The 288,358-nt window shown below is 42.9% G+C and overlaps 4 protein-coding genes across 9 annotated transcripts in view; 2 read left to right on the forward strand and 2 right to left on the reverse strand.

Moving 5' to 3' along the window:
- Window positions 1-26,832: 26,832 nt before the first annotated feature.
- On the reverse strand, window positions 26,833-59,369 carry PECR (peroxisomal trans-2-enoyl-CoA reductase). The gene is given in 9 exon segments (XM_057551359.1): window positions 26,833-26,918; window positions 30,029-30,161; window positions 36,745-36,834; window positions 39,089-39,185; window positions 45,184-45,243; window positions 46,453-46,651; window positions 48,662-48,793; window positions 55,769-55,887; window positions 59,278-59,369. Coding segments are annotated over 9 exon segments (1,008 nt in total).
- On the forward strand, window positions 56,081-71,517 carry TMEM169 (transmembrane protein 169). Of its 4 annotated transcripts, XM_007187876.2 has the most exons (4): window positions 56,087-56,208; window positions 62,835-62,993; window positions 66,662-67,057; window positions 69,041-71,517. In XM_007187876.2, the coding sequence occupies exons 3-4, from the start codon at window positions 66,787-66,789 to the stop codon at window positions 69,661-69,663; spliced, it is 894 nt and encodes a 297-aa protein (XP_007187938.1). In that variant the 5' UTR covers window positions 56,087-56,208; window positions 62,835-62,993; window positions 66,662-66,786; the 3' UTR covers window positions 69,664-71,517. The 4 variants fall into 4 exon arrangements, with proteins under 4 accessions (XP_007187937.1, XP_007187938.1, XP_007187940.1 ...); XM_007187875.2 differs by lacking the exon at window positions 62,835-62,993 and having other exon boundaries at window positions 56,081-56,208; XM_007187878.2 differs by lacking the exon at window positions 62,835-62,993 and having other exon boundaries at window positions 56,097-56,204.
- A 3,289-nt stretch (window positions 71,518-74,806) lies between these two features.
- Window positions 74,807-172,270, forward strand: XRCC5 (X-ray repair cross complementing 5). Of its 3 annotated transcripts, XM_007187879.2 has the most exons (21): window positions 74,807-74,950; window positions 79,800-79,913; window positions 82,758-82,941; window positions 83,843-83,891; window positions 84,343-84,465; window positions 87,289-87,480; window positions 90,276-90,390; window positions 92,065-92,203; window positions 95,414-95,526; window positions 98,823-98,885; window positions 102,870-103,007; window positions 103,872-103,962; window positions 107,424-107,557; window positions 121,383-121,579; window positions 129,148-129,241; window positions 130,721-130,790; window positions 153,068-153,177; window positions 154,827-154,923; window positions 156,763-156,830; window positions 167,136-167,210; window positions 172,022-172,270. In XM_007187879.2, exons 1-21 carry the CDS (start codon window positions 74,930-74,932, stop codon window positions 172,034-172,036), a joined length of 2,202 nt encoding a protein of 733 aa, XP_007187941.1. In that variant the 5' UTR covers window positions 74,807-74,929; the 3' UTR covers window positions 172,037-172,270. The 3 variants fall into 3 exon arrangements, with proteins under 3 accessions (XP_007187941.1, XP_007187942.1, XP_057407191.1); XM_007187880.2 differs by lacking the exon at window positions 84,343-84,465; XM_057551208.1 differs by lacking the exons at window positions 83,843-83,891; window positions 84,343-84,465 and having other exon boundaries at window positions 87,303-87,480.
- A 30,697-nt stretch (window positions 172,271-202,967) lies between these two features.
- The window catches only part of MARCHF4 (membrane associated ring-CH-type finger 4), a 100,845-nt gene continuing 15,454 nt past the window's right edge, over window positions 202,968-288,358 (reverse strand). The window contains exons 2-4 of the mRNA XM_007187882.2: window positions 225,808-225,963; window positions 220,154-220,346; window positions 202,968-203,368 (exon numbers count right to left, since the gene is read on the reverse strand). Coding sequence (XP_007187944.1) covers window positions 203,001-203,368; window positions 220,154-220,346; window positions 225,808-225,963 — 717 coding nt within the window. The 3' untranslated portion in view covers window positions 202,968-203,000. The remainder of the gene's footprint in view (window positions 203,369-220,153; window positions 220,347-225,807; window positions 225,964-288,358) is intronic.

The following is a 288,358-nucleotide window of genomic DNA, read 5'->3' on the forward strand; positions in this document are numbered from 1 at the left end:
GAGGAATGGGCCAGGAGGAAGAGTAATAGGAGATGATAGAATGTGGGACCTTTGGGGACATGGCAAGGACTCTGGATTTTATTCCATGTGAGCTGAGCAAATCTTTGGAGGTTTTCGAGTAGAAGGAGAGAAGTGGTCGACCTAGATGGCCCTAGGATCCATTGGTTGCTGTCTTGAGAAGCAATTGGGTGTCAAGGGCTGTTTTAGGAAGAGGCAAATGGAGGCCATTCTAATGACCCAGATGACCATGATTTGGACCAGGGAGGAAGTAGTTAGAGGTGGGCAGAAATGGCTGGACTCTGAATGGAATTTGAAGACAGAGCCAACGAGACTTATAACAGATTGGAAGTAAAGTATAAAAGAAAGAGAGGAGGGAGTCCTAGGTTTGGGGCTTACAAGCTGTGAAAGTCGAGCTGTCACTGATTGTGATAAAGGACGTGGGACAGGCAGGTTGGAGGCGTGAGGAGGAAGAGCAAGAAGTGTCAATTCTCACGGGCAGTGTGTTCATTTGAAAGTGTGTTACAACATGTAAGTTTATCCTGTTCTGGCTACATTATGAGGCTGAAGGAACTTATCAAGTGCATATTCATTGAGAGGCTGGCTACTGAGAGTTAAGGAAGGATAAGAGAAGGTCCCCGAGGGCTCTGACTTAGCTGGGGAGACAGGATATGAACCCATCATGAAAAGTTGAGAGGACATGACAGACTACCAGCTGTCACCAGGCAGCACAGGGCTGTGGTATCAAGCCCAGCACCGTGTCATTTATCACTTGCAACTGTGCCAGGATGGAGTACTATGTACTATGTTCTGACATTGGATTTTGGAGTTGAGTTCACCTACCTAGGTTCAAGTAGAAAGTGGGCCAAGGGGGCTGCCAGCAAGAAGATGAAAGCTAGGGTCTGACAGCTTCTGTTAACTATTGGAGCTGGATTGGTTGAGAAGGCAGAAATTAGAGAAGGCATTCAGCTCCTGGAAAATACAGGTACTCTGCCCCTTTACTAACCTTGATCTTAGACAAGTCACTTAATTTTTCTGAACGTCAGTTTTCTAATTTGTGAAATGGAGATGATGAGTCGAGCCCTACCGACTAGAAAGTTGTGAGACTCAAATGAGCTCATTTGAAAGCCATCAAGTACTATAGAAATAGCAGAATTCAACACAGTTGACTAAATCCAAATAGTACAGGCCTGTTGAGCAAATGTCAGTTCCAGTACTACTTGGTTTACATATGACAGTATTTCTTTTCACGTTTGTACCTCTGCCGTGTGTGGGAATCTTTCATGTGGTCGGTTTCAGACAGGATAGTTCTGGAAAGCCATAGAACCATGTCTATATAAGGAACTTGCTCAGGAGGTTAATGCTCTTCTTTACTAAGGATCACATGTAGTGTTTGCCTGCTCTAACAGCTTATTAATATTTTCTTTTAAAATTAATGTTGTGTTAAAACTTATAAATGAAACGTTCCTCTAAAAAACTGAAATATTACAATTAAGTTTCCCTCTGATCACAATCCACAGTCCTGTCTCCTTTCTAGCCTCCTCAGGGTAACCGTATGCTACAAACGTATGCTACAAACCTTTTTCTGGACACACATACACATATGTGCCCCATGATGTATACATAGCATCATTGTGTGTGTTGTCATTTTTTTCTGGCTGCGCCGCACGGCATGCAGGATCTTAGTTCCCTGACCAGGGATTGAACCAGCGCCCCCTGCAGTGGAAGCACAGAGTCTTAACAACTGGACTGCCAGGGGAATCCCTATGTTGTCATTTTTGGTAGTGAGTTTGGTTTTAATATACAAGGTACGCCTTCATCTACCTGCAGGCTTTTTCCACTTAATAATATGTCTTGGAGATCTAGCCTTACTAGTACACATAATACTACCTCATTCTTTTTAACTGATGTGAGTATTCTATTTATTAGTTTTCTAAGGATTATTATATGTGTTTTCAAAGTATTCATCTTCCCAGAAGTTAAATACCTTCATGATTTCTCTGTTTTTTGGAAACTTAAGGAAGGACAATGCTACCAAACCCAGCAGCTTTAGCTTGCAGATATCTGAGACCATATTTTGGCACCCCCATTTCCTGTTTCAGACTTCATTAGCAAGAGAGCAGCAAGCTTTCCTTTTTTTAGAGTGATGCTAGATTTTTCCTGCAGCCTGAGTTGACACCAACACCACCCACCACTGGCAGCAACATCTGACATTTACCAAGAACCCTTGGGCACCTGATGTCAGGGGAGTGGGCAGTCCCCTGAGGCAACTGGTGACTCACAGACCCATTAGCTGTTTGTTTACAAGGCAGAACTGCCAGCCTATAGTTTCAGATTTCTCCACGGCAGGGAAAACTCTAGAGTTTGCTTTGAAAACAAGTAGTACAGTTTGAAGTCCTCTTTCTTTGAGAACTTACTGATGACTTCTGAGCGTTGGAGGAAAAGGCATACGCAGGACGGGAAAAACTAGAAAATCAAAATTCTTAAGTTCCAACATCACATCATTAGTGCATTCCACAGAAAAGCTATGCTTGCAGCAACATAGCACAAGCTGGTGTCATTCAATAATAATTCAACATTCAACATTCAACATTCAACATTCAACAAGTATTTACAGAGCCCAGTACTAGGGTACAATGGTGAACCAGAATGTAGGTTCCATTCATGAAGATGGGGACTTTGTTCTTTGCAATATTCCAGCATCTAAAATAGTACAGACCTGTCACAGAGACTTAATAAATAGAACGATACACTGTATCACAACTTTTAGAACAGTGCAGGCACATGGTAGACACTTAATAAATGTGTTGAATAAATGTGTGTATGAAAACAGAAAAAGAGCTAGTGAACGCAGAGTTTGCATTATGCCAATTTCTGAAGAGTCTCTTAATGAGCTGCCCAAATCCAGTAGAGAGTTAAAAACCATTGTCTTCCTTAGAGAAAAAGGACATCTTCTGAAACAAGCCAGCACCCCAAGCCAAGGCCAGCATTATCACTCTCCCCAAGGGGCCCGAGATGGACAGCCCACATGCCTCTTAGGGGACTCCAGAAAGGTCCAGAGAGAAGACTGGATGTCACCAATGTAAAAGCCCACCAAGAGTCCCCGTCGGTCTCTTATTTCTGCCTCTGTAGTATGCCTCAGCCCTCCTTTTGGTAACAGCTCTGTTTTCCTTTGAGGAACAACCCCCTCCAATTCCACGAGTTGGGCAGAAAATGAAGGCACTCCTCCCATCCCTCAGCCCCTGACCCCCAACAAGGGATGGGCAGGTGACCAAGATGCACCAGTCCAGATACTCTTCCTGAAATTTGCAACTTAAGGGCAAGGACCCAAAGATGGAAAATGGCTTGAGTTGAGATATGAATTATTTTGGGGACAGCATCTTGAAGAGGAGGTCCAACAGCAATGGGCGTTTTTATACCAGGAGCTTTCCTGTTCCTGTATTTTCCAAAATCTAGTTTTTCTAGCTATTTAGTTTTCCCGTCATTCTGTGGGTTACTCCGTAACTTGTTGATCAATACATTTTTTTTCTTTTTTTTTTTTTTCTTTTTTTGCTTGAGTAAACGAGAATCAGATTCTGTTGCTTTCAGAACTAAACCCATACAGTCCCACTGCGGGGGTTTACAAGGCAAGAAAAGGGTACTTGTGACGAGAGGGGGTGGGGAGGAGGGGGGGGAGAGAGAGAGGGAGAGGGAGAGAGAGAGAGAGAGGGAGAGAGAGAGAGAGGGAGAGAGAGAGAGGGAAAGAGAGAGAGAGGGAGAGAGAGGGAGGGAGGGAGAGAGAGAGGGAGGGAGAGAGAGAGAGGGAGAGAGAGAGAGTGAGAGGGAGAGAGAGAGGGAGAGGGAAAGAGAGAAAGAGAGGGAGAGAGAATTATGAAAGAAGAGTTCTCTCTCAAGCCAAGCACAACAATCCAGTTTGATTTAATCAGGTGAGATTTTTATTTCTATTTCTCTGCTTGGCTTCTCTCTGAAGAGAAACAGATATTATCTGCCATCTGAGAATCCTTCAGTTTTATCACTCTGTGGTTTCCCATAATGCAAAATACTTTCTAAATTTTCAAACTATTTTTATTTGGTATAGTTTGCTGGTCAATTTCACTTCCTTCCCTCCTCCCAAGTGTATACTCTGAGAAAACCTTAATGATCAGTCCTTGTTCCTTCTTTAGTTTTAAGCAACAAACATCTTGGCTGTCCTCAAAATTTTCTAAATAACTTCATACTCAGGAATGTCTAACCTTTTAAAAGGATGCCCTTGGAGAGAATAAAAACACATAAAGTAAGCTAGAACAGGTATAAAGCATATGGAGAGGTTCTTCAAGAAAACTGGATTCTTTTTTTTTTAAAGATTTATTTATTATTTACTTATTTATTTTATTTATTTTTGTCTGCATCAGGTCTTAGTTGCGGCACGTGGAATCTTCGTTGAGGCATGCAGGAGCTTTCAGGATCTTTCGCTGAGGCGCGTGGGCTTCTCTCTAGTTGTGGCACGCAGACTTCAGAGCAAATGGCTCCGTAGTTGTGGCGTGCAGGCTCCAGGGTGCGTGGGCTCTGTAGTTTGCAGCATGTGGGCTCTCTAGTTGAGGCGCGAGAGCTCAGTAGTTGTGGCTTGCAGGCTTAGTTACCCATCGCAGCATGTGGGATCCCAGTTCCCTGACCAGGGATGGAACCCGCATCCCCTACATTGTAAGGCAGATTCTTTACCACTGGACCACCAGGGAAGTCCCTGAAAACTGGATTCTTATAGTCCCAGCATGAAGGGAATCTAACCCTACTGTGTGTCAACTCTGTATAATACTTTTTTGTCTAGATCTTTGTGACCTCTGTGATAATCCTCCGGGTATTAATCAGCAACTAATTGTGAATGATAAAAACATCACTCAGACTAGTTTAAGTATAAAAGGAAATTTACTGGCTCAAGTATCTGGAAAATTCAAGAAGTGATGCTAGCTTTAAACATAAATGGATCCAGGCACTCAATAAGGGTTGGTCTCTGCTAGAGATGGAATGTTTGTGTCTCTCCCAGATTCATATGTTGAAACCTAATCCCCAATGTGATGGAATTTGAAGGTGAAGCCTTTGGGAGATGATTAGGTCATGAGGATGGAGCCCTCATGAATATGATTAGTGCCCTTATAAAAGAGGCCCCAGGGCTTCCCTGGTAGCGCAGTGGTTGAGAATCTGCCTGCCGATGCAGGGGACACAGGTTTGAACCCTGGTCTGGGAAGATCCCACATGCTGCGGAGCAACTAGGCCCGTGAGCCACAATTACTGAGCCTGCGCGTCTGGAGCCTGTGCTCCGCAACAAGAGAGGCCGCGATAATGAGAGGCCCGCGCACCGCGATGAAGAGTGGCCCCCACTTGCCGCAACTAGAGAAAGCCCTCGCACAGAGACGAAGACCCAACACAGCCATAAATAAATAAATAAATAAACCCAAAGTTTTAAAAAAAAAAAAGAGGCCCCAGAGAGCTCCCTCACCCCTTCTGCCATGTGAGGACAGTGAGAAGATAGCTGTGTATGAACCAGGAAGCAGGCCCTCACCACACATTGAATCTACGGGTGCCTTGATCTTGGCCTTCCCAGCCTTTAGAACTGTGAGAAATAAATTTCTGTTGTTTAAAAGCCACCCAGTCTATAGAATGTCTGTTACACTAGCCCAAACAGACTAAGACACTCTCTTTTCTTCTCTGGGTCTGAGTTGGTGACACTCACAGGTCCCTGGTAGCCCTGGATTTCACCATCTTTTCTGCCGATAATCTCAGCAGAAAGAGAACAGCTCCTTCCCAGTTGATCAGCAGGCCTGGGCCCAACTTTAATTGGTCTGAATTTTCAAAGGGAGAAATACACCTACTGAGTCTCATGTACACTCCTGCAGTGCTCAAGTGAAGAGGAATGGGGGAGACAGAAAAAGTAAGCCAATTGTACTAAGAGTGGGAGAGTTTCCTAAGGAAAATCAGATGGAGCAACCAAAAAAGGGAATGGATGCTGGCAAGGAAAAACAACATATGCCAACTACACTCAGCAGTGGCAGCTGCTGATGCACTGGTCCAAGCATGGTCGTGTGTGCATGGAAGATAGGGCCATATGGAATGGACAGAAAGGGCTGCACAAAGAAGAGCCAGTCCATGGTTCCGTCAGGCCCAATGCACAGAAACTCAGAGCACAGGAGCTGTCTGCCAGAGGGACTTCAGTATCCCACTGCAGTCCCTGAAAATGCAGATGGGTAAGTGATGAGTTCAGCAATTCTACTCCCAAAACCAAAGAGAAAAACAGAAATTATTTTACTGGCTGTAGAGGAACTCTCACGTGAGGCTGTGGCACAGGCAGAGTTTCTCAAAGGGTGATCTTCAACTCCTGCATTAGAATCCCTAGGGGTGCTTACTGAAACTCCAGACTCCTAGACCCTACTTGAGATCATCTGAATTGTAAGCACTGGGGTTGGGGCCCCAGAATCTGCCATTTGATCAGGCTGCCAAGCAGGGCTGGGACTAAGGTGCAGCTAATGAGGTGCTTGGGGTGCAGCAGTCAAGGGGGTGCTCACTCTGGGGTCAGACCCTGCACCTGTGCAACGCTGAGAGTGAGCAGGTCCTTAAGAGTCCCACCCTAGCCCCTCACTTCCCTCACCCTAGTCCTGGCCCTGCTCCCAAGGCTTGGGAATTCTGAAGCACACTGTTACAGACTGAATTGTGTCTGCTCCAAAATTCCTTTGTTGAAGTCCTAACCTCTAGGACCTCAGAATGTGGCTGTACTTGAAGATAGGGCCTATAAAGAGGTAATTAAGGTTAAATGAGGGCATTTATCCAACATGATTGGTCTCCTTATAAGAACAGGAGATTAGGACACAGACACAGACTGAAGACCATATGAAGACAAAGGGAGAAGACAGCCATCTACGAGCCAACCTCAGAATAAAATCAACCCTGCTGACACCTTGATCTCGGACTTCTAGCTTCCAGAACTATGAGAAAATATATTTCTGTTGTTTAAGCCACCAGTGTGGTATTTGTTATGGCAGCCCCAGCAAACCAATACACATACCATGTTTGAGAACCGGTGTCGAGGCTGTTGAGAGCAGGGGTTCTGCTATCACACTGCCCCCCTGTGGCTGCAGTCAGGATTAGGTGAGATAATCACGTAAAGCACTTCGTACAGTTTCATGAAAAATGGGAAGCAAGCACCCTGTAAATGCTAGCTATGATCATCGTTGTTAATAAAACATATGTACTTTAGTCAGCTTCTAACCCATCACGTTACACAGCCAATTGTGACCACCTAAAATTATTCAACTTAGCAAATACTTATTGGGTGTCAACTTTATAAACATAGCACTGTGCTCAACCTCTTCTGGAATCAAAGATGAAAAATAAGCAGTAGTCATCTTCAGAGCACTACCAAGAGTAAAAACTGGAAAATTATGAAACTGAAATGTCCATCTGTGCTGCAATGCACCCATCATTTTGATTCCTGCAACGTGCCCTTCCTTGCCTCACTCCCGACTTTCCCATGTTTAACAATACTGCCATGCATAACTAGGCTGCCATACCTAACGATACTGCCACACCTAACTCCTATGGGAGTTAGCTATACTCCCATAACTAACTATCCTGTCATACCTTTACTAACTATAGCCCCATAGCTAACTATCCTGCCATGCCTAACTATACTCCCATAGCTAATTATACTGCTCCCTCTGACAATATTCCCACATCTAACTATAAGTTTATCTAACTCTACTGTCATAGCTAACTATCCTGCTACAACAACACTTTTCAGATGCCCAGAGCAGCCTCAGTTCTCACATCTTCAGATGTGATCTGGAATCGGACCTTTTCCCACCTCTGGAAAACCACCTCCCCCTACAATCCCAAGAATTCTACATTCTCCAAAGTCTCTCTACATTCTACCTAACTAAATTAAACATAAACCCAGACCCATTAATCATGCCACATTTATTCCTAATTCAATTTAACTCACCTTCATAAACATTTATTAAGCATCTGCTCTACACAAGGTGACACAAAGTTTTAAAATAAGAGACATGCATCAAAAACTATAATAATGGAGAAAACATTACCACCATTCATATTTGCTATGAAAGGCCCCTAAAGGTTTGTCCCAACTTACACCCAGATCCTACCAATATGAATGTTAATAGACAACAAAAATTATGCCAATGGGTTTTTAGTTTCCCACTCATTTATATTATTTCTTTCTCCATAACACTCACAGGGATGCAGAAACAGGCCAAAACCCTGGAAATTTTCCATGCAAGTTCTACAAATGTAAAAGGACCAGGTAAATCTTCCCCTATAAACCCTCCTGTAATTCTCCATGCTGCCATCTCATGGGCTTCCGTTGTAAACGAACTGCAGTTTCTTCGGAGATGGGACTAAGGATCTGACATAGGTTAGAAAGCTTCCTTTCACTCAACACAGGGAAAGTTGCTGCAGCGACAAAGCCTGTGCAGACTGAGATCGTAAAGGGCCACTGCAATACTCAAATTGGAGGTTTAAACTGGCTCGAGGCTAAACTCTAAACCTGTCAGGGCGCTGCTAAATTGAGCAGTAAGCCCTCCCTTCTCTTGACTAGCATGGGCCAAACTGCACAATTACTGTCTAAATCTTTCATTTGATCTTATTAAGCATTGCTACTTGATTTATTAGCTTGAAAACCATGGAAAAGAGCAGAGGCTATTACCTATATTTCCTGACTTATCTAAAAGGAGTAATTTAAATAAATGATTAAAATGGAAGCGTTTTTGGTTTTACACTTTATTATTTTATTTTGCTTTTTATCGACTTAAATAAATCTATCTTGGAAACGGCTGGATGACATAAATTCTAAGGTGGGCGTGCAATTTCCCAGGGAAAGAACTTAAGTTTGGTGAAAGGTGCTGATAGGCCATTTGGACTGTGTAAAGATTCCCTCTGACAAAGGGGGTAGAAGAGGGGGAAAAAAGAGAACTACATTGTTCTGCGTAATGATGGAGGCCAAGTATGAGTGTGAGGAGCAGGGAAAAGGGACAAGCTGGAACAGAGAAGATGGAGCAGGAAGGAGCGAGGCCGGTACCAGAAGAGCACAGGCAGTGAGTTGTACCTGAAGGGAGGTGGTCCTCCGCCCCTCCATCATGCAATAGCACCACATGCCAGTGCTTAGACTGGGAAAGAGTCAAACCCTCAACAAAGCGATAGATGCTTAATGCTCTACTTGGCCAAAGTTCTGGCTCTTTTAAGTATATGCCAAGAGGGTCCTTTCATTTGACTGTAAAGTTTGCTACCCGAGTCTGTAAACTCCACTCTCCCTTCCCTTGCTAAACCCTGCATTAGCTCTGCCTGAGCTGTTTCCAATCTAGAAAGGCCTTTGTCACTTCGGGGAGGGATTTTACATGCAGCCACCCTCCTTATCTCTTACATCTTTCCTGTACACCCCGTAAGAAGATGACGTGTCCTGTTTCTTGTCCACAGGCTACTTTGATCATAAGGACTCCTCAGTCCAAGGGAGACCCACCCTTGCCCGGTTCATATTAAACATTGATGGTTTCCTGCCTCTAGAAAATGTATTATAAACATGAAGAACTGGTATAACAGTTTAACCCAAAATTTGAGTATATCCCCTTCATGATTCCTGGCGTCACTGATGTCCTTGACAAGATGAAAGAACCCTTGAACATGCACATCTTGGCCAGATGGGAGAATGATTTCCAGGGGAAAGTAAGACTTGAAAATAAAGGCAAAATCCTTCATTGCTCCCCACCCCCGATACCCAGAAGAGAGGTTGCTTTAAAGACCTTGAGAGGAAAAAATTTTTTTAACTTGGAGAGAAGACCTCTGGTACAATAGCAAGTCTCCAGTAGGAAAAAAGCAAAGCTTCTCAGTTTAGAGGAGGTGCAGGCCTTCATTCCTCCATTGCAACACCTCATGTAACCATGCAAGAAATCTGGAATCATGCACTGGGTTTCCAGGGAAGCAGACTCTGAGATGGAGTGAGCTTACAGAGGGTTAGCAGGAATTATTTGTGGCTTACAGGCGGCCTAGTGGGGAGCACTCACGGCCTACAGGAGGCCTAGTGGGGAGCACTCACAGGTTACAGGAGGTCTAGTGGGGAGCACACACGTCCTACAGGAGGTCTAGTGGGGAGCACTCACAGGTTACAGGTCTAGTGGGGAGCACTCACAGGTTACAGGAGGTCTCGTGGGGAGCACTCACAGGTTACAGGAGGTCTAGTGGGGAGCACTCACAGCCTACAGGAGGTCTAGTGGGGAGCACTCACAGCTTACAGGAGGTCTAGTGGGGAGCACTCACAGCTTACAGGAGGTCTCGTGGGGAGCACTCACAGGTTACAGGAGGTCTCGTGGGGAGCACTCACGGCCTACAGGAGGTCTAGTGGGAAGCACTCACAGCCTACAGGAGGTCTAGTGGGAAGCACTCACAGGTTACAGGAGGTCTAGTGGGGAGCACTCACAGGTTACAGGAGGTCTAGTGGGGAGCACTCACAGGTTACAGGAGGTCTAGTGGGGAGCACTCACAGCTTACAGGTGGTCTAGTGGGGAGCACTCACAGCTTACAGGAGGTCTAGTGGGGAGCACTCGCAGGTTACAGGAGGTCTAGTGGGGAGCACTCACGGCCTACAGGAGGTCTCGTGGGGAGCACTCACGGCTTACAGGAGGTCTAGTGGGGAGCACTCACAGGTTACAGGAGGTCTAGTGGGGAGCACTCACGGCCTACAGGAGGTCTAGTGGGGAGCACTCACGGCTTACAGGAGGTCTAGTGGGGAGCACTCGCAGGTTACAGGAGGTCTAGTGGGGAGCACTCACGGCCTACAGGAGGTCTAGTGGGGAGCACTCACAGCTTACAGGAGGTCTAGTGGGGAGCACTCGCAGGTTACAGGAGGTCTAGTGGGGAGCACTCACGGCCTACAGGAGGTCTAGTGGGGAGCACTCACAGGTATAGGAGGTCTACAGGTGAGCACTTATGGCTTGCAGGAAGCCTACTAGGGAGCACTCGTGGCTTACAGGAGGCCTAGTGGGAAGCACTCATGGAATCAACACCTGTGGAAGGGAAGGGAAGAAAAGGGAGAAGGGCTGGGCTTCAGCCAGCCCTAGGGGAACTTCATGGCTGAGCTGTTTGGGTTGGTAAGACAGGGCTGAGCCTTTCTACTCCCATGATAATCAACCTCGGGATGAGGGCCACCTGGGAAGGGAACATGACCTTGGCTAGGGCAGCTCTCTTCAGCTGAGGTTGTCCAGCAGGGGGCTGACAGCTGAGGGCTGTCTGCTGGCAGCGCTTCTAGCAGCCGGCCCAGGAACTCCCTTCCTCCTGAGGGAGGATCTTCGTGGCACGTCATAGCATCTGCTGCCCAGCAGCCCCTAGACCTAAATCCATCCCTGTGGTTGGTCCACGAGCTCAGAATTTCCTTCCTCTGGAAATGCCAGGAATTCTTTTATCAGATTACTTCAAAATAAGATAGGCTGATCTTTATTTTTTTTCCTTCCTTTATTTTACTGTGGTAAAATATATTAAGTCCTCCAGGCATTATCACAAAATCCTTCTGCTCTTAGGAGGGAACATTCTAGAAATCAAGGCTCAGAGAATTCTCTCCAACAGTGGAGGCAATCCCACCTATATTAAATTGATTAAAAATACATGCTGCAATTTGGATGAACCTCAAAAACTTATGGTAGGTGAAAAAGGCCAGACACAAAAGGTCACATGTTGTATGATTCCATTTACATGACATATCCCGAGTGGGTATATCCATAGGGATAGAACTCCACCTGGTTGTTGCCAGGGCTGCAGGGAGGAGAAATGGGGAGCAACTGATTAATAAATATAGAGTTTCCCTTTGGGAATATTTTGGAACTGGATAGAGGTGGTGGTTGCAGAGCACTGTGATATACTAAATGCCACTGAATCGTTCATTTAAAAGTGGTTAATTTTATGTTACGTCAATTTCACCTCCGTTTTTTAAAATGAGTTTTTAAAAAAATCCTCTTCTTTGGAGGCAGTCTGTTATATTAAAATTAACCCTCTGCTGGAAATTCCCTGGAAGTCCAGTGGTTAGGACTCCGTGCTTTCACTGCCCAGGGCCCGGGTTCAATCCCTGGTTGGGGAACTAAGATCCCACAAGCCACACCGCAGCGGCCCCCCCACAAAAAAAAAAGAAAGAGAAAAAAAATTAACCCTCTACTGTAGGAGCCTCCCACTTTTGAGTAACTGGATATTATCAAAACATTGTAACTCTGTCCTCAGAGTAAATTTAGATTACACAAGGCAAGTCAGGTAAAACTCTGTATTTAAAATCAAGCATCCTAGTCAAGTAGATACTGAATAGATAACAAAATTATGTATAACTATAAGCAACTCATTTAAACGGGGCAAGTAATTTCTGTTTACAACTAAAGGATATTTTCCTTCAAAAGGAGTTCGGAGTATTGTGATTAATACAGCCTGAAATATTTTTTGAAATAAAAATAATGTTCAGATATTTCAGGATCTCCAAAATGATTTGGAAAGGCACACTCCAAACAAACAATTTTTTTAAATACTTGGTGAAAAACATTCATCTTTTACTGGTAAAAACATGAAGAACTGCATCTGAATACTTTGCTTTAATGTGTCTGGTGTTTGGTGACAAGAAAGACAGAGTAACAGTGTAAATATATTTGTTTGAAGCTAAATGCTATGTGAATTAAGCTATATTTAAACAAATAACACCCTTTACCCCTACGACCACTCCACCACTATTACCGAGCATAGTCTGAAATTCCATAAGAGAAATTTAACTTTGAAGTTAAAGGAATAGTCCAAAACCCATGAAACAGTTAAGATACCAGGACCTTCAAGTGTCGAAGTAAAATATGCCTAACAGGGACTTCCCTGGTGGCGCAGTGGTTAAGAATCCGCCTGCCAATGCAGGGGACACGGGTTTGAGCCCTGGTCTGGGAAGATCCTACATGCCGTGGAGCAACTAAGCCTGCACTCTAGAGCCCGTGAGCCACAACTACTGAAGCCTGCGCGCCTAGAGCCCATGCTCCCAACAAGAGAAGCCACTGCAATGAGAAGCCCGCTCACCGCAACGAAGAGTAGCCCCCGCTCACCACAACTAGAGAAGCCCATGCGCAGCAGCAAAGACCCAATGCAGACATAAATAAATAAATATATTAATTAATTAATTAACAAATAAAAATAAAAATAAATAAAATATGCCTAACAGCAAAAGTCCATGCTCTAGGCAAGTGAGAGTCAAATCAATTATCCTCTCCCCCATCCTCTCTGATAAAATAACTATTTATAAATTTCATTGTTTTTCTAAAGCATTCCAAATTTGAAGATTCTGTATAAAATACTTTCTGAATTTCAAAACATATTTAAAACCTATTACATAATGCAATTTAAAATTTTAATGTTTACCTGAATTTTCAAGAATGCAATTTTCTTTTTTTCTCTTCAGTACAGTTACTCCAGACTAAAAATTTTAAATTTGAGACATGGCATTTTGAATTCCATACAAGAATTTGTATTTCTGCACTAAAACTTAACAAGCTAAAGTTTCATGTAAATATGATATAAAACATGTGCTTTAAATTGAAATAAACTACATTTGAAGTGTGTTATGTTTGTAAACCAAAGATGTCTTTTAGAAATTGACTCCAAAAAACTTAGACAATCCAAAAATATATACAAATCAACAGCAAAGTTTCCACTTGATCTTTCCAGGCAGGATTTAAATGTGTCATATCTTGATGTTTTCCCAGTTATAGTGTATTAATTTAATTCTACTTGATCTTGATATAGTCTGGATATTTTCTCAAACATACTTGAATTTTGAAAATTTGAATTTGTATAGCATCATGGAAGGTGATATAAAGAAGGACTGAGGCTGCTAAGTTAGGGCAGCCAAGGCAAATGATTAAAACCAGGCAGGAAGTGTAATAAACAATTCTCACTGCCAGTAGGCTGGCGCTCCAGGTCTAGTAACTCAAACCTGTTTGCAGGTGTAGAAACTCAAACTTGTTATCCAGCTGTCCAGAGTTCTCAGAATTCAAGGATGCTGAATTATGTTCACAAACTCACCAGAAATTGAAGGATGTTGTCTAGACTTACCTAAAACTCTCAAGCATGGGACTTCCCTGGTGGTATAGTGGTTGGGAATCTGCCTGCCAATGCAGGGGACATGGGTTCAATCCGTGGTCCAGGAAGATCCCACGTGCCATGGAGCAACTAAACCCGTGCGTCACAACTACTGAAACCTGTGCACTCTAGGGCCTGCGAGCCACAACTACTGAGCCCGTGTGCTGCAACTACTGAAGCCTGCACGCCTAGAGCCCATGCTCCACAACAAGAGAAGCCACCGCAATGAGAAGCCCACACACCGCAACGAAGAGTAGCCCCTGCTTGCCGCAACTAGAGAAAGCCTGCGTGCAGCAACGAAGACCCAACGCAGCCAAAAATATAATTAATTAAATTAATTAATTAATTAATAAAACTCCCAAGCTGGCTGAAAATTCCTATGGGCCAGAGCAGCCCATTAGCTCCCTTTAGCAAAGCTGCCCAGAAAATCAAATTTTTGAATTTATTTTTGGACATGGTTTTGGAAGAAAGGGAGATGGTTTAATGAATTTAGCACTGAGAGTCTGATGCATCCTTCTGCAAAACAGGGATGTATGTGCCAAGCAAAGTGAACATTTGTAGCCCTTGGATGGGGCATGTGCCTTATAGCTAGTGGTAGGCGGGCACTACTGTTGGTGGCCACATGGGTTTTTCCTACGCTACCACGGTGGATCACTCTCCCACTTTTGACAGGGATGTATGTTTTTCTGTTCACGTTAATATTTTCAGTCAGATTAAAATTAACTTTCTGTGAAATGGCAGGACATTTGGAATTTACCCTAAAATACTTAAAAATCAAGTAGGGGAGAAAGACAGATTTGGAAAAATATAGATCATTGTTAAAGCTGGGGAGTGGATATTACTATACAATTCTCTTTATTTTAATGTGTGTTCGAATCGTTCCATTAAAGTTTTTTTATTTAATTATTTCTTGATGTCTTGGTTCTGGTCTTTCTCAGTATACTGCATTGGTCACAGGCTCTAAAACTAAACTCCTTTAGTTCAAATCCCACTTCTGCCATTTGCTAACTGAGATCTTAAACAAGTTACTTGATCTGTTTGTACCAGTTTCCTCATTGTAAAACGCTGGTACTGATGAAATCTACCTCATGTGGTTTTCGTAAGGTTAAAAATAAGATCTTGCGTGGAAGGTGCTTGGCTGTGTCTGGCATATAGTACTAGCTCAATAAATGCTACCTATTATTATCTATCACGTATTGATTCTATAGTTTAACTTTGTGGGCATTGTACTTCTACTCTCCAATATGAGCTCATAAGCCAACTACAAGGCCCATTCCTACACACACACACACACACACACACACACACTCACAGACACACTCACACACTTTGCTAGCTCATCAAAATCTGCTCTTCTGTATTCCACTGAAATCTCTGTAGTTTCATTCCTCCAAGTAAAATAGTAAGAACTAATTAAAAAGAATCAGATAAAGGCATCCACCCTCCCAGGTCCCCTAATCTCCATCCCAACAATATAGGAGAAGGTTGCTCCATCTCTTCTCCCTCCCCTCCAGTCAATCCCACTAACACCAAATCCAGACTCAATGCCTTACAGGTGAATCTTCCTCCAGGAAGAAACAGACTATTCCTCTTGGTTCATCTGAAAACAAGAAGCTGAAGAAATCTAACAAAACAAGCTTTGATATACAGCTCTTACTTCAGAACATTAAAATTACAGGGTAAGGAATTCTGAATAACATCTACTCTGAATCACCCATAGAAATGACTTTTTTAAAATCTTTGCTATTTAAGTCCATGATAATTATTAGCATTTGAAAGAAGGTGACTCTGTTGAGTCACACTTAGAACTATAAACTCTAAATAAATTTGTGCTTCAGTCAGGACAGATGAAAGAAGAAACTGAATGATCCAAAATATGCAAGTGAAACCAGGAATATTGTTTTTACTTTGCTGATTTGTTTGAGTTGTTCCACATTTACCAACTGGATATCATTTTCCCATTCAATACACGAACTCAAGTACCTCAGTGCTACCAGAATAATTGGACTAGAGTCCATCTCTGGCAAGCCTCTATGTTTACTCAACTGACTTGTGCTGGAGCTGACTAATTGGTAATATTGACTAAGCCAGTGTGGGAGGCTGGCCAGGAGCATATGGGTTATGTCCAGGGTCTGCAGGGCAGAATTCAGTTTAAGAAGCAATGGCACCACTAAATACATATTCCATTTTGAATCTGGGCTTCCACGCCCTCTGCCACACCTGTGTACTCCCATAAACCACCAGCTGTCCAGTGCAAATTCCCTCCTGTTTCTCCCAAATAACCTTTATTTATAACCAACTAACTCTTGTCCATGTTACTCTCTACCCAAATAATTAATGAGACCATTTTTATTTTACAATTTTTTACTTTGGGAATTTCTAAACTTATCCAAAGGTAGAGAGCACAGTAGGATTAGCCATATAACATATAATGTATCCGTCACCTTGCTTCAACAGTTATTACCACGCCTCCAATGTGGTTTCACCTGCTTCCCTCCACCACCACCATTTTTTTCTAAACTGGAGTATTTTAAGGCAAATCCCGATACCAACATTTCTTCCCGAATGGGTAAAGGTATTTTAGAAAAATGTAACTGCCATGCCATTAGCACATCTAACAAAATGACCAGTAATTCTCTGACATTACCTACTAATACCCAATCCATATTCAAATTCCTCAATTGTCTCAAAGCTGTCACAAGAGCAAGTAAGTGGTAGAAGCTGGGATTTGAACCCAGGCAGTTGGGACTCCAGCAGACCCTAAAATCTATAACTCATGGAAAGAGAGAGTTCACCAAGAGCTCTGCAGGAATGGACAGTAAAGGACAAAATAAGCAGGGGGAGAGGATGAAACGAAGCAATAAGCAGAAAGGTTGTTAGTAACCTCAGCAAAGTGGCCTCAATCAGAGGGGGTTTTCAAGGTGTTTCCTTTTAGAGAACTGACAGCTTCCAGGAGAGCAAGTTTGGAGGCTGCAGATGGAACCAGGTGGGAGGGCAGAGGAGGAGTCAGGAGACTCCCAGAAATGCAGTGCTGATGTTGACAGCATCGGGACTTGGCAGGTCCCCACAATCTGACTCCCACTAGGGTGAAGTGCAGATGTGCCTCTCACTCAACGGGGCACAGCTGGGCAAAAGCTGACACTAACCAGCAGATGGCTTTGGTCGCCATACAAATCAAAAATAGCACTGTCCACAAGACAAGATTCAAAAGATCCCTTTAGAGAACCGGAGATTTAAGTATCCCTTTAGATAACTGTCTCAAAACAAAGGCTGGATAATCCCTAGCTTTTGATCTAATAGGCTTTTTTTGAATATGGTTTCAAACCTTCCTGCCAGTTGGTCTTATTTCAATCAACAGCTACTTGGTGAAGTGAAACCCTCATAAACTAGGAGTGCAGAAGAAATCCTAAGAGAGGAAACTACAGCTCAAGTTGAAGCTATGCAGCCAGATCTTGGAAATCCAAGAAGGCGCTGCTCAGACAGGATGGTGTTCCACAATTAACCACAGGGTGACACTTTTGAGCCAAGTGCCTGATAGTGTTAAAAACAAATGTGGATGGAGGAAACAAGATGGCGGAGTAGAAGGACGTGCTCTCACTCCCTCTTGTGAGAACACCAGAATCACAAATAGTTGCTGGACAATCATCGACAGGAAGACACTGGAACTCACCAAAAAAGATACCCCACATCCAAAGACAAAGGAGAAGCCACAATGAGATGGTAGGAGGGGCGCAATCACAGTAAAATCAAATCCCATAACTTCTGGGTGGGTGACTCACAGACTGGAGAACACTTATACCACAGAAGTCCACCCACTGGAGTGAAGGTTCTGAGCCCCACGTCAGGCTTCCCAACCTGGGGGTCTGGCAACGGGAGGAGGAATTCCTAGAGAATCAGACTTTGAAGCCTAGTGGGATTTGATTGCAGGACTTCGACAGGACTGGGGGAAACAGAGACTCCACTCTTGGAGGGCACACACAAAGTAGTGTGCACATCGGGACCCAGGGGGAAGGAGCAGTGACCCCATAGGAGACTGAACCAGACCTACCTGCTAGGGTTGGAGGGTCTCCTGCAGAGGCAGGGGGTGGCTGTGGCTCACCATGGGGACAAGGACACTGGCAACAGAAGTTCTGGGAAGTACTCCTTGGCGTGAGCCCTCCACCATTAGCCCCACCAAAGAGCCTGTAGGCGCCAGTGCTGGGTCACCTCAGGCCAAACAACCAACAGGGAGGGAACCCAGCCCCACCCATCAACAGTCAAGCAGATTAAAGTTTTACTGAGCTCTGCCCACCAGTGCAACAGTCAGCTCTACCCACCACCAGTCCCTCCCATCAGGAAACTTACACAAGCCTCTTAGATAGCCTCATCCACCAGAGGGCAGACAGCAGAAGCAAGAAGAACTACAATCCTGCAGCCTGTGGAACAAAAACCACATTCACAGAAAGATAGACAAGATGAAAAGGCAGAGGGCTATGTACCAGATGATGGAACAAGATAAAACCCCAGAAAAACAACTAAATGAAGTGGAGATAGGCAACCTTCCAGAAAAAGAATTCAGAATAATGATAATGAAGATGATCCAGGACCTCGGAAAAAGAATAGAGGCAAAGATCAAGAAGATGCAAGAAATGTTTAACAAAGACCTAGAAGAACTAAAGAACAAACAAACAGAGATGAACAATACAATACAATACAATAACTGAAATGAAAACTACACTAGAAGGAATCAATAGCAGAATAACTGAGGCAGAAGAACGGATAAGTGACCTGGAAGACAGAATGGTGGAATTCGCTGCTGCGGAACAGAATAAAGAAAAAAGAATGAAAAGAAATGAAGACAGCCTAAGAGACCTCAAGGACAACATTAAACACAACAACATTCGCATTATAGGGGTCCCAGAAGGAGAAGAGAGAGAGAAAGGATCAGAGAAAATACTTGAAGAGATTATAGTCGAAAACTTCCCCAACATGGGAAAGGAAATAGCCACCCAAGTCCAGGAAGCGCAGCGAGTCCCATACAGGATAAACCCAAGGAGAAACACGCCAAGATACATAGTAATCAAACTGACAAAAATTAAAGACAAAGAAAAATTATTGAAAGCAGCAAGGGAAAAACAACAAATACCATACAAGGGAACTCCCATAAGGTTAACAGCTGATTTCTCAGCAGACACTCTACAAGTCAGAAGGGAGTGGCAGGATATACTTAAAGTGATGAAACGGAAGAACCTACAACCAAGATTACTCTACCTGGCAAGGATCTCATTTAGATTCGATGGAGAAATCAAAAGCTTTACAGACAAGCAAAAGCTAAGAGAATTCAGCACCACCAAACCAGCTCTACAACAAATGCTAAAGGAACTTCTCTAAGTGGGAAACACAAGAGAAGAAAAGGACCTACAAAAACAAACCCAAAACAATTAAGAAAATGGTCACAGGAACATACATATAGATAATTACCTTAAACATGAGTGGATTAAATGCTCCAACCAAAAGACACAGGCTTGCTGAATGGATACAAAAACAAGACCCATATATATGCTGTCTACAAGAGACCCACTTCAGACCTAGGGACACATACAGACTGAAAGTGAGGGGATGGAAAAAGATATTCCATGCAAATGGAAATCAAAAGAAAGCTGGAGTAGCAATACTCATATTAGATAAAATAGACTTTAAAATAAAGAATGTTACAAGAGGTAAGGAAGGACACTACATAATGATCAAGGGATCAATCCAAGAAGAAGATATAACAATTGTAAATATTTATGCACCCAACATAGGAGCACCTCAATACATAAGGCAACTGCTAACAGCTATAAAAGAGGAAATTGACGGTAACACGATAATAGTGTGGGACTTTAACACCTCACTTACACCAATGGACAGGTCATACAAAATGAAAATAAATAAGGAAACAGAAGCTTTAAATGACACAATAGACCAGATAGATTTAATTAATATTTATAGGACATTCCATCCAAAAACAGCAGATTACACTTTCTTCTCAAGTGCGCACGGAACATTCTCCAGGATAGATCACATCTTGGGTCACAAATCAAGCCTCAGTAAATTTAAGAAAATTGAAATCATATCAAGCATCTTTTCTGACCACAACGCTGTGAGATTAGGAATGAATTACAGGGAAAAAAACATAAAAAACACAAATACATGGAGGCTAAACAATATGTTACTAAATAACCAAGAGATCACTGAAGAAATCAAAGAGGAAATCAAAAAATACCTGGAGACAAATGACAATGAAAACACAATGATCCAAAACCTATGGGATGCAGCAAAAGCAGTTCTAAGAGGGAAGTTTATAGCTATACAAGCCTACCTCAAGAAACAAGAAAAATCTCAAATAAACTATCTAACCTTACACCTAAAGGAACTAGAGAAAGAAGAACAAACAAAACCCAAAGTTAGCAGAAGGAAAGAAATCATAAAGATCAGAGCAGAAATAAATGAAATAGAAACAAAGAAAACAATAGCAAAGATCAATAAAACTAAAAGTTGGTTCTTTGAGAAGATAAACAAAATTGATAAACCATTAGCCAGACTCATCAAGAAAAAGAGGGAGAGGACTCAAATCAATAAAATCAGAAATGAAAAAGAAGTTACAACAGACACTGCAGAAATACAAAGCATCCTAAGAGACTACTACAAGCAGCTCTATGCCAATAAAATGGACAACCTGGAAGAAATGGACAAATTCTTAGAAAGGTATAACCTTCCAAGACTGAACCAGGAAGAAATAGAAAATATGAACAGATCAATCACAAGTAATGAAATTGAAACTGTGATTAAAAATCTTCCAACAAACAGAAGTCCAGGACCAGGTGGCTTCACAGGTGAATTCTATCCAACATTTAGAGAAGAGCTAACACCCATCCTTCTCAAACTCTTCCAAAAAATTGCAGAGGAAGGAACACTCCCAAACTCATTCTATGAGGCCACCATCACCCTGATACCAAAACCAGACACAGATACTACAAAAAAAAAAAATTACAGACCAATATCACTGATGAATGTAGATGCAAAGATCCTCAACAAAATACTAGCAAACAGAATCCAGCAACACATTAAAAGCATCATACACCATGATCAAGTGGGATTTATCCCAGGGATGCAAGGATTCATCAGTATACGCAAATCGATCAATGTGATACACCATATTAACAAACTGAAGAATAAAAACCATATGATCATCTCAATAGATGCAGAAAAAACTTTTGACAAAATTCAACACACATTAATGATAAAAACTCTCCAGAAAGTGGGCACAAAGGGAACCTACCTCAACATAATGAAGGCCACATACGACAAACCCACAGCAAACATAATTCTCCATGGCGAATACTGAAAGCATTTCCTCTCAGGTCAGGAACAACACAAGGATGTCCATCGAGAAATGAATGGATAAAGAAGATGTGGTACATATATACAATGGAATATTACTCAGCCATAAATGGGAACAAAAGTGGGTCATTTGTAGAGACGTGGATGGATCTAGAGACTGTCATACAGAGTGAAGTAAGTCAGAAAGAGAAAAACAAATATCGTATATTAACGCATGTATGTGGAACCTAGAAAAATGCTACAGATGAACTGGTTTCCAGGGAAGGAGTTGAGACACAGATGTAGAGATCAAACGTATGGACACCAAGGGGAGAAAGCTGCGGGGTGGTGGGGATGGTGGTGTGATGAACTGGGAGATTGGGATTGACATGTATACACTGATGTGTATAAAATTGATGACTAATAAGAACCTGCTGTATAAAAAAATAAATAAAATAAAATTCAAAAATTATTAAAAAAAACAAAAAACAAATGTGGGCAATGGTAACTTTTACAGGTACAGCATCTAGCCCCGTGGCAGCCATGAAAATGCACTGTTTACATCTCCTGCCATGGGGAACAGAGCTGACTGACAGCTCCAGCTGCCGCACCGGTGGATCCACCACTGCATTTGCCCTTGGGCTGCTCCCACCTAGACTGAGCACAGCTAAGCTGTTCATTCACACCCATTCCTGAGAGACCAATGGGTGACTCTGGCCCAAAAACTTGGGAAGCTGATGGGTCAGCCTGGTGGACCCTTCCTCCGACCATGCGGCAGTCTGAGACTCTTCCTACACAGGCCTCCTTCCTTCCCTCTCTCCTTCACCGTTGTCAGAACTTCATTATAGCCACGTTCAGGGGTGGCCCTGTAAGACAGTGGAGTGGGAAAAATCTTTCTCAGAGGCAGTCTGCAGGCAGTGCAGCTGGTATCCACACTCGAAAGAAAGGAAGCCCAAGGTGAGAATGTACAGATTCCTGCACAGTGGCCCAAGGTCTGGTTCTTTGGCCAAGAACCTGGAAGGAAAAGGACTGAAAGATTGGAAGCCAGCGGGTCTGGGGTAGAGACATGAGGATAAACACAGGGGAGTGGGCACAAAGTGTTTATTTCTGTCTTACACAGTAATGCTCCCCAGAAAGCACCCATCATGGAAGAGGCACAGAATAACCAAGTAGAAAAGAAGACTCAGCCCGTCGGTGTTGCGCGGGCTTCCTCATCGGCCACCCCAGAACTGGCACCATGGGCTCAGGGATGGAGGAAAGCAGAAATCCAGCATGTAACCCCAATTACCCAAGGCCCATATAGTTAGTGCTGCCCCTGAATGTCCAATCTGTCCACACAGAGACCAACGCTGAGCCCCGAGATGGCACGTTCCTCGTGGTGAACAAGTGCTGCTGGACGGCAAGTCAACACGTGGGTCAGTTATGGATGTACTGCTTCTCTGCTCCATGAAACTGGATCCAGGCCCTTTACGTAGCTTCTCCTTTGCCAGCTAGCACCAAAGCTTTGTCAGTAGAGGGCGATGGAGAGACACGGGAGGAAAAGGGTTTTGCTTCTGGACTCCTGGACTGCCCGCCACCCGGCAGCCCCCAGTCAGCAGTGCACCACGGCCAGCAACTGCAGCAGCTGCCCCCGGCACCCTAGAGGGTGGATTTCTAGCAAATTCCACCAGCAGAGCACCACAGATGATGAGTGACTTCTCTGCCATCCAGTGAACCACAGTCATGCCCTCCCTCAGCCCTTGGGCGGAGGGGTGGGTGGATGGGCTGTTCTCTTTCTATCAGCCCTGTATAGCTACTCCTTCTGTCTACTATTCCTGTATTCTTTAAAGTTCTCTTTACTTCCTACTAGCCAATCCCCTGTTAGAGTTAATAATTCTTTATATTAAACTTTCCCTGTTCAAATGATTGCATAGTATCTGTGTCACACCTTACAGAGAGAGAAGTGATAGATACCATTCCAGGTAAGAGTTTGCCTTTCCTGTTCACAGGGACTCAGACATCACTGCTATCTGGGGGCTTATACAGGGTGGGATCCACAGGTGTGGAATGCCGTGCACCAGCATCCAACCAGGTGATCAGAGTGGGTCCCTGATCATGGAACCACTGACTGTGTCACACCCCACACTTCCAGAGCAGCCAGCCTCACAGAGGACTACGACAGCCCAGGCACAGCTGAAGTGCCATCGACCATCTGAAAGGACGGAGTACTGTTTTTCAGGACGCATGTCCCCATTGGCTTTGGGAACACGTTGGGAACCAAGGAGTGGAAGAGGGAGTGGCCCTATTTGCCATCACTCCCTAAGATCCACCATGGGACTCTGTCCTCCCCATCCCTGCAATTCTGGGATCTGCGGCGTTGGAGGTCCTTGTCCCAAAGGGGCAACTCTTGTCAAGGGACACAGCAAGGTTCCATTGAACTAAACTGTGTCTGATTCTAGGGCACTTTGGACTCCCTGTGACCAGGTACCAGCTGGTGAGAAAAGGAGTTGCCATCACCAGCAGAAGGAGTCAGAGCTACTCTTACACAGTGGGGACAGGGAGGGACAGGGAACCAGGTGACCCACTGAATGCCTCCTGATACCCTTTTGCTGCACTGTGACTGTGTTCGCGCACGTGTGGCAACCGTGTCTACAGTCCAAGGTGCTTCCTGCCCACTCCTCTCTTCCTCCTTCTTTTACAGGTGTCAGACTCCATCACAGTCTGAAGGCTATGGATGCCTTCTCAGGCTCCCTGCCCTTTACCCTCCATGGGCACATTCCCCAGAAGTCTCAAGCACATCTTACTCTTCCCTGGCATCTTCTTCTCTGAGGACCTGAACTAACACAAGCCACGAACCAAAAGAGCAGTGTGTGTGGAAGGGGATAACAGAGGTCATCTTATCAACAACCACTTTTAACATGATTATAGAATTGCTTTTGTTTTTCTCGAGATGTCTTTTTCTTCCTGTTATATGCCTTTAGTACCATGACCTTATCCTCTGTAGCACTTAAAATAATGGAGAATTTTATGCTGGAGAGGAGAAAGGGAATCCTCCTATCCTGCTGGTGGAAATGTAAATTAGTGCAGCCACTATGGAAAATAGTATGGAGGTTCTTTAAAAAACTAAAAAGAGAGCTCCCATATGATTCAGCAATCCCACACCTGAACATATATCTGGAAAAGACAAAAACTCTAATTTGAAAAGATACATACACCCCAATGTTTATAGCAGCACTATTTACAATAGCCAAGACATGGAAGCAACCTAAATGTCCATCAATAGATGAATGGATAAAGAAGATGTGGTTCATATATACAACAGAATACTACTCAGCCATAAAAAAGAATGAAATAATGCCATTTGCAGCAACATGGATGGACCTAGAGATTATCATACTAAGTGAAATAAGTCAGACAGACAAAGACAAATATCATATGATATCACTTACATGTAAAATGATACAAATGAACCTATTTACAAAACAGAAATAGACATAGAAAACAAATTTATGGTTACCAAAGGGGAAAGGCAGGATAAATTAGGAGTCTGGAATTAACAGATACACACTAGTATATATTCAATATCTTATAATAACCTATAATGGAAAAAGAATCTGCAAAAGGATATATGTGTGTGTGTGTGTGTGTGTGTGTGTGTATATGTATATATATGTGTGCATATATATATATATATATATATATATATATGAAACTGAATTGCTTTGCTGTTCACCTGAAACTAACACAACATTGTAAATCAACTATACTTCAATAAAAATAAATAAATAAAACAAAAAAAGATTATTTGGGAATTTTAAATTTCTGTGCACACTTCTTTTCACTACTGAACACCCAACTCCTACCATAATGCTGAGCACATAGTAGGGGCTCCAAATTATTAGTTGAATGAATGAGTAAGGCTATTCAGGAACATCCAATCTACAGCAAAATTTACCAAGTGTAGTAGCAGAAGAACATTACTGATATGACACACACAGAAATCCTGGAGAGCAGACATATTTCTAGAGCACAGAACATGATCAGCTGTACAGTGACAGTCGAACAAGAAGATCTAATAAGGAGTCGGAGCTAAGTTTAGTACTACGTAGGGCAGCCTCCATGTCTTAAACAGAAATAAGCAAATGTCAACCTATGGAGATATAAGGGGTTGTCAGCAGTCATCAACATGAAGTAATTTGGAAAGCAAGCCCTGCACCTTCCATCGTCCGCACCAGCCTGTGCTGGGGCCACCCTGCCCTCTAAAGTGGCTTGTAATTCTTAGAAGCTGTGATGTTATCATCTCCAGAAGGCTACTGTTAAAAACGTAGTCTAGGAGGAAAAGAAGATTTCTGATCTTTCCACATTCACAGAATGAGGACAACGTTTAAGTGAACATGGGCTCACTCTCAAGGGTGACCTTGCACTTGGTTCACTCCCGAGGGTGAGTACCTCCTTACATGGGGCTCAAGGCAGGTCATTAGCCTCATCCTAGTCCCAGACCTGCTTGGGATGCTGCTAAAATTACAGATTCTGGGCCCCCCACCCCAGAGCTTGGTCAATCATATACTTTGAACTGACTGTTACTGATAAAGAAACTACTTCACTTCAAGAGGGAAGAAGTCACTTTAAAGAGGTTTAATTGATTAAGAGAAGAAATGAACACACATGATTTGTAGATGGCACTTCATAAGTCGGGACTGATTGCCAGAAAGGATAAACTGAAGGAAGAATCCTGAACCTTAATACAACTGCATAAATCTTAAATAAAAAAATTTTTTTGCATACAAAAGGAGAAACATGGAGAAAGAGGAATCTTTGGCTAAGAAATCAAGACACATATCGAGCACTGCAAAAAATACTACTTATGACTTTATATTTCTTTTTAATTAAGAGGGTTTACACAAGTTTGGCTTCATGGACAAACCAGGCAGCAATAATTACATAAAGCTTTACTGATCCAAAAGTATTATATCTGCCACCAAAAATGATTCTTTGTATATTTCTGTTGTAAAAATCATAATGACGCCACAATTTAGATTTACTGCCTACCTTTACAATTAAATATTAAATCCTTTTGGGAGATCATGATACCCCTATCATTAATTTGAAATATTTCACTTTTCAAATACCATTCTTAGAAATAAAAAGTACAATCATAAAGTATGTTAACTTCCATTCCTAAAAAATTTTTTGATCACAAGCTAAAGGGCATTGGTTGGGACTTAAAAATGCATTTATTTCAGGAATAGTTTTGCATAGATGTAATTGATAATATTAAAAAATCAGAATGTAAGTTTTCCATACAGATTATATGTTCCTGTAAAGTATAGAAGTGCATTGTTGAGATGTTAAGGCATTTGGGGACAAAGGACACTTCCATGTTTCCTTAGCCTAGAGCTTGCCTCTTTGCTTAGAAGACTCTTTCATCCTTTTGACAAAAGAAAGGTCCCCTACTCCCTCGGGCCAGTTGTCATGATCTGTTAAGTAAGTGGAAAACCTCAGGTCAGACGCAAATCTATTAACCTCATTAGTCCTCTTAGTTTCCACCAAACCATTTTGTCATTTTCCCTGGTTCACCCCTTTTCTCAGCAAGAAAAAAGAAATTACTGGGACGAATGGCAAAGGTTTTGAAAAAAATCTCAATTTGAATCCCACCTCCGCCACTTAGTAGCCTTTGTAGAAGTTACTTCTACAGATTTGGAGAAGTTACTCTTCCTGAGCCTCAGTTTCCTCATCTATTAAAGGGGATAACAACATCTATCTGTTAAAGTTGAGAGAGTTAATGTGATTCCTATGTACAGTGCTGGACATAATGTAGATATTCAATCAATCTTACTTCCTTAATAATAACACCTTCTAAAACATGCTTACTTTGTACCAGACACTTAGAGTTGCCCACACCCCCAGCAGCCAGTCTCCCATCTCCTCTCTCCAACAGCCTCAGTTTCCATTTAGAAAACCATGAGGTTCTGGGGAAGTGACCCTACTCAGATCACTGACTGATCTAAGTCATAAGTGCACTCTGTTCCCCTGGCTGGGGTTACTGGCTGAGGATGGACACTTGCATAAGCTGCTCCCAAGCAGAGGGAGTCTCAGAATTTGGTTAGAAATGCTGAGACAAAGTCATTCCCTCCCCTCTGTCTCTGTCCAGGTGGATGTGAACAAAGAAGCCTGTAGCTGCAGGTGCAGCAGGCAGACATCCTGCTACCAGGAGAGTCCATCTTATGATATGGCCAACATCATAGCAGCAAAAACAGAGGGAAAAGGAAAAAAATGCCCTTGATGAGATCACTGAGCTGCAGAGTCAAGTCTCACCTGTTATTTGAGACAACAAATTCCTTCATTGTTTAAGCCAGTTTGAGTTGTAGCTAAAAGCATCCTATCTGACACAGGACTTTAAACATGCATTAACTAATCTAATCCTCCCAACAGCTGATGAAATGAATACTATAAGGGACCTAACTTTATAGAAAAGAAAATGAAGGCTTCCAGAAATGAATTTTCCCAAGAACATCAGCTAATAAGGGTATAGCCAAGCTTCCATCCCAGGCATTCTCACTGCAGGGCTGGCAATCTTAAAGAAAACTTTAGAAGGAAAGGCTTACTGTGCCTGCTCATTATCTGGGGGGAGTATATTCTTAACAGATGGATGTGGCTGTTTTCTTCAAAAACTTAAAAAATGTTCTCTGTACTGATGAAAAAACTGTGTTAGAATTACAAAAGAAAACCATTTCACTGGAGGCCTGGAGAAGCAGTCACCTCGAGGTTTTTTTTTCTTCTTTAAAAAGGAAAAATGGGGGGCTTCCCTGGTGGCGCAGTGGTTGAGAATCTGCCTGCTAATGCAGGGGACACGGGTTCGAGCCCTGGTCTGGGAAGATCCCACATGCCACGGAGCAGCTGGGCCCGTGAGCCACAGCTACTGAGCCTGCGCGTCTGGAGCCTGTGCCCTGCAACGGGAGGGGCCGCGATAGTGAAAGGCCCGCGCACCGCGATGAAGAGCGGTCCCCGCACCGCGATGAAGAGTGGCCCCCACTTGCCGTAACCAGAGAAAGCCCTCGCACGAACTGAAGACCCAACACAGCCAAAAATAAATAAATAAATAAATAAAGTAGCTATAAAATTAAAAAAAAAAAAAAAAGGAAAAATGGGGCTTCCCTGGTGGTGCAGTGGTTGAGAATCTGCCTGCCAATGCAGGGGACACGGGTTCGAGCCCTGGTCTGGGAAGATCCCACATGCCGCGGAGCAACTAGGCCCGTGAGCCACAACTACTGAGCCTGCGCGTCTGGAGCCTGTGCTCCGCAACAAGAGAGGCCGCGACAGTGAGAGGCCCGCGCACCGCGATGAAGAGTGGCCCCCACTTGCCGCAACTAGAGAAAGCCCTCGCGCAGAAACGAAGACCCAACACAGCCAAAAAATAAATTAAAAAAAAAAAAAAGAGGAAAAACGATGTACCTCACTTTAACAAATACTGACTCAACTCCACTGGTGAGGGGAGTGGAAAGATTTTCCCCCCACCCTTGCTACATTAAATACTATCAGAAAACAATACTGTATAACCATGTAGGCATTTCTGTGTTTCCAAATGAGATCCTTAAAGCCACAGTATCTTACGCACATGACCACACTGGTGCTATTAGTAAAGAAATATACGGGAGGGGAAAATAATAAGTAATATTACAGATCCAAACTAATCAGTGATTAATGCAAAGAAGGTCTGAACCCTTGATAAGACTATTAGCACATAAAAGAGTAGGTTGAAAAGAGTAAGTCCCTCATACTAAATTCAAGTACACATATGTTACATCAACCATATTTTAATTCACTAGCAGCCATTTAATCAACTATCTTTAGCAACAGTTCAAACACATTTGAATTTCATATTCTTTTCTACATTTTGGGAGTGATTAGCTTGGACATGCCTTGAATCCATGGATGTGTTTTGTCATTTGTAAAATCAGGATACTGGACAGATTTTTTTAGGACCCTTCCAACCCCAAAGTTCTAAGGTCCAGCCATAAGATAAACACACACACACACAGATATTTGTGTGTAATATCTACATTTGGATGAACCTTATAATACTGCTGTTTTGTACATCAAAAATGAATGAGCACAGCAAATTCATATGGTTTCATTCAATCTATAACCCAAAGATAGTATAAAATAGCACCAGATCATCCCTCCCCACCTAACAGGTCTGACTCTTCCGCTCAGATACACAAGCCACTTACTGGAGAAACAAAGAGAAGTTCAATCTCAAAAGTATGGCAGCTTCTTGCCTCTGTTCCATCTCTTCCTTGTACATATATACTCATATTGAGAGTATTTTTCAAGGTTAAAATTTACCAGCCTGTGCACACACAAACAACTTTTTTTAATATGTAAAGCTGGGTGCTATAATATATTCATATATTTTCTGGACTAGGAACATTGCCTTTAAAAATCATAGGATGACTATAAATATTTTGTATATTTTTGATGTTCTACAAGAAAAAAACCGCTTATGTCTTAAGTACCTAAAGAACTTTTGAAAACCTGAACAGGAGAAGGCGTAAAGTGAGTGACTACTCATTTCTCGACTGCTCACCTGGTATCTCAAATGAGTGTGTGTACAGAGACTGGCCCCCATCCACGTCCACCAAATGTCCGGTGATAAAGGAAGCTGCAGGAGACAGCAGGAAGCATACCAAGGTGGAGACAGAAGCACACATATGCATACGAAAAATCAGATACTCCTCATTTTTGGCTGCTTCACATTCCCGAGTAAACGCATCTGAAATTACAAGTCTGTATCTTGAATCCTACAGCCTAGAAGGCCAGTCTGTGTGCGCTATAATCTGAAGGTGCATAGACAGACGCCTTTTTCTATTTGAGCATCATTAAAATTAGGTACGTGACTAGGGTGAAGGCAAGATAAAAGGAGCCTTGGACAGTGTCAAACGAACTACACAATGTGAAGCAGCCAAAAGTGCATGCATGCAGTGCTCAGGGTCTGCTCTCTCCCATCTCAAATAATTCAGTTCTTTCCACAATTCCTCATTGTTTTCAACACCACCACATGCCTTTTATAGTTTTCTCCCTGAAATAGTCATTGTGTCTGCATAACAATAAACTGGCATTCTAGTTTGTTTAGTCCATGGTGCTTTTAGGCCAAAAGCCCAGCAACTCAGAGCTTTCTACCAGAGGGACCTGAGAATCCCACTGCAGCCCCGAAAAGTACAGATAGGTAATTGATGAGTTTAGCAACATCTACTTCCAAAACCAAAGAGAAAGACAGAAATTATTTCACTGGATGTAAAGGAACGCTCACATGAGGCTGCTGGCACAGGCAGAGTTTCTCAAAGGGTGATCTTAAACTCCTGCATTAGAATCCCTAGGGGTGCTTACTGAAACTCCAGATTCCAAGACCCTACTTGAGATTGCCTGAATTGTAAGCTCTAGAGTTGGGGCCCCAGAATCTGCCATTTGATCAGGTTGCCAAGCAGGGCTGGGACTAGGGTGAGGCTAACAAGGTGCTTGGGGTCAAGGGTGCAGCAGTTAAGGAGGTGCTCACCCTGGGGGCAGACCCTGCACCTATGCAACCCTGAGAGCAAGTGGGTCCTTAAATATTGTGTTTGTACCTTGCTTGCCTCACCCCAGTCCTGGGCCTGCACAGAGCACTATAGAGCTCTATAGAGCACTATAGCATGTTTGTTTACATGGCCGTGCCTCTTTGAGACTCTGAGACCCTGGAGGGAAGCATAGCCTTCTCTCCATCCTTGTATCCCCAGCAGCTATTATAGGACGGCACTGTCAAAAATGGAGGCCACTAGCCATATGACACAACCAAAGCATTTCCATACAGCTAGTCTGAATTGAGATGTGCTGTAAGTGTAAAACCACACATCAGATTTTGAAGACTTGGTATGGAAAGAAGAATGTAAAATAATCTCATTAATAATTTTTATAATGATTACATGTTAAAATGATAATGTTTTAGATATATTGGGTTAAATAAAATATATTTCTAAAACTAATTTCACTTCTTTTTAAAACTTTTCTTAATGTGGCTATTATGAAGTTTAACATTACATATGTGACTATTATCACATTTCTATGATAATAGGACAGAGTTAGTATAGAATTAATAATTTAAAAGTTCCCACATTCCTGGGAAAGGGCTGATGGGGCCTAGTAACAGGTAACCATCAGAACTAGTTTTACCCTGTGTAATCAGTCAATGACAACTCGCCCTGAGAACACGCTTTGTTAGTCAACCAATCGGTGAGAGCTCTTTGACTCTGCAAGTTAGCCAATCAGGAAGACTCAGTCCAATAAGCTCCTTTCTGAGTGTCAGCCAAACAGCAACCCTCTCACCCAAGTAACCATGACTTCTGCAAATCTCTAAAACCATACTTCCCCACAAGGGGGGGAAAAAAAAGCCTCAGTAGCCTACTCCAAGAGACTGTGCCTGACCAGCAATAAATGTGGTTTTGTGCTGAGTTTTGTTTCAAATAGTGAGCAGTGGTTCCATCCTTTGACAGCGTTTAGCATAAAATAACTACTTAATAAATGTTGACGGAGGGAAAGAATCTTTTTGCACCTCTCCCCCTCAAATAGAGGGATTTTTCATTGCCTAGCTCTCAATACAGTGTTTTGCCAACAGACTAGGCACCATTAAATAATACTGAATTGGACTGAAACTACCTGCGAGGTATTAATAAAAGACATAAATATTCACGATACCTGATTTACTTTTGGAACTCAACATGGAGGTAAAATGAACTAAAAAATTTTTTATAATTACCAAATTAAGCACTATTATAATACCTTCAGATAGATTCTTCCTAACTTTCATTTTAATGGAATCCATTTGACAGATGAAGTACTAAATCAGGCATGTTATCAATCAATAAACACTACAGGAGTCTAGCAACTTGTATCCACGTCATCTATGTGGGTAACACCTCTTTTAGCTCAGTTATCCGTTTACTTTCAGCTCTGTTTATTAAAGATCACAGGGATTTTATTTTATTTTTTATTTATTTATTTTTATTGGAGTATAATTGCTTTACAATGTTGTTCATTTTTGCTGTACAATGAAGTGAATCAGCTATATGTATACCTATATCCCCACCCTCTTGGACCTCCCTCCCACCCCCCCACCCCAATCTCACCCATCTAGGTCGTCACAGAGCACCAAGCTGAGCTTCCTGTGCTTTATAGCATGTTCCCGCTAGCTATCTATTTTATGCATGGTAGTGTACATACGTCAATCCTAATCTCCCAATTCGTCCCACCCTCCTCTTCCCCCCACTCCCGTGTCCACATGTCCGTTCTCTACATCTACGTCTCTATTCCTGCCCCACAAATAGGTTCATCTGTACCGTTTTTCTAGATTCCACATATATGCGTTAATATACAATATTTGTTTTTCTCTTTCTGACTTACTTCACTCTGTGCGACAGACTCTAGGTCCATCCACGTCTCTACAAATGACCCAATTTCGTTCCCTTTTATGGCTGAGTGATATTCCATTGTATATATGTACCACATCTTCTTTATCCATTCATCTGTCACTGGACATTTAAGTTGTTTCCATGTCCTGGCTATTGTAAATAGGGCTGCAGTAATAAGTAGACTTGGGTTTGAATCCTAGTACCATGACCTGAGTATGGCCTTCGGCAAGTTACTGAACCTCACTGGCTCTTGGTTTCTTAATTTGTAAAATGAGTGTACAGTGTAAGTATAAGCCGTCTGAAGGGCCTGCCAAGTGCTGCAGTCCCTTCTAAGAGACGTTGAGGGCACTGCAGGAGCCCTGGCAGTTCCTTTTAAAACTACAGCTAGGGCTTCCCTGGTGGCGCAGTGGTTGAGAGTCTGCCTGCCAATGCAGGGGACGCGGGTTCGAGCCCTGGTCTGGGAAGATCCCACATGCTGCGGAGTAACCGGGCCCGTGAGCCACAATTGCTGAGCCTGCGCGTCTGGAGCCTGTGCTCCGCGGCAAGAGAGGCCGCGATAGTGAGAGGCCCGCGCACCGCGATGAAGAGTGGCCCCCGCTTGCCGCAACTAGAGAAGGTCCTCGCACAGAAACGAAGACCCAGCACAGCCATAAATAAATAATTTTTTAAAAAAAATAAATAAATAAAAAATAAAACTACAGCTACACTGACCCTCCTGATTCAGTCTCAGGAACCGTCACTTAAAAGAAGACAACTCACTGATAAGCAGTTCACCAATAGCCTGTTGTGAAAGTTCTGCCCCAAAAAGGGCATTAGTGATTAGCTGGGACAATCAGAGTAGCTTGGAAACATGACCTAGGGATGCTAGGACCCTATCAAGCAGAGGCTGAAACGCTCTCCTTATTCTGCAACTCATGGCAATTCATCACCTCTTCTTCCCCTTACAAGCAAACTTTTTGAAGGTATTACCTACATTAGTCACAGCACGGTTGGCAAAACCCTGGGCATACCTAAGACCTTTTCAGGGGATTTGCGAGGTCAAAACTGTTTTCATAACAATACTGAGTCCTTATCTACCTTTTTCACAGTGTTGACATTTGTACTAACGGTGTCAAAGCCGTGATGGGAAAAATAGCTGCAGCCTCAGCACAAATCACGGCAGGAACACAAACGTGAAGTAGGGATCATTATACTAGCATGATCATGATATTCTTCACCAGCAAGCACTCCTGGTGGGAGGAAGTCTGTTTCACTTTCAGATGTCCTTGATGAGCATTGAAAATTATTAATCTCAACTATTGAGTACACATCTTTTTAATATCCTGTGTGATGAGGTGAGAATTACACCTTCAGCTCTTGTGCTGCACATGGAAGTATAAAGGTTGTCTCAAGGAGAAGAACGTGTGCTTGAGCTACGAACCGAACTGGTCACTTTTTTCACAAAACATCATTTTTTACTTGAAAGAATGACTAACAAACTACAGTTATTCACACTTGGGTATTTGGCAGACATTTTTTCCAAAAATGAACCAAGTGAGACTGCCACGTCAAGCAGCTGAAAACAACTGACAGTGCTTGGTGTCAATGACAAGATCTGAGCTTTCAAGTGAAAACCAGAATTTTGGAAAAGTTGTACATGTCACTGTGAGTTTGACAGTTTTCTAATACTTAAAGATTTTTCGGAAGAGATTGGTGGTGATATTAACAAATGTGAACTTTTGATACTGTATCATGAATTGTGTGTCAACATTTAGAAGATGTCTGTAATTCAGTGAACCCATATTTTCCAAAAGACCAACGTCTGATGTTACAAAATCATCTACGGGTGAAAGACCCAGTAAAAGTGCAAGGAATACCAAGGAATTTTAATGTAACAGAGTAAAAAAGTTCACTGACATGGTTTCATATTCCACATTGCAATTAATCTTTAAGAAACTGCCACTTGTTGAGTATCAAAGAAGAATATCCACAATTACCCAAAAAGGCTATTGAAATACTCCTCCCTTTTCCAACTGGCACGAAGCCAGATTTACTTCACATGCTTTAACCAAAACAACATATTGCAACAGACTGAATGCAGAAGCAGATGTGAGAGTCCAGCTGTTTGCTATTAAGCCATACATTAAGCCATTTGTAAAAAATGTAAAACAAATGCAAAAAAAAGTTTGTTTTTGTATTTTAAAGTGTAGCTATTTTTCAGTAAAAATATTATTCATAGCATGTAATGCCTTTATTAAGATAATTTTAAATGAATTCATAAATATTCCTTAAATTTCTCAATTTCAATTTTTAATACAGTAAATATAGAAAATATAGTTCATAAAATAGAAGGAGTGTTCTCTCCAAAACAAAAATTTAGTTAGATCATTCTCTTGATTAAAATTCTTTAAAAATCACTCTCAGTTTTCAGGATAAAAATCCAAGCACCTTGCTCAAAATAGCTCATCAAATGTTGGATTTAACAGTATCTTCTAAAATTTAATATGCACGTCTATTTTAGTTCAGGAATTCTACTTCTAGAAAGTTACCTCCTCACCCAAGAGTGCATGACTACATTGAAGGATGTTCACTGCAGAATTACTGAAGTATAAAAAATATAAATAGAATCTCAATGTTCACCAATAGGGTCTAATTAAATATACTATGCTACATCCATAGCGAGTGGCAGAAAACATACAGTAGAATCCCATTTTCGTAAAAAAGTCTGTAAATAAAAATATTTTTGAGCGTGCACAGTAAAATTTTGAAAAGATATACATCAAACTGATAATGAAAGCTAGCTCTAGGAATTAGAACACATTTTCCTCTAAGAGTTTTATGGCTTTGCTTTTATATTTAGCATTTTAATATACCTAAAAATCATTTTGCATGTGATATGAGATAGGGGGCTCTAATTTATTTCTAAAGGAACAGCCAATTGCTGCAAGACTTTTGCTGAATGGTTTATCCTTTCGTCGCAGATTTGAAATGCTACTTTTATCCTATAAACTCCCCGTATATATATGGTACTGATACGAGAGTCCATTCTGTTCCACTAATTTTAACCTCTTCTAGTACCAGCCCCCAATGTGGTAAATAAGTATAGTTTTATAGTATGTTTCGGTAGCAGGAGGGTCAAATCCCCTCATTATTCTTTTTCAAAACATTTTTGGCAGTTTTGGCATAAATATTTTTCAAGACAAACTTTAGAATCAGTATATTAATTCCAAAATATATTAAATGTATACACTGATTTAGGGAAACTTGTTTTTAGTCAAATTGAGCCTCTCCATTGAGGAATGTTACATGTCTGTGTTTATTCTGGTCTTTTTTTCTGTTCTTCAGTAATAAACATTTTTTCATTTAGAGTTAAGTTTACTCCAGGTATTTTAGTTTTTATTATTATTGTGGAAAAGATCTCCTTTTTTAAAAAAAATTACAATTTAAGACTGATCTTGCTGGCATTTAAGAAAGCTATTGATTTTTACATACTTAAAACTGGCCACCTTCCAGAAATCGTGTATGGAACTTCATTTTGTCATAATTGTCTGACCTGCTTAGGTTTCTGTGTACCATAAATGCCACGTGTTAAACAAAGTAGCTGAAAAGTACAATGAAACAATAAAAACATGCTGCTCTTAATCCACACTGCATTCACTCCTGAATAAACGCTCCTGTGAGTATTCAAAGCACCATCAGGATAGGATTCCTGGGAGCCAGAAGGAACACGAGAAATGGCTTCCTGGCATGGGAGCAATCTTCTCTATTAGCCAACCAGACTATTTAAAAAGGACACCAAAATATTACCAGTCTCCAAAGTATAAAACAAAGTAACTCCAACCAATGTTAGATATATACATCACCTCCTCAGGAGCTCCAAGTCTTTTTTAGCTGGGATTTTCTGAAAGTACCCTTCAAATAAGTCTTTTGCCAAATGACCATAGTTGTTAAAAGCAGTCTGGGAATAAATGATTCCCTATGTTTAAAATAAAACAGGAAAAAATAAAGTACATAAAATTAAATTTTAATTGTAAAGACAACAAGGCAGTCTGTCATCCAATACCAAGTTGTTTAAGTTTAATAGAAAAGTTAACATTTCTAATATTAATTTTTCTCAAAATGGTCAAAGAAGTACAGTCAACCACTACTCAAAAGGATTATCTGAATGCTCACTTTGTGACTCCCCTCCCATAATAACCAGCCAAGCTTGAGATTTTTTCATAAAAGACTTGGTTTCTGAAAACATAATCATACGAGTAGATCAGAGAAGCCCTTAACTGGGAACAATGGGTCAGGGGAGTCTATTTTACCTTCCACTAAGGCTTCCATGTTTAACAATGGAAAACTGGCCTATGGTTAAGTAGGACTTAGAAAATGCAATATTTTCATGGCTTCTTACCTAGAGAAAAATCACAAATAAAAAATTTAAATCCAATACAAATAAATTTAAATTTTAATTGTTTAAGAATTTTTATTCAGCTTTCAGTAGCTTTCAATGGTTTATAAAGCCAAAAAAATTACTCAAAAACTGTTCAACACAGGATAAAGCTATTTATTACTGGCTTATAATTATATACAGCAGAGTTATTCAAAGGGGAGGAAACAGGAGGGATGAGAGTAAGATGAAGAAACTTGGCAGTATTAATTACTCCGAACAATACTGGGGTAATATACTGGTTTCCAATTAAACAATTTGTAACCTTTTATTTAAAGAGGATGGAATCGGAACTTCCCTAGTGGCGCAGTGGTTAAGAATCCACCTGCCAATGCAGGGGAAACGGGTTTGATCCCTGGTCCAGGAAGATCCCACATGCCGCAGATCAACTAAGCCCGTGCACCACAACTACTGAGCCTGCACTCTAGAGCCCGCGAGCCACAACTACTGAGCCTGCAAGCCACAACCAATGAAGCCCACGCACCTAGAGCCGGTGTTCTGCAACAAGGGAAGCCACCACAATGAGAAGCCCACGCACCGCAAGGAAGAGTAGCCCCCGCTCGCCACCACTAGAGAAAGCCCGCACGCAGCAACGAAGACCCAACGAAGCCAAAAATAAAATAATAAATTAAATAAATTTTAAAAATAAATAAATAAAGAGGATGGAATCTTCCAGTAGTATTAAGGTTTAGACATTAAACCTAAAAACATCTGTGGAGGACAAACCTGACTTTAGTATTGTGCTTATAATACCAACACATCATTAAAGGTTATCAAGAAATATACATTTGGAGGCCAGTATTCCTAAGTATCAACATTCAGAATGGAACTATATCTAATGTACCCTATAAATATTTGAGAGTAAGGTAGATAAGGTAATGTCAGCCCCAAAGCATTGCAGGGATGTGAAGTTTCTGGCTAGGAACCTGCATTTGTTGGAGATGAGATTTCTCTAACATCTACAAGTCAGTTCATGCTTAGTTCCCACTGAGTAGCACAGATAACAATATCTATGGATACTATATAGATAGATCTATAGGTAATACCCCCAGATATTACAGAGTTTCAGATTGAGGGATGATTGCTATCTTAGCAATGACCAGGAATCAGCACAGAGAAGTGAATTCGAGCTGAGTTTTGCAGGATGTGTGAGACGTTTCATTTATTATCTCTCTTGGAGTACATGGCCAATATGTAACGCCCAAGGACGCTTAAGCTATGTCTTACTTCACATAATATGACAGTGTTTAAAGCTGAACAAATTGTTATTTTTTTCCCTATCATTTACATTATGTTTCAGAGAAATTTTCCCTTGACTTATAGTTGATCTTCAACTGGAAATTCCTTCCTAGAACTTTGACTTTACGTTTCTCTCTCTCCTAATAAAGGATTAATGATATATCAAAAAATAACAAGATAATCTAGAAAAATTCATTCTTTAAAGCAGCGATTCTTAACCTTCATGGTGAACTTGAATTTCCTTCACTGTGCAATTGAATCAGCTTAAAAAAATACCAACACCTGGATTTCATAGTTTGGAGTCAAGCTTATATACCACTATTTTTTATTTCATAGATGATTCTAATATACAGCCAGGAGTGAGAATCATTGGCTTAACTTAACCTTCTTGACAATCTGGTTGTAAATCAAAGAATACTTCTTTCTGGTTTTATCTATTTTTAAAAGCCTATCTTTTCTAGTATACATGCATATTAACAAATACCTCTATTAACAACACAAATGCAATCAGAAGAACACAATTTGTCAACGGCTTTCATAGTGAACATTTACCTACAGGGGCAACACAATCGATCCTTATTCCACTGCTGGCCCGTTCCACAGCTAAGGATTTGGTGAGGTTGTAAACACCTTCTCTGGCAGCTCCACTATGCCTTTAAGAGACAAAATACAAACATTACAATCAGCTTCTGTTGAGTATGTCTCCCTTAACTAAATTGATAGGTGTACCAATGACCTGCCAGAGTCCCACAACAATGTTCTTGTTATGAGTCCCTGTCTGAACCATAAGAAAGAACCAGGTCCTTCAATATTAAAGCAAAACCACAGCTATCTGATAGCCAAACAAATCTCACGTAAGTCAAGGCCCACATAAGATCCCCCAAATCATCACGTGCATAAGACGAATATGCTGAAGAACTTTTGATTATGGAAGAAAACAAACGAATTGGTAATTTTGAGGGTTACAAGTGTGGTTATTTTTTAAATCAATTTTAGATAATAAGGGATATGAAATTCATACTTCAGGTTAGAAATAGTACCAACAGAATTTCTAGACATAAAAAAATTTAAATTAATTTTAATATGTTTCCAGAGAAGAGGTTCAAATACTTAGGTCTGTATCCATATGGTGCAAAAAGGTATAGACATACTATGGCTTAGAATTTCTAATTAAAAGGTCCTCAGAACCAAGTATGTGAGATCTGGGAGTGTACCCACTCCTCACTAGGGAGCACCTCCATAGCCCCATTTTCCTGAAGAAAGTCCCCCTCAGCCCCCATGTTGGCTGCAAAAGCCCTGGCAGGACTCCAGGTAGAAACCAACCGCTCCATCTGCCAGAATCACCTGAGCAACCTCACCACCATCAAATGTGGCCACCACCTGTGCCACTCTGCATCCAACAGTCCCGGGTGGACTTATAGGACAGGTTTCCTTGCTTGTCACCAATGCTAGGAGGGGCCCTTCTGGAGTAATGCCCAGCTGGATAGGATGACACGACGGTGAACACGCAGCTTCACACCACCAGGAGCAAGAGGCGGGGGCAGAACAGATGAGCATATGCAGGAAGCATAGTCGAGTTCGGGCAATTTTCTGTGAGGGGAACCTAGAGGTGTCTGTCCCCTTGCACTCATCCCCTGACCACCAGGGCCACCATATGAGGTCCTGCCTCTCATCACAGGAAAAGGCTCAGCAGTGACCTAGAGCCCCTGAAGAAGAAAGTGGCAGGTGTTCAGAAACAAATAGCCACCCAAGAAAGAAACCCACTAGGACTGGGTGCGGGGGGGTGGGGGGGGGGAGGGAATGGAGGGAGGGGGAGAGAGAGAGAGTTGGAAAATCAGAGACAGAAATTACTCTCTGAATTTGAGCACCTGGGCCAGTTTGTTGAATGTGAGCGAGAGGCAGTTGGACGGAGTGGGATGCCACCCAAATATGCTGCTGCGCTGGTATATTGATTATTTTCAGCTGTGGGCACTTGAAAAACAGCAAACGCAGAGAGAGGCTTTCTCTGAACCCCCCTCATCGGCTAAAAGGAACGCAGGGTCATAAATCCCCTCCCTGGGAGTCTCATCAACCAGGGAAGGCTGACTGTTGTCACATGACGGGAGACTAGATATCGACACCACATGCAGACAAACTTTGTCACCAACTCTCATACCTCCCATCCATTCTTCAAAGGGCCCATTCATCTTTCCTAAAAATCATATACTCCCCACCCCAAGAGGCCTATTTCCCCTCTCTCCTTTCCCTATTAAGATAGTATTTAGCCCTGAATTCGAAGCCACGACAGGGAGTTGCTCATTTTTCCCTGGGTACCTCCCATGTATACATGAGGTATACATGCGAATAAACTTCTATTTATTTTTCTCCTGTTCATCTGTCTTTTATTACAGGAGTCTCAGCTAAGACCTCCGAAGGGCAGAGGGAAAATTATTTATCCTCCCCTACATAGTTCTCAAGGTTAGCCGAGAAGGACATTTAATACAAACTCAATGCAAACACAATAGCATTTTCAGACTACATCTCCACACTCAAAGATCTACTACAGAAGTTGGCAGAGAAGAGTGTGATGTCAGAAGGGAAAGTGCTGCTGGATGTCGAGACCACCCATGACAGGTGTGAAAGCCTGAAGCGCCCAGCTCTCTGTTCGTTCCATAAGGAAGGAAGGAGACGGCCTTCCTCTGCAGTATTTGGCACTGCAGAAAATTACACAGAAACTGAAAGTTACTCTGGATCTTGAAACAGCACATCCTAGTCTCTCTGTCTCTGAGGATTAAAAAAAAATTGGTGACATTTGTGAAGAAAAAGCAGAGTTTCTCCAGAGAGATTTACGGCTTATTCAGTAGTCCTGGGTTCTGAAGGATTTGATGCCAGCTGGCATTACTGGGAGGTCCAGGTGGATGAGATGCCTGAACGGACCACGAGGTTTGTAAAAACTCCCCTTCCAGGAGAAAAAAGTGACCTCCATCAAAACAGAACAGATGGTGGACAGTTCAGCTGCAGGATGGTGACTATGTCGCATGAGGCATTGTTCCAGCCACTTTTCTGAAGCAAAAGCCCAGAAGAGAAGGAAGGGCATTTATCTGGACTAGGAGTTCCATGAGATTTCATTTTGGCATCTGAATAATGTCTCACAGCCATTCTTTCACTGAGAAAATGTTCTGAAATACTAAGGCCTTATTTGTGTATCAGATATGATTTGAAATGTCTTACACTGTGTGAAGGAAGAGAGTATGAGCGATAAACCACCCTAAAGGCTGTCACACTGCTTCATTTTCTTCCTGTAATTTATGAATAGGAGGCAGAATAATACCTAACTCTCAGTGAATCTAGCACTAACAATTTTTTTTCAATGCTTCCAGGACTTAAACATATAAATGAAATCATACATACATGCTCTTTTCTATCTGGCTTCTTTCACTCAGAATAATTATTTTCAGATTTATCCACATTGCTGCATGAATCAATAGTTCACTCCTTTTCATTTCTGAGTAGCACCTTATACATATATACCACGATTTGTTTATTCATTCACCCATTGGTAGGCATTTGGGCTATGAATTCTCTCTCCATGGGAGATATGAGTTGCTTTTTGGCCCATCTCTTGCCCTTGTAATTATTGACAATGACCCAAAAGATCAGCAGGTCAGTCTAAGCTCCTCTGCACAGATTGTAATGGAAATTGGACTATTCTTAGACGACACTGAAAATGTCAGAAAATGATCAGAACCCCAGAGAAACACGTGCAAAGACAGCAATACAATTCAAACACACACACACAAGAGATATCCAGGTAGCCTTTCAACAAATGAAAAGATGCTGCACTGAGATACCATTTCTTGCCCATCAGAGTTGTCCAGAAATTGACAAGACACATTTTTGGTGAGGCTGTGAGGAACAGGCATTCTCATTCATTGATGATGGAGTGCAAAATGCAAAGAAACTTGCAAATGCCTAACAGGATGCATTTACTCTTCACCCAGCATTCCAACTTCCCGGATACACCCTAAATATATATGTCCACAAATATGAAACAAATATTTACAATGTTATTCATCACAGAATTATTTGTAATAGTGAAACATAGAAACACAAATTTCTATTAAATTTGAGACAATGTGTGCATTTGAAACAATGAATTTGAAAAGAAATCCTTGATTCCATAGTGGTATACTAAAAAAGTTAATAATAATAATAAAAACATATATAGGGAGAAGTGATGGTTGTGGTGTAACTAAAAGTCTTTTTATGGAAGAGTATCAGCTAAAAAACATAGAAGCGGGACTTTCGGGGAGGAGGGGACCTTCAAGATGACGGAGGAGTAAGACGTGGAGATCACCTTCCTCCCCACAAATACATCAGAAATACATCTGCATGTGGAACAACTCCTACAGAACACCTACTGAAGCTGGCAGAAGACCTCAGACTTCCCAAAAGGCAAGAAACTCCCCACATACCTGGGTAGGGCAAAAGAAAAAAGAAAAAACAGAGACAAAAGAATAGGGACGAGACCTGCACCAGTGGGAGGGAGCTGTGAAGGAGGAAAGGTTTCCACACACTAGGAAGCCCCTTCGCGGGCGGAGACTGCGGGTGGGGGAGAGGGGGAGCTTCGGAGCCACGGAGGAGAGCGCAGCCACAGGGGTGCGGAGGGCAAAGCGGAGAGATTCCCACACAGAGGATCGGTGCTGACCAGCACTCACCAGCCGGAGAGGCTTGTCTGCTCACCCACCAGGGCGGGCAGGGGCTGGGAGCTGAGGCTCGGGCTTCAGAGGTCGGATAGCAGGGAGAGGACTGGGGTTGGCGGCGTGAACACAGCCTGAAGGGGCTAGTGCGCCACAGCTAGCCGGGAGGGAGTCCGGGAAAACGTGTGCAGCTGCCTAAGAGGCAAGACACCATTGTTTCAGGGTGCTCGAGGAGAGGGGAATCAGAGCACCGCCTAAACAAGCTCCAGAGATGGGAGGGAGGAAGAGAGGGGGGAAAGACACAGAGAGAGAATGCAAATGCAGCAAAATGTTAGCACTTGGTGAATCTAAATGAAAGGTATACAGACACAGCTCGGAGATTCGGCAGGTTCAGTTCCAGACCACCACAATAAAGCAATACTGCAATAAAGTGAATCACGCAAATTTTTTTGTTTCCCAGTACATATAAAAATTATGTTTACACTATAAATAGTCTATTAAATGTGTGATAGCATTATGTCTAAAAAAATAATGTACAACCTTAATTTTAAAATATTTTATTGCTAAAAAGTGCTAACCATCATTTGAGCCTTCAGCAAGTTGTAATCTTTTTGCAATAGTAACATCAAAGATCAATGACCACAAATCATCATAACAAATATAATAATGAAAAATCTGAAATATTGTGATAATTACCTAAATATGACACAGAGACACAAAGTAAGCAAATGCTGTTAGAAAAACAGTGCTGGCAGACTTGCTCGATGTGCAATAAAGCAAAACATAATAAGACGAGGTATGCCTAATAGGAGTTCATTGTATTATTTCTTTAACTTTTTCACACATTCAAGAGGTTTCCAAAAATAAACTGGGAGAAAGAAATTCCTATATTAGTAAAATGAATAATTAAAGGCTATAGGAAAGTCTAAATTCACCAGAAATTTATATGTGGATGTTCCCACAAGTCTTTAACAATAGCATATTGTGTCAAAGAGTACAAGTTGAAAAACCTGGAACTTCAGGGTAGTCATGACTTAAATCATTTTAATTACATAAAAAATACATGTTCATTTTAGAAAAACTAGAAAAAGCAGATATGCAAAAAGATGAAAATAATATGTAATTTTACTTCCCAGAGATAATATGTCAGTATTTTGGTAAAAACTCCTTCAGAATTATGTCTATTCAAATACAGCCATATATAAATATATACTGTTTTTTGCAGAAATGTGATCATGCTGGATAGAATGTTTTATAACCTGCTTTTCACTCGACGTCTGGGAATATCTTTTCATATTGAGAAGTATATTTTTATGCCTATATTTTTAGTGGCTGCATAGTACTCTATCCTGTAGATGTATAAAACTTCACTCAACTAATATTTTACTCTAGAATATTTAAATGGTTTTCAGTTTTCCACTATTATTATTATGGTACAAAAAAATGTATACTTCATATTCCTTGTTTTCAAAACCAAATGCTGGGACTTCCCTGGTGGCGCAGTGGTTAAGAATCTGCCTGCCAGTGCAGGGGACACGGGTTCGAGCCCTGGTCCGGGAAGATCCCACATGACATGGAGCAATTAAGCCCGTGCACCACAACTACTGAGCTTGCGCTCTAGAGCCCGCAAGCCACAACTACTGAGCCCGCGTGCCACAACTACTGAAGCCTGTGCGCCTAGAGCCCGTGCTCCTCAACAAGAGAAGCCACCGCAACGAGAAGCCCACGCACTGCAACGAAGAGTAGCCCCTGCTCGCCACAACTAGAGAAAGCCTGCGCGCAGCAACGAAGACCCAACGCAGTCAAAAATAAATAAATAAATAAATAAGTAAATTTATATTAAAAAAAAAAAACCAAATGCTAGGTCCCATTGTTTAAAGTAAAAACAAAACAAAACAAAAACTATAGGCCCTGTATTCTTTAATTCAATTCTGGCTAATAAAAATCATAACTGAATCTAGACTCTGCAGACTTCTAATTAATGGCTATTGGCAAGGAACCTCAGGTTGGTAAGAGACTGTTGACTTGAGTGCTGGAAGGTGTTGAAGTGCTGAGCTATGAAGGGTGGGTTACAGACTACAAGCTATCTCCTAATACTCATTCTCCTCTTCTTACATAGAAATTGAATTTGTACTTAGGTACATAGCTACTCACCTAAAGATTCTATTTCCCAGTATCCCTTATAGGTAGGTATGATCGTTTAACTGAGTTCTAGCTGATGATGAAGGTCAGTGAATGTAATGGCGCCACTTTCAGATGGTGCTGTTAAAAAGAATGAGTGAGTATTACATTTTTCCTCATTCCTACTGTCTGGAATGCAGTTACAATGACAGGAACTGGAGCAGCCATTTTGGACCATGGGATGGAAACCACATGTCAAAGATAGGAAAGCAAGAAGTAGGATCCTTATTCCCTAATGATTATGGAACTACCATACTATCCCTGGACTATATACCTTGAGTTTTTATGTGAGGGAGAAATCAACTATCTTATTCAAGCTCCTCTTTTTTATGGGTCTCTACACTTCAGCAGCTCATCCTGTATCACAATTAATACAGAACTGTATACTACCAGTTAGATAAAGATGAGGCTGGAAGTGTCTGCAAGACCTTTGATTTAGAGATACTAAGAATATAAAGCCTAACCCATGTTGGGGTGAAGACTCTGTGGTTCAGAATTACACTCGTTCCACATTTTTCAGCATAAAAAATGTCTTGGATAGTTTGTAAGGGAACTCTTCAGTTACCCAACTTCAGGGTTGAGTATTACCACCTATGAAACATAAGCTTTAATCTAAAGACTATGCATGTGTGCTAATTACTTATTAGTCATAAAAAATGTGGACTCTGGTATTCTCCCTGATTTCACTGAATTAATTAATAGGTCCTTGTAATAGATTTAACAGATTCGTTTCTTAAAAACAAAATAAGTGTGGAGTCTTCCTTTATTTTATGAAGCACTTCCTTTATTTTGCCTTCCTTCCTTCCTTCCTTTATTACTTCCTTTATTTTATTATTATTCTGAATAATTTTTACATGATAACTTCCTAGAAATAAAATTAACAGATCAAACAATATTTGTATTTTATAAATGTGGCCGAATTACTATCCAGAAATGCAGCAATTTGCATTGCTATGCTGTATGTAAGTTAAATCAGGGCAGTAAGTGTTGATGACATGGAGCTTCTGAGCCCATAACAATTTCTCTTTCAGGATTCTCTATGATCTTTACATAAAGACACTTGGACTTCTTGGATGACTGGTCACACTTGCCTGCTTTGCACATGTAGAAGGCGCCCGTCAGGTTGGTTTCAATCACAGCATTCCACCCCTTTGAACTGATGTGTTCAGAAGGAGAGAAGAACTGGCCTCCTCCATTGTTTACCAAGAAACTGATCTGACCATAAGAATCTAAGGTGGCTTTGACCAAATTATTCACCTAAAGAAAAACATTAAAAATGAACTGGTTAGGGCTTCCCTGGTGGTGCAGTGGTTGAGAATCTGCCTGCCAATGCAGGGGACACAGTTTCGAGCCCTAGTCTGGGAAGATCCCACATGCCACGGAGCAACTGGGCCCGTGAGCCACAATTACTGAGCCTGCGCGTCTGGAGCCTGTGCTCCGCAACAAGAGAGGCCGCGATGGTGAGAGGCCCGCGCACCGCGATGAAGAGTGGTCCCCACTTGCCGCAACTAGAGAAAGCCCTCGCACAGAAACGAAGACTCAACACAGTCATAAAGAAAGAAAGAAAGAAAGAAAGAAAGAAAGAAAGAAAGAACGTGAATTTCTTAAGAAAAAAAAAATGAACTGGTTACAGACAGAGAAAGACAAATACTGTATGATAGCACTTATATGTGGAATCTAATTTAAAATAAATGAATTAGTGAATATAACAAAAAATAAGCAGATTCACAGACATAGAGCCCAAACTAGTGGTTACCAATGTGGAGAGGGAAGCAGGGAGGGGCAATGTAGCGGTAGGAGATTAAGAAGTACAAACCATTAGGTATAAAATAAGCTACAAGAATATATTATACAACATGGGGAATATAGCAAATATTTTATGGTAACTATAAATGGAGTATAACCTTTAAAAATTGTGAATCACTATACTATACACCTGTAACATATAAATTGTACATCAACTACACTTCAATAAATAAATAAGTAAAATGTTAAAAGTGAACTGGTTAATAACCTAACTTGCTACTTGGACTTTATCACCTGCTTTAGGAGAGTAGCAGAGCTTGCAGTGTCTCACAGTGAATAGTAACTCTGAGAACCAGAGTAAATGGAGAGGTAGTCACAATGAATAAACCTGAAAATCTTATATCAGTGAATAATTTACCAGTATCTGATACCCATAGATCATAAAGCTAAATTTGGAATTTTAATGATAAGATTTATCCAAGGACCTGGATCACCCTCTCCATTGTTTTAATTTGTAAGCTACCAACACAGAATAATGGATAGGATGAAAGACATTACGAAATGAGTTAAAGGGCAAAAGGCACAAAAGGTAGTCTCCAGATGAAACTGTCCTTGCTTAGCTTCCCTACATTTCTTCCTTTCCTCTCTCCTGAGGCCACTCACTCAATGGATCATTAGCTCAAGGATCTCCTTCACAGGCTCTGCTTCTAGTGAACCTCATCTAAGATAGCTACTATGGGAAAACTTAAAGCACAGTCAGGTTTAGGAACAACTACTATAAATTAAAATGAATGAATAAGTAAGATAGATTTGCATTCCTCAAAAAACTAAAAACAGAGTTGCCATATGATCCAGAAATCCCACTCCTGCACTGCTGGCCATATACCCAGACAAAACTATAATTTGAAAAGATACATGCACCCCAATGTTCATAGCAACAGTATTACAATAGCAAGACACTGAAACAACCTGAATGTCCATCAACAGATGAACGGACAAAGATGTGATACACACACACACACACACACACACACAAACACACACACACAATGGAATAATACTCAGCCATTAAAAAGAATGAAATAATGCCATTTGCAGCAACATGGATGGATCTAGAGATTATCATACTAAGTGAACTAAGTCAGAAAGAGAAAGACAAATACCATATGACATCACATATATGTGGAATCTAAAATAAAACACAAATCAATATATCTATGAAACAAAAACAGACTCACAGATATAGAGAACAGATTTGTAGTTGCCAAGGGGGAGGGAAGGATTGGGAGTTTGGGATTAGCAGATGCAAGCTATTACATATGGAATGGATAAACAACAAGGTCCTACTGTATAGCACAGGGAACTATATTCAATATCCTGTGATAAACCATAATGGAAAAGAATATGAAAAAGAATATATATCTGTATAACTGTCACTGCTGACAGCAGAAATTAAACACAACATCGTAAATCAACTATACTACAATAAAATTTTAAAAAACAAAGATAGATTTGCTTTATCTCCTCTTCATTACAGATGTTGCATTTTATGGGCATGATTTGAGCCTGGCTGGTAGGAGGCAGACTGGCCTTCAGTTCATCTGCGGCAGATTTTAATCTATCAGACTCACGGGATGCAATAATCACATTACACCCTGAGGAGACAACAGTCAAAGAACAACTAAATATGTTTTCATTGGTTGTCCAAATTCTGAAAGTAATAATGTTTAGAAAATGTTTCATGTGTTCCTGTAAAAAAAGATGAATTAGGACCTCTGCTTATGGTCAAGATGGAGTAATAGGAACTGAACTTACCCTCCAGCCCAAAACAACTAAAAAACTGAACAAAATATACGCAACAATGATTTCCAGGCACTGCATATCAGGTAGCACAGGATAGTGATCCAAGAGAGTGAACACAAACAATGTGAGCCCTATTATTATTCCAGATTGCTGCCTAGAGAGAGTCTTCAGGCTGCAGCATAGGGAGGAGGAACCCATTCAGAGCCCAGCAGTCTCCTGGGTAGAAGAGATGAAGTTGGGAGTCCAGGGAGGCCAAGACAGCTAGATTATACAGGGCACAGAGAGAAAGGAGGTACACAGGGAGAGAACTCCAGAGATCTGTAGAGTTCCCTCAGATCTTCAGCTGAGCACTGATCTGTACATAAGAGTAAGGAAACAATCTGAGGCTGGGGAAAGATTGTTCCCAATCTCTACAAAGTTTCAAACTGTTTCCAAGTAACTTAATTGTATCACAGAACAAAGTTCAGCAATATTTATAAGAATACAAAAATAACTAGCCTGCAACAAGGTAAAATTCAAATGTCTGGCATCCAACAAAAAGCCACAAGGCATACGAAGGAGCAGGGAAATACAACCCAGAATGAGGAGAAAAGTAAATTAATAAAAACAGGCCCAGGAATGGCACTGATGACATAATTAAATAAACCAATGATAAAGAGAAAAATATTAAAAGCAGGCAGAGAAAAAGAACACAAAAAAGACAAGGAAGACATAAGACTTCTTTTCAGAAACAATGCAAGCCAGAAGATAGTGGAATATCCTGAAAGTACTGGGGATGCGGGTGGCGGTGGGAGTTTTGGAACCTAGAACTCTTACCCAGTGAAAATAGCTTTCAAAAGTAATGGCAAATTAAAAACTTACTCACACATATGATATACAGAAGAATTCATTAAAGTAGACCTGCACTACAAAAAGATTAAAGGAAGGCCTTCAAACAGAAGGACAATGATACCAGATAAAAATCTAAATCTACAAAAGAAAGAGAACTGGAAATGGTAATTATGTGAGTAAATAAATATGAAGTCTTTTCTTATTTCTATTCAATCTCTCTAAAAGGTAGTAATTGTTTAAAGTAAAAATGATATCAGTGTATTGTAGGCTTTATAACATATGTAGAAATAAAATGTACGAGAACAGCATTTAATTGTTACACAATGTCCAGGAAGGGTGAAATAGAAGTATCTGCAGTCCTTGTTTTGCTCAGCTCTAATACACGCTAATTTCAGTTACCTTAGTTTAAATAACACCAGACCCCAAACAACACTGTCCAAATTCCAGTTACCATGGCAGATTAACTGTGAGTAATTGCATAAAACACAAACTGCACCGCCAGTACAAATCCACAAATCAGCATGCGAATAACAGACGCACATCACGGTCAGTGACTAATCGTTTCACTTCTTTCACTGTCTGTAAGTGATTGGCCACTGTGCATCTGTTCTTCAATTCGTGCACAGACAGCAAAGAATGCAGTTGTGTTGCCTCCTTGTCTCCCAATGATAAACCTATGTGACATTTTACAAAAACCGATGACTGAAGGAGAGACTGGCCAACAAAGACGAAAGTGCAACAAAGAAATAAAAATTGGTAACACTGAAAGTGAAATTAGAATTGTATGTAAATGGAGTTCTAAAAGGAAGAGCTACCCATGGGAATGCTGACACTCCACCAGTGCTTTCCTTAAGTAAAAATATTAAGCTATGAGACACTGGACTATTCATTTATCTTACTAAGTAATCCTGAACCTTATTGCTCATTGTTGCCTTACATGTTAGTTTATCCTAAAGAGAACGCTTCCTTCTTTTCATGTACAAATATAAAAAGCAGAAATACGTGCCAGGACAGCCTTGAAACAGAGAGAGCCTCACCAGCCTCACCACCTCTGGGAAGCCCAGATGTATATGGCAGATTTAAAGCGAACTATATTGATAATGACAACTATGTTGACGACCCTCCTTCCTCTCCCTCACTGAGCCCAGATTGGCAGCTCCTTCTACATGCTCCCATATCCCTGACCTCATTCTAATACAGCATTTAAACCAGTATTGTATGATAATTAACAGTCTCCCCCCACTCCCTATCATCTACTGGAGGATTGGGACCCTGTCATTGTAATTATTACACTGACAAACAGTCCACATTCAATATTCATGTATGCAATAAATGACACTTAGAAAGGTAAAGAATAAAATGGCTCTCTGTTTGACCACAACCATTCTAGTTGTACATGATGAGGTAGCTTCCACATATTAAAATAAGACACTTTAAAAACCTATTTTTCAAGATTAGGTTATAATTTAGTGAGTTACAAATGCAGACAACTTTTGGAAATTCTGATAGGCAATCTGAGAGCTTTATAAAGCAAATATTAAAAAGATTCACCATGAATTCTTTGCAAGACAAGACTAACTTTAAAATAGAATTCAGTTTATCAAAATTGATGTATAGGACTTTCCTGATGGCGCAGTGGTTAAGACTCCGCCTGCCAATGCAGGGGACACAGGTTCGAGCCCTGGTCCGGGAAGATCCCACATACCGTGGAGCAACTAAGCCCATGCACCACAACTACTGAGCCTGAGCTCTAGAGACCGTGAGCCGCAACTACTGAACTGGCGTGCCACAACTACTGAGGCCCACGTGCCTAGAGCCCATGCTCTGCAACAAGAGAAGCCACTGCAATGAGAAGCCCACTCACCTCAACAAAGAGTAGCCCCCGCTCGCCGCAACTAGAGAAGCGTGCAGCAACGAAGACCCAACACAGCCAAAAATAAATAAATAAATAAATAAATAAATAAATAAATAAATTTATTTTAAAAAAATCGATGTATAATTTTCAATAAAGCATATATTATACGGTCAGGAGAACCGTTATTCCTTTCATCTTCTGTTTCCAGGAGGAAGCTTCTATTCCCAGGAGGGGAAAGAATTGAAATACACATTTCTAGCCCAGGTCCAACCCTCAGCCAGGTTTCCCTGAGTTAGGAGGAATAGCTAATCTGATTAATAAAATGGAAAGGAGAAACAAGTTCCCCTGGATTAGCCACTGTCTCTGCCCATCACCTTCTTTTCTTTGATCTTTCTGCCTTAAAGATGGGCATTAACTGCTCTAGTTCCCAGAGTAGAGCACAGGCTAACAAGGCATGGAAATCTGACATCTGCAACTCTTCCTAAATCCACATTGAGAAGTTAAGCCTCATTAAAAAAAAAAAAAAAAAAAAAATTCTCAAGAATACTAAGGTGATTAATGCCTGACTTTGTCCAAGGCCTCAAATAAGAGATATAATGAAAATATAAATAGGATTATTCACAGGAATTATCTAATTAGAAGCTTACTAAATTATCACTAATTACTATCTGAACCCTGAAGGCTTCAGGAAAGTTATCTAATATCAGCAGAGCTATACTGGGACACAACTTTAAAAGGCTATTTATTTTAACTGCTATATAAACTTGAACCAGGGGGCAAAGGTATTACAAGGCAGAATGCTGCAGTGCTGGGTAGAACTAGAAACCTAAATTTCCATTAAAGGAATGGTTAAATAAATTATTACATATCCATGCAATAGAATACTATATAACTTAGAGAAGAATGAAGTACTACTATATGCACTAGCATGGAAAGAAAAAATTACAGAGCAGTAAGAATACTACAGTCACAGTTTTGTAAATAACAAAATACACACAATTGTATATGTGTGCATGTGGGTGACTCGTAGAAAATCACCAGGAAAGGGATTTAGGAGATGGGCAGAATGGGAAAGCTCATTTTTTTCTTTTATATACTTCCATACTACCTGAATTTATTGCAATGCTCTTATTTTATAATAAACTAGAAAATTATTAGATGATATCCTTCTCCTCACCATTATGCTAAATGATGTGGATGGACTTTTTTGTTGTTTATATGAGTTGCTAGAGAAATTCAGAAAGCTTGATAAACTTACTTAGAACAAGGTACAGAAGTAACTAGCAAGTAATGAGTTATTTCCACATCAGAGGCATTTGTAGCCAAATATATTGCTTTTCTGCTTGGGCTGATACTGATTCCTTTCAATCTTCAACTCAGAGTGCTACATTTAAGCACCTTCTAGGTCCCTGATGTTGATAAGAGCCTAGTCACCAGAGCAAGAAAGAGTGCTGTCTTGCCTCACAATTTCCACTTGCAATTCCTACTTTCATTTCATCCACTGTCACAGAAAGAGAATGACTAACTTGAGGACAGAGACAAGGATCTGGCTTGAATTCAATGTGAATGGTCTTAGGTTCAATATTCTTTGATGGAATCAGGACTCCTCTGGTCTAAGAGCATCTGTCAAATAGAGGAAGAGGGTTCCAATTCTGTTCGCTACATCCTGCCCTTGTGAGCTAGGGCTTTCAGCATCCTCTCAGAAAAGGGACAGTCAAAATCATTTGGATGTGAAAGACAATACAATAATCACTTTTAAAAGCATGCCTCAGACTTCCCTGGTGGCGCAGTGGTTAAGAATCCGCCTGCCAATGCAGGGGACACGGGTTCGAGCCCTGGTCCGGGAAGATCTGCACATGATGCAGAGCAACTAAGCTTGTGCGTCGCAGCTACGGAGCCTGCACTCTAGAGCCCGCGAGCCACAACTACTGAGCCCGCGCGCCACAACTACTGAAGCCCACACGCCTAGAGCCCATGCTCCACAACAAGAGAAGCCACTGCGATGAGAAGCCCGTGCACCACAGCGCGCAAAGAGTAGCCCCCGCTCACCGCCACTAGAGAAAGCCTGCGCGCAGTAACGAAGACCCAACGCAGCCAAAAATAAATAAATAAAATAAATAAATTTATTTTAAAAAAGCATGCCTCAAAATCCAGCTTGTAATTCACACCAAAAAATAGAAGCCTTCTCACTGGAAATTGAATTGGCTAACATTTTATTTTATTTGCCCAATCTGGGCTTCTATAACAATCTTCAGGAAACAGCCATTAATCCTGGCATAAAAAAATAAAGCTGAGCAAGTCAGAGTAAAAATCATTTGTATATTCTTTCACTGAAGGAAATGCATTTCCAATACATTACTCTTTTTTTAAGTACATTGGAAGGTTGAACCAGGATCTGACCAATCTGCTGTGAAGCCTGGTATCTGACCTTCACAGAAATGATAACCGATTCTACTTTTCTAAAGGATTTTCCTGAACAGGGTTAGAGTCTTGGTGTTGGAAGTAAAGTGGGTAGTAATGGTGATGAAGCTACACCAGGGTCAGATTGAGAAATGCTAATTTCCTTTTTTTTTCTTATTAAGATGTATTTCTTCCTTTTTTTCAACATACTTTTTTTTTTAAGTTCATACTCTGTGCCGGGCATTAGAAACACAATGGTAAGCAAAGACAACTTACATGTTCATTAAAAAAATTTGAAAAATGAGTACAATTTAACCACTCATCATTCAAATCATTTCCAGAAAAAGTAGTTGCTGATAACAATGTTATAAACTTCTTTTCAGTCTTCTTCTGCATATATATTTTTCATTAACAATTAAATTGGAATGCTACATTTTGTTTAGAATCCTGATTTTTTTCAATTATATGGTATGCATTTGACAACAAAATCTTCAATAGCAAGATGTTTAAATAGCAGCATATTTCATTGTTACTGATTTAGTCATTTCCCTTATCATGTTTCACTATTCAACACTACATTCTTGTACACAAATCCGTGCTTGTCCCTGATTATTTCCAAAGAGTAAATTCCTGAGAGAGGAATTACTAGGTCATACAGCACAAATACTGTTAACACTTTTGGATTTTTTTCCCCAAACTGACCTCTAGAAAGCTCGTAATAATTTACATTCTTGCCTGCCTTCTCACTTCCTCACCAACACGTTCATTTTCCCCAATGTTTTAAAATTTTGTTAAAAAAACAATGGTTTTATTTTTATTGCTATATTTTGCATTTCATTGCCAAAAAAGTTGACTATTTTTTCATATACTTACTGTTTTTTTTTTAGTTCTTGATTTAAAATGCTTGGCCCATAACAGAAGCCTATTTTTCTATTAGTTGTTAGATCTTTTCCTTATTTATTTATGAGATCTCTTTATATAATAAATTTGTTGTATATTGTAAATGTTTTTCTTCATGTTCCTTCAAACTTTATTCATATATATTTTTTAATTCAATGAGGATATACATCTTCATATTTATCTATTTTCCCTTTTGTGGTTTCTTTCCTTGTTTATTGCTTATAAAGTCCTCCCTTCACCCAAGTTAAGGTAAATATTACAAGAGATTCGAGAAGATTATATGATGGGAGCCTTTTACCTTTTCCAGCTAAATGAAGTCTTCCCATGTTTCCTAATCATTCATTAGGCAATAAATAGAATGAATTTTTTTTTTTTTTTTTTTTTTTTTGGCCCAGCAGCGCCACTTGTGGGATCTTAGTTCCCCGCCCAGGGATCCAGCCCAGGCCCACCGGCAGGAAAGCCCTGAGTCCTAACCACTAGATCGCCGGGGAATTCCCTAGAAATAATTAATTTTAAACTCACATCCGTAATTAGTTCCATAGCATGATTCCACACGTCTCCTTAATCCCCACCTGGGACACAGTATCTCTGGCTCTAAATTTTCCCTTTAGTTTACAAATAGTGGTTCATCATCCACCGCTTCTCCACAACTTTTCTTAGAACTCTCCTCTCTCCACTCTCCCTCGCGGTTTAAATTTCACCCACAGCTACATTTCCTTTGCTTTGCAACTTCACGCTCTCCTAAGCCCGCCTCTGGCCCCCTGGCTCCCGACCCCAGGTTACGCCAGCTTCTAAGTATCCCTCGCTCTGAGTACCGTAGCCCAGGGGCCTGCTCACGCACCTAGATGCAGGAGCTCGGTCGCGATGGCCTTTCCGATGCCCGTACCCCTGCCGGTGACGATGGCCACTTGGTGCTGCATCAAGCCTGCTGCCAGGCAGCTTTTGCCCTTGACCTAAGAACTCACGGCCACGGGACATTTGAGTGATGAAGCTTGCGCCGGGTTAAGTCACTGGGTCCACGCCGCCTTTTAAATATGCCGGAGAGAGGGCTCACGTCCACGTGACCGCCCGGGCCCCGCCCCGCCCCGTCCCGCCCCGTCCCGCCCCGCCCCATCCCGTCCGCTCGCGCTGCCTCGCGTCGCCCCGCCCCTGCCCATCGCCCCGCCTCACCCCGCGCGGCCGCCTCAGGGGCTCTCTATTCTCCCAGCGCAGAACCGCTCCCCTAAGGCGGCGTCCTCACCGTTCAAACTGTCCGCCTGCCTATCTCCCCGGCATGTGTAGGTGAGACTCTTTGTTCCTTTTGTGTGTGTGTGTATGTGTGTGTGTGTGTGTGTGTGTGTGTGTGTGTGTTATTTCGATGCTATTGGGAAAGGGAAGAAGACAAAAAGCGGGATTGTGCTCTATTTTGAAAAATTCAATCCTCAGTGCCATAACTCTCACGGTTAATTAAAATTAAATCTCCAGTGCATCTGGGTAAAGAGAGGCTGCAGCTCGGGAGCCTCCCGTATTGCCTCCTTGCTGCGCCCGCCCGCGTTGGAAGTCCAGCGATGCTCTGGCTCCAGCTGCTGTGTGCAGCTGGCTGGGAGGGAAAGGGGCAACCTTAGCTGAGGGCGGAGAAATCCGGCTTCATCCTCCGGAAGAGATGCGAATGAGAGGGGGAGGGGGGAAATACAATTGTAGTTATCCAGAGAACCAAGATAATAACTGATTTTTAGAAAAAACTCGAGCCCACCTCCACCTCATCTCCCTCTCCTCACCGACGAATGAAGGGAAGAAGGAACCTTTACCAGATTTGAGATCTGATACATTTCAGCTGGGCTGCATAAATTGATGAGTCCAAAAGAGGATCTTTCCTCGAAGGGTGTATGCTTCCCGCAAGAATGCAGCTGTAGATGTGTGTTTGAGATCCTACCCTCTAGTTCATTCCTTATGCAGGGGAGCGAGCCTCCTGAGGGTGGGGGAAATTTCTCATCCGTGTTTTGGTGCCCATTAACAGTGATTTATTATTCAAATTCTCCATCTTGCTTCCTGCTGTCAACCCACCGGAGTGGAATTACACCTGGACTAGCCTGGGGAGACTTTGCCTGAGAACTTGACAAATCTAGGGAATGTGTCAGGTGCTGTGGTCTTAACAGTCCAGGCAGGATCATGTTTCTAAGTCTGTTGTCAGAGTGTTGCAGGAAGGGGGACCCTTTCCAGAGCCCGAGAGTGGGCTCTTGTCTAACACTCGGAAAAGAATTGTTGGAGGAGACACATGTGCTGACAAAGCAAGAGATTTTATTGGGAAGGGGTTCCCCGGGCAGAGACCAGTAGGGTAAGGGAACCCAGGAGGACTGCTCCACCACGTGGCTCACAGTCTCAGGGTTTTACGGTGATGGGGTTAGTTTCCAGTTTGTCCCTGGCCAATCGTTCTGACACAGGGTCCTTCCTGGTGGCTCCCGCATCACTCAGCCAAGATGGATTCCAGCGAGAAGGAATCTGGGAGGTTGGTAGGACATATGGACTGATGTCTCCTCTCTCCTTTTGACCTTTCCTGAATTCTTCCAGTTGGTGGCAGCTTGTTAGTTCCGCGTTCCTTACCAGGACCTCCTGTTTAAGATAACTCATGCAAGTGGTTACTCTTGGGCCTGGCCAGGGTGGGTGGTTTCAGTCAGTGGTTCCCCTAACAAGAGTACTGTATTTTCCCCTGCAAGGTATTAAAATAATGTAAAAACAAACAAATGCCATCATTCTTTTGTTGGGTCCACCACCGAGTTAGAGTGAATTGGAAATAGATCTGGTTGAGGGTGGAATCAGACATCACTTCCTCCCTGTTTCTCCATCCCCCTGCCCTCCTCTGACCTCCTTTGAGAAACACCTACCCCTCTATCTTTGTTGCTGACAGATTCCAATCAACACTGCTTAAAGAAGGGAAGCTATCTCTTCCACTTCTCATTTGCTGGATAGTTTATCAAGGAATCACTTCTACTAACTCAGTTCTAAGAGGTTTCTTATTCCAAAAAATTCCAGGCTTTCTTTCTTGGGAGGAAGGAACACTTTAAATTTCTTTCAAAGGTACTTTTATTGAAGGTCTAATTAAATGTGATGTGTGACCTGGTCTGGACTTGTGGATTCACGGAACTCTGCCAGGGCGGGTCAACATGGGCCTGGCTGTACTGCAGCCTCTGTGTGGTGGCTGAGTGGCCTCAGAGAGGGATTCTGCAGTCCTCCAGGGAAAAGGTGACTGGACTGGCTTCAAGCCAGTTTTGCTTGCTGAGGATGACAAGGAGCCATTCCTCGGCCTCAAGGAAGTTGCACTATGAGCCGTCAGAAAGCTCTTTCTCACGGTCCAAAGAGAGCCTGTGATTAAGGGAGATGTGGAGTCTCTTCAAGAGATCTTTTGTTAAAAAGAAAAAGGCATGTCCTCTCTGCCCCTGCCTCTGACCTCAGTCAGGGTTTGAATGTCTGCTAACCCCAAAAGGCCTGGAGGCACAGGAGTAGTTCTGCCTCTTGAAGGCTCTTTGTTTCCAGATTTTAGCTCTGACTCCTGGTTGAGCCCTCTCTTCTCAGGGCATCCGTGCCCTGCTGCAATGACTGTCCCTTTGGCCAAATCAAATGCTACCTGGCACTCTGCATCACTGCCCCCTTTGTCCTGGGGAAAAAGGCATCACCATGGCTATGATCTTTCCACATTCCCGCTCTGTCATAGCCCATTAGCACTCCCTCCGTTCATCTTCTGAGCTGCTCTTGCTGCTCACCCAGCTTCCCACCCCTCCCCCACCCCATCTGCCTAGTAACTTCATTTTCTCCCCTTCACGAAGCAGCTGCTGGCTCAGACTGACAGGGGCCTGTGGGATTCTCAACATTGAGACAGAATCTCGGTGCTGAAGGAATATCAGTGAGGCATATCTAGCCCCGCCTGCCTTGATGTAAAAGCAGTCCTGAGCCAACTTATATAAGTAAGATTCTTAACCAGTCCACAATATTCAGCCAATATTTATTGAGCACTCAATTATTTATTGAGTCATGTGCCAGGTACTATTCTAGACATGGGGGTTACAGTACAGTGGACAAGATAGTTAGGTGTCCCTGCCTTGGTAGAGTTTATGTTCTAGGATGTACACATGTTGGTAGTTGGGGGTGGAAGGGGTATGTGTGCCGTGAGAGGTAGGACAATAAGTAAACAAAAGATCAGACAATAAAGATCAGATCTAACAGCTCTTACACTAAAGCTGCTCAAGCTCCTTATAACCAACTACCTTCACTACTGGGAAATATTTCCTCTGTAGACAGTCAGATGCTCCCCAGATGATGACCCAGCCTCAGTGTGGGAGTCTTTCAGGACCAGGAGACAAGAGAAATGCTGCTCACAGGACCACAAAGGAAAAGGCTGCAGCCTGACTGTGCTCACAGCCAATCACAGCAACTGGCTGGAAGTTGCGGGTTCTAAGTTGCTGTTCCATCGTCGTTCCAATCACTTGATACTGGTCTGAACCAAATTTCCTTTCATCTTTACATTGGTGAGACTGTCTCTCTGAGAGCGGCTAATAGTAATTTTCAGTGGGAAAATGGCAAACGTTTTATTTCCTGGTTGGCCTAGTACCTCTCAGGGTGGCAAACCAAGATGCTAATGGGGGAGTTTGGCCACCCCAGACAGGTGATATTAGCCCTCTGAGTGCCAGATGCACAAGTCAGAAAAGAACTGGAAGAACAGCAGGGCTGGAGCAAGGCACAGCTCACTGTAGTAGTCGTAATGAACTTGAAAATGATGATACTTTACCCACTTAGCTCCGGTTCAGTTTCCTTGGAAGAGGAAGATGTGTTAATATCAGTGAAGGTGCAAAAAAGTCAATTCCTGATTGTACTTAGTTAAACCAGTGGAGCAGGGCACCCTAATTTGGAAGGATTATAAGCCAGAGACAGCAAAATGGCAGCCTATTTGTGATTTGTTTTGGTTGTTTGTCCACATGGTAATTTATTTAAATTTGGACTAATTGCAGTAATTAAAATCAGGAACTTTCTCATGAAATTTCAGGCAACCCATACCAAATGGACCTGAATTTCTCTATGAAAGCAGTTGGCTGAACAGTGGGCTTGGCGGGAAGAAGAGAGGAGAACAGTAACTTGCTATTTCAGATGAGACCTGAGTGAGCGCTTATGTTTACCATAGCCCCCACCATTCCCTGTGTCCAGTTGCTAAGGCTTGGTGTCGTTGCCATTTATTAGCTTTTTCCAGCCACACTTCATCCATATATGTTACTTGCTTCCCTGCAATTAATCTAAGAGCAGAGGCTTCAAAACTCCCTGGCTTTTCCACCCACCAAGCCCACAAGTTCTGCTGAGTATCTGGGTGGGTTTGGAGAAGACCCTGCATCAGGTCTGCTTCAGTGACCACCTAGGAGCAGAGAATCATGAGCAGACTCCAGGGAATTCATGCGTGATGATGAGAGGTCCATGAAGCAGCAGTGAGCCACCACTGTGGAGGTGGGAGTGGGAGTTAGTGACCAAGTGACAGGATGGGAGTAATGACCAGACTTCCTGCTGATGACTCAGCTCTACCAAGGCACTATACCTGGGTAGGTAAGTTCATTTTGTGGTGTTGTGAGTTTTTGGGTGTTTACTGACTGCTTAAGAGCTGTTGCTTTTCTTTTAATAAAACTCTAGAGGAGTACATAGGCAGCTAGTGTGATTGAAGCATTGGAGGTATACATGAGGGAGATGGTATAGCCTAGGATGGCAGGACAGGGAGGGGCCAGATCACACAAGTCCTTAGGCCACATGAAAAGTTTGGGTTTCATTTTATACCAATGGGAAGTGACTGGGGGATTTTAAGCAGAAAATGGCCTGATTTTATGTATGTTTTCAAAAGATCTTTCTAACTGCTAAGTGGAGAATTGATTGGAAGACAGCAAGAGTAGAAGCCAGAAGATAAGGAGCATTTTTAGAACCTTAGTAAGAGATGATGGCCTTTTAGACCAGAGTGGTAGCAATGAAGATGGGAAAAAGTGGTGGATGCATTTAAGAATTATCTGGAGAATTTTCTTCAAGGGTGGCTTAAAACCAGTTATTTTATGTGTAAGTTCCAGAGTCTGAGTATATACTTTAAAACCTATTTTTCCCCCCAGAATGACTGAGGAGTCAGAGCTAATGGTGGATTGAGGTTAACAGTCTGCAGTATCATATTCGTTAATAATCTTTGGACTGGGGGTGGAAGTGGAGGATGGGCAAAGCCTACCTTCCAGGAAAAAGAGCAGAGTCCTGTGTCTTCTCTTAATTCTATTGACTGAAACCTTGGAAACTAGAGAAATTTTCTTCCTACCCTCTCTCTTATGATATGTAAAAGAAAGGAGAAATGTTCAAAACCTACTTCTCAGCTCAAATGCTAACAGCATAATAAAGTGTACAAAAATGAGGAAAATAATTAAGCCTTCCTCTCTTAACACTCGTTCACATCATATTTACAAATAGGCATTTTCCCTTCCCCTTTGCCTTACCGGGTCAACAAGTACGTACTGAGTATCTGCTACATGTCCAGCCCTGGGGTCTTCCCATTAGAGGTAAAGAAGTATAAGACAGTTCCTGACTTCTAAAATTTTATAATCTTCAGTGGGGAGATGAATGAAAAATCATGAAGCCATTCATAATCAGTTCAAGATGATATGAAATGCTGCATAATTAAGCACTAGGAGAGTATGGTACAGATGACAAATACTACTGGAATACAGAGTAGGAAAAGGCAGAAAAAAGGTATTGGAAACTAACATCTATGAAGCATCAACTCATACTAGGCATTGGACACTCGAACACTCATGGCATTCTCACCTCACTCCTGCAACAACAGGATTGGGGTCGGGGAGAGACATGTGTAGGCTGGAGTGGTCACAGAAGGGAACATGAGTGAGTGAGTCTCTTGAGCCAGGCTTGAAAGTGGTGGAGAAGAGTGAAAAAGGTGAAGGAACCGACATAAGTAAATGTGTCAACTAGTCATGTTATGGGGAGTGGGAAAAACTGCTATGGAACCCTAGGATGGAGCATGAATATGGAGAGCCTCAAACACCAGGCAGACCCTTGAGATATATTTCAGTCAGAAATGGCAAGATAGTGACGATTACTGGACAAAATAAAAATATCTTGTGTCATTAATCACGGTTTAAAACGGTAGAGGAAGAACTCTGAAATGGAAGGCAGAGGAACGTACGTGGGGGAAGTAGTGTAGGGGCTGTATTCTAGCATATGGTGGTAGTAGAAATTGAAATGAACACATTACCAAAGAGATTCCATAGGAATGAGCGGCAGGACTTAGAAGCTGATTAGTAATAGGGACATAGGAATATATCCTTAATATAGGAGATGGATTCATCAAAGACAGCTCTAGAGGTTTAAGTATAAAACCTGGGGTAAATGTTGGCAGGCAGCAAGGCATGGTAAATAAAACATGGGCTCTGAAATTAGCAAACCTGCATGTGAGTCACAGCACCATTACTATGTAACCTTGAGCAAGTTACTCCTCTGCATGGGGATAATAATAGTACCTCCCTCCTTGGTTTGCTGTGAGGATTACACAATAATGATTATTGAAAAGCACTTAGAACAGCACCTGGCACACAGTCAACATCCAGTAAGTTTTAGTTATTACTATTATTAAGTCCAGATGTCCTCATTGCAAAATAGTGCTTGTTCCGTAAGATTGGAGTTGTGCAAGTTAGGCTTAAATCCAGTTCTCTCACTTCTTTGTTTAACATGGATGAGCTTCATAATGTCAAGTGAGGACACTAGAAGCTACCTCATCACAGAAAGCTCCTGTCCTCTGGATCTTCCCACTTTTAGAACATCATGTGCTCTCAGAGATGTCACCAAATGAATTTCATAGTCCAACAAGCTCCATGCATAAGAATGTGAAGGTAATGGTACTTATTTTGTTCAAACAGGCAAAGTCAGGCTGTGAAGATTTAGTGAAACCTTAATTCCACCTGTGGGCGTTTTCAATTCTGTCGCTGAGCACCTCATTTGTTTCAGTCACTGGGCTATGTGCCCAAGATACAAAGGTGATAAGACCCAGTACCCACCTGCCGTGAGTGGGGAAACAGGTAAGAAAATTAACAATTAGAGGACAAAGGAGAAGTATTTAGGTGATACTTGGACAATGGAGGAAAGCTACCTGCTGAGAAGGTTGCTCAGACTTTGGGGAGTTTGGGCATTTGAAGAAATGTGATAGAGTCAGTCTTGGTACCTGGTAATACAGAAGATGCATCATATTAAGACATGGGATTTGCTTCAGATTGAGTGGCATTTAGCGCCTAGTTAGATTTTTGTCTGTTTCATAATCCTCCCCATTCCCCACCCTGCCCTGACTGGGCCAGTCCACTAAACATTGGGGCCATTTAATACAAATAAGAGGAGAGGTTTTATTGTTTGGGATAAAGGGACACCAAAGAGTGTGCATGTGGCACTGAAAGAAAGGAAGTACTCAGAGAGCTGAAACAAAATGAAGATTTGAGAATTGGGAACAAAAGTAACAAACAGCTGGCACCCTGGAGTTACTGAGAGCAAACAGTCTCCGGGCGCCTGGGGCAACAGAACTGTGAGTAGTCTACTCACATTCTACTACAATTCTCAATTATAAATACAGTTATTTGGAAATTAGGACATTTGTTTGATAAATAATTCAGAAACTTCATATCAATAGAAGCTGCCACTGTTGTCATTAAAGAAAAGTATTCAACAGTATAATTGACAATAGTATTATATAACAGTGGCGCCACTTGCCTCCTCCACTAAGTATAAAACTGGGTTTGTTAAAAACACATGAGAGACTTCCCTGGTGGCGCAGTGGTTAAGAATCTGCCTGCCACTGCAGGGGACACAGGTTCGTATCCCTGGTCTGGGAAGATCCCACATGCCGCGAAACAACTAAGCCCGTGCGCCACAGCTACTGAGCCTGCGCGCCTAGAGCCCGTGCTCCGCAACAAGAGAAGCCACTGCAATGAGAAGCCTACGCACTGCAGTGAAGAGTAGCCCCGCTCTCCGCAACTAGAGAAAGCCCGTGGGCGTCAACGAAGACCCAACACAGCCATAAATAAATAAATAAATAAATTTATTTTTTTTAAAAAAAAGGCCCATGAGAGTATTGTAGCTAATAAATAAAGAAGAAATGAGAGAAATAGAATGTCACCATTTTTGTAACACCTAATGAACGAATGGGTCTGGCCAATAGTCGTCAATGGCTACTAATTTCACGGAGTCAAGCAGATATTAGCTACCTTCTGATGGAAATACAAAACACCATCTATAACATCTTGCCAAAACAACCAACCAACCAAAAAAATTCTAACCCAAATCTGAGTAAGCCTCTTTATTTAGCTACCAATTTATAGGAAATATATGGTTCAGAGGAACACACTATGCGGGTTGCAATCCTCAAGATCTAGGCTATGAGCATCTGCAAGGTAAATGACCTTTCTTTAACAAATAAATAGAAAGGAAAAGGGAAAAAAATTGGTTGGGGAACGTATGGACCTGTTCTGTCCAATATAGTAGCCAGTAGCCACATGTGGCTATTTAAATTTAAATTGGTTAGAATTCAATAAAAAAAATTTTTTAAAATTCTCCAACTTTCTCTTTTTTTAATTTTTTAATTAATTAATTTATTTATTTATTTATTTATTTATTTTATTTATGGCTGTGTTGGGTCTTCGTTTCTGTGCGAGGGCTTTCTCTAGTTGTGGCAAACGAGGGACACTCTTCATCGCGGTGTGCAGGCCTCTCACTGTCGGGGAGCACAGGCTCCAGACGCGCAGGCTCAGTAATTGTGGCTCACGGGCCCAGCTGCTCTGTGGCATGTGGGATCTTCCCAGACCAGGGCTTGAACCCGTGTCCCCTGCATTAGCAGGCAGATTCTCAACCACTGCGCCACCAGGGAAACCCAGAATTCAGTAAAATTTAAGATGCATTTCCTGGGGAATTCCCCGGTGGTCCAGTGGTTAGGACTCCACACTTTCACTGCCGAGGACCCAGGTTCAATCCCTGGTCGGGTAACTGAGATCCCACAAGCTGAGTAGCGTGTCCAAAAAATTAATAATAATAAAAATAAAATTCATTTCTTCAGTTGCACTAGACTCATTTCAGGTGCAATGGCAGAAAGTTCTATTGGACAGCGCTGCTTTAGACAGAGGTGTACGATCTGTTTCCATTGCATACATCTGATTTGAATCCTAATTCAAGAAAATAGACTTTAAAATGTTAAACAGGGAAATTTGAACTGACCAGATATTTGATGATATTAAAGAATCGTTTAAAAAATTAAGTGCAATAATGGTATGGTGATAATCTTTTTTTAAAAAGAGACTTCTTATATGTAAGAGGTACATGCTGAAACAGTTACAGATGAAATGATATGATATCTGACATTTGCTTTTAAATAATATGAGGAGATAAAACAAAATTGGCTACTAATATTTTGATTATTGTTGAAATTGGGTGAGAGGTACAATAAGGATTCATTCGAATTATTCTCTTTGCTTTTATAAAGGTTTGCCACTTTCCCTAATAAAAATGTTCTCATTTTACATGTTTGAAACGTTCCATAATATAATAACATTTTTTTTAAAGAAGCATACAAGCAGCTACCTGGGTTTTTTTGTTTTTTTTGTTTTTGTTTTTTGGCTGTGTTGGATCTTCGTTGCTATGTGTGGGCTTTCGCTGGTCGCGGCGAGTGGGGGCTACTCTTTGCTGCGGTACGTGGGCTTCTCATTGCGGTGGCTTCTCATGTTGTGGAGCACAGGCTCTAGGTGCGCAGGCTTCAGTAGTTGTGGCAGCGGGCTCAGTAGTTATGGCTCACAGGCTCTAGGCGCACAGGCTTCAGTAGTTGTGGCACACGGGCTTAGTTGCTCCGTGGCATGTGGGATCTTCCCAGACCAGGAATCAAACCCACGTCCCCTGCACTGGCAGGCAGATTCTTAACCACTGCACCACCAGGGAAGTCCCGCAGCCACCTGTTTAAATGTGACTGGCTGGGTATTTGCTAATTGGCACCTCTTTAGCAATAGCACTCAAAACATTCCGTTCCTCTTAATGGCTCCATGTACCAAGAACATAGGCCAATCAGTTTCTTCCTTAAAAGATGTTGTATAGACTCTCTTCTCTCCCACCTCTTTTTACCTGGAGAACAAAAGAGGAGAAAAGTGTTGCGTGAAAAGTGTGCATTCTTTCCACTGGTCTCCCAGAAGGTGATAGTACAGATCCCAGCCATTCTGGGATCTTGGGCCAACAAGAAGCCAGGAGACAAGTGTCTTTATAGAATATCAGAGAAGGCATGGTTAATGAAGTTGTGCCATCGTTGGATGGCTTGTTCAAAGTTGCATTCAACCATTTGAGTATAGTTGTAATGGCTAACCCCATAGCCAGAGGCCTGGAGTGCTGGTCCCAGCCATAGGAATCTCCATCTATGGTGGGAGGAAGAATGGTCCTTAATCTGTCTGTAAGGCTTCCTCACCCAACTTCCTTATACTTGGCATCCCCCAGCTAGATTGATGAGTTTTAGCATAATATATGCAACACAAAATATGGCAACACAAATAAAATTTTATTAACAACGATTCATTCTTGTAAAAGTATTTCCATAGCACTCCCAAAGTAAACTTTTATGAGAAATAAAGGGAGGCAAAGGCTTCTGCCAAGTTGAGGACCACTTCCTAAACCCCTCTCCATCTCACCCTATTCATTCCGTGTTGATGATTTTGCTTTCCTATCTTTCAAGTGCAACTCACCGTTGGAACGTCTTTGCATAGCCCCATCCTGGAAGAAGCTCTGTGATGTGTGGATCGTGAGTTTGCTCAAGCAAATTGGACTCTTTACAAGGAATAGCTAGATTTGAGGACTAGGATGGAAGAGCCAGCACCAGTGGAAGGCCAGGGCCAGCTCCCAAGCCCCCACCAGGGCTCTCTGAGGAAAGCCATGGCAGCTGCCCTGGCCCTTGATGGGGAATCCACACTGGGTCGCAGGAAAAAGAAGAAGAAAGAGTCCCGCCCAGAATCTATTATCATCTACCGGTCAGAGAGTGAGAAACTGGATGAGGAGCCTGGGGAATTAGAAGGTGGAGATCAGCCTAAAGAGGAGGAGGGAGATGATTTCCTAGACTATCCTGCGGATGATGGTAAGTCTCTCTGGGGCCACCTACTTAAAGCCACAGGAAGGAAACCAAATGAGGATCCTCCAGAAGACAGACAGGCATTTGCTCACTGATGTACTTCTTTTTGATACATTTCTTCTCACAGTGTTGCAGTCTTCATTCAACAAATCGATAGTATTTGTTGAGCATTTATTACGTTCTCTTCTAGGTGATACGGAAGAGATCTCTGCCCTTTTGGAACTCCTTGTGTAATGGAAGAGACCGATTTATACACAAAAAATAGTAATACAAGACGACCATGCTAACTATTTAATACATGTAAGATAAAGAAACTAATAGTTGACTTTCATAATAATCAGGAAAATGTGAATTATAACAACAATGAGTTATAGTAATCCTTCACATGTAGGATGGCCAAAAATTGGGTAAAACATGATAACATCAATGTGAGGAAATGGATATATTCTCATATACCTCATGTGGAAGAGGAATCCGCTTCAGGGAAGTTTGTCAATATCTATTAAATTTAAAATTCAAAATATGCATAGACTATGTCCAAGAAATTCTCAGTATCTACCCCATGCCCATGTGCGTAAGGAAGCATGTATAAGAATGTTTGTTGCTGTTAAGGAAACTGTGGAGTGTCCATATTAAGTGTCACTACACAGCAATAGATGGATGAGGTAGATCTCCGTGTCGATGGTCATCCCTAAGACATATGCCCACGGTGAACGAGACGAGCAATGCCCCTGCCCTCATGCAGTTTACCTTCCAATCAGGGGAAGACAGACAGCAAACAAGTCAGCAGATAAGAGACAATTGCAGGTAGTGGTGCAGGTTCCAAAGACAGTAAACCTCAGTGACGGGAAGATGAGCAAGTGAGGGAGGCAGGTGGAGGGAAAGATTGCATGGTTGGGGATGCCTCTCGGAGGAAGGGACGTTTGCTCTGAGGCAGCCCCATTCTGTCCGTCTACCAGCCGGGGGCTAGGAGTCCACAGGGCCTGGGGGACATGCCAACAGAAAGCCTATACCCTCCTCCCATCCTCCACTTCTAGACTACACTTCACATACTAAGGACTGCAGACTTTGCTGTTTCACTACCTGCAGTCTCACCGCTGGGATGGTCAAAGAGTGGGTGTTTGGTGGGGGTGGTGGTGATGGTAGTGATGGTAGTGGTGGTGATGATGGTGATGCTGGTGGTGGTGGTGGTGGTGGTGACGATGGTGATGCTGGTAGTGGTGACGATAGTGATGCTGGTGGTGGTGATCGTGGTAGTGGTGGTGGTGATGTTGGTGGTGGTGGTGATGGTGATGCTGGTGGTGGTGGTGGTGGTGATGGTGGTGATGCTGCAGATGGTGGTGATGCTGGTGGTGGTGGTGGTGATGCTGGTGGTGGTGGTGGTGGTGGTGGTGATGGTGTATTTTTGTTGGGGAATGTGTGTATGTTGTGCGTGTGTATATGTGGTGCCTGTGTGTGTACAGAATTTGGATATGAAGGCTGGGATGTCCACCAGCATATGAGGAGGACCCTCTCAGAGAAGCATGGGGTTAGGAATGAGGAGAGAAGAGGGGTGGGCTGCTCATCAGTATAACACACACACAGTACCGCCTTTACACACAGTAGCTGATACTCAGAAACAGTATTTTCACAGCACTTGTAAGCTAGAAATAAGGTCACTATGAAGTGGCATCTGTGGTAGAGTTCCTCACTCCCCTGGATATTACAGACATGATAGAGGCCCAGAAAAGTGGAGAGAGAATATAAGAAACAAGTTTAACCTGCTTCAGGGCCCTGATGTGAGAGTTTACCATGGGAGCACTAATCCCTCCCCTGAGGGAGACCTATTCAGTCCACCGTGGAATCACTGACTTCGTACCATGTCAGGGTGTACCGTGTCAGGGGCTACAATAATGGACATTCTTGTACTCAGCTCCAGTCTCAGGGGATGACGCTCTGTTGAAATGTCTACTCTTCTGATCTTGACTTTCCCCTCTTTATGCCCTGCAGCTATGTGGAACATGCCTGTGGACAGCCGCTATGTCACATTAACTGGGACCATCACCCGAGGGAAGAAAAAGGGGCAGATGGTGGACATCCATGTCACGTTGACAGAGAAGGAGCTGCAGGAACTCACCAAGCCTAAAGTGTCGTCAAGGGAAATGGCACCTGAAGGCAGAAAGGCCTGCCAGCTGGGCGCAGACCGTGGGCCCCACGTGGTCCTCTGGACGCTGGCCTGCCTGCCTGTGGTTTTCATCCTCTCCTTCGTGGTCTCTTTCTACTATGGCACCATCACCTGGTACAGTATCTTTCTTGTGTACAACGAGGAGAGGACCTTCTGGCACAAGATCTCATGTTGCCCCTGCCTCATTCTCCTCTATCCAGTGCTCATCATGGCCATGGCCTCTTCCCTGGGCCTCTATGCTGCCGTGGTCCAGCTCTCATGGTCCTGGGGAGCGTGGTGGCAAGCTGCCCGGGACATGGAGAAAGGCTTCTGTGGCTGGCTGTGCAGCAAGCTGGGTCTGGAAGACTGTTCTCCCTACAGCATCGTGGAGCTGCTTGAATCTGACAATATCTCAGGCACTCTGTCCAACAAGGATGCCACCCAGGAGGTAGAAACATCCACCGTCTAAACTCCCAACAACTTACTTCATTCTCTGGTCTCAGTAGCCTGTATATCATCTTCCAATTTCAGAATATTCCTTCTTTAAATTATTCCTCCCCCCCTCTTCCCCCATACACAGTTCTTCTGGAAAATTTTAGCCCACACTGATCTGTCCTACCATCTTGTTGGTTTCCAGGAGGGCAGGAAACAGAAAAGCAATTTGTGCCCAAATAGTCCATCCAATGGATAAACTCTTCTTCATTCCTTGCCCTAAGATGACCATATATCTGAGACAAGGGAGCTCAGGTGTTTGTCAGTTCAGGAGCTTGGAGGTGTTCCTGGTGCCTGGAACCCAGGGGAGATGTGACTAAATGTGACAGAATAAGGAAGCTCAGGGGAGACCAAGTCCACCAATAAGATAATAGATAGGGATGGAGTGAAATATTTAAGAAGCAGGCTGCAACAGTGTAGCAGAATGTAAAGATATGTGTGTATCACTTAGATTTTGATTTATATATTAAATATAATTAAAATCCAAATATCAGTAGTTTAAACAAGATAGAAGTCTGTTTCTTTCCTGTATAGAAGAAGTCTGGAGGCAGACCATCAGGGAAACTGATGAAGTCATCAGAATCCCAGGCATTTTTTATTCCCCAACCCTCATTGCCTTTATCCTCAGCACCCAGTGCTGACTACATCTCCAGCCATCACATCCCTGTTTCGGATAGAACAGAGGAAAGGGCAACGAAGAGCACGTACACCCTCCTAGGCTAAGGCGGCTTCTCAGGAGGCCCCCTCAACACTTCTTGTATCTCATTGGCCAGACCATAGTCACATGACCTCACAAGCAAGAAAGGCTGGGAAATGTAGTCTTTTGGCCGGGCAGCTATATTCTAAATGTTTGGGTTCTGCTAATTTAAGAGACAAGGAAATAGTGGCTATTTTGGTAGGCAAGTAAGAATCTCTGGCTCACAGTAATTATTTAAATACATTCAGATCCAAAACTGCGAACACAGTTTTATTTATGTATGTATGTATTTATTTATTTAAACCTAAATATTGCACAGAGAATTTATACATAGATACTAGCTACATATACTATGCATAAACCACACGTAGATATTAGCAATTCATGTATGTTGCAATTAAATATCTATAATGCCATGTGGTTTCAGGTTTTTTAGAAAGGAAGAGTGAATAGTTGAGTACAATTATATCACAGTAGCATAGCTTTCTTCCTGGTAGTGAAGGTGGGCCTGGGTGGTGATGTTTAGTTTAACGTAGAGATGAAAGACTGCGAAGGGAGTCTGTCAGACTTTCCCCCAGCAGGGTCAGCAGCCCTAAGCACAAGAAGACAGTTAGCTTTATGTGGTTTGTCAGAACTCACTCAGAGCCTCACTCACTCAGAACTTTCTTCTCACAGCAAACACAGTCTTTGCTGTGCTGAAAAGCTTGGGTCTTCGTGGACACTGAGGGTGTAAACCAGATGGATCCAGATTAATAGATTCTGAACTTAAAAAAAATATTCCTGAGGGTCTCTTTCTAATTTCAAAAAAATCAAATCCTAAGAGGTCAAGCAGATTTTGGAAGTTTGGGTCCTTATAAGAATAGCTGGTGCCCTATTCGTGGTTCATGTCTCAGGAAGAAGCTGTTGAAAGAACTGCTGTGAATCAAACCAGATGGGTCAAGCAATGCTGTCCCACAGAAGGCCAGGACATTTGCCTGATGCATGGTGCTGAACTCCACCTTCAGAGGAAACCCCTCCTTTTTAAAAATAACTATTATTAGCTTGAAAAAAAAAAAAAAAAACTCTGTCCAACACGTTTGAAGATAATGTTGGTGCTCTCTGGTGCTTTTGCAGAGATATAAACAATTGAAATGAAGACAAAGAAAATAAAAATAAAATCAGATTAACGTTTGCTCACTTTGTCTTTGAGTTTCTCCAAAATTGTTTTGAACGCTACAGTTTTCATAAAAGGGTGAGCGTGGTGACTATTTTATATATGTATAATGATCTTAATATGGGTCCTTATGTCTTGACTCTTCCCATGGACCACCAATTTATGAGGATTCTGTTTAGCTGGATTTTTTTCCACAGATCACAGATTTACCTAAGCCTACATTAGGAAGTTGCAGCCACATTTGTCACATTTTTTTCAGGGGTTAAGGAAACAAATGGCCAAGGCCAAAAACAGCCATGATTAGGGCAAGGGTAAGATGTCTCTGGCAGAATGAAGGAGGGTGGGGTCAGGGTGAGGAGCATGGGATACCTAGGTGAAGTTGATGTAGCCCTCACCCTAACTGGGCTCGCCACCTAGTGGAATAAATAGGCTTATAAAATAAAATCATTTCAAAAGGGCTCAGAGAGGTATGTAAAAGCCTAGACCTGAGGAAGGAAAACTTAACCAAACAGACCTAAAGCAATCTCATCTTTTATTTTGTATAATGTTCATGAATTCATCACTTACGTAGTTCACTCTCAGAGCAATATCAAACTCAAACACATTTCAGCAACTTAAATTGTAATTTCAAAATAAAATTCTTTACTTGCCTTTATTAACTACTCTTAAGGGATGCATAGTCTACACTACAGCAAGAGTTTAAAATATCCCTATTGTTTCAGTTATCTCTTGTTGCGTAACACGTAAAATTTACTGGATTGAAATAACAGTCATTTGACTTATTTGCTGGTAATTCTGCGATTTGGGCAGAGCTTGATGGAGATGACTGGTCTCTACTCAATGTCTCTCTAATGCTGGGACAGCTCCCTTGGGGATGCAGCACCTACTCCCAAGATGGCCTCACTTGCATTTCTGCCAAAGTGGTGCTGGCTGTCATCTAGGTGGGCCCCTGGGGCATTGGTGCTCAGTGCTGGTTATCAGTTTGCTAAGGCTGCCATAACAAATACCATAGACTGGGTGGCTTAAACAACAGAAATTAATTTTCTTATATTTCTGGAGGCTGCAGGTTTGAGATCAGGGTGCCAGCACGGATGAGTTGAGCCTGAGGAGAGCTCTCCCCTTGGTTTTCAGATGGCTGCCTTCTGCATATTCATATGACCTCTTCTTTGTGCAAATGGCTGGTGGGGTTCCTGAGGGGGGGAGTCAGTGCAAGCACACAAACTCTCTTCATAATGGCACTAATCCCAAACTCTCTTTATAATGGCACTAATCCCATCATAAAGGCCCCACTCTAACGACCTCTACTAACTCTAATTACCTCCTAGAGGCCCCATTTCCACATACCATCACACTGGGGGTTAGGGCTTTAACATATGAATTTGGAGAGAACACAAACGTATAACCCCTAATAGTGCTCCTCCGTGTGGCTTCCCACGTGGCTGGGTTGGGCTTTCATAGCACGTAGTCTTATGGTAGTCAGTCTTCATATATGGCATCTGGCTCCCACTAGAGTGCAAAGACCAAATCTGCCAGGTACTCTGAAAGCTTTGGTCCAAAACTGGCCCAGTGTCACTTCCACCACATTTTACCGCATTTTAAGCAGGTCCCAAAGCCGGCCCGGATTCAAGGGAAAGGGACTATATAAGGATGTGGATGCTGGGAGGCATGGCTATTGGGGGCCATCAAAATAATGATGTCACTTTCCTTTTCTTATTTCATCCATTTCCCTCATATGCCACAGTGGCTCCCATGCACTTCTCTTTCTGTCCAAAATGCCCCTTCTCCTCTACTAGCCATAGCCCATCACCCCTTCTCTTTACCCTTTCCACCTAATTCTGTATCACACAAATCTAAACCGATCCTGAACTGACAGGTTGAAATGGAACCAACAACGTCAGAATCCTTTCGTTGTGGAGGAAGAAGGGAGTCGCCATTTACACTGTCACATTGGGAATGTTTGTCCCTCACCCCTGATTAATGGGGGCCCTTTGCCAGGAGAAGCAGTGCTTGAAGTCCATATGCATTCTCAACACCATGGCTGCCTAGCTGTCTGGAAGTGTATGATCCTAAAGACTTCTACAAGGACAGTGGAGAGATGCAAACAAGCACAGGCACTAGAATTTAAAAAATTTTTCCCAGGAAACAAATCTGTACTGGAGGGTGTGTAGTGTGAGAAAGAGAGAGGGGAGGGGACAGAGAAAGTACAAGAGGAAGAGAAAAAAAGAGAAGGAAATAGAGACTAAACACAAGATAAAATCATGGGCATAAAGCATAGAAATTGCCTTCACCATGGTGAGTCTCCAGTAATTCTATTTACCTGTCATATGAAAAATACTTTAAAAATAATATTTCAGCCTTAAAAGAACTCCTTGAATCAAAAGCTAGATGAACCCTCTGGGCTCTGAAAGCACCGTCTGACTCTCCTGGCTTCAGTGTGTTTATAACTTAGGCTCCCTCAAGACCCCTCCCTCCTCATGGCCTCTCCACATCTTTCCAGCTGCAGGCCTGCTTTTCCCCGGTCTGATTTTCAAGAGGGACAGAAGCTCATTGGACTTAATGTTCTAGGCTGGCAGACACTTTGCAGGTTGCCAGACCCTTCGTCCAGTCAGCTCTCAGCTTGTGGGTCATTTGGTACAGAAAATAGCGTTTTCTGTGTAAGGTTCAACTTGGACCTGCCTCCCTCAAAGAGGCAAGGGCTGCAGGCTGGACAGTTTCCTTTGAAAGGGGGTGGAGAGACTGTCAGGCACCGAAATTGATAGCTGCCATTTCTAGAACATCTCCCTAGATTCGTCTTCTGGAATTAAACCTCACTTCTTCCTTTCCAAGCTAGCGACGCTTCTAAGTATTGGGAGATCATTAGCAGATGGTGTTTATGCCTCCAGGCCTTTTTACATCCCATCTCCTTTCCAAGGAAGAATGCTCTTTCCACTTTTGATTGCCTGGAAAACTACTTTTCCTTCAGGAGTTGGTTCTAAGGTCATAGCATCTGTCGTCTTTATCTTTATTCTTAGAAGAAGAAACAGAATTTTAGGGAAGTTAAGTGACTTTCTGGATTCATGCTCATATTCAGGGAAATCTAACTCCAGATCTCTGACATAAAACGCTGTAGGCATTATTCTCAGTGTGAGAAAAGGGGAGTGAATCTTTCGGAGGAGCGATTCCTAATTCTAGCGACTTGGGAAGCCCGAAGACCACACAGCTCCTCAACAAGGGGAGAAACGCAGGGAATCTGCGCATGCTCAGAGCGTCGACGTACAGTTTCCCCGCCCCTTCCAGCCTCCGCGGAAAGCGGCTCTTCCTGCGACCCTCCAGCTCCGAGTCCGGCGGAACTGAGCTTCGGCGCCGCAGGTTCCCGCTCGGAAGAGGCGACCAAGGCGCTTGCGGAACCTCAACATGGCGTGGTCGGGGAATAAGGTAGGAACATCTGTAGGCTTGGGCGTTGCCTGTGCCGGGGGTCCGGAAAAGGTGGTTCGGAAGCAGGAATCATGGGATCACGGCGGTGCCAAGGAGTGAGGAAGAGAGATCCCGGTGGTGGGCTGGATCAGTAGGGCCGGGGTCGAGGGATGCGCTGTGAGAAAAGCTGGCGATTTGGAGTCTTCAGGCGGGAGTTTGAGCCTCGCCCACTCCCCACCCCCGCCGCCTACTCAGCCCTTCCATCCTCTCACTTCCTCTCCACCGGTCCTCATCCTGCTTTCCATCCCCCTCCGACCTCCCCTCCGTACCTCCCTATCCCAGCCTACCCCCGACTCCTCCATTACTTCTGAATCTGGGTTTTAAAAACCTGTGAGAATGGAAGTTAGCCACGATACGAACCAATCCCACAGGCTTGTAAAACTTCAGAGAAGGATTGAGAGTAAAATAACTTGAAATGTAAAACGTCATATTACCTCTATAATAATCTAATATTTCGCATTTATTGCGAAAGCTTACTCTGGTGAGGCACTGATCTAACGCTTTATTCCGGTCTCATTTAATCTTCACAACAAGCCCATGAGTTGAAAACTTTTATCCCCAGTTGACAGGTGAGAAAACCGAGGCCTAAAGAAAGTGAAGTGATTAGCCCAAGGTCACCCAGTCCACAAGTGGTAGAATCGGAATTTGAACACAGGCTTTCTGCTTTCAGAGTCCGGGAGAATGTCTGTCTTGCTAGGAATCTATGACCCTCAGTGACCCAGGTTAATAACATTATAATGAATTTTTTTTTTATAATGAATTTTTAAAATGGCATTTTCAATATAGGCAGAGAGTGGTAGTTGTCTCTGAAGGGTCTCTAGAGGGAGGTGTGGTCCAAGGACCTGTTCATTCATTCATCCATCCATCGGTCTATCCATCCATCTATTCAAAACTAGGCCCTTTATTAGACGTTTGGTATACAGATAAACAAGATAAGAGTTGGAGCAGCTGATCCCTAGTCTCCTCAGTTCCCCATAGGGAAATGCTGATTAAAATGATTATGAACATATGCCACTCACCTCCTTTATTCCTTTCAGCTGCTGAAAATTTTCAGCGCTAATGAAGCAGCAGTTTATGGCAGGTGAACTTGCAGCAGAATTCTAATAGCCTGTATTGCTTCAGTGCTTAAATGAAGGGTTGCCATGCTGCTCAAGTTCTTTCTCCTGGTTTTCTTAACTGCTACCAGAAGGGAGCGTGAGGTATTACATAGACCATTCTTCTGCTTTCAGATAAGAACTTCCATACTGTGAAACCCCTTAATGCCATATTTTGGATACCTGATTCCTGGCAAAGGACCTTTAGTCCTCTGGTTTAGAGTTTTCTGTTCATAAAAGTAGCTTTTATGAACATATATTAAATAGGTGCAGCAGCGTGTTTGGGGACTCTTAACTTTTTAAAGGTTCTTATGCTCAGAGCATTGAAACTATGGGATGTAAATTTTATTGCTCTCAAAGGAATTTTGTAGTTTATTACCACCCTTTCTCCAAACATGCTATTTATAATCTAGAACTCTCTTAATATTAATGCATTATGTTTAATTCTTTGTAAACTAGGGAAAAAACTTAAATAGTCTTTCCTTTCCATGTTTTGCCTTGCCTGAGGTGTAACCGAATTAGAGATCATCTTATAACATCCCTGATAGGATCTCATCTAGGTTTTTCAAACAGTTTTAGGGTCAGGAGATCATTGCTTCAGAAAACAGTAGTTCTTTCATTTATTACTTCTAAATATTATTTTTTCTCCCTTAATATGGTGTCAGATCAATCTCTCTATAGCTTCCATCTGTTGATCTATTGTCTCTCTTGCGGAGCTATCTTTTTATAACACAGCTGTCAACTTTTTGAGGATAACAGTCAGGTTCCTCTAAATCTTCTCGTCTGGTTCAAATAGCCAGTTTTTCCCACCTCTTCCTCAGGTCACGTATTCTCCAGATCCTTCTCTAAGCTGCTCATTTCATGTTCAGTTGTAATTAGTGTTTCTCATAAGATGTGATGATCAGAACTGCTCACCGTTTGTCCAATGTGGTCTGATCAGTACAAAGCACAGGTGAGACTGTCAGTGTCAAAGAATGTTAGCTCTGGAAAATAACTTAGATCTCATCTAGTCCAACAACTGCTTCCTGCCTCCACAAATTAACAGTGAATTTAAGTGACATGCCCAAGAATTTAGCTACTTGGTAATAAAGATGGGGCTGGATCCCAGGTCTCCTGGGATCTAATTTAGTTTTTTTTTTTTTTAAACCATAAAACCTGTCTTTTCCTTCCTTAAATTTACTACACCATTGATAGGACTGAAAACATTTTGGAGGATGGAATGGGGTAGGTGTGGGGAATGTACTCCTGTAGCCATGTCCTACTGGTGACATTTTATAATGTCATTTTATAATCCACCCTGAAATTGTGAGCTGCTATTTGTTCAGGTCTCCTCCAGCCCAATTCAGTTAAACTTTGGTTGCCAAATACAGAACTTTACATGTATCCATTTTACTTTTAGTTTATGTTTGCCCTATTTCCTTAGTCCCCTACATACATGAGTGCTAGCCAATGACCAGGTGTCTTTATTTATTTGGTTTCCTCTGCCTAAAACTCCCCTTGTTTACATGACCGACTCCTACTCATTCTTTTTTTTATATATCTTTATTGGAGCATAATTGCTTTACATGTTGTGTTAGTTTCTGCTGTACAACAAAGTGAATCAGCTATATGTATACATATATCCCCATATCCCCTCCTTTTTGAGCCTTCCTCCCACCCTCCCTATCCCACCCCTCTAGGTTGTCACGAAGCATCGAGCTGATCTCCCTGTGCTATGCAGCAGCTTCCCACTAGCCATCCATTCTATATTTGGTAGTGTATATATGTCAGTGCTACTCTCTCACTTCATCCCAGCTTCCCCCCCGCCCCCCCGACCGTGTCCTCAAGTCCATTCTCTACATCTTCGTCTTTATTCCTGCCCTGCCACTAGGTTCATCAGTACCGTTTTTTAGATTCCATATATGTGCGTTAGCATATGGTATGTTTCTTAGATTCCATATATGTGCATTAGCATACTGTATTTGTTTTTCTCTTTCTGACTTACTTCACTCTGTATGACAGACTCTAGGTCCATCTACTTCATTACAAATAACTCAATTTCGTTCCTTTTTTATGGCTGAGTAATATTCCATTTTATATACGTGCCACATCTTCTTTATCCATTCATCTGTCAATGGACACTTAGGTTGCTTCCATGTCCTGGCTATTGCAAATAGTGCTGCAGTGAACATTGTGGTACATGTACCTTTTTTTTTTAAATAAATTTATTTAGTTATTTATTTTTGGCTGTGTTGAGTCTTCGTTGCTGCACACGGGCTTTCTCTAGTTGCGGCGAGGGGGGCTACTCTTTCGTTGCGGTGCGCAGCCTTCTCATTGCGGTGGCTTCTCTTATTGCAGAGCATGGGCTCTAGGCACGAGGTCTTCAGTAGTTGTGGCATACGGGCTCAGTAGTTGTGGCGCACGGGCTTAGTTGCTCCGTGGCTTGTGGGATCTTCCTGGACCAGGGCTTGAACCCGTGTCCCCTGCATTGGCAGGCAGATTCTTAACCACTGCACCACCAGGGAAGCCCACATGTATCTTTTTGAATTATGGTTTTCTCAGGGTATTTGGCCAGTGGTGGGATTGCTGGGTCATGTGGTAGTTCTGTTTTTAGTTTTTTTAAGGAAACTCCATACTGTTCTCCAAAGTGGCTCTATCAATTTACATTCCCACCAACAGTGCAGGAAGGTTCCACTTTCTCCACACCCTCTCCGGCATTTATTGTTTGTAGATTTTTTTGATAATGGCCATTGTGGTTTTGATTTGCATTTCTCTGATGATTAGTGATGTTGAACATCTTTTCATGTGTTTGTTGGCAATCTGTATGTCTTCTTTGGAGAAATGTCTGTTTAGGTCTTCTGCCCATTTTTGGATTGGGTTGTTTGGTGTTTTGATATTGAGCTCTGTGAGCTGCTTGTATATTTTGGAGGTTAATCCTTTATCAGTTGCTTCGTTTGCAAGTGTTTTCTCCCATTCTGCCTACTCATTCTTTAAGGTTCACCCAAGGATCATATCCAGGAGGCCTTTTCTGCCTCCTTACCCGTCCTCTATCCCTTCCACCAGTCTTGGGTAGATGCCCCTCCTGTGTGCTCTCTTAGTGTCCACTGTATACCTCGGTCATGGAATGTTGTGCTGGTATCATTTATGTGTCTGTGTCCCCTACTAGAATAAATTTGGTGTCTTAGTCTTCATTTTAGATTCCCAGTTTACAAACTGATTCAAATTATTGGAGTGTATCATTTTAGCATATATAGATTGTGACAGTCACCTATTGCCACCAAAATGCTTTATAACAAACTACACCCCAAGTCAGTGGCTTACAACAAAAGCATCTGTACTCATACTGTGGGTCAGCATATCAGTTGCATTTGGTTTGATGTGTAATATTTTGGGCTCAGCTGGGCTGGACTTAGCTCTAGCCTGCAGGTTGTTTTCACATCTCCTCCCCATCGATTTATGCTCAGGCTCAGGCCAGAGGAGCAGCAGCTACTTGGAGCGTGCTCCTGTCCTGGCAGATACTTTCTAGCTTTCAGGAAATATCAGGACTATTTAAAGTTTCTCTGTAGTGAAAACTTATGTGCCTTATGTACATTCTCTAAGTAGAACACCTCCCTTCCCTTTATCATGCATACCCTGAATATCTATGGGTGAAATAAGTAAAGGACATCTCTTTTGTTTCTTTTTTTAATGACCATTAATAACATTTTCTCACACGTTCTTTGGGACTTTTTTTCCAGGCAGCTGTGGTGCTGTGTATGGATGTGCGTTTTGCCATGAGTAACTCCTTTCCTGGTGAAGAATCCCCATTTGAACTAGCAAAGAAGGTGATGACCATGTTTGTGCAGCGACAGGTAAGATTCAGATTGGTCTTGAGCTTGTATGTAACTCATGGTTTAACTGCTTGTTGCTTCCACTTAATAATGCAAGATACCAGCCTCTCTATGTTTTCCACCCTCAGTGTTTTGGGGAATCTGAGGAGTTATTCTTAGATATACTCATATACTACCACTGGCGCCTTATATGTTTTTCTTTTCTCGTTTTGGCTCCTCCACTGGATATTACAACTTTTATCAGAAGCAAGAGGCAATGTGATGTTTAAATGTGTAACCTCTAGAGCCAGATGGCCTGGGTTTGAATCCTTGCTCTGCCATGATACTGACTAACCTTGCAATCTTGAATAAGTCTTTCAACTACTTTGTGCCTATTCCAGTTATCGTTTACTGGTTACAAACTACCCTCCCCAAACTTAGTGTCTTAAATGATATTAAAAAAAATCATCCCTCACGGTTCTGTGAGATGACTGGGCATGTGAGTTGGGTGGTTCTCTCTGAGGCCTCCTGTGCAGGTGTGCTCACGTGGTGCTGGTGCTGAGTCATCTGAAGGCTCGGTGGGGCTGTACGTACGTCCAAGATGGCTCACCCCTGTGCCTGGTAGTTATGCCTTCTGGGGGCTGTGAGCTCGGTTGGGGCTGTCCCCCAGAACCCTTACCTGTGGCCTCTCCATGTAGCTCGGGATGCTCACAGTATAGTAGTTGGTTCTAAAAAGGAGTGTTCCAAGAGTGGGTATTCTAAGAGACCTGCTTATGTGGCTTTTTATGACCTACCTCTAGAAATCCCAGAAGGTCATTTCCACTGCCTTCTATTAGTCAATCGGGTCGCTAAGCTATCTCACACTCAGTGGGGTGGGGAGGGGGCGGGAATTAGAGTCCCCTGTTGTTTTAAGGGGTAGCCTCCAAATACAGGGAGGGAAGGAATGGATGGAGGCCGTCTTGAAGACTCTCTACCAGGGTGCCTCCGTGAATATCTCTAAGATAAAGTACTTAGTACTTGATGTATTGTAAACGCTATATGTGTTTTTATTATTATCATTATTACTACTACTACCATTATTATTAATTTCTGCCCTTTCTACCTGGTCTGACTGCTACTTTTGCGAAGTCCATGAAGTTCTGCTTCATTCACTACTCCTGTGGACACGTCTGCTGTTTTTTCTGGGTGTCGCCTTTTCTCCTGGGCACTATTACCTCCCACCTGTCATCCTAGATTTTTACAAATTCTGATAACCTGTAGTCCTTAATGTCTTAAAGAAGACGAGAATACTTCTAACCCCATTCTTGGTTATAGTAATTTGTGTTGGTTGTATTCAAGTAGTGCTGCTGTGCCCTAATGTAGTATAGATTTTTTTTAAAAAAGGGAAACAGTGCTTTCAGTTTTTATTTTTGGCTCTGCCCCTCGCATGGGAGTCGGAGTGAAATCTGGAAGGCTGGGAGACAAAACCTGGTGCCGCTCCCATGCTGCATTCAAATTTCCTCCCCTCTCCTGACTGAGGTTTTGTTGTCGAGCAAGATTGCCTTGCCTTAAGATGAATTCTTGTGCAGGAGGCAGCTAGAATTCTAGCTGGCCTGCCCCACTGGTGTGCTGGAAATATTTGAGCCCCAGCAGCTGGGACCTTCCCTCCATGTACAACTGGCAATTGCAGCTGGAGTTGTTAACAGACTGGGGAATTTAACAGACCAAACAGAGGTGAAGAATGACAGAATTCCATCCTCTGCCCATGCAGTGTTCTTTTTACTGATACAGAAGGCTTCTGTTAATAACTAGGTGGGAACAGGACTGCCTTTTGTGTCGCATACTATTTCTTGTTTTTCATATTTCATTATGGAATGCTTCATAAAAGAAGCAAACACAGAGAATAATATAATGGAAAGCTGTTTTCCCATTGTCTAGAACTACAAAAGCCCTAAAGTTTTACTATATTTGTTTGATTTCTTTTTCTTTTTTTTTCTTAAAAAATAAAATGTTAACTTAAAGCCCCTTGTGTATCCCCTCCCTGCCCTTTTCTTTCCTCTTCTTTCCCTCCTTTCCTCAGAATTTTCATAGTTATTACTGTACATATTTTATACCTTGGATCTCAGTGTATTTATAAATAATATTTAGTATTGTATGAAGCTCTCAAAAGTGTATGTAATAGTATTATTCAGTACATATAATTCCACAACTTAATTTTCTCAATCTTATGTTTTTGAGATTTATTCATGTTGGTAAACATTGTACAAATTTATTCATTTTTTTTACTAGAGTGTAATAGTCCATTGTATAAATATTTTGCAGTGTGCTTTTGCATTCTTCAGTTGATGGATAGTTAGTTTTCAGATTTGCCCTGTTATAAACAGTGCTGAGGTGAACTGGAACTTTCTTGTCTCTTGTCTCCTTGCGTACATGTGCAGGAACTTCTCTGCAGTATATATAGCTGTAAGTGAAATTGCTGGGATATAGAATATGAATCAGCAATTTATTTTTAATCTCTGGAAAATTTAAACTTTGTATAGTCATTCCAGAAAGACAGACTAAGATCTTCTCAAATTATACATAATTAGTTTTCACTGAGAATGAGAGTCTGATTTGGGTGGAAGCAAATCAAAGAAACTCATCAAGAGCAGTTACTGCCCTCCCATTCCTCCACCACAAATTGTGCTGAAAGGATGGAAACTGTAGTCAATGAAAATGTCTGCTTAGAACCTAGGAATTATCATTGCCCATCATTCCCACAGACCAGTTAGCCCAATATTCTATTGTTGACGGTGGCCCCAGGGCCCTGCCATAGGGAGGTATGGTTGTCTTGCTCCCTGAAGGTTAGATATCTAATGGTTTCCAGGTGATATTGTATGGTTTCGGCCTTCTAACCTGCTTCTCTAGGTGTTTGCTGAGAGCAAGGATGAAATCGCGTTAGTCCTTTTCGGTACAGATGGCACTGAGAACGCCCTTGCTGGTGAGGACCAGTATCAGAACATCACAGTGCACAGACACCTGATGCTGCCGGATTTTGACTTGCTGGAGGACATTGAAAGCAAAATCCAACCAGGTTCTCAACAAGCTGACTGTATCCTTTTTCAGCCAGAGAAGACTCTTAAGACATTTCCTTTAATCTGGGGAATTGTAATCTAGTTTGGTGAGGTTCTCTAAGAGTCCTAGCTCTGAGTATATGGACGTTCTTGGCTCTGAGGACATGGAGGTGATGTGTGTTAGGACTGAATGTGAAATTAACTAGGTTGGGTTGGGTGCCTGGACTCCACGCCCTGCAGTCACTTGCTCCTTCTCTGCACTAGTGACATTGAGAGGTTGGGAGGTATCCGAAGGGGGTGTACGTGTTGACTATGTGTAGAGGGTTTGGTGGTGGCAGTGGTTGGAAATGTTTGGACGTAGAGAAGATATTTTTAGAAGAGTATAGCATTAGCATTCTCCTGGCCTTCCTGGGTGGAGGATATTTGTATGCCAAAAATCAGACTGATACCCAAACTGTGAGACTAACGATTTCTTCCACAGGTGCCCTGGTTTTAAGGGGTTCCTCTCGTTTTTCTAAACAGTGGTTCCATCCCTGGTCACTGGGAGGTGCTGCTGTGCTGGGAGTGACTTACAAATGCTACATTGTGGCTCACTTCATGTGTAAGAATGGACTGTAATCACAGAAAATGGGTCCTAGATACTGTAAAATGGCATCATAATTTTTCATTAAATGAGCGGACTATGTCAGATTACCGTTTGGTTTATTTCATTTTTCCTGTTTATATGTTTCAGGAAGTGTACTTTGATTTATAACATATGTGAATACATGTTAGTGAAATAGACTTGGAAGAAGGGCACTTGGGCGAGTACTTTTAAATCATCACACCGTCAGCCCAGGGTCCACAATTTCCAGCACTGTGGATTTCACTGGAAAAAAGTTGCATGTTCTTGGGATAAAGGGACTGTTTGGTGTTATCTTCTGCCCTTAACTAGCTGAGTTCTGGATGCCCTCATTGTGTGCATGGATTTGATTCAACAAGAAACTGTGTAAGTATCCCAACTGAAGAGGGTTGGAAATGAGCCTTTCTGTGTGGAATCAGACCATTTGGAAAATGAACCCTTGCAAGGCTATAATTGTAGTACCTGGGAGAGTTGCTTGTACGTACCTCTGTGGAGGCTGGAAGGGGATCCTTTTTTATCATAGTGACCACATCTTTAACTGAAGTTAAAGTTAGGAAATCAGAGACATAATATTTCCATAATGCTCAGAAATTTTGCCTAAGATGTTCAAAGTATGAATCACAACTGGGTTGATTATATGTTTAGTAGGAACCTAGCTGAGCATCTGCAGCACACGGACTTCTAGAATGTAATCACTTTTGTTAGCTGGAGCTAGGTTCATTCCTTACCCTTTTTCTGCTCAGTGACCAAGTACATTTGAATGTGTAGGAAATAATTCAGGAGAATGATTTCTTAACATGCTAACTCTCTCTTCTAGAGGAAAGAAGTTTGAGAAGAGGCATATTGAAGTGTTCACTGACCTCAGCAGCCCATTCAGCAGAGATCAGCTGGATATTATAATTCATAACTTGAAGAAATCTGGCATCTCCCTGCAGTTTTTGTAAGACCATAAGAATAATATTTGCAGACAGATCTTGTGCTCTGATAATGCAGTGATAGGACCCCTTCGGAGAGCACTTGGTTCTCAAGAGTCCTCTCTGCTCTGAGTCAGAATCTGTCAGAACACTGACTTCAGCCAGCGTTCATTGATTACTCTCTTGTGTTCCAGGAACTCTTCTGAGTTTTGATGATAAAGGGATGAAAGTCACAGGGAAACCTGGGAGTTTAGCTCAGTAGCAGATGTTTGCTTGTGCTGTTCTTGGACCCAAAGAATTGAGGAATTAGAGGAATCTTTTAAGGACATTCAGTTCATCTCCTGCCTGCATAGAAGACTTTACCCAAACAATTACCAGATGGGTGGTGTCTTAAACAGCCTAGAGAACTGTGTCTTAAAGACAGTAGATGTTTTTAGGATAGAGAGGAATGTCAACTTGGGAACGATTTTAAACACATATGCTTATTTTTAACTCTTTTTCAGATCTAAAGGATACACACACATTTTTAAAATGTAATTTGCTCGTGCATATTTACAGATGAGGTATACAAACTTAGGAGGAAAATATTTTTCACAATTTGTTAGGGAGAGAGTCCCTTCTCCCCCAATAACTTGAATTTCCCCTCCAGGCACTTACTTTATCTTATATCCCTAACAGAAAGTTCTTTTCACTAATGCTAAAGTTCTTTCAATTAATCCTTCCTGCTGCATCTGAAACCTGTTTTTTCTTGTCCTATGTTTGGTAAAAGCAGAGTGGTAGTGTAGTATAGAATGTTGAATTATTAGTCTTCTAGGGATGCTCATTTTTCGGATTGAGAGCCCTACCAAGAATCCTCCAGCTCTGAGTGGTAAGCATACAGCTTCTTTAAAAGGCCTGCTGTGGAGAATTAAGAACCTCTCTTGCATGTACGTACCTCTTAAGACTGCTGAGGGGCATCTCCTTTCCGTAGAACTGTAGAAAAATAGTTCAGAATAACCCATCAAGCTGACACTTGATAAGACAGTACTTCAGAGAAATTAAGTGCTTTTTAAGTGACTCTTCTTTTCTTATTGAGTTGAGGTTTTCTCAGCACTTCAAAAGCCCAGCTCGGTTTCTGTTCCCTGTTCATAATCTCAGATGCCTTTACATCCTTGACACATACAGCACTTCTGTCAGTGTCATTGGAAAGGGCTACTTTTTTTTGTATGAGCAATGCTGTAAAGCAAGCTGAAGACAGAACATAGCCTTTTCTTCCACTTGCTTGTTATTTGACTGGTTGTATTTTTTTCTTGGGTAATACCCTTCTTCCTTTGCTGCAAACTTCTAGCAGGCAAAGTAGAGTTTTTGCCCGTATTGTTTGGTGTATCCCATGTATGACGGATTGTTCTAGTTGGACTGGACCTTCCTGACCCTTCATTTTCATGTTAATCGTCCCTTCTTCCTGGTTGATGCTCTGGAAACAGCAATAGCCTGGTGCAAACCTGATGTGCCGTACCCTGCTCGCTGGAAGCTCTTTTTCATGTAATGCAGGACGTGCACATCTCTCATGCTAAGAACACATAGAAAAAATGTAAACATGAAGCTCTGTTTTGATGATAACAAATAAAATGATAAAGGAATCACCTTAAAAATCCACCTGGGGTGACCAGCAGGTAATTTTGAGTAAACTGAAAAGATCGCTGAATTCAACTGTTTGGGTTTCCAGGGACAAAGTCGGGTGACATGCTACAGTGGAAAGGACCTTGCTCTTTCAGTCAGATGACTGAGTCTTTGCTCAATCACTTATTAGCTTTATTAGCTATACGGTTTTGGCCAAATTATTTCATTTCTGTAGCTTCCGTTTCTTTTCAGAAAATGGAGGTAGAAATCTCTATCCAACTAACACATAAGGATGAAATGAGATTGTTTATATGAAAACATTTATAAAGTGTCATGTAGAATATTATCATAAAATGTGTTTGGTTTACTTTTCAGTTTGTATATTGATTATTGAATATTCCCATGACTGGTAACCCCACTCTAGTTTTAGTCTCATTTCAGTCAAACAACTGGAGTGAAACACAAGAACAAAATTGGTTTTACTTATTTCTAGCAATTAACTGGTTTCTGTATAGTAATTCTCTATCTGAAATAATGATGACGACATTGTTTGAGTTTTAAGTATTTTATACACTTTCTCTTATTAATCTTTATAATAATCTTGAGAGATCATTAATGGGCATTTGTTTGTTTATTTTTGTCTGCCTAGAATGTCACCCAGCCTTTTTCTAGGAAGCATTCCTTCCTACTTTTTAACCTCATGGCTTGAATGAGAGCTGACATCTAGATCTGGTTCCTAGGCTACCAGTAATTCCTGGTTTTTTGAATTGGAGAGTAGAGGGTTAAACCCTCAGTCCCTCTTTGGTAGTGGAGTTGGGCATTATGAGCTTGAAAGTGTTCAGAAACAATGTGGAGGAAGCCAGTCTGAAAGAGCGGGGCCAGCATAAAGGCAAATGAAAATGAAATACGGAGATAGAGAGTGAGAAGGTCACAGAATCCTTGTGGTGTTTGAGACTCTGGGTCTAGTCATCCTAAGGCCATGTGCAGCCTTGCCCTTTCAATAATTTTGTTATGTTAAGCCAATAAATTACCCCCGTAAAAGCCAAACCAAAGAGACTTTGATCACTTGAAACTGATAGAATATTGGTCAAGGTAGATAGTGCCATTTGACGGTTGAGAAATGTAAAGCTCAGAGAGGCTGACTGACCATTTTCTCATAGCTAGTGAGTGGCAGTCACAGAATTGGAACCCCGTTTATTATTCGGCTTCAGAGCTTGTCTTCTTAAATACTGCTGATCTTTTCCTGATAGTTTGCCTTTCCCAGTTGGCAAGGAAGATGGAACTGGGGACAGAGGAGATGGCCATTTGCTCTCGGACCACCATGGGCCCTCCTTTCCTCTAAAAGGAATCAGTGAGCAGCAAAAAGAAGGTATTCGGATGGTGAAAAAGGTGATGATGTCTTTAGAAGGTGAAGATGGGCTGGAGGAAATTTATTCCTTCAGGTAAGACATGAAAGCATTGTTTACAACTTTCAGTTGTAAGCATATTAATTTTTCTTTTGATCAGATGGCTCCCTAATGCTTTTCCTTTTCTGGACCACTTTTGAATTAGCAGTTATACTTTAGTATTTCAATTTTTATTAAAGAAATGGTACACCAGCCCCTAATCCCTTTTTGTGAAGTTTGCATGGTTGGCGCAAGATTTCTTATTTATTTCCAGGACTATGTCGGTAGAGTTTGGAAATATATAAATATAACGAACGATTTAACAAGTCAAATTATAAAAGATGAGGTGGTAGATTTCTTCTTTATGCCAAGCTCGGGGTACATTTCTTGGGCCCTTCCTTGTCATACACCTAAAAAACATTCTTAATTATAAAAAGTGGTGTCAGATCTGAGATAATACTCAATATCCTCTAATCCTCTGATTTAGGTTTTAGGAGGCAGTATACTATAATATAGAGATTTTTTTTAAAAACTTTTGGTCTCAAAATAGTTTGGTCAGGCAAAAACAAAACAAAACAAAGCAAAAACCCCAAATATTAGGAATTTACAACCTGTTTATTCCATGTGGGCTTTGTAAAGGCAAAATGATTTAAGAAATGTGAAATCCCTGAAGTACCATATAACAATTAAGCAAGCTGCTTTTTTTGGCCATCCAATTAGAGACTGTGGGAGAGATGATCTCCTTTATCTGTATTATTCTTGGTTGGAATTGGATATACACTTATTTTGAGCAAAGAACCTGAGAGGGGTCCATAGCATCTAGAACGGTGTGTATTTGAAGGGCCTGATGTGGTAAAATGGCAATAGAATACCACACTGTATGGCTGTGGAGTTTCAAATTTTCAGGGATACTACTACTTAATGTTAAAGAATTCCAGTTTATTAATAAATACACAAAATACAAGCATTTTAAGAAAAGTTCTTAATTGAAGTAGAGGTTCAGTTGAAGTAAAGGTTCAACAATTAGGAGTTTTTTGAGTAACAGTAGTGTGTATCTGCTCTAATTTTTCTTCTCAATCACAATTTTCAAATATTTCTGGTGAGCTATAATTGATAAGCTATCAGCCTGCTTTTCTAAACATAGATACTATTGAAAAATTGCAGGTAAATGGGAATTTTGGAAATTGAACTGTAATTTCCCAAGGGGTTGTCAAAGGAGTCAGTGAAGAATCCTGTAAAGTGATGTTTCTTTGTCATAATACGTGTTCTAATTGTAATACATGCAAATATGTGTTCCTAAATTATCGTTCTTTCAAATTTGGATATGGCTTGCTCTAACGTGGGAATACATGTCTAAAGCTAACATATTCACCATGATATCGTAAAGAAGAATTATAGGCCAATAAAATTACCTAAAAAAGTTTCTTTTCCTGTAACGTAGCAAGGAGGGAAATTACTATGTGCTGTCCTAGCCATCTGAAGTTACTTTGATTTTAGGTCTGCCGTGAAGGTGTGGATCAGAACTTTGCCATCTGATACAGTAGCCATTATCCACACGTAGCTATTTAAATTTATTAAAATTAAATAAAATTAAAAACTTAGTCCCTCAGTCATAGTAGCCACAGTTAAAGAGCTCAGTAGCCTATTGGACAGGCATAGTTAGAACACTTCCCTCATTGCACAGAGTTGTACAGGACAGCCCTGGACTAGACTTATCCTCATCTAGAAGACATTAGAGGAAGATAACTTGACTTCTAATTGGGGAGGTTCAAACCTACTGCAGAACTCATCCAGTTGTTCTCAGATGTTACATATAAGAGGCTGGTCTTTAGAATTTCCCCTGGAACAGAATCCAAACCTCTTGATGGTTTTAGACGTGGCTCATAATCAGACTAGCAATGTCCTATGAGACAGGTTAGACCTGGTTTCAGACCCATTCATTCCTCAATGAATACAAAGCCAAGGTGTACCGTAAGCTTTGGAGCAGGGTATCAGGTAGAATATCTACTATTCATTGTAAATTATTTCTGAAAATTGGAGTCTCCTGAGGCCTCTTTGTCCATAACTCTGGATAATGTTAGATAATCCTTAGTGAATACCACAAATTCCACCTATCTCCTATGATTTTCTCTGTTGTGTTTGATTAGGAACCAGATGAAAATAGAACTGATCTTCACTAGTATTCAAATGAAGTAGCCCTCTACATTGTGCTTTCTACTTCCCAATTCCCTTTCCCTACGCAGTGAGAAACCTAGAGTTACCTGCTTTACTTTAAGACTGAGTGTGGACTGCTAAATTCCTTTATCCCGTGGAGAGTCATTATTTAACTCTCTCCACTGTGTGCATATACTTACCATGTCTTTTATTTAAGAGAATGGAAATGAGCTAAAGAATTGCAGGGTTGTGAACAGTGATGATATAGGATGAGGCCCACCCTTTGATATCCTAGAGCAGGGCTTTTTATCCTCAGGTCCATGGTTTTCAGGGAGTAGGTGTATGCAAACGCATTTATGAATGTGCTTTTATCATATCCTCACAGTGTCCTTGGTCCTGAAAAAAAAATGTTAAGAACAACTGGCCAAGTTGAAGAAAAGATTGAATAGGGGGAAGGTAAAGATGTTCCTTTTCACCTGTCAGTAAAGGAATTCAACTCCTTCCTCCTAAGCCAACTCATTTATATTCTGGCTCTCTCCCAACTGATGGTTGCCACGAGTTTTCCTTGCCATCCCCTGCTGTTCCTCTCTTTATGATCAACAGCATCTCACTTCTCATTCTAGACAACTAAATGCAATATCCAGCACAGGTTAACATTTTAAAATTGCTGCTTTCATAATACATTTTTCTTTATTAAGTGAGAGTCTGAGACAGCTGTGTGTCTTTAAGAAAATTGAGAGGCGTTCCGTACCCTGGCCCTGTCAGCTGACCATTGGCTCCAATTTGTCTATAAAGATTGTGGCTTATAAATCGGTAAGTGGTAGGTACACATTTTTAAAGAAATGTTAGCAGGCAGACAAATATGCTTATATAAGGAACTGACAATTCGTGTGTGAGTTATTCAAAACCATAATTACTGCTTCTCTAACTGCTCTCCCTGTTCATTTCATCTCTATTTAGCTTTTATGTAAAAGGCATGCTAGCAGAGGAAGTTTTAAGAATTGTCTATAATAGGGACTTCCCTGGTGGTCCAGTGGTTAAGAATCTGCTTTCCAATGCGGGGGACACAGGTTCGATCGCTGGTCAGGGAACGAGGATCCCACGTGCCACGGGGCAACTAAGCCCACGCGCCGCAACTACTTTAAAAAAAAAAAAAAAGGAGGGCTTCCCTGGTGGCACAGTGGTTGAGAATCTGCCTGCTAATGCAGGGGACACAGGTTCGAGCCCTGGTCTGGGAAGATCCCACATGCCGTGGAGCGACTGGGCCCGTGAGCCACAACGACTGAGCCTGCACGTCTGGAGCCTGTGCTCCGCAACAAGAGAGGCCGCGATACTGAGAGGCCTGCGCACCACGATGAAGAGTAGCCCCCGCTTGCCGCAACTAGAGAAAGCCCTAGCACAGAAACGAAGACCCAACATAGCAACCAATCAATCAATAAAATAAATAAATCTTTTAAAAAAAGGAAAAAAAAAAAGAATGGTCTATAATAGGGGTTGATTCCCTCCTTTTTCTCTTTCTCTCCATTGACAGTTGATTGTTAATCATGAGTTTCAGGTCTTTCTCTTTTTTTTTTAAAGAAAGAAAATGAAATGCATTAAGTTGTATCATTGTGGTATTATAACAGAAATACAGATACACACCAGAGTTCAGTTCAGGGTTTTGAAAACTCAGTCACATCTAATTTAGTTGTTAATGATCTGGTAGTAACAGCATCTAAGAAATATCAAAAGATGTTGACTTGTTACTGTGAAATGGCCTTTTGTAACATATGTACATTTGTACATAATAGTATATTTTCAAAAATGAGTTGCTTTTGGTAATTATTTGATGAAATTCCAGTTTGAGTATGAGTCTTGTATCCATGCCTCCGCATGACCTTCCTTGTCTTTTTTCTTTAAATGCACAAAATAAATATATAAAAACATTTAAATATATAAAATGTACAAAATATACAAAAACATGTTTTTTATATATTCAAGTGGTTTTTTTAATATTCAAGGACTTAATTCCAAAACACACTACATGCATGAAAACCATGGAGGTACTTCAAGGCCTAGAATAGTGTCCCTGGGAATGAGAATATAGTCTCTTTCCTTTTTTTTCCCTAGTTTCTTTTTCATATTTCCTTATTGATTTCTGAGTACTGATAGACTGCTTTCCCCCTTCTTGTGTGTTGGGAAACTGTGGTAACAAAATGTAGGGCCCTCTTTTGTTAAGACAGTCTGAGGGTTTTGTATAGAAAGTGTTTGAATATATACAAATATTCATATTTATCTGTGGATTACCCTTGGGGGAAAATAAAATGTAGAAAGAATTATAAAATAAACTAAAATTTCCACAGTAGGCAAGAGACAACAAACCAATGTAGCTGGAGTCATTGTTCTGGATTTTTTTCTGTAAAGCAGAAAGTATATTAGGTTTTCATCTTTTGTCCATCTGAATCATAGCTTTCCTTGTTTTCCCTGTATTTTTCTTTTGGAAATCAGATTCTACAAGAGAAAGTTAAAAAGTGTTGGACAGTTGTGGATGCAAGAACTCAAAAAAAAGAAGATATACAAAAAGAAACGGTTTATTGCTTGAATGACGATGATGAAACTGAAGTTCCAAAGGAGGATACTATTCAAGGTATTATGCCAGTGAGAGTATCACTTTTGCCTAGAAGATTTTCTTCAAGATGATAGGAGGCAGGCTAGGTTTTGTATTATTATTTGTCTAGAGACACAACTATATGAGGGGATCATGAGACACTGGATCCTTTAGGTCATCTGTTGGGTCTCAGGCAGGATGGTTCTGAGGCAGGAGTATACTTGGGCTTTCGGTCTCTCTGGGTTTTAAATGTCTCAGGTGACAGGACTTAATACTTGGCTTTGCTTTAAAGTTTGAAACTCACTAGCTAGGAAAATGCTTATATTAACATGGCTGAAGCAAATTTTTTGTTTACCTTTGACTTCCATAGTGATCATTTTTCTGAATGCCAATTTCAGGTCTTATATCCTGCCAGTTTAGCTCCCTTAAGGTAATTTAGGGGAAAAGAAAAATTATTTGTGTTTGTTATATTGCTTTATGTTCACTAGGATCTTTAGAGTTGTACTTCATATATTTGTACCCATTGGCTCTGTGTAGTGTATTTAGATGGCGTCTCTATCCAGAGGGCTTAGAAGCTAGCTGAGGGTGTCTGAATGTTCAAGAGCTAAAATGAGAAGATACCAAATGATGGTTAAGATAGAAACCAGAGTCTTTATATAAATTTATCACCAGACTATGTGCTACTCAGTATAATTTTAATTTGCAAGCCTTAAAAAAAAAATTCCTTTCATCTGTGGCACTGCATTGCAGTATTTGTATATTTATATGTTTTGCCAGGGGTCTTGGCGGGTGGGAGAGTGATTAAAGATGGTGGTGGTTATGACCCCTTTCTTTCTTCTGATGGATTAAAATGTAATAAACAACCCACAATCTCTACTAATTCTTTAATTCAACTCAATAGTATAGTGTGGTTAAGAACAGAAATTTTGGAGTCAGACCTTGGTTAGAATCATGGCTCCATTACTTGCTTGTCATTTAATCCTCGTATAATGACTGGCTCATAGTAGGAAGAATAGCATGATTAAGGGCATAAGACCAGGAAAGTAGACGGCCTTCTCAGTGATACCAAGTAGTTAGGTAAGGTGTATTGGGCATATGCAGATTCATACTCAGGGTAGTATCTAAAAGACAATCTGCATTTTCTCTTTTAATCTTCACAACAACCAGTGAAGTAGGCACTCTTGTTTCCATTTTACGGATAAGAGAATTGAGGTTGAAAGACATTCGTTAACATGTGCAAAATCTCATAGGTAACAAGTAGCAGAATTTGAACCCAGGGCTGCAGGAGTCTGTGTTTCTACATGCTATTCTGAATTAGGAAGGACTTTGAATGATACGCTGAAGAGTTTATGCTTAATTTTGAAAGCGACATGGAGCTGTTTATAATTTTGAGGAGCAGAGCGTCATGGGGGCTGTTTTAGAAAGATTAATAGGACATCTGAGTATAGGATGGATTGGAAGGAGAAGGGACTAGAGATGAGGGTACCAATTCTTTCGGTTGCAAGCAAAGAAAGCAGCTCTGGTTGTCTTCGACAGAAAGCAAACATATTGGTGGAGCAAGGGAGAGGGAAGAGTTAAACATTGTTTCAGTTCGAAGAGCATAGATGTGCAGCTTTTCTCTCTTACCTTTTTGCAGTTACCCACATACGTCCTTTGCCTGTCTTCCACTTTCTATCCCCTAATATGTAGAGTTCTCTTTTTTAGATAGAGGGACTAGTTTATGTGAGCAAAGGACTATGGTCGTATTTGTAGTCTGTTCTCTACTCTTTGCCATGTACAAAAGTTACAGTTATTGATTTGCCCTTTAAAAGATGAGCCAGAAAACATAAGACAGTTTTAATTAGAATTTTCAGGTTACTCTTAAACAATTCCAGTAAGATGTCTGAAAAAACATTGGGTTTAGATACCACTCTTAATTATGTGCCATCCATTTCCCTCTTAATTTCTTGTTGAAATTTTTGTTTATATCACCAGCTTTTATTAAAAGACATATATGAAAATAGAAATGTGTTTCTTTTTAATTAAATACATGGCATGTGCAGAGTGAGGGAACTAATAAACACTGGATCACAGAATCTGCCCCCAAACACACAAGTTTCTTTGTTTCTTGAAGTAAAGATGCATATGCTTTTCCTTTTCATCTACGCAAGGTCATAATCCTTGGATTTTGATGATCTTTCTCCCCATTAAACATATAAGACTATATAGTGAAAGGGCATGACCTTCCATAGAGCAGAGAGGCCCTGGAACAGGGTTGGAGTTTTTTTAAGGAGCCAAGAGCCTATATCTGTAATAACCTAAGTAATTAAAAAGAAAAAAAGTAGACAATCCAATCCCAGAAATAAAATAAATTTAAATGCAGAAAAATATCCAGCTTGTCAATTGAATGATTCTAAATAGAAAAATTTTGGCTTCTTCCATTAGGCATTTGTATATCTCCAGCATCCATTTTTGAGAACATTTTGTTCTGAAAATCCTATGGGCACATTTCTCTGTGGGTCTCCAGGTTTCTAAATAAATGTGTTCTTGTTATTATGTTTACAAGTCATGATTGTACTTTAGTCAGCCATGGTTTATCTTTGGAGGATAACTAGTACATTGCATTTGCTACATTCTTTCTTCTAGGATGGATAATCACTAAGGTAACTAGATTGCAGAATATGCTACTTAAAAAAATGTAATTAGGGGCTTTCCTGGTGGCGCAGTGGTTGAGAATCTGCCTGCTAATGCAGGGGACACGGGTTCGCGCCCTAGTCTGGGAAGATCCCACATGCCGCGGAGCAACTAGGCCCGTGAGCCACAACTACTGAACCTGCGCGTCTGGAGCCTGTGCTCCGCAACAAGAGAGGCCGCGACAGTGAGAGGCCCGCGCACCGCGATGAAGAGTGGCCCCCACTTGCCACAACTGGAGAAAGCCCTAGCACAGAAACGAAGACCCAACATAGCAATCAATCAATCAATCAATCTTTAAAAAAATAAAATAAAAAAAAAAAGAATAAAGCTGGAGGCATCATACTAAAAAAAAAAAATGTAATTAGATTTTAATTGTCTCTGTGTCGTGTATGTTTGTGGATCTGCCGCTTCTTTTTCTGCAGTGATCATAAGGGGCAGAAATTTGATTCCAGCAAACAGTATATGGAGGCTTGATCTGGAGTGTGCATGTATTGTTAATGTATGTATAGGGCCAATTTCAGCTTGTAGAAAATGAGGCCCCATATGCTTAACAGATGCTCTTCTCTTGTTCTCTAGGGTTCCGCTATGGGAGTGATATCATTCCTTTCTCTAAAGTGGATGAGGAACAAATGAAATATAAATCGGAGGGGAAGTGCTTCTCTGTTTTGGGATTTTGTAGGTCTTCTCAGGTAAAGCACGTATTTGTCTACTAATTGTAAACAAAACAGATGAGCTTTTTTCTCATTATTTGAGATGGTGTGCTTTGGATTGGGCCTGTTATTTATAATATGTTTTTTTCACTTTTAGTTTTTCTAAAATGTAGTCTGGCGTGCTGCTATCCTTGATTTTTGAAGGTTAAAAATCAAGAGGTAGAGAAGTCGGCATAAATCAGAATAGTTTCAGTGAAAAGTCACTTCTTAGCTTTGGTGTCGGTCATAGCTCATAGTAGCCTTAAAGAAACAGCATCCAGTTCTTTGCTATTGTATTGCTTTCTCTAACTGTTACGTATGCTGGAGTGTTTTACAGGAGTCAAGGTCTAGTTGGGTTTTGAATGACCATAGATCTTTTAGAATATCATTGATTTATGCCAGTCACCCTTCTTCTCAACGGCCAACAAAGAGGTCTCGGATGCAAAACTTGTTCATTAGTCATATGTTTTTTAGACGGCAATACAGAGATACAAAAAAGACACAGTGGAAAATGCAGTAGCTTATTGAAGGCTGTGGATACCATATACTCTCCAAGAAAGGGTCATTAAAGATTCCCAGCAGTCTTAGATGAAATGTTATTGAGGTAGGCAACCGAACAGAATGAATAAGTAGAAAGTGCATCTTTTCAGGCTCTATAGGGATGAAGAGATTTTTGTTGGTTCTAGAAGAACTCAAGTGAGAATTAAAATAAAAATAAATATAACCCAGTGTACCAGATTTAAATTTCTTCATGTTACTCCAGCATGTAGTCCCTGTATAATTCAGTGTTAGAATAATTCAGTGAGGTGGGGAGAATGTCTTCCATCATATGCTCAAACTGTTAGATACAGTTTTAAGACTCATAAAACCAAAAATTGAGAGTATTTACTTAAAGTCGATACAGTTAATGGTGAGAATAAATACCTTTTGGAAGTTGAGTGTCTCTAACAGTTCTCTAACAAATTACACTAAATGTGCTTTTCTTTAAAATTATTCACTTTGGGAGGTATATAAACTTAAAATTTACGGTTCTTAATGTCAGTGCTTATGAGTCTTTTCAGTGAAACAGAACCTCCATTCAGACCTATTTGTAGAAACTGGCTTATTGGGAACTGGGTCTGCCTAATTCCAGATAGGCAGAAAAGATCTATCCAAAACTCCTATAACTGTAATTTAGGACTCAAAAAACTGAAATCATCTGTGCCATGGTAGGTGTGGGGACCTATTTAGTTAGATGGCAAAGCAAGAAAAAGTGAGCTGAAAAAGTACGTTTTCCATTTAAAAAGATTTTTATTGACTTAAAATTAACTTTTAAGTCATGAAGTGTTTTCTAAACCAACTTTCTGTTGTTTTTAAGCTCTAAATTATTTTTATCTTAAGTGCAATATCAGACAGGTACAATAAAGATAGTCATAGCTACCATTTATTGAGTGATTATAATATTACAATCAATATACTAACCACTTTATATAAATTCCCATTTAATTCTTATTACAGTCCTCTCAGGTAGATGCCATGATATGTATTTTATACATTAGGAAATGGAGGTTCAGCACCGTTAGGTAATTGGCCCAAGGTCCCCAGCTAGAAGGTGGTAGAGATGGGTTTTGAACCAGGTCTCTCTGACTCCAAAGCTATGCCATTAATCAGCTATAATCTGCCCACCAGATAGACAGGCTCATTTTTGAATAGTCTAGTTTTTACATACCTGCTTTTGTGTATTATGTTAACAAATGCATACACGTCATCCTAAGAACAAGGTTTTTCCATATCAACTAAGGTAAAGTATAAGTATGTACCTTTTAATAAACTAGTAATTAGCTTTAAATTAATAAGATCACATAGTTTTCCAGATTCCCTTAATCTGAGGGACACTAATATTTCTGGATTGAATTAGTGTGAAACTTTTCATAATATAAAATAGGTTTTTTTTGGTTTGGAATTGTTTTTTTTTTGAATTGTGAATTACTCTTCTCTTTTAAACTTTCAGGAGTCCTTTCAATTTGCCTTCTTCCATGTTGTCAGTGTTCTGGGTATCTAATTATAGGATGGATAAGAATTTAGCCAGAATTTCCCCAAATGTCTGGCTGTCCTTTGAGAAGTCATTTAGGTGCCTTAGGAAAAGGTATCATTAACTGTTCTTGAATCAGTCAAGAACTACTACAGATTCTAATAGGAGGGCAAATAAATCTGTATGGATGTAGCAAACTGAAAATATAAGATTATTCCCATATTTTTTCAAATAATGGTTTTCAGATGGGGAATGGAAGTGAAGATGGAGGTATTTGGCTTATATGGGCCTCACCCCCACACCTTTGGGACTCAGTTTTCCTGAGCTGCTGTTACTGTGAAAGTGCTCACAATTTCTCGCCTTAGAGGTGGGAGGGCAGAAAAAATATTTGAGAAGCATTGCCTCTCTTACGGCACATTCTTATAAATATGCTCCAGGCTCAAGATGACATAGATCAAAGAGAAGTTGATCTTGGTTGATAGATGCAGGTGGTTATAATATTAAGAACTCTTAGTATTCATCTTCTAGTCTCTGACTCCTCTGATACTGTGTGCTAGGTGAGTAATTTAAAGGACACATGGTACTCTAGTCTCTTGGCAGTTCATCAATGCCTTGTCATTTCTCTTAGGATGAAGTCCAAACCACTTAACTTTGCTCATAAGAGACTTCATGATCTGATCTTTGCTAATCTCACTCATCTAACTTTTCAGCTTTCCCCCTTGCCCTGTGGCACTGCGCTACTCGAAAAGCAGTTCCCCAAATGTACTATGTGTTTATGTCACTCCAGACTTAATCACACTGTTATCTCTGCTGAGGACACTTGTGCCCAGACTTTCATCTTAGTTCCTACCCATCCTTTAAGTGTTGACTTAGGTGTCACCATTTGCAGAAGCCTTCCCTGACACCTCATGACTGAGATAGCTGCCCTTCGTATGTGCTCTTGTAGCGCTGAGCTATAATACTGTACTCTTGTGGACCGGTAGCACTGCCTGGTAATACTCCACTGCACCTAATTTCATATTTCTCTACGCTCCTCAAGGCAAGGCTACATCCTGTTCATTATTGTGTTATAGTGCCCAGAACAATGTTTGACATAAACTAGGCACTCATATATTTGTTGTGTTTAAGTGATTTGAACCTCAAAGAGTGAGTTGTTTCTAGTACCTGTGAATGTTTTTCAGTAAGAGCATTTTGAATGTAATTTCCTAGTAATGTGTGGCATTATGGTTTTTTGTGTTACTTATTTTGGATCGAAACCAGTTCTTTTCCTCACTTCCTCTTGTAGGTCCACATGAAATATTTTATGGGAAATCAAGTTCTAAAGGTCTTTGCAGCAAAAGATGATGAGGTGAGTTGACAGTAGGTCTTTGAGGTAGTGCCATAGAATTGAACTGTCATTTTAAGTGAGTTGTTTGGGGCTTTTATAGTTTAAAATGACATTAATTCTTGCAACAGCAGTGGGAAAATTCACTGACATTTAACTCTGAAAATGGAGAAATGATAAATGAATTTGTCATAGCATGAGCACAAGGCCTGAGGACATAGTTCTGCAATCGGAGATCAGGTGAGTATTAAAAACAAAAACATTTGAACAAATACATTTAAGTATGCAGATCTCATGGTCACAGGTTCAGGAAGGTTGGGGTCAGGTTAACATTTTCATTTTCATAAACAGAACATTTAGTGCTGGCTTAAGCATCCTGAAGATGAGCTTCACTGACTCACGGGACTACTTCCATCATTGAGAAATTTGTCTTATCCCCCTTACCTCTTTCTTTTCATTCTTTTCCTACATCCCCAGGAGATTCTGTTTTCAGGCTGGTTTCTGCCTGGCTAACGACCCGTGACTGGTGCATCCTACACTCACACCTGCCCTCTCTATAAATATTTTCTATGTAGTCTTCAAGGAAGAACTTGTTATTTCCTTGGAGATTTTGATGTTAACTGGAAAGTTACCATCCAGTGTCTGTTTAAGACTACTTAGGTCTCCATGTTCCAGAAGTTACTTGCATTTGGAACTGGTAAACTGGATGTAGATGGCTTGTTTGGGGTGGGGGGAAGGGTGGTGGTATAAGTGATCTAGTCCTCTTTTTCTCCTCACTTCTGAAGGGTAGCTGGCTGCTGATTTAGTGAATGGATATACCATTATTCTATTAGAACAGTAAAATTAGGAGAAGAAAATGCTTGGCTTCCACCCAGTATTAAATGGATTCATTAAAGTGCAGTAGGTGTACGTGAATCCTCAAATTTGAGAATCCTAGTTCATGGATTTCTCCCGAATCAAATCCTAATGGGAATCAGGCAGTTCTAGTATCTATTGTCAACACACCTTAACTGCGTTTTTAACTTCTGCTGAGGTTTTAACTCCAACTTACTGTTCCTTTTCCCAAAGAAAATTCTGATCACTTCATGTGATTGCTGGGTATGCAGTAAGGAAAATCATATCACAAAGCTGTGTTGACACATATGATTCTCTAGACTTGCTAGCTCAGGTCAGGGCAGCATTGTGACTTGCATAATTCAAATCCAGCCTCATACAGACCTTATAGATCACAGGGTCACTTTGAGTCACTAAAGAAAAAAAAATTCATCTACTGATGGCAAAGGGCTACTCTTTGGTGTCAGTTCTTGATGTCATAGTCAAAGAATAATATTAACTAATTGGGGCTATGAGATAAGCAGGGGAGTAAAGAAACTGTGTCATATGAGGACTTTGAGTAAAAGATTGCGTGGAGAAGACTTGTGTAGGTAGGCAGGGGAGTAGGAGGGATGAGAGACAATAGCCTTGTTCAGATACTTAAGAGGATTATCATATGGAATAGAAACTAAACTATGCTTCCTACCAGAGGTAAATTGGAACCAATAAGTGGTCATTTTGTTCAAGATGAAGAATTATTTTATCAACAAGGATTACTATCTCCAAATGGATTGGTTCCTTGTGAGATGGTCAGATCCCCATTCCTGTAAGTTTCTAAGCAGAGTCTCTACCAATCAGATGTTAGGAAGGGAATTCCTTCATCGTGTGGGTTGTTAAACTAGATGAATACTTTTGTTTTTCAGCTCAAATATTCTATGATTCTATGAATATATTCCTTTTTAAAAGTGTTTTCTCTGGTCATTAGCATATAATTTTTTTTGTATGGAGAATCTAAATTTTTATGTGCTGGTTTTCACTATGTGGAAGAGAACGGGAGAAGAGAAAGGGAAGGAAATGGAGCTTTAGTTGAGTTTCCCACAGGTGTAATATGGTGTTATAGCTGCCATTCCAGACCCCATCCTTCCTTCTTTAAGTATCCCAGTTGGTCCTATCAAAGACACCCAAATAAAAACTTGCAAACAAATTGGAAGTAATCTCTTCTTTATACTCCCATCGTGCTTATCTGGCCTCTCTTATGGGACTTGTTAGAATATACACATTCTGTACTTGGTACACATCTCGTTTCTGCTAGTAAAGAAGCTCAGTGAGATCAGGGACTCAACTTTGTTTTCTTACATTGCCTAAGATAGTGCTTAGCCAAGAGTAGGCACTAAGTAAATATTCCTTGAATTGAACTGAAAAGGTAATCAATCTATCATGAAATCTGTAGAGGATTTTGATGACTAGGTATTGATGTCATAGGTTCTTAGTGGAGGAGATGGGGATACACATAGCTAACTTTGATAAGGGTTAGCTGTAACATTGAGAAAAGTACAAAGTGTTTGGGGAGTTATGGAGAGGGAGAGAGCTGAGTAAAGCAAATCTGAAATGGAAAGCTTGTCAGTTTACTGGGCCTTGAAAATGGGTTAGAAGCTTGAGAGCCAGAGATTTGGAGAGAGCATTCTAGTGAGGAGGAAACTGTACAAGCAAAAAGCTACCGAGGTGGGAGAGTACAAGACTTGCCCGTGAATAATGATCAGCTCTACCGAGGCAGGGATAGAGGAACCCTTGGAGGTTTTTATGGAAGAGAGTGACGTGATCAGCTCTAGGAACAGGGGAGGCAGTGATGGAACAGAACAGATAGAATTTGAAAGACGGCATAGAGGTAGAATCGGTAGAGTGTGGTGAACACTTGAAGGTGAGGGACTGTAGGGAGGCATTTCAACTTCAGGGCTTCTCATTTGGTTGACTGGGAGGTGGTGTTAGTGGAAGCAGGGAGTACAGGAGGAGAGAAGGGGGAAGACAGTAAGCTTAGTTTTGGTCATGCATAGTTTGAGATACCTAAGGTACAACTGTACGAGTTATCTACCAACTGGTAGGCGATATAAGCCTGGGTCTTGGGCGAGTTTTTTTTTTAAATCTTTCTTTTTTAAAAGTTTATTTATTTGTTTATTTTTGGCTGCATTGGTCTTTGTTGCTGCGCACGGGCTTTCTCTAGTTGCAGCGAGCGGGGGCTGCTCTTCGTTGCGGTGCGCGGGCTTCTCATTGCGGTGGTTTCTCTTGTTGCGGAGCACGGGCTCTAGGCACGCAGGCTTCAGTGGTTGTGGCACGCAGGCTCAGTAGTTGTGGCGCACGGGCTTAGTTGCTCCGCGGCATGTGGGATCTTCCCGGACCAGGGCTTGAACCCGTGTTCCCTGCACTGGCAGGTGGATTCTTAACCACTGCCACCAGGGAAGTCCCTTGGGAGAGTTTTAAAGCTGAATATACAGACTTTTGATTCATCAACTCATGGGACTAGATAAAATAAATAGTCGCCAAAGTAGAGTTTTAGAGTGAGAGGAGGAGAGAAAGGCCAAGAGCAGAATTTCAAGATTAGTTGGAAGAAGAGAAGAGCTGGGGGAGGAGTGGTGTACAAAAGTAGAATAATCAGGGCAGAGTGTTGTTTCTGAAGCCAAAGAAGGAGAAAGAGTAGAGAAAGAGGGATGGTCAGATGCTGCTGATAGTTCAGGCAAATAGAATGCGGACTAAGAGTTGGGCAATTTGGAGATCATAGGGGACTTCAGAGGATAATTTCAGTAAGGAAGTGGGTCAGTAGCTTGATTAGATTGAAGAATAATTGTGTTCTAAGCAGTGAAACAGCAAGATTATTATTTCATGAAATGTAAAGATGAAGGGAAAGAAAGTTATAGATACTTATTTGTGGAGAGAGGGGCAAAGAAAGATTTTGTTTAGAGTGAGGGTGTGAATTCAGAGGAGAAGGAAAATTGAAGGAATAAGAGAATATAATGAAGAAAAGTTCCAGAAGGGGTACAGTAAATGTGATTAAATGAAGATGTGTACAGTGTAGCCTTAAAGTGGTTAGAGGGGCACTTAAAATCTAAAACAGGGAGAAAGTGAATAACAATCTTGTAAGTATTGTGCTGTGAAAATCCTCACGTGTTTGACATGTGTTAACGCATGCATCTTTCTTACTAGGCGGCAGCAGTTGCCCTTTCCTCCCTGATTCATGCTTTGGATGAATTAGACATGGTGGCCGTAGTTCGATACGCTTATGACAGAAGAGCTAATCCTCAAGTTGGCGTGGCTTTTCCTTATATCAGGGACGCCTATGAGGTAAACCTGCAAGTCTTATTCATATTAATTTTTTTCCCTTCAGTTCCTTTTTTCTAAACAGTGCTTCTTAACTGTTAATGTACATGAGAATTACTTGGGGGATCTTGTTAAAATGCAGTTTCTGATTCTGTAGGTCTGGGGTGGGGTCCTGAGAGTCTGCATTTCTCACCAACTCCCACGTAATGCTGATGCTGCTGGTCTGTGAACCACACTTTCAGTTGCAGTGAAAGAACATAAATTATAAGAGGATGCAAAGAACTTCTCATGAAATCAAATCAGTAAACATTAACCGTGACCTTCTGTTTGCCCAGTCCAGGGACCTTCTCTCCATTCTGATCCTTCTTGACTTCTCAGAACCTAAAGGGAGTACAGATTACCTCCCTTTCTACAACAGCCTTTAGTGTGGATAAAGGTTGAGGGTGTGATTTTCTTGTGATCCTGGTGAAGTTCTGTTTTTCTAGGGCTCTCCTGTTTAAAATGCAGGTCTAGCTCCCTCGCCATTTCCTGTCTCTCAGAGCACTCGCTGCAGCAGAAATGGAACGAGGAGGCAGATACCTTGACTTCCAAGTCGGCCTGCCAGTCACCTCGACTCTCTTATTTGTTGTGTTGGTCATGCATTTTGTAGGTATTCTTTGATGGTCTTTCTTTTAAGCATTTCTTTTATGTTGAATATTCTTTGTACTGTTTGCAGTTGTGTACAGCTAATCACAGAAATCGGAACACTTTATTCTCCACGTCCCAGACTCGAGCCGTCTGATTTTTGAAATCCTTTTGTTGTGCCACTTTCACAGTGTTTGAGATCAGCTTTAAATGTTTTCCATTAATTCGGTTGTTTCTGTTTTTACCTCCACTCTTTCTCATTAGTGTTTAATGTACGTACAGCTGCCTTTCATGGAAGACTTGCGGCAGTACATGTTTTCATCCTTGAAAAATAATGGGAAATGCACTCCCACAGGTGAGTTTATTCCCATTTTGCTCACTGATTGGCTCTAAACACAGACTGTTTTGGGGAAATCACCTGTCTTTAGTCATGGTTTGGGGCTAGGATTTCACAGGGTGGTGTTACAGTTGACCCTTGAACAACGAAGAGGTTAGGGGCACCACTCCCCCCAGTCGAAAGTCCATGTATAACTTTACAGTTGGCCCTCAGTATCCATGGTTCTGTATCTGTAGATTCAACCAATCTCAGATTGTGTAGTATGTACATATATACTTATAATCCACATATAAGCGGATCTGAGCAGTTCAAACCCACGTCGTTCAAGGGTCAACTGTAGTTGGATTCCAGTTACACTCATATACGGTAATGATGAAGGTGATTTTTTTCCAGTAGCAGGGATAGGTTTGCTCCAAACATTGTCTAGTTTCTCCCTTCTGACTCAGAGCTTGTATCTGGGGAGCAGCTTGCTGGAAATGGATGTACATGCTGTAATTGTGAGCAGAAGGTTTGCCCTCTACTGAGGTGAACTGACATGTGGTATCAAACCTGTGACTAGTGTCCTATGTAAAATATGATGTAGCTTTAACCAAAAAGTGACAGTGCTGTAGATGCCCTTTTCTCTTTGTCCTTCCTTCATAGTTTGCATTATCAGTCCAAGTCCTGTTCCAGGAGTTACTGGGAGCTTAATGAGAAGAGGTCTTTATTAAGCATCTGGCTTCAAATGTCAGGGTGCTACCCAGAGTGATTCTCACACACACAGATCCTGTCTTCCAGAAATCTCACAGTTTAAGACAGTTATCATAAGATATACCAGTGGGCTGAATGTAGAGAACATACCAAAAAGAACACAGAATGAAGAGTAGATGTTTTAGTTGACAAGTTTAAATCTGCAGCAGTGTAGGATTAGGGAGCTGTGAGGTGAGTCTCAGAACTGGTGCCCTCCGTACACTGGGAGCAGTGTGCAGGACAAAAGCTAAGAATCAAGTGGGCCCCTAGGGCTTGTATCTTTACCTTCTAGAAATGAGTCTCTCTGCATCACGTGGAGCCAGGCATGGACTTGAATGTGTAGAGGGTGCCAGTGTGTTACAGTATTCTGTCTCTTCCTCTTGGTAATTCCAAACTTTAAATGAGAAGAACATTTAAAAAAGAGAACTTTGCTGAGAGATTACCTTATAGATATAAATCACTCAGGATCTAAAACATTAAATATTTTTCGATCTGTTGCTTTATATTGTGTGAGTTCTGTGACATTTTTGTTTGCATTTGCTCCATTGGAAAAACGGATCATTAAAATTGTTTGGCATATTTCCCAAGTCAGCATTTATGTAGGGGTGTGTAATGCCAGCGTGGTCTGGTCTGATACTAGCCTGTCGTAGCAGATGGAAATCACCAAATATTCACCCACACAGGTACCACCTCCTTCCTATTACCGGGTGGACCCTGCAGTAGTCAGCTTGAGATGGTGCCTGAAACCTCCCTTGGAAACTCCAAAAATGGGATAGAAATGATATCTCATGATAAATATCTGTATGCTCGTTCATTTTGTAGTAGCTGTCCAAAAGGGATGTTTGAAAAGGTGAAGAATAGAAGCATAATGAACTTTTAGGAACTGCTTACTCTTTTCCGCCTTTTGCCTAGTGACTGTGAATGATCCCAAAATAGCACTTCAGTTTTAATAGCTGAAGTGCCGTATGAATCAGCAGAATGAAAGTTACACGTGGCAGTTTAGGTAGAAGCATTTTTGGGAGAGTTGCCTTTCATCCACATTGCTTTGGGGTGTGTCGTTTTCACTGACTTGGTAGATTTTTATCGGGGAGAACTTGCTTTCTACCTGGTATTAGAGAGACATAAAGAAGAGGACTCGTGTTTCTGCTCTCGAGGATCCTTAGAATTTGAATGGAGTGGGGTAAGACATGTATGCAGGACTTTTTTCCAAAGAAGACATACATACGCGTGGCCAACAGACACATGAAAAGATGCTCAGCATCACTAATCATTAGGGAAATGCAAATTAAAACCACACCTGTCAGAATAGCTATCATCAAAAAGACAACAAATAACATGTGTTTGCAAGGATGTGGAGAAAAGGGAACCCTTGTGCACTGTTGTTGGAATGTAAATTGGTTCAGCCACTATGGAAAACAGTATGGAAGTTTCCCAAAAAATTAAAAAATAGAACTACCATATGATCCAGCAGTTCTACTTCTGGTATTTTCCCAAAGAAAACAAAAACACGAACTCAAAAAGATATATGCATGCCTATGTTCATTGCCGCATTATTTACAGTAGCCAAGTTATGGGAGCGACCTAAGTGTCCATCAATAAATGAATGGACAAAGAATATGTGATACACACACACACACACACACACACGCACACACACACGCACACACAGAATGGAGTATTACTCAGCCATAAAAAAGAATGAAATCTTGCCATTTGCGAAAACATGGATGGACCTAGAAGGTATTATTCTGGGTGAAATAAGCCAGACAAATACCATATGATTTCACTTAAATGTAGAATCTAAAAAACAAAACAAATGAACAAATAAAACAGAAACAGACTCTTAGATACAGAGAACAAACTGGGGGGTTGCTAGAGTAGAGTGGAGTAAGGGGATGAGTGAAATAGGTGAGGGGGATTAAGAGGTACCAACTTCTAGTTATAAATAAGTCACAGGGATAAAATGTACAGCATGGGGAATATAGTCTATAATATTGTAATAACTTTGTATGGTGTCAGATGGTAACTAGACTTATCGTGTTGGTCATTTTGTAATGTATAGAAATATTGAATCACTGTGTTGTACACCTGGAACTAACGTAGTGTTGTAGATCAATTATACTTCAATTAAAAAAAGATTAAAAAAAAAAAAAGACATGCACACAGGTCTGTGTGATTAGCGCCATGAGGTTTGTGAGAGGAAAGAACTCATTCTGACTTGGGGAGATTGTAAAGGAATCCACTCACTCTGGTCCAATGGCATCTTCCTGTTAAGTTGGTATACTCTGATACAGGTAATGTTAAATCCTTATAAAGCTAATGCTTCATTTCCAAAGGCATTTTCCTTTTCTTTTTTAATGTTATTCTCCTTTGCCAGTTACCAGTTTTTTTAATGTCAACTCAATGAATACTGAGTATTTTGAATTAGCATATGGAAGGTGGGTTTTGTATGGCTCTGGTGCATTTTTCTTGAACAAACTCTTTTGCTTTTGATAAGATATTCCACTATCAAAAGTTCATTAGAGCTGGGAAGTACCTAAAAGACCAGCTACTCTAAATAGCTCTCTTTGCAAATAAGAAAACTGAGGCTCAAGTTAAATGACTTGCATAACTAGAGTATTTTTGGCAGGGCCAGGACTGAATATCCTTCCGGTATTGCTGTGAATATCTGTGAATGGAAAGCATTTGTTTTGGAGACTAATGAAGGTAATCATTATTTCCTTTTGCTGCTCTGTTTATCCTTGTCTTAGAGGCGCAGTTGAGTGCTGTTGATGCTTTGATTGACTCCATGAGCTTGGTAAAGAAAGATGAAGAGGAGGGCACCATTGAAGACTTATTTCCAACCAGCAAAATCCCAAATCCTCAATTTCAGAGATTATTTCAGGTGAGAGAGGAAAGGTGAACCAGTCATACTTTTCTTAGATGAAAGAGAGCTAAGTGAAAAGTTAGGGTAATTGGCTGGTCCCAATCAAACTGAAGGCTCAGTTGCTCTGTCTATTTAATGGAAGAATAACACCTTTCTCTACCTACTGAAAAAAGATAAAAAATACTCTGAGCTTTTAGAAAGAAAGAAGTAAAGTTAGGATGTTTCTAAATTTTTTTCTGGGAGAAGGCTAGATTTTTTTTTTTAACAGGAGGGCCAAATAAAAAGCAGATTCTTCTTTTATGCTTTTTACTGGGTTTCTTCCTCTGTTTTATGTGAATGAGACTTTTCCTTGTTTTTTTTTTAATATCCAAATAGGAGGGAGGTTTTTATGAACTGTGTAATATGTAACCACTATTAGGGAAGAAGTGTTAGAGGTCAGAGAGGTTATAGTATGAACTTATTAAAGAGTAGCTAAAGAAAAATTAAATTAAAGAAAAATATAAAATATAAATTTCTGAGTCTTGGTCCAAAGGAATTAGAAGATGGACATTGGATTAAGGGAAGCTGGATAACTTGACAGGAGAGCTGATTTGTGTGAAGGAAGGGGAGGGATGGACCAAGGATGAAGTGGAAGGACTATCCCAATCCTGGAATAACCTGGTGAAAGCAGGACATAAGCTTCTCTGAGCCCCACAAAGGTGAAAAAAATCACAAGCAGCTTTGCCAGGCAAACTTTTCCCCTCAGGGAATGGAGGGCCTACTGCTGTGGCAGGTGGGGGGAGGTGGGGAGGTGGGAAAGGAGGCTGCATGTTGGGGAGTTCCTTGATTGCCCCTTTTGGCTCATCTCTCAAAGCGTCCTTAACTAATTCAAGTCCGTGTTAGGGCCTGTTGTGATTTTGAGGGATCTTCTACTCAGAAGAAACTGCCTGGTTTTTTGATGTTTGTAATTAAAAAAAAATCTTTTTTTCTAAAATCACTACTATGAAGACTAACAGGTCAAGACCTGACTCAGTGAATACTTTTGTATTCTAAGTGTAATCAAGTATAAATTACTTGTATACGTTTCTTTGCTGTTTTTGACAAGTGGACTTCAAGACCTGAAGGCCTTTGCCATTTGTAGAGAAGGGAGGAGCAGACGAGTTGGTGTGGAAAGCTTGCAAAAACAGGTCACTATGGTGAAAAGTAGAAACTTCTAATACTTGGCAGATACCAAGGATAGGTACTATTATCTTCAACAAATATTTGTTGGATTAATGAACAGATGCAAGCCATAAGTGCAGGCATTGTTATCTTTTTTATCATTATTATCTTTTAAAGCTTTAAGAACTGGCAACTTTGATTTTTACAACCTACCAACTTTGTTTTCTTTTGTAGGGGAGAGTTTTTCTTTTTTTTCTTTTTTTCTTTTTTTTTTTTTAACATCTTTATTGGAGTATAATTGCTTTACAATGTTGTGTTAGTTTCTGCTGTGTAGCAAAGTGAATCACCTATATGTATGCATATATCCCCATATCCCCTCCCTCTTGCGTCTCCCTCTCACCCTCCCTATCTCACCCCTCTAGGTGGTCACAAAGCAGTGAGCGAGCTGATCTGCCCGTGTGACGCAGCTGCTTCCCACTAGCTATGTATTTTACATTTGGTAGTGTATATATGTCAGTGCTACTCTCTCACTTCGTCCCAGCTTACCCTTCTCCCTCCCCATGTCCTCAAGTCTGTTCTCTACGTCTGCATCGTTATTCCTGTCCTGTCCGTAGGTTCATCAGAACCACTTTTTATCTTTAGATTCCATATATATGTGTTAGCATACAGTATGTGTTTTTCTCTTTCTGACTTAACTTCACTCCGTGTGACAGACGCTAGGTCCATCCACCTCACTACACATAACTCAATTTCGTTTCTTTTTATGGCTGAGTAATATTCCATTGTATATTTGTGCCCCATCTTCTTTATCAATTCATCTGTCAGTGGACACTTAGGTTGCTTCCATGTCCTGGCTATTGTAAATAGTGCTGCAGTGAACATTGTGGTACATGATTCTTTTTGAATTATGGTTTTCTCAGGGTATATGACCAGTAGTGGGATTGCTGGGTCATATGGTAGTTCTATTTTTAGTTTTCTAAGGAACCTCCGTACTGTTCTCCATAGTGGCTCTATCAATTTACATTCCCACCAACAGTGCAGGAGGGTTCCCTTTTTTCCACACCCTCTCCAGTATTTATTGTTTATAGATTTTTTGATGATGGCCATTCTGACTGGTTTGAGATGATACCTCATTATAGTTTAGATTTGCATTTCTCTAATGATTAGTGATATTGAGCATCCTTTCACATGTTTGTTGGCAATCGGTATGTCTTCTTTGGGGAAATGTCTATTTAGGTCTTCTGCCTGTTTTTGGATCGGGTTGTTTGTTTTTTGTTTTTGTTTTTTTTTGGTAATTTATTTATTTATTTATTTATTTATACTGCAGGTTCTTATTAGTCATCAATTGTATACACATCAGTGTATACATGTCAATCCCAATCGCCCAATTCAGCACACCACCATCCCCACCCCACCGCAGTTTTCCCCCCTTGGTGTCCATATGTCTGTTCTCTACATCTGTGTCTCAACTTCTGCCCTGCAAACCAGCTCATCTGTACCATTTTTCTAGGTTCCACATACATGCGTAATATACGATATTTGTTTTTCTCTTTCTGACTTACTTCACTCTGTATGACAGTCTCTAGATCCATCCACGTCTCAACAAATGACTCAGTTTCGTTCCTTTTTATGGCTGAGTAATATTCCATTGTATATATGTACCATAACTTCTTTATCCATTCGTCTGTTGATGGGCATTTAGGTTGCTTCCATGACCTGGCTGTTGTAAATAGTGCTGCAGTGAACATTGGGGTGCATGTGTCTTTTTGAATTACGGTTTTCTCTGGGTATATGCCCAGTAGTGGGATTGCTGGGTCATATGGTAATTCTATTTTTAGTTTTTTAAGGAACCTCCATATTGTTCTCCATAGTGGCTGTATCAATTTACATTCCCAACAACAGTGCAAGAGGGTTCCCTTTTCTCCACACCCTCTCCAGCATTTGTTGTTTGTAGATTTTCTGATGATGCCCATTCTAACTGGTGTGAGGTGATACCTCATTGGAGTTTTGATTTGCATTTCTCTAATAATTAGTGATGTTGAGCATCTTTTCATGTGCTTCGTGGCCATCTGTATGTCTTCTTTGGAGAAATGTCTATTTAGATCTTCTGCCCATTTTTGGATTGGGGTGTTTGTTTCTTTAATATTGAGCTGATGAGCTGTTTATATATTTTGGAGATTAATCCTTTGTCCGTTGATTCATTTGCAAATATTTTCTCCCATTCTGAGGGTTGTCTTTTCATCTTGCTTATGGTTTCCTTTGCTGTGCAAAAGCTTTTGAGTTTCCTTAGGTCCCATTTGTTTAGTTTTGTTTTTATTTCCACTTCTCTAAGAGGTGGGTCAAAAAGGATCTTGCTGTGGTTTATGTCATACAGTGTTCTGCCTATGTTTTCCTCTAAGAGTATTATAGTGTCTGGCCTTACATTTACGTCTTTAATCCATTTTGAGTGTATTTTTGTGTATGGTGTTAGGGAGTGTTCTAATTTCATTCTTTTACATGTAGCTGTCCAGTTTTCCCAGCACCACTTATTGAAGAGGCTGTCTTTTCTCCATTGTATATACTTGCCTCCTTTATCAAATATAAGGTGACCATACGTGCGTGGGTTTATCTCTGGGCTTTTTATCCTGTTCCATTGATCTATATTTCTGTTTTTGTGCCAGTACCATACTGTCTTGATTACTGTAGCTTTGTAGTATAGCCTGAAGTCCTGGAGCCTGATTCCTCCAGCTCTGTTTTTCTTTCTCAAGATTGCTTTGGCTATTCGGGGTCTTTTGTGTTTCCATGCAAATTATGAAGTTTTTTGTTCTAATTCTGTGAAAAATGCCATTGGTAGTTTGATAGGGATTGCACTGAATCTCTAGATTGCTTTGGGGAGAATAGTCATTTTCACAATATTGAGTCTTCCAATCCAAGAACATGGCATATCTCTCCATCTGTTTGTATTGTCTTTTTTTTCTCTTTAAAAATTTTAGCAAAATTTATTTGCATACAGAGTGCTAATTAAACTTTTTTTTGCTTTTTCATTAAAACAGTCCACACCCTCTGTTGACACTGGTTTGTGTTGTTCTAAGTACTTGAAAACAACAAGTGGCATTTTCTTAATTACTCTAAGACAATTTTTATTAACACAAGTTGCCTTTGCATGTACAGTCCAGTTTATTGAGGTTTTGTCCTATGTGGGCTTTATCCCATGAGCATGACTCAGAGTGGAAAGGTCTAATGTTCTGCCTCCTGGCAGAGAAGATGTTTGTATCATCTTTAATTTTGTATCATCTTTAATTTCTTTCATCAGTGTCTTATAGTTTTCTCCATACAGGTCTTTTGTCTCCTTAGGTAGGTTTATTCCTAGGTATTTTATTCTTTTTGTTGCAGTGGTAAATGGGATTGTTTCCTTAATTTCTCTTTCTGATTTTTCATTATTAGTGTATAGGAACGCAAGAGATTTCTGTGCATTAATTTTGTATCCTTCCACTTTACCAAATTCATTGATTAGCTCTAGTAGTTTTCTGGTAGCATCTTTAGGATTCTCTGTGTATACTATCATGTCATCTGCAAACGGTGACAGTTTTACTTCTTGTTTTCCGATTTGGATTCCTTTTATTTCTTTTTCTTCTCTGATTGCTGTGGCTAAAACTTCCAAAACTATGTTGAATAATAGTGGTGAGCGTGGGCAACCTTGTCTTGTTCCTGATCTTAGAGGAAATGGTTTCAGTTTTTCACCACTGAGAATGATGTTGGTTGTGGGTTTCTCATATATGGCCTTTATTATGTTGAGGTAGGTTCCCTCTATACCTACTTTCTGGAGAGTTTTTATCATAAATGGGTGTTGAATTTTGTCGAAAGCTTTTTCTGCATCTATTGAGATGATCATATGGTTTTTCCCCTTCAATTTGTTAATATGGTGTATAACATTGATTGATTTGCATATATTGAAGGATCCTTGCATTCCTGGGATAAACCCCACTTGATCATGGTATATGATCCTTTTAATGTGCTGTTGGATTCTGTTTCCTAGTATTTTGTTGAGAACTTTTACATCTGTGTTCATCAGTGATATTGGCCTGTAGTTTTCTTTTTTTTTGTGACATCTTTGTCTGGTTTTGGTATCAGGGTGATGGTGACCTCGTAGGATGAGTTTGGGAGTGTTCCTCCCTCTGCTATATTTTGGAAGAGTTTGAGAAGGATAGGTGTTAGCTTTTCTCTAAGTGTTTGATAGAATTCGCCTGTGAAGCCATCTGGTCCTGGGCTTTTGTTTGTTGGAAGATTTTTAATCACAGTTTCAATTTCAGTGCTTGTGATTGGTCTGTTTATATTTTCTGTTTCTTCCTGGTTCAGTCTTGGAAGGTTGTACTTTTCTAAGAATTTGTCCATTTCTTCCAGGTTGTTCATTTTATTGGTATATAGTTGCTTATAGTAATCTCATGATCCTTTGTATTTCTGCAGTGTCAGTTGTTACTTCTTCATTTCTAATTCTGTTGATTTGAGTCTTCTCCCCTTTTTCTTGGTGAGTCTGGCTAATGGTTTATCAATTTTGTTTATCTTCTTAAAGAACCAGCTTTTAGTTTTATTGATCTTTGCTATCATTTCCTTCATTTCTTTTTCATTTATTTCTGCTCTGATCTTTATGATTTCTTTCCTTCTGCTAACTTTGGGGTTTTTTTGTTCTTCTTTCTCTAATTACTTTAGGTATAGCATTAGGTTGTTTGAGATTTTTCTTATTTCTTGAGGTAGGATTGTATTGCTATAAACTTCCCTCTTAGAACTGCTTTTGGTGCATCCCATAGGTTTTGGGTCATCGTGTTTTCATTGTCATTTGTTTCTAGGTACTTCTTGATTTCCTCTTTGATTTCTTCAGTGATCTCTTGGTTTTTAGTAGTGTATTGTTTAGCCTCCATGTGTTTGTATTTTTTACAGTTTTTTTTCCTGTGATTTATGTCTAGTCTCATAGCAATGTGGTCAGAAAAGATACTTGATATGATTTCAATTTTCTTAAATTTACCAAGGCTTGATTTGTGACCCAAGATATGATCTGTCCTGGAGAATGTTCCATGAGCACTTGAGAAGAAAGTGTATTCTGTTGTTTTTGGATGGAATGTCCTATAAACATCAGTTAAGTCCCTCTTGTTTAATGTGTCATTTAAAGCTTGTGTTTCCTTATTTATTTTCATTTTGGATGATCTGTCCATTGGTGAAAGTGGGGTATTAAAGTCCCCCACTGTTATTGTGTTACTGTCGATTTCTCCTTTCATGGCTGTTAGCCTTTGCCTTATGTATTAAGGTGCTCCTATGTTGGGTGCATAAATATTTACAATTGTTATATCTTCTTCTTGGATTGATCCCTTGATCATTATGTAGTGTTCTTCTTTGTTTCTTGTAACAGTCTTTATTTTAAAGTCTATTTTGTGTGGTATGAGAATTGCTACTCCAGCTTTCTTTTGATTTCCATTTGCATGGAATATCTTTTTCCATCCCTTCACTTTCAGTCTTTTTGTGTCCCTAGGTCTGAAGTGGGTCTCTTGTAGACAGTATATATATGGATCTTGTTTTTGTATCCATTCAGCCAGTCTGTGTCTTTTGGTTGGAACATTTAATCCATTTACATTTAAGGTAATTATCGATATGTATGTTCCTATTAATTGTTTTGGGTTTGTTTCTGTAAGTCTTTTCCTTCTCTTGTGTTTCCTGCCTAGAGAAGTTCCTTTAGCGCTTGTTGTAAAGCTGTTTTGGTGGTGCTGATTTCTCTTAGCTTTTGCTTGTCTGTAAAGGTTTTAATTTCTCCATCAAATCTGAATGAGATCCTTGCTGGGTAGAGTAATCTTGGTCGTAGGTTTTTCCCTTTCATCACTTTTAATATGTCCTGCCACTCCCTTCTGGCTTGCAGAGTTTCTGCTGGAAGATCAGCTGTTAACCTCATGGGGATTCCCTTGTATGTTGTTTGTTGCTTTCCCTGCTGCTTTTAATATTTTTTCTTTGTATTTAATTTTTGATAGTTTGATTAGTATGTCTTGACGTGTTTCTCCTTGGATTTATCCTGTATGGGACTCTGTTCTTCCTGGATGTGATTGACTATTTCCCCTCCCATGTTAGGGAAGCTTTCAACTATAATGTCTTCAAATAGTTTCTCAGACCCTTTCTTTTTTTGTTCTTCTCCTGGGACCACTGTAATTCAAATATTGGTGCATTTAATGTTGTCCCAGAGGTGTCTGGGACTGTCCTCAATTCTTTTCTTTTTTTTTTTCTTTATTCTGCTCTGCAGTAGTTATTTCCACTGTTTTATCTTCCAGGTCACTTATCCTTTCTTCTGCCTCAGTTATTCTGCTATTGATTCCTTCTACAGAATTTTTAATTTCATTTATTGTGTTGTTCATCATTGTTTGTTTGCTCTTTAGTTCTTCTAGGTCTATGTTAAATGTTTCTTGTATTTTCTCCATTCTATTTGTTTCTTGTATTTTCTCCATTCTATTTTCAAGAGTTTGGATCATGTTTACTATCATTACTCTGAATTCTTTTTCAGGTAGACTGCCTATTTCCTCTTCATTTGTTTGGTCTAGTGGGTTTTTGCCTTGCTCCTTCATCTGCTGTTTATTTCTCTGTCTTCTCATTTTGTTTAACTTACTGTGTTTGGGGGCTTCTTTTCACAGGCTGCAGGTTCGTAGTTCCCATTGTTTTTGTTGTCTGACCCCAGTGGGTAAGGTTGGTTCAATGGCTTGTGTAGGCTTCCTGGTGGAGGGGATTGGTGCCTGTGTTCTGGTGGGTGGGGCTGGATCTTGTGTTTCTGTTGGGCAGGGCTGCATCTGGTGGTGTGTTTTGGGGTGTCTGTGAACTTAGTATGATTTTAGGCAGCCTCTCTGCTAATGGGTGGGGTTGTGTTCCTGTCTTACTAGTTGTTTGGCATGGGGCGTCCAGCACTGGAGTTTGCTGGCCGCTGGGTGGAGCTGGGTCTTAGCATTGAGACGGAGATCTCTGGGAGAGCTCTGGCTGATTGATATTACGTGGGGCTGGGAGGTCTCTGGTGGTCCAGTGTCCTGAACTCGGCTCTCCCTCCTCTGAGGCTCAGGCCTGACACACCGGAGCACCAAGACCCTGTCAGCCACTTGGCTCAGAAGACAAGGGAGAAAAAAAGAAGGAAAAATCAATCAATCAATCAATCAATAAAATTTTTTAAATTATTAAAATAAAAAAATAATAAATAATAATTTTAAAAAAGGAAGAGAGCAACCAATCCAGTAAACAAATCCACCAGTGATAACAAGTGCTAAAAACTAAACTAAGGTAAACATAAAAATCAGAAACAAATCAGTTGAAGATAGCAAACCCCAAGTCTGCAGTTGCTCCCAAAGTCCACTGCCTCAATTTTGGGTTGATTCGTTGTCAGTTCAGGTATTCCACAGATGCAGGGTACCTCAAGTTGATTGTGAGGATTTAATCCGCTGCTCCTGAAGCTGCATGGAGAAATTTCCCTTTCTCTTCTTTGTTCGCATGGCTCCCGGGGTTCAGCTTTGGATTTGGCCCCACCTCTGCGTGTAGGTTGCCCTCAGGCTTCTGTTCCCACACAGACAGGACGGGGTTAAAGCAGCGGCTGATTAGGGGGCTCTGGCTCACTCATGCTCGGGGGAGGGAGGGGTACGGTAGTTAGAATTGGAATGCGGGGTGAGCCTGCGGTGGCAGAGGCCAGCATGACATTGCAGCGGCCTGAGGCGTGCCGTGTGTTCTCCCGGGAAGTTGTCCCTGGATCACGGGACCCTGGCAGTGGCGGGCTGCACAGGCTCCCAGGGACAGGGGTGTGGATAGTGACCTGCGCTTGCACACAGGATTCTTGGTGGCTGCAGTAGCAGCGTTAGTGTTTCATGCCCATCTCTGGGGTCCGAGCTGATAGCCGCAGCTCACGCCCTTCTTTGGAGCTCGTTTAGGTGGTGCTCTGCCTTCTGTCGGCAGACAGGGAAGGAGTCCCCTCTCCTCGCGCATTGCGAAACAATGGTTTCTTGCCTCTCTGGCAGGTCCAGACTTTTTCCTGGACTCCCTTCTGGCTAGCTGTGGCGCACTAGCCCCCTTCAGGCTGTGTTCACGCAGCCAACCCCAGTCCTCTCCCTGGGGTCTGACCTCCGAAGCCTGAGCCTCAGCTCCCAGCCCCCGCCCATCCCGGCGGGTGAGCAGACAAGCATCTCGGGCTGGTGAGTGCTGGTCAGCACCGATCCTCTGTGCGGGAATCTCTCCGCTTTGCCCTCGGCACCCCTGTTGCTGCGCTCTCCTCCGTGGCTCCGAAGCTTCCCCCCTCCACCCCCCGTCTCCACCAGTGAAGGGGCTTCCTAGTGTGTGGAAACTTTTCCTCCTTCACAGCTCCCTCCCAGAGGTGCAGGTCCCGTCCTTATTCTTTTGTCTCTGTTTTTTCTCTTTTCTTTTGCCCTACCCAGGTACGTGGGGAGTTTCTTGCCTTTTGGGAAGTCTGAGGTCTTCTGCCCGCGTTCAGTAGGTGTTCTGTAGGAGTTGTTCCATATGTAGACGTATTTTTGATGTATTTGTGGGGAGGAAGGTGATCTCCACGTCTTACTCCTCTGCCATCTTGAAGGTCTCCCTCGGAGAGTTGTTAACATGGCTTATCTGTATAAAGAAGTATCATTGCTAGGGTATGTATAAATTGAATTCACTTTTTCTAAAACAAATATTTATTGAGTACTAACAATGTATCACGTGCTGGTGATACTGTGAGCTCATTACCTGAAAGGACCCCTCCAGAGGAGTGAGAGGAGAAGAGAGAGATAAAACCAATAGGCACAATAGTGGTGGGTACAAAATACTGTGGGAATAAGAGGAAAGAGAGATTCTTGCAAGTGAGTGACTTCAGGAAGATTTCATTTAGGAATAAAGGCAATGTGTGATGTGATGTGGGCATGCCAGGCAAAAGTAGCACATGCAAAAGCAAGAAAGCACAAAGAAGTGTGATGTATTTAGGGATCCACAAATAGTTCCATTTGGCTGGAGAATAGGTTCTATGGGAAAATGGTGGAAAAGGTAGCAGGTAGCAGGCAGGTCATGAAGAGCCAGTAGTTTTGATTTTATCCTATAAGCAGTGGGTAATCACTAAAGGATTTTGTCAGCAGGCGGGTGACATGATTTTTAGAAAATAGGTCTGATGGTGGCATGGGAAATGGACTAGAGACCAGTTAGGAAACCTGCAGTGGCCCCCAGGAAGACTTCAATTAAAGCAGTGACAGAGAGTGGAGAGGAGAAGATTTAGAAGGTAGAGTAGATAGGACTTAAGGGATTGGGTGGTGGTTGATGAGAAATAGGAATTGAAGATAACAGCTTGGATGACTGGAAGGATGATGTCACCATTAATTATGACAAGGAATATAGAATGAACAGACAGGAAAGGTAATTCATGTATTCTTGCAAGTGTTAAATTTGAGTTATCTGTTGGCTGTCCCAGTACAGACACTCAGTGGGAAGTTGGAAATAGGGGTGCAGAGCCCAGGAGAGCATTCAGGACTGAATGTATAGATTTGAGAGTCCTCCTCATTTAGGTAGAAACAGAAGTGAATGAGGTCACCTGGGAGAGTCTGTTGAGTGAGAAGGAGGAAGAATGAAGTCCTGAACACCACCGTGATTAGACAATTAGGGATAGACAGAAAAGCTGCCAAAAATGAAACAGTGTTCCTACCTCCACCCTCCCCAAAAGGTCAGAGAGACAGAAAGAACTAGAAGAGTGTTGGAAAGGAAAGAATCACAAATCAGACGTTGCACAGTGGTGAAGAGAGCTGAGCCTGACAAAGGGCCTTAGGGGTTTGTAGTGAAGTCTTTGATGACTTTGAGGGCCCAGTGGGAGTAGAGTGATGGGGTGGGAGCCAGATTACAGTACCTATAGGAGAAACCTTTACTGATGAAGGGAAGAGAGAGAGAGAGGACCCAGGAAGCTACAGGAGGATGTAGGACCCAGGAAGACTTTTTTTTTTTCTTTTAAAATATCTATAACTAAGAGTAAATGAGCTGGGAGTAGGGGGCAGAAGGAGGGAGAGGTTAGTAATCAACTTGTTGGCAAGAGGTTAATTTAATTCTAATTTTGGAAAGAAATGCTGAAAAATATGTCTTTTGTCAAGTGTACAGTTAATACTGCCTTTTAAATAATTGATACTGGGTTGCTAAAATCAACATATTAGTAACTTATGAGCTAGCCACGTGGCCTGCAGTTTTTTCTCTAGTCTTTTTCAAATTGTAAAAATCACATCAAGGAGAACGGTTGCTTAAAGGGAAAATTAAGGTAGATTGAGGACTGAGATCTCAGCTTCTCAGCTACTAAAAAGTATCACTTTCTCATAACCTCTTTTTTTTTAAATGAATTGGAATTTTTTGATTGAATTTTTATCCTACTTAGCTTTATCTAAAATGTGACCTTTAAGAAAATATGAGAGGGTGATGCTTTAGAACATCTCTTTTGGGCCCCTTATTACTGACTTATGGGTGATGGCACTATTTGAAAGAATTGCCTGGAATTCAGAGTTTTCCCAAAAATGTCACTTGGGTATCACAGATAGAATCTTTCAGAGTATTTGCGAGGTAGTCTGCTATGTTGGGTTTTGGATTTCTGCTTACATCTTTAGGGCTTTGTAAGCTGTTTTTGGTATTTTAATAACTGACCTGAAGGTGAGCGCTGTGAATTGCGAATTATGTATGAGAAGGTTGGGGTAGATTCACAGGGTTTGGGATCTTTTTGGTTTCCCCTTTTGCTTTACATTAAATAGGCCTAATGTCATTGATGCTCCAGGGAAAGTAGAGTAATTAGGGAAAAGGAAAGCAGGAGTCAGGCTCTGAAACAATGAATTTACTAGGAGAAGGAAGGCTTGGGGTTGGTCTCTTGAAATCGGGAGCAGTACATGAAATTTCTAGAGGAAATTGCTATTTAATACATACCTCAGGGTTTTCTGAATTTGTAGAACATTGACTCTTTGATGACATTTACTGTTTAAGCCCAAGTATCTTTATCTTTTTAGAACCGAGAAGTCTAGCTTCCGTTTCTGCAGGGTACGAAAACAATCCACGGAGTAGTTGAAATCATAGACCTTGTGATATGAAACAGTAATTTTAAAATTGCAGGAGCTATTCAGCTCCGTCTTTTTCTTTACAATTACTAACATATAAATTGTTCAAAGGTGGGAATAGGAACCTTGTTCTCCAACCTAATTTTGGAATTGTCCTCTAGCAAGGGGAGTAAAACATAAATGAATTGAGAGTTTCCTTTTTTTTCTTTTTTTCTTAACGGTTATCTCATTGTTTGATTACATTCCTGCACTCCTTTTAGAATACTTACTTTTCTGGGCAGATAACACTGCTGCCAAGGCCTGGTAGTCTGAAAGCAGAGTCAGTGATTGAATGGGAGCGGCTTGCGGTCCGGTCCGGATCTCCACCCGTGTGAGCAGCGGAGAGCCTGCCCTGGCCTTGATCTTGGCCCCCCTCCTGGTGCTGCTTGCTGACACCTCTGTCACCTCTTCTGTAGAGCTCTGAGAAAGAGCACTTTATTCACTCAGCCAGCACCTTGTAGGTGCTTATCATGTGTGGGGTGCTCTTTTCAGTACTTGGAATTCAGCAGTAGACGAGACAAACAAGATCTCTACTTTCAGGGGAAAGTGGAGGTAACAAACAGATAAACTAAAAAATTGATGAGATAATTTTAGATAATGATAAATACTGTAAGAAGTATAAGACAAGTTTAATGGTAGAGAATGACAGGGTGGTAGGATGGGGGTAAAGGGCTCCTTCATACGGTGTCAGGGAAAGCCTCTCAGAAGAGATGATAATTTAGCAAAGAACAGAATGATTTTTAAAAGGGCCAGCTCTGCTGAGATGTAAGGGAAGGCAGAAGAGGCTGAGGGAGCGTTAAGTACAGGACCCGAAGTCTGGAGTGAGCTGGCATATGAGTGAAGCAGGAGGAGCCCAGTCTAACTGGGCTGGGGTGAGCAAGGAGGAGGGAGGCATTCAGGGGCTGTGTTACGGTTGACTTTAGGATATGGAAAGGAACTTGTTTTAAGATGACTTGAGCTACAGTAGAGCCGTGAAAGTGGATGCAGGGAGACCAGTTAGGAGGGGATTGTGGTAGCCCACGTGAGAGGTGATGGTGCCTGGACAAGAGTGGTATAGTGGAGACGGACGGAAGTGAGTAGATGGATGGAGAACAGCCCAAGCTCGGCACTCGGGGGAGGTTTGGGACAGACCAGTAGTCTCATCTCTTCCACAGTGTTCATCCTGGGACTCACTGAGCATGGGCACCTCCCCTTTAGCACCTGATTCATCCACCTTAGGTTGTCTTCTAAGGTTGTGCAAGGGAGAAAACAGCATGCTGAAGGGAGGTTAAAGGATTATAACCAAAAAGTTATAATCGCAGATTGTCAGAGGCTTTTGGAATTGCATCTCAGGGAACCTCGTATATCCTCCAAGTAGAGCAGTGGCCTCTTTTTATGAGATGAAGCTCCTTTCCAGGAGGGCTTCAGCTGACGGTGCTGCTAGGCTTAGATCTGTTTTACAGTTGCTTTTAGACGTTACCAACGTCCTGCTAACCAAGGCGGTACTGGGTCAACCCTCTTTGCTGTCTTTTACATATGGTAGGAATCCCATAACCCTCCCAAATTAAAGAATGAGGATCCCTGATCAGAAGAGTGTAATGAAGCTGTGATGTCTGCATCTGCGTTTTAAAATCCTTATGCCTTTTCCACAGTGTCTGCTGCACAGAGCTTTACATCCCCAGGAGCCTCTGCCCCCAATTCAGCGACACATTTTGGATATGCTGGATCCCCCCACTGAGGTGACAGCTAAATGTCAGGTTCCTGTCTCTAAAATAAAGACCCTTTTCCCTCTGACTGAAGTCCTCAAGAAAAAGGACCAAGTGACTGCTCAGGACATTTTCCAAGATAAGTGAGTACTCGATGGAGCTGTGTGTGACGTTGGAACACAAAGATTGGTTGTGGTCTTAGAGGGGCTGTGGCATTAAGGGTTGCAACCTGGGTTTGTGGAATCACAAAGGTGGGAGGAAGAAACCTTTTGCTATTTGAGCCTTGCATTGGAAATCCTGGTTTCTCACATCTGTCCACTGTAGATATATTTTATCCTTGTGCACCTAGAAATTAGAGCTACCTTTGGGGTTGTTGACTTTTTGATCAGCATCAGATTCTTGATGAATTATATATATAGGAAGGCAATCTTTGAATATCTAAGACTGAATTTTAACATTTTTAAAGTAAAGTGCTGAGGATGAGAGGAGAGGGGTGAAAGTCGTAAGGTTTTTCGTTTTGGAGGTAAGGTGTCAGGAGAATATCAGTGAGATTTTTGGAGGGAAAATGGGAAGGAGAATGAAAAACCTGGCCCTCTGTAGTTGTGCTGTTACCGTGTTGATGTGCTTGGTTATACCATTAGTGAGGTGTAGTTTAAGGATTATAAAATGGTTTTCATATCCTTAGATCAAGCTCTCAGGTAGCTGTTAAGTGTTTTTTCCCCACATCAGAATCTGTTTAGAATTATATCAATTTCCATTCAAAGCAGAACAAAAAACAAACCTTAAGAAGCTGTTCTTATCCAGAATTATTTGGGTGTATGACATTGATTTTACCAGGTTTTGGTTTTATTATTGGTGACTTTTCCCCCCAAATCAAAATGATATACTCATTTCTTTAGGTTGCATTCCAAGATCCAGTTTTAGATCACAATTTTTTTCCTTTTTCTTTGATTTCCTTCCCACGGCTGTGTCTGTATTAACAAAGTAAAGCTTGTATTTGTAAATACCCCATTGGACCAGTATTGAGTAATTTCCAGAAACCTTCAATTTACAGGGTTCTGTAAATTGTTAATTTAGTGAATTATCTTCCAAGTTGAAAAGACAAGTTTGCATTTTCGGTGGCTTTTTAGAGGTTAATACCCCAAACTTTGTCAGAATTGGGGGGGAAAAAAACAATCATGGGATTGAAAGATTTTCTTATGTGCATTTCTGATACATCCTGGAGGCTTTTATGTTTCTTTTTAGTCTGTCATGCCTTCTTCTACATAGGAAGACTGTCACTAAAAATCTACCTCCCCTCTGCTATCCTCATCTACCTAGATCCCTCTGGATTCGTATCTTGGAACAGTTCAGTAAAATTCTGAGTCCTTTTCTTCCCATGACAACCTTGCTTTAGTCTCTCTGCAGTCATATGGCTGTTCTCTCTCTGTGTATTAAAGCTCCAGTTCATGATCTTGATTACCTTCTGGTATTGTGGGAAAGAAGTGGGCCATTTCCCCCTCCTCCTGTTGATTAAACTGTAAATTAGCTGGTTAAAAAAAAAACATACCAGCTAGACCCAGAAGGCTGTTCTGTGATTTGATCCCTGCTGTGATTACACCTTCAGCCCTTTGCCGTCTCTCACTCTTTCAGGAAGCTTGAGCCTGCCGGGCTTCTTGTTCTCTGCCCCCATCAGCCAAATTAGCTGCCGGGGGCTGGAGAATAATCTTGAGCACACACACCTACGCACACCCCAATTCTCTACTCTTCCTTCTCAGAAATCTTAGTTTTTAAGAACTGCAGAAATGACACATTTAACAAATATTTATTGAGCACCTCCTATATTCAAGAATGACTCAGTCCTTCTGCAGGGTTCTTACAGCCACTCAATTTTTGTGATAAGGCTCCAATCAGCTTTACAGGTGGTCTCCCTAAGGGAAAGAAAAATTGATAACAACCAGCTATGTTTTTGTGTATGTTCAGCATCCCTGTATCCAGGGAACATACTTCCAGTATACGGCTGAGGGGCTGAGATTGGGGGGGAGGGGCAGATGTCTGTTCACGAAGTGTCAGAGGCCAAGGAAAGACCTCTGAGCTGGGAGTCTCTAGTTTTCATTCCAGCCGTTTCACTCTTGATCTAATTCTGGTTAAATAATTTTACCTTTATGAGAGTTCCTGCATCTGAAAACTGGTTCATCGTAAGAGACATCATAACAGTAAAATCACAGACATTAAAGGACTTTAAACTATTCGGAGGGAAGGCAGTAGTCAAAACCCAGAGCAGTAATACTGTCATTATCAATGAAAACATTGAACATTTGAGAAGATCTACTCTTCATGCTGAAACTGTTCAATCCCTAGTGTTGAAGTGATTTCTTCAGTTCAAGAGGGTAAAAGCACCATCTGACATTGCATTCCAAAAATGTACTGAATATTACCCTTATCATAGGAAAGCATTGCTTCCCTTAATGTTGCTGAACACCCTTGAAATGAAAGCATCATCCCTTGGACAGAACTTACATGAGAATAGGGACATCTGAGGTCTGATCCTGCCTATGGAACTAATATGTGATCTTGATTTCTTTTTATCTCTATATGCAAATAGTGTAAAGTTTTCTACTTTTTTCAAGTCCCCTAAGACCCCAGTCCCTACTTCCTGTCAGAGGCCAACCTCACCTGGTTTTACTGGCTAAGACTTCAGACTCCAGGGTCAAGACAGTGTGAGTTGGTCCCTTTGCTCTGCAGTGTGACCTTAGGTGCAAGTTGCTTATCCTCCCTAAGCCTCAGTTTCCTCATGGCTAAATAGGGATAATAGGAATATCTGTCTCATAGAGTTGTCATGCAGGTTAGTTGAGTAATAATGCTGTTCACTGTTGTAACCCTAGAATGACACAGTGCCTAACACATAGTAAGAATACAGTGTTTGTGAAGAGATGATTTACAAAATCCTAGTCCTGTCCCTAGCACATTTTCAACAACCATGGCAGTGGCGATGATCATGATGGTGATTTCACAGAGAAAATAGAGGCCAGTAGATGGGAATGTCTCAGTTTTCTGGCCCATCTTACCTAAAAACATATCTGTATTGCATCTGCCTTTACTTCCTTTTTTCCTGTCTCACTGGAAGAGGGTACCTCATCCTGTCCCAAGTTAATCCTTTCACCTGTGTCCTGGGATGCTATTTCTGTCCCATCTGGTACCTCAGTCCACTGATAATTTCTTCCTTCCTTCTGTATCTTCAGCTGCTGCCTCTGTACCAACTCCTTTCCCTCCACACATTAACATTTTATTTCTTTCCTCTAAAAGAAAATGAAGTAATCCCCTCAGTTTCCTCTCTCTCATTACTACCTGTTGTCATCATCTTTCCTTCCATAGCTAGGCTTATTAGCAGAAGAGCCTATACTGCTTCTTTTCCTAGCGCTCACTGGCTTGGGCTTCTGCCCCCACCACTGCCCTGAAACTGGTCTTCTAAAAGACACTAACGGCTGGATTTACTTAAGCGTGGCAGTCCTTTCCTTTCTTGACCTCTTTGTGGCACATGACATTGTCAGTTATCCTTTCCCTCTGGAAACTCATATGTCTTCCTTAACTTCAGATTCTCCAGATTTTTCTCTCTCAACCTTTGACAGGCTCCCTCTCAGACTCCTCTGGGGGCTGCTTTTCTTTCCCCACCAACCTTAAATGTTGATGTTTTGTAGGACTCCTCCTCTGAAAGAGCTGACATTTATTGGACACAGGTATGTATTATCTGTTTGCATCCTTTTGGCCATCTTATGAAGTAGGTTCTTTTATTCACTTCATCTTAAAGCTGAGGACACTGAGGCTTAGAGGAGATAAGAAACTTGCTCAGGATCACAGCTGGTTAAGCGATGGAGTAAGGATTTAAACACGGGCAGTTTGACCCCAGAGCTTACCCTCTCAATGATTATGCCAGACTGTATATCCTAAGACCTTTATTATCAATATTACACATATGGGTCTCCAAAAATAACTAAAAATCTGTCTATCCTAATATACTTCCATCTCATCCACTGGATCTTAAGTGTCTACAGATAACTCAAGGTCAGTATGTCCAGAAGTGACTTCATCACCTTCTTTCTCTTTCCACACCCCTTTCAACCCCCTCTTCATGCTATTATTCTCTATTTCAGTGAATGACACCTAATTTCCAGGGAGTCATCCCTTTTCTTCACTCCCTACATCTGATTGGCTTACCAAGTTGTATTAGATTTACCTCAAGTTCACTCGTTTTGCTTCAGGTTAGTACAGTGGCTAATAGCATTGATTTGGATCAAAACCCAAGTATTTCTTTTTGATAGTGGTTAAAATTGGCAAGTTGCTCTGTGCCAAGTTGTGATAACAAATACCTGCCTTTAGGAGGCTGTTTAGGAGAGTGGTTAAAAGTCCAGAGTTAGCTGTGGACCCCTTACTGTGTGCTTTAGCCAAGGTCAGGCCCTTTTGAGCCTTCGTTTGCTTAATTGTAAAGGGACAGTAACAGTAGCTAACTCATATGCTTGGCTTAGTGACTGATGGTAAGCATTGTTTTTAAAAGGTTAGTTCTTACTAGCATCGCCCACTGCCATTGCTTTTATGTAGGTTTCATTTTAGCCTGCTTTACTGAGATAACCCCTTGACTGATTCCCCTAATTCCAGTCTTAGCCCCTTCCCATCCATTCTGCATTCTGCTATCTGAGTGATTTTTTTAAAAACAAATCTGATCACATCACTCCCTTGCTTAAAATTCTTTAATGCAGTGATTCTTAATCTGTGTGTGTTTGTGTGTGATGGACCCTTTGGATAATCTGATAAAAACTGTGAACCCTTTCCCCAGGAAAATGCCCTAACATAATAAATTTTGCATATAGTTTTAGGTGGTTCACAAATTCCTTGATGTCATCCTTGGATGCCTGATTAAAAACCTTTGCTTTCATGGCTTTCCCTTACCTTCAGCTTAAGACCAAATTCTGTTACACAAATGAGAAAACCCAGATAAGCAGAAGGAAGAGAAGTGTCTGTCCAGCTACCTGGAGCACCAGTTTCTTTCCTCACAGTTTGTGTCTACAATTTAGATATTTTCCATCCTCATCTCTCACTACTTCCCAGCTTGCACTTCATGCCCCAGCCCAACACAGCTACTTGCTATCCTCTCAAAGGGACATGCTGCTTACCACAATATTTTGTTAATTGCCTGTTTATATATTTATCTTTTTTTTATAGTAATCATTTATTTATTTATTTATTTATTTATGGCTGTGTTGGGTCTTCGTTTCTGTGCGAGGGCTTTCTCTAGTTGCGGCGAGCGGGAGCCACTCTTCATCGCGGTGCGCGGGCCTCTCACCATCGCGGCCTCTCCTGTTGCGGAGCACAGGCTCCAGATGCGCAGGCTCAGTAATTGTGGCTCACGGGCCCAGTCGCTCCGCGGCATGTGGGATCTTCCCAGACCAGGGCTCGAACCCGTGTCCCCTGCATTGGCAGGCGGATTCTCAACCACTGCGCCACCAGGGAAGCCCTATATTTATCGTTTTATTTGGCTGAACTTCTTGAAGGTGATGATTATGTATTAACTTTTATATATTTAGACTCTAGAGCCTAATTTAGGGGTCCACACAGAGTATTAGGTAAATGTGTGGCTAAATAAATGAATTACAAGATTTATACTCATATATGAAAGAAAAGGAGAAAAGGAGAAAGAACAACAAATTATCCAGGGTCCCAACATCCAAATGCAGCAGCTGTTAACATTTCTGTGTCTGCTGTGACCTTGCATGGATAATGTGTACCTTCCAGAGCTCAGCTCCCTCATAGATAATTTGGGGATGAGAGTCATTGTGCTTTCCCACTTCAGATAGACATTATGAGTTTAATATATGTAAAATTCCTAATTAAATCCTGTTAAATGATTCAATCTTGAGATTATTAAACATATTAAATTTTCACTACTTTCTGCTATTTTCTGGACTTGCCTTTACTTGCCCAGTTCTGGCGAATTAGTATATATGTCTCCTTATTCTTCCTTCCCTAGAATCTTATTTGGGAGGGTTTAAGAAATTCTTCATGTGATTCAACCTTGTATTCTCACGGAACTTAGCATAGTGCTTTGTATATTTAATGCTTCTTAATACCACTATATAAGTTAATTTGTATTTTTGGAAGAGAATAGGTGAATAGTTGATATGGTACTTTTTGTTGTAGTGTTTTCCTGAGGAACAAACTGAAGATCAGAGAGGACAGTAACTTTCTAGACTCTAAACTCTAGACATACAAAAATTAATACACAGTCAATACCTTCAAGAAGGTGTAAGATTCCAGGGCTAGCCAGTGGCAAAACTGAGACTAGAATCTGGGTCTTTTTTCTCCAAATCTTCAGCAGTACCATGTTGTCTTTCTCTTGGGAAGAACTGGCAAAGGTTAACTGAGTGGCTGTGACTTTTTTTTTTTTTAAAGAACTCAAATTCTGATAGAATTTCATGCTGCCTCAAGTTTGTGCATTTTCCCTCCATTTTTGCCACCAAGGCTTTGTGTGTTTATTTCTTATTCTCCTTGAAGGAAAGGGCTCTGAATGACTCACCCCTTATCTCTTCTTTACTTCTCAAAAGGAAGAAAGCAAGTGGTGAATGGGAAAGATGTCAAGTAATAAAACTTAATTCTTGTTTGTAAGGCCGTAATGATTACTTTAGTTCTTTCATCTAGCTGTAAGAGGAGATTCATTGTTGAAATATCATTGAATAAGCTAACTTAGGTCTTACTTTGCTTTATTTTTAGGATAACCTCTTCAAGCCTCACTGTCTGAAAGTTGGGCTTTTGAATAAAAACATCACATTCAGAAATAGTTAACTAATAGTACTCTTAGTTACTAATTTCCCTTCTCATTCAGCCATTTCTTGACAGCTGCCTTTGCCCCAGATTGATTATTTGTCTGGGAGAAAAATCTTCATAATCTCTTGTGTTCAGCAGGTTAAGGGAGATTATGGGCAGAGTCTTTGGATTTTTTTTCTCCTTTGCAATTGTCTTGACCTCCTTTTGACTTTAGGCAGGCTGTTAAAGCCAGCATGTTACTTGAAGCAAGATGTTTGGTATACTTCCTCGTAGTCATCTTTCCCTTATCACACAGATGCTTTTGGACTCTGTTAGCATATTGCCCAAGACAGAATTAGGTTTATAAAGGAACAGATTAAAAGTTTTCTTTTGAAAGTGGTTTTTTATAGTTTAAGACTCTGTAAGAGCAAGCTCTTGCATGTTTAATTGAGGATTGTCTAGTAAGTTTTGACAGCTGTTAAGTAGAAGCTTATAAAGCTCTCACATACACGATGAAGAAGACAGGTTATTAGACACAAAGGTCTTCTATGTACGTGGAAAGCTAATAGCTATCAATTCTCAGGCAGAAACTAGCAAATAATAACTGAAGGGTAAATGGGTTTCTTACTGAAATGCTAAGTTTCCATTACCTATGCTTGCAGTTTCATCTTTTGAAAGGGCTTTGTGATGCAACTGCTGATTCTGATTTCGGTGCTGCTGGAAACAAAGCCAGGGCTGCTCCAGTCAAGCTGTCAGGAGCCCAGAGGGCGGGGAAGGGAGGCAGCCGTTTGTAAAGGAGGACTAAGTGCAGCTGCGTATTTTTGAGTCTTGAAAAATAAATTTATACTTTTCACATTAGCAATTCTGGGTTGTGTATTGTTTGTTCTGTTTTAAGGGGAGAGAGAGAGAAAAAAAAAAACATTTATTTCTTTTCTAGCCATGAAGAGGGACCCACCTCTAAAAAACTGAGGACCGAGGGAGAGGAAGCCCACTTTAGTATCTCCAGCCTGGCTGAAGGCAGTGTCACCCGTGTAAGCAGAACTTGTCTGGTGTGCTCCCCTCTTTCAGGAAGGTTGGGGCTTGGGGAGATTGCATCAGTTTTTGTTAATCCTTTAACATAGCACTTTCCTTGGTCCTTTCAACATATAAGCCATACATGTCCATCCCACACTTTTTCCTTTCTTCCTTTAATTATTGTCAGTGAATTACCTATAGAATTATTTATATTGATATATAGTACATAGAGCACTATATAGTATATAGAGCATGAAACATCACTTTCGTAGAGTTTTTCTGGTAACTTCATTTTGCAGCTTTCTGTTTAGTCACAATGGTAGGATAAGTGGGGGGTTAATGATAGGAGTCTTAATCTCCAAGTATGTAAGCTTTAAGAGTATAACTCTCTTTTTTCTAATATACAACTTCATAACAGGTTTCACTAGTTTAGGATTTCCCCAAACCAGGTATCCTTTGACACTTGAGATCTTCTTTATTTAATGGGATGGTTTTTGGAACTTGAACATATTGCCTTGTTTTAAGTGGCATTATTTTGAATCAGTGGATCTTAAAAATTGTCCCTTACTACTAGCCAAATATACTAGGAAGGATAGCTAGCCCTAGGGCATACCTTTTCCCCACCTGAAAAAGTAATGCTCTCAGAAAAACTGAATGTCTGAAAAATGATTTGGATTTTATTTCAAAGTCCTGTAGTAAAGGAAAAAATATCATGACCTTATTTATTCTGGGAGCTTTCCTGACTGCTATACCAGAGCGGACTGGAAACTTTAGTACATTTTGTACCAACATTTACCAGCCATTGTAGAATCCCATTGTCTTCTCCCCCTCCAGCTGAACTTAAGCCCTATTAAGGCTGGGATCGGAAGGTAAAAGACATAGGTATGATCAGAAAGTGCCGTATAGTGTGGCAGAGATTTTCATCTTTGAAACTTTCCCTCCTAGCACTGATTTGCTTTTACTCTGGGGGGCATGTTTAGTTTGGGCATGTTTGAATAGTCTACCAAAACTTCAATGCCAGAGGGTCAGCAGCAGCCCCCAGGAAGGACAATTCAATGAATTAAGCATCAGGCTATTATTTCTCGTGTCATCTTAGTGGAACAAAGATATTCTGAACTGACCCTGCACTGCAGAATCCTCCCCTTCCTAATTGGTTGGGTGTCAGGATGGACAGGCAATCTGCCACATAAAGCCTTCAAACTGGGCTGCCTGGTGCCTTGGGTGCCTTGGGTCATACTTCTGACCCCTCTGGAAAGAAGTCAGTTTGCATGAGGAGAGGTAAGTGAAAATAGGGACAGATGACAGCCCTTTGACCACAGGAATCCACTAGCTTTTAACAGATCCATAGAAATGAAAATGAACAGAAAAGGGCCTTCACTTTGTCTTTGCCTCTATTTTATGAGAACACACTTATTACATTAAGCTGTCTTGTCTTGCCTGGGTGCTGCCAAAAAGAGAAGTGACCTGCAGTTTCATTGTCTGTGGGTGTGTTCTAGGTTGGAAGTGTGAATCCTGCTGAAAACTTCCGTGTTCTAGTGAGGCAGAAGAAGACCAGCTTTGAGGAAGGTAAGAGATGTGCTGTAGGCTTTGCAGTTAAGGAAAAGTGGTTAATTAGGTTAACTGATTTAAGTCTAGACTAATAAGTGTCACCTTTGGTCATAATGCTTTATACAGCAGTTTTCTTTCCTGGTGGATCTTTGTGACTGTCCCTTGTTAGTAAGCTCACCGAGGTAACATTATGAGCACAGGAGGGTGAACTCAGCACAGGTCTGCTAAACAGAGACGAGCTAATTTGTAGGTCTCCCTGTTAAGAAAACTGTGGGCCAGAATCTTGGAGCTTTTAGTTCCACTTCAGTGAAATTCTTTGGGAATAAAACGTTTTTGTGTCATATCTTCCTATTTTCTGAGACATATAATTTTTGTTCTCTCCTAAGAGTTTCAGCCCCTTGACAGTAATCTCGAAAAGACCTTACTGCTGCCCTTAGATTTGATCCTTCTGAAATTGACCCTGTCCTCACATTTTTCTTTTCAGATATAACCTAAAATTCCATTTAGGCTTGAGCTGATATTAAAACAGCTTTGAGGGATGGATAGAGGGTCTCAGACTGACATTCATTCACTTGATTGCATTCAGGTTCCTGTTCATTCACCTTTAATGAATGGCAGCTGGCAATTGTAATCCTGCAGGTTTGTGTACCTAACAGTATTGCATTCATTATTGCTACCCAGGGTCAGGACTGGGAGCTGCCTTCTCTGAGTGTTTATGTTCATGTGTGCACAGAACCTTCTCTTCCAACTTCTTGGCATTTTGGGGGAAATGAGTCCTAAATGCCTAGAAACACTACAGCTTTTTAATCATCTATAGTACCTAGCGTAGGTCTAGGGGCCTTACTACTTAGAGTGTGAGAATCCTAGCAAGATGCCTGGACTTCCTGTGCTGTTGCCCAAAGGCAGTTATAACCAGCTGAGAGCATATAATCTACCAGGCCAAATCTTGTTGGTGGGAACACAGAGGCCAAGCCCATGAGAATTTCCTGAGGAAGACCAGCTCCATCCTCATGGTAATCTGCATTCTTTTAGGTGGGGTGTTTACGTTTTGTGTTCTGAGAATGGGGAAGAGCTTTTTGCCCTGTTAAAGACTGACGTATAGAAGAAAACCTTGAGTTTTAACATAAAACAAAACTACATCTAAATAGAAGGAGGAAATCTAAAATTAAAGTGACAGCTTCCAGAGGATTGGGGGAAACAGTGCTTCAGAATTTCTCTCCTTCAAATACTGGGTTAATCAAAGGAGGCTTTCACAGCATTGTACCTGTGTTGTCTCTTAGGCTGCATATTGTGACTGTGTGTTTGGAAGAGGGCAGAAACACCGCTGTGACAAGTCAACAAACTCGGTCATCTATCATGGTTGTTGTGTTTTTGAAGAAAGATTGAGGCCTTCTTATCTTTTGATGATATGTTATGGATTACATCAGCCAAAGTCAAAGGTCGTCCCTTTGGAAGTAATTGGTCTTCCTGGTTGATGTAGGTGTGATCTCTTCAGGGACTAAATCTAGCATCATCACCATTGTAAAGGCAGCCTACTAGTTAGTTCAGGTCATTGTGCTGGCACTTACTCTTTGTCTCAGTTATTCCACATAGCAATCCTGCAGAGTCACGTGAGCAAGTGGAAAAAATATTAGAGCTTTAACAGCTGGTGTCAGAATTTTCTGAAAAAGAAAATTATGTTTATTGGGAAAATACTTTGATAAGTCTTTGGAGTAGAGACTGAGTCTGTGTCCCCAGTCTCGGTTGTTGTCCAGTGCTGGGGTTCAGAGGAGGCGGAAACTGCTAGCACCATAGAAGTGGGAGAACTGGAGCTAGTTCAGGAGAGAAGGGGATGAGGAGAACAGGTAAGAGGGAGAGGAAGTGAATGAATTTATGTAAGGGCACAGCATTCTGCAGTATGTTCCCAACTCATGACTGCAGAGACTCGGTGTCAGTAAAACTCTGGAATGCTTGGCTTGAGTGCTCCATCTGGGGAAACTGGTGAGGAGGCAGTTTTGGGTCTGAAAGTCCTTCATGCAGAGCAGAGAAAGCTCCTGAGAGCACCAGAGGCCAGAGTCTAAAGAGGTCATGAGAGAGTAAATTCCTGAGAATTTGCTTACATCTTAGGAAAACAGTGTTTCTCCTAGGCTAATTGGGGATTTAAAGCAGTCTTGTGAAAATAACAAGGGCAAGTGGCCCCTCGATGGCATATAGATTATAATAGGTACTATTATTATTATTCCCATTTTACAGGTGGAAAAACTGTAAAACTGGAAGAAATGAACTTCCCCTCCAAATCACACAGGGATTCAAATCCATGTCTCCTTCAAATACTGGATTTTTCTACCTAGCAGTACTATTTCTCCTGATTCCTAATGCCTTCCTTTCCTACACGCTTCTTTGTTTAAACATTATAAGGTCAAGCACCTCAAACCTTGTGCCCATAGATAGGGTTTTTGACGAGTAGACGGTTCTTTTCTGTTGAATGTGACTGAGTCCTGGCACGTTGTAGTGCTGTGATGGTGGATGTCCCTCTGTACCTCCATCTGGGACTTATCAGTCAGAGATCTCCAGTGACCTCACAAAAGCAGACTTTCTGCAGAGCTGCAAGAAAATGGGACTGCCTGCTTGTTAGCAACTAGTTCTGTTTCATGGTCCTAACTTGGCTTCCCTATTTTGCTTCAAGCTCCAGAAATTTTGTTTCTTCATTACTTTTCTACCTTTGTTCTTCTGCTTGGATATCTCTTTGCTAAGCTCTTTGTGAGCCAGGACTCACCTTGCAAGCCCAAAGTACCCCTTCAAACTTAAAGCCGCCTCCCTGGTATTGGTCTTCTAGAGGCAGAAGCCCTTCTCTTCTCTCCAGTGTATCTGTTTTTTAAATTCAGTTGCCAAAAGCATGATTAATAATAGATAGTTTTACCCTTAGTTAGAACTTGGCCCTTTCACCTGTTGTTACAAACTAAAGTATGGGTGTAATTCCTTTTCATCCGTACTAGTAGCAGAGTCATACTGAGAGTATTGTGACCCTGTCCCCTTGACATCAGCAGTAGGCAGCTACACATTTTCTTACCTAGTTTTTGGTGTGAAGGATGTTTCTTGTCCTACGATTATTGGCATAGAGTAGATAACACTGAACCCCAGGAACGTGTTCTTTCTGGCTGTTGATGCTTCTGTAAGATGTCTTTGATTCTCAGGTGCTCTTCTTTTTCTGGTCCCTTTCCTTCTCCCTCACTACCCACCCACTGTTCTGTTACTACAGTTTTAAAATAGAAAATTCTGGACCACAGCTGTATATATAATAATCACCGCTCAATTGTGAAAGTGGGGTTGTTTCCCTCACAGAGTATTCAGAAGCACATCAGCACCATCATCTGTGATGTCTGTTGTGTGTAGTTGTGGATTATTGGGAGAACCTGAGTCCACAGAGTTCTCAGAGCCTCCTCAGCGGTGACAGGGTGGCAGAGCTCCATTCCACCAAACTGAATTCACAGGAGCCTGATTGGTTGAAAAACCAACCTGTCAAGAAAAGGCATCCTAAGTAGAAGTGGTATGGACTCCTATTTGGGGTCTGTTATTTAACATTAGATTAATGTGCAGTGAGTGTAATGTGCACACATCCATTTGATAGATGATGATCACTTTATCCCGTGGCTACTGAGGTATTTCATTTTTCTCACATCTCTTTCCTCTCTCTGACTTTGTTTGGATCATATCTCATCCTCAAGTCTGCTGCCTTTGTTCTCTAACCTATCTTATTCTCATACATCAAACAAGATCCTTTCAATTTTAAAGGACATTTCTTAAAATTCACTTCTGCAAGATCTCCCAAAACTAGGCAGAATGTTATTACCACAATTAGTAATAAAATTATATTATTCAGCAAAGTCAAATAGATAATTTTTTTCAACTCTGTGTTTGTGGGTAGAGCACTATCCCCTTTGTACAGCAGTTTACTTACACACATTATATGATTTTCTGCCATGAATCAAGCCTAACTTGTGGATTCTCAAGAGTTGGGATCTAGGAGAAATTTCCTGTGTGTGTGTGTGTGTGTGTGTGTGTGTGTGTGTGATGTATTTTCTTTTTTTAATGGTGTATTAATCTTGGGTATGGATTATGTAACCTATCATAGCTCTTTGCAGATAAACATAAGAAGATAAAAATATGGCCTTTATTATTTTGCACAGAGCTGGTAAATTTAAGAAAAATAACCTCCGTTAAATACCTTGAACGTCTTGAAAGAAGGATACTAAATACAAACAGAACTAAAATTTTAAGTATTTTTAGCTGTATAAAAGTTTTGTTTTGTTTTTTAACAGTTTGACATACTTTCTCAGTCCTTTCCCAAAATAGCAGTGATCCACGTAATCACAAGCGAGAAAATACATGATTACGTATTCTAGAGGTTTAGTCTATACTTTTATATTTTTATTAAATATCTTACTTGTTCTTCACTGGCTTTCCTTTTGACTTGTCTAGTTTTAAATTGTTAAACTCCAGAACTTGATGATCCAGGCTTATTTTATACCTCACTTATCAATGACAAGTAGTCTCATTTGAAAACAAACATCAGTTTATTTGGAATTGTAAAGGATACCTACTAAAAGGGTATGTTATTATTTGACATGGTAATTGTGTATCAGTGACCCTTAGGGTCTTGTTCATCTTCCATGTGGCATGGATTGAGGCCCAGAATAGTTGAGATGACTTTCCACAGATTATTGCAAATACGCGGATCAGATTCCAGAGAGCCAATTCTTGGCCTCTTGTGGCTTAAACATCTTCAGTGGTTGCCTTCATTTCATTAGACGGCACAGCACTGCTCTGAAGTTTACATTTTAATATAATAAAACTCATTAACCAAATAATTAAAATGAAATCATTGAAATGAAGACAAAAAGAAAAAATAAAAAAGACATGGCATAGAAATCAAAGACCATCATATACACACAACCACTTTATAAGTGTTTTCAGTTTTCACAATTCTCCCTAAAAGGCGTCTGTCCATTCTTACTCAGCTTCTAGCATCTTTTCAAATTCCTGTCAATCTGTAGATCAGAATATCTCTAATTACAGAATATGGCTCTTGTAAAATGTAGCTTGGCTATCTGTTAAAAAAAGAGAGCATACCAATCTTGTTTGCTATAGGTAAGCTCTCAGTGAGCACCAAGATTTCTTCCTGAGAGCATTAGAGGACATCTATATGTGATACACGACAGCATTTTCATTCTCCCAGTGTTTTGTTTTCTCATGCCAGGTGGTAAAGTTGCTTGCCTTAAACCTGCTGAGTATTTTTTTCCCTTTTTATGTTAAAAATAGAATATTTTTCCCTCTGGCTGAAAACGTGGAACTCATATGAATGCTTTCCCTGTGTCAGAACAGCTAGAAGAACAGAGTTCATTCAAGCCTGCATTTAACGTAGTGACCCACTGGCTTGCTTTGATGACCCGTGTCAGCTGCTGGAAACACGGAATTAATGATGGGTGCTTTGGAGAAAGGGTGTGTTATCCAACTTGCTGTTGGAGATCACCCTTGCAGGAAGTGCTAATGAGAGTGATTTGTGAAGCAAAGAGCTGTTGAAGTACTTACGGCAATTTGGTTTTTTCTTTATTGCCTATAAATTCATGGTGCATGGTAGATCACTGTCACGCAGAGCATTGCACTTGGTTCTCCTTGAATTGGAGAATTGTCTTCACGATTGTTTCTTTTTTTTTTTTTTTTTTGGTACGGCACTTTTTAAAATTTTATTTATTTATTTATTTATGGCTGTGTTGGGTCTTCGTTTCTGTGCGAGGGCTTTCTCTAATTGCGGCAAGTGGGGGCCACTCTTCATCGCGGTGCGCGGGCCTCTCACTATGGCGGCCTCTCTTGTTGTGGAGCACAGGCTCCAGACGCGCAGGCTCAGTAATTGTGGCTCACGGGCCTAGTTGCTACGCGGCATGTGGGATCTTCCCAGACCAGGGCTCGAACCCGTGTCCCCTGCATTGTCAGGCAGATTCTCAACCACTGCGCCAGCAGGGAAGCCCTTCACGATTGTTTCTTAAGCCCAGCTGGTTGATAAAGGAAACTGATTTCAGGTTGTGCTGATGTGCAAACTGCTTTCATCAATGACTTAAAGTGACTGCTTGTGGCAAACAACAGAAGCTCTTAACCAATTAAGATGTTTAGGAAAGGATGTTAGGCTTTTGTTAAAATAGTAACTAATGGGCTGAAATGTGTTAAGAGGAAACTAGAAACAGCTTGGAGTCCCATTTAAAGGCGATAAAAGTATTTTGGTCCCCTCCCCTTTCAAATTATAAGCGCAGGGCAAAAAGTATGCTTACACAGAAAGAAGTGGCAAGTATAATTTGGTACACTTAGTCCTGTCTGTTTCCATGTCTACATAAAATTTTTAAAATGACATACTAGTTTCTTTGGTCAGAAAAGGGAGTGAAGTTTGGTTCAGATATAGAACACGGTTTCAGCAGGGCTTGAGAATATTATCAGTGTAGATGTCCTTGGACATAAATTAACTTTTTTTTTTTTTGCAGTTCCTTATGGACAGTTGCAGAAAAATCTTTAGTTAATAGTTATGATTAAAGGCCCTGCTGTGGATTGAATTGTGTTCCCCCCAAAATTCATATATTAAAGCCCTGACTCCTCATGTGATGGTATTTTGAGATGGGGCCTTTGGGAGGTCATTAGGTTTAGATGAGGTCATGAGGGTAGAACCCTCATGATGGGATTAGTGCCCTTATAAAAAGAGATACCAGAGTTTGCGCTCTCCTCTTCTCTTTCTCGCTCTCTCTTTTTTTTCTCTGTGATGTGAAGGTGACTGTCTGCAAGCCAGGAAGAGAGCCCTCACCCAAACCTGACCATGCTGGCACTGGCTTCCAAACTGTGACAAAATAAATTTCTGTTGTTGAAAGCAGCTAGCCCATGATATTTTGTTATGTCAGCCTGAGCTGACTAATACAGGCTCATTTTCTTTTCCTTTGTCAGATTAAACTGCTGAAATCCTGTATTTTATCTCTTTATGTCTTTTAGTGGTAATGAGATGCAGCTGTAGCACTCAAGCTAGTCACTGTATTTCATTGGTAGGCCACTGGAGTCAGGAGCCATTTCTTATATGAGAACTATCTAACTATAATTCTCTTGCCCTTGGAATCTAGTAGTGTTTCCTTGGGGCATTGAGGATAAGATTTACTGTCTGAGCTTTTCAGCAGTTATTCTGTAAAAGAAACATCTAGTGTCTCCTTTCTGTCTGTGGTAAATCTCTCAGTTAAATTGCACTTATTTATTGCCAGTTTTTAAATAGTTCATTGAAGTATAATTTTCTACTATAAAGTGTACTCATTCTAAGTGCAATTTAGTGATCCTTTATAAATGGAAAAGGTTATACAATCATCACCACAACCCAGTTAAAGAACTTTTCCTTCAACTCCAAAAAGTTCCCCGTGGCAGTGTGTAGTCAGTTCTTTTTTTCCCCACCACCACCTCAAGCAGCCATTTTCTGTCTCTATAGCTTTGTCTTTTCTGGAAATTTTACATAAATGGAATCACTCAATATGCAGTGTTTCACATCTGACTTCTTTTACTTAGCATAAGGTTTTTGAAGTTTGTCTATGTTGTAGCATGTATCAATAATTGACTTCTTTTTGAGCTGAATAATATTCCATTTTAATGAATATGCCACAGTTTGTTTATCCCCTCGCCAATTAATGGATATTTGGATTGTTTCCAGTTTTTAGCTATTACAAATAATGCTGCTATGGACATTTGCATACAAGTCTTTGTATGTTTTCAGTTTTCTTGGGTGGGAGTGGAATTGCTGAACCATATGGGAAGTTTATGTTTAACTTTTTAAGAAATAGCCAAACTCTTTTCAAAAGTGGCATACCATTTCATATCCCCACTGGCAGTGAATGAGGGTTCCACTTTCTCCACATCCTTGATAACCTTGTATTGTCAGTCTTTTCAGTTATAGCTATTTTAGTGTGAATGTGTCAGTGTATCATTGTGGTTTTAGTTTGCAGTTTCTTAAAGGCTGCTAATGATGCTGACCAGTTTTCATGTGCTTATTAGCCGTTCATATATCTTCAATCTTGTTTATCATTTTTTTATTCTTCTATGGGCTGTCATATTGTTGTCATCTGTAAGAAATCTTTGCCTAGCCCAAGTCACAAAGATTTTCTCCTGTGTTTTCTTTTGAAAGTTTTAGGTCTATAATTCATTTTGAGTTGATTTTTGTAAATGAGTATTTGGTAAGTGTGTAGGTTCATTGTTTTTCAGAGGGATAACTAATTGTCCCAACACCATTTGTTGAAAAGACTGTCCTTTTCCCATTGAATTGCCTTGGCACCTTGTTGAAAGTTATTTGACCATAAGTGTAAGAGTTTATTTCTGTAGTCTTCAACTTAATTACATTGATCTATGCCTGTCCTTCATTAATACATTGCTTTGTTTACTTTAGCTCTATAGTAAGTTTTGAAATACTGTATCATAAGTCTTCCAATTTTGTTCTTTTCTAAAATTGTTTTGGCTAATCTAGGTCCTTCACATTTCCATATAAATTTTAGGATCAGCTTTTCGATTTTTAGGGATTTTGGTAGGGATTGGCATTGAGTATATAAAATAATTAAGGAAGAATCTCCATCTGAACAATATTGAATTTCCTAATCCATGAACATGGATTCTTTTTCCATTTATTTAAATCTTGTTTACTTTCTCTCCATAGTGTTTTATAGATTTTAGTGTACAAGACCTGCACTTCTTTTGTTAAATTTTTGCCAAGTGTTTTTAAATTTTCAATGCAAATGTGAATGAAATTTTTAAAAATTTGTTTTTGGACTGTCTTGCTAGTATATAGAAATATTGATTTTTGTATATTGGCCTTATAGCCTGCAGCCTTGTTAAACTTGTTTATTAGTTCTAGTTGTTTTTATATACTCCTTAGGATTTTCTACTTACAGGATCATATTGTCTGCAAATAAAGGCAGTTTTACTTCTTTCTAACTTGTATGCTTTTAATTTCTTTTTTTTTTATTTTTTTTTTATTTTACTGGCTGGAACATCCAGTACAGTGTTGGCTTTCAGACTTTCACCATTAGTATGATGTTAGTTCTGAGTTTTCTCAAATTCCCTTTATCATCTTGAAGAAGTTTTCTTCCATTCCTATGTGATTGAGAGTTTTTATTGTGAATGAATGTTGAGTTTCGTCAGATGCACGTTCTACATCTATTAAGATAATTATGTGGGTTTTATTCTTCTATTTATATGGTATACTATATTCATTGATTTTCAGTTGATAAACCAGCCTTGCATTACAGGGATAAATTCCAGTCAGTCATGGTAAATAATCCTTTTTGAATGTTTCTGAATTCATTTTGCTAATATTTTGGTAGGATTTTTGTGTATATATTCATGAGGGATACTTTTCTGTAGTTTTCTTGTGATATCTTTGTCTGACTTTGGTATCAGGGGGATACAGGCCTCATAGAATGAGTTGAGAAGTATTCTTTTGTCCTCTTCAGAATTGGTATGATTTCTTCTTTAAACATTTGATGGAATTCACCAGTGAAGCCTTCTGGACCTGGTTTCTTTGTGGGAAGCTTTTTAAAACTAATTCAGTCATTTTACTTATGATAGAGTTAGTCAGATTTTCTGTTTCTTCTTGAGTCATTGGTGGTAATTTGTGTCTTTATATGAATTTGTCCATTTCATCTAAGTTGTCTGATTTGTTGGCATAACATTGTTCATATTATTTTTCCCTTACAATATTTTTAAGTTCTGTGGTTTATAGTTATATGCCTGCTTTTATTCCTGATTTTGGTAATTTGTATCTTCTGTTTTTCTTGGTCAGTCTAAGTAAAGGTTTATGGGCTTTGTTTATCTTTTATAGAAGATCCTAACTTTTAGTTTTATTGATTTTCCTCCATTATATTTTTTTTAAATTTCATTGATTTCTGCTCTGATCTTGATTATTCCCTTCCTTTGCTTGCTTTGGATTTATTTTGCTTTTTTTCTAGTTTCTTATGGTGGAAGTTTAGATTACTGATTTGAAACTTCTTTTCTAGCATAGGTATTTATACATTTTCATCTAGCCAGTTCTTTAGCTGCACACCATGAATTGTGATAACGTGTTTTCATTTTCACTCAATTAAAAATGCTTTCTAATTTCTCTTGTGATTACTGTGACCTTTGGATTATTTAGAACTGTGCTGGATTATTTAAGACTGTGTTGTTTAATTTCCAAGTACTAGGAAATTCCCAAATTTATTTCTGTTGTTGATTTTTAATTTAATTCTGTTGTGACTGGAGAACATATTTTGAATGGCTTTGGTCCTTTTAAATTTATTGAAACTTGTTTTATAGCTTAGCGTATAGTCTGTTCTGACAAATATTTCATAGCCCTTTAAAAGAATATGTATTCTGTTGTTGCTTGGTTGAGGGTTCTGTAAATGTCAATTTGGCCAGTTTGGATGATAGTTTTTTCAAATCTATATCTTTGTTGATTTTATGTCTAGTTGTTCTCCATGATGTTTTGAGTATTGAAGGTTATTCACCTTGAGACCTTGTGGGCTATTAAGACCTTTATAATTTTTGCCTCACCTAGCTAAACAAAAATCTAGAAACCCAAGTGAATTTCTACAGAGTACCAACAAAGAAAACATTGTCAGTTCGAGTAATAGAGTGTATTTTAAATAAAGGTCTTCAGGTATTGGAGTTTAAAAAAAAAAAAAACTTAGATGTATGTATCACAGGATTATGTTTGTGTTTCAGAATCCTCTGCTTCATGGGAGGAATTCATTTACATTAGTAAATGACAAGCTTACTCAGTACAGGAAAAACTGTGGAGATTTCAGGAACTTGTTAGCAAGTCTTAGTTCGGTGTTTAAAGATTGGGAAAATTCATAGGTTCATTGCTCCCTCCTTTAATTTGTTTCTTCTTTGGTGCTCTTTTTCTCAAGCATGGGTGTATTTTGTTTGATTCATTATTTGCCTCATACATAAGTTTGGATTATCCCAATTATCTCATAATTGTCCTATTTCTAATTACTCTTAGATGGACTATAATGAAGCCAGCAGGACTTATACATTGGAATTTTAAATGTATAGAATTACAGGGAGGGTTGAATCTACAAACTAATGATAAAATTTGCCTGCCACAAATCTGGTTCAAATTGGTAGACTATCCTGAGGACTGTGGGTGAAATTAAATAATTTCTAAGGTCCTTTTTTGTACTCTCCTTTAAGTGTATGAGTAATAAACAGAAGGAAGTAGGTGGTAGAGAAAGAATAAAACAAAAAAGAAATAAAAGGATCAATGAAATAGAAGGGTCCTGAGTAACTGCCATCAGTAAATGTCAACCCATAAAAAATGTCGTTCCGTTTAGAACTCACTAAAAATACAAACAGTTGCTTATTGTTAACTTATGTAATAGTCTCTTATATGTTTCAAGATGACTTAATTGCTTCTTCGGCTTCTCATTAAAAAATAAATACATGCTCATTGGAAAAAAGTCAAATAGTAATTCAGTAGTACATAAAAAGGGGAACTCTCTTCATTCATTGTCCCTCTCTCTTCCAAACCCTCCTTATACCCACATTCTTTGTCTTGCTTTCTCTCACTTCATAGGAATAACCCTGTTAATCCCTATTAATGTTCTATATCATAGTCAAGATGGTTAATTGTTTTAGTGTATGGTAAATTGAGGTTATAGCCACAGGCAGTACATTTTAGAGAACCTCCCATTCCTCATGGGATCAAGCATCTTGACCTAAGAGGGAAAAAAAGAGCTTACAACAAGATGGGATGGGGCTAATTCATACTTAGTAAGTGACAACAACAAAGATGCCTGCATATATAGTCATGATAATGTGTAAATGATATCTTATCCACACATACCTGCATACATCTTACATAACCCATTACTCTTTGTCTGTGTATTTTCCCTTTCCATAGAGCTTTATTTTAACCATTTATATCGCTATAAAATTAAGGTAAAGGGTGGTGATCAGAATTCTAGACTGTCCATTTCCCCAGTGATAGCCAGTACTGAATACACAGTGTATGGGTTTAAATTGAAGGAACACAAAAAGACATCTTCATGTCTTTTAGACATGAAGCTTTTAGAGGAGTAACTCAGTGAGGCCTTGATCATTTATTCATCCATTCAGCAAATGGTTGTTGAATGCCTATAATGTGCTAGTCATTGTGGCAAGATACAGACAATAAACAAATAAAATCTATGTTCTAGGGCTACTGTAACCAAACAAACTGGCTAGCTTAAAACAACAAAAGTTTATTTTCTCTCAGTTCTGGAGGTTAGAAGCCCAGAATGAAGGTCTTAACAGGGTTGGTTCTACCTAAGGACTTCTGAGGGAGAATCCATTCCATGGCCCTCTCCTAGCTTGTGGTGACAGCTGGCAATCCTTGGTGTTCCTTGGCTTGTAGATGCATCACTCCAGTCTCTGCCTCATCTTCAGTTGGAGTTCTGTGTGACTGTGTCCAAATTGACCTCTTCTTATATGGACATCAGTCATATTGGATTAGCTCCCGCCCCTTTATGAACTCATCTTAAAGGTTCTGAGGCTCTGGAAAGAACTTGAATTTGGGGGGGAACACTGTTCAACTCATGACAGCACTATAGAGAAAACTTAAAACAGGATAGTGGGATGGTGAATGCTGGGGTTGTGACGGGCTTGTGATTTTATGTAGAGGATCAAGGAAGCCTTGTTGCTTGGTTATCATTTGAACAGAGAATTGAGGAAAGTGGAAGATAGAGCCTGGTGAATATCTCTGGGGAAGGCTTTGCAGACAAGAGGGAGCATTGCCCAGGAGCATCAGGGAAACCAGTGTGGCTGGAGGAAAGAAGCGGAGGTGAGATCAGAGAGGTATCTGGGGCACATATCACATAGGGCCTCCTAGACCTTCTGCTTTTACTCTGAGTGAAATGGGAAACCACTAAAGAGTTCTAAGTAGAGGATGATCTGATTTAAAAGGCACTCTGGCTGCCGTGATGAGAATGGGCAAGGTTGAAGTAGGCAGATGAGTTAGAAGGCTACTGCAGTGATCCAAGTGAGAGAGGTAGTGATGGAGGTAGCGAGAAGGGGTCAGACTCTTGATCTATTTTGAAAGTAGACTTGGCAGGTTTTGCTGGCAGTTTGAAAATAGGATGTGAGAGAAGGAAACAAGTCAAGGGTGACTGTTAAGTTTTTGGGCCTGAGCAACTGGAAGGAATTGGCATTTACTGAGAAGGGAAAGACATACTAAGTTGGTTATATAGGTTTTGACTTCAGGAAAAAGTCCTGGGTTATAAATATAAATCTGGGAGAAGTCATCATAAGATGGTCTATAAAGACATGAGAATGGGTGAGATCCTTAAGTGGGGGAGAGGTGTGGGATCTAGGGCACAGGTGGAAGGGGCAACTTAGATAGATGCACACACAGATAGTTCATCCAAGCCAATAGGAAGGATGCAAAGTATGGGTATAGAAGCAGGTGGGTTGACCAGTTTGAGGAAGAATTCATGGAAGAGGCTGGCATGACCTGAGCCATAAAAGGCTGGATAGGAAAGGGCCCAAAGAAAGGTATCCCAAGTGAGGCAACAGCCAAAGTGATGGGGTGTCCTAGTGCTATAAGTGCTAATAGGACTTTCTCCAGAAATAAGGGATTTTTGTTACTGCTGTTATTTTGTCTCTTGACTTTACTGTTGATGAGCATTTCTGACCACTTTGTACCATTTCTAAGTTTCTTCAAATTTTCTAATCACTTTCTAATCCAGTTGTTTCATATCTGTCTTTTTCTTTCCATCCTAAAAAACACTACTCTAATTTAGGCTTTCATTATTTTACCATTGGACAGTTATAGCATCCTATATTAATTACCCTCAAAGTTCTTCTTGTTCAGCTCATCCCATATGTTGGTACAGATTTAGCTTCTTATAACACAGATCTGATTATGGGTCAGCCCTTCTTAGTCACTCTCTGTTTCTTTGAAATTAGTCCCCCAGCCAAGACTTTCCACAACCTTGTCCCATCCCACCATTCTAGACCCATATTTCTACAGGTCCCCTCTGTACACCCTGTACTCAAACCAAACTGTACTCCTGCTAATACTCTTGGCTTTCCGGCTCTTCTGTATGTTTGCTTGTGATATTTCTTACACAAAGAATGTCCATTCTTTTTTCTCACCCCCAAATTTCCCCTAAAGAGATTCTTGAGATTTAAGAGCCAGTGTATGCTGGGTTACTAATGCCCAGTAGTAGTTTTATTGTAATATGATTCATTATCAAAGATGCTGCTGCTGGTCTACCATCAGTGGGACAAATAAAACCTCTATTTTTCTTTTTATGCTTTCTGAGTACTGCCGGCTAGTAGTAATTTTTTTGTTTCCATCACTGTCTTTAATAATAACGATTTGAATTTTTGAATTACAACAGAACTAATCCTCAGGTTCTCTGGATTGATTTATAAATCTTAGCCTCATCGAAGAAGAAGTAGAGAAAAATAACATCTCTGTATTTTGAGCTCTAGAATATTATACAACTTTCTTCACAAAATCAGAAAAAGACTAAAAAAATGAAAGAAAAAAAGTGAGGGGTCCTTAAGGAAAGGTACAATATAAACACAGTACATCATCATTTACCAATTTTTAAGAAGATTTACTACATGGAATATGGTTTGAAAATGTCTGGTACTTGATATTTCCATTTAAGAATGAGTCAAATTCTTGAGGCCTTGTAAACCACTGTGCGCTGCCTCCCCTCCTCCATCATCCACAAAAGCACATTCAGCTGGTGGCCGCCTGCTTCTCCCCTTGCTGAGGAGTCTAGTCTGACTCATCACTCACTGCATCTCTTCAGCTGATACATGAATTTCAGTTCCATTCAGTTACCAACTTGTAATTGGATCCCATTGCCAGATTGGTCTGTTCCAGAGCATCTTCTCTTGGCTGCACTGTTTCTATGGCTGCTTGGTTCCTTCTGCCAACTTCCTGTATTAGTTTGATGACGTCCACTCAGGGATGAAGCTAGACAGATACTGTACAATTACTACAGCACTATTAGTACAGTATTACTACAGGACTACTGTCATCTTGCGTTCTGCCTCCCTCCTACCACTCATCTAGAATGGGATCAAGTCTAGACGGTTAAGTTCTGAATTCTTCTGTATCACTTTAGTATTTAGTAAATTCTCATATTTTAGTATGCTTCACCAAGTTTTAGAATTTGTTTTAGGACCTTAGAAAATTATGGAAAAAGAAAAAAAGAAAATTATGGAGGTGCTCTTTCTCTGCCCTCTCCACTCCCTACTCCCAACCTCAACGCATACTGCCAAGCATATAGCATGTACATTATGTAAATGAGCTAAAAAAATCACTTCCTCATTTGATGAAAAGAACTTCCTTTAGTTTCTTTCTTATGTTAGCATCATGTCCCAGTTTTGCACTACTTTAAGTGCACTTCTTTCTGGAAATGGAGGAATTAGTTAGACTAAAGAGTGGATGTTCTTTAGTTAACTGCTCTATGCCCTGTAAATATGAACTAATAACCTTCAGGTTTTATGGGACATGTTCAGTGGGTCTTTAATAGTTAAATTGAGTGTTTTTAGTAAAAAAAAAATTAGAAGACCATAGAATGCCATGAAACCCACCCATTGGCCAGCAAACTTAAAAATTTCCAGCTGACTTGGGAACAGGTCTGGTCTTACACCCAAGTTATTTAAGATGAGAAATATTATTCATCCAGAATGAAAAAGACTTGTCATAATGTTCCCTACATAAACTCGTCTTGAAGGCAGTGGGCTGAACCAGATGCCATTTTTTTAGTTTCTCATTAGCTTACACTATCACCTTTTTTTCTAGAGTGAGCTAAGACCAAGAGACCTTCAAAATCTTTCTTCCTGTGGCTACACAGTAGGACTCCAAAAATAAAACAAGAGAGATCTCATAGTCCGCAGGATTGGAGTCTAACAATAAAGGTTTTGCATTTACTCTGCTCCTGTGCCTGGGGTTTTAATTTAACACATCAATGAAAAGTTAGCATTTAAAAAGGGGGGAAAACACCCAGCAGGACTTATTATTAGTGCAATTTGTGAGAAATGACTGCATTTAATAAGAAAATCGTTAAGCATGGAAAAAATGGGCTGTGACTAAACTTACGAAGCTTAAATGTTGAGGTTTTAATTGAGCTTTTTAGTTATTGGTAAGAAAAATAATAATAATAATAAAAACAACCAGGGCTGTATCTGTACTGTTGAAGCGGTCGGCGCTTTATATACCTTCGTACAACTTCCTGTGCTACTGATTGTGCATAATATTACCGCTGTGGTATTCTCTGTCATATCTACTGACTTCTTCTGTTCTTAAAAGGGGGGCAGGCGACTTCTTCTGCCTGCTAGATGAGGAAGTCTGGGGCAAAGAATCTAGCACAACAGTTTCTGAAAGGGGGAAGGAAGGGTGGGGCAGAGGCAAAGTGCAGGACAGAGCTGTGTCTACTCCACCTGCTTAAAAATAAGACAACAATTGAATGTCACTTTCAGGTTCATAAAGCTTATACTTTTTCCCTAGTTCTCAGTTTCTTTTGTTGCCACCAGTGGTTTATTTTTCCCCAGTAAGCAGATTTCATTAAAGACTGCAAAACTAAAAATGGGGGTAACACCCGACCAAGGAGCACAGACATTCAGGACAAATTCTTGGGATCTTAGGTCCAAACTCTTTTGGAAGTGGAAGCAGAAAGGGTAGTTAAGAAATAAATCAGTGTACAATGTCATGTAGAGGAAAAATATTTAGGATACCTTTTTTTTGTACTTACATCTTCAGAAGTGCATTTGCTCCTGAAAGGACATGAATACCATGGGAAGGGTTCAGTCACTTCTAGTTACTCAGGTTTATCAACATGGCCAACACAATTGTGTGGAACCCCTTGGCTGTGTTTCACCGTAAACCTGAACCTGAAGGAAAGGGAAGTGTATGTAGCTCACCCTTCCCCTGTGTGTACCAGGTCTAGGGGGAGGACTGGGGCAGGTCCAGCCCCTGCAGGTTGCATTTTCCAGGCTCCCACAGCTACTAGCTTCCTCCTGGGTTCAGGCAGTGTGAGAGATTGGTGGGAAGTAAGGAAGGAGGGAGAAGCCAGGATATTTCTCTTTTTCCTTTACCGAGTAGGGCAGCAGCTCCAAGTCCTCCATGGTTTTGGCTCCCATAGGACAGGCCCCTGAGCTTTAGTTATACCCCCTCTCATTTCTTTTCTGCTCTGTTCTTTTTTCCTCCACAGTGCCAGGGGTGCTAGGAGCTTCTTGCTGTTCCTAATCTCTGGGTTACAGCACCCATTCTCAGTTGGCTTAATAGTTCTTTATCACCTGTGTAACAGTTGCCTGCATTAAATTTCCTGGTTAAATATTTAGTGATTTCTGTTCTTCTGGTTGGACCCTGGCCAATAATACACAAAGCCTCTAACCACAGTGGCCAATTTATATCCTATAGTAAAGAGACACAAGGAAGCTTCTTTATGACAGATTTCTGTTTCTGTAACCTGTACTAAAACACAGACTTGTTTTCTTACCAGGCAGGTGTTTCCTGTTAAGTTTTTGCTTTAAAACAGTGATTGTAATTTACATGTGGATTTAATTGGTGGCAGACTGGACTACTTGCTTAGATTTTTATTTGCTGCTGATAGATGTTATTCCTTTTAATTCTCTTAATGACTGACCTGATCATATACTTATTTGATTTAAATGCTTGATCTTTATTGTCACCTTATTTTGTTTTATAAAGATGCCATTGACTATGTAAACTGTTCGACATTTAAAAATGATTTAACTGCTGACATCTGCAAAATGTGCACGTCTTCAATAAGTAAAATTCTCATAAGGCATTGATTGAGATCATGAGAAGAAGTAAACTGGGAAACATCCTGAATGATGCCTGGGCTCAGCAAAATCATTTGAGATGGTTTTCCAGTCCTTTATATATAATGTGTGACAGTTGAATGAACCTACCGCTCTTTTGGCTCTGTACAATGGAGGAAAAAAACCCACAATAAATGACTTCCTTTCACTTTGTTAGAAACAACTTTGCAGAGAACAGAGGGAGTAAGTAAATGTAAAGTCAGAGGCCAACAAGCACATGGCCCCAGATGTTTGTGACTGCAGCAAGAAGGGAGATGACTCATTTTGTAGGACTTTGGAAGGTGTTGAATGTTTTCTCTAAAGAGATTAAACAAGGAAACACTGCCATTTTCCTCTTACATAACACTTCTGAATCTTGATAACATTTTAATATAACATTAAAGTATTATTGTGTTGACTCATTTTATGTATCGACAATCTGTACTCCTGTCAGATGCTGGGTTAATATATAATGTCCCTATTATAAACCTCAAAACCCAGAACAGAAACTTTTGAAATCCAGAATAGGCATCTTGTTTTTGAAAACTTCTTGAGATAAATGGCAGCCTTTGCCTGACCTGGTATCCTAAGATGGATGGCCTTTCCAATGGCCATTTTTTATTTTATCTGCTAATGAGTATTACTGAGCCTCTGGCTAATTCTGAAAAGCATTTTGGTGAATTATAATTAGGGCTGTGATTTACTGAGTATGAACACTGACAGGCCATTCCTTAGCCCTGTAATTGATGTAGAAGCAGAGAAAAGCATCCTGATGATCGGCATTTCCTGTATGAGGAGTAGGGGGAAAGGGGGAGTCAAAGCAGATTATTTTTTCAGCCATTTCTGCGTTTTACTTTTATTAAAAATGGCAGGGAAATGCCACCAAAGTTTGGATGAGAGGTCCCTTATCCACATCCCATTCTGATATTCAGTATATTAAAGCATCATCCATCACATCTATGCACTGGTGTGAAATGATTCATTATAGTCAGTGAACCACAAAATAGTCTAGGTAGAGGGACAGAATTCAGAATTATGGGCCAGACGCACAGGCCATGTAACTGAGTATTCCTAGAAGGGCAAAATCTGGTTCTGTGTATTCATTGGATTTATTAGAAGTTTGGATATGTTTATCTAGTACCTGCATTCCTGAACCTTCTGGAGGAAAGAACAGAACAGTCTAACATGTAAATAAGAAAACTAAATCCAGATAGGCCTGCAAATACATAAGGACTTCATTCTTAAATGGAAACTTGGTATTGAGACTCCTACTTCTTTTCTTTGTATCTTTTCTTTTCCATACTGTTATTGCACATGGATTATTGGCTTTACACTTGCTTTATTTTAGTTTCTTTTGAATATTTTTTTCTATAAGATGGCAACTGTGTGTGTGTGTGTGTGTGTGTGTGTGTATGTGTATGTATTCCATCATATTTCAAGATAAAAATGGGTCTGGAAGCTGTGTTTTTTGCAAAGCAATTCAGCAGTCTCTTGTTTCATGGGTTCCTGGGTGTAAGGACACCCTAAGTTTCAGTCCTTAATCTTTTGTGCTCATTATACTCTTTTCCTTGCAGAATTTATATAATAATTATACATAATATTATTTATGTAATACTTTATAACACAGTAGACAATTCTCCTATTCAAATAATTTCTTCTCTCAGTATCCGTGTTGCCTTACCCTCCTTTTTCCTGTCTCCTTGACCATTCCTTCTTGGCCTCCTTTGTCAGCTCCCTTTCCTCTGTACAACCTCTAAACGCTGCAGTTCCTAAAAGGCTTGTTCTTGAACCCTTTTTTTCCTACACTTTCTCTATCCTGCCACAGGCCCCTTGCACACATTGTTCGTCCTCCTTGGAACTCCCTTTCCTCCCACCTCTCCTGTCTAATTTTTCCTCCTTTTTCTTCTCTACTCCTGTGCATGGACTCCATGTGCTGGACCATGCACTTTTCTCCAGATACACCCTGTGCTTTCCCACCTCTCTTCTTTTTTTTTTTAATTTATTTTATTTATTTATTTATTTTTGGCTGTGTTGAGTCTTCATTGCTGCGTGAGGGCTTTCTCTAGTTACAGTGAGCGGGGGCTACTCTTCTTTGTGGTGCGTGGGCTTCTCATTGCGGTGGCTTCTCTTATTGCGGAGCCTAATCTCTAGGTGCACAGGCTTCAGTAGTTGTGGCTCGCGGGCTCTAGAGCGCAGGCTCAGTAGTTGTGGCACACGGGCTTAGTTGCTCCATGGCATGTGGGATCTTCCCGGACCAGGGCTCGAACCCGTGTCCCCTGCATTGGCAGGAGGGTTCTCAACCACTGTGCCACCAGGGGAGCCCCCATCTCTCTTCTTTATACTTTTTGCTCACTGTGTTTTTTGCTGTCTGATAGCCAAATTCTGTTTTTCATTGCCCAGCAAAAATGCCATGTTAATTCATGAAGCTTTCTTATAATCACCAAAGATTTTTTTGAATTCAGACTAGTTGATATATTTCCATACCACAAATAGCCTTCTTCACATTTACCTCCTGTTACTATTTTTGTGTATATGTATTATATCCTCTGTTAGACTGTAAACTTCCCAAGGGTAAGGATCTTATCTTCAACTTAATTGTATCTCCTATAGAATGTAGCACAGCATTTTATACGTAGCAGTTACACAGTAAATATGTACTAGGCTCAATTAAAATAATCACTAAATCAAGCAAAGAGAAATATTTACATTATAGCTTGCTGAGATTCCTTATTCACATTTCAAAAGAAATGAGAAACTTGGCATCTCCGGGATTACTGCCCTTGGCTTGTAAAGGCTCTTATTTGTGCACAGATATGAAACGCTGAGTGAACTTCATATCAGACTGTCTGAGAAGGCAGGCTGCTTGAGTGGTATAGGAAATATCAAACATTTCTGTTACTTCGCCTTTCCAGGCTAAAAAAAGGGAGATAGCTTCTATTGCTTTGAGCTTCTTGTTGATGGTTTTCTGCTCTGCTTACTAATCAGGGTTCTGTTATTTACCTTGTTTGAAAAGACCCGTCCAAACATTCCTTCTCTCCTTTGAATTGTAGTTGGATATTAATTCACTGCTGCAGGATGCATTGGTAAAGATTTCTGAGATTGCAGGGAAGTGTTTCTTTAATCCCTCAAGTTGGTTAAGTACTTTATTGTAATAGAGATCATAATCTCCTAGTTGGTAGAAAAGATGAAATGGTTACTGGGGATATTTTCTCTTGCTGCAAAGTTATTGTATTAGGAAATACTTTGTCCAGTTTTTTAATCCTTTTCACGTGCTGCAGGATCCTTAGGAAGTGCGTCGATGGCACCTCATTTCATGTCTTCCATAAGGCATTGAGCAATGCTCAGGCCACTGTGATTCAGTTAGTGGCCTTGGGCCTTGATAGGCAAGCCTTGAAAGTAGTTTTCATCAGTACTGCACGCACACACGTCCATAGCTATGAGAATGCTTGGATGAGGCCGCGACGATGGCAGACCTGCAGTCTTACAATGTCTTGACCATTCAGCACAAATTGCTGAACAGCCAGCTAGCAAGCAGTTTCAGGGGACAAGTGAGTGAGCCTTTAGGCCATGACTGTGCACATCTCCTTGCTTTGTTCTTCCACACAGATCGTAAGTGTCCATTTTGATCTGCTCAGCAACTTAAGTTCCCTGATGACTTTATGCTTTTATTTTCCTCCGCTTTTTTTTTATGAAGAATATTTGTGTTTTTGTTTATGAGGTGGTCTCAAGTTGCAAGCCACCTTGGAAACTATAACATTATTAACGCATTTCCTCTTCCTGTAGCATTTATGATGTTGCCTGCTGACCATTATTGTTAAGTATTCATGGCTTTGTAGAGTGCTGAGTAACTTAGAGACTATTCAGATTCAGCTAAGGGCAGAAGATATGTAACAATGATTTTCCATTCTAAAAGGATTTTATGAAATTAAGATGACAGCTGGTCTTTTCTAATTCGACCTGTGATTGGAAGAAGATGGAGTGTCCCTGGCTCATTATTTTTCATTGTGTGATACTGTTTGACATTTATCCTGAGTGGAATTAGGGGAGGGAATAGAAAATCTATTTTCTATGACTGTATCAGGAAAGGCAGTTTTGAAATACCCAAATGACCCCTGAATTGTGGGGGGAAAATAAAAAGCAGCAACAGCTTAGTGTTTGAAATTCCAAAAGGAACATTTAGCTATAATTCTAAGCATTTTAGAAATTTTATTTCTTGTCAAATGTCAATAAGTATTATGCAGACTTTCTAAATGTAGACTTTTGAAGTCAGCGTTTTGCATCTCCTCTTTCCTTCCCATCCACCCCCTTACAAGAAAAATGGCTTTTGTGCATATGGACCACGAGGCTTTTGATCCATAACACATACTTACTAGCACACAAGAGCATACATTCTCTCTAACAAGCATCACTCAAATCAAGGAAAATAAATTTATTGTCTTATGTTCTAGCAAGTCACCAGTTAATAAATCACATTGAGCAGTTTTTGGATACTAACGAAACACTGTATTTTATGAAGAGCATGGACTGTATCAGAGTCTTCCGGGAAGAAGCCATTCAGGTAATGCTATCCTGTGTCCTCTTCCTAACCAGTTGGTCACCATCACAGGGGAGAGACACACAGCACCCCACAAATAAGCCTGGGCTTTGGAAATAATCATCCTTACTGTGAAGAGCAGCGTATGCCAAGGAAGTAGAAATGACTAACTCATTTTGCTATTGGTGTCATTTCTGAGGAGGAATAAAGATGTGTGGGTGAGTGGGATCTTTTATCCCTGGGAGTTAGCTTTTTATTACACTTTATAGCCCTGGCTTTATGATTTCTATTTAGGGAGCCAATGAAATTTCTATTGTATTGTATTCTATTTGACTAGCTATTTTAGGGAAATGGATGGAAAAAATATAGTTGTGTAATTATTGAGAAGGATTTGATGAAGACAGAAGTAGGGATCTGAATGCCAGGAAAAAAAGAACACTGACAATTAATAACTCAGCACTCCTGTCCCACCTTTTGTGGGGTTTTCTGTTTGTTTTAGTAGGAATATTAGAAAACGCATCTAAAAATCTTCCAAATTATTTCTAGGCTTTTATACATAAACTCGAGACGAGAGTGAGCAAGTTGAAATTAGAAAGTATATTTTTAAAGTAGGCACGGTTGTAGTGTACATTAGTTCTTATGTGGGTGCTTATTACATATTTGCTGAGTAAATGAACAAATTACTTCTTGAATTGTTTAGGTAGTTACAAAGAATGATAAGAAAATGAGAAAATTGTTCAAATTAGAATGGGATAAAAGATTCAGAAGTAGATAATCCAAATGCCCTACAGATAAAAAACCAAAATTTTGGCAAAGTAGAGTCAGTATAAGACTAAGGATGACTCAGTCAGGTGGAGAAAGATTTGCTTAGATGAAAAGGTAGTGAAAATGGTTTTTTAGCGCCCCCTACCCCATGCCCGCCCCCCCCACCCCCCGCCCTGCAGGCTGGATGGAGTGTCTGATAACACTTCTGTGCACTGTTGCCACCACATGTCCTTTAGAGTACCAGGTCATTGGATTCCAAAAAAGAGAGAGAGAGAAGGAGATGGAGGAGGATCCAAAGAGACTTTAGAGACATATCAATCAATCTTAATGACCTTTTTAAACTAAAAATGTAAAAAGAAAGAAAAAGGAAGTAAGTTGGGAAAATGTGACTGGTTATTTGCTCCTGTTATTAATTTTTGTGAATATTTTAATGTCTCTATATTTTAGATATTGCATACTGAAATATTTATAGATGAGCTAATGTGATTGAAATTTGCTTCAAAACAATCCAAGGGTTGTGGGAGAAGATGAGGGTATAGATGAAACAAGATTTGCCGACTTAACAGTTGTAGAAGCTGGATGATGGGTACACAAGCATCCCACTAAATTACTCTGTCTTTGTTTGACTTTGTCTATACTAAAACTTAAAAAACAAAGTGCCAGGCCACCAAAGAAACTGTGTGGCTATGGAAATTTCTGTGCCTTTAACAGATGGAAAGATTTCTGGCTCCCAGCAAATGAAGGTGAAATTTGAAATGCCAGTTTCCCATTTACCAAAGAAGAACATTTTGTACATTTTTAATAAATATGGTGGATTCTTGTATATGTACTGCTTTGGTCTGGGGATGAATTACGTTTCTGTATGAGCTCTGACCTGCCACCTCCTCTACCTCCACATGCTACCACAGTTTTCAGAAGAGCAGCACTTTAACAGTTTCCTGAAAGCCCTTCGAGAGAAAGTGGAAGTTAAACAATTAAATCATTTCTGGGAAATTGTCATCCAAGGTAAGGTGTCATTTGTCTTTTTATCCAAATACTTACGCTATTTTTTTCTAAGTATAAACTCTAAATAGAAATTATATTGTGTGATGTGTTATGTGAGGACCTGATAACTTTCCATGTGGATTTTTCCACGTGGATTTGGGAAACGCTCAGGATTCAGTGAACTAAAAATTTTGCTTAATAAGCATAAATACAAAGTGATAAATAATAAGTAAACATATAAGTCCCATCTTAGGCTCGTTGTGCAGCGTGACCCTTTCAGAGATTACGCCTTTCTGTTGGATGAGTGAAGAAGCCGTGCGGGCCGACATTGCCCCCTTTCCCCGACTCTTAGACCTGTCAGCCCTGCTGGACCCACAGCACTTTCACGACCTCCCCCACACTTTCCCCTCCTCTGCCTTTCATTGCCGTGTTCTTTGGCTTTCCATATCAGCTGACCAGCATCTTCACGCACCAAAGCCATTCAGTTCCTCACTTACTCACAGTGACCAATGCAAATTCATCGTAGAGAGAGGGCAAACCTTTCAATTTTAGGCTTGATGTTTGATTTCCGTCATGTCCTTTGCCCATTTTCTTTAACCTGACTTGATTTTCTTTCAGAACCACAATATAAGATATTACCTATTAAAAGTACATATTATGAAAACAATGATGTTGCAAAGTATGAAACTTTGTACTTGAAGTAGAGCCCCCCAAATTAGTTTCAACCCGTCTTTCTATGCAAATTCTGTATAAAAGGAGTCGCATTCCTATCTATCCAGCTTCTAACAGGCAGCTTTTCATCACTCAGGCAACCATTTCTCTGACAGTTAATTTTTCAGCCCTTTAACTTCTACACTGGGGAGCAAAAGCTATTAGAATAGGTGGTGAGTGGGGCTTATTCAAATCGCTTTTGTGTCTCTGCTGCCGACCCAATAGATGAAAGAGATTGGTTTTGGTATTTATTGAATACCTCTAGCATATTGCTTGCTGAAAAGAAACTTGCAGGACACACACAAGATACATATTTTCTAAGAGCCTATAACCTATTGAGAGAATACACATGACCTGTGCCATTTCTAGGTGCAAATGGATGTTAAATGCATGTGCTTTTCTGAAAGCGTTTCATGCATCAGCCATCTGAGGCAGAAGAAAATCTTAGGAAGAAGAGAAAACTAAAGGGTAAATTTTCTATCCTTGATTTGCTCTCACTGAGCTAAACTCGATGTACTGTGCTAAATGATAGACAAGGCCATTCATTGTAAGAGCATGTTTCCTCCTGACCTTAGCTCTCTTGCCATTCCATCAATAGCCAGTAACACTACTAGAAGTCAAAACGTCTGCAGATTCCCATATTTGGTACCTCATGGGTTTGGACCAAAGTATAGTTGTTCAATTTTCATTTATTTACTGAGCTCCTGCTATGTACTACATTGAGGGGAGTATAAAGATGAATAAAGCATAGTCCCTGCCCTAGAGAAAAGTATAATCTGTTAGGAGGGATAAAATATGTACGAATAGTTATACAGGATACGATATGATGAGAGCCATTTCAAAGGGATAAACAAACTGATCTGAGAATTCTAAAGGGGAGAGTCAATCAAGAAAGACTGCACACAGCCGGTAGCATTTGCGATGTACCCTTCACTTTATATAAGCAGAAACAGGAGAAGGGCAACGTCAGATGGGAGGAGCAATGTGAGTTGAGTGCCTTTAATAAAGCTTTATATTTCTTATAGAGGAGAGCACCTTTACAGTTCTAAAAATCTCCAGTGCAAAGATGGGAGGAGGTGTGGTGGAAAGGAAGGTGGGATTGGGATTGATTCTTTGTACTTGAATTTTACTCTGTGAATTACTTTCTAGATGGAATTACTCTGATCACCAAAGATGAAGCCTCTGGAAGCTCTGTTACTGCTGAGGAAGCCAAAAAGGTATTGAGGGGTAGCTCCCTGTCTTTAGATGAATTACTGCAGTGGATATTATTTTCTTGATGCCCATTCTTCCTTTTTTGTTTTTAAAATTTCATTCATTCATTCATTCATTCATTCATTCATTTATGGCTGTGTTGGGTCTTCGTTGCCACGTGCAGGCTTTCTCTAGTTGCAGCGAGCAGGGGCTACTCTTCGTTGCAGAGCATGGGCTCTAGGTGTGTGGGCTTCAGTAGCTGTGGCTCGCGGGCTCTAGAGCGCAGGCTCAGTAGTTGGGGCACACGGGCTTAAGTTGCTCCACAGCATGTGGAGTCTTCCCAGACCAGGGCTCAAACCCATGTCCCCTGCATTGGTAGGTGGATTCTTAACCGCTGCGTCACCTGGGAAGTCCCGATGCCCATTCTTTCTTGAAGAAGTAAAATTCTAAGGGTAACTAGATTAGTGTTTCTAGTACTCAGTACCTCTAGAGTTCCCGGTCCGTAGTATACACCACGCTTAGCCTAGACCCTGGTTAAGGCTAGGAAATCTATCCAGCCCAGTGATTCCCACCCAGGCCACCCATTAGTCACCTGGGGAACTATTTAAAAAGAAAAAATACTGATGACAGGCACCTCTCTCTCTCCCCTGAGGTTCTGTTGGTCTGAGATGGGTTTTGGGCATGATTTTGAGTTTTTAAAGCCCCTCAGATGATTGTGATGTGCAACAAGGTAGAACAATAGTGGTATTCTAACATATAAGGCATATCTAGGTCTTTACAGTAGAACACCCCATGTATGCAGACCCCATGAACTTCATATTGACACAAATGGTCAATATGCTTGGTGTCTTCCTGCTTGATGTATGAGCATTGAATCTGATTTCAGTTATGAGTCAAAAACATATAGCTATTTAGCTCAGTAGTCTTTCATTATACCTCAGATTTGTGATGAAAGTTTAATGAAGTTAAATTGAGTAGCTCAAAAGTATATGGTTCGTAACATTCAGTGTCATTTATAGTCACTGGTTGACCCAGCCCTGCTAGTACCACACCTGGCAGCTGTCAGTTATGTGCTAAGCCTGTGCTGTTTCCTAGGCACTGTTCTCGATGATAAGACAGCACCCCGCCCTCTAGAAACTCAAACAGCCAGTTACAAGGTAGTAGAAGGAAATACTGGAGACTCAAAAATTAACTACCAAGCTAAGGGAGAGCTTGGTCTGGGACTGGTGGGCAGTAATCTAAGGAAATGGCAGAAACAAGGCTGGAGATGTTCATCTACGGCTAAATTCAGGCCAGATTTTAAATACCTTGAATTTTCAGCTCAATAAATGCACTTGGCAAAAACCATAATATTGTTTGGCAGAGAAGTTAGAGTATACAAGAATTTTTATTAAGCACTTTGCCTGGCAAAAGCACTTTGTTAAAGAACAGATATGGGCCCCACTTTCAGGAAGTAAGATCCCAGAATTTAAAAAACATCCTCCATGTTGTCTTCTTAGATAAGCTGCCCACGGCCCTGGATCCTGGGATAGGAAGAGCCTGGGCGAACAGAGGCCAAGCCCTCTGCACTGTTAACCACAGTCCCCACGAGAGTTACATCCAGTGAGGCATACATAGTAGATGAATATTTATGAAGTACAATTACGCAGAGGCCTTTTTTGCCTAATTTTAAACTTCATAATAAGCATCAGTTAATGAAGGTTTCCAGATACTTGAGGTGCTCAAGTAGGAGCAGCCATTTTCAGAGGAAGGATGTAAGGAATTCTGCCTCCTCGCCACTACCAGGTTGGGATTAGAAGGCCACATGGACTGCTATATAAGAGTAAAAAACATCACTCGTCTTGTTAAATGTCTTTTGGCTAGATGGGCTGATGTTAGGGCTTAGTTAAAGTGAAGCTATCCATCCTCATGCTTCAAGGGGAAATAATTGAATTTTTAAACCTATATAAGCTCAATAAAACAATCACGTTTAAAAGGATTTAAAAAAAAAAAAAGCATACTCCAAGATGCTGATTATTGTCTCAGAAGGGGTTCTATGGTGTCTGTACCCCCTTCTGCCACAGTCAGGACTGAGTACCTTGGGCTTCAGAGTGCCACTTAACTGGTTCTATTTCTATTTGTTATTTTATACAATGGCATGATAATCTTTCCCCGTTGAACTAGGATGCATTATTCAGGACTCTTCAGAGAGACAGAACCAATAGAATACGTGTGTGTGTGTGTGTGTGTGTGTGTATGGGGGTGGTGGGGACTGATTTATTTTAAGGAATTGGCTCACACAATTGTTGGGGCTGGCAAATCTGAAATTTGTAGAGCAGGCCAGCAAGTTGGAAATTCAGGCAGGATTTTTCTATTACAGTCCAGAGGCAGAATTCCTTCAACTGATTGGATGAGGCCTACCAACATTACCAAGGGTAACCTTCTTTACTTAAAGTCAGCTGATTGTAAATTTTAGTCGCATTTACAAAATACCTTCACAGAAACCTCTAGACTAGTGTTTGACACAGCAGCTGGTCACCATAGTGTAGCCAAGTTGACACATAAAATCACATAGTGTGAAAGCTTATCAGTCAGTTTTTGCTAAACAGGTAAAATAAGTCAAGGCAAATAATTTTAGTCATTGCATGAAAAAAAAAACACCTATCATCCAGGTGAGAGTTGAGTACACATTACAGTTTTGGGAGGAAGAGGAAAACACTGACCTAAAAAAGGTAGTCTTTCCTCCCAGCAGTACCTCTTAACCAAAGGTGTCACAGCTAAGTGACTCCAGAAAATTAGAAAAGAAAGAAATCTAGGAAGGGATAGTGTGCTGCTTGCAAATGTGTGGGGCTTAGTCTTTGTTGCAAATGCAGTATCATCTTTGGAATTTAAGGGCACAGAGCCTAACCATCAGGAATTTTAATGTCTGGTAATGAAGCTGCAGAGAGGAGTTTCAGTTAAGACTAGATATGGGCTGGTGTCCTTACATGATTCTAATATCAACAGAACTGATTTCAGTTGGTTGCGGTTTAAGGCAACTCTGAAAACATCACCATGTTTGAATAGGAAGAAAACATGGTAAACACAGCAGAGTGGAGCCCATTGTTGTGATTCACCCTCAGCGCACACTCTGTCGTGTCTGACTTGCAGTTATGCTTTTGTGTCTGCTTCAGTATCACATGAACCCTTCATTTTTTTTTCAGAATGAAAACTTAATCCTTTATATTAAAAATATTTTAAAATGGCACCTGTTGATTTTTGGAGAGAAATGTGGAAGGGAAAGTGTACATACAGATGATAATGGGGAGAATTAGTGAGATTCTGGCTCAAGGAAGTTGATTCCTTGTGGTTTTAATAGGAGAGACATGCTTCAGCTTTTTCTCTTAGGTAAGTTATGGAAGTGTAATCACTTTTGGCCATACACTGAAATATTCATTTACATTTTCTTCAAAGCAAGTGTTTTTATTTATTTATTTAAATTTATTTATTTATTTTTTGTTTTTTGTTTTTTTGGCTTCGTTGGGTCTTCGTTGCTGCACACGGGCTTTCTCTAGTTGAGGCGAGTGGGGGCTACTCTTCATTGCAGTACGTGGGCTTCTTACTGCGGTGGCTTCTCTTGTTGCGGAGCACAGGCTCTAGGCGTGTGGGCTTCAGTAGTTGTGGCACGTGGGCTTAGTAGTTGTGGCTCGTGGGCTCTAGAGCGCAGGCTCAGTAGTTGTGGCACACGGGCTTAGTTGCCCCGCAGCATGTGGGATCTTCCCGGACCAGGGCTCAAACCTGTGTCCCCTGCATTGGCAAGCGTATTCTTAATCACTGCACCACCAGGGAAGTCCCAAAGCAAGTGTTAAGTTTGGCCACTTACCAAATAATCATTTAAGGAAACTTGGCTGTAATCAGAGATTGGAGAACAATCCTCATAGTCCATTAAAATTCTTTCAAGATATTTACCGTAAGTTATATAAAGTTAGTAACTGTCACATTATTGCTATTAAATGTTGATGATTTGAAAGGAAATAACTATTCAGGATGTCCATTTTAAATGAAAATTAAATCATAACTTTACACTTATACCTCTTAAGGAGAGCTGTTTCCCTCAGTGTATTCTAGAAATATGTGGATTTTATGATTCTTTGAGAAATATAGGTACGTCAGCCTTGCTGCAGAAATAGAGAAAGTTCTTTCATGACATAAGCTTAGACAGTCACTTTTCTTTTCAATAACTGATACCTCTATTTCATTTCGAAGCCTAGACATAAATATTACCCCTCTTTTTCATTCATGTTTATTGTCATTATAACCTGTGAATTCTTTCATTTAACTTTTTCTGTTTCTAGTTTTTATTGTTAGACATACCATTTTATTGTTAGACATGCCATGTTTGATAAGGTCTTTTATATATTTTTTTGCTCCAGCTTTATTTTGTTTATTTATATTTATTGAGTTAACACTGGTCTGTAACATTATGTAAATTTCTGTGGACAACGTTATATTTCGACTTCTGTATACACTACAGCATGCTCACCACCAGAAGTTTCGTTTCCATTCATCCCCATACAGTTGACCCCCTCTGCCCATTTCGCCCTCCCCTCATGCCTTCCCTTCTGGTAACCACCACTCTATTCTCTGTATCTGTGTGTTTGTTTTTGTTTAGTTTGGTTTGTTCATTTATTTTGTTTTGTTTTTGTTTTATATTCCACATATGCATGAAATCATACACTATTTGTCTTTCTCTCTCTGACTTATTTCTCTTAGCGTAATACTCTCAAGGTCCATCATTCAAAAAGATATATACACTTCTTTGTTCACCACAGCATTATTTACAATAACCAAGATATGGAAAAAACCTAAGTGCCCATCGATGATGAATGGATAAAGATGTGGTATACATATACAGTGGAATACTCCTTAGCCATAAAAAGATGGAAATCCTGCCATTTGCGACAACCTGGATGGGCCTTGTTGTGCACCCTTCCTCCGTCAGCTCATTCACAGGGCATGGTTCTGTGGTGGGTAGGAGGTGTGCCTGTTTATCCTGGCACATTCCAGGAGCATCTGGGAACCACACTCAGTGAGAGACCTGGACTTGTGAAAGGTCGAGATAAGCTGATTCTTCATTTGAAGTTTATCTTCTTTATTAAAAAAAAAGTTTCTTTTAACTTTGTCCTACTAACCTGTGTTAGAGTTAGAACAGTGGTTCTCAGCCAAGAGTGATTTTGTTCCCCAGGAGACATTGCCATTGTCCAGAGATTCTGGGTGGTTACAGCAGGCGGCGTGCTACTGCCTCCTAGTGGGTGCAGGCCCCCACTACAAAGGGTGCTGCTGCTGAGACGCCCTGGGCCAAAAGAATTTAAACCAGTCAGAGCCTTCACTAAGGCGGAGGATAGTGGTTAAGCTGTGTAGAACTTTATTCAGCTGGAATGAATCCTAATGCTCTCCCAGCTGAGTTTTTATTTCTTAAAACTGAAAGCTTAACAAGAAAGCCTGATAGATAAAACAGAGAAAGGTGATGGTTCTCACTTGATGGGCAGCGGGAGTGGCAAATTGGGGTTACCCATGCCCACGGGACTTGGAAGAACCCTCAGGACCTCAAGGAACAGAACCTGAAAAATACTGATCTAGGCCAAACTCCTTATTTTATATATGAAGAAGCTTAGGGCTGAGACGTAAAATGATGTGTCTGAGATCTCATAGTAAGTCACTGGCCAGGAATCCAGTTATTGGACTGACCCCCAGTCCTCCATTCTTTTTACTCCATATTAAGAGCACAGAGGGGAAAGAGGATTTCTTCCCATGGCTTTGGAATATCGTTTCTCACGGGATTCCAGGATGCTGAGCTATGTCTAAACAATCATTTGATACAAAATCTATGGGGGAGAAAGCATCATGTTAGCACTTGTTTTCCTTATAGCTGCCTAATCTAGCCTTCTTTTTTGTTGTTGACATTTATTGATTTTTTTCCATCGTAGCATCACAGATGCTCAAAGCTTAGTGATCTGGTCATTTTCTAGATGCAGTCTAGAGATGTGAAGTTGACTTTCTCAGTGTCTCACAACAAGTTCATGGCTAGCTGAATTGCCTAGAGCCCAGACCCTGGACTCCTACTATAGTCATCTCCATGCCTCCGCCTTAGAATGCCACCAGCCGCATGTACATAAAGAAAAGAAGCTCATGCTCCCTCTTTCAGAAGAGATCTCCAAAACCTTGTGAAGGATTATAAGATAAAATTTAAGAATCATTTCTTGAGAACAATTTTCTCTAACTGCTGGCCGCTGTTGGACCCCATGACCTTTTTCTTTGCTCTTTTCCAATTTCCTTTTCTGCCTTAAATCTCTAGTGTAGTTGTGCTGTATGTTAGTATGAGAAAAGCGATAATTAAAATATCACAGTGTTACCTTATATTTGTTTAGAGCTTGATACTTTTAAGATACAATTTAAAAATTTTTTTGAGGTGGAACATACAGTAAATGCACAAATCTTAAATGTGTACACTGATAAATTCTTACATGCTCATATATCTGAGTACCCACCACCCAGATCAAAATAAAGAGCATTTCCAACACCTCAGAAGGCTCCCTGATGACATCTGTCACTTGAGAGTCATTTTGCCTGTCTTAACCTTCACATAATTGGAATCATGCCTTTTATGATTCATCCATGATGTTAAAATTGTTCATTCTTTATTATAGCTAGGTAGTATTCACTTTTATGGCTGTACCACAATTTATTCATCCATTCTCCTAATGATGGACATTTGATTGTTTCCAAACTTTGGGAATTGTGAATAAAAATGCTGTGGGTATTCTTATACCTATCATTTGGTAGACATGTATTGGGTGTATTCCTAGGAATTGGAACATAAAATCTACAGTACCACAAAGCATTTTTGTATACTTTATTTTACCTGAGAAGCAATACAACCCCATGAAATAGATAGGGTCAGTAGTAGTATTCCCATCTTATTTTTGAGGAAGACTAGTTATAGAGAGGCCAGGTGGCTTGCCCAGGGTTACTGAGGAATGGGCAGTGCTTAGGTTATGGTTCTTTCCTCCACACTAGTTTGCAGGATTTCTCTGCTGCACTGTATTGCCTTTATAGCATGAAAATAGCATTGATGAAACCTAAGTGTGTGTCATTTTAGACAAAATACATGCAAGCAGATTTTCATTCTTCCTGATGCTTTTGTGTATCTGGATTATGGGTGATTCTTTGGAATCACCTGATGGTGTTGGAATAAGCCCGGTGGAGGCCATGTGTTTTCAATTTGGGAATTGGTAAGGGTCTGAGGACAAGCTGATTTTTAGTTTTTAGTCTTATGGAGGAATAGGACTGGAAACTTCTACATAGAGGTTATTGATGCAGTTTCTCTGCTTGTGGCCAGGATTGTATTTCGGTGTACCTGAGAAGTAGTAGTTTATCCATTTCATAAAGATCTCCAAGTAAGGAGGGTCTTTCTTGGTAACCCCAAGTAAATGATGGTGGTTTGAGGATGGAGGACTGTGTCACACAACTGTTCTTTCTGTTTATTCTCTGCTTTTTCAGCATATTGCAGAGAGAAAGAACATAAGAAAAGTCAAGAGTTGACTTGTGCCCCTTTCGGCTGCGTTCAGAGAACCTGTTGCTTTTATTGAGAAAACAGGCCAGTCCTTATCTCTAGCTTCCCTGTCACTGCACAGCCTGGAAATTACTTGTAGTTAAAAACTCTGATGGTAAGGAGTGATATGTGTAAGAGATCAGCCTCGCCTGGGGCTTTGGGGAGGATAATGGATGGCAGCCCAGCTTTTAGCTGTAATTTGCTTGAGCAGAAATGTGAAGCAGATCTGTCAGGAAATCAGTTGCAGATGTTTAGCACTTGATGGAAATGGAAGTTTGTTTGCTGCCGTGCCTTTCTTCCTAGGAGCTTGGCCTCATCTCAGAGACATGCCATTTGTGTTTAATTGTATATACCATGGTCATACTGTGCAGACAGTCCTATCTTCATTTATCCTGTAATTGCAGTGTGAAAGGGGCTTTTGCAGGTGAGGAGGGAATGGGAATTAGAGCTTTTAGAGGCTGTGTGCCAAAAAACATTAGGAATTTTCTAGATTCATCAATAAATACCTACCATGTGTCAAGTTTCTAAGGGATAATAAAAGATATAGTGGACTACAGAAACACTGAGACCATGGAGCTTGTGTTTGAAGGTGCCGGTCATCTGTAGCCCCCCAGAGGCGTATGGTAAGACACAGCTCTACCTTTTATTCACTCCTCACCGGCTGGATCAGTCTTTGTCCTTTGCGCTGGTATTCTTGCTGCAGGGAGAACCATGTGGAGGTTAATGATCATGAGTAGGAGAGGAGAGGAACAAAATAAAAATTTCTTTTTTAATATTGATAATCATTAGAATCATAAGTAAAGATTAATTTGGGAATCTAAGAGCAAGGTTTAAGCTTTAAATGTAAACCATATGCAAATACAGTATGAATTTCTTATTCATGTATCTCTATGTGGTCCTCAGATATCTTTATTAAAAATCAACCAGAATAAATAGAATTAATGATATGGGTGCTGCATTACAGTTCTGTTCCAGGCTGTGTGCCCACTGCTAGCATTTTCTGTCCCCTAAACCGTAGGTGCCCAGCGCTGAACACAGCCCAGTTCAGGGTCAGCAGAGGGCTGTGGAAAGATTTATAAATGTCCTTAGAAGAAGATAAATTCCTTAATCTCTCAGTCAAAAGTGAAGTTAATGAATGATGAGATGGTTTTGACTGAGGAGGAAAAAGTCCAGGAGGGATGTTGAGTCAAAAACAAACTGTCAGGGGCTTCCCTGGTGGTGCAGTGGTTAAGAATCTGCCTGCCAGTGCAGGGGACACGGGTTCAAGCCCTGGGCCAGGAAGATCCCACATGCCGCGGAGCAACTAAGCCCGTGTGCCACAACTACTGAGCCTGCCCTCTAGAGCCTGAGAGCCACAACTACTGAAGCCCGTGTGCCTAGAGCCTGTGCTCCGCAACAAAAGAAGCCACCGCAACGAGAAGCCCGTGCACCGCAACGAAGAGTAGCCCCCATTCGCCGCAGCTAGAGAAAGCCTGCGCACAGCAACGAAGGCCCAACACAGCCAAAAATAAATTAATTAATTAAAAAAAAAAAAACAAAAGAAAAAACCTGTCTTGGCCATGTCCAAGGTGCTAACAAGGCCTATTTATAGATCTCAGGTTTCCGAGGCCTCCATTATGTCCATTGTACCATAGAAATCACAGGGATATATAGGGAAAGCAGTTCTTGCCATGCTTTCATGTCGAGAAAGTGAGGAAAGTGCGTGTGAGTACACCTTTCCCTCTTGGGTGGAGCTACTGCAGGAGCAAGTGGGCTGAAAGTCTCGCTCACCACCTGCACGCTCCATGCACACTGACCCTGAGGAATGCTTGCCAGGAGAGGCGTGCTTCACCTCCCACCTTCCCTTTTAAAAACACTCACTCCTGCAGCCTTGTCTCTGCCACCATGTTATGTACTTACGCTACAAGAACATCCACTCTGGTGTGAGGATGGATAAGTGGTTCATAGAAACTAGCTCTTAGATGCAGTTACCACACACCTTAAAGGATAAGAGGCCCCACTGCTATCTCTTGGAGGGACAGGATGGAGGGCAGGAATGTTCAGATAGTCTTCAAGGGCACTCACTACCCTTTTAAAATCTGAGTTGCATTCCTAGATCCTTGCAAACTTCAATTCAGGGCTCTTGCTTTTCTACGTATCTGCCTTTTAGAAGTTCCAAGTCTAGAACCCTGATGCTAAGCAGAAGTGCACACTAGAAGTTTTCTCAGCCACCTTCCTGTTTTCAAACAGTTTCTAACAGAAATTTAAAGATTGCCAGACAAAGAATTGAACAGTCTCCCAAGCTCACCCATTTTTGTGTTTCACATCTCTAAAAGAAGTCCTTCCTTTTACCTTTTTTGTCCTCAGTGGAATTGAGGAATAGATGGTTATAATCTTTAAGTCCAGACACTTGATTCTTAATGCTTTCTTCAAAAGAGGCAGAGACATACTGGCTTGGGGTGTTTGGTTCTTTTCTGAACCCTCATGAGCCCACATACCCCCTGTGGAAGCAGAAATGGGAATGTCTGCTGTCCTTGGTGCCTGATGTAGGGCCCTCCACATGTTCACTGCCTTGGCGAGCCGTGTCGCTTCCTCCCTCTTGTCAAGAACTTTATCTGTGACTAGTTAGTGGACTATTCAACCTCAAAATTGGTCCTCTCATCCAGAGCCAAATGAAGGAGCGTACGTCAAGATGATGTTTCTTTTGGGCCATTTGCATGCGTTCCTCCATTAAAGGAGGCAAAAACGTCCTTTTGGTATTGTGCCTGACTTCTATTCACAGTTTCTGGCCCCCAAAGAAAATCCAGATGAAGACACAGCAGCTGTATATGAGGAAGGTGGTGACGTGGATGATTTGGTAAGTACTTTTAATATATAGCAGGTGTTCTAACGCTTGATCAATTTACATTCCCACCAGCAGTGCAGGAGGGTTCCCTTTTCACCACACCCTTTCCAGCATTTATTGTTTCTAGATTTTTTGATAATAGCCATTCTGACAGGCGTGAGGTGATACCTCACTGTAGTTTTGATTTGCATTTCTTTAATAATTAATGATGTTGAACATCTTTTCATGCACCTCTTGGCCATCTGTATGTCTTCCTTGGTGAAATGTCTATTTAGGTCTTCCACCCATTTTTTAATTGGAGTGTTTTCTTTTTTGATATTGAGCTCCATGAGCTGTTTGTATACTTCGTAGATTATCCTTTGTCTGTTGTTTCACTTGCAAATATTTTCTCCTATTCTGAGGGTTGTCTTTTTGTCTTGTTTATGGTTTCCTTTGCTGTACAAAAGCTTTTAAGTTTGATTAAGTCCCATTTGTTTATTTTTGTTTTTATTTCCGTTACTGTATGAGGTGGGTCAAAAGGATCTTGCTGTGGTTTATGTCAAAGAGTGTTTTTCCTATGTTTCCCTTTAAGAGTTTTATAGTGTCTGGTCTTACATTAAGGTCTTTAATCCATTTAGAGTTTATTTTTGTGTATGGTGTTAGGGAGTGTTCTAATTTCATTTTTTTACATGTAGCTGTCCAGTTTTCCCAGCACCACTTATTGAAGGGGCTGTCTTTTCTCCATTGTATGTTCTTGCCTCCTTTGTTGTAAATTAGGTGACCATATGTGCGTGGGTTTATCTCTGGGCTTTCTACCCTGTACCATTGATCTCTATTTCTGTTTTTGTGCCAGTACCATACTGTCTTGATTACTGTAACTTTGTGGTATAGTTTGAAGTCGGGGAGCCTGATTCCTCCAACTCCGTTTTTCTTTCTCAAGATTGCTTTGGCTATTTGGGGTCTTTTGTGTTTCCATACGAATTGTAAAATTTTTTGTTCTAATTCTGTGAAAAATGCCATTAGTAGTTTGATAAGGATTGCATTGAATCTGTAGAGTGCTTTGGGTAGTATAGTCATTTTCACAATATTGATTCTTCCAATCCAAGAACATGGTGTATTTCTCCATCTGTTTATGTCATCTTTGATTTCTTTCATCAGTATTTTATAGTTTTCTGAGTTACAAGTGTTTTAGGCAGGTTTATTCTTAGGTATTTTATTCTTTTTGTTGCGACGGTAAATAGGATTGTTTCCTTAATTTCTCTTTCTGATTTTTCGTTGTTAGTGTATAGGAATGCCAGAGATTTCTGTGCATTAATTTTGTATCCTGCAACCTTACCAAATTCATTGATTAGTTCTAGTAGTTTTCTGGTGGCATCTTTAGGATTTTGTATGTGTAGTATCATGTCATCAGCAAACAGTGACAGTTTACTTCTTTTCCAATTTGTATTCCTTTTTTTTCTTTTTCTTCTCTGATTGCCATGGCTAGGACTTCCAAAACTATGTTGAGTAAGAGTGGCGAGAGTGGACATCCCTGTCTTGTACCTGTTCTTAGTGGAAACGCTTTCAGTTTTTCACCATTGAGTATGATGCTTGCTGTGGGTTTGTCATATATGGCTTTTATTATGTTGAGGTAGTTTCCCTCTATGCCTATTTTCTGGAGAGTTTTTATCATAAATGTGTGTTGAATTTTGTCAAAAGCTTTTTCTGCATCTATTGAGATGATCATATGGTTTTTATTCCTTAATTTGTTAATATGGTGTATCACATTGATTGATTTGCGTATATTGAAGAATCCTTGCATCCCTGGGATAAATCCCACTTGGTCATGGTGTATGATCCTTTTAATATGTTGTTGAATTCTGTTTGCTAGTGTTTTGTTCAGGATTTTTGCATCTATGTTCATCAGTGATATTGGTCTATAATTTTCTTTTTTGTGTGATATCTTTGTCTGGTGTTGGTATCAGAGTGATGGTGGCTTCGTAGAATGAATTTGAGAGTGTTTCTCCCTCTGCAATGTTTTGGAAGAGTTTGAGAAGGATCGATGTTAGCTCTTCTCTAAGTATTTGATAGAATTTGCCTGTGAAGCCATCTGGTCCCGGACTTTTGTTTGTTAGAAGATTTTTAATTATGGTTTCAATTTCATTACTTGGGATAGGTCTGTTTATATTTTTTAATTCGTCCTGGTTCCGTCTTGGAAATTTGTACCTTTCCAAGGATTTGTCCATTTCTTCGTGGTTGTCCATTTTATTGGCATATAGCTGTTTGTAGTAGTCTCTTATAATCCTTTGTATTTCTGCAGTGTCAGTTTTGATTTCTCCTTTTTTGTTTCTAATTTTATTGATTTATGTCCTCTCCCTTTTTTTCTTGATGAATCTGCCTAAGGGTTTATCAATTTTGTTTATCTTCTCAAAGAACCAGCTTTTAGTTTTACTGATCTTTGCTATTGTTTTCTTCATTTCTATTTCATTTATTTCTGCTCTGATTTTTATGATTTCTTTCCTGCTACTGACTTTGGGTTTTCTTTGTTCTTTCTCTAGTTGTTTTAAGTGTAGGGTTAGATTGTTTATTTGAGATTTTTCTTGTTTCTTGAGGTGAGATTGAATTGCTATAAACTTCCCTCTTAGAACTGCTTTTGCTGCGCCCATAGGTTTTGGGTCATCATGTTTTCATTGTCATTTGTTTCTAGGTATTTTTTGATTTCTTCAGTGATCTCTTGGTTATTTAGTAGTGCACTGTTTAGCCTCCATGTATTTGTGTTTTTTACAGTTTTTTTCCTGTAATTGATTTCCAGTCTCATAGTGTTGTGTTCAGAAAAGAAGCTTGATAGGATTTCATTTTTCTTAAATATTCTGTGGCTTGATTTGTGACCCAAGATGTGATCTATCCTGGAGAATGTTCCATGTGAACTTGAGAAGAAAGTGTATTCTGCCCCTTTTGGGTGGAATGTCCTGTAAATATCAATTAAATCTATCTGGTCTATTGTGTCATTTAAAGCTTGTGTTTCCTTATTTATTTTCTGTTTGGATAATCTGTCCATTGATGTAAGTGGCGTGTTAAAGCCCCCTACTATGATTGTGCTACTGTCGATTTCTCCTTTCATGGTTGTTAGCATTTGCCTTATGTACTGTGGTGCTCCTATGTTGGGTGCATAAACATTTATAATTGTTATATCTTCTTCTTGGATTGATCCTTTGATCATTATGTAGTGTCCTTCCTTATCTCTTGTAACAGTCTTTATTTTAAAGTCTATTTTATCGGATATGAGTATTGCTACTCCAGCTTTCTTTTGATTTCCATTTGCATGGAATATCTTTTTCCATCCCTTCACCTTCAGTCTGTATGTGTCCCTAGGTCTGAAGTGGGTCTCCTGTAGACAGCATGTATGTGGGTCTTTTTTTTTGTATCCATTCAGCCAGTCTGTGTCTTTTGGTTGGGGCATTTAATCCATTTACATTCAAGGTTATTATCAATATGTATGTTCCTATTACCATTTTCTTAATTGTTTTGGGTTTGTTTTTGTGGGTCTTTTTTGTCTCTTGTGTTTCCTGCCTAGATAAGTTTCTTTAGCATTTGTTGTAAAGCTGGTTTGGTGGTGCTGAATTCTCTTAGCTTTTGCTTGTCTGAAAAGCTTTTGATTTCTCCATCGAATCTGAAGGAGATCCTTTCTGAGTAGAGTAATCTGGGTTGTAGGTTTTTCTCTTTCATCACTTTAAGTGTATCCTACCACTCCCTTCTGGCCTGCAGAGTTTCTGCTGAAAAATCAGCTGGTAACCTTATGGGAATTCCTTTGTATGTTATTTTTTGTTTTTCCCTTGCTGCTTTTAATATTTTTTCTTTGAATTTAATTTTTGTTAGTTTGATTAATATGTGTCTTGGTGTGTTTTTCCTAGGGTTTATCCTATATGGGACTCTCTGTTCTTCCTGAACTTGGGTGACTGTTTCCTTTCCCCTTAGGGAAGTTTTCAACTATAATCTCTTCAAATATTTTCTCAGACCCTTTCTTTTTGTTTTCTTCTTCTGGGGCCCCTATAATTCAAATGTTGGTGTGTTTACTGTTGTCCCAGAGGTCTCTGAGATTGTCTTCAAATCTTTTTCATTCTTTTTTCTTTATTCTGCTCCTCGACAGTTATTTCCACCATGTTGTTTTCCAGCTCACATATTTGTGTTTTAATTTCTAACACACCAGCAGCTCTCTACACTATTATTTATTGCCATTATACTTGTAATGAGATAAGTAATTTCATAATGGATGTTCCTGTGCTCTATGGTTTTTTAAGTTTATTGTTCATTCAGTTTAATCCTCTCATTGAAGGACTAAAAAAGAGCTGGGGAAGGCTATTCCTTTAGCAGCAAAGTGTCATAACTTACTGAAATTGCTCTCAACCAAAATAAGCAATACAATGTGCGATTTGTGTGGGTTGACAAATAAAAACAGCTTTTAAAAAGCCTAATTCTTAAATGTTCTCAGTTAACTTTATGTAAACAAAATAGGCTGATAGGTATTTGGGGATTTCTGGATCTTATCACACTGTGTCTGGATGCCTGGGAGGCTGTGTAGGGTATTGGTTTTTGTATCCATCTTTCATGTGTGGAAACTTCCTGCCTTTAAGCCTCACATGACAGCAGTCCAGTAAAAACTTTCAGCCGTTTTGTGGAGAAGTTCTTAGGATTGAAATGAAGAGATACTTAGAATTTAACTCCTAAAATAGTTAGCAGTGAGTAAGTGTGCAAGTCCGTGCATGCCACCAGTGAAGAGAACCATTGTCACTATGGTTCTCTCCCCAGAGAAGCAGTGTTCTGGAGTTGGCCTGCTTCCTTTCTAAATTTGTTGTTCCTGTTTACAGCTGGACTTGATATAGCTCATGGATGTGTGGGGAATCTACAAGAGTTGCTATCACTGTGGTGCTGAGAGTTCTATACAGAATAACCTGGAGGAGGTCATTCAAGTAGAACCGGAAGCTCTGGAGATGGTCCCTGCAGATTATACAGAAGTGAAAAACCTAATTCCCTGTGGAATGAATACAAACATATATAAGGGATAATTTAGACCCCATACAAGTTAATAAAGAGTCATTATTTTCTGATCGGTGTATTATTTTGTGGTCTTATTGATCTCAGTGTATTACGCATGTGCTTTGAAGTTACTGGTAAACGGATTTCATCCCGACCTGGTATACTGTTGAGGATTGCAGGCCTGATGAAATTATCTCATCTAGAATGATGGCATGGTCACTGGTGAGTTTCTCAATACTCCCCATGAAATTATCTCATCTAGAATGATGGCATGGTCACTGGTGAGTTTCTCAATACTCCCCATGAAATTATCTCATCTAGAATGATGGCATGGTCACTGGTGAGTTTCTCAGTACTCCCCGTGAGGTCTAGTCCACTGTCTGATCCTCTAACAGCATCACAGCTTATTCTGATCAAATGGTGGCATTCGTTTCTTACCAACAGAAAGCTGGCTTTGGAAAATCATGGCCAGCTTTTTTTTTTTTTTTTTTTTAAGCATTTTAGTCATCACATTACTTTGGCTGTACAACAGGGTGGGAGGGGGAGCACCGTTTCCCTGTGTACCCATTTTAAGCAGAGTTATGATGATGTGCTCATGAAGAAAAGATGCTATTCTGGCCCAGCCTCTGACATATCAGTGAACCCTAAAACAAAAACAAGCAAACAAAAACACAGTAACTGAGAGATTCATCACCAGTTGTTAGGATTCTATCATTTCATTACACTCTACTTGCAGGTCTCAGAAAGTTTGGTTGTGTTAAAACACTTCTTCCTTAATTTCCCCATCTTTCCCAGCTCTACCCAAGTCTCCTTTCCTATCTCTCTGGATGATGTTTCCTTTCCTATAATAAGAAAATAAGAAACCCTTATTTTTTTTCCTATCCTCATTTCTGCCCCAAATTCTAACTTCTCCTTCCTTGGTGTCACAAACTTCATCGTAGCCAGTCTCCCATATCCTCAGCAGCCCCATAAATAGTCATTGATTCACTTTATTTTGCAAACATTAATATTAAAGGCATCAATGATTCATTCCTCCTGTGGACTGCTGCTCATTACTAATTGCGAAAGAATTCTTCAGTATTGTGCTGAGAATTAAAAACCCTCTGTGCTTTGATTGAAAATGGAACTGCATGAAGAGAGAGGGGAGTTGTTTACTCTGGGGCTTTAGGATGTCCCATTATACTATGTATACTTCAATCAATCTTGACATACAGTTTGCCCATTTAAAGCAACCCCAGTGAAGGATATCATATCTTACTGTCCAGTTGGATAGTTGAGGCCCAGGGGAGCTTTGTGACTTGGACAAAACTGAGACATTTGTCAGAATCAAGAGGGCAAACTTTGTTCTCTAAATGCTTCGTTATTCACCTCGGATCCTCCTGGCAGCGTGAATCAGTTCAATGCGTGTGGCCTCATAAGCATCCCCTGTCTTCGACAGTTTGGGGAATTCTTTCTTGGACACATCAGTCCTTCTGTCAAACCAGGAAAAGTTTGCATCAGGTTAGTCCTTTGTGATACTTTTTGATTTCTGTTATAACACCGTGGGATTATTTGTGCTTCCCCTAACCCCACTTTTACCTAAATTATCTTAATACCCAAAAGAAGAAGCAAGTTTAACAGGCTAGGGAGAGAAAGGACTAAATTAGCCATGTAATTTCTGAATCTGTTTCATGCAGGCAGAGTATCCGTGCTGTGTGGACTTGTTCAGAACATACTGTTTTGAGTAGGGGCATCATGTTTTAGATGAACACACCAAGGTCCCATTTCCCTGAAGTGAGATGTGCAGATCTGTAGAACTTCTAGGTGTTGCGCCTGCCGTGGCCCCAGAGAGCAGCATGCAAGATGTCATCGTCAGTCAGCCGCAGGCTAGTCCCCGGAAGGCCACTCGTCCCACAGATGGAAGGCTTGTGTGGGAATTGGAAGTTGCTATCAGGCCTGGCGCCTTTGGACCTCTGTGTCACTAACATTCACTGACTTGTAGAGGCGGTAGAGATAAAGGAGGGGACTCCCCCCCCCAGTCACCACCCAAATGTGCTGCCCCCCATTAAAAGCCACTGTCTCAAATGTTGGAGTTTGGTCCTTTGCCAATTAATATATGTATAAAACTTAGAATCTTGAAAAATTCCTTGGAAAGCCATGTTGGGGATAGGCAGTGTTTCACCTAGTCCAGCTTGGTTTTTGAAAGTAAATGAACACATATATACTTCGATGTTGAATATGCACAGTGCTAATGACTGGATTTGCAGCTCATTTTGATTCAGACAACACTATAACGCAGTCCACTATCTCCCACTGGCCTCAGTGTATTCTTCTCCCAGGTATTCTAGGTTCACAACACAAGCTGGTAGCTCAGTCAGAGTAGAGGCCGTGAGGGGACGCGGTGTGGGTGAGGAAAGGACGCTAGGCTCGCCTGGATCCTGGGTTCGTGTTCTCCCTCTGCAGCTCAATCTGTGGCCTTTTCAAGATGCTGCACATATTACCTGCATTCCAGGCTTATTGAGGAAGAGCATGCTCGTGAAAGTACTTTGTAAACTGTAAAATGCTTTACATGAATAAAACATGATGGTATTATGAAAACTCAAAGTAGAAGGCATGGGCAGAACTTTTTAATAGGTCTGCCTTCTGTCTTTATTTCCATCTTATTTCTTGCAGAACCTTGAGTGTTCCAGTCTCTGTGTGATCAAGGTAGGGTGTTAGGACCCGGGGTAGGTTTTTAATAGTTTCAATAAGGTGACCACGCATCCCAGTTTACTTAGGAGTTGTCGTCCTGGCATAATTAACAGTGTCCGCTTTCACTCTCAGAAGTGTCCTCCTAATACGGATTATGGATTATATGGTCCCCCTGGGTTTTGATTACATTAAATTAGTATCAAAACCAGGGCCCAAGCAATGGACATGTCCTGTCCTGGGAACCACCCCTCTCCTGTTAGTGCCCTGCTGGAGCTAAATACCCAGGGAGAAAACAGCGAGATGGAAATCAGGGGCAGCTGGGTTGTAGCTCATGGCTTAGGTTTGTAGCCTGCCTCCTGCATCCAGATCTTGCCACCAACTGGCTGCCAAGCCTGGGGCAGAGCAAGAGCATCGTGTTGGGCCTTCTCAGAAAGAGTAGGGCCAGATTGGCAGCCTGGAGGAGAGAAGAAATGCATATGAAGTGTAATGTACTTATAATCTATCAGGGGTTTTAATGACCCCTAATAAATAAGGTCGAGTCACCAATCACATTGGTAAGTCTTCCTCCCTGCAGCAGGCAGGATGGCCTGGGAGAAGGCAGGACCTTCTCACTCAAAGGGGGTTCACAGCTGGCTTTGTAGGAGCTGCTTGAATAAGGGGAACAGGTGCTGCCCAGGGTGTAGAGAAAACAGCCCCAGACACATGCCCCTTTCCCAACCTCACGTTTACATGCCCCAGGCCCATGGCCTTTGCACTGCAGCATGTGGGGTGGGTGAGGACCCTGACTGGGGGTCTGACAGACCTGGGAGGAGTCCTCGACTATCATGTCTTAGCTTGGGTGAGTCTCTGAATTTCTCTAAGCCCCTCACGGAGTGATTGTTAGGATTAGTGAGCACATAGCATGACGGCAGGATGGGGAGAGGGGTGTAGGAGGAAGATGACATCATCACGGGGAAGCTTGAGGAACAACCAAAGTGGTGGTAGGGTGTTCTGGATAATTACCAGCCTCCCTATGGATACATGTTGTGTTGTAAATGAGGGCAGAGTTTTAGAGATCGAGGAGGGTGAGGAGAAAAGAGTGGTCCGGCAGCTGGCAGGGAGGGGAAATTTGGGAGTAGGGACGCACAGGCATCTGTGGGGCATGTTATTCTTAGTTTTTTCCTGTGTGGGGTGTGAGTCTTCACATCCCCACTAAATATTCAGTGAAATCTCTATTTCTCACTAGTGTGTTTAGAGTTGGTTATTTAAGAGGATGCATATAACTGTGATGAACTCTGACCTGCATCAAGGAGGGCAAGGGTGAAATAGGCTGCCCACGGAGAGTCCAGTCATCTCTGGATTACATGTGTACCTTACTGCTGAAACCTGAAATCAGTCAAATGTGAGGAACAGTGAACTCTACTCCTTAGGTCACAATATAGGCCCCCATGCCTCCAAGCTGTGATTTCATGGCCAAAACCAAACATCTGTGTAACAATTCCCCTTCCAGAAGTTAAGAACGAAAATGAACTCTATTCTTGAAAGTAACAGCAAGCAGATAACAGCTTGACCAGGACAGCACAAAAGGCAGTGTCTGTGATACCTTTGTCATTGCTCCTAATTTAAAAATTGCATTCCAAGCTGTTGGGCTTGAATTTGATCAAATGAGGGAAATTGAGACCAGATCCAACACACCATCGAAGATACAGATGCGTGCCACGTGACCACATGGCTTTGTTGTGTATTTCACAGGATGCTATGTCTGTCCATAGTGTTAAGACTGTGCCCTGCTGAGGGGTCTCCAGCGATTTTGAAAACAGGAAAGAGATTCCTCTCCCTATTGTGGTGGTCCACCCACTTGGATTAGAAACAGTCCTGCCCAGAGAGGCAGAAGGAAGGGCATGGTGAACCTCTGGCAAATCCAATCTTAAGTAATGTGTGAGTGGCTTTTCTCTGTCTCTGCCCTAACAAGAATAAAAGGTTGAAAAATATGTCCGTTTCTTACTAGTTTGCATTGACAGAAGTTAGCAGAGGATGGGGGTTAAAGGAAGTTATAAGGCATTTCTGATGCCAGGTGGTATAATACCCTAGTTCCACCTGGGAATGTATGATGGGGGTTGGCAGAATCCAGCAGAAGCTATCCTAAGTCTGATGTGTCATTTCTGCAGCTTCAGCAGCACCCAAGAACCCTGTTTGTCAACACCGAGTTCCTGTGGCCTGCATCCCAATGTTTGCCAGATGAGGTGAACAGAATAGAATGTACTCACCTCTGAGAAGATTAGAGTCTATCTTGGACCAGACATGAAGCTGAGGCACGAGCCCTATGCAAAGTAATACGGAAATACCAGTCCCCTCCTAACTTTTTTTTTTACTAAAGGAGAAATATCATCCAAAACTAAACGTATCTCTGGCTTGAGTGTTTCACAAGTGGATGGAACTGAGGCACTTAGATGCAAGCTCTACCTGCCTCTGCCTGAGGGTTGCGGGGCGTGGGCAGTGGGAGAAGGCAGGCCATTCCAAATGCCACACTTGCTGGTCTTCAAAGGCAATGGTAGAGATATGGGACTCAAAAAAGGAAAAGGGGGCTGGAGTTCTTGGTATTCTTCAAAGTAATCTTGGGAAGCAGCATGCTTGTTTCAGTCATTCATTTAAAGCAAACCAGCTGCATTGTTTTGATCATTATTCACAAGGTTTGACCAGAGGTGACTTTTCGCTGTTTCCAAACATCAAGTGCACTCAAAATGTGTAGACCACTGCAGAAATCCAAAAGGATGAATTATAGGCTCCAAAGACAATTTGAGAAAAAGTTTTACTCAATGGCAGCATAAATATATTTTGGCATAAACAGCTGAAGTATTCATTTCAAAGGAACCTTGTTCTCTAAGCAGCAGGAGGCTTGCTAAGGCTTGTGATTATTTAAACGGATCTATGGACTTGTCCCTGGAGATAAAGACTCAGCCTCCCATCCTTCCCCCCATGTGATACGAGCAAACGAGAGGCAGTGGGAAGGGCAATGTGAACTGTGGAGAACCCAAGAAACCAGATGGGCCCAGCAGTCCATCATGGGACCTTTTCAAGTGTAGTATTTCTTCACATCTAAATGCCATTAATTATGTTAAGAAATGGAGAAAAGCCAGTGGCCATTTTAGTTTGCATCCTAATCTTTTTAATGTTAAAATGCTACAAAATATGTGGGAGTGATGAAATAAAGTGCCTACCTCTTGCTCCCCTCACTGGTGTCACGGCAGGGATGTGAATTTTGCAGTCAGAATAGTCAGGAGAACTTTAGGCTGTGAACAACGGGAACACCAGCTAACACTGGCTGAAACAAAACAAGCCTGTATTCTCTCCACGTGCAAGAAGTGCAGCATAGGAAGCTGCCGGTGATTCCGTGGCCCAGTAATGTCGTGGGGAAGACCAGTTCTTTTGGCCTTTTCCTCGTCTTGTTCCCATTCAAAGCAGCGCAAGAGGTAGACAGGGCAGCACCAGCTGCGGCTGCCTCTTTATAAGGAAAGACGGGGGTGGTGCTAAGGCAGCCGACTTCTTTGGGCGAAACTGTGTCACGTGTCCAATTCTCGCTGCAAGGGCACCTGGGAGGTAAGAGCATCTGTACTGTTTCAGGCATCCTAACTGGAGACAGGTCAGGGAGAAGGGGGAAGAAAATGGATGTTGGGTTCGCCAACTGGCCGCCTGTCACTGGTTCCTTCACGTACTGGCTGTAAACTCAGAGAAGTTGTCTCCCCGTCTAAACTTCCCTTTTGCTCTACATATGGTAATTGGTGGGTTTGTCTGAGATTTCAAATCAGTTAATTGAAGTAACACTTGCAACAGAGTAAACCAGTAAGTGTTGGTAAACTCCAGTCCCCCAGGCCTCCTGCTCACCATCCTGCATCTTGTGTCACAGCCCGAGACTCTGCAGATGTCCCCAGGTGGGGCCGGGACGGTTCCTGCCGTCTGCCCAGGGCCTACCATGGGGGCATGCCGTGTCCCTCCCGCGCCTGTTTACTCTCTACACCGGAGCCTCGGGCGGTGCTCTGAGGAGGTGCAGCCCCTCTCTCACCATGACCACTGGCCCAAGCTTGGCAGCTGCGGGAGATGGAGGGCCAGGGAGGAAGGAGTGCAGACGTGAATCCAGGGCTTCAGTCGTCTGCAGAGTCTGTGCCGCTTGGAGATTCCACAGCTCCTTTTTCATTCCTCCTCTCTCCGCAGAAGGCTGCTTTTTAATTTCCACCAAATATCATGAATAAGAGCCCAACCTAGGATCAGACTGCCTACATTTCCGATCCTGCCTCAGTCATTGCCTGGCTGTGTGACCATGGCCCACTTAACCAGTCTCAGCCTGTTGATGCAGCTGTCAGACAACGTCCACCATGCCTAGCTTCCAGGGTTGTCAGGATGAATGAGGACGACCCACACAAAATGCTTGGCACGTAGTAAGTGCACAGTAATACTTCCCATTACTATCGGCCCCTCCACTTCTGTATTTCTTCCTCCTCCCCACCAGCATCTGTCTGGCTTTAGAATGCCCTGCTCTGCCTGCTTCGAACAGACACCTGTAACCCTCCGTGGATTAGCTGACAGGAACAACGCTCGGAGGGACAACTCCATCTCTGCCCTTACCTTGCTCTGTGTCCCGGATTGCGTCACTCCAACAGGCCCTCTGTTTCCTCCTGCAGAACGGACACCTGCCTCTGAGGGATGGCGGAGCAGAAGATGAAGAATGGGAAGCTCTCTAAGAGAAAAGGACTCGAGGGCATTGTGAGTCCTGGCTGGGCGGGGACGTGTGTGCACGTGCGTCCTCAGCAGGCAGGTCACATCGCAAGGCGTCACTTCACCTGGCTCCTTTGTTTAAAGCCTTCCCTCCTAAAAATCTACAAACAGTAAATGCTGGAGAGGGTGTGGAGAAAAGGGAACCCTCTTACACTGTTGGCGGGAATGTAAATTGATACAGCCACTATGGAGAACAGTATGGAGTTTCCTTAAAAAACTGAAAATAGAACTACCATATGATCCAGCAATCCCACTACTGGGCATATAGCCTGAGAAAACTGTAATTCAAAAAGATACATACACCCCAATGTTCATTGCAGCACTATTTACAATAGCCAGGACATGGAAGCAACCTAAGTGTCCATCGACAGATGAATGGATAAAGAAGATGTGGCACGTATATACAATGGAATATTACTCAGCCATAAAGAGAAACGAAATTGAGTTATTTGTCGTGAGGTGGATGGACCTAGAATCTGCCATACAGAGTGAAGTAAGTCAGAAAGAGAAAAACAAATACCGTTTGCTAACACATATATATGGAATCTAAAAAAATTGGTTCTGATGAACCTAGGGGCAGGACAGCAATAAAGATGCAGACGTAGAGAATGGACTTGAGGACACAGGGAGGGGGAAGGGTAAGCTGGGACAAAGTGAGAGAGTGGCATGGACATATATACACTACCAAATGTAAAATAGATAGCTAGTGGGAAGCAGCTGCATCGCACAGGGAGATCAGCTCTGTGCTTTGTGACCACCTAGAGCGGTGGGATAGGGAGGGTGGGAGGGAGACACAAGAGGGAGGGGGTATGGGGATATGTGTATAATCATAGCTGACTCACTTTGTTATACAGCAGAAACTAACACAGCATTGTAAAGCAATTATACTCCAATACAGATGTTAAAAAAAAAAAAAAAGCTTTCCCTCCCCTTTTTCCAACTCCCTGAGCCCTGATCCTCCAACAGCGCCAGGGTTAGATGCCTTTTATGGGCTGCGATGATCGGTAGAGATGAAACCTAATAGAGGTTTAATCACCACTCATAAACTGCAGTGCACCCACCGGCAAAGGGACGCAGGGGAGTGCACGATAGCTGAGAGAACTCAGAAGGTTCAGGGCTGAAGGCTATAGTGTGTGTGTGTGTGTGTGTGTGTGTGTGTGTGTGATGGTAGAGAGGCAAAAATCATCCCTTGACTTTACATGCATAATATATGTGTGCACACAGATTCAAACCCTCTAGCACATACCTACACACGTATACTCACATGTTACACACGCAGGGCATAATCCTTTACCCAGCGTGCACCCAGACATGCACACGTTCCCTTGCTGGGCCACCATGCTCACTTCCGAGGGCAGCGTCTCATAAGGATCTGGTCGTAATGGGTTAGGAGCCCACCTTACCCAGCAAGACCTCATCTGAAGTAATTACATCAGCAACAACCCTATTTCCAAAGGAGGTCACGTTCTGGGGGTGAAGACTTCAACATAGCTTTCATGGGGACACAATTCAACCAATAGCGGCCACTGAGATTATTATGTCTGCAGAGAATAAACGTGTAGAGTTAGAAGAGGAGAGGCGTGGTACGGAGAGGAGGTGGGTTGAGTTGGACACACACACACACACACACACACACACACGCATGAGCAGGCCTCTGGGGAGTGTGATTTTATATCTTCAGGTACCTAGAACAGCACCAGAAATATAGAAGGGATGCAGTAATTTTAGTCCCCTTCTTTCTATAAATGTAAAAATGAGTGTGTGTGTGTGTGTGTGTGTGTGTGTGGTGTCTTCGCTCGATGAGGAGGTGATGAACATTCGTCTATCTTGTGTGAGGGTAAAGGGTAAGAGTGAACTGTGAAGAGAGAGTCTGTGTGTCTGTATTTATTGATAATATAAATGTGAAACAAACTGCAAAGTGTTCCCTAGGTGTTAGCTGTTGTTATTGATAAGTATGTGTCTTTGTAACCTTTTATTCATGAATTCTTCTTTGTTATGCGGACAGAGACCACGTGGTCAGTGTCTTATTTGGCCCAGGCATGTGGCCCTACCACACGCTTGCCCTTATGGGCGTATGTGGGACACGGGGCTCTTATCCAACTCCAAGGCTGGTGGGAAGGGGTGCCTCTTTCCAGCTACCCCACAAGCAGGTCCCACTGCCCACCCATTCCCTGACATGTGCCCTGGGTTCCCTGTTTACAAAATTCAATTTAATAAGCATACATTGAGCGCCAGCTGTACCCAAAACACTGCTGGGCACTCCAGAAGATTAGAACGGGAGAACACATTGCTGGTCCTCCAGAAGTTCACAGATAGCCAGAATCCACAAGGTGAGAAAGGCTATAGAAGGGACCAAAAAAGGGCTTCAGACACTGAAGGAGAGATTGATTTCAGTCTTGGTAACTGGGGACACTTTCTGGAGTTGGTGGCATTTAAGACGGGCCATGAGTGGAACAGGAATCTGACGGGAGAGGGGCAGGATGCGCAGAGAGAGGACACAGCAGAGTTCAGGCCAGGCCCAGAAAAGGGTAAGTAGTTTGGCTTGGCTGGAGGGTGAGGCGTACTATGGAAAGTGGCGACCAGTCAGACGGCAAAGACAGGTCAGGGCAGTTATCGTGAGAAGAACCGTAGTTTTCAAAGGAAAAATACAATCAGATGGGCACTTCAAGGTTATGCTGGCAGAGAGGACAGACAGGATGCAGGGACAGCCATTGGGAGGTTGGTGGAAACAGCCTCTGAAAGAGAATGAGGATGGAAACCAGGGCGTCCCCCGAGGGAGTGGAGAAGAGGGACGGCCCAGAGCCCGACCCCACTGACAGCCGTTTAGTGGTGGGAACCTGTCTCCCCTCCCGCCGGGGTCCTGAGATTCCTGGAAAATCGGAGCCCACTGTCAAGGGCATGTGTCTGTCTGCGCATTTCGGCCCACTTGTCAGGCTGAGTTATCTCGTCCCCCAGCCTCTTCCGTCTCGTCCTCTCAGAGCAAGCCACCAGCTGCTCATGCCCCACCGTGACACACCTGTCCTTCTCCCTCCTGCCTCAGCCTTGTCTCTCTCTGACCTTTTCTCCCTTTTCAGAAAAGTGCTTCCAACTGGGCACCTCCCGTTTTCCGCAGCCTCTTGCAAAGCTCTTGTCTGTGTCACTTTGCCTGTGCCCCGTGCAGCAGGAAACCCTGTGGAGTGGAATAAGTATAGGCTGCAGGTATGCCAGCCTCTCTTCGCGCCCCTGCACCTCTGTCCTGTCCGGCTCCAGGCTCCTGTCCCCGGGGACCCACACTTTGTGAGAAGTGAGGTAAGAACCACAGATGCTGCTCATTGAGAGGCTTCAGGCAGGGCTACCCACCCCTGCTCCTGGTGCAGAGCTTCCGAACTTTGCTCTACCTGAGAATCACCAGAGGAGCTTTAAAAACTCCTGCCACCCGGGCCCCAGGCCCTGCCGATTGAATCACAGTGCCAGCACCAGGCATCGCTAGTGTTTAAAGATCCCTCGCTGATTCCACATGTGGCCAAGTTTGGGCACCATCTCCTGGGGTCTCCCTCTTCCTCTTGGCAGTATTTCGCTCTAGACATGGGCTAGGGACACTGGCAGAAAGGCTGTCTGGTCACTCCTTCCCGTGTGGCTTGGAGGCATTTGGTCTGCATGCATCTCAGGTCTACCAGGGACAAAGTAGGGATTCTTCTTTGTCTCTTTCCCTCCTCACCCTCCCCTTTCTCTTTTCTCCCTTTCTCCTACCAAATCAAATCCTAGTCAGTGAGCAAGAGAATCCTCCCTACTGCACAGAATGAAACAATAATCCCCCGAAGAAGCACAGGGAAGAATGTTCACGTCTCGTCCCTGCCTCTTCTATTCTGACTTCTTTAGGGTCATACGACAAAAGGAAGCTGAATCTCCCCCAGAACCAGCCTCTGCCTCAGTTAATACTCCCTTCTTCCATTCCCCCAACAATGGTTTTTATTTGCTTATTTTTTTTTAAACATTAGAACCTTTTCTCAAATGAAAGCCTGTACAGAAACTTAACATGTATGGCAGACAAAGGTAGGACTGGTCTGGTTGAGAAGACTTGGGGGGTGGCCTGGCGGGGTAGCTCAGGCCCACCCCCAGGTAGTCTGGTAGCCTCGGAGTGGCGGGGAGCGCACTGGGCTGGGAGGGAGGCCCCCGGGCTGGGGCCGGCTCCACACGTCTGTAGTCTCTGTTTACTCCAGTTTCCTTATTTGTAAATTCAGAGTGTGGGCAGGTGAGGGCTTCCTGGCTCTGTTCATACACACTTGAACCAGAGCGGCTCCTTCTCTGTTTTCCTTATTGGGAGTCCCGGTAAGATACTGTTTCATCAGAGGGGTCCATGACTTTAAAAAATTCAAAAACACTGGACTACATGAAGGCTTGAAGGACACTTCTTAGTCTATTTTCACTCATATTTTCCACGAGCATTTGTGGAGTACTTACCGTGTGCCACGCACTCACTGTTCTAGACATGTCAGTAAACAGACATCCAAGACAGCATGTCCACATGCTCAGGGCGCAGGCACTGGGGCTTTGAGACAAGGTGATAGAAGCTCCCCTGTTGAAGTTCAAATCTTTTATCACAGGAAATTTTCCTGATTGTCATCACATTTCCATACAATGAGTCAAGAAAGATTCTCCAAATGGACATGTAAAAGAAACAGACACAGAGAGGTGGGGACTATTCCTTACAGTCCCACGGTGAATGTGTGGGGAAAGCAGAAATTGAACTCTTAAGCCAACTGAGTCAGTGTCCCACAAGGTGACCCCAATTTCCTGCCCGTCCTCTCTCTTAGCCGTACTTGTTAGGTACTCAGCCTGACACCCACCCCCAACCTGTCTCCCAGCCATCTCAACATCAGTACCAGAATCACAGACACCTACTAGAAGCAACCAAGTATACACATGGGTTAATTCAAGGTCATACCTGATTCCAGGACATCTGTATCTTCATCCTTCTTCATTCTTCTTTCCTGAGAGTATGCGAGTCTCACATGACAAGCTGTTCAGAGGAGGAAGAGCTCTGCTTGGGCCTGAGGCCTTTCCTAGCAGCCTCGCTTCATACACAGCTGGCAGGACAAAGAGAGAGAGAGAGCGATGAAACCATCTCCACGTGGAGACGGAAGTGGGAGGAGTTCACTGTGCCTGAGCACAGGGGTCAAGAAAAGAGACGGGGAAACTCTCTTGCAAACCCCAACACTCCCTGCTCCTGGGAGGAGTAGAAGAACCCTTCTGTAAGGAAATCGGACTTAGGGGATAACCCTACTTGGGGTATTTGAGGATCTCGTTCATCATTCTTCCTCTGCTTAATTAGAGTGGGCTTCACAGGGAAGGAGACTCTGCAGGGAACACAGAGGAGAGGAAGGCAAAGGGACCAGCCCACGAAGACCCTGCTCTCTGTCTCCGGCGTCGTTCTCTCTAGGATCCATCAGAAATGATGGGCTGGAAGAGGCTCCAATTAATTGCTTTCCGCTTTCCCGCGATGGCACCTCCATTGCCAGCCAAAGTTTTAATTAATCATGCCAGCAGATGGGCTGCCATGGGCCCCAGCAGCCAGGGTAATGAACTCATTTATTATCAGCCTCCATCAGTGGGAGGCCGTCCAGGCTTCTGGGAAAAGAATAGAGGCTCCAGACACCAAAGCCCAGGGTACATTCAGTTTGGGGAAAGTCTCTGGAAATGCTTTGGTTTCAGACCATTCGCTGGCCCTTAACAAGAGGGGGAAGGTGTAACATGGAAGGGACCTTGATAGCATAGCACTTCAGATGATGCCAGAGGCTGGCCTGGCCCTCTGGTACCCCCTGCACCTGACTCGTGAAATGAGGGTGACACCATGCCAGGTATCCTTAAGCAGGAGCACATCAGGATGCTTTGACACACCAGCGCTCAGAGGTCCAGGCTCATGTCCTATGGGCGAGTTGCTGGATTTTATGTCCTGGGCTGGCTCGTTCATTCTCTCCAGTACCCACACCATGACCAGTGTTTAATAAATGTTGTTGAATTAATGGAAAAACGGATAAATGAATACATAAATGTGGGGCGCCCAGCGTGGAAGCTACCACTATTTTTTAAAAAGAGGTTTATTGAGCCCAGTGAGGTCTGAGGTTCTAAGCAGCACCTGACATAGGCGCCTGGATCTTATCATAGACATGGTTCTTGCTTTGGGGGGGGTCACAGTATACCGCCGGCAGGACTGGGACAGACAGAACACATAACAAGTGTGGCCAGAAAGTGCTCAGACAGTGTCACAGCCAGAAGGGACAGTAAGATTACCTGGTCCATCCCCTCCTTGGCTGAGGACCAGCAGAGGGGACTCGACTAAGGTCACTCACCTAGTTGGAGGCATAGCGGGGCCTGGAACCCAAGTCTCCTGAGTGCTACCCCTATTCTCTCAGTGTCTCCAGGCCACCTGAAATTCCTTCTACCGCCTGCTCGCCTGGGTCACTCACAGCGGCCTGCCCTGTGTCCAGCTGACCCTGGCCCCCTGCTGTGCTTATCCTGCCCTTTGGGTTGGCATTTGTGTTTTCTTCTACAGAATCCCTCCTTTTTCTCTCTCTGTAGTTTGTATGGGGAGGGACAACACGTTGCCCAGTACCCACACCTCCTGCCGTAGCCTGAACTCCGAGGGAGGGATTAGGCTGGAACCAGGCCGCCCATCTTCATGTGTGTCCACACTTGGGAACAGGCCTGGGCCTCCCCACCTGTGAAAAGGGTCGGGGTGTCTGCTGTGCCCCGTGGTACACATCCCCCTCTTTGTTGAGCGGTGAACAGAGTAAACAGGGCTGCTCTATTGGGCCTGTTTCCTTGGGGCGTATCATCATGATTATTTCCTGGTGTAGAAAAAGGATGAAGTGCACTTAGACCCTGCTGTGAAATCAGAAACTCTAAAAGAAGTCAGTCTCTCCCAGAGTTGGCACTCTGTGGCCATGGTACTAAGAGAGGAAACAGTAACGGTTTTCCTCGGCCTACTATGCGCCGGTCAGATTTAATGGTACAGTGGGCGACCTGCTGAGAACTTACTTGGTTCGTGTTCTGTCAGAATGACAGCAATCGCTTCCATGACACTAGCTGTGCCAGGTGCCGAGACAAGTACCCTACATACTTCAGTACATGTTCCCATTTGGGAAGGTGAGGCCTAGGGAGACCAAGCCACATGTCCAAGTTCACGTAAGTAGTGAGTGGTGAAAGCCAGATTTAGATTTAGGTAGTCTGGCTCCCAAATCTGGGCTGTTAGTCACTTTACTACATGCTCTCCTGAGAAAGACAACCCAGTGAGCCATGTTTGATGTTTCCCCAACTCCTAGCAAAAGAGAAATGGACAGCTGAGGTTTGAAATTCAGCCTCCCCAGAAGCATGTTCACATGCTCAAACCCTATTGTTGGGAAAACAAAATGAATGCTTAGTGTTTCAGAGGCTTTTCAGAACTGGAAAGAAGCTTACAGCTTGCAGGTTCTACAGGGCCGGATGCCCGACTCTGCCCCAGTTCAGTGCTTCCAGAGTGGAGAACGGCTGTGCATAGGGCTGAAGCAGGGACCCTGAGAACTGGGCAGGTGTTGCAAGGTGCCAGGTGAGGAGGAGTTAAGCTGCTGCCCTTAGACAACACACAGCCTCTCTGTGTGCGGTCTGTCTTGTAGAGACATGAGCACAGAGAGATCACTGTCTCCACAGTTAAAAACGATGGCAAACGTGTGATGATAAGCGAAAATTTTAATCTTCTTTTGTGCCAGGGACAGTAGGGAGTGGTGAGGACCGTTGGCAATGGTAGCAAATGCCTCCTCTAAAGGAACCCACCCTAAAGTAGCCATGTGGGTATAGGGACTGAGGGTCATCATACTTGGGTTTTGTGGGGTTTTTTGAGAGAAGCTCTATATTTTTCTGTGAAATATCCTGATTTTTTATTGTGGGCTCCAAAGTCTGAGATTTTCGCTTCACTTGCTGCCCCTGGGTTGTGGCTTGAGGAATGCACTGTGGAGGGCGGAGTCTTGTGGTGTTACCTCAGGTCAACTTCATCGCGAACCAACAGCTCCAGCTGGGAGAGGCCCAGCGCTCTACATGGCCCTGCGTGAAGCATGGGACAGTGGCAGGTGGCTGCGGAGCCCCTTTGAGGACTCTGTAAGTCCCAGGGACAGGGAGGATCCCAAAAGCGTGACACTGAATTCCTACTGATTAGCTTAATGGGTGGCTTTTATCTAAACTGGAGGAATCTAAAGGATGTGACCTTTCTTGGTGTCCTGGGTGAGGCAGAGCAAGCAGTTCATACAGGTCACACAGCTTCACTGCACCCCTCACCACAGCCCTGAGAACTAAGAAGTAACCGCATGGTGTTAACAGATCCACACGGGCCAACTGCCCCAAAGGGACACAGTAAATGGGATTGTAAATACGCGCCTAAGTACGCGGAGTCGGACAGACCGTGTTCCTTGGCTCACCACTCAGCAGCCATATGGTTTGGATCAACGTACAGTTTCTGGGCCTCCATTTCCTCATCTCTGTGAAGTAAGTGTAAAGCAATACCTATCAGCTGTGCCACAGGACGGACTTATTTAATGTATGGAAACGCTTAGCACGGTGCCTCTCTCCTAATGAGAACCCAATAATCGTTAGCTGTCACTGCTGTTCCCAAGCCCAAGTCTCCAGATGTCGCAGCCTCCGTAGCCAGTGCTTGAGATGTACCATAAGAGTAACACACACAGGGCTTCAAAGTCTCAGGATAAAAACAAAAACATACAATATCTCATTAGTGCTTTATATATTGATCTCATGTTGTAATGGTAATACCTTGGATATATTGGGCTGACTAAAATGTATCAGAAAAATTAATTTCACTTATTTCCTTGTTTTAATGTGGCTACTAGAAAGTTTAAAATCCCATGTACGGCTTACGTTAAATTTCCGTTGGACAGCATTGGTCTGGAAGCTAGAATAATGCCTGACCCAGAGCAGGCCCTCAAGAAATGTATGTTGAATGAATGAATGTGAATGAATGAATGGATGGATACATGAATGAATGATTTCCATAGATTTCTCAGACCTTTGTCTTCTCGCCTGAGCCATATGCCCTCTCTCTAGATCCCCTCCCCCTACACTGAATGCCCACCACAGACTCTCAGCTATCAATCATCATTAGACAACCCTCCAGCCTCTGCATCCCACGTAATGGGGGATGAAGACCCCAGGAGAGGAGGGCCTTGTGAAGGACAAACACCCAGTAAATGACAGAGCAAAGAGTGGAACCGAAATGTCTGTGCCTGGGCATAGGTGCTTAAACACTACCTTGTTTTGCCGCTGAAACCCTTGATTTTTATAAACATATCTTCTTTTAAGACACGTTTAGGCAGGTGGAAATTCTCAGGGTAACGCAGAGTAAGTGGTCACGTGGATAACTAGCGAAAAATGAGCTCTCAGGAGACCATGCCATCCCTCCCACTGAAACCTTAACCGCAAAATTAAGGTCAAGCTTAGCTCCAAGCACCCACCCCTCTAGGAAACACTGAGGTTGCAGCCCTTGAAGACAGTACTCAACATTACTCTCATTTGGGGCACTGTGCCGTGTCTTTAAGTAAAAGGGCCTTGGGGTGTCCTTGTAATAGTGATAATAGTATTGAAAAAAGCCAAAAGAGTTGGCAATAGCTCTTTGGAAGTCTCTGAAATCGTTAATATTATTGATCCAGAGAGGCTGCCAGTTGGCACTTGCTGAGTTGTTTCTCAGTTACACACACACACACACACACACACACACACACACACACACACACACACCACTCCCACCACCACCAAAGTGCAGAGTCGGGGCCCAGGGAACCATGTGTTTGTCAGTAAAAGATTGTGGACAATACACTTAGAGTCAATTAAATCCAAACGTGAGGTAGTTACATAATGTCATCAATCCTTGCGGGGAGGAGGGCTGAAGGCAAGTGGCGGAGCCAAATAAGAAGGACCAGGGTATACGAGAGTGATGAAAATATAAGACAAACGTAAAACTGGATTTTTTTTCCAGTGTCGATCACTTTCTGATAATGGCTGCGAGTCTCCCTGTCCTATTTCTTCCTAGGACCTCAGAGTACTTTACAGGTTACACGCATTGTTCCCAGGCCCTGATAAGGCTTACGGGTGAGCAGAAGCCGGTCTTTCCACCGAGTGGACGGGGAGTGCTGGCCTGAGGGCTCACCGCACAGCTAGAGCAGAACTGGAAGCCGGGCCTTGCAAGTCACACATACTGACGTTGCTCAACTGCACGCTGACAGCAAGCCATTTCCCAGACGCTTGGAGGCCCCAAAGGAGGAACATGGCTTCATTCTCACTCTTGAGGATCTGAGAAGGTGTAGAAGATAGAACAGAAACATCTAATGTTCAAGGGAACTCAGACCAAAGCAAGTCAACAGTTAGCCACAACTGGACAAGGCTGCAGACGTGAGGAACAGAGATTGCTGGAAACTTCGCTTCTAGCAGAAAGTGAAACTGAATTTTAAAGGTGAAAGAAGATGTTGTCTGACTGGAAAGGAAGGATGGAGCCTTTTGATTTGGGGGTAGACCCTGAGGCCAGGAGGCGTGGCGTGATCAGGTGGATAAGCTGACTGTCCTTGCTGGTTTCCCTGCAGAGCACCTGGATGGGGACCATCTTGAAGTTGCTTTATAGACTTAGTCCTTATGCAAGGTGGTAACAGAAGGCTTGGAAACAAGGAAGTAGATTGGACCAGGAATCATCCTTTTGGTCATGGCTGTCATTGATGGTCTTGCCTTCTTGCTTAACAAGATGTGTTTTTCAACAAAACTGAGTTTACTGTTCTCGGGGCTCCCACCACGATGTTTTCGCAGAGCCGGAGTCGGGGCGGGGGGGTGGGTGCTGGGCTGTAGGAACTGGGTTTGGCCGGCTCCCTGGAAACGTCCACCTGCTGAGAGCTCCAGGTGTCTCCCTGCCATCGTGATGAACATAACACAGGATGCAAAAGTGGGGCAAGTGGGAGAATGAATTGAAGTAAAGGAAAGGAAGCAACCTGTGAAAAACCAGCAAACAGGATGCCATCAGCAGTGAAAGTCAATGAGGCAAAACACCATCTGGCCCTGAAAATGAATGGAGTGAAAAAGGACAGCCTGGCCTCCCAGGGATCCGGGCTCCAACTGGGCACAGAGTCGCATTCATGCCTGCCTGAGACGAGCCTGGGCTGGGGGGCAAGCGATAGTGTGTTTCTGCAGAGCAGGACCTTGGAGAGAGACTTGTCCCTTGATAATGAATCAGGACATATTTCCACCTAATGGAAATTCTTCAGCAGGAAGGAGTTACAATAGCTGCTTTATTTCTATCTGCACACAGAGCAGAATTCGGGGCTTTGGATACAATGAGCTGTCCTTGAGAGAGCACAGCTGGTTTGCATCTGACCACCTGCATTCACTCACTCGTTTCTGCGCTCTTCCATCCTTCCATTCATTCATCTCTCTCTTCCCCTCCTTTTCTACCTCTGCTGCTTTAATCCACCCTCAGTGTGTTGCTCCCCAGTGCTTGCTAGGGCCTCCTGTCTGGCCCGCCTCCCTCTGAACCCTCCTCTATGTGGCCACCAGAGCCTCTTTCCAAGCCCGAATCTGCTCTAATACGCCCCCAATCTTCCACAGCTCCCCACTGCTCACATGTAATACCCCCCAGGATGGGGCCACTGCAACCAGCCCGCCTCATCTCTTGCTCATATCTCCTGCTGCAGGGAGCATAATTGATGATGCCCCCAGCTGCTGTCCTGCTGGATGCACCACCACGTTCCTGCTGAGGCCATGATTCTTGCGGGCTGCTCCCAGCCAGCAACTGGGCACAGTGGGTCACTAAGGCAGCCCCATCCAACAAGATCTGAGATTCCTGCAACGGCAGCTTCGGCTCAAGGACTCCCCATTGGTCTGGCAAAACACTTCTTGGAACTGCCCTGCAGTGTGAGCCTCTTCCTACCCTTTCCTCCTTTCCCACAGGTGTCAGGCCACACCGTGGTCCGAGGGCTCTTCCGCCTCCTCCGCTCCCTCCACCAACAAATCTCCTGCATGTCTAGTCTTCCCTTTGCATGGACCTGAACTGAGGTACCAAGTTAGCGTCACCTCTTTCGTGAAGACTTTCCTAACTTCCCTCGGGTGGAATTGAACACTGTCCTTCATATCCTTCCCTCTGCCTTGCATGTACTCTTCATGATGGTACCAATGACTCCTCCCTGTAATTATCTGTCTGTACGGCTGCCTGTGCCTCCCAGACTGTAAACTCCATGAAGACAATGGGTTCGCTGTCTTACTTGTTTTGTTAACATCACTGCCTAGTACAGTGCCTGTTATATTCAGATGCACCATAATGTTTATGAAATGAATGAATGATTGATCTAGTTATTCATTTATTAGTTCCCATCATCCTAGATCACGCGTTAGGTACTGAGGATAGAAGGGTTAACAAATCAGAATCCCCGCCTTTAAAGCACTCTCAGGCTGGTTGGTGGAATTAGCATGCATATAACTATTTTAAAGGTGAGAATGGAATCGCTGCTGTCAACATGGTGCAAGAAAAGGACATAAGAACCCAAAAGAAGGCATGATCGCTTCCCACTAGTGGTGGAGGAGGAGGCGTCAGGGAAGGCTTCTGAGAGAAAGTAGCATTTGGACTGGGCCCCGTAGGATCTGTAAGATTTATGCGCGGAGCGTGACAGGAGGAAACTTCCAGGCCAGAGAGACTGCATAAACAAGGGCACAGAAGGGTGATGTGATGAGGGCTATTTAGTTAATTTTATTATGAAAATATTCAAATACACACCAAAAAGAAAGTACCTCGCTTGTTTTATTTTCTCTTTTGTTGGTGTCATTGCCACTGAAGAAAGCTTTGTTTATTTGATGTTTGTTTGTTTACTCTGCCTGATTCCCCCGGGTCTCCATCTGCCTCAGAGCCCAGAAAGCAGTCCTCACCTTGTTTGTTTTCAGATTCTCCACACTGTCAATCTCCTTGACTGACTTTACCCAGTCACATCTGGCAGGCTCCAAGGCCAGGACTGGCACTCGGGAGGCTTCAGGCATTTGGCTGGACAAGCAGGAGCCTGCAGTGAATATCCCAGCTGACACATCCCTGGGCAGAGGACAGACTGGCTCCTATTATCAGAGCCCAGTGGCTCCTGATGGCTGGAGCCCGAGTGGGCATGGGGAGGGGCGCGCTGGCATCATACATCCCGTCCACCATCGTCTGCTGTTGGAAGGCATCATCTGGCTGCTGCTTGAAAACCCTCTCCTAGGGAGGACTGGAAGAGAGAGGGGAGAGAGAAGTGGGAGCGAGAAGGGGAAAGAACCAGCTGCCTGCAACCTGGGTGATGCTGGCTCTGTGCTGGCCAGCTTTGCCTGCAGCCTCTTCCGGCACATGCAGAGCTGGACCAGCAGGAGGCCCTCGGTGCCTCTCAGCCAGGCTTCTCTCGAGTGTGTGCTGGCAGCAAAAACTCATGATCTCTGGGAGATCATGAGTTTTCCCTAGAAAACCTCTGGTCTGAAGGCCCATGGCCAAAGTGAACTTGGGGGAGGCCACTCTTGGAATCCAACTTGAGATACTCCTCCCTGCCATTGCCCTCCCTAGAACAGCAAGTAAACTCTCAATTGCAAATTTCTTGGCTCTCAAACTGTCCTTATCATAGAAACACAGAACCTTGGAAGCCCCAGGAATCCTCTACTCCACACCCCTGAAGGGCAGCCCCTCCTCCAAAGCAAAGTTCTCAGGAAAGATGAGGTAGGGCTTCCTCCAACTACAAGGTACCTATTTTCTAAAAAGATTTTAATCATTGTTTTCAATAGTCACTTAAATGTTCCATTCTATATATGTAGCATATTTTTTAAACTACACAAATATAACATCAGTTTATTCTTCTTATTAAAATGCAAACAACATAAACAGAGAGAAATTTCCTCTTCATATTCCCCAATTTCACCCTCTCCCAGAGAGAAAGAGCTCTGATTAGTTTGGTGGTATCCATCCATATTCTTTTGGAGTATGGCGTTTTAAAATTGAAGTGTGGGTGGGGTTCTTTTTTGGTTCTTCTACACATATATGATCATTGTGCATATTGCCCTACAGATGATGTGTTTTAGTTAACAACATGACTTTGAGATCCGTCCCTGTCGGTCCTTCCAGGTCTATGACATTCTCTCTGATGCCAGTGGTATCCCATGGTTTCTGTATCTCACATGTCATCACTTCCATGTTGACAGACATTTAGGGTTTTTTTTTCCAATTTGCTTCATTATTACAGTGACACCACTCTGATCCTCATTTCCCAAGCTCTTTAAGAAGGCAACATCTGCCACTGTCTCTCTAGGAGAGTTCCGAAGAAATAGAACTCCTGGGTTGAAGGATATGTGCACTTTACACTTAATAGAATACTACGAAATGGCCCTCCAAAATAGTACAGTAATTTATCTGCCTACCCACAGGGTGGGGCAGGGGCCCCTCGCTGGCCTAACCGGCATCCCTTCTCATGTCCTTTTCCCTTGGTGCATTCCACAGCAGGCACTGAGAAGATAAATAATCACTTTCCCAGCCCCTCCAGCAGCTGAGGGTGGCTCTGTGACACATTTCTGGCAAAAAAAAAAAAAAAAAAAAATACACGTGGAAGCATCTAGGAATAGAAATGTTGTTCTGGGAAAGCTTTTGTTTTTCCCGATATAAAGGATGTGACAGGGTCACCCCTTCTTTCTTTCCTGCTTTGAGCTATCGTAGGCCACTTGAGACTCTGAGGTCACAGCCACGGATGACAAGTCAACAGGCTAAGGATGCCTGAGCAGAAAGACAGAAAGAGCCTGGGTCACCGGTGGCATTACTGAGCAGCTGGATTGATGCCAGCAGCCACTTACTCTGGATGTCTCATTGCAGAAGAAAAATAAAGCCTCAGTTGTTTCAGCTCCTCCTAGTTGGGTATCTGTAACTTGCAGCTGAATGAAAACCAGACAAGACAGAGTATTGGTGCCAGGTACCCAGTTTTGCTTTCACTTAACCTTGCTTTTTATATGCTATGGTAACGGTATAACTTTCCTATTACTCTGTTGAGCAATAAAATGATAATAGAAGTAATTTATTCACTGCCTACTTTATATGCATTACTTCTGATATTACAAAGATCCTGAGAGGAAAACTGATTATCCAGAGACCAGAAAAGCAAGTGACTTGCCCCCAGAGGAGTTTTGGCTGCTTCCATAGGTCCCCATACATAAAGTCAGGAACCCAGGGTGGTTTACTTAATCCAGTAACAACAATAGCAGTAGCAGTAAGGTGGCGCGTGCGTATGGGGCCATGCCAGTTACATGGTCAGTGCTAGGGAGAATGGGGAAACCCTTTGGCTGTGGCTGGTGGGTCAAGGTCTGGTCCTCAGCTTTGCCTCTTACCTTCCGCTCTGAATCTTGGTATCCTGGCTTCTGTCCTGGGACCTCATAACTGGATCCTGCCCATTCCTATGATGTTAAATCAGAGTTCTGATTAAGGTCTGTCTACTTGTCATTTTAGGTCCTGTCACTGTCACCCCTGGTGCAATCTTAAGAAAAACATTGAAAAGATATTGTTTAAAAGAACACTCTTCTCATGCAGACTGTGCATATTACCTTCCTGTTTAATCACTGAAAACCTTGAACAGATTCATGAAAACAGTTAGGGGAGAACAATAGGTGCAAATGCTTCCACTGTGCCAACCTGGGCCCCAAACCAACAGGAAAGGGGGGCAACCCATCCCAGTGCTTTGGGCCCCAAACCAATGCACCATGGATTTCACCCAAAGTTCTGTCATGGGGTGTATGGAAATCTTTGTATTCATGATGGATATTTTTGGTTGCAAGAAACATATATCCAGCTTAGACTAATGCAAGCAAAAATAGAATTTATTGGCAAATGTCCTGGGATATCTAGCCGAGAAACTGGCTCAATCATGGATCTGGGAGAGAATCAGCACCATCTCTCTCCTGCTTTTTCGCTTTGCATGTCTCTACTTGACTTTATTCTGATAGATAGATGCTTTCTACATGGCAGGAAGTGAGGTCTTTCATTTTCGCTGACTCTCAGCTGGGAACCATGGTGGAAGGAAACTGTGTTTCCCACTAGCTCTGATAGGAAAATCCCACGGAGGACTTGGATGGGTTTTGGTCACATGTCCATTTCTGAACCAATCCCTGTGGACAGAGAAATAAGAGACTTAGGCCATCCAGGCCTGGGTCACAGTACCACCCCTAGCTGGAGTGGTTTTAGGGATTCAACCCTACCAAAACCACATGGTATGGGTTCCCCATGGGAAAGAGTGTCTCTGTGTATTAGATAGACAAAAGCAACAAGTGTGCACCAAAATGATTTGAGGAGTTGTGGATGGCATGAGATAATGCTTCAGCCTTGAGGCTTTTGCAGGAGGGACTAGGGCTTACAATAGTGTCACCATGATTCACTAGGCAGGTGTGGGCTTAGCATGCTCAGGGTGGTGGCAACTCCAGAATTTCTACATCCCTTCTTTGAAGAGATACAGTGGCCTGTGTTGGAGGGTGTGGAGGGTCCCCTTCTCAACAGGGCACCCCTTGGAATGGCCACTGGCTGGGGCAGAAAAGGTGATATCCCATATCCAACTTCTAGACAAAGAGGCTGCTCAAACCAAGTGACATGACAGAGCCCAGAGGGCCTGAGAGAGATGAACATTTTCCTGCCTCTCACCACCTGTTACCTGGGTGTCTTCATTCTCCTGAGGAAATCCAAAGAGCTGCTCAGTCAAGAGGCCTGGACTCAGTGTCACTTTTTAGGAAATGCATTTGTCATTCACTCTATTTCTGTGTATGTGTCTGTGTGTCAAATGCACATACACAGTTGTGATCTTTTTGACTATAAGAACTCAAGACGACCCTGCACCTGCTTGATGATGATTAAAATTCCACCCCTTACAGGGTTACTCTTCTTGCTTATGAATGATCTCCTCTTGCTTAGGAATGGTCTCCTCTTAAAAATGCAAATTCCACAGGAGAGGGAATAGTGTTAACTTGCTTATTAACAGTTAGTAAGAGGAATCTTGTCAGGTTCTTTCATGAGAATGGATTTTGATAAGAAATGCTGAGCCTCTTACTAGAGTCTAGTAACCAGAGAGTGAGATCCTTGAAGATGGTTATATCTGGTTTATACTTGAGACACCTACCTGGCGAGAACCTTCCACATAGCAGTTTCTCATTGCAGGTTTTTATATGAATAATCTTCAAATTACTTCAAAATTTCTGGTAAAATTATATTATACACAACTGTAAGTGGTAATACTTTGGGTTAGAGGGAGACTTAGGTGGAGGAATTTCGTCCAACATTTGGGCTTAACCTATAGTCAAAATAAAGAGATGGCGGTAAGATAGAGAACGGAAACCCTGTGTTCAGGAGATTCTGGAAATTCAAGTAGGAAGTGAATGAAAAAAATTTTAGTGTCTGAATTATTAAGAACCCTGATGAGGGCATCAACCTTCCCATAGCATGAGGGATGGAGAGGTTTCGGCAGACTTCAGCTAACTTTGAGGGGCAGGTGACACAGATGGTGTCTGGGTTACATCCGACTGGTGTAGGGCCCATTCACTTTTCTCCAACGTCTCTTGAATCAGGATAAACCTTTTAAATGCATTTTCACTTTTCTGAGAGGCAGTATAATGTAGTGGTTAACAGCCCAACATACAGCACCAGACTGTGGAGATATAAATTCTAGTGCTGCCTACATGCGGCTACGTGACCTTGGGCAGCGGCTACATGACCTTGGGCAGCGTGTTTAACCTCTCCGTGCCTCAGTGTCCTCACTAGAAAAATGAAAATAATAGTAGTTCCCAACTTTGTGGGGTTGTTTTGGGGCATTAAACGAGTTAATATACATAAAAAGCTTGAGATGAGTCTCGGCATATAGAGAGTACTATATGTTTGGCTATTTTTATTATTTCCCCAAAGTGACTGGGGGAAAGGGCAGTATTACCAGATGGAGAGCTTGAGCATCCACGTTTTTATGTAACAGATGCAGAAGCAGATTGTCCCCTCCCCATCTGAGAGGGCCCCTCAGGATCGTGGATGCCCTGGAGGTGCTCCGTGCCACGCTGCCACCTGGCCCAGGTACCGCGCCTTTCCTTGCTGGCAGGGCCTTAGGCGGACAGCAAAGCGCCAGACTTCAGCCAGCACCACGGGCACTGAGGATGCTCTGTTTTCAGGACTTTTCTCTCTCAAAAACTAAGAAGGCACGGGCGCAGCGTGAGCCTGCTTCTCTTTTCTTCCCTAAACCCTCCTCAACCACAACTCCTTCTCTTCCCTAAACATCTACTGAGCCCTTGGGTCAAAACTGAGTGTGCTGGGGAGGTGTTTGGTACATGGTTATGGGTCACTCATTTAAAGATGAAGGACTCGCCTCCGTGGCCAGTGGTCGGGGGTCAGGAGGGCACTGAGGGCTGTAGTTCTCATCAGACTGGGGCTTGGGCAGGAGGAAAGCCTTCACCCAGTGGACTCTTATTCCCACGAGAGGCTGGGTGAGGAGGAGATAGGATGCTGGAGGGGGAGAGGCAGCATGAAGAAGGACCCTGTGGTGGGACAAGGGTGCTTAGGCACCAACCCGATGCAGCCCAGACCCTGGACTCAGATCTGGGGTGAAGCCAGTCCCAGATCCTCACCACTTAGAGTCATCTTGGAGCGTTACTTAATCATCTATGGCACCCCAAGCACTTCCCAGTTCCCACATGCCCTTCTGCCAACAAGGGTGGGTGGAGATGTAGGGGTCGGGGGAGGTTTTAGGATCACTGCGTCACTGCTATAAACTCAGACCCTTACAGGTGAAAATCGTCCTTGTTTGCTTGTTACTTAACAGGATAATTTGAGAAAAGGTGATGAGGAATAATGCAAAATGTGTTTCTCATCTTGCCCCCAGCTCTCTCACCTGCACAATATAATGCATTCTGCTTACAAAGCACATCATTTCTCTTAGAAATTGGTTGTTGTTGTATCCAAACCATGCCTCTACTCTCTGTTATCTTTGAATCTCACGGGGCAAAACAAACAAAAAGCAGCAGTATATTATCTCATAGATAATTAAAAGTTCTATGATTTTCTTGGTTCTGTGCTCTAAGATGGTTACAGATTTGATTCTCCTGGTACACAGGGACAAGGCCTCTTGTGGGGTAATAACTGTGGGGTCCTCCTAAATTTTATGGGCTATTTTTAGACCTCCCCCCCCCGAACCCACTATTCTACACCACTCACTTGGAACCAGGGGCAAAAGTCTAGTCCCCAAATAGGATAATTTTTACTTTTTTTTTTTTCTAGAAAAGGTTTCTGTGATTCCTTATGCAAACTGACCCTTTGCCCATAAAAATACAGTTGAGAACTTCCCTGGTGGCACAGTGGTTAAGAATCTGCCTGCCATTGCAGGGGGACGCGGGTTCAAGCCCTGGTCCGGGAAGATCCCACATGCCGCGGAGCAACTAAGCCCCTGCGCCACAACTGCTGAGCCTGTGCTCTAGAGCCCGAGAGCCACAACTACTGAGCCTGCGTGCCACAACTACTGAAGCCCTCATGCTCCGCAACAAAGAGAAGCCACCCCAATGAGAAGCCCGCACACCGCAGCGAAGAGTAGCTCCCACTCGCTGCAACTAGAGAAAGCCCATGTTCAGCTATGAAGAACCAACACAGCCAAAATTAAAATAAATAAATAAATAAAAATTTTTTTAAAAAACCAACTATTAAAAAAAATATATATATATATGGTTGAATTGTGTCTTTTGTCCTTTGAGAATTCCCCACTGTCCAGATAAAGCCAACTTTCTACTATAGCGGCTTCCATTCAACCAGTGTATTAACTGAACAATATCAAAAATTGTTAGGTACCCTCAATTTTTTTGGTAGGGGACAGAAATAGTTTATAATTATTAAGTCCCAATTTCTCCAACCTCCAAAATTTTTCAGCAGATCTCTACCATAATGAGCCCCCTGTATTGTCCTGTCCCAGATTTCCCTTAATTTGGTGCCAGTTGTCCTGCAGGAGTGGACACCTGTCCTGTCAGGTTGCCTGGGATGGAATCCTGGCTGGTGATTATGAGCTAGTGACTTAACCTCTTTGCCTCGGTGCCCACATCTGTAAAATGAAGATAATAATGGTATCTACTTCATCAGTTATTGGAATACTAAGTATGTCGATGCATATAAATATTTAATTGGGTGCCTGGCACATAGCAAGAGCTTTAGGTGTTAGCTGGTATCTTGTCCCATGCATGGGGCTATACTTGGAAATGATGTGCAGGTGAATTCTCTGGACTACTTCTCACCGCTCTGCATTGGATAAATCTATGGGAAATCTAGGCCTTTTCTTGCAGTAGGAAGGATGATTTGCACATTTGGAAAAGGACAGTGGTTTCAGGTTGTCAGGGTGCACTTCTACCTTGAACCCCAGAGATGCATATAAAATATAAAAACCCAGCTCGCTCATTTTTGTACCCAAAAGCACCATTCCCCAGGGCACAGGGAATTTACCATCCTGTTGGGTACAGAGGTCAAAGGTTGACCTTTTCTATTCTATGATTGACCTTGAGAACTGGAGTGTAAGTTGATAGAAGTGGAAGCATGTCTCCTGCATGCTGGAAGGTCCTTCCGTTCTCTTCCAGGAGTGTCTTATTCACTCAAAAATATTTATTGAGCACCTACTGTATGCCAGGCACTACTGTAGGTCTGTAAGTCCTGGATATATAGTGGTAAACAAGACAGATGTGGTCCTTGATCTCTTGGTGCTTACATCATGAAGATCCAACAAACTCCAGAATCCCATTAGAACTTTTCATTAACCACCTCTTCTTCAATACAGTATATTCTGAATGATGACCCTGCATGACCACAATGTTCTGACGCTCCCTGCGAATCACCAAAGAAAGACGACATAATGGCCACTATAGTTCTGATGATGTGCATATTTTGTTGCATTCTGATACTTTTTTGAAAATAGATAATGCATGTCTGGACACATCTATATTTTTCATAAATATATGTATATATTTTGCCCATGCCATGTGACTTGTGGGATCTTTGTTCCCTGACCAGGGGTTGAACCCGTGCCCTCGGCAGTGAAAGTGCCGAGTCCTAACCACTGGACCGCCAGGGAATTCCCACATAAATATTTAATTAAACTGAATGGCCCATTCCTAGACTACAAGGAAAAAGAGATACCTTCCCTCTACGTGAATTACTTGTATGGTTTTGTTGGTTTTCACTTGTATGTTTTCTTTGTATGTGTCCTTTGGTCTCTCATTAATCGTATGTCTTTTCTGACCCTCTGGATTGTGAGCTTCCTCAGGGGAGGAACTTCCTAAGCCTGTGCACATCCCACTGATGACACTGCCTGACCAACTGCCGGCCCCAGGAAGGAGGGCCAGGTCACGCTGGAGGGAGGGAAAGCCTTGCCTGCTGCCTAGTGATATGTCTGAGCCCCCTCTCGGGGCCCTGCTCTGGGGGCTGTTTTCTGATGTTCAAAGGAAAACTGTCAGGGGAATGAGGTCCTAACATGCCCCTCACCTGTGGTTCTCTTAGCTTCTCTGAAATGACCAGATGGGGAGAAAACTCTCTAAATTTCCTCCCAGCACTAGTGGTCTCTGCTTCCAGGAGTCCTGGGCCGAAACCTGGGAAAAGTTGGGGAGTTGGTCCTCTTTTTGACTTGAAGGAATTCACCTGCTAGGAAGACAAGAAGAGGCCAGGAGTCCCAGGGCTTCACTGTAGGTTCACACACACACACACACACACACACACACACACACACACACACACAGAGGCCCTGCCCCATCTGTACCCTCAAAGGAGAAACCATTTCTTGTGAGGGATAAGACTCTAGGGGTGGAGCAGACACAGGAGAGAGGGAAAGCAAATTATACCATAGAGGGAAAACAGGACAGAGAAAGGAAAAACTCACATAGGGGAAAGGACACTAGTGGTAGGGAAAGAAATTTTATTTTCAAGCTTTTAAGAGAATAATACAAACAACAGAGAGTTTTAAAAAACCCTAAAAACTAGTTTAAAAAAGTACTTGACAGTGTCCCTTTCACACCCATGGATGATGCGACCATTGTGCAATGACAACAAGAAACTCTGCAGGTGACCACCCCGTGGCCTTCCCTGGCAGGGTCCCAGAACCAGCAGGCGGGCTCAAGGGACAGTGCTCCCTGCCAGGGTCCCTGGGCCCGCCTTGCTGCATGGGAGGGACCAGGGAGCCAGTAGCACTGAGGGATTAGCCAAACTACCCTCGGGGGAGGGTCCCGAGCAGCAAGGAATACTTAGATTGGTCTCCACTCCACTCCTTGGGGCACATCCGGCCAACTTCCTCCCATTCGCTGCAGCAGCTCTCCTGGGAGACCCTGGGCAGGAGGTGCCCTGCCATGGGGGGCCCCGGGTCTCAGCAGGTGCCAAACCAGGAGTGGCCGTGGCCCTGAGCACGTCCTGGCCATGGGTGGTATCGGGTGATTGGGAAAATCACTCCTGGATTGACAGCTTTGAAGGCTGAAGCCACGGCAGCAGGACTGTGCTCGAGATACCCATGGGAAATCTGTACTATTGTTGTGTGTGTGTATGTGTGTGTGTGTGTGTGTGTGTGTGTTTCCTGTAAACATCTTTGAGCCAAATCACCATAAAATAAAGTAACAAGGGCACAGAAAGACACCCTACTCCAAACCTACGCCCTCTTTGAGCCCATCTGAAATTGGGAGTTCCCAGTTTGGAAGGTTTGGGAGGGGAAGAAACCCCCCTCCCTCTGGCGGCTCAGGCCAGCATCTCCCTCCCTGCCCCTGAGGCCTGAGTCAGGAATCCTGCCCACCCAGGTGAGCCCAGGGGCCGCAAATGCTAGGAATCTCATCCCTGCCAGCTCCCACCCATCCCTCTCCCTCCCCCCAACTGCCCCTGGAACACAGCCCAGGGAGAAACCAAAGCAAACTCAAGGGTAAAACAAGGAGGGCTACAAGTGCTTTTCCTTCCCACACGTGCACACGTGGGCACCACCGCGACCAGACACGCAGCTTCGCCCCCCCCCCGCCAGCCGCCACTTCTCCCCGGTGTTTTGCACAGGGGGGCACCTCTGGGTGCCTTTGCTGTTGTGTTTTGTTAGGCTCAGTATGTATTGCACTTCGTTGCTGAGTTTGTATTGGTTTTCCTCGTGCTTGTTGGAGACCGGTATTGCCTGGCTGGAGATCACGAAACCGCTCACAGCACCAGCCTCCCTCCAACTCCAGTCCTGCCCCCAGGCCCCCCGAGCGCCCCCCCCCACCGCCTGCCCTCTGGCCCCTGGGGTGCCTCCATGCCTCCCCACACCTGCTCCCCAGATGGCGTCCTGTCAGGGGCGCCCCCCCCCGCCCCTCCTCTCCTCGCTCCCGTGCGTGCGTGTGTGGTCACAGCTCCCTCCCAGGTCTCTCCTCTCACACCGTCGTGACCCTCATGACCAGCTCTCGGCTGCCGCCCTGGGGGCTCCGCTGTTCATGAGGTCTTAAGTGACTCAAGATGTGCAGGATGGTGTAAGCACAGTGGTGATCGGACAGAGGGCCTGAGGGGTGGCCGGCCGCCCGGGCAGGGCCTTCCTCAGGGGCAGGGGTGCCCGCAGCCTCCTCTTCGGAGGGGGGCGCGTTGGCCTGGGTGGACGAGGAGGTCCGGGGGTTGGTCCTGCCTCCTGCCTTTTGATCCTCCAGGTCTTTCGTCTTGTCATAGTTCAGCACTTTCCACTGCTGGTTGACAGCCTGCCACCGTTTAAAGATGCGGTACACGGAGGGTCCCTCATGAATGATGAGGCCTGGGCAGCAGGGAGAAGAGAACAACAAAGGCGAGTAAGAGATAGCAGCTCGCTGCCGGGAGAAAACAGTCTCCCTCTGTTTATAAGCGAGTACAGGCATTGGGTAAGCCAGATTTATGTTGGTTTGATTTGTTCTTTTCAAACCTACCTTTCAGCTCTGGGCCACATGGCAACCATCCTTACATTTCTAGGCTCAACGAGTCTTTGGAAGTATGTGGAAGGCCACCACACCGAGGGCCTGAAATAGTCGGGCACCTACATGTAGTGCTTTTGCCTGCCTCTGCTCTACCCCTCCTACTCCTTGGCCTGACAAAATCCAAATTCATTGTCCATTAAGGCGTAATACAAATATCTTTTTCTCCCTCTGCCATGTATCTGTGGCACCTGGCACTTAGCAGATGTTGACTGAATCCTGTGCCTTCAAAGGTACCGTAAAAGAAACCCTATGGTCATTCCATACCTGCTGAATGTCCGAAATTCCACTGATTACCTCTCGGCTATTTAACAACAAACCCAGTGCTACTAATATACACACATTGCTGGCGGAGAGAACTTTGGCATGGCTCTATGGGCCAGGGGCAGTGTAGAGTCAGAAACGAGCTATGTCAGACAACCAGGAAACTAAATATTAATTGTGTGCCTACTATATGCTAAGCACTAGGGATAGCACAGTGAGCAGGACAGGCAGAGTCCTGCCCTCAGAGAGCTGGCATTCCAGTGGAGAGACACACAACAGACACGGAAACAAACCAATAAGACTATTTCAGGCACGGACATATGCTATGAGGAAGATAAAATAGGGGGAAATAGCCACTGCCTGCAGACACTGAGAGTCCTGTTTGATGCAGACGGTAGTAAGCGCTTGTGAGGGAGGTGATATCTGAGTTGAGACTTAATTTCTTCTTTTTGTCTTTTTCTTTTTTTTTCCAGCCGGGCCACACAGCTTGTGGGATCTTAGTTCCCCGACCAGGGATTGAACCTGGGCCACAGCCGTGAAAGCGCCAAGTCCTAAACATCGGACCACCAGGGAATTCCCTTGAGTTGAGACTTAAATGATGAGAAGGAGGGATCCATGCAAAGTCTGGAGAGAGAGCACGTTAGTGGTAAGAACTGCAGGCCCGAAGGCCAGGAAGTGGGAATGCAAGGCACCCGGCTCAGAAAGGAAGTCAGGGGCTTCCCTGGTGGCGCAGTGGTTAAGAATCTGCCTGCCAATGCAGGGGGCATGGGTTCAAGCCCTGGTCTGGGAAGATCCCACATGCCGCGGAGCAGCTGGGCCCATGAGCCACAATTACTGAGCCTGCGCGTCTGGAGCCTGTGCTCCACAACGAGAGAGGCCGCGATAGTGAGAGGCCCGCACACTGCGATGAAGAGTGGCCCCCACTTGCCACAACTGGAGAAAGCCCTCGCACAGAAACGAAGACCCAACACAGCCATAAATAAATAAATAAATAAAAGTTAAAAAAAAAAAAAAGAAAGGAGGTCAGTGTGGCCAGGGCGCAGGGAATGAGTGAATGAGTGGGGCAGTGCAGGGAGATGGGGGTCAGAGGCCAGTCTATGGTAAGGCCTTATAGGCCATGGCAAGGGATTTATATTCTACCTTGAGTATAAGGGGAAGCCATTGAAGGGCTGTAATAGGAGGACGATGTGGTCTGATATACCCTTCAGAAAGGCCATCCTGACTCCTGTGAAACAATAGACTGAAGAGGGACAAGAGTAGATGCCGAAGACCGAGAAAGTGATGTAGTGATGCAACTCGGCAATGATGGCCGCTTAGACTAAGGTGTAGCGGCGGAGGAAGTGAGAGGCCACTGGAGTCAGGATGTATGTTGGGGGCAGAGCTGACAGACTTGTTGGCAGGTGAGGTGAATCAAGAGAAAACTCTGGACAACTCTGAAGCTTCTGGCCTCAGCAGTTAGATGAGTATTGGTGTCATTGACTGAGGTGTGGTGGGCATGAGGGTCAGGGGTGTGGATCTGTGTGTTGGTGGCAGCCACTGTATTGGTTTCCAATTGTTGCTATAACAGATCGTCACACATTCAGTGGCTCGAAACCACACAGATGTATTCTCCTGCAGTTCTGAAGATCAGAGGTCTAAAAATCAGTGTCACTGGGCTAAAGTGAAAGTGTCATCAGGGCTGTTTTTTTCTGGAGGCTTTGAGGGGAGAATCTATTTCCTTGCCTTTTTTCAGCTTTTAGAAGTTGCCTGTGTTCCTTGCCACTTCCTTGCATCACTCTGCCCTGTTCTTCTGATGTCACATCTCCTACTCCTCTCCTGTCATTGAGTCTCCCTCTACCTTTCTCTTATGAGAACACTTTGATTACATTGGGTCCACCTGAATAATCCACAAAACTTTACCTGTTACAAGATTCTTAGATTAGTCACATCTGCAAAGTCCCCTTTGCCATATAAGGTAACATTAACAGGGATTAGGACCTGGGTGTCTTGGGGGACCATTATTCAGCCTACTACATTCATTAATAGTTCTATTTTGGTTATGGTAAATTTAAGACACCTGATAGGAATCTCAATAGAAGGGCTAGGTAGGCAGTTGGACATATGAGTCTGAAGCTTAGGAAGAACTCTTGCCTGGTGATGGAGGTCATCAGTGTAGAGGTGGAATCTGAAGCCTTAGGAATGGCCCAGATCTCCTGGGAGAAGAGGTAGACAGACAAAAGAAGAGGGCCTATGACAGAGCCCTGAAGCTTCCGGTAATATGGAGGTTTGGTGGAGGCAGAGCCAGGAAAGGAGGTTCTGAAGGAGCAATAAATGGTGTAGAAGCAAGACAAGCAAGTGTGGAGACCCAGAAGTCTAGAGAAGGACATGTTTCATGAAAGAGCGTGTGCTAACTCCTTGAAATGCTGTTGAGAGGTCAGCGCAAGTGAAATGAGGATGAGGATGAAATTAGCTTGGTGGGCACAGAGGAGGTAGGAGGAAAGATGCAATAGTGGGAAAATCAGGTAGTTCTCATCCAAGAGCATCTTTTTCTTCCATGAAGTCATCAGCTAAGGTGGGAAGGGATAAGGGAGGAAGTGTTGAAGATTTGTGGGGAGAAGAGAAGGTGGAAAATAATTATCTTGCAGAGTGAGAGAATGAATTTACAAGGGAGAGGTGGTAGAATTATCTGACAGTGTTGAGCACCTATTTGAGATTTGTGGCCACAATTTAAAGTGGGTCTAGTCATTGGTTGGGTGGTTTTAATTAGCATAGACTGTCTTTCCAGGTAAGTATGGCAGGAGAGAGAGTGGGACATGAGAATTATGGATGTTTGCAAAGGGGGTGTTTATCACGTTGGCCCATGGAGTCTAGACCGGGAAGGAGGGAAGTAAGAACACAAAGGGATAAGGAATAATGAAAATGGAAAAGTGGAAAACGATAGGGTCAATGCCAAGAGGTTTCTATGAATTTGGAGAATTGCTAGAGTTGGTGAACTACAAGGATAGGGGGTGATGATCAGAGAGTGGGGTGTTTAAATCCAGATTTTGAAGGGATGTGGTTCTTGGTGGTGGTGAGCACTAGGGAGTGACCACTTGAATGGGGCTGAGGTGGGCTGGAGGGAAAGTTCTTCGGAATAATGAGGAAGGCAGGGAGTTGGACAGATTATCTGCATCAGCCATCCTCAGTTCTATCAGACCAAATGCCCCCTTTTTATAACAAATTATAACAAATATATTTTAATATCCCCTTTTCTGTTCTGAAATGGAACTTACAAAATAATCCAAGCTACTATAGTTTCTTTTTTAAATTAATATAATGCCCTAACAGATTATGTAAAGAAAAACAAAGGGGAAGTCATTTTATAACATGATAATATAAATTTCAATATAAATGCTGGGGCACAACCACTTTAGAAAACAAACCAAAAACCTCATACATTTGCAAAAAGCCCCCTAGGGGATGGTAACACCTCTTCCAAGGACCACTGATCTACAGAGATGCTGAGACAGGTGTGGTGGGAGGGAGTGTGTGAGCCAGGTGCACAGGGGATGTGAGCAGTGAGCAGGCAGTCAGCAGCCAGCAGCATCCAGAAGGGAAAAGGGCTGGTGATGTATAATGACATTCACTTCAAAGGGGCTGGGGCTTCTGGAAGATAAAGGAAGAGAGGCAGTTTGGAGATGGTAATGGGGAGCAAGGAGGACTCGGCCCCAGCTCCAGGCCCCCAGGGTACAGTGTACTGGAGACAAAGCAGCCACCACTTAAGACAGCCATGCAAGAAACAATGTCCTCAGGAGACAGCTTTATTTCAATTAAAGGATGATGAAAGGAACACTCGGAGGAGAGGTTGCCAATGGTGGACCATGAGGTCCAGAGGGCATGTGGAAGGGCTGGGAAGAAAGGGCCAGTAAAGGGATGAGAAAAATAGGAAAGGGATGATTGTCCATATGGTGAAGATGGTTTGAGAGGCTGGACTCAACGGTGAGTTAGATGACTGGCGATGAGGTACAGTGGGATTCTCTTGCAGCACTGTAAATCTAGGGGCAGCTGGTCTGTCCCCTGCGAGGAAGAGCTGATTCATAGGAGCAAACAGTGATGAGTCACTCCAGCCAACTCCACGTCAAGCAAAGAGACTGGATGGGAACATCTCAAAGCCTTTTCAACCTCCAACACGCTGTGATTCTAGGAGACAAGACAGCCACCCACTGCTACTCTTTCCTCCAGGACTCCAACAGCTCCTAAACTTGTACTTTGTACAACAGGTCTTCGAGGGTTCACTGAAGGAGAGACAGTCTCCCTGTAGCCCAGTTGTTCCTAATCCTTTGGATCATGTGTCCCTTTGAGAATCTGATGAAAGCTAAGGACCATATTCCTGGAAAAAAACCCAGACACATGAACTGTCTTTATGATTTTAGTGGGTTCATAAATCTCCTTTGGACCCCTTGATCTCCTGCCTGGTTCTGGACAAGGAGACTTCCTCTCTGCCCACTTTCTTACCCTCTCCCAATGTGCCAACTCTCATCGCTTCCTTCAACCTTTTGAATACATGCCTGTGCACCCTTGGTACTGCAGTGCTCACTTGTTCATTTATTTCACAAGCCTTGTTCGAACACTACTATGCTCTTTCCCCTAGATTGTATGCTCCTCGAGGCCAGGGGTCAGATATGGTTGAGGCTTGGGCAGCTAATATGGTATTGGGAGCTTAATGAAGCCCTGGTGATGATGGAGGACATAGGGGCCTTTTGGGGGGGGGGGAATCAGGATTTTTTGAAGCCCCAAACTCACTCTTTCCAATAAGAGTCACTACACTTGATTCTTAATTAGCTTCTTAATCAGACAATTTTACGCTGATTGAAGAGGGTGGCTTAAATTTTCGGTCTGAATGCTACCTCCTCATTATCTGTCTAGTGTTCAGGAAATAACTAAACCATTTTAATGGATAGATGGCTGAAGGGAAGGAAGGTGCACCTGTTTTTGTAGATAATGCTTGTTTGCCAAAGTTGGAAAAGCACAAACTACCTCATTCGCATCCACTCCCGAGCCCTCTCTCTGCTTCTTGCTCTACAGATTACTTATCGATTCCTTGAGCAGCAGAATTTTTTTTAATGAGGGACGATGGGTGGGGCTCATTTGATAGGGACAGGTCAAGTGGGCAAAGTTGAAGAGAAGGGAGAGAAAGAAGATGAATGGGAAAATGGATAGAGAGAAAGAGAGACTAAAGTTAGAATAGGAGGAAAGAAGGCTATTGGTGAATGGAGGCGGAGAAGTAGTAGAAAAACAAAATAGAAAATTAGAGTGCATGGCAATATCAGAAATTCAACACATTTTGATTGAGTCCCTTTCTGGGGTTTTCAATTTAATTTATCTAGTAACCACCTAACAAGGTGCCCAACCCTGGGCTGTATTCACTGATACAGTTCTAGAAGAACTGCTGCCTTCCTCTTTCTCACGTCTCTCCATCTTTCAGGGCCCCTCTTCCTGTAGGCTCCATAGGATGTCAGAACGCTTCATTTGTCATCGTATCTCTCCCCGAGCCTCCAGCTGAAATGGCCCTTCGCTCGGCCCATGAGGATGGGAGGGAAGGTGGCCTTTGTGAGTAGGTTGTCCTGCCTGCACAGCTGCCCTGCCCCTAACTCACCACAGTGCTGTCAGGGAGTTCTCCCTGATGTGGCATCCCAATCCTCCACTGCTGAATTTTGGCCTTTGGTTCTTGCTGTGTCCATAGCGGTGAGATACAATTTAATTCTGTTTAGTTAGCATTTCTTGAACCTATTGTGTGTTTCTATGAGCACATGTGATGGAACAAAAAACAGATTCCCATGATGTACGGAGTTAATAGGCCAGGGCTGACTGAGAAGTATGCAGAGAAGAGCTCTGGTCCCCTCAGTGACACCAAATCCTGCTTCCCACCCTCACCTCTTCCCCGACTAGTATCCTAGTTTAAGTGGCATAAAGGTTGCAGACAACTAACTCTACAACAGTGCTTCTCAAACTGGAGAGTTAATGAAAACACAGATACCTGGGCACCACCCCCAGACAATCTGACTCAGTAGGTCTGGGATGAGGACTAAGAATTTGCATTTCTAAGAAGCTCTCAGGTGATGCTGATGTATGGACCACACTTGAGCAGCACTGCCTAGATCATGGTCCTTATCCAGACCTACTGCCTCACGGAAGGCTCCGAATTTTGATCAAAGAGCTATAGGTAATTTAAAAAAATACTCTATTTCCAGATGTGACAGACATGAAAAGCTCAGGCAGCTGAAGAAATGGATACTTCCTCTCCTAGACCCAAAGACTTTTGGGTCCCACAATTTAGGGTCAACTCACTGATGAACATGTATTGAACATTCAGAGTACCTGCCACTTACTAGCCTTGTGGCTTGAGGTAAGTTAATTCCTCTTTCTGAGCCTCAGTTTCCTCATCAGAAAGTGGGGGCTGCTATCCCCTTGCTTATAGGGTAGTTATGAGATTAAATGAGGTAATGAATCCTGCATGCTGATGCTTACACTGTGCTGGGCACACATTTACACTCAATGCCACATGATATTGATTGTTTGGGGGAAATTACAGGACAGAAAAAGCCCACTCATATCTCCTCCTCCTCCTCCTTTATTGCCAACCCCGTTCCCAGCGAGAAGCACCTGTTCTTCTGTCTCCTAAGTGTCCTTCCCAATCCTCAGTCATTGCTTATAGATGAATAACATGCTAGACCTGAAAGGAGCTCTGGAAACCAGCTGATTCTACACATGTCCCAAATATCCTTGCATTGGTGTAATTGAGAGGTCCATTCCTGGAAGTGTGTTTCTGAAGCTCTGCCCTAAGATACTGTAGGTTTTTTTTCCTGTGGGTTTTTTATGAGGCTTAGAGCTCTCACTATCTGGACAGATACTAACAGAACTGCATTTCTCAGCCACGCTGGGTGGTGATGGTGAAGGTCATGGTGATGGTGATGATGGTGTTGGTGATGAGAGTCAATATTTATTGAATGCTTACTATGTCCTATCACTAAAAGGGCTTTGCAAATATGGTCAACTTATCTCACAAACCTAATAAAGGAGGTGACATTATCTCCACCTTACAGAACAGGAAACTGAGCTCAGAGAGCCCTCTGCACTCAGGTGGAGCTAGGTGCCTGGCACTGAATGTGAGCATGAGTCAAGCCAAGATTCAAGAAATGGGTACTGAGGGGAAAAGTGTATGTGTGCGTGTGTGTGGTGTGCGCTCGCACGCGCGCGTGCACCTTATCCATACTCGCTTGTATTTTCTATTAGATGGAGATAAAAGATTCAAAAGCCTAAGGAACCGTGGAGCCACAAGATGCAAGGGTCTTCGGTCCCTGAATCACTGTGTGGAGGAGAACCTCCCACTGACAGGAACTTCTGCTGGGTTAAAACACTGAATTTGGGGGCTTACTTTTTTTCAATCTACTGGAGTTACCCTAATTAAAATACCTCCAGTGCTAGATTAGGGGCCACAGAGAAAAGCAGTTGTGGCTCAATGACACATTTCACGTGGTCCCCAAAATATATTACCTGGCTTGAGCATCCACTTTATTTACCAGATTGTGGCTATTTCTAGCCACAAACCCACCATCAATGGACAGACTTGTCACTTCTGAATCCGTCCCAAAATGCGCTGCAGGCACTGAAGGCAGTTCCTAAGAGCTGTTCCTAAAATATTTGAGCCCTGTCAGCATAACTGGAATAACTGAACTGCCTCCCAAGGGGTCTCCTTGGAGGGGGACAGCGCTTGCTTGGCGTGTCTACTTCTGAATCGGTCATCTTCATCCTCCAAGCATCCGGCAGCTCAGGCGTGGAGAAGGGCGACCATGCAGAGGAAGCGGGGGTAGGGGGATGGAGGGGAGGTGCTTAAGGAAGGGGGTGGGGGGATATGAGTTAACAGTTAATCCAGAAAGTTGGATAAGCCACATGCAGGTAACAGAACATGGACTGAGCATCGTCTGGCCCATTTTTGTGGCTGACGCTTACGGGTTGTTTGGCCTGGCCCAGCAGTGTTGGCAATCCCCGCAGTCACAATTGCCAGCCTCCGAGAGTCATGACCTCTCACAACGGAAGTAATTCAAAAATCCTGGAATGTCAGACCTGAAAGGACCTTGTAGGTTATCAGGTTCAACCCTCTCAGTTTATAGGTAAGTCAGCTGAGTTGTAGAGAGAGGCAGTAACTTGCCCCAGGTCACAGAGGTAGCTGGTAGCTTATCTGCTCATCAGATCTAGGTCTCCTGCTTCCTAGTCTCTTCTGCTACACCAGGCTGCCTCCTCCATATTTTCAGTTTCCTAATCAGGGAATTAAGAGGTTTGACAGGTGAGGTCATTTCTACCCAGAAGGAGGGAGGGAGGGAAGGAATCCTTGCGGCATATGTGTGTTTTTTGTTCATGTGAATTAAAATTAAGTTTGAAAAACAATGTTTTCACAGCCCTGCTGCCCCCACCCCCTGCCCACTTGCTGTAAACTGGGATTTGAATTCCTTTATCTCAGAGGGCAGGTACCAGGTACCTCTAAATCATAGGAAAGTTAGTCAGTATACTGCACACAGAGGAAGTTTTAACAAAACCTTTTCTATAATTTCATCAATTACCCTAGCCCACTGTTTTAAAGATTTGGAGCAGTTTCAGAATCTTGCTCACTCTCCTTACCCTGACCCCATTTCACTCACAAGTGAAAAACAAACATGATGAGGATGAGGTCCTCATTTTTGCAGAGTTGACTTCTTGGTGGCCAATCTCTTGGGTCTGTGGAGTGAAAAAAAAATGTTTTTGGTGCCAGAGACCTTAATTAATTTGCTCTTGTTAAATCCTAATCACTTGACCCACTGGAGCAGAGAATGTCCCATTTGTTTCCTGGGTAGCTCTGTCAACTTCTCCGCCGGGGAAGACAGCGTCATTAGAGATGACGGAAGAGAAGGCAGGTGGAAAGAGGACGTTCAATGTAATCAGATCTGCTCATTGAGGGGACACGGGTGAGGGAGCCAAAACCTTCCGGAAGAGGCACTGCTCCAAATAACAGCAGATTCTCAATTATGGGAGGACTCTGGGTCAGGCTCTCCAGGCTGTGGCTGGATTCAGGTTTTAACTGTTCGGGCCTACCTTTATTGAGTGTCTACCTCGAGGGAAATCTACCCTGACCAAGTACCTCCTACCCTGGTCACTGATACGTATAAGTGTCTGCTCCTTTCCATGTGCCATCTTATTCAATCCTCTCAGCAAACCTCTGAAGACAGTATTATTCGCCCATTTCACAGATGGGAAAACAAAAGCAGAGAGAGGTTATGCAAATCACTTAAGGTCAAAAGGTTAGTAAGAAACTGAGCAATATGCAGTCCCAGACCATTATGTGGCATCTCTCCTGCCACTTCGGAGACCCAGCACTCTGGGTTTTGTGGCTCAGTCCCTCCTGCTGTTTTCTCATCTTCTGTCTCCTTCCATCTCTTAAGTGTTTAATGCTCCCCAGGTCTCTGTCCTTAGTCACCTACTCTCTGAACATTCCTCCTAAGTTATCTATTCAAAATCCACAGCTTCAAACACCTCGAATTGTTGCCTTCCAAATCTGTCTTCAACTGCCTACTTTCCTTACCTGTTCCCCTTCCCATCAGTTACCAGCCATGGTCAGAAACGGTTCAATACCCTCTACGTCTTCCTCTATGTCACAGGAGGGGACCACCTGTGCACTAAAAGAAAGCCTTTCCCTCTTTCTACCCCAGCCAAGAGACACCTTCCTGGCCCTGCATTCTCCTCTTTGCAGATAATGTCCTCCATGTGTCTTGCATCTCTTCTACTGCAAACTCTTGACTTAGCAACTGCCTCTTGCCTCTCTGCCTGGATTTTAGGTTTAGGATGGTCCTTTTTTTTTTTTTTTTTGCTGCCTTTGCTGAAGACATATACTCTGGTTCCCATTTGTTTCATCCATTGCCCACCCCGTTCTCATGCTCAGCAATGGCGCCTAGTCCCCACTCAAGCCAGAGCCCCGGGGCTCCCACTTGCCTGAAGGAGTTCAGGCAGTCCTATCAAGTCCACAACCTATGTGCTTCTCAAGGTCATCCCATACACTTCTTCCCCATTGCCGCTGTTTTGCATCTCTTTCCTTCTTGCTCAGACTATTACAAGCATGTTTCCAGCTGGCTTCTCGCAATGTCTAGTCTGTCCAGCTCTGATCCATCCTCCCCAGAGCTGCCAGAGCTGTCTCTTTAAAACACACATCTGATCATAATTCTTCTCTGTATAAAATCTTATCAAGCCCTCCCCATCACCAGCAGGGTAGTCTGAGCTGCTTAGCACATGATTCGTGATCGGTGAGATCTGGTTCTTGCCAACCTCCCCATCCCCATGACCCACCTCTCCACCCTGGCTCTTTGCACCGAGCCATATAAATCTGCCCAAAGTTTCCTAAGCACAACTTGTTCTCGCACGTCTCTGTGTCTCTACACATGTTCTGCCTGGAAAGTTCTTCTCCACTCTTCTGGATAAATTTTGACATATCTTTTAAAACTAGCTCAAGAATAGGGTTCCTTTCTTTAGAAACCCTTCTTGGACACCTCTGAGAGAGTTAATTGCTCTCTTCTCTGTTCTACCTTCCTCTATATCTTGTAAAACTCCTGTTATGTTGTGATTTATTTGTAGACTGTGAGCTCCTTGAGGGCAGGGATTGTGTCTCATTCATCTCTGTGTTAATATTCCCTAGTTTCAGGAACAAAACAAGACATCCAACAAATGCTACTGAATGAATGGATCTGACCATCCCAAGCCCACTCTGATTCAGTCATTTCCTGTGTTCACTCATCTCTGTGTCCCAGCTCTTATTATTGCCATCAATAATTACCTTGTCTGTCTCCCCAGTGAAGTGTAAGATCCTTGAGAGCAGGTGCCCTTTCAATAAATATTTCTGAGTGAAGGAATGGATTCCCTAATTTCATGCTAACCAATAAATTTAGCTACCCACATCCCAAGTACCTTTCACCAGAGTGTCACAGGGAGACAAACCACCCAAATTTCATCTCAACTTCTCAAGCCTCCCTCTCAGTTGGTGTCAGAACAGCACTGATTAAAAGGGAGGTACAACAATGGCTAACCTCCAAAACCCTGAGTACGGGACAGGAGCAGCTGGGGCTCACTGAATTTCTTATTGTTACCAGCCATTACTCTATAGGTCAAGGTATTACTGGACCAATTTCCCCTCAACCTGCCTCCTCATCTAAGCCCTGCATCTGCAATTTCACAGAGCAATCAGAGATGAAATAGGCAGTAAGAAGTGCCCAGGAATTGGAGCCAGAAGTTCGTGGTCCAGTCCTCAGCTCTGCCATCTGCTTAGTTATGTGACCTGGAGCCCAACTTCTTTAAACCTATTCTCACCTGTTAAATATGGATAACACTTAACCCTGCTTATCTTTTAGGGTTGTTGGCCCCTTTCTCAGTTCCTCTCTGTTGCAGGGGTTTGATGGTTTGTTCTGTCTACAGCAACTTACATCTGGCTTTCACAGTGGCATAGATTGGTCTAGGGAGTTAGGACTGTAAGCCAAGAGATGCTTAATCTGTAGAGGCAGCTCGTATCCCAGAATATACAACCCTCTGATATGACCAAGTCCAGAGACATTGTCCACAACCCTGGACCCATGCTGCATCAAACAGAGAATCCAGACCTTCCTGGCAACCATTTCAGGCAAAATCCTTTGGTGAGAACCAAAGGCCATTGTCTGAAAGTCATTGCTTTCACTGATTGACCTGGAGGCCAGCCAGGTGGACACAGCCATGGATGGGGCTGATGTGGCTTCACAAGCAGCCAGCTGACCATGTCCCAGACTCTGCATCCTCTTAGCTTCATGGCAGAGAATATCTGCTGAGCTGGTGTTGGGGCTGAGTGGAGTTTCTCCTCATGTGCCTCTCCCACTCTCACCAACTTTCCCTTAGCACACCACTCTGATAGAAAAGGTAAATACATTTTTAAGGATTAATTAAACCTCTATATTATGTTTACTCAGATTTATACTATCTGAGGCCATTTAACAGTCTAGGGAATAGACCAAGCTGTCTGAAGAATATAGAAAGTTCAAAGAATTATATTAACAAACAGCCTTATTCCTTTCTTACTCCACCTCTTGAGTTAACCCGGGGCTAGACTCATTTTCCTTTCTGCCGAGGATAAAATTTCTATCCAGGTACTAAATTGCTCCATCTATCCAAGCAGCTTGGATCTATGGATATGGATTCTTTCAGTCAACATTTTTATTTACCCAACATCTCTTGAAAACACCCACCTCCCTCATTTCCACTTCCACCCACTCTCTGGTGAGGATCCCACTCTTCCTCTGCCCACCATTTCACATCACCTTCTTCCACTCTCCCAGGACTTCTGGAAGGAAAGTTTCTTCTTTTCCAATGCAAGTGAGCTACATGATTGAGTTTTAAAACTGGTGACTGCCTCCAAAGTCTGTAGGTGCCCCCCTGTGGCTCTCTGTGGCTTCCATCTTTGTGCAGTAACAGGACCACATTGTGCCTCCTCCTGGCTGGCCCAGCCTGGTCTCTGGCCCTGTTCTAGCTTCTCTGCCTCGCATCGGTTCAGCGAATCAGGCCAGAAGTCCAGATTCACGCATGGAGGCAGGAGGCGTAGGAGAGAAGTGGCACACTCTCCTTCTAGAGGAACAGACTGGACCCTGGGTTGGCATTCCGGTTTGTTTCCCCTGAACATCTGATGAAGGTGGAGTGTCAGCTGGGTTATAACCTTGCCTAAGTTGGAGGTGACCCCTGACGGGTGGGTGCTTTACTGTGACTACTGCTGGCAGGCTGTAGCATTGGGCTTTCTGAGTCCAGTGACTCTGGTGAATAAGTGTGACTTTTGCGGGGATCCTGGAAACCAGGCCAAGATGGGACCCACTGTTGTGGATCTCATCTCCTTGTTTCTGAACTATCATTTGGGGGCTGAGAGACTAGCCCTAGACTAAGATAGGGAGTGTGGGGAGGACTCGCCTGCAGAGGTAAGCTGGGCCTGCCTTACGGAGGCTGTGGGTCCTGGCCTGCATTCCTCTAAGTGGATCTGGTGCCAAACATGCTCTCTTGTAGTTCCGTGAGTCTGAACGTCTAGTTGAGCCTAAAAATAAAGAGGCTCCACCTGATTTTCCCTTCCAGAGAGCCCTGAAAAGCTGACATTTTTACACCCACTTTTGCAGTGCTGTGTGTTCCCCCCCACATGCCAACTGACCAGAACATGGCAGAGGAGAAGAAGTGTCTCGTACTTGAACTTCACCCTTACAACCACCATCATTACTCTTGATCATCATCATCATCATCAAAATCATCATCATCGCAACCAGCACAAGAATGTGTGCATTCCAGCTCCTGCCTGCCACCTCCCGCTCTCTTAAGTACATCACATATTACTCCCTTTTTAACTTTGTCTCCCAGCATTTTCTCCTAGGGACAGCATCTCCTAAAAAAAAACAAAAACAAAAAACTCTGAACTGAGAGCCCCACCGTGCTGCCTGAATTAGCCTAAGACAAATTCTTCAGTCTCAGAGTTTCACCGTCTGAAAAATGGGAGGAATAATCATTGCCCCTGGGGACACGCTTCTGAAACAGAATTAGCTCCAGTTAGGATCAATAAAATAATAGAGCAGTCTGAACTTTTTAAAGGTGAGATAGTCTAAATATAAATATATCTGACCACTTTTGGACGGCACCAAAAGCGATTAGGGTCCCTATGCATTCCCCTTCCGTCCGACGGCTGTCTCCACGCAGTCACTGGCTGCCAGGGCAGAATGGAGAGTTCCTGGTGTGGCTGTACACCTGGGAAACGATGTTTTCCTGAAAGCTTGGAAGCAAGGACAACAACGTGAAAACCCTCAGTATATGGCTCACTCGGCTTCTCCCATAAATGGAGTGACTGAGTGCCACATGTATACAAGAAGAGAGAGGAAAGTGGGCCGGGGGGAGGCAGGTAGATAGAGGAGCCAGGAAGAGACAGAGGAGATGGTGCTGAGGAGCCCTCCCCAGGGGAGACACCATGAGCACCAGGCAGGCCAGAGGAGGGGTGCTGGGTGGCTCAGAGCCCCAGGGAGCAGGCCTGCGGTGAAGGCCCCGCCTGTAAGTGGGCCCAGGTGCACTCAAAGTCATAGGTGGCATCTGTCAGTACTCCATAAGTGACTCTGCGGGATTCCTGGTATCTGATGTGAGGATAATGGAAAGAGCGTTAGACCGCCAGTTGGGAGACCTTGCTTCTAATCCCAGCTGAGCAATCTTGAGAAGATTACTTCCCTTCCCTGGACCCCTGTTCTCTCAACTTCAAAACAAGGGAGTTGCACTGGTCAATCACATGACCAATTCTCTTCTATGTCCAGTTCTCTCCGTTTTCAAATCTATGGCCCTGACTGGGAGATGGTATTTATGTTCCTCTCTCTCACCCACGCTCCCTCCAGGGCAGGAGCTTATGGGTGACTTCGTTGGCCCATGGGCTGTGGGCAGAAGGGACAGGGTGCCAGTACTGAGCAGAAGCTCTGAGAAGCACTGCGGGTTTCCACCCATACTCCTGTGCTCCTGCGCTTGGCTAGAAGAATACACCCCAGTAGTCCCTGCTCCTTTAGCCTGGGCCCCACCATGAGGAGAAGGCCTGAACCCAATACACAGTCAGAAGCTAAGTCCAGCCAAGCCCAGCAGAACCAAACCATCTTGCAGACCCATGAATGGGACATAAATGCTTGTTGTGAGGCAGTGCGACTTTAGAGTTGTTTGTTACTGCAGCCAAAGCTGATTCATACACCACGTGACAGGAAAGCATGTCTCACAGATGCGCACACCAGGGACTGATCAAAAGCCTGCCTGAAGGAGAATGAAGGGCAGCTGGAAGGGCCCCTACGGGAAGGCTTCCACTGCTTCCCCCTCCATGCCAGAGCCACACACCTCCATACGGAGACACACCTGGCTTTTGGCATCAACAGCCTGTGCCTCAGCAGGAGGAGGAAAGGAGTCTGGTAGGAGAGGGAACTAAATTAGAATGCCTCAAAGTCAAATTCCTCCCCATCCACAATCCTCTCTCTTCCACAGGCCTCCAAGCCTGGGCGATCTGTTTCTTTCACTGCCTACGTGCCGTAATTAAAAGGCTCTTGAACTTGGGGGTGGAGGTTCCGGTTTAGCCAGCAGGGAGTGGCAGCAAGATGCTTAGACAAGTTTACAAGTTCCAGCATCACTGGTCTCTGGCTGCTGTAATCAGTATGCAATTCTCCAGGCCTCTCTGATTCCCAGTATTAAAGGACCCCAAAGAAAACGAACACCCTCTCAGCCCAATTCTAGCTAATAGATGTTTTCTTGCCAAACAGAGCAGTGTAGCATATTTGACATAATACACAAACTGATGTGCGGCGAGGACAACTGTGGCACTCTGGTACTCTCAGTGCTGCAGCCTAGGGGGTAACCTGAGAGGTCCAGGTTGGGGTGTATGACCAGGGCTTAAGCATGCTTCATTCACTCAGAGAAAACCGGGGTCATTCCCCACCTCCTCAGTCACTTGGATGAAGACTTCAGAGCTGACAGCCACAGTCATCTGTTGGGAAAAACAAAGAGCCCTCCACCAACCAACCTAACATAATGGAAGAGGAGGGAACGTACGTTTGGGAATGGTGTAAGGGAACAAGCAGGAACTGCAGTGGTGGGTTTCCAACCTTTTGCTAAAACACTGAAGGTTTGAAAGTAAAACCTTACCTGGAACAGACACATATATAAACAGATGAAAGTGCAGAAGCTCAGGGTGAAGCAGGGGTGAAGTTTCTGAGCCTGTCTGTATAGCATTTCATTCTCCACTCCTAAAAGTGGCTCCTGAAGTTGTGTGTGGAACCCCAGAACTATATACCCTTTGTAAACCACTAGGCTAGAGAAAGCTTGGGCGTTAATAGGCTTAAAGAAAGCTGGGAAAAAAGGGAGCAGGTATCATCATGGCTGTTTCTGGGCATCTTGCTGTGAAGAGAACGGAATTAAATGTGTAGGCATCCTTTGTCATGACTTGGCAACGGTGGTGCACACAACAGATAAGAGGCCTTCCACAACTTGCTTGAGGCAGGTAGACTGACCCACCTACCTTTCTCAGATACTTTTAGGACAAGGCTCCTTATTCTTATCTTCAAGTGGGAAGGGCAGCTTTGCTTGGGAAAGACCTAGATCTTCCTCCTTTGCTCTGCCTCCTCCTACTCCCTACTCACCCCTCAAATCTAAGCCACTGGCCCCTCCTGGGCTCACAGGTCTCCAGCCTGGTGCCACCTCCGCTTTGACCTTCAAGAGGGAGGGACCCTGAGGGATGTGTCTAATGCATCAGTATGCAGCTCCCCACTTCCGGCAGAGACCAGCCCCGGACCCACCTATGCACACCACATCCATGAATCCATACATCCCGTAGCAGATCTGGAAGAGGAGGTCTTGGCGCTGCCATTTTGCTGAGGGGCTGAAGGTCGACCAGATGAGCCAAGAGATACTGGCGATGAGGAAGAGGGAACCCAGGATGGCGGCCGCAATCTGAACCTTCTCAATGACTGTCAGAGAGATGGCCTGCCACTGCAGAGAAGAGAACGGCGGGTTAGCGGTGGCTTGGATGCCCTTACCCCGTGTCCATCCCATTCCCATCCCTCCTCCTTCTGCTGTCCCAGCCTCTCGCCTCTGGATTTAAACCTGGGCTTTCCAGCTTGTCATGAGATGGCTATTTTTGCAAGTTTCTGAGGCTGACACTGTGCTTTTGATGTGGAGGAAACCTGTATCACACTAAATGATCAGAAGTCATTACAGGGAGGGGGTTCTGGGCGGGCATGGCTGGGAAGGAAGGCCTTTGTGGTTGATGAGGATACAGACAGAAAAATGTGAAGAAAAAGTGGAAATGCAGAGTGTAGGTGGTGTTCCAGGTCCCCAGAATATTCTTTTCTGAGCAACACATTATTTTCTCACTAACAGGTGCTGAGAGGGCACAGGCCTTTTTTTTTTTTCTTTTTTTCACTTGTTTTCTACAACAACACTTGGCATGTCATTTAATATACATGCTAGAGATTACCAATTCAACAGACAAAGAGAGGACACAGGATGTGAGGGAGAGGTAAGAAAAACAGTATAATTTACTGACCGTATATGAGCACTGAGATTTCAGGGTTTTTTTAAACAGAAAAAAGCACTATGCTAATAACAGTATTGATGGATGGGTTGGAGGCTAGTGTGTGGGTGGGTTTCCACTCCAAAATTCTGTGAGTCTATGGCTGGTCCAGGTAGCATAGGCCTAGATGAGCCATGAGTTGGATTTTAGTTTGGAGTTTATTCATGCTCTTGCTCAGCAAATATGTACTGGGTATTCTCTGTGTGCCAGGCATCCTGCTAAGTGCTGAAGACAAAGCAGTAAGCAAAAACATACAAGACTTCTGCCTTCACGGGGCTTTTCATCTAGGGAACACAGACAACCAAATAATTATTTACTACAGCAATCCATCTGGAGTAAGAAAGGGAGGTACATGGCATGTGAGAGTCTATGATAGGGGATTTCACTTCCCAGAGGAAGCAGTGAGTTGACTGGGAATTTACTGGGCAAAGAGAGGAGGGAAGCATGCTCCAGCAGGGGGAAGAGCATGTGCAAAGGCCCTGTGACAGAAGAAAGCATGGTGAACATGAAAACCTGGAAGAAGACCAGAGAGGGCGCAGCAGAGAGCAGGGAGTATGGGGTGAGACGACTGGGAAAATAAGAAGGGAAGACCACGTGGGAGCTTGAAGAAAATGCTCAGATTTTTGACTTTATCATAAGAGTAAACATGATGCTCTTGAACAGTTTTAAGAAGGGAAGTGACAGGATCTGGTTTGGGAAGGTGGAGGGAAGGACTATCTCCTGATTGTAGCAGTTTGCATAATGCCCTGCAGAGAGCACCCCCAGAAGGCATTTCAGGAGACATTTCAGGAGGTATTTCAGAGGCATTTCAGAACTCTCAAGGAAAGGCGGACAACCTTCCTTCTGCCAACAGTGAGCCCTCCCTGCACATTAAATGGCCTGGATGGAAGCACTGATTCTGGCTCCAGCCAGGACTGACCAGAGGCCCCTAAGGAGCTGTAACTACTGGAAAACATTTTGCTTGCTAGTCTAGATTTAGGACATTAGCCTTTGCACTTAATTATACAGATCGCATCCCATCACAGGTAATTGGGCCTTTACATTTTCCAGTCTCCAGCCTAGGGTTACACATAACAAAGGCATTTTCCAGAAGATGGTCTGATCCGACCGACTTCTCTCTTAGACGACAAATGCTTCTTCCAGAGCCTGCCTCACTGTCTGTGAAGCGCTCCTGACTGAACTTTTTGTTTCCACCGCTGTGACATCAATACCCTCCCTTTCTGCTCCAGACTTCAAAAATCCCCAAATGGAGAGGCACAGGAAGCTCCCCTTAATCCCTAAAGCCCCTTCCTACCAGCCCCTAAGCCACCTGAGGAAACTAAACAGCGCTCCCGACTACAATTTGAAGCAGGAAGAAGAAAGAACAGGACGGGGTGATATGCACAAGGCTCTCCTCCTGTCTGTCCGACGGGAGGCTCCACAGAGCGGCAAGGAGAAAGCAGAGGACAGGAGAGCTCTGCAGTCTCCCAGGGAGGCGGGGAAGGGGAGAAGGGCTCCAGAGGCACCAGGCTCTGCCACCGCCAGACCCCCAGAGCTTCGTCCCCAGCGAGATCCTGATCGCAGCGTCCTGAGACTTCTCCGTGCCCTGCTGTGCAGCAAATGGAGAGACAAAGACGAAAGCGCGTGAAGACGGGATGATTCCTTCCTTATAACAGGAAGGGGAAGTGAGCAAGGGCCAGGCGACCCAATCCTAGCCCAGCTCTTCTCCAGCTTGTGGACTGTGACCTAGGAGAAGTCAATAAATCATCAAGGGGCTTCCCTGGTGGCGCAGTGGTTGGGAATCCGCCTGCTAATGCAGGGGACACGGGTTCGAGCCCTGGTCCAGGAAGATCCTACATGCCGCGGAGCAACTAAGCCTGTGCGCCACAACTACTGAGCCTGTGCTCTGGAGCTTGCAAGCCACAACTGCTGAGCCCGTGTGCTGCAACTGCTGAAGCCCGTGCACCTAGGACCTGTGCTCCGCAACAAGAGAAGCCACTGCAATGAGAAGCCCGCGCACCACAATGAGGAGGGGCCCCGGCTCGCCACAACTAGAGAAAGCCCGCGCAGCAACAAAGATCCAATGCAGCCAAAAATAAATAAATAAATTTACAAAAAAAAAAAATTATTAGAAAAAAAAATCATCAAGACTTCCAAAAAGTGGAGATAATTGGTCCCTCCTGCTTCCTAGAGTATTGTGATGGTTAAGTGAAATTAATCAGTGCTCTGAAGGGTACACGCTGCCATCATTTCTGTTCTTCATTATGTTTCAGCAAAAGTACAGCTATGCATGTCAAGGTGGGGCTACTTGTAACTGTACTTAGCAAACTCCGTGCTGGGCACTGCAGGGTAGAGGTTAAGGGCCAGACTCAGAAGTCAGACCCTTTGGATGTAACCCTGCTCCACCAGGGTGACCTTGGACAAACTGCTGACCCCTCCGTGCCTCTACTGTCTCATCTGTAAACTGGGAATAATAATAGTACATTGGGTTATTTTCAGTATTAAATGTGATAATATATGGGAATACCTAGAACAGTGACAGGTCCCCAGTTAGCACTAACTAAATGCTCATTAATACGATTGTAGTTCAGGTGTAGCAAAGAGGGTGAGAAGCAGTCACAGAACCTTGAGACCACAAGGCTACCCTGAAATGTCCCCTTTCTCAAGGGGCTCTTTCTAGAAACAGAGATTGCAGAGGGTCACTGAAATAACGTGCTGTCCTGTCCTCTGTTTCTCACAGCATTGCACGGGGCATGAACCAAGAGGTGAGAGATCTGAGACCTGGAAGAAACTTTCCTACTCCGATGGCAGAGGTAGCTCCGGCACCCCGTCCATTGCTCTGCTCGCTCGTGGCAGGGCCTGCCTGCTCCATCCTGTACCACAGACGGTCGGGCTGGCCTGGGAGAGCAGAAGTTGCCCCACCATGGCTGAGCAAGCAGCCGTCTCACACTTGGCTGAGCCCGAGCCCAGGACATGCAATTGGGACAATCTGGGACACAGTCACACAACACTGCTGCTGGTCCAGACTACATCCTTCTTCTGGTACTATCTAGAAAAGTGAAATGGCATTTACTGAGCACACACCATTGACTGCAATGGTCCACTCACAATCCAGAAGTAACAGAATCAGAGAGTCTCCAGTGACTAAAAACTCAGTTAAAGACACGGTAGTAACTTAAGAATAAAGCCATAGATCAAATTTGTCAATACTGCCATCTGCTTACCGCACTTATGAGATTAGAATGACCTTTTCTTTTCTTTACCCCCAGGAAAAAGTTATCCCTAAATGGTTCTTCATTTTTTGTGTCAAGGGCTGATTCCTGTTTATGAGCCAAGGGCGGAGCCAAGGGGGCACTTGGGGGGTGGGCTTGTGGGTTTGGACTCTGACCCTTTTCCAAGGTTTGAATCAGCTGAGAAGGAAGGGAAGAGTTAAGGCACTCCAGGGAGTGGAGTCAGCTGCCTCAGGGCACTGCTATTTTAAGACACTTCAAGATTTGGGAATGAATGGCTGGCTAAAGATGGAACCAGAGCAGGGAGAAGCACTTCTTATTCTGACCCCTTGGTACACTATCAGGATGGCCGAGGTGCCTGGGGGCTCTAATGCCTCCTTCGGGAAATAAGCCTCCCCCCTGGCCCTCATGTGTGGACACTGCAACTCCAGGTGTTTCCAGCTGCCCTTCACGCAAAGATCCTATGCCACCATCACCCCCAGAGCATTCGCCCTCCTGGGGCTGCAGGATTGACTCTCCCACCCCCTCGGAGAGGAGGAGAGAGACAACGGTGCCAAGCTGCTGGAGTTCCCACCCTCACTAGCGTGCTGGTTAATTGATTATGTGGCAACTTAACTGGCTGACCATGCGTGTGTGGAGGTATTTTCAGAAGCAAAGCGCTCTCTCTCTGTATGTGCCTCACAGGGGGGAGCTGTGTGATTTGGAGGATTTACGACTCGATGCAGGGCCTGCCAGCTCCTTGGGGGTGATGGATGTGTCCGGGGCAGGGCGGGAGGGGTCGGGGAGGACGGTGGGGGAGCCCTCAGTTCTGACAGGTCCAGCCCTGTGTGAAGCTGTTTCGCAGAGCCCACCCGAGCCCTGACCCTCCTGCCCTTGCCCTTCGCAGACAACTCTTCAGAGTCTCTCCCATTTCTTTCTTCCTTCTTGCTCCCTCTTCTCCTTTCCTCTGCTTCCCTCTCCTGTCTCGTCTCCGTTTTTCTCTAGTCCCGTGTCACAGGAAGGATGGTCTATGGCCATCCTTCAGCAACATCAGCATCATTCGATAGCTCGTTAGAGACTCAGGATCTCAGGCCCCACCCCACACGCCTGAATCACAGTCTGTGTTTTGTCAAGGTTCCCGGTGAATGATACATTCAAGTTTGGGAAGTACCACTGAGTCTCCTCTCTCTTTGTTTCTTCTTTTACGCCCTTAGCTTTATCACTGTCTTTCTCCTCACCCTCCCACCCTATCTTTTTCCCCTCCTGCACTCGTCTGTCCTCTGGTCTTTCTTTCTTGTTTTTTTCCTCCCTCCTTCCCTCCCTCCCCTCTTTTCTTCCTATTCCTTTTCCTTATCTTTCTGATTTCATCCATTCATTCAGTCATCCATTAGCTCACTTATTCTCTCTCTTCCATCTAATTCTCCACATTTCTTTACTTCTGTATCTATTTCTCTCTCTTGGCCCCAATCCCTTTCTCCTCTTCCGGCTGAGGCTTAAGAGAAAACACAAAAATTCTTTCACCCCCTCCTGCCGGGTTGCCATCCGCGGTCTCGCCCACCTGGCCCATCTCGTTCTTTTTCTCCAAACCGCCCAGACTCTAAGGTGAAGTCGTCCTCCCGCCGAAAAGCAGGGGGCGTGGGAAACCCCGGGCCGGAGCCCCAGCGTCCCAGCGGGCAGCCCCCGGTTGTACCTGCAGAGGGTTCTTTGTGCTGATGGCGATGACGTGGTACTTGTAGTAGCACAGCTCGCAGCTCCAGCAGCCCCGCTCGCTGATCCACTTGATGAGGCAAGGCTGGTGCGTGCACTTGACCGAGCCGTCGCAGCGGCACGGGCTCAGCAGCTCCCCCTGCAGGGAGAGAGGCGGAGGGTGGTGAGGCCCGAGCGCCGCCGTCTGGAGGTGGCGTTGGGGGTCTGGCCGCCTGAGTGATGGTTTGCCCCCCAGCCCTCCCCGTCTCGGGGCAGCCCAGACCACAGGCTTAGCTGGGAGGCCCCAGACACTACGGGGGAGGCCTGGGCTCCAGATCCCCGGCTTCCGTGAAGTCAGCTAACAATGCTGAGCCTGGCTCCTACTCGGTACTGCCCAAGTCCTAGGGTTTCTGTGGAAATGAGTCGGGGGATTTCTGCGGAAGCCCTCTGCCATCTAAACGGGGTGTCAGCCTAGATAGACTTCTCTTTAAAGGCTCAGCCAGGGGTCTCAAACTCAAGTGCTCTCAGGGCCAGACAGGCAACACAAGTGACAGAAGCCAGCTGGTGGGGATTAGGACGGATTGGAGGGCCCAGACCCCAGTGAAAGGGACAGCCATTATCAGCTGTACATGTGGGAATCTAGGTGGCACTTTTTAATGTAAAATCTCCCCATAGTCAAATGTCAACAGCGAATCCAAGTTTTGAATACAGTATGTTGTGAGGATCATTTTGCCTGGGTCCGGAGCTCTGGTTCTGAGCTTTTGCGCTCTTCTGAAGGACAGCCCGTAGAGACCCAGGTCCCCTCTGTGAAGCCTCTTGCCCATGGCCCCAGAGTGACAAAAACATAGCAGGCAGGCCTGAATCCTGGGGACCTAGGAGGCTGGGCAGGTGCCCTCTCTGAAGGCCTGGGGCCCTCTGGGCACGTCCCTCGGGCCTGGTTGGGAGTGACTGGGAAGCCCAGCCTGGGGCAGGCCTCGAAGCAGGGAGGCAAAGACGGTGGCTGGATTTGAAGCCCCTTGTGAGTGGACCGCAGAGCTGGGCTCAGTCTCCAGAGCACGCTGCGACCATACGTCCCATGACCACGACTGAAGCCTGCGTCTGCTTCCTGCTGGGCCTGATGCTGCGGCCCCAGAGTGCCTCCTTGAGCCTCCCTCCCTGACTCCTCTTCTCTCCTCTCCCCTCCCTTTCCCCTCTCTCCCCCTGTGTGTTCTTTTTCTCCCTCCTCACTCAGGGTCTATCATTTCTTCTTGCTGACTCCTGTCTACCCAACGCCTTCATATACCTTCTCAGGGACTTTAGCAGCGGAGGCCCATCCAACTCCCCAACCTGTGATCCCTTCTGATCTATCCCGTGGCCTCCCCCTTCCTTACTTCCTATGCCCTCCCTCCCCCAACTCATCTATTTTGGGAAAATGTCTTCTGCCTCACTCCTATCAAAGGATCCAGGAGCTGCCGTGCACAGCCCCATTCCCTACTCCCCACGCTGATGTATTTGGGATATGGCCACTTAAGCCATGTCTCTGTTAGTTTGGGGATTTCACTATTCAGGAAACCACATCTTGTTCCCAACTTTGAATAAGCAGGCACAGGAGCTCCTGACCTATAAGTCACAGAGCTTCATTTGTATATTTAATCATGCTCTTGGCTGTAGACTGTAGAACCAGCCATTTCCTCCCAAGATGCTTGGAATCATCCTTTCCTTTCACTTCAACTTGTATCATTCAAAGACTGCCCCTTGGCCTGGATGTGTTCTAGAGTGTCCTTTGGCACCTGGTATACCTGTCAAACTGCTTCTCTGTCTTCATGATGGTTCCAAAGCCACCTCCTACAGGGAGTCATCCCTGATTTCTCTAGGTTGAGTGCAATGCCTTGATCACTGAGGGCCGTATCAGCACAACCTTATGAGGCTCTCTGCATATGCCTATCTCCCAGAGGAGCCCTGGAAGGCAGGTATGGGGGGGGTCATTCATCTTTGCACCCCATTCCCCCAGCACCTAGCCTACTCTCAGCAGGTCCTCAACAATCTTTGTGTTTGAGTGAGTGAAAACATAAGTCAGGCGTCTGCCCAGGTTTCCTGCCTGGCCCTGAGGAACGGGGATGAGACTGCCCACTCCATAAGAACGGGAACCATGTCCATCTTGTTGACCTTGGGACCCCAGCACCTCACTCAGTGCCCAGCACTCCCTGTATATATGTACAATGAAGGAACATGGTGGCAGAAATACTCAGGGCGCCTCATCCCCATAAAGTCCTCCCTGGTTCCCCACTCTGATCCTCCAGTGTTGACAGGCCCCCTCACTGTGGCTGAAGGCCTGGAGCCTTCCTATGCCCGCTGTGAGAGCACTTCCCCATGTGCCTCTGGGTCACTACACTGTGACCCCTCACAGAAGCAATATGTATCTTATATCCATCTTTGCACCCTTAGCACCTAGTACAGTGCCTGAAACAATTAGACAATCCATCCCACGTTTTTTTGTTTGTGGCCGTGCCCCGCGGCATGTGGGATCTGAGTTCCCCAACCAGAGATCGAACCTGCGCCCCCTGCAGTGGAAGCACAGAGTCTAAACCACTGGACCGCCAGGGAAATCCCACACTCCATCCAACTTTAACAGTGCAGCGCACACACAGCTGTTTGATGAATAAGAGGTTTTGCTCCTCTAGGACATGGCCAGCCTCTGGCTCCAGGTGGGCAGCGGTAGCTCCAGGGAGAGAAGTAGAACAGGCAGGAGATGCCCACGTTGCGGGCACTCACCATAGCCATTGAGGCCCTTGGTATTGAGAAACTGCTGTGTGGTTCTGAGAAAAAAATAGGAGGGGGAGGTTGCGGAGAGGTGCTGAGGGAGAGGCAAAAGCCCTCATTATTCATGGCAGTGTTTCTTAGGCTCGTTAGTTCTAAAGGATGAGCTGGGTTTGATTAATCGGGTTGTTAAGCAGCCATGTCAAATTGCCAATCAAGTAAGAGACATTACTTCCGGCCCCTGGCAACGGTGCCAAGCAACAGCAAAGGCTGTTCTCCTTGCTTTCCAAACGGCAGCCATGAGACAAGGGAGGAAGAGCCGCTGGCCAGGCATATCTGATAACAAGACCTGGGCTCTCCATCGTGGCTCTGGATGTGGGACCATCACTGGAGCCCCCGAGTTATCTGGAGAAGGAGGGAGCATGACCTGGCCTGGTCCCAGTGCCTGGCCACAGGCCAAGAGGCCAAAGGTATGCAGTTTCCCCTGGAGCTCCCGGTCCCCCACGCTTTCTCTTGGCGCCAGACAACCCAAAAGGCAGGATAGGGACTTGCTTTCGGTGCCACAAATATTAGAAAGCAAGGACACCAAAGCTGTTAGAAAAGTTTAACTTTGATGAAGGAAGCAATCCAGGATTTTAGAAAGAAGAACCTGCAGAGAAGCTATTTTAACCTTGGCATTCACGTAAGTTTTTTATTTTATGATTTAGCATATTTTTATGTACATTGGGGAGGAGGGCCATAATCTTTTTTGTGTTTAGGGCTTCTAAGAAGCCTGAACCTGGACACTGTACCGTCTTTGACTGGTCAACCTGTGCTTCTTCAAGAAAGGAAAAATGGAAATGAGCCAACAGCCAGCCAGGTTCAGGTTAGACTGAAGGAAGGTGTTCTTTGCAGTAAACTCTGTTAAAAGTTAAAATGGTGGAACGTGGAAATTGAGGTGATAAACATCTCTCAATATAACAGAGACCCCTATTGAAGAGAAAGGTTAAATGACCAACTCAAGGTTACTCAGCCAGGGACTTCCCTAGTGGTGCAGTGGTTAAGAATCCGCCTGCCAATGCAGTGTACACAGGTTTGAGCCCTGGTCCAGGAAGATCCCACATGCTGCGGAGCAACTAAACCCGTGCGCCACAACTACTGAAGCCCGCGCGCCTAGAGCCCATGCTCTGCAACAAAAGAAGCCACCACAAGGAGAAGCCTGTACACCGCAACGAAGAGTAGCGCCCGCCTGCTGCAACTAGAGAAAGCCTGCACACAGCAAAAAAGAGCCAACACAGCCAAAAATAAATAAATTTAGTTTTTTAAAAAAGTGGTCACTCAGCCAACCAGTGGCACGGCCAGAACGTAAAGCCGGGTCTTTCTGACATCAGACTCTGAACTTCTCATCACACTCTGCTCATGCCCCCCTTGCACGTGGGCTCCTCCTGTCCCTCCCACACCTGTGCCCATGGGTCTCTTCTGTGTCTCTCCCTCCCTGGTGCAGCTCCAGCCCTTCCGCCAAGTCTCCCATGACTGCCAGCTACGGACCCATCCTCTCTCCCTGCGTCATCACCCACAGTTTGGCCCCTAATCAGTCTTCAGCTGTTTCCTCTGGGATTTGGGATGCTCCTGCATGACCCATAGGACTGGGCACGTCATAGTTGCACAATAAAGGTGCATTTACTGGCTGGCCAGGCACCAGGGTAAGGCAGAGGACAGGCCCCTCTGGCCCAGCTCCTGAGGGCCCAGCCTTTGGGCTGGAGGATTACTACAGACCTGTCTGCAGTGTTCAGCAAACTCCGCAGCGCAGAGCAGCTCCTTAAATGCAAAGGGCACCAGACGCTTCCTCAATGAACGGCTTGGAGCTTTGGGGCCCAGAGGCCACGCTGGGAATGACTAAGGCAAGAAAAACGGATCTTCTCTAATCCCCGGGCCCCCATGGGACACAGTGTAAGGGACGGGTGAAGGGCATGGTTTTGGGAGACCAAGTCCTTAGGTTTAAACGCCTCTTCAGCGCTTACTGGCTGTGCAAACTTGGGCAAGGCTCTTAACCTCTGTGAGGCTCTGTTTCTTCATCTTTCCTTTGCAGGCAACTCTTACCTCCTCAGAGCCTGGCTGTAAGAGTGGAGTGAGATCATGCATGCAAAGTGCTGGACACAGAGCCTGGCCCAAGTAAGTCCTCTTGTGAAAATATTCCAATTCGAACTCGCCTTTCCATAAGGACTTTAGTTTCATAGTTTTTTTCTACTACAACTCTAATCTATGCTCCGACGATCAAATAGGTAAGACGGGAGCCATGCCTTAAGTAAAGGGTCAACTAAGCCTAGAGGGAGGTTGAGATAAAAGAAATGCCTAAGCGAGTCCACCCTGGTGAGGTGGGTAAGGGGTCGGGACACAGGTCTCCCTTCTGGCCCAGGACTGTCCTCTGTGTTACCAGGGATCACTGAGAGTGTTTGGGGGCCCTCTTTCCCTGGGGAGGCTGAACAGGAGGCCGCTTGGATGGGTTAAGTGGGGTCATGCTAGAGGCGGGACAAGGTTGTCCATAGCCCTTGGCTGTGGCTGAGCTGGCGTGTGGGGAAGAGAACAGGATGGATTTCCCTTGCTGCCAAATAACACAGCAAGCTGCAGGCACAAGACTCCAGTCATTTCTCCATTCACAGATTTCTTTCTGTTTACTTCTGCCTTGCTTCAATTTTTCTCCCCTCTCAATCTGAAAGGCCTTGCTTCTGGAGTCCTTAGGTTACCTACTTGCCGTGGCAGTGGCAGGTAAGCCAAAGACTTCCCCTTCCACCCACATAGGCACCAGGCATCCTTGCCACTGAGCAGAAAGAAAAAAATAGTCTAGTGAAGCAAAGACAGCCCCAGTCCTGCTGTAGTTTGCAGCTCTGAGAGATCAGAACAAAGGAAACAATAGCCTTGGGGTGCAGTTTAGGGACATTTCCCTTTATTGAGACTAACATGGTGGTTAAGAGCTTGGACCCTAATCCCAGACAGATTCGGGTATACCCAGGCTCTTATAATCTGTGTGACCCTGGGCAAGTTGCTTAACCTCTCTGGGCCTCATTCAATCATTCGTTTATTCATCAAATATACATCTAGTATGTTCCAAGTTCTTTTCTAGGTGACAGGGATACAGCAGTGAATGCTACTAATCAAAATTCTCTAGTCAAGAGGGACAGACATTTTAAGATGATAAACAAGTAAACTATAAGTACCTGAGATGTTGTTATGTGCTATGGAGAAAAATAAGCAGGGAAAAGGAAAATGGAATACCAGGGAGGGGACAAGTTGAAATTCTAAAAATGGGGACATTTGAGTGAAGACCTGAGGATGATGAGGGAGCAAGCCATGCAGGTATATGGGGCTGGGCAGAGAGAACATCAAGTGCAAAGGCCCTGAGGCAGAAGCATACCTAGCATGTTCTAGGGACACCAAAGAGGCTGGTGTGTCTGGGCTAGAGTGAATGGAAGGACAGCGATTAGGACATGAGGTCAGAGATATAATGGGGATCAAGAATAGGGGACAAGTCAGACAAGGCTTGTGGGCCTTTTTAAGGACTTGGCATTTTTTATGAAGGAAGTGGGAAATCATGAGCTTGTTTTGAGCAGAGGAGAGTGACATGATCTGACCACGTGTGACAGGATGCTTCTGGCTGCTGTATTGAAAATAGACTAGGAGGAAGTACGGGCCAAGTAGGGAGCCAGGAGGCTGTAATCCAGGTGAGCGGTGATGGTGTTTTGGACCAGCAGGGTAGCAATGGAAGTTCTGAGAAACTTCTGGGTATATTTTTGAAGATAGCAATGGAAGTTCTGAGGAAGTTTCTGGGTATATTTTTGAAGATACAGATATTAAGATTTGCTGATGGATTGGGTGTGGTAGATGAGAGGAGAAAAGTCAAGGATGACGAAGGTCTGAGCAGTGAGAAGGCTGGAGTGTTGCCTTCAGTTGAGATGGGAAAGACTGAGGGGGGGCAGGTTTTGGAGGGTAGATTGGGAACTCATTTGGAGATGTGTCAATTTTGAGATACCTGTTAAATATCCAAGTGAAGACATGAAATTGGGATGGCAATATATATTTGTCTGGACTTTAGGGGAGAGGTCCAGCCTCAAGATATACCTTTGAGAGTCACTGGCATACAAATGGTGTTTAAAGCCACGAGCCCAGGAGTGTGTGCAGGTGGGAAAAGGGAGGGATACCAGGGCTGCTTCCTGGAAGATGCCAAGATGTCAGAGCTTAGGAGACGGGAAAGAACCAGAAGAACCTGAGAGGGAAGGTCCGTGGGCTGAGAAGAGAATGTGAAGCTCCAAAAGCTGAAGAAGGAGACAAAGTCTTTCAGGAAACAGGGAGTCCTGTCAAAAGCTGCTGTCGGGTCCAGTTGGATAAGAACTGAGAATTAACCATGGATTTGGCAAGTTTTCTTTCTATTTCTTCCATTTTCTAGATTAAGCAAAGCCATGGACTGAGAGTGCAGGTGGTGGAGGAGGTGTTGGAGGTCTGAGAACTGGCATAAAATAGTCATCTGGGAGAGTTTTAAGAGTGATTAGACTAGAGAAGTAAGTAGAATTGCTGGCAGCACTGAGGGTCCTTTCTATTAAAATAAAATGGCTCATCTGTGAAACTGGGGGAGGAGGGTAGTAAGAAAATATATTTAGCACCCTGCCTGGCACAAAATAAGGTCTCAGTAAATGCTAGGCGAATATGGAAAGGGTTATAATAGAGGTTATGGCTGATCTCCTTGTCTCTAAGGCCACCTTCTCACCTACTTCAAACACTGATCAGTTTCTTTCCTTCCTTTCTCCCTCCTTTGAATAAGATTCCCTTCTTATTAATAATCCTAATGTTATAAACATCTCACAGTTCTAACAAAGTGCTTTTATAGACATTATATCATCTACTACCTCAATAACTGAATGAGGCTAATAATTATTTCTCCTGCTTTACTCTATGAGGGTACCCACTCAGAGAGGTTGTTACTTGCTGAAAGAAAGGCAGGGTAAGGCTCTGAAACCAGTTCTGTCCATCGGGCTGCCCACACCCACAGTGTCTCTGCCCACTCCCGTGACCCCTGCCTCCCATCCCTTCTCCCACCCCCAGCAGCCTTGTTCATCGGATCCTTACTTTTCCAGCCCTGACAAAGAGAGATGGCCTCGCTGAATCCCTGTTAATGTATCAACGCAACGGCAGAAACGCTTTTCCCCTTTGCCCCTCTCCTCCGAACCCAATTCCAGGCAGGCAGTGTTCACAGGGTATTAATTGATGTGGTGGTGAAAGGGACAGAGTGGCTCTAACTCCCCCTCTCACTCCCTCCTCTCACTCCCCCCTCTCACTCCCTCCTCTCACTCCAGCCCTTGGCTGGGGGGAGACACTTGTTAAGTCAAAATTAAGAGTCAGTGATTTTGGGGAGTTCGCTGGCGGTCCAGTGGTTAGGACTCGGTGCTTTCACTGCCAAGGGCTCAGGTTCAATCCCCGGTTAGGAACTAGATCCCGCCAGCAGCGTGGCGTAGCCAAATTAAAAAAAAAAAATAAAAAGGAGACAGATTTTTATAAGCATAAGAATGCATTAAAGTTTCCTCTGAGATGTGGTCTGTATTAATAAGGAAAGTTTCACTTGCCTTGTAGATGCTCCACTGTGAAGACTCAGAGGACCCAACGCCTTAAAATCAGAATTTCCCCTCTTGAGTGGAGTGGAACCTGTGTGTATTGAAGTGGGAGGAATGGGCACAGGAATAGGAAAGTTGATTGAGATTGTGGAGGTGCATTAGGAGGAATGCCAAGGAAAGTAGAGACTCCTCAATGTCCATCCTAGGTAGTCTCTATGAGGAAAGATAGTTGACAGGGAAAGCAAAGAACTGTTTTGTACCACTCCCGGGACTCCACATATTCTGGGGGACCTGCTAACAGGAAGGCTTATCCATAACACATCCTCCCAACTTTATGGGCACCACCAACCTGGTCCGCGATATCGACCAACTATCTGTGTAGCTGTGATCTGGGTTGGGGGAGCAGAGCTGGGAGGGAGGAGACAAACAGGGAGCACTGATGGGGCCAGTGAACAGAAGGAGAACCTAGAAGCTTTCAGTGTCTTCTTCCTGCAGGACACCAGACAGTGATTTCTTGATTCCACAGACGGGAGAGAGGTCAATGTACCCTGGAATTGGGATCAAGAAAGATGACCTATCATGAGGACCTTCTTACCAGCAAAGGTTGTGGTAGATAAACAGGAGGGGGTGTGGCTTCTGCTGTCCAGCAGGGTGATGAAGCAAGTTTCCCCCTTATCTCTGGGAGGCAGGCTGATTGACATGATGACCTTCAAAGATCCCCATGGCCCTAGAATCCATTATTATATACAGACAAGCCATTCTGAATTCTCTGCATGTTGTGTCAGGCAGTGTACAGGCAGCAATTTGTTTTCTGGGTGGAGCCATTTCTGGCCACTCATCCATAGCACTTTACACGCTCCCTTTCCAGCCAGGCCAGGCCCAAGCTTCTCACTTCCCCTCCCAATGGCACCAAGGCCAAACCCTGGCTTTAGGAGACCCACAGTGTGTCAATACCGGTAGAGTAAATAGAGAATTGTTGCAAGATAATTCGATTTAAAAAAGAAAGACTCTATTACTAAGTAGAAAAAAAAAAAAAGATTTAAGGCCTTAATGAGCTTTAGTTATCTACACTGAATTCAATTAACTGCATAATTATTTCTAGTTCTCTCATACCAGCAGCTTACTTTCACAAACACACCACACACAGACACACACACACACACACACACACACACAATCTGCCTCCCTCTTCATGGAAAATTTTCCAGCTTTCCTGTTCATCAGTTCAAAAAAAAGGAATACAAAAAGAGACATGGAAAACAAACACACAAACCCAAACCAAACCCTCCAAACCATGTTTTTCTATTTTCATGATAATTATTTTATTCCTGCAGTGCTTTTCTCCCTTATGTCTGGTATAAGACAAATGTACCTATTCCCTCTAACTGCCTCTAAATTTACTCAACTGGTACTAGAAAGAAGAACTTAACCTTACAATAATTGAATTTAAATAACATCCAATTCCGTAAAGTCAAACATGATCAGCATAATAAACAAACCAAGTGCCACAAGGGCTGGCAGAAAGAAAGAAGGTCATATTTTATGTGGATATTCATAATCATATCCATATTTCTAATGACCTAAATGTGCTATATACTGTCCATGTATCTTTCTGTACAACTTACCATTACCATCGCCATTGTTACCAAAGAGCTAAAATTAAAGGCTGATTTGCCCTCAGTCCTTTGCCTGACTTAATAGAAAAACATAACTTTGATAAACCTTGCTGGCCAGAATTGGGCTATTTGCATACAGCAGTGGGCTGGGCCTGTTTCCAAGGTTCCAGGCCACCAGGCTGAAATTTCAGAGATTCCAGGTCACCGTGTTCTCTTTCTTTCCCACAAGTCAGGCCAAGCCAAGGGCACAAGTCAATGGCAAGGTGAGGGCAATTACTCAATCACCTCCTGCTAACTGCCTTCTTATTACAGGGAGAGGGAAGGATAAAACAGATACCCTGGCTCTCCATCCACCCAGATGTCTCAGTGTTTCATAAGACCCCTCCCTCCCCAAATCTTCTTCCCTCACGTGCATGTGTTTCTACCCCCTGATGTGGGGTAAAGAAAAGGTCTTAAGCTATGAGTGTTTACAGTTACCACTCCTCTTTCAGGTAAGGCTGTGAATTTGTGTGTTCATAGCCCAACTGAGAGCTTTGCGATGCTCTTGGTAGCGCAGGGAAGGAGGGCAGAGTGGCTAATATGATCTGTGTAATAGAGAGCTTAGCAAGGAAAGGGAAATATGAGAGGGAAAAGGAGATTTTTGCCCTATAATTTCCTCTGCCTGCTTTTTAAAGAGGCTGCAGTAAACATTGAAATGCTTTTCAATTCTTTCTCTGTATAGGACTTGTATTTCTACTTCAAGACGAACTTTGTTCAGATTATATTCCATTTAGATTGAAAAACCTGAAGCCCAGAGAGGGCAGTGGTCTTTCCTAGGGTGGTGCAGTGAGGCAACACTGAAATAGGAAAAAATGACAGACATCTCCCTCTCTGGGTTCAGAGCTTCAAAGAGTCGGTCCCACATCCCTCGATATTGATGCCTCTCACCACGCGATACCCATTCCAGAGCTGCTGAAAGTTCAGCCCAGTTCTTTTCACACCTCTCAAGGAAGTGTACTATTCCTGAAGTCTTGGCTCCAGTTCCCCGTCAGGAATAAGCCTGCTAAGGAGAATTGGAATTACTACGGCGTGTGAATAGATGCCAGTCTGTTGACTCCAAGCTTCTGCTAAGCTGCTCCAAGTGGTTGTAGCTTCTGTCATCTTGGCAGTTTTACTTTTTCTTTGAAAGAATTCTGTATCCCTTACTTCTGGAGCTGGGAAGGGGCGTGGTCTTCAAAGACCTTCCTCTCCATCCTCCAGCCTCTGGTCAGACTGCCTGTCAAGCACCATCCTTGGCAGATGGGGTTCTCCTGTTTGAGATAACGCAGGGGAGGGGGACCCCAGAGTCCCCGTGCTTACCAGTGCTTCCAGGCTTCCCTTTCAGATCCGTATTATGAAAACCAATGCAGGACAAGGCCAGAGCTTACAGAACAGCCTAAGACTCTACACTTAAAGATTGGGGGGATATTAATGGACCAGCAGTGCTCCCCTCCAAAAGATGCTGACTGTAGCCCACCGTCTCCTTTTAGGAGCTGTTCAGCGGCCTTGGTCGAGCTCTGGCTCTCCGGCACCTGCCCAGGAGACACACACGCTAGGAAACGCTTCCTCAAACCTGCCCAGATTCTCAGCCTTCACCATGGTGTTTAGGCCTGATTTCATTTAATTAGTGGCGGTATGTAAAACATTACTTCCTTTTACTTGCCTTTAACCTCTTTCAGGTGACAAGGTGGCTAAGCAAGAAATCAAGACTTGTTTCAAAACAATTTTTTTTCTGGGATTTGGCAACTCAGTCCGTGTTCTCTCTCTCCTTGTACTTCATGATTGTTTAAAACTTTATGCATCTTGCCCTCAGCAGCGGTCCCTTCAACTGAAAAATTCTATTTTTAAATCCTATTCTCATGTCATGCATCATTTCAGCCACTTTATTTCTAGACCTTCACCAGTCTCATAGGTTTTTAAGGTAAGTTTCCCTGCTACGTCCAAGACAGCCAAGGATCCACATGTCTGGAGGCTGAGAGAGAAAAGGCTATATCTTAAAAATATAGAGAGATTCATAATAAATCAAAAATTACCTCATAACTATAGTCCCCCCATGCACACATAATTTCCCCCAAATCAGGATCATAATTTACAGCCAGTATTTAACTTGTATTTTTTCTTTCTTTTTTTTAATACTTTTTAAAAAAATATTTATTCGTTTATTTATTTGGCTGCACCGGGTCTTAGCTGCAGCACGCAGGATCCTTGTCGCCACATGCAGGGTCCTCGCCGCAGCATGTGGGATCTTTAGTTGCAGCACGGGGGATCTTTAGTTGCGGCATGTGGGATCTAGTTCCCTGACCAGGGATCGAACCCGGGCCGCCTGCACTGGGAGTGCAGAGTCTTAACCACTGAACCACTAGGGAAATCCCTAACTTGTATTTTTTCTTTCACACTATGTCATGAAAAATTTCTCACGGTGATCCATGATTTTGTGCATCATATCCATGATTATTTCCTTAGAAGACAGGAATGAATGGAATTACTAATTCAAAGGGTGTGGACATTGTTAGGGCTCTTAATACATTCTGAAGGCCAAACTGGTCTTCAGAAAGACAAGCCAGTTTCCATCCATATTCTTACAATGTGTCTGTACCTGTTGCTATTGGCCCATATTTAAGGTCTTGTCCTTCCTCCACATTCTCATGAACAACTGTCAGTAGTGCCATGACTATGACCCTGAGAAGGAAGGCACAGAAATGCAGGCAGTCTCTTCCTCTCTACCTTTCTTTCCACTGTAGGGAAAGCACAGGAGGTGGCTTCAGGATTGGGGCTGAGTCAGGAATTTGCAGCATTGCAACCGAGGCAGTCTTCGGGGAGAGTCTCAGCCATGAAAGAGAACCAGGGGGCACCTAGCCAGCTGGAGGCTGCAGCATCTTAGCCTGGGTGCTGTGGGGTATTCCTTCTCCAGGGAACCGGTAGATGATAGGGATGACTCAGGGTATTCTTGTCAAGAATCTCAGCATGGCCCAGTCTCTGAGATGGCAAACTACGAGACTAAGGCACTTGGGTCTGAAGGGCCCCACTCTTAAGACCCTGCACCTGGATAATTGCCCACCACTTCTCTTTGAGATTCCTACATATGGGAATGCCACACCCTTGTATGACTGGGCAACTTTGTTGTTAAAAACGTATCATAATCTAACCTGTATTTTCCCTGCTACAATTTCAGCCTTTTCCTATTTTTTCATGACAAGTGGATGACGCACACGCTTTAAGATCAAACAACTTCTGACTCTGCCATTTATCAGCTGTATCAGTTAGTTCAAGCTGCTCTTGCATAGGAACCCAAAAATTAATGGCTTAAAATATAACCATTTAGTATTTTTCACAAGGCTGTAAGTTGGCTGAGGGGTTCTGCTGATCTGGTTTGGCCGGTCTTGGCTGGGCTCGCCCATGCATCTTGGAGTTGGCTAGAGTCTGGCTGATCCAGGAGGGGTGGTCCACCTCTGCTCATATGTTTCTTAGCATGCAGTAGGATTGCTCAGGCTTGTTCACATGATGGGGGAAGAGTTCCCACCAACAAGAGAGGGCAAGCCCTGATGCACAAGAACTTTTAAAGCCTCTGCTTACATCAAATTTACTAACATTCCATTGGCCAAAGCAAGTCATCTGACTATTTCAGAGTCAGTGTGAGTAGGCATTACAAAAGGAAGTGTCTACAGGGAAATATAAAGATCTAGGGCTATTTGTACAATCAAGTTATCACGTTAGCTCTGTGACCTTGGATAATTTTCTTAACCTCTCTGAGCCTTAGTTCCATCATCTGTAAAAATGCAGTTTTTGTAAGATCCATGCTGTAATAAATGTAAAATATCTGGCACATAGCAAACTTCCCATATGTATTAATTTCCTTCTCCTTTTCCACCATTTTAACTTTCTCTTTTTTCTTAAATGCATTATTCTTATGCATTACCTTCCACATTCAAAGCTTCAACATAGGAACACTAAACGTTATACCTGTAGCTTCTGTTGAATCCCCAACTCCTAGCCTGTGCCTAAGAGAGTAGGCTTTCAATTCATTCCAATGATTTGGAATTTGTATAAAGGAATCAAGGAGTCTCCCCTTCCCTTTATTCCTGGGACTGTGCAGTTGAGAGATGATCTCTGGCTCTCTGATCCAACTCCACTCCCGAGAGTGAAATAGAAAGGGTTAACACGTTTGCATTAACTGATGACTCTGAGTAGAGGCAACAAATGGGGAATCTCCATTTGTAATTTAAAGGTGGCCTTGGGGGTAGGATAAGTATCCTGGCCTCCCTTTAGCTAATCAGGCTCCAGAAGAGACATTAATTGCAGCCAGTCCATCCTGCTGGGGAGACCCAAAGCTGCCAGCTCCCTTGCTGGGAATGGAATAGAATTTTAATTGGCTGTGAAAGCATCATGGCAGGAGGTGCACAAAAGAGTTGGTCCTCTCCCCCAAAACAGGTGAGAGAAACTTCAAGGAAAAGGCCCTGAGGATGTGCATGGCAGCAAAGACCCACCACGTTCAGGGGTCATCCTGGCTGCAACACCACTGTTCCAGTTCCAGGGCTGGACTCCAGCCAGGGTCAAGGACTCTCTCACACAGTGCACTTGGGGTGGTCAGCACACGAACACCAAGCCTACAAACCTCATCTCTGTGCTTCCCCTGACTTTCACGAGAGAAGCACTATATAGTTACTGTCACTTGTATAACCAAGAAAGCCAGTATCACCCACCTCAGAGAGCCCTCCATAAGGGGGGGCTTATCCCCCCAGTATGAGTGTGTGCGTGTGTCCATTTGTCCATTCGTGTGGCCTGAAGCAATGGCACAACATTCCTGTACTGTAGTTTCAGAGCAATGTTAATATTTTTTTACTTAAATAAATTAATGTGATAATGTTGGGGAAGACATGTTCTGGTGGCAATGCGTGTGCTCTTTCTGCCATGGCAATTCCTAGAACACACATATGGGGTGACGTGTGCAGGTCAGTGGACGTGACTATGAAAAACAAAACAGTGTGAGTTTGTTAGTATAAATACACAAAGATGCATGGTGTGGTTTTGGGGGACTACTGGGCAAGTTATTTAACTTCTCTGTACCTTACTTTCTTCATCACTGAAATGAGGGCAATAGTAGTACTTAACTAATAAGACTGTTGGAAAGAATAATCAGATTTAAAAGCTTAGAATAATGCAGAGACTCAATAAATGTGTTTTCATGATTACTTTTAGTGAAGGGAGAGTGGAGCTGGTCATTGACCCACCCGTGCTCTGTCGACCTAGTGGTATAATGAACTTGTTGGCGAAAAGCAAAGCAGAAAAACAAAAAATACACAAGTGAAATCAATGCTTTCAGAAAACTGTTTTGTGAGATAAAAGCTTGTTAGATATTCAGAATTTTCAAGGAAACTGTGCTACATTAATACTTTAAAATGTAAAGCAATAAAAAAATCATTTATAGCTACTAAAAAGTTTTATTGTATATTTGGTTTTTATTATCAAATTTTTATTGAAAGTTTATCACAATTTCAGTTATGGGAAGAGAGATGCATTGAAGGAGACTGTTGAAAATGGAATTTTATAATTTATAAAGATATGAGGACAAGCTTCTAATTTTTAACCAACACGGACACACACACACACACACACACACACACACACACACACCCTCAGTTTCTACTCTCACTGCCCTCTCCCTCTAGTCATACCTCCTATCTCTTCAATGGGAAGTAAAACATCTTTCTGGTTTAAGCTCAGGACATAGGAATGAAAACGGAATAAAGGAAGTGACTAATACACAGAATCCTCTCTGAAATGGTGAGAAATTCATCTCCTTAAAAAGCAGATGAAAATCCTTGACCTTTGGGAAAAAGAGCCAGAAGATGGAATTTTTGCATGATTTTAGAAGACAGAACAGGCTATTGGAAACAGCCCTTTCCGCCACCAAACCTGGTCTCCAGATCACAACTGGGTGTCCAGGCTCCTGTGCCTAATCTCTCCCAACTTGGACCATTTATATTTGGGAAATTAGCAAGACAGCCATTTAAAGAAGTAATTGGTTGCACAAATCAGCTCAGCCCTTCAAGGGATGATTTTTCTCACTTTTCTTGAGTCTGCAATAGATTGGCAGGATCCGTGTAGAGAGAGCCTTGGTTTTTTCTCCGCTATCCAAGGCACTGAAAAGCATGGCGGGGTTACTTGGCTGGGGGTAAGTTTACAGACAGCAGGCAATGCTAGTGCCCCAGAGAGTGCCAGTGCCCAAAGTGGGTGCATCCCTAATGGTGTAAGAGATGAATAAGAAGCACTGGCATGAAAGCCTGGCTTTGAGTCTTGGCCCCTCCACTTGCCACTGGGCAAGTCTCTTTCTCTTTCTGGGTCTCTGTTTTCTCATTGTTTAATTGGAGGACATCGGATTAAATAATCTCTACCAGTCTCTGACGGTGTCTGACTTTTTAAGATGCTATAAAGGCTCTGTACATGCAAAACAACTCAACGCGAGTCTAGGAATTGCTTGAAAGTGAACTAGGCCAAAGGCATAGGGACGGGAGCTCTTTGTAACTGAAGTGAGCACGCTCCATGGACAGATGAAGAGAGCTACTGGAAGTGGCACAATAACCACTGGAAACTCCATGCCCCTCTCAGAGCTCTGAAGCAGAGGATCCAGAGAGAGCAATTTATGGTTGTGCATCTGTAACGCAGCAGAGGGAGAGACATGTAGCCATGGGAATCCTCAGGGCACTGGAAAGATTTGCTCCTTAGAGTGGAGAAGGGTAGATTTCTATTGCTTGACCCAAATTATTTTTAAAGAGTATCTGATTCACTTTTTCATGCCCCCATGTCACTAAGCAAGCTTCTTATCTTTTGTTTAGCTTCTCAGCTACATAAGATCCTACAACAAGCTCCCCTTGACATGGGGACATAAGCACTCTAGGTATTGAAAAGGAGTGTCTTACACTGTAAATATAAATCAACTTTCTGATCTCTATCTTGGTTTTTTACAAGTTTTCTTGGCCTGAATTATGTCTTTTCAGAACATGATCACCCAGAGCAAAAGGTCATTAAATCAAGGTTCAAGACTTCCTTCAGCCCAACCTTGCAGGAGGGGAGTGGGGAGAGCAAAATTATTCTTATGATTGGTTGCCCCTTCCTTCCTCTTTCCTCCTGGACCCTCATCTGACAAAAGAGATGAATTACTCCTGATATGTATATTATGTAAGGTAAATATCATTTATTTTTGTTTTTATTCTGTTGTTTTTGTCTTTGCTTTTTAAATCCTCATCAGCCAAGTCTGTCTTAGACTGTAGGACAGTGTGGAAAACATTCACAGATTCCATGGAAACCATTCAACTCAGCAAGTAAGAATGCTATATGTGCCACTTCTAATCATTCACCAGCCTCTCAGTGACAAGGAGCTTACTATCACATCCATGATGTCTACCCATTGCATTTTTAATAGCTCCAATCAGTGAATGCTTGTGGGAGGAATGATAAATATTAAGTTGCAAGCTGCAGGAGGGCAGGGCTGTGTGCAAGCCATGATGAAGAGGCATTACAAAAGATTGGAGGATGATCAGGAGGTATGGCAATGTACATCTGTACTGGGAAGAGCGGTATGTGTGTGGAGCCAGGAAAGGGGATAGGCAGATGTAAGTTCAAGGTTGTACACTATGGGTTTGTCTGAAAGTTCATGTGGTCATGGTGCCTTTTCCATCACCTCTGCAACAATTTCCCCCATTACCTGTCCCACCTCCCTCTTCTGGAGGAAAACCCTATCCCTATTCACCATGAGCATCACCTTTCTTTCCCTGACTCTAACTCTCAGACAAAAATGCCATAGGCAAGAAAAATGGAGGAGAGGCAGAGAAAAAGAGGGGGAAATAGATTGAAATAACCCAACTGGGGAGCTTAGGAGCTGCTAAAAGGCTCACCAAGGGGGACTTCCCTGGTGGTGCAGTGGTTAAGAATCCGCCTGCCAATGCAGGGGACACAGGTTTGAGCCCTGGTCCTGGAAGATCCCACATGCCGTGGAGCACGAAGCCTGTGTGCCACAACTACTGAGCCTGCGTGCCACAACCACTGAAGCCCACTTGCTTAGAGCCCATGCTCCACAACAAGAGAAGCCACCACAATGAGAAGCCCGCACACCACAACAAAGAGTAGCCCCCACTGGCTGCAACTAAAGAAAACCTGCATGCAGCAACGAAGACCCAACACAGCCAAAAATAGATAAATTAATTTTTAAAAAAAGTCTCACTAAGGAATGGATGGGCAGGCTCCTTTTGGTCCCAGCCAAGACAGCAAATATCCATATACAGACTCAAACTCTGTGGGAAAGAGCTCCATTCCATGAATCTTTGGCCTATTACCTCTCAACCCAGAGTTATCATAGACCCATATGGAAATTGAGCAACCTGTGCTGGGGGCTGTCATAGGTGGTCCAATCATGTGGAACGAATCAAGGGCTTGCCATCGCCAACCATCTCCCTACGCTCGTCCCTTTTCCTTTTGTCTAAGTCCCTCAGAGGAATGGCATAGTATAAACCCTAAGGAATAAAGAGGCAGAGGGACCACATACATCTTATGCTGGCGTCCCCTGTACCTAAACACTCCTTTCTTATCAGCACATCCCAACACATCTACCCAACCGAATCCCACTCTTCTTTCACCTAAATATTTTTCATAATAGTCATCATCATCATCATTATGACCATGGTAAAGATTGTTTTTATTTCACCATTTGCACCCCAAGGACTTTCTGATTCTGTATTTATAAATGCAAAGTTTTAATGGGAGATATGTATGCATTGATAAACTCTTTGAAAATGTATTTTCCAAAGAGAACTCCATTAAGCCAATTTAATTTTTTTTATTATTTTATTTATTTATTTATTTATTCATTCATTTATTGGCAGTGTTGGGTCTTCGTTTCTGTGCGAGGGCTTTCTCTAGTTGTGGCAAGTGGGGGCCACTCTTCATCGCGGTGCGCGGGCCTCTCACTATCGCGGCCTCTCTTGTTGCGGAGCACAGGCTCCAGACGCGCAGGCTCAGTAGTTGTGGCTCACAAGCCTAGTTGCTCCACGGCATGTGGGATCTTCCCAGATCAGGGCTCGAACCCGTGTCCCCTGCATTAGCAGGCAGATTCTCAACCACTGCGCCACCAGGGAAGCCCAAGCCAATTTAATTTTTGATCAATCTTTTTTAATATAAACAGTTAAACTGTTTCCACTTTTTTCTATTTCTCATTTAATGTTATTGAAACTTTTCACTGGGATAAATCATTTTATAAGTAAAATATGTGTTAACTCATTGATTAGTTGATCTGGTTTGGGTCCATATTAAAATTAGCTAATTATAGCTTCTGTTGTTGAAAATTTTATTCTGTGGCCTTTATAATCCTTCCAAATTTACTTTTTTTCTGGATCAAAGTTTGCAGATCTGAATTTTGTTAAGAAACTGTGAGTGTTCTGCCAGGTTTTAATAAATTATAAATTTTACTGAAGGCAGTTTTTTTAGCCACTCTCGTTTTTCTTGTATTGACTGTTCCTAAATATCATCAGAGTGAAGATGTCCTGCCACATAAGAGCAAGAGTACTTGATTAACTGCCTAGTGCACATGGGCATCAAATAAACACCATCTCCTTTAAGCCTACAACAGTGCTGAGAGGTGAGTATTATTATCCCCTTTCCAGATGAGTGAACAGAGGCTAGGAGTAATGAGGTCATTTGTCCAATGTCATGCAGAGGCTATGTGATGTACCTGAGAATTGAACGCTAAGCTTTTGAATGTTAAAAGCTTTTATTTATTTTTTTCTTCTGTGCCACGGTGTCTCACTCTTCATTCATAATTGCACAGTGTCCACTGGCTGCACACATACCCCATGACACCTTCTGGGCTCTTGCTTATTTCTCTCTCTCTCTCTGTCTCTGTCTGTCTGTCTCTCTCATACACCCACCCTGCTAACAAAGCACATCAGACTGCCATCTGACTTCGGGCCTCACGCCCCCTCCCAGGCAGTGTGACTCTCTTTCTCCCCCCTCTTGAGTAGGTGAGTCCCACAGCCGTCCCAGGGGACCCCTTGGGAGGAGCTCCTACTGGTAGCACCTTAAAGTATCCTCAGAGGTTCACTTCAATGTGTGCCCGTGAGTTCCACCTGGAAACCTGAATGAGGTGGCCACGTGGGGGGGGGGTGTGCGTGCCCCCCAGGGCAGAGGAGCAAGCTGCTGCACGCAGTGACTCACAGGGGCTTGACGACCAGGCTGTAGGGATACATCAGCGTGTTGTTTCATTTAGTCGGGAAGAGCGTGTCTTTTCAGTGGGGCACATCCAGACGGTTTCCTTTTTTACAACAAATTATGGGGGGATGGGAAGGAAAGGAAATGGAGGGAGAGGGGGAGGGAGAGGGGCCTCTATTTTTAAACCTTTGCCAGGCATTAGTTCTGTGGAAGTTTCTGTGAGGAAGGAAGAAGGGAAGAGAAGATGGGAGGGAGCAGGGGATAGCTGACAGGAAGGGCAAGGTCTAGAAGAGTGGTTTTTAAATATACTTTTTTAAAAAAGTACCTGGAAACTTTTCTTCAAATGTATCCTATGGGGAATGCCAATATTTGAAACAAATAACAGGGGAGCTGTGTTCATTGACATGATAGTGGGAGTTTCCAGAGCCCCACTGTGCACAGCGACCCCTGTGGTAGCGCTATTGAAAATAGGTTTAAGCCATTTGTCGAGCAGCGTGTAGGAAGAAGACCACATTTCCATGTATTCATTCATTCATTCATTCATTCAGATACTTATTGATGCATATTATGTGCCAAGTGCTGTACAAGATGCTAGGAGACATCATGGCAAGTAAAACAGACACTGGTTCCTGTTTCTGGTCTAGCAGGGGAGACAAACATTTATGAAATAATCACACAAACAAATGTAAAACTGCTGCTTTGAAGAGAACTCAGTGACCCAACAGGGGGCTGCCCTGAGGGTGCTACATGTGGGCTGAGGGCTGAAAGACAGGCACTAACTAGATGGGGAGGGGACAGCAAATCCGGGTCCTGTGGCAGGAGAGCACATGGCAAGTCCCGTTGATGGAGATGTGGCAGAGCACAGTTACCGGTGGGCTCGGACTGTTACATACAAATCTGAACATTTTCACTGCTGTAGAATGCTACACTGTATGAATATGTCATAATGTATTCTCCACTCTACTGCTGCTGAAGATTTGGATTGTTTCTAGTTTGGGGTTACTATGAACATTCGTGTACACGTCTCCATAAGAAGGATGGCCTCTTGAGCAAGAGGGGTCAAAGGCCACAGGGTCTCCCCACTGGCCTGATGGAAGTTCCAGACCCCCAGCAGCCGTCCTCTCAGCCCATCTGAACTTCCTTCTCCAGAGACACCTCCTCCGGTGTCCCACATGTAGTCCTTCCCACGTAGCTTCAGGCTTGATCAGAGTCAGAAGATGGCTTTCCAAATATGGCTCCAACACTTAATGGTTAGCTGCAGTTCCGGACCTTGCAAGTCTTGAGTTTAGACTGACCAAAAGATGGGACCACAGGCCCTCGAAAGAGACCCCACTAGGATTTCACCCTCTCCCCACCCCAGGAATTTTCCTGGGATCAATATGTCTGGCCCTGGTTACCATGCTTTGTCTTCTTGTCAACTATTCCTAGTCTTGACTTCTTCTGACTTTAAGCCTTGGGCATACCTGCTCTATTTTGGCAGCTCCTGTTGTGCTAGTCTAGCCCTGAACCTGACCAGTGGAAGAGAATTACACTTTTATTTCACAGACCAAGTTCTGGCCTCTTGTCTACACTATCCTGAAACCCCAGCATATTGTCCTATAATGAATGCCATGTTATCTTGGGCAGGTCACCCAAGCCCTCTGAACCTCTCAGTTTCCTTGTCTGTAAATTGGAGCTAGTAATCCCCCGGTCCAATTTTAGCAGTTGTTGAGAGCCTAGCTTCTGGAGCTAGACTCCTTGGGTTCAAATCCCAGCTCTGCCACTTACTAGCTGTCTTAACTTGTTTGGGCTGCTATAACAGAATATCATAGACTGGGTGGCTTATAAACAACAGTTATTTCTCACAGTTATAGGAAGCCGACAAGTCCAAGACTGAGGTACCAGCAGATTAGGTATCTGATGAGAGCCTGCTCCCTGGTTCATAGATGACCATCTTCTCCCTGTGTCCTCACATGGTAGAAAGGACAAAGGAGCTCTCTGGGGTCTCTTTTATAAGGTCACTAATCCCATTCATGAAGCCTCCACCCTAACGACCTAATCACTTCCCAATGGCCCCACCTCCTATTACCATCACATTGGGGTCAGGATTTCAACATGAACTTTGGGGGAACACAAACATTCAGACTATAGCACTAGCTGTAATGAGATTATATTGTACAAGTGACTGAGCCTTTCAGTTCCTCAGTGTTTGTAGCTGCATAGTGAATAGTACCTGCCTCATTGGGTCATGGTGAGGATTACATGAGTTAATATACAGAAAGCACTTGGAACAGCACTTGGCACATAGCAGGTTACAAATAAGCATTAGCTAATATTATTAATACTTTGGTTCACACGACATTGGAAGGATGAAAGGAGATGATGGTGGCAGTGAGCCATTGATACTAACAGCGTTTCTAGAAGTCCTAAGAAAATAGGTTGGTCTATAACCCTTAGGATAGGAGTGCATAGTCTTTGAAGTCTAAAGGGTCTTGGTTTGAATCCCACTCTTCCATGGCTGGGTGACCTTGAACAAGTTACCTCAGTGAGGGTTTTGTCGTCTGCCTAGTAGGATTAAAGGTGAAGATTAAAAGAGGAGTAGGTGACCTGGCTGGCACAAAGTAGGAACTGGGCTCATGTCAGTTTTCTGTCCTACCACATGGCCCTGCTCTGGTGTAAGCAATGCCTGAGCCTGGTGTCAGAGTTCTTTATCATGAGTTTGTTGGTTTGCAGACAAGGTGGGGCTACGAGAATACTTAGCCTCCAGCCCAGGGTATGAAGCACTCAGGTGCAGGTGACACTTAGGCTGGGAGGCTCCTGTCAGTAGCTGCTCTGTCAGAGACATCACGGGTGCCTCATTATGTGATCTGTCAGTATCTGTCTCTGAGTGCAAGGCATTTAGCGCTCTTTCCAGGGAAGGATGTTTATAAGCAATTAGTAACAATTAATAATGAACTGAGTAAATCATCATTGGGGTCTGTAGATATTACAACTCTTCAGCGGAAATGGGTCAGGAATAAGAAGGAGAAGATGAATGATGGCATATCTCTGTGAGCAGATACTACTGGGGAAATTGAGGCAACCCTGAGAAGTCTATAACCATCACAGCATCTGGGACCTATCTGCAGTGTTCCAGCCTGGCTCTTCGGAGCCTGGGGTCTCTGCAAGGTGTGAACCAAGGCCCCTGGGTACTCCATCTCCACCCAAACTTCATTCAGAGTAGCTCTATTTTAATCTGCTTTATATATTAGTTTCCACAAATTTCATTTGAAAATTAAGTTCTGCTGATAAAAAATAAAAAGTTAAATACAGGAATTAGGTTTTGTTAGATGTTAATTTCATTTTTTTCTCCCACTTTGGGTTTTTCTATTACATAAGAGAGTAATTTAAAAGTACGCAAACACAAAAAACAGTAATGATGCTTCCTTGTATTTTCATATCACGTACCAGTTTGCTCTGTGCCATTGATCATGTTTCTTATTTGATTCTCACAATAGATCAGCAAGCTATTCAGAGAAAGACTTATTTCTCATTTGCAGGTGAGGAGACTGGAGTTAGGGGCTCTGGAAGTTTCTCGGGGAAATGAAAACCTGTTTGGGAACAGGGTCTATCAGACTCAGGCTGGTGATGTCAGTGATGGTGCTAATCAGAGAGCCAGCAATTTTTAGGTGCTGCCTTTTGTCAGTTCCTGTGCTAAGAACTTTAGATATTCTCTCTCTAGGTTCTCACAATGACCATATGAGGCATGTAATATTATCAGTAAGTTAAGGTTCTCTGTCACTGAGTAACTTGCTAAAGGTGATACTGCTAAGAGTTTATGCATTGAACTTGAATCTGATCATGAGAAAGCGATTAAACCTATCCAAATTAAGGGATAATCTACAAGTAAACAACTGGCCTGGACTCTTCACTCTTCAAAAATGTCAATATCCTGAATGATAGACAAAGGTTGGGGAGCTGGATAGAAAAAAATCAGCTTAAAGAACATTATGGGGACAATCGAGGTATTAGCTTTTAGCACTGTTATCAATTCTAATTTCTTGGGTGTGATAATTGTGTTGTGCTTACATAGGAGAATATGCTTGTACTAGGAGGTTCATAAAGAAATATTTAGGGATAAAGTATCATGAAGTCTGCAACTTACTCTCAAATGGTTTATTTTTTGTTTGTTTTGGTTTTTTAAATATTTATTATTTATTTCTTTATTTTGGCTGAGCTGGGTCTTAGTTGCAGCATGAGGGATCTTTAGTTCTGGCATGCGGGCTTCTTAGTTGTGGTGTGCGAACTCTTAGTTGCGGCATGAATGCAGGATCTAGTTCCCCGACCAAGGATCGAACCCGGGACCCCTGCGTTGGGAGCACAGAATCTTACCCACTGGACCACCAGGGAAGTCCCACTCTCAAATGGTTTAGAGAAAATTTTTTGATAGCTAGCTTGCTGGCAATAGATAGCTAGATAGCTAGCTAGATAGGTAGATAGATAGATGTAGAGGTAGATATATCTAGATAGACATATAGTGTGTTTATATAGGTGTGTGTCTATCTACCTATCTGCCATATCTACATCTATCTATTCTTCCATTTATCTATCTAGCTAGCTAGTTATCTATTTATCTATCTATCTACCTATCTATCTATCTAATCTATCTATCTAAAGAAAGAGAGAGAGAATACACAATGTGACAAAATGGTGAATCTGGGTGAAGAGTATATGGTCTTCATTGTACTATTCTTTCAACTTTTGTATATGTTTGAATGTTTCTAAACATAAAGTTGGGAAAAAAATTTTAAAGGAAAAAAAAGTCAGGCCCATGGAGCTCCTGTCCTGGTCTCTAGGTCTTGCTCCCTAGAACAGCCATGGAAACTGGTTTCCTGAAGGCTGATGATGGGCCCACGTAATCTAGGTAAGCAGACTGGACAGGAGAGCTCTCCAGTGTACCCGGTCCTGCCTAAGGTGTGGCTTATGAGCCAGGCCTATGCTGAACCTGCATTCCACCTTCCCACTAAGCACTGTGCTTCTCAACATTTGTCCCTGACAGTCCCCAGAAACGGATCTTGCAGGTTGACAGAGGAGCCCAGACTATGACGTTTGCATACTGCCCAGACAAGTATATACATCATTCATAGTTCATTAACCCGAGCTAAAAAAAGAAAGCACTCAGCATAGTCAGCTGCTAATCCTCAGGGCACTGGTTCTGATTTGGTTCAGGTTATACAACCTGCTTTGCCACTCCCGGTCTCCTGTTCCCAACTTCTGCTACTCCCGTCTCAGAGAAGGGTGTGGACACGCAAACCTATCATGGTTGTTCTTCATGCTTGCTCCTTGTGAATGGCAGAGGCAAAAGTATTTGGAGAGGGAAGAGAATAATAATCATGGTCAAAATAAAAGTCTCAAGACTATTTGCAGACTTCCATTTCCTGTCTTTTGATCCATCCTCCTCCCATCTCCATAAGCATAAAAAATGAAAGGTTGGGTTTCCTTGGTGGCGCAGTGGTTAAGAATCCGCCTGCTAATGCAGGGGACACGGGTTTGAGCCCTGGTCTGGGAAGATCCCACATGCCACGGAGCAACTAAGCCGATGTGCCACAACTACTGAGCCCGCAAGCCACAACTACTGAAGCCTGCACGCCTAGAGCCCACGCTCCGCAACAAGAGAAGCCACCACAATGAGAAGCCCGTGCACCGCAACGAAGAGTAGCCTCCACTCGCCGCAACTAGAAGAAAGCCGCCCGCAGCAACAAAGGCACAACACAGCCAAAAATAAATAAATAAAATAAAACAAATAAAACATTAAAAAAAAAAAAAGAAGGGTTGATTCTAATGGCAACATATCTTTACAAAGCATCTGGTTTTGAAGATCCCATGGCACTTTACAGATGGTTTCTGGAAAACCTAATTAATCCTCACAGCGTGTCTGTGAAAGAAGAGGTTTTGATCTAAATCTACCCTGAAGATGGCACAGAACAAGAAGGGTGGAAATTATAGCGGAAGGAATCCATGCTAGAAGAGAGGTAGAATTACCAGATGGTATGGACATAAAATAGATTTCTATGGCAGCTGATACATCTCTTTTTCCAAAATATTTTTAAAATAGGAGGGAGCTCCTTATACTGGACATAGGACACTTTATATACCCTGCTCAACCCAGAAGGTCCATGTAAGGCTTACTTGCCTCCACCACACCTAAGTTCAGGTGTGTACATGTAACCCAGCCTAACGAATCAGTGGACTACCCTGGACACAGTGATTGGTTTAGGAATAGGTCACACGACCCAAATCATCTAAGATGGTTTTCTTAAGGATTTTACTTAAGTTTTGGAGGAAGACACGGTCTCAGTCTGAATTCATGAACTCTAAGTACAACATAAACTCAAAGCTGTTGGACACCATCTTGCTTCCACATGAAGAGGCCTTTGTTATGATATTGCCAGACTCTGCTACATGGATCAAGGATGGAATTTGAAATTGGATTATACCTGCCATTTAAATGATTTGAATCAGCCCATGAATACCATGGAAATTGGAAAATTTTTACTGGTATTTAATTTTAAAGATTAATAGAAATTGCTATAGTTAAGTATCCTTGGTTCCAGCCACACTGCACCCAGTTCCATTCACTTTGGTTTCCCTGTTTTGGGGGCTAATATACATTTTATTTTGCTTGATACAGTTTTAGTTGGCTTTATTGTCACTTACAACCAAGAGTGCTATATAGCTCCATTTCCCTCATTTCCAAGCCCCATCCCATTCCATCCCATCCACAGACACAAACCACTTGTCTCAAAAGGTTTTGGTGACTTTCTGCTTGGAATTGAGGAAATAGCAGAGAGAGGGGAGAACTACTAAGTGATATCTCCAGGACTCTCCTTCCCATTTTATGATGGGAAAAGCACAGCATCATTGGCCTAGATGAGACCATAGAAAGCATTTAACCAGCATGACCACTCAAGTAATGCCAGACCCCTCTCAACTTTGCCACCAGGTGGTCACTTAGCCATGACCCCAGCAGTGAATATCCCTCCTCGCTGAGACTGCCCTTTTCACTTTGGGGCAGTTCCAATCATTAGACAGTTCTGTCTTATGGTGAACCCAAATCTATTTGTTATTTCCAGCCATTGGTCTTGCTTTCTGGGGTGACACAGAGTAATTTTCTCCCTTTGCTTCATGATAACTTTCAGGTACTTATGGGCAGGCAATCTAGCTTCCTAACCCTGCCTATGTATTCTAGACATTTTTCATGTCACCCTTTTATTAACCCCCTTCTGGAAGTATATGCTCTTTTTTTTTTTTTTAATATTTATTTATTTATTTATTTTTGGCTGTGTTGGGTCTTCGTTTCTGTGCGAGGGCTTTCTCTAGTTGCGGCAAGCGGGGGCCACTCTTCATCGCGGTGCGTGGGCCTCTCACTATCACGGCCTCTCTTATTGCAGAGCACAGGCTCCAGATGCGCAGGCTCAGCAATTGTGGCTCACGGACCTAGTTGCTCCGCGGCATGTGGGATCTTCCCAGACCAGGGCTCGAACGCGTGTCCCCTGCATTGGCAGGCAGATTCTCAACCACTGCGCCACCAGGGAAGCCCAGTATATGCTCTTAAAAGCTTCATCTTGCACCTAACAGGTATTAAGCTGACAAGAGAGGTATATAGGAGGGCTCTTACTTCCCCTTTCTGGATTTCACAGTTCAGTGAATGTAGTCCAAGACCAAGTTAGCATCACCAAGGAATAGGAAGGGAGGAGAGTGGGGAAGGCTTTTTAAAAATAAAAAAATAATATAGTCGATTATGAGGAATTTGGAAAATATTAAGAAGGAAACAGAATATTTCCTTTACCCCTATCACCTGGAGATAAACACTGCTAACACTTTATTATCTCTCTTCTAATCCTTTTCCTATAAAAATATAAATTTACTTTAAAAATAAAATTTGAAATCAAACTCTGGATACTTATTAGATTCAGGAATATATCCCATGTCATTAATTTATCCACAGAAATATTATTGGTAATGATTTCATAATAATCCATACTGTGACTGAGCTTCCAATTTTTTCATGTCCTTATTGTCAAACACGATTTTTCTCACATTTTTATTTTAATAAACAACTACATGATGAACATTTTAATTAATTAATTAATTTATTTATTTATTTTAAAATAAATTTATTTATTTTACTTATTTATGTTTGGCTGCGTTGCATCTTTGTTGCTGCACACGGGCTTTCTCTAGTTGCGGCGAGCGGGGGCTGCTCTTCGTTGCAGTGAGCAGGCTTCTCACTATGGTGGCTTCTCTTGTTGCAGAGCACGGACCCTAGCCTCGCGGGCTTCAGTAGTTGTGGCACGTGGGCTCAGTAGTTATGGTGCACGGGCTTCGTTGCTCTGCAGCATGTGGGATCTTCCCCGACCAGAGCTCGAACCCATGTCCCCTGCATTGGTAGGCAGATTCTTAACCACTGGGTCACTAGGGAAGCCCATGATGAGTGTTTTTAGTAGTTTCCTAGAAGTAAGATTAGGGGACAGTAGAGTATGGACATTTGTAAGATTCTTGCTTCTTCCTGGGAAATTCCATTCCAGATATATTCTCTCCATTTATTTTTCCATCCATAGTGTATGAAGCACTTGCCTTACCACATTCTGCTCAACATTACTTATTATAATTTCTTACATTGCAATGAATTTATTAGGAGTAAATAGTATCTAACTGTGGTTTTAAGTTACATCCTTTGATTATTCATATAGTTGACTTTTTTAGGTTTAATAAAATAATTTTTAAATGAAGTAAAATTGGTTCCTCTTTTGTTGCTTTTCCATTGTTTTTAGAGGTAAATGGTATCTAATTGCTTTTTAAAGTTGCATTCCCTTGATTATTAGTAAAGTTGAACGTTTTTAGACGCATTAAAATAGTTTTTAAATGGAGTAAAATCAATTCCTTTGTGACTTCTTCCATTATTTTACGCCTAGTGTATTACTTTTATAAATTGGAAAAAATTTACTGATATCCAGTTTTAAAGACTAAAAGTTACAGCCTCTGCAGGCCTGATTTTAAGCTGCCGTAGCTACTCCACAGGTAGTTGTGAAGGAGCAATGGCAGGTGACATGAGGTGGCACTTGAAGACTTTAAGAGCACATGTAAGTGCGTGTTGCCATCTTCCTCTTTCTGACTGTCTTTAACTCTCCATTTCTCTCATCTTCGTTCACAACTGTTATACGTGATCCCTAGATACGGAAAGGATGTAGAGAAATACAGTTTTTCAGAGCCGTGGAGGGAGCATAGATTTTTTTCAGGACTTCCGAAGGCTGATGTGAATATTGTATGAAACACATCAAAGATATCTGATTCCCCTGCCATTTAAATGATTTGAATCAGCCAGTAAATACCATTAATTAAGGATCCTCTCTAGGCTGAGCCTTGAAATAAGCATTATGGTAAGCACTTAAGGCTAAGGCAATAATGGAGAAGGAGAAGTTATCGTAGAGAGAGGAGACAGTGGGGCTGGAAAACCGCAATTAGGAGAGTCACTGATTCTACCCCCTCCCATATCCCAGGCTTCATTTATCAGTTGCAAGTGAAACAGGGATTAAAAGAGAACTAGTCTGCATAGGGAGCTATATTCAACATCCTGTGATAAACCATAATGGAAAAGAATATGAAAAAGAATGTATATATATATATATATATATATATATATATATATATATATATATATAACTGAGTCACTTTGCTGTACAGCAGTAATTAACACAACATTGTAATTCAACTTTACTTCAATAAAAAATAAATTTAAAAAAGAGAACTAGTCTGTATTATAGTTGTGTGTTGTAATCACAAGATACTATTTGGAAACACTTAAATTAGATCTCTAGTTCACACCTTATACCAAAATAAATTCTAGATGAATTTAACATTTAATGAGTTTTCACAAATATCTTTTGTATATCCACTATGTGCCAGACCCTAGGGGAGGTGCTGGGAATACAAAACAGATCTATGATTTCCATCCTTCATAGAGTTTATGGTCTAGTTGTAAATATTGCATAAGTAGACAACATATGTAACTGCAATTCTGGATAAAACTTATGAAGGGAAACCATAGGGTGCTAAGAGAAAGAAGAACCGGGGTTGGGAGAACCTTCTTTGGGTAACGTAACCAGGAGAGGCTCCCTGAGATAATATTTAATCTGAGACGTTAGGAGTGAGAAGACACCACCCAGCTGCAGTGCAGAGAAAGATCATTCCTTCCAGACTGAGGGGACAGCAGTCAGAAGACCATGGGAGCTAGAATACACAAGAAGAAACTACAAATCCATATTTTTATAACCATGGGATAGAGAAGGCCTTTCTAAACATGCTTCCATAAAAGCTGGGACCACAGAAGTTAGATAACATCAAAATTTTTAACCTCTTTGTGGCAGAAACCACATAAAGTTAAAGACACGTGGTAAACAAGGCAAAATAGTTATAACTTGTATGACAATAAGTTATTATCTTTACTGTACAGAAAGTACTTAAAACAAATATAAGACAGGTTAACCCCCCCAAAGGGGGGGGGAGAAGGTCAAGGAAATTCACAAAACAAGAAACACAATTGGCCAATAAACATAGGAAGAAATGTTACACTCCTCTTATAAATAGAGAAATGCACATAAAAATGATTCTAAGGTACCATTTTTCACTCATGAAATTGGCAAAGATTGAAAAGATTTTAATCTCCAGAACTGAGGAAGGTAAAGAGAAACAGGTACTCTATTTCCTGCTGGTGGGAATGTACATTGGTATAACTTTCCTAGAGGACAGAGAACAAGTCTTAAAAATATGCCATGCTAACACATATATATGGAATCTAAAAAAAAAAATGGTTCTGACAAACCTAGGGGCAGGACAGGAATAAAGACGCAGACGTAGAGAATGGACTTGAGGACACGGGGAGGGGGTAGGGTAAGCTGGGACGAAATGAGAGAGTAGCATTGACACATACACACTACCAAATGTAAAATAGACAGCTAACGGGAAGGAGCGGCATCGCACAGGGAGATCAGCTCTGTGCTTTGTGACCACCTAGAGTGGTGGGATGGGGAGGGTGGGAGGGAGATGCAAGAGGGAGGGGATATGGGGATATATGTATACATATAGCTGATTCACTTTGTTATACAGCAGAAACTAACACAACATTGTAAAGCAATTATACTCCAATAAAGATGTTAAAAAAAAATGCCTACTCTTCACACTCAGCAATTCCACTTCTAGGAATTTATCTTTGGGAAACACTCAGTTCTGCAGAAAGGTTTAACTATGAGACTGTTCATTATAATATATTCTATCATGATTAAAAATCAGAGGCAACCTCAAGAGGGTCATTCATACAATGGAATACAGTGAAGTCATTAAGAATGAGTCTATTAAATGTATATTTACTGACTTGGAAATATGTTCAAGATGTTAAGAGAAAAATGCAGATTAAAAACAGTACCTATGATAGGATTGCATTTTGTTTTAAAATATCATATCTATGCATAGAAATGTCCTTAAAATGTTAATAGTGGTTATCTCTGAATGATGGGACATGTAAGTTTTACTTTCTTCTTTATACCTTTATATGTTGTATGACCTTTTTAGAATGAACATGCATTGCTTTTTACAATAAGAAAAAATAAAGCTGTTTTCCTATTGGGGTGGGTAAAAAGTGAGTCATTATGGCCCCCCTGGGCCAGAAGGGCCTGGAAGATGATCCTGTCTGTTTTGCTTCCTCAAGCAGGGCTGTTTGATCAGCATCACCTGAGCCCTCAGGAACAGGCCTAATCCCTGGGGAGGCAATATCCACCTCCAATCCCTTTCTATCCTTGGTTTAGACACAGTCACCCCATCCACATAAGCCCCCTGCTCAATGTTTTCTCTTTTCCTGGGAAACAAAGCCCTTCGCATGCTCTGATTCATCCTCCAGTTGGAGGCCAAGTCACCGGAGCCTCCGACACAGGTGTCTGGGGTGACACAGCGCGACACAACACCTCGAGGATAAGGGCAGCCCTTCCGCCTTCGAGGCTGTGAATTGTCAGGCGTGATTAGAAAGGTCGCTTGTCCTGATAGCTCTCTGTGTTTCCCCGGAGAGCAGCCTTCCTGCTGGGAACGTTCTTGATTGTGCTTCCTGTTGTGGGTCCCTGCCTGCTCACTCCCTCCCTCCCTTACAATAAAGGAGACCCTAGCCTCCCCCCGGTCCTCAAGCATGAAAAAAAATGCCAGTGATGGCAAAACCTTGCAAAAACAGAGCAGCTCTCCGATTCAAGAAAAGAGAGAAAAGTGAATTTCTAGGAAAAGGGTCGCATGGTAGAAGAAGGAAACTGCATTTTTGGAGAAAAGAAATATGCAGCCTTGGGGAGTGTGTGGAAGTTAGGGAGGAGAAGGATCAGAGGAACAGAGGAGAAGAGAAGAACACCCACCAAAGTCATATTAGTAGAACTAAAGCAGTGCACGACGCTACAAAGTACAAACTCTGAAGACTGAGGCAGAAGCTCTCAAATAGCTCTGTGCTCCTGGCCCCAACCCCCAGAAATGCTGATTCTGCCAGCCAGGGGTGCTGTCCAGGAATCTGCATTATAAAATCACCCAGGGCATTCGGAGCAGGCTGTCTGTGCCCCCTGCTTTGATAATCCCAGTCTAAAGGATAAGGGTGAACACATTTGAGGGACTAGGAGCTGGACACATCAGAGGAATCCAAGGGGTAGAAAGTGAAGGATGTGATGGGGTGGAGAGAGGAAGAATTGTCTGTAAGGAAAGGAAAGGGATGTAGTTATATAACCCTCTGGTTTCTTGAGCCCGAGCTTGGCCAGAAGTGGCTTCTGACCCCATCAGGTACATGGCTGATGTGAGTGCCCCCCCAAAGCTATAATCTCTAGTCGGTGTCTTTATAGAGGACCTGCATGCCAGTGAAACGTTGGCTGGACAATTGCCCTAGAGCAGAGCTTAAATGTGCACACTAATGGATGGAGGATCCTGCTCAAATGCAGATTCTGATTCTGTAGTTCTGGGGTGGGGCCTGAGACTCTGATTTCCAGTAAGCTACCAGGTCCCTTCTGGTCCACCCTGGGTAGCAAGTGCCTCCAAGGCAGTGGCTCACAATCCGGGCTGCCCAGTGCAATCACCTGAAGAGTTTTGGGAAACAGCTGTGTCCAAGCCCCACCTCCAGAGGTTAGGATGGAATTGGTAGGAGGCATATGGATGTTTAAAGCTTCCCACCAAGGCTGACATCCACTCCTCAGGGCATCCAAGGAGGGCTGTGGAGTCAGGCAGGGGTCTGGAGAGGGCAGCTAGGTAGTATTCCCTCTTCTTCAGTAATCGCTAATTAGACAGATAAATATGGAAACTCTGGATGTACATTAGAAAGTTCAGACATAGACTCAGACCCATGGGCTTAAATATGGCTTCAGGGCTTCCCTGGTGGTGCAGTGGTTGAGAGTCTGCCTGCCAATGCAGGGGACACGGGTTCGAGCCCTGGTCCGGGAAGATCCCACATGCCGCGGAGCAACTAGGCCCGTGAGCCCCAACTACTGAGCCTGCGCGTCTGGAGCCTGTGCTCCGCAACAAGAGAGGCCGCGATAGTGAGAGGCCCGCGCACCGCGATGAAGAGTGGCCCCCACTTGCCGCAACTAGAGAAAGCCCTCGCACAGAAACGAAGACCCAACACGCCAAAAATAAAATAAATAAATAAATAAATAATTAAAAACTTAAAAAAAAAAAAGACTATAAAAAAATATGGCTTCAACTATATTTTACACTTGAGAATATTAATTATAATTGTTATAATAATGTCGTAAATAGCATTTTAAAGTTTACAAAGTTCTTTCCCATACATTATAGCACTTGATCCTCATAACATCTCTGTGAGGTGAGACAGATATAACACACATTTTAAAGAAGGGAAAACTGAGGATTAGCTTTAATACTGAGAGTTGGGTATCAGGCTCCATCTCAGACCTGCCTGAGTCAGAATCTGCATTTTAACAGGATCTTCAGGCGATTCATGTGCACATTAATGTCTGAGTAACACTGCACACCACCTGCCTCCAACCCCCAGCTGACACCTGGAGGGTCAAAGCAAAGGTTCTTGGGTCACCTGAGGGTCTTTTAAAAAATGCAGTCTTAGGTCTTTTGAATACTATCTAATTATTCTTAGAGAGTCTTGGGATGAGGTCTGAACTAAAAAATATGTTTGAGAGCATTTAGTTCAGTCTTTGGCAAAATGTGGATGTGGATAAACCACTTCCAGGGACTTCCCTGGTGGCACAGTGGTTAGAATCCGCCTGCCAGTGCAGGGGACTCGGGTTCGAGCCCTGGTCCGGGAAGATTCCACATGCCGCGGAGCAGCTAAGCCCATGTGCCACAACTACTGAGCCTGCGCTCTAGAGCCTGCGAGCCACAACTACTGAAGCCCGCACCTAGAGCCTGTGCTCCGCAACAAGAGAACCCACCGCAGTGAGAAGCCCGCGCACCGCAACTAGAGAGAGCCCGTGCACAGCGAAGACACAATGCACCCAAAAATAAAAATAAGTAAATAAACAAATTTTTAAAAACTACACAATACACAAATCTTAATTAAAAAAAAAAAAGAAAGAAATACATTCTGTATTTTTCCAGATTCTTTGTAGCCTTTGGAAGGTTTATACAGTACAAAAAAAAAAAAAAGAAAAAGAAAACCACTTCTATTAAAATCACTGGCTAAAAAAAAAAAAAAAAAAAAAAAAAAAATCGCTGGCTGTGCTTGTGAAACAGGCAGATTCCTGGGCCCCACTTCAAACCTCCTGAATCAGGAATCTGCATTCAACTGGCTCCCCGTGTGGTTCTTACATTTAAGTCGAGAACCACTACCTTATATCTGTGGGGGAGAAGTAACATCAATATTAAATTGTTATTTTAGGGTGTAGACAACATTTTTATTTCTGCTTGATTAGATCTAAATTATCTGTTAATATGATGCCTTGATTTATGGAGGATGTTTTTCCTTAATTGCCCCCAGAGTGTGGGCAGCGCAGAGGGGATCATGCTGCACCTTGTCCACGGCTTTTGTGAAATATACGGGGGTTTGGGCAAGTGGAAAATGTGACACCACCAGCTCAAATGAGGTTTTAGGGATTGTCTGTGGGTTTTAGTATCTCTATTTTTGCCCCCTTGGTTGGCAGTGTTATTTTCTCATCCTTGTAGGCGTTTCTAAGGTAATGGGAATATTATGTGTGCATTTAGCTTTCATCAGGTCTTGTCAAGGAAGTGCAGCAGGGAGGTTGGGCTCTAAAGCATTAAATCCAATTCCTGTGTTCACTAAACCCCTTCTCCTCCCATGAGGAACTGTTGGGGCTCTGATGTACATCAGCTTCCTGTTTCTTTTAAAGCAATCTCTTTTTACACTTCTCCATGGGCAGGTAAGGAGAGAAAGAATATGACCAAGTCGTGTGGGTATGGTGTGAAAGATATGAATGGAAGAGTGAACAATGGACACGTTGCCTTTCCAGAGAATGTTGAAATTCCACGGTAGTTTGTGGTGCTGGAAGACGAGGGAAAAATATCAACCAATGCTCCAGCTGTCTGACACTGAGCAGGTAAAGAAAGCACAAGTTAAAATTACCAGAAAAAAAACTATAAATCATGGATGAGAGAAATTAAAGAAGGCAGAAATAAATGAAAAGACATTCTATGTTCATAGATTGGAATGCTTAATATTGTTAAAATGTCCATACTATCCAAAGAAATCTACAGGTTCGATGCCATCTATCAAAACCCCAATGGCATTTTTTTGCAGAAATAGGAGAGACGATCTTACAATTCATATGGAACCACAAAAGACCCTAAATATTTAAACCAATCTTGAGAAAGAAGAACAAAGCTAGAGGCATCATATCACGATTTCAAAGTATATTGAAGAGCTAAAGTTAAACAGTGTGGTACTGGCATAAAAACAGATATATGGACTGATGGGACAGACAGATCAGAGAGCCCAGAAATAAACTCATACATATGTGGCCAACTGATGGTTGACAAAGGTGCCAAGAATACACATGGGGAAAGGATAGCCTCTACAACAAAAAGTGTTGTAAAAACTGGATATCTACATGCAAAAAAAAAAAAATTGAAATTGGACTCTTATCTTACATTATACACAAAAATCAACTCAAAATGGACAGACATTATACACAAAAATCAACTCAAAATGGATTAAAGATTTAAACATCAGGCTTGAAACTATAAAACTTCTAGAAGAAAACATAAGGGAAAAGCTTTATGACATTGGGCATGGCAATGATTTCTTGGATATGAAACCAAAAGCACAGTCAACAAAAGCAAAATTAGGCAAATGGGACTACATCAAACTAAAAAGCTTCTGCACAGCAAAGGAAATAATCAACAGAGTGAAAATGCAGCCTACAAAATGGGAAAAAATATTTGCAAATCAAAGTGCTGGAGAAGAGGTTAATATCCAAGATATATAAGGAACTCCTACAACTCAATAGCAAAAAAAACCCTTGATTTTAAAAATGGGCAAAGGACTTGGATAGACATTTTTCCAAAGAGGACATACAAATGGCTGACAGGTATATAAAAAGATGCTCAATATCATTAATCATCAGGAAAATGCAAATCAAAACCACAATGAGATATCACCTACACCTGCTAGGGTGTCTATTATAAAAACAAAAGATAACTAGTGTTATCGAGGATGTGGAAAATTTGGAATCTTTGTGCACTGTTGGTGGGACTGTAAAATGGTGCAACTCCTATAGAAAACAGTATGGAAGTTCCTCAAGAAATTAAAAGTAGAACTACCATATGATCCAGGAATCCCACTTCTGATATATACCCAAAAGAATTGAAATCTGGATCTTAAAGTGATAACTGCACTCACATATTCACTGCAGCATTATTCACAATAGCCAAGATATGGAAGCAACCTAAATGTCCAATGATGGATAAATGGGTAAAGAAGATGTGGTATATACATAAAATGGAATATTATTCAGCCTTTAGAAAGAAGTAAATCCTGCCATATGTGACAACATGGATGAACTTGGAGAACATTATGCTAAGTGAAATAAGTCAGTCACAAGACAAATATTGCATGATTCCACTTACATGAGATACCCAAAATAGTCAAACTCAGAGAAGCAGAGAGTAGAATGTTGGTTGCTAGGGGCTAGAGGGAAGAGGGAACAGGGAGCTGCTATTCAATGAGTATAAAGTTTCAGTTATTCAAGACTAACACATAGTGATCTACTGTACAACATAGTGTCTATAGCTAACAATACTGTATTGTGCACTTAAGAGAATAAGTCTCATGATAAGTGTTCTTACTACAATTTTTTAAAAAGATTACCAGGAAAACGAAGGGTTTTTGGGAAAGCAAATGCCACTAGCCCTTCCCAGCTGACTTTAGTTGCAAGTTGTGGAAACGACAGGAGGCTGCTCATTGGAGTATCTCCCCTTCTTGCATCAGGAAGCTCACAAGTCACCCACAGAAAGCAGAGGGGTCTCCGTGTTTTTAGTCTCCAGGCTCCGCAAGTTAGTGCTTACAGCCGAGCAGCTCATCCCTAGAAGAATGTTATACCAAGGAAGGTGGGCAGTTCCTCGTGACCTCCACTGAGCAAAATGTAAGGGGAAGGGAGCCAAAGTAGAAGCATCTTTCAAGGGTCAGATGTGTGTCTCTCTCAGGCCAGACACTGCTCTAGGCGCTGGGGATATAGGAGTGAAAAAAGCGGACAGTACCCCTGCTCTCAGGTGATTCCATCCAATGGGAGGAGATAGACCACACCCAAGTACTTTAAAATACATACGTCAGGGGGTCATAGGTGCTGTGAAGATGGTTAAATCTGGATAAGGGGATACAGAGTGATAGAATCTACTAGAGGAGGGTCCAGGGAGGCCTCTCTAGTGACAGGAATGAAGTGAGGGAATGAGCTGGGTGAGGACCAGAGGGAGCACTGCTCCAGACAGAAGAGTGCAAATTCACAGACCCTGAGGTAGAAGCAGAATGGTTGAGCAAAGAACTACATGAAAGCTGCCATGAATGAGGAGAATGGCTGGAAATGAAACCAGGGAGGCAGCCAAGGATGCCATTACTCAGGACCAGATTTTGAATTAGTTAATGGGAAGCACTTACAACTTAAGCAATTTCCTCCCCAAACTTTCATGATGTGACTAAGAAGAATCATCAAAACTACTTCTTTAGAGATTGTTCAAAACAAAGACATAACAAAAGAACACGCAAAATTAAAAGTAATCATGTTAGGGAGATGGGATTATGGAATTTCTTTTCCTTTTTTTTTTTTTTCCAAAAAATAAATTTGTGACTGCTGCAATGCTTCCAGAATATAAAATACGTTTTCCTAGAAACAAATCTACTACCTCAAGGGCAGGTGGTGCTTCTGTATCCCCAGTACTGGGAGTTGCACCCAATGCATGTCAGACACTCATAAATGCTCGTGGACTCAATGAACCGAACCTCTGGAGATGAGTTACACATTCTGTTTGGAGCAGGAGAATAAGAAACGCTCCAGGCCCTACCTGAATCAGGTCAACGTAATCCTGGCTTCTGCACTTCATCCAGAGTTTTGTTATTTTCAAATTAGCCATGCTTGTGGGGAGTTTAATGTCTAGAGAAGTACAATAATTTTGAGCAAGGAGATTACAGACCTTCTACCGGCCTTTCAGGAAACACAACAAGCTTGCTGCATGGCTGCCCCCTGACATGCTCATCCAATCTGGAATCTCATGTGAGTGTATAAGCTGTATCACCAATCAATGCCTTGGTTGATTTCTTCTTCATCTCTCCAGTGTGCTGGGTGGTGTCAGTGGAATGTTGAAAAATCTGCTTAGAATTTAGGACCATTATATGACACAAAGGTAGATTCAGGGAACACAAGAACTGAACGTAAACAAATCTGTAAATTATACTAGCTGTTAAGGTTTCCCTCTTTCCATATTTTCTGGGAAATAAATAAGAAAGGCAGATGTCACATAGTAGCTCTTTTTGGCCCAACTCTTATGGGTTCTTAATTTTCCACCTCTCTTATGAGCATTCAGTTTAGTTAATAATAAAAGCATCTACTGATTGAGCACCTACTATGGGTCAGGTTCTCTGATTAACATTTCACATAGCTTAACTCATTTAATCCTATGAGGAAGATATTATCACACCCATTTTACAGATTGAAGTAACTGAGGTGAGGAGACATTAAACCATTTGCTCAGAACCACACAGCCAGCAAGTGGGCAACCCAGGTTTAAAATCTAGGTCTACTTAAGTCCAAAGCCCATGATTTTTATCACCACAGATAAGGATGTATAGTGTAGCCTCTTTTCCTTTAAGTAAGATTTTGAAAAATTTCTCTGAAGTTAGGTAAGAGTAGAGAGGAATGGCTACATTGGAAAACCAGAGCTGTAATATACAGTTCAAAAATAGAAGGTAGGGGTGAGACAAGAGGGTTCATTTAGACTAGGAAATAGGCTTCCTACCTTTTGTAGGAGGGTCTTACCTCCTCAGTCAAAACTCTGAGGCTTCCCACAGTCTGTACTAACTACTTCCCACTCATCCATTCATTCATTCACTCATTCATTCAAGCAAATATATAATTGAACACCTTCCACGTGCCAGGCAACCGGGATAAAATGATAAATACAGTGTTCCCCATTTGTATTTGTACTTGAAACCTATCTATCTACCTATCTACCTATCTATCTATCTATCTATCTATCTATCTATTTTCATATCTGTAGCATTATCCAAAATAAATATTAAATTGCAATGCTGGTAAGTCCAAGGCAAGAGAGCTACGTGGTGCTATAAGAGCCGTGTAAAAGGGGATTGGTCTGTCCTTGAAGAAGCGATGTTTGAGCCAAGATATGAATGATGGCTAGGAATTAAGTAGGCAGAGAGAGGAGGGAAAATGCTAATAAAATTATCCAGCCATTCCTGCCCTCTTTCCCTCTCATCTTGCCATAGCAGAAACCTGAATCCTGTGAAATGGAGATGGGGCAGTACAGGAAATGGATCCTTCAGGTCTCATTCCTCCAAGCAAATGTAGCCCTGGGAACACTGAACATTGTATTCATTGAGGAGAAAGAAGAGACAAGGTGACTGGTGATACAAAACCAGAATAGAGACATTGTTATTTTATCCTCTGATATATCAGTCTTCTGGACTCCCTGGTGACACTGCTAATCAGAGACAGGACTGCAACTGTCCCATACACTGCATTTGTTTGATCTAGAAACAGATGCCTGTTCCTCTAGAAAAACCCAACCTTGGGCCAGGGCACCTGGCTTGAAGAGTAAAGAATGGGCTAGATTTCTACCCCTACTGACCAGCACCCCCCTCCAACCCAAACGGGTACTCTGTGAAAAATCATCACATCCATACATGGTGGACCTGTGGACAAACCCCTGTTATACAAGTCTCTGTAACTGAGACAGCTGTGAAAAGAGGACTAGACTGATCAAAACTGTTGTGCACAATGATGCGTAATTAGGTGTGTGTGTGTACCGGTGAATAAATGTAAATTACCGAAGATGACTAGAGATGGCCAAGAGGAGTAACAGGAACGAGAATCAGCAAAGCCAGCTTCTCCTGGAATGTGTTACCGGACCAACTTTCCAGGAGACAAGGAGAAAGCAAGAGATGGACACCAAGCCACTAAAAGAGAAGAAAACTAAAACCACATGATTGGCAACTGGTGATGAGATGCCTGGAATAATCAGAGAAGTTGAAGGCTGAGGTCCCTGGAACCTGGCCCTCTCCTGGTTTGGAGCAAAGGTGTTTAACTTGGGGTCCACGAATGAGCTTCAGGGGATCTCTGAACCATGAACACTATTTTTGTGGGCAGGATTCTTAGCATTTAGATTTGAGAATCAAATGCTCAAATTAAGAACCACTGGTTTCAGGTTATTCAGATGACCTCTCTGCCTCCGTCAGTGTGTATTCTGTAAAGACAGAAACATCTTGTCATGAGATGCCCTGAAGAAAACAAAGCCATTTATTATTAAGGCCAAAGAGGTCATAATTTTCCTTGAGAAGGAGCTACCAATGCTTCCAAGTATCTTTGCCTTCTTGTACGGAATTGGACTACCCTGCCCATAAGAACCCAATGATACCTCTTTGGGAGGCTTGGGTTTTCTGAACCAGTGTACCTAAAACTGAATAAGCAAAGTGTGTTTACCATTAGGTGTTTAAGTTGATACTCCAGCAAGTTACAGCCATATAATTTCTGCCTCGTCCAGACTATCATCAATAATTTTCTTCTTCTTTGCAATCATTCAAATGATTAGAACATGGAATAGAATGGATGAGAATCTGGGCACTGGAGTTCTTCAACCTGGAGTTTAAGACTTGGCTCTTCCACTTAGCATCTGGAGAAATCGGTAGGTTATTTCATCACCCTGAACTTCAGTTTCAACATCTGGCAAAATGGGGATAATAATTGTACCCACCTTAGAAGGTATTGTGAGAATAAAATAATTAAATTAATCCATGTAAGGTACTTAGTATAGTGTAAGTGCCTGATACAGGTTAGAATTATAATTTACCCATGCCTCCCAAACAAAAAAACTTGTTTTCACTTTGTGCTTTTAAAAATTGAGATATAATTTACATACAGTGAAATTCACAGGTTTTAAGTGGTCAGTTCGATAAGTTTCGAAAAATCCATGAATCTTTTTGATAAACAAAAGCCTCATGCTCTTTCTGTTGTCTATATTGTAAAAACTTTTTGGTTCCCAAATGTTGAGTTATACTACAATATATAATTTATCTATGAAAAATCTCCACCTTTGCTTCCTCCAACATACAGAGTCTGAACTGGCTCCTGCCCACCCCCAGCCCAATTTAAAACCTAGGAGGAACTTGGTACAGTCATTTTGCTTTTCCCCTGCATCCAGGAGAGGCTGTGCATCAGTTTTATTTTTAGGTCTCCAGGGAAAGTGTTTCTACAACCTCCCTCAGCTACCTGTTTCAGCACTTAGCAACACTTAACACTAAAAATCTCTGTCCCTGTGTGTGTCTGACTTCTAAATGAGTAATAACAATTAATAATGACATAATGCTTTAGCAAGAGCCACAGATCAAGAAGAGGCGGGTAGAGATGTGTAAGCCTGGCAGTGTAAGTGCATGTGTGCACGTGTTAAGCAGGGGAGGGTGTGACACAACTGAGACTGTGTTGTGAGAGTGAGCTGAGAGTGAGCCTGCTCAGCCACAGCCCACTGGCCATGTGTCTGATGACAGGCCTACAGTTGCCAGATTTTTCTTCCCAGAGGGAAAGGCAGAAATCTGTATCTTTATGTGAAATATGACTTTTTCATGTTGTCTTGGTTAAAAAAAAAAAAAAAAAAAAAGCCTGCTGCCTAAGTGCAGCCCATGTATTAGTTCACAGTCTTTGCTTTAGAATTTATGCAGTGTTTTCACACTTACTATCTCATTTAACCTTGAATATACCTGCACAACAGGTAAGGCAAGCAGGTATACAACCCAGTTTTTTTTTTTTTTTTAATTTATTTATTTTTGGCTGTGTTGGGTCTTCGTTTCTGTGCGAGGGCTTTCTCTAGTTGCGGCAAGTGGGGGCCACTCTTCATCGCGGTGCGCGGGCCTCTCACTATCGCGGCCTCTCTTGTTGCGGAGCACAGGCTCCAGACGCGCAGGCTCAGTAATTGTGGCTCACGGGCCCAGTTACTCTGCGGCGTGTGGGATCTTCCCAGACCAGGGCTCGAACCCGTGTCCCCCGCATTGGCAGGCGGATTCTCAACCACTGCGCCACCAGGGAAGCCCTACAACCCAGATTTTTAGAGACGAAGAAACTGAGGCTCACAAGTATTAAATGAGCTGTTCCGGCTTCCCAGCTGGCAGATCCCAGGACTTATGGTTCTGCTTCACTGTGTCTTCTGTTAAATCCCAGCTTTGCCCTCCAGGGGCTGTTGGAGCTGTGGTTAGCATCTCAGGGGATGAGGCTGTCTCCCACAGTTTGTCAGCTGTTTACGGAAAATGCAGGAAGGCATGATAATACGGTCGATCTATCAGGAATTTATAACAATTCTTAATTTATGTATAACTTACAGAAAAATCAAAATATATAATAAGCAAACATGGACGGAACTAAAAGGAGAAACAAACAAAGCCGCAATCACAGAGGAAAACTTAACACATCTCCCTTAATAACTGATAGAATCAGCAGACAAGAAAAAAAAAAAAAAAAGTAAGGATACGGAAGGTCTGAAAAACAAAATTGAATGACCGAGTTGACCTACAGATATAGACAAAACACTGCTAATACTGATGACAAAATGTACATTCTTTCTAAGTGCACATGAAACATTTCCCAAATTTGAATATATATTATGCAAGTTCTAAGAAAATTCAAGAACTGAAATCACTCAGAATATTCTCTGAGTGTGTCAAATTAAACTAGGAATCAATAACAAAAAATGACTAGAATATCACCAAACGTTTGGAGGTTAAGTAATAAGCTTCTAAATAATCCACGGGTCAAAGAAGAAATCACAACGGAAATTTCCATTCTTAGTAATAAAAATATGATATATCAAAATGGGTGATGCAAATAAAGATTTACTGAGAGCCTTATACATTTGTATTAGAAAAGAGAAAGGCTAAAAAATGAGCAATTTAGGCATTCATCTGAATAATTTAGAAACAGAACAGCAAATTAAACGCAAAGTAAGTAGAAGGAAGGGAATCATAAAAATAAGATCAGAAATTAATGAACTAGAAAACAATTCACAATAGAGAAACCCAACAAAGCCAAAAACTGAGTCTTTGAAAAGAATAATAAAATGGATAGATCTCTAACAAGACTCATAAGACAGAAAGAGGAAAAGCACAAATTACCTATATCAGGAATTAAGTTCATCACAGACCTTTAAGACATTAAAAAGCTAATAATAGAATATTATAACTCCCTGTGCCAAAAGTTTTGGAAACTGTAGGTGAAATGGACACATTCTAGAAAAGTACAACATATGAACCAACATAAAAGAAATAGAAAATCTAACATCACTATATCTCCTAAATAAATTAAATTCATAACTAAAAATCTTCACACAAAGAATGCTCTAGGCCCAAATGGCTTCACTGATGAATTATTCCAAATATTTAAAAAATAAATAATATCAATGTTATACAAACTAAAAAAAAAAAAAGGAGAAATTACATTCTATGAAGCCAATATAACTTTGATACTAAAATCTGTCATCAAAAGAAAGAAAATTACTGGCCAATCTCTTCCATGAACATGACACAAAAATCCTAAACAACATATCAACAACTTGAATCCAGTGATACACAAAAAGACAGCACACCAGGATCCAGTGGGTTTATACAGAAATGCAAGGATTGTTTAACAAATGAAAACCAATCAATGTAGTTCACCTTAGAAACATAATAAATATGTTTATTTATTTATTTATAAGGGAGAAAAATCATCTGACCATATCAATAGATGAAGAAAAAAAGATTTACTAAAACTTAACACCCATTCATGATAAAAGTTCTCAGTGAACTAGGACTAGAGGAGAATTTATAAATCTTTTATAAAACACCTACAAAACTTCTAAAGCAAAAATAATACTAAATGGAGAAATATTGAAAGATTTCCCCCTGAAATGAAAAATGAGACAAAGAAATTCACTATCACCATTTGTATTCAAACTATCCTGGAAGTCTTAGTCTCTTCATCTATCAAGAAAAAAATACAGCTCTTTATAAGAATTAGAAATAAAGAAATAAAATTACATTATTTGTAGTCAATATTATTAGGTACCTTGGAAAAATTAATCTACAAATTATTATAATTAAAATAAGTTCAGCAAAATTTCTTGATTTTAGGGCTTATAAAAAAATCCATATATATATTAGTGGCAAACAGAAAGTTAAAAAAATTTTAATAATATCATTTACAATTGCACCAAGAATTTCAAATACTGAAAAATAAATCTTATGAAGGATGTGCAAGAACTTAATAACAAAAACTACAAAACTTTGCTGAGAGAAATTTAACAAATTTCTTTAACAAATATTATTAAGTAGGTTTATTAAATTTATTTAATAAATAAGGGTGCTCCTCTCCCTAAGTACATCTATGGATTCAATACAATACCAATCAAAATCCCATCTTTCTATGGAAATTGATACATTAATTCTAAAATTTATGTGGAAATGCAAAGGGCCAAGAAGAACCAACACAATCTTGAAGAAGAACAAAGCTGTTTGCACTACCAGATAGCAAGATTAATAATAGAACCACAGAAATTAGTTCAGTGTGGTATTGAACTAACTTAAAATACTAGTGGAACAGAGCAGAATGTCCGGAAACAGGCCTACATATATATATCCATGGTTACTTGATTTATGACAAATGTGAAATCCCAGGGCAGTGGGGGAAAGGCTAGGCTTCTCCTAAATGGTGCTCTGTCAATTGCAAACGGACTGGCAGCTGTTGCTGGCTTTGAAGATGGCAAAAGGGGCCCATGAGCCTCTGGAAGCTGACAAGGCCCTCAGTTTACAACCAGCAACAAAACAGGGACATCGGTCCTATAAGCACAAGGAATTGACTACTGCCAACAGTCTGAATGAGATTAAGCGAGATCTCCCTTAAGCCCTCCAGAAAGGAGCATGGTGTGCCAACATCTTGACTTTAGCCCAGTGAGACCCATATTGGACTTCGCACCTACAGAACTGTAAGAAAATTAATCTGTGCTACTTATAGCTACTAAGATTGTAGCAATTCCAGCAACAATAAAAAACTAATATAGTGGCAAGGATGCAAGGAGATAGCACTTCCACAAGGAAGCAGACTGTCTTACCAGAAAAGAATTTGATAAAACATGGATTTTTCCCAAATAGCCGGTTAGTCCAATAAGTGGGCAAATTGACCAAATTCACCCTGAAAATAACCCATGGAATCTGGAGTACTGTGAGGATTGGTATGGGGATGGAACCTTCAGAACTATTTCCACTGTTCAAATGGCTAGTGATGATGTGTGATTTGTATGTCAGAAAAAAATAAACAGTAAGATCAATTTGGTAAGAATCTGTAGAATATTTATATAGTTTACAACTCAAGACAAAACTGGTCAAAGTGAAGATATAAATGCAGAACAGAATCACAAAATTTGTTATACATTCACCATAAACATAAACCGACAAAGGAGCCAAACGTTAATTGGCCCCTAATCTTATAAACACCAAAAGATGAGCTAAACAAGAAAAAGGCAGAAACTATCACATCAATTAATTCCAGAAATTCTAAATTGAAGCTGATATGCCATTTGAGGAACTGATAAAAGAATGCTCCCAATGACTAAAGATTGGATAAATAGAAAATGACATGCAAAAATGTCCAAAACACACAGAAGAAATGCTGAAATTTAAAAATTTAACTGCTAGAAGTACAGATATGCAATTTGGGGAATTGGCAAATGAATGCTAAAAATACATATAATTGGAAAAAATTAAAGATTCTCACTAGCACACTAAAGAAATCAGAGGAAACAGTTCCATCGGATATGAAATCTTGGCATTTTGGTTTCTAACAAGGAGTAATTGGGATATGATGACTTGTCAGAAGTTTGCAGAAGACTTGACATGAAAGAGTAATAAGCAACAGAAAATAGAGCACAAGAGTCCAGAAGAGATTACTATAATGAACAGTATGATGAGTGTCTCAAATATGACGGACACTAACCGTCAATATTAAATCATTGAGGAAGGATAAAAAGCAAACTGTTTACTAATCCTAAAAGCGCTAGAGAATTTTCAGCTAAGAGGGGAACTAAGAAGTAACAGTAGTATGCATATCACATATCATATTTTATTTACTAATTGCTAGAAATAAATCAAGAGACTATTGAGAAATTAGTGGAAGTCTCATAAAAATGTTAAAAGAGTGGCAACAGAAAACGACGTTAAAAAGAATTCAGGGACTTCCCTGGTGGCGGAGTGGTTAAGAATCCGCCTGCCAATTCAGGGCACATGGGTTCGATCCCTAGTCCAGGAAGATCCCACATGTGGCGGAGCAACTAAGCCTGTGCGCCACAGCTACTGAGCCTGCGTGCCGCAACTACTGAAGCCCGGCGCGCCTAGAGCCCATGCTCTGCAACAAGAGAAGCCACCACAATGAGAAGCCCGCACACCACAACCAAGAGTAGCCCCTGCTCGCCGCAACTAGAGAAAGCCCGCGTGCAGCAATGAAGACCCAATGCAGCCCCCACACCAAAAAAAAAAAAAAAAGAATTCAAAAGAAATCAGTAAAAATGGAAAGATTCCCATTTAAAATGCCAATATTCTGGTTTCTAATGAGGAAATATAATTTTTTGATTATTAAAGATACTCTCATACACAAAACCCCATAGTTTCAACAAAGGGAGCAATCCTTAAACTGCTACTATAAAGACAAAATGAAATCTAGTCCACTCACTCTAAACGGTGATCTCCAAAGACACACGAAAATTTTCCCATGCAATAGAAATTGCTTTACAACACTGTTAATCAGTACATGTGTTAAATTATTTATTCTGTTAATTGGTCATTTAATGAATTGGCTTTGCCTTGCTCTATCTATCTATCTATCCCCTTCTTTCCCAACTGGCCATTTTGCAAATAGATCATTTGATGAATTGATTTTTGGCAAAACAGCATTAGATCAATTCAGTGCTGGTAAGTTTACCCAGAACCATTTCCTCTATAGCAAATGGGGAATGCAAATAATTTTTTTTAAAAACTCTTTCTTGAAAGCAATTTGGCAATCCTGTTAAAAGCTGTAAAAATGCGCATGTTCTTTGATCAGGAATTCTACTTCTAGGAAATTATCCTAAGGAAATAATGACAATGTGCAAAAAGATTAGGCTACACAGATTTCATTATAGAATATTCTAGTACAGTAAAATATTACAGACAAGCTAAATATTTCAGTAAGAGGGGGTTGGTTAAATAAAACAAGTGAATGTGTACAGTGAACTGGTGTAAAGCTTTGTAATTTGTGCTGTAAAAGAGTAATGTCTTGGAAAGTTGCTCAAGCATTATTGTTAAGTTTAAAAAAAAATAGGTTGCAGAACAGACTGAAACTATTCTAGCAAGGAAAAAATGCCATATGTGTATGACTGAGTGGATAAACTCCAAAATATTTACTGTGGTTATTTTGGGGGATTGGCATGGATAAGAGTTCCCTGTGCTATACAGCAGGTTTTCATTAGTTATCCATTTTATACACATTAGTGTATATATGTCAACCCCAATGAATATCTGTTTTTTTAATAAAGAGAAAAAATAATTCTAATCACCCACTAGCTTAGAAGCCAGGAGATCTGACAATCCTCACTATGTGTGTGACTGTGAACAAGCCCCTACATCTTTCTCCAAACCTTCACACTTCTCATCTTCCTTGAACTTTATGTTTCTCGCCTTGTTTGTCCTTTCCCTTCACTAAACTTCTAGCACTCCATAGCCCATGAACTCTGGAGACGGTTTTGAAGAGTTACATGTTGTATGTTGGCCTACTGGGCTTTCGTCCAATAACTATTGAGTGACTGGCGCTCTGAGAGCAAGGAATGCCAAAGGAGGAAGCCACCCCCAGGAGCTCATCCTCCAGTGGGAGAGACAGACATTTGATCCCAAACAGCACAGCACTGTGATCAACACTCTACTGAAAGTATGAGCAAGGTGGTGTCAGATCACAGAGGTCAGCAGTGACTTCCAGAAGAGGTGACATATGACTTGGACCCTGAACGGAGGACCGGCATGAACCACAGTTATGGAATACTTACTACAACCAGGCACTGTGCTGTGGGCTTTGTTCACCTTATCTCGTGTAAGCCTCACAACAGTCACACCAGGTCAATCATCATTCTCTCCCTTTCCCCACTTTTTCTTGAGCAGTCTAGAACATTAAAGCTTCAGAGGGTAAGTAGTGTGCCCCAGGTCCCTATGCAGGTCCCTCCTTGCCTTGCCCTGTTCTGCTCTATGTTGGAGGGCACAGACCCCTGGAGACTACACTTCCTAGGCTTCCTTGCCAACTGGTCCAGCCAAGTGGGAGGTTGGAAGGTGGGAGGTGGGGAGAAGCTCATTTCCTCCCAGCTTCGGGTAACAACTTCAGCAGTAGCTACGTAGCCTCCTCAGTTCTAGCCCCCACCCCATCTCCGATAACCCTTCCTCAGCGTTCCCAGATCCCACCAGGAAGCCTTCATTCCCAGCCTCCAGTAACCTCCCAGACTCTACCCTCTGTCCCTCCACCTTAGGGATGGTACCACCTTACTCCATGGCTTCTCCGACTTGCCTCAACATCTACCTGGACTTATAGCTCCACCAACACCTCCGTAATTGGTTCCCTCCTTGAAGTACCTAGCGGGGGCGCTGTTTCCCTGAACAGACCCTGATCCATATCGTCTCACAGCTACTCACTGGCTGAACCAGGACACTCATGGCTCAGAGACTCTAAAGTCTTAAAATGATCATCCACATCCATTGAATGCCTACTACATGGCAAGACCTTTAATCCTCACAACAACCCTCTGAAGTGGGTGCTATTATTATCTCCAATTTACAAGAGAAGAAGCTGAGGCCCAGAAAATAAAGCAGCTTTCCCAAAGACACAGCGAGCAAGTGCACGAAGGAAGAGTTGGACTAAGGCATTTTGAGTCCAGGGCTGATGTCCCCCGCACTCTGCAGTCCCCAGATTGGACAGGAGGGAGTGGGAGGTAGGAAAGAGTCCCCAGAGAGGGGAGAGTGAAGCACGGAGAAAGAACACAAGGGTGACCTTGGACCAGTCTTTGACCTTCAGTATTGTAATTCCTGAGCTATAGTTTGAGAGGACAGACCTTGGTCACCAAGATCCCATCCCCAGATCCCCCCCAGCAGCAGCCATATCATGAGAGAAGAAAGTGCTTGGCCTCTGACAGAAGATGCCAAGAAATCCTAGGTACAGTGTTAATGACCCTGCCTTCCTCAGCACCTCCCTCCGTTCCTCCATCCTCAACTGATAAAAGGCCATGATTCCCTTTGGAAAATCCACCCCTCCTTCCAGCTCCGGCTCCCTTGGCATTTGCACATCGCAGGGAATTCAGGTTGCTCTGACTCAAATTAGCAGGTGCTAAGCAGTTTCCACGTTTCTTAGTAAATAGGTCAAAACACAAAATCCATTCATTCCTTCATCCCCCCTCCTTCCTTGAAACACACTTTTCTCTCTTAGCTGGTCAACTGAGAAGTGTTTTTCTTCAGCAAGAGCGAAAGTGGCATTAACTCAAGGAGCCTGGCAGCTGTACATTCCTTTGCAAACCCTCCCCTGCCCTCCTGGTCACTCATCCATCGCTCATTCGTTCATTCATTTGCCCACCGTGGGCCAGGCACCGACTTGGGGCTTTGGGTTTTACCGGGGTCCCTCGAATATAAATCAGGCATCATGAGGGATCCCACGGAGACCCTCCAGGAGACCCCATTATCACCTGGGACTCTGCCCGGGTGATAGGGGACCAGGGAGCCTCGGGGGAGTCGTGCACTTAATTTCCACCATTTCTCCGGGCCTCCTGCCGGGGTGATTCGAAACCAACTCCTTACATCAAGCAGCCGCCGGCTCTCCGCCCGCTGGGCTCCGCCCCCAGCCCAGCCCCCTTCCCCTCGGAGCTCGCCTGGACGCGGAAGCCAATTTCCAGTCAGAGCTGCCTTCCTCCTTCCCACACCTCGCCAGCAGCCCTCGCCCCAGACAAAGGAAACAGGAAGTCGAGGGGGTGGGGCCGGCTCTTCAGACCTATCACCGCTCCCTGGAGCATCTCCGCAAAGCCTGCTGCCTGCTTGGTGTTGCAGCCTGGGCTCTGGGAGCCATGCTTAGTGTTAATGGCCAAAATGAGGGACCTCTGGGTGGGCTGGGAGGAAACTTTCCCATGTGCGTTGTTGTTGTCTTTTTAAATCTAGGGTGACACATGAATATAAACCCCACATGATTTTGCCGGGCTGGCCGTCAGTTTCAAGCCAGGAACTGACACACATTGTCCTCCACAGCCTTCCACCTGACAGTATCCTTGGCGGAGGGGGAGGTAGAGGGGAAAGGGGGGGGGGGTGCTTACAGGCCAGAGTCTCAGTGTGAGCTAATGAACCCCACCCGAATCCGGTCAAAGCCAGTGATTTGAACTAATCCTCCTCCACATCTTCCACTGTAAGTAGCCCGCCCGGCTGCTGCCTGCCATGGGCTGGACCATCCCTCTGTCCATCGTTCTGTCATTCCAGCACAGACACAGAACCTCGCAGGCTCCTAGGACCTCGTGACCAAAAAAAGAAAAGAAAGGGCTTCCCTGGTGGCGCAGTGGTTGAGAATCCGCCTGCCAATGCAGGGGACACGGGTTCGAGCCCTGGTCTGGGAGGATCCCACATGCCACGGAGCAACTAGGCCCGTGAGCCACAACTACTGAGCCTGCGCGTCTGGAGCCTGTGCTCCGCAACAAGAGAGGCCACGATAGTGAGAGGCCTGCGCACCGTGATGAAGAGTGGCCCCCGCTTGCCGCAACTAGAGAAAGCCCTCGCACAGAAACGAAGACCCAACACAGCCAAAAATAAATAAATTAATTAATTTTTTAAAAAAAGAAAGGAAATAATTCCTGGCCTTGAGGAGGAGCTTCAGGCTGAAAGAGAGAGAGAGATACAAGCCAAATAATTTCAACAGAGGAAATGGAGGTGGGATGCATTCATGAAGAGTATTTGAATGTCAGGGCTGATAGGGTCTTGGAAGCTCCACTAGCTCAGTCTACTCAGTGATGTGAACACTGGGGCCCAGAGAGGTGAGGCAGCGTGCCCAAGGTTACCCAGCCAGGAGCAGCGCAGGACTCCCATTGAAGCTTCCTGGCTTCTCAAATTGGATGTCCACGCGTTCCTGTCCAGGCTGTGGACAGCTCCGCGGTTGCCCATCAACTCCCTCTCCCTCCCCCTCATTCTCCTCTGAGTCATTCAGCTTCTTGCAGAACTAGTGACACTCCCTTCCGCTTTCAAATTCCCAAGTTTTTGCCCTCCCCGAGTGCCAGACCCCCAAGTGCCGGGCGCCCAGGGCAGCAGTTGCTAGAACCGTTCCAAGGAGGCAGACAAGCAGTGAGAAGTGCCAGCAGAATCATTTTCATTAATTTATACCATTTTGCAGCTCCTCCAATCTGCCTGGTCCCTGCTGGTCCTTCTCTGTCCTGAGATCGCTGTTCTGTTTGTTTCTATTGTCTGAGAAGTAAAATGGTTTTGATTACACTCACGGTCTCCCATGCATGACTACATTTGGCTGCCCACAAGGCAGAAGGTACCATCTGTATTCCTCTGCATCTGGCTTCTGGAGAAGGCCTGCTTGCTGCTGCGGGGCTTGTGCCGGGGTCACCACCAGACCCAACCCAACCCCACCCACAGCAGCCAGTGTGGATTGAGGGGGATTGAGGGAGGGCTGAGTAAACAGACAGGATCCAGGGTGGACTGGTTTCCTTCCCGTTAGCATCAAAGGAAGGGGAGGATGAGGCAAAGGAGGGGAAGCTAACATTTTTGAAAGTATAAGGCAGAGTCAGTTAGTCAGTCAACAAACAGCACCTACTGCGTGCCAGGACCTGTTCTCAAGGCTGGGGACTCGGAGGTGAACACAGTGGGGCAAGCTCCAATATGTCTGGGCTGCGATGTTGTTCAAAACATTTGGCAACAGGACCTGCACAGACATGAACCACTCATCTGCCTGGTAGCACAAGGGTCCCAAAGGCCCCCTGCTGTGCTTGGCATTAACCGTTTAATTGCTGGATCTTGGTGAGACCAGGGAAGCGGAGTCCCAAGGGAGGAGCTGGGATAGCCAGGATGGTAGAGCCCCAGACAGCAGCTGCTTACCAACCGGCATGGAGGATTTGGGATATTACAGCAATATTGAATTTCAGCCATGTACACGGAGCATCAGATCAGGGGGTTGAGGAGGGACTGTAGCAAACAGCCTGCAGTTAGGGGCAACCACTACTTAGCAACAGCCCACAGTGTCTCAAGGGAAGAAAGGGCCCAATGATTCTGAATCTTTCAGTGTTTCAAGAGTCAGTTCTGGAGAGTGTGTGTGTGTGTGGACTCTATTTTTTTTTTTAACATCTTTATTGGAGTATAATTGCTTTACAATGGTGTGTTAGTTTCTGCTTTAGAGCAAAGTGAATCAGCTATACATATACATATATCCCCATATCTCCTCCCTCTTGCGTCTCCCTCCTTCCCACCCTCCCTATCCCACCCCTCTAGGTGGTCACAAAGCACCGAGCTGATCTCCCTGTGCTATGCGACTGCTTCCCACTAGCTATCTATTTTACATTTGGTAGTGTATATATGTCCATGCCACTCTCTCACTTTGTCCCAGCTTACCCTTCCCCCTCCCGTGTCCTCAAGTCCATTCTCTAGTAGGTCTGTGTCTTTATTCCCGTCCTGCCCCAGGTTCTTCATAACCTTTTTTTTTTTTTTTAGATTCCATATATATGTGTTAGCATACAGTATTTGTAGTGAGGTAGATGGAACCTAGAGTCTGTCATACAGAGTGAAGTAGGTCAGAAAGAGAAAAACAAATACTGTATGCTAACACATATATGTGTGGACTCTTTTGATTAAAAATAACTATATGCCCAGCCCAGATCAAAGAAAATGCATCTTTGCCCACACACCCCCCCAAGAGCACCCACTTTGAACCCTGTGGCCTTAGGATACCAGGAACTGTGCTGCACTTTACAGGTTAAACTGAAGTTAATTCTCACAACCACCTTTCAGGCTCATACTGTTCCCTCCAGTTGACAGATGAGAAGAACCGAAGGTGTTTTCTATGGGGCGGCAGGCATCCACAAGGTCACTGGTATGAGAGAGGGTGGCTATTTGAATCCAGGATTTCCTGTCTCCCAAAGACGAAAGGACCCCTTTGGGTGCAAAAATGTTCTGGTGCTCCAGTAGGCACCTGTCCTTTTGATAGATGGGCTGGTGCTGAGGGCAGACCTGCAGCGGGCCCAGCAAGGGAGCTGGGGTGGCTGTGGCTGGCAGGATGGCTATGGGAGAGGTGGGGACGTAGGGGCGGGTGGGTACAATCTATACATAGTAGTGGGAATGGAGTAGGTATGTTAGAAAGATTCTGGACTTTATTCCAGCCAGAGGAATGAGCAAATCTGGGTCATGGTGGGAGAGTTAGGGACCCTGCAAAGAGAGTCAGGGGTGAGGTTTTATTTTCCACAAGCCTGCAGAAAGGTCCACATGCCACCTTCTTCTCTGCACTGGATCCCAGGGAACTGGTTACCATATGCAGCAGTACACCCTGCCCTTGAAGATGCCTGCAGTGCCTGGGCTGGAACCCAATCTGCTTCCACAGGTCTCCAGTGGAGCCACCAGCTGGTGTGTGTGTGTGTGAGGGGCTCCTGTGTCCCCCTTCAGCAAGACTGTACTGTGATAACGAGGTGGGAGAGAGGTGGCATGGCGCTGAGGGCAAGGACCAGTTACGCAGAAAGCACTGCCCAGGAAAAGAGCACAGAGACGAGAATGTGCATGTCTGTGGGAGGAATGGTGAGTTGTCCCACTGTCCAGAAGGACAGGGACCAGCGGAAAGAGAAGGCTTAGATGGAAGGCTGTGGCTAAATTGAAGGATCCTTAGGAGACTAAGACCAGGACATTGAGATATTTTTTTCAGTAGGCAATAGGGAGCCATAGAATGTTCAGCAGCAGAATGTCTGATGAATTAGGAGGCTGGAGAGTAATATCTGAGTTCCTAACGTGTGCCAGCCTCTTGACATATCCTTTATCCAGGTTTATATATATTCCTTATGTAGCTTTCAACTAATCCTAAGAACAGCCCTATGAGAAAAGTATTAAATATTTCCACTTTGCATGTAAGGTTAGCTTGTAAATGACAGTTCAGGATTGTAACGGACTGGGGGGCTTTGTGAGACTGGAGGTTGGGAGAGTAGTTTGAAGGCTATTGTCATATTTGGGGTATGAATAGCAATATCTGTAACTGCCGCTGAAGCCAGGAGAAATGTGTGGGGGAAGATGAATGCTCAGCTCCTCAGAGCAGGACCTAGTGACAGTCGGTGTGGATGGAACAAGAGGGAACAGTCACAGGATGGGGGGATATTACCCTGGAGAAACCATCAGCAGAAGAGGGAGTTTGGGAGAAGGGCTCAGTTTTCAGAAGACAGTCTTACTGTGATTTTAGAAATGTTGCAGAGGTGTGGGAAATGTTGTTTTTACTTCCCAGCTTGGCAGTACAGAAAGACAAACTAGAATAGAAGCTTCTCAACAATACTCACCTTCCCACATGTAATGCATGCAAATGTTTTCCTATCCTATTGTCTATTTCACGGTAGGACAGTGGGTGGAGAAAGGAAATGCTGGTTGCAACTCAATCATGCAACTGACTTCAGGACCCACAGATGAGGAGCGGCCTGAAATGTGGACAGGACTTCACAAGCAGCAAGGCGATGGGGGCTGAGCGGCAAGTCCTCATTTTCACTGCACACGATGTTAGCAAAGACGAAAGCGGAAACATATAGGCGAGGAGTGGGGACTCCAGGGTGCCTAATGTGCAGAGGAATCTAGGGAGGAGAGCTTTCTGAAAGGCCACATGTTTTTTGAATTAGCTCATCAAGGACCCTCCAAGGAACATTTTCAGTAGATGGTGGAGGTGGAAACCGGGATGCACAACTGGAGTGGGCGTGAAGAGATGAAAGAGAAAGTGCTGCCCCTTTAAGGGACATTAAAGACCTGAAAGCGCCTGTATCCAGAGGAGAGAGGGACAGCGGAGAGCACGTGATGGAAAGAGTCTGGCGGTGGTATGTGTGGGCGCAGGGGGAGGGTGGTGGCAATGGATGAAGTGAAGTCCCAGCGGAGATGGGGGTTGCTGGGGCAAAGAGCACTGGTGTGGTCACTTTGGGAAGGAGGCAGATAGGAGGGAAGGGGAGAGACTAGGTAAAGACAGACATTTGCAGAAGTGAAGAGGGAGTGATGACCGGCAGGAGGGGACAGATGACGGCACGTGAATGGCTGACCCCAATTTTCTCAGTAAAGTAGGAGGCAAGGTCATCTGCTGGAAGGAGGTTGGCGGCTTGACGAGAACGGGAAATGTTGGAAACAGATGCTAGAAAGCATCCACAAGCAAGGAAATGAAAGAAATTCTGAATAGTTGGAGGACCCGTTTAGATGACTCAGTCTGTGAAAGCTGTGATTTGCTGGTTTCACGACCTCTGTTCTCTCCTATCAGATACTTTCAGAGCGGGGCCTCCCGCTTCTCCCCAAGGTTGCACACTCAGCTCCACCACCCTGAGGGCAAGAGAAACATTGTTGATGCCCTGCTAAAAGGCCAAAGAACACAAACCATTATGCCCCCAATTTTTTTAAACAATTTTGCCTCTAGACTTTCCAAAATAAGCTCCTTCTTTTAGATTTCTGATTCCACTTCCAATAAATCTCTTGACATCACAGCCTAGCCCATCTGGACCAATCAATCAGCGCTTATCATCAGGCAGAACTTTTCTCTCCTTGCCCTCCCTGGGATTTGCAGCCCTGTGTGCACACTGGAATCACCTGGGGAGAGTTTAAAATACTGATGTCTGGTCCCGCCCCTAGTGACAGACTTAATTGGTCTGGGTTTGTGGCTGGACATCTGTAGAATCCGTCCCCCGCCCCCCCAGATAATTCTAACATGCCAGCTAAGGATGAGAACTACTGAGCCCCTTGATACTCAAATTGTGGTCTGTGGACAAAAAGTATCTGCATTGATCTGTGCACCTGTCGGGATGCAGATCTTCAGGCTCTACTCCAGATGCGTGGAATCAGATGCTGCAGTTCAACAAGGGCTCCAGGTGATTCATATGCACATTAAAACCTGAGAAGCTTTGTACTGGAGATCTAACTTCTTAAGCCCTCCCTCCTGCCCTGTATAAGATCAAAAAGGAGGGTCTCAGAGATCACGCCTCCTTGACTCTAAGCAGCCTGGCAAACAGCTAATGGCTGCTTTCTCCTAGAGTGTGAAAACAGTCACCCATCAGCCAATCAATCAACAAGTGCTACCCAACTTATGGCAGGTAGGCACTGAGTACCAGTGTCCTGGGGTGTATTAGTCTACAGTGTAGTGAGCTGGAACATTCTTTTTTTTTTTTTTTTTAAATTATTTATTTATTTATTTTTGGCTGTGTTGGGTCTTCGTTTCTGTGCGAGGTCTTTCTCTAGTTGCGGCAAGCGGGGGCCACTCTTCATCGCGGTGCGTGGGCCTCTCACTATCGCGGCCTCTCCTGTTGCAGAGCACAGGCTCCAGACACGCAGGCTCAGTAATTGTGGCTCACGGGCCTAGTTGCTCCGCGGCATGTAGGATCTTCCCAGACCAGGGCTCAAACCCGTGTCCCCTGCATCGGCAGGCAGATTCTCAACCACTGTGCCACCAGGGAAGCCCTGGAACATTCTTATAGGGTGATCGACTGTCCAGGTTGGTCTGGGACTGTCCAAGTTTTAGCATTGTAAATTCCACATCTTGGGAAACTTATCAATCCCCAGGGAAACTGGAATGATAGCCCACCCTATGTTAAGTAACATTGAGTAACATTTAGAACCCCTGAAAACTATTGTCTAATTGTTTGCTGGATGCCCCTCAATTCTGGCCTGTCTGATGTCTACAGGTTTCTGCCTCTGATATCAAGAAGGTAAGTCCTGGAGGGCAGGGACATTGTCTGACTCTCACTGACAATTTCCCAGGGCTGGGAAAAGGATGGACTCACTGTAGGTGCTCGACGTTTTGAAGGAGTGACTGGGAGGGTGACATGCCAGCTACTGAGATGGTTAAAAATATAAGTTTCATAAGTCTCCCCTCCCCCACTGTGTTAGTCTGCTCAGGCTGCTATAACAAAATACCATAGGCTGGGTGTCTTAAACAGCAGACATTTACTGCTCACATTTCTGAGAGCTAGAAGTCCAAGATCAGGATGGTTAGGTTTTGATCAGAGCTCACTTCCTAGCTTGCAGATGTCACTTTCTCATTGTATTGTTACATGGCAGAGAGAGAGCCAGCAAGTTCTCTGATATATATCTCTTCCTACAACGACACTAATCCCACCATGAGCCACCCCCGCCACCTCTTGACCTCAGCTAAATCTAATTACTTCACAAAAGCCCCATCCCCAAATACCATCATGTTGGGGGATAGGGCTTCAACATAAGAACTTGGGGGAAAACCATTCAGTCCGTATCACCCACTTTAGCAGAAAGGGGGAAATGTTGGTCAGAAAAAAAGAGATTCTTTTCTTGAGTGAATCCGTGAAAGTATTCAAATACCTAATTGGCCTGGGTTGCATTAATTACATTACCTTTTTGAGCCCCTACGACTGCCAGGCATGGTGGGTGATACAAAGGTGAATGGGTCACATGGGACAAGCTCCTTTGAGCTTGCCTTTGACTGGAGAGAAGGGAATGCAGGACATGGTGGGAGGGGAGGGCAGGCAGTCCGTGGTGAGTAAATGCTATGGGAGCACAGCCAGAAAGAGATGAGGTATAGGATGGAGGAGGTGACGTATGAGGTAGGGCTTGGAGGAGGTTAGGGTTTGGGCAGATAAAGGAAGAGGGAAAGCATGTCCCAGGCGAAAGACAGCCTTTGAATGGAAATCAAAAGTCAGAGAGCCGTGGGGTGTATTTGGGGAATGGCAGGCAGTGGGTATTGGCTGGAGCATCCGATGGGAAGTAGAGGCCATGAGGCTGGAGGCTGGATGGAAAGTCAAGTCCAAATCCGAGGAGTCCTTGATTGTTACTGTACTGAGGGCATTTAACTTCTTTTTGTTTTTCTTCATGACAATAAGAAGCAGGAGAGTGAACTGCTCAGAACTCCCTATTTTGTAGAGTCAGGGGGTAGCCTTGATGTTTCCCCAGCTTCCTTACTGATAGGAGTAGGTGTAGGGAGGCAGCGAGCTGGACGTGCTCAGGGGCCTCTGGTCCTCACCCTCCTGTCTCCTGACACTCCTCCCAAGTCCTCCTTTCACATGTCAGGCCACCACACTATGCCACACCCCCTCACCTTTGCATGTGCCTGGAGCCCCTTTGCCACAGGTGAACTCCTGCCCGTCCTCTTAGCAGCAGCTGGAGGTTCTTGTCTATGAAGCTGCCCACCTCTGACTCCCTCAGAGCTGGCCCTTCCCTCTTTTCTGCACATGCTGTAACTAGACCATCTCTCCATTGTGATTTTCACAACAATTTGCTCGCATACTTACTTCTCTCCTGTCTGACTGAAAGGCCACCGAGAGAAGGAACCACATTTATTTATCTGTATTCGTAGGGCTGGCACCATGCTTGGCACATCATAGGTGCTTGAAAAATAGCTGCTGAATTGAATTATGTTTCATTAAAGAGTAGAGAGAGCCCTGGACTTGGAGTCAGGAGCCCACAGTCCAAACCGAGCCCTGCAAACCAGCAAAGGTACCTGACTTTTCTGAGTCTGTCTCCTCAACCATAAGGGGAGGAAGGAATGATACTTTCTACTTTGTAATTTTATCCTGAAAGACTCTATTATATTCCTGGAGCGTGATAGCTGTACTTCTGGCCATCACACTTACCTCACCCATAACTACTTGTTCAGAGTCTGGTGAGATCATAGAGGGGCAATATGCAAAGATCGGATGTTGGTACTGCTGCTGGGGTCCCGCTGCCTGCCCGACATCACCAAGTGCAAGGGAAAGGATGTCCTGGGCATGTATGAAGCAGAAATGCAGTGGAGAAGGGACTAGAAAGTTGATCAAGAAATTGTTAACATTATCCAGGAGGGGGTGGATGCTTGTCAGTGGAGGGGAGGCAAGAGCTACAAACAGGATTGCGCCAAGAAGCCAGAGCAGCTGCCCAGGTGGCCAAGGAGCACCAGGACCACCATCATGACCTGCGGGCCGTGACTCCGCTAGACTTCCCCTCTAGACTGTGAGCTCCATGAGAGTTGAGGCCTTGTCTGTTTTGTTCATGGCTATGTTACCTACACCCTGCCCGGTGTCTGTGCATCTTACAGTAACACTGACACATCACTTACTCTCTTTGGGCTTCGATTTCTTTATCTCGTAAAAGAAGGAAGGTCCCTTTCTCAGTGTACTATTCTAGACTGTTAACATTTTCTAGCATGAGGGTAGGTAGTAATAATGCTGATGGCAACTTTGGAATGATCATTTCCAAAGGAATCAAAAGGCAAACATAAAATGTTGGTGCTGTGTCTACCAGAGCTCCACAGGGCTGAGCAAGCACAGGGCACTGGGAGAACTGGGAAAGCTGAAGGTCTGGGAAGATTATGGGAGCTGTGTCATGTTGATAACATTTTCTTTCAGCTCTGGCCAGACAGTGACCTCCAGGTGAGGGACCTGAAATGAAAGTGTGCCTGGGTCTTAAATGAGATGTTGTTTGCCACCCACGTTGGAGGGACCCTGCCAGGTTTAGAGCTCCCACGCCTCTGCACTCTCCTTTGTCGACCTCTTGCACCCCTACCCCCGGCAGGCTGAGGTGGTTGTTACCAAGGTGATCACCCACGACGGAGGGACCCCTGTGTCCTCGCTCCTTAAGCGGGCTCAGCAAGGCAGCCTCTTGGCGGAAGCAGGACTGGGTTAGGCAGGGACCTGCACAGGTGAAGCCCCAAGTTGGGTGAGGCGCACAGCTGCTGTAGCTGATGCCCTAGGGCGGCAGACACGACTCTACGGACCAGAGTTCAGAGAAAGGAAGATGAGGGAATGCTTGTGTATTGAAGCAAACTGGGCTTTTGGAAAAACTTCTCCTTCTGCCTGGAATGCCCTTCCACTCTCTCATCTGGGTCAACTTCAGGGCCCCCACAGCTATCTCCTCTTGTGAGAAGCCCTCCTTGATCCTCAAGTCTGGGCGCCCAGACCACTTTGCACAATTCTTAGTCCTTTGCATCCTGCATTATAATGGTCCCCTCTGCAGTTACAAGACAGCAAAGCTCCTAGGAGACAGGAGCTGTGGTCTAGCTCAACTCTGCTGAGGATTCTGTGGATAGCCAGAATCCTCGGCACAGTTCTCGCAGAAAGCAGCTGCTCAATAAATATGTGCTGAATGAATGAACTGGAAATTTTACACCACTCTTGTGGGAGAAAGATAAAACAAGTTGATATCACAGTTTCAATAAAATCCACCTACTGATTTTTACAAGATATCCTGTGGTCTGTGAAGCTAAAAAGACATTCCTTTTCCTTCTTTTTTTTTTTTTTTAAATTTATTTTTTGGCTACATTGTGGCACATGGGATCTTTCGTTGCAGCGCACGGGCTCCTCATTGCGGTGTGCCGGTCTCTCTCTAGTTGCGGCACGTGGGCTTCTCTCTAGTTGTGGCATGTGGGCTCAGTTGCCGCAGCATGTGGGATCTTAGTTCCCTGACCAGGGATCGAACCGGCATTCCTTGCATTGCAAGGCGGATTCTTAATCACTGGACCACCAGGGAAGTCCCTCCTTTGCCTTCTGTAACAGAACCTAACTTTAAGCAACAGCACTTCAACATAAAGGGAATTTGGGGTGGTGTTCAAATACACTGCAAAGTGGACTTATGTTTTATAAAGATTGTCAGCAATAAAAGTTGAAATATAAATTATAGGGTTATCCCCCAATTCACTGGAAAATTAAATTAACCACAAATGTGTCCCATTCCTCCCCATTTTCCCTCCCTAATCTCTTTCATTCTCCAAACATCCTGATAAATTACCACTTTACTACAATATGTTCATCTGTTAGGAAGTGAATGAATGAATATTTCTGTAGCTGGTAAAAGGGTGGAGAAGGAAATGTCTTCCTCCTGTGAGGGGCAAATGTCTTCCTCCTGGTATTTCCCATCTTAGCATTTTGCCTTCCATCCACTTCTGTAGAACCTGGTTTCTCACCTCTAAAGATTAGGAAAATAAAGTTTGCTCTTTCCTCCCTACCAAAGGAATGTGATCCAGTGCCTCTGCATGCATTGGAGGGTAAGGAAGCTTCTGGACCCACAAGTGAAACTTTCAGATACAAACTCAATTTAATCAACCAAGAGAGTTTTTGTGGAGTTACTATTACCAGGTAGGTGGCCCCCAAGAACAGTCAGACCACTAGGCTGCAATTACAGAAAGGCCAGTAGGACCAAACCCAGAAAGGCTGGCATTGAGCAGAATAGCTTCTAGAGAGGAGCTAATGCACTCCTCCCCCATCTGCACGGATCCCACACTTTAATCCACCCAGCTCTCTGAGGAGAGCCATTCTGGGTCTTAGAGCAGAGAAGGGTGATTTGAAAAGCAGTGAAAGGCAGAGAGGATTAGGCTGAGTGGAAAATGTTCCTGATGAGGAGAGTGAGGGTAGATCTCGGATAGCCTTACCTTACACACACTTCCACCTGGAGAATTCCCCCTACTCATCCCTATGTGGCCACTCAGGGATTAGCTTCTCTGGCGATCCTTCTCTAGCTTTCCCAGACATTACT

The sequence above is a fragment of the Balaenoptera acutorostrata genome, chromosome 8 (assembly GCF_949987535.1).
Source record: "Balaenoptera acutorostrata chromosome 8, mBalAcu1.1, whole genome shotgun sequence".
NCBI classification, from domain to species: Eukaryota; Metazoa; Chordata; class Mammalia; order Artiodactyla; family Balaenopteridae; genus Balaenoptera; species Balaenoptera acutorostrata.

Excerpts from the sequence above, each read along its gene's own strand:
- TMEM169 (XM_007187875.2), top strand. The coding sequence starts at position 66,787 with ATGGAAGAGCCAGCACCAGTGGAAGGCCAGGGCCAGCTCCCAAGCCCC. Across the intron at positions 67,058-69,040 it reads AGACTATCCTGCGGATGATG|CTATGTGGAACATGCCTGTG; the intron begins GTAAGTCTCTCT and ends TATGCCCTGCAG.
- XRCC5 (XM_007187879.2), top strand. The coding sequence starts at position 74,930 with ATGGCGTGGTCGGGGAATAAG. Across the intron at positions 83,892-84,342 it reads TTGATTCAACAAGAAACTGT|AGGAAAGAAGTTTGAGAAGA; the intron begins GTAAGTATCCCA and ends TCTCTCTTCTAG. Across the intron at positions 103,008-103,871 it reads ATATCAGGGACGCCTATGAG|TGTTTAATGTACGTACAGCT; the intron begins GTAAACCTGCAA and ends CTTTCTCATTAG.